Source organism: Stenella coeruleoalba (assembly GCF_951394435.1).
Source record: "Stenella coeruleoalba genome assembly, chromosome: 11".
In the NCBI taxonomy this organism is placed as follows: domain Eukaryota; kingdom Metazoa; phylum Chordata; class Mammalia; order Artiodactyla; family Delphinidae; genus Stenella; species Stenella coeruleoalba.
In genome coordinates, this window is record NC_137157.1 from 33783773 (window position 1) to 34072130 (window position 288358).

General features: G+C 36.2%; 1 pseudogene across 1 annotated transcript; it reads right to left on the reverse strand.

Annotated features, from left to right (window-relative positions):
* Window positions 1-3505: 3505 nt before the first annotated feature.
* Window positions 3506-170550, reverse strand: LOC307193891 (annotated as a pseudogene). Its single transcript has 3 exons — window positions 170433-170550; window positions 161569-161642; window positions 3506-4014 (listed from the first exon to the last, which is right to left on the reverse strand). The product of its transcript is annotated as an uncharacterized misc_RNA (transcript).
* Window positions 170551-288358: the final 117808 nt, after the last annotated feature.

Sequence of the window (288358 nt, forward strand, 5' to 3'; positions counted from 1 at the left end):
GATCAACTTAAAAGTAATTAACTTTTTAAAATACCTGCAATCTTAATTTTATTTCATTTTGAAATACCTGCAAGCTAAGCAACACAGGTGATTCATATTTTTGACTGATTACGTGGTTTATACCTAATCCCTTCTAAATTTGTCAAACTGCAAACTTAATGTATGGGAATGCTATATAATTTTTTAATTTTATATAGTAAAGATCCCAGAGCTGGAACCTAAGCTGTGTCTATACTGAATATTTAGGTGATTCTGGGTAGATATAAGTAGCCCTGGGTAGTTTCATTGGCAGGGATTTTATTTGCCTGTGAACACTGTGAGATAGGTAAAAACTGGGATCATATGTCCCAATTTTGTCCAGTAACACTTAGCCACAGAATATTATGTTTGAATTGCTGGAAGAAGATAATTGTGTCCTCCTTAACGCTCCCCCACCCCCACCACACACATACACACAAAATGTATTTGTCTGGGAAGCTACTGTCTTTTCATTAAATCTTTGACAGAAGCCAACAAGAAAGAGAGCAGAATTAAGACGTTTTCTTACAGTGGGTCCTAGTAATATAATTTGGAACTCTGGTACTAGTATAACCATGGATATTTAACTTTTGTGAGCCAACAAATTCCCTTTTTTATTTATTTTTAAATTTGCTTAAACTTATATGTTGAAATAATTATAAATTCACATAAAATTGTACAGAGAGATTCCTTGTACCCATCACCCAGCTTCTCTCAATGGTGACATCTTACATAATTATAGTGCATTATCAAAACCAGGAAATTGATTGGTATAGTAGAATTAACCAAACTATAGACCTTGCTCAAATTTTACTGTATTTTGCATGCACTCATTATTTTATGCTGTTGTGTGTAAGTCTATGATATTTTTCCATATGTATAGATTTATATAACCATCATTATAATCAACATAAAGAACCATCATTACATCATTACATCCCTACAAAGCGAATCTCTCATGCTGCCTCCTTTCTAATCATGCTCTTAACCCATGGCAACCACTTGTGCATTCTCTTTCTCTATAATTTTATCATTCTGAGAACATTATATAAATGGAATCAGACAGTATGTAACTTTTTGAGATCGGTTCCCCTTTTATTAAAGCCTTTTGAGATCAGATCCCTTTTGCATTAAATATTTATTATTTATTTAGGTCTTGTGTCACTTCCATCTATGTTCCAGTTGCATTAATCCTCAAGGCAGAATTTCTTTTTTAAACCTCTATTGTGTTTGCTCATTCAGTGTAACTGAAATTCCTGCTCTGCTTCTTTAGTTAGCTTCAGTCTCCCCACCGGAAATAAAATCTTACCCCGAAATCCAGCTGTGTGTCTGAGATCTCAACTGGCTTGGCTCTTCCCCGCTCCTGTCTCCCCCTTAGGAACTGCAGCTCTCAAACATCCAACCAGTGTATGGAATCCTAGAAAGTCGTAGGCCAGTTGTCAGGTTAACACTGTCACTTTTCAAAGTTCAATTTTGGCAACTCTTAGTAAAGTATGATTTCTGAATTTTTGAATAGATTCTTTTCACAAGAAGAAATAGGAAAACTTAATTGAATAGCCCTATATCTGTTAATGAAAAATGAATTCAAACATAAAAGAAAATCCCAGGGTCATATCCCATTCCCAGTAAATATTATTAAACATATAAGAAAGAGATAGGAGGAGAGAACATTTTCCAACTTGTCTATAACATCAACACAAACTTGATAATGAATTCTAAAAATGACATGATAAAAAATATTACGGAGTCATATTCCTTGTGAATATAGATGCAAAAATATTTAACAAAATAGCAAATTGAATCCAGCAATATTTATATACATACACAAAAATATATCATGAACAGGTTGGATATGTTCCATCAATATAAAGTTGGTTTAATATTTGAAAATCAATCAAACAAACTCACTACGTTAATATAACAAAAAGTAAAATACATGAGCATCTTGAAAGATACAGAAAAAGTATTGAAAAAACATTCAACTGCCATTCATGATAAATGTACTCAGTATACAAGGAAGAGAAAGATTTTCAATCTCGTAAGGGACATTTATGAAAAACCTATAGTTAACATACTTAATGGTAAAAAATGGAACATTTCCACTTCAAGATTGAGAAATGTGGTGAATATGTTTACTTTTGCTACCTCTATTCAACACTGAGCTGGAAATACTAGTGTGAGGTAAGGAAAAGAAATAAAAGACCATTCAGATTAAAACAAAAGAAGTAAAATTGTCATTATACACAGATGACATTATGTTTATGTAGAAAACCCTAAAGGAATCTTAAAAGAAAACCTACTAGAACAGTGAACTTAGCACAGAATACAAAGTTAATACACAAAAATTAATTGTATTTCTATGTATTAGCAACAGAAAACAAGGAAATCAAATTTAAAACACAGCATTCAAGGACAGGAAATACTTAACAAAACATATGCAAATCCTTCTACTATAAACTACAAAATATTGATGAGAAAAGAGGGAAGACCAGAATAAATGAAGAGATACATAATGTTTGTGCATGTTCGTGCATTATAAGACAAACTGTTAAGAAACCAATTCTTCAAAATGTCTGTATAGGTTCTATGTAATTCTCTTCAAAAGCCAATTAGTATTTTTTATATAAATCAGAGCCTGGCTTTAGAATTTATAGGAAATACAAATATTCTAGAATTGACAAAACAATCTTGAAGAAGAACAAAGTTGTTAGACCTTCACTTCCTGATTTCAAGACTTAAAATTATAGGAGTCAGGACAGTATGGTATTAAAAAAAGGATAGACAAGGTGATCAATGAAACAGAATAGAAAGGCTAGAAATATAAAGATGTATTAACCGTCAGTTTTTGTTTTTTGTTTTTTTCCCCAGGAGAAACAGCTTTATTTGGACTGAGAGTTGGAGAGTGAGAGCAGGACCTGAGATAGCATACTGAGCTAAGGGGTAGATATCAGTTTCCAAAATGGCAGTCAGAGCTCATCAGCCAAATGGACTCCACTTCCCAGCAGCCCTGCAGTGAGTGCAATCAATAAAAGGCCTGCTGGGACATGTTTATTTGCCACTAAATCACCCAAGCATGCCACAATTACAAGAAAGGTACAGGTCGTTTCTTTCTTTCCATAATTAAATTTCCACAGCATCTCCCCAATCATGAGTATTACAAAAGAAAGTAAAAAAAATCACATTTTACAGATCTTAGACTTGTCTTCAGCATTTAGCTCAAATCTCACCATCTTCAAAATATAGCTCTGAAAAATTCACCAGCTAAAAGTTTTATCTAAGCAGTGGGAAGACGGCCTTTGCTAGCCCATGGCAATTCTTCTCCCATTTTCCCTAGCCAGTTAGGGTTGGACAGCAGAGAAAGGCTTAGATTGCAGGGATGGTGGGGGGAGGGACACAAGGGCTAATTTCCCCCAGTACAAGATGGCATCTGAAACTTGATGGGAGAGCAGAACTGGAGAGACTTGAGGGAAGGGTTCAGGCCCTGTATTCAGTCAGAGTCACTGCTGGAAGAGGAAGAGCAGGAGGAGGAAAGCTTGCCATGTTTGTGGTGTTTCTGCTTCTTTTTATGAGCTTTTTAAATTTTCTTTTGCATCTTCTTGTCAATCACCGTTCCTGCTCCTACCTTGCCAGGAGTCAATGGATTCACAGGACACATGTCAGGGGCAGGTGGTGGGTATTGAGGGGGGTAGGGACCTGAGGGTTGGCATCCTGATACCCTTGTTGTGGCACAGGATGACAGGGCCCACCAGGGGGAAAGGCTGGATTCCCCTGGGGTGCTCCTGGGGGAGTGGGAAAGGGGTTTGGAGGAAAGGTAGGGGTGGCAGGTGGTAGATGGGCAGGATTGCAACCTCCAGGGTACCCGACATTAGGGGAGTGTGGATATGGCCCTGGCTGCCCGGCATTGGGGTTCCATATGTTCAGGTATTTCCTCCAGCCCAGGAATGGAAAAAGAAGGAAACTGAGGAATCCAGGTGTCCCGTCACCTTTACACCACTGCTTCAACAGTCAGTTTTGAACAAAGGTAACAATATAATTCAATGGGGGAGAGAAAAGTTCCTGACCAAGTGGATATCCATATGGAAAAAACAAAAACAAACCCCAAAATTTTGATTCCCCTTGCACTTCACTCACATACATATTTTATTCAAGAAGGATCATAGACATAAATATAAAGCTAAAACTATATCTCTTATAGACAAAATACATGAGAAATTTTTCAAGAACTTTGGGTAGGCAAAGATTTCTCAGGTAAGACATAGAAGGCAAAAACCATACAAGAAAATATTTATAAATTATATTTCATCAACTTAAAAATTTTGTTATCAAAAGAAATAGTTAACATAAATGAAAAGGTAAGCCAAAAAATGGGAGAAAATATTATAGTATATATGTATCTAATAAAAGACATATCTAGTATATATAAAGAATATGGAAGGGTATAATATAAGAATATATATAACATATAAATAATATAGAAAGAACTCCTATAACTCAATACCAAACAGACAAACAACCCAATTAAAAAATGAGCAGAGCTTTAAACAACAAGACAAATATGCAAGTAGCCAATAAGCACAAGAAAAAGTGCTCAATTTTATTAGTTCTCAGGGAAATTCTAATTAAAACTGCCATGAGATACCGTTTCCCACCTTTAGAATGGCTAAGATTAAGTGTTTTTAGGGATGTAATGTACAGCATATTGACTATAATTAATAATGCTCTATTGCAGGGCTTCCCTGGTGGTGCAGTGGTTAAGAATCTGCCTGCTAATGCAGGGGACATGGGTTCGAGCCCTGGTCCGGGAAGATCCCACATGCCACGGAGCAACTAAGCCCTGTGCCCACATGCCACGGAGCAACTAAGCCTGCACTCTACAGCCCGTGACCCACAACTACTGAGCCCGCGTGCCACAACTACTGAAATCCGTGCACCTAGGGCCCATGCTCCACAACAAGAGAAGCCACCACCGTAAGAAGCCCGCACACCACAACCAAGAGTAGCCCCTGCTCGCCACAACTAGAGAAACCCCGTGCGCAGCAACAAAGACCCAATTCAGGCAAAAATAAAAATAAATAAAATAAAATAAATTAAAAAAATACTCTATTGTATATTTGAATATTGCTAAGAATAGAACTTAAAAGTTCTCATCACAAGAAAAAAATATGTTAACTATGTTTGGTGATGGATGTTAACTAGACTTACTGTGATGCTCATTTCACAACATATACAGATATCAAATCATTATATTATATACCTGAAACCAATATAATGTTATACGTCAATTATATCTCAATTTTTAAAAAAGTGTTTGTAAGGGTATGGAACAATTAGAACCCTCAGAGATTGATAACTGGGAGTACAAAATGGTGCAACTGCTTTAGAAAAGAGTTGTCTAGTTTCTTGAAAAGCTAAAAAAAAATCCTAGCAATTCTACTTCTAGAAATAAATGAAAATTTGAAAAAGACTTGTATAGAATGCTCATAAGCACCTCTTTTGTAATAAATAAAAACTGAAAGCATCCCAAATATTCATCAGCTGGGAAATGGACAAATTGTGACATAGTCACAGAGTGGAACACAACTGAGCAATAAAGATAACTGAACTGCTGATACATGCAACAAAATGGGTAAATCACATGAACATGATTTTGAATGAAAATAAAACAGACTCAAAAGAGTATATACTCTGTAATTGTATGTAGATACTGTTCAAGGACAAGGAAGACCCTTCTGTGGTGAAAGAAACCATGGTAGGCTCAGTGCTAGGATTAGGAAGACCTGACTGGAAACCAGCAGGAGGGAACTCTTATCTTGATTGAGGCACTCAATACTTGGGTATATATGTATTCATCAAAATTCATTACACATAAGATATGTGGTATTACTGTCATTTAAATTACATATCAATAAAAAATTGAAACCTAAGAAAAAGTTTTCTCAAATACTGACAACTTCCTAAATCAGTACATATTCAATGTATATCTTTAGACACATTGTCATTTGAATTTTTGCCTGTCTATTTTGAATACCATTCTTCTTTATACCAACGTCAGTTCCCCAAGGTTTAGTACCTCCCAATTCCAACCTTTCTCCATTTCTAACTGGTCATCTGTTGAGGTCTCAGACTATTTCAACAATAATTCTGCCCAAGTAATAGAAATAAGGACTCATTAGCTATAACTAAGTGTATAGAAACTTACTTGCAAGTGTGATGAGTTCCCCATTACACTGGATATTCAATAAGGTCAGATAGTCATTTTATTCAGTAGATGTTTTGTAATACCTGTTATATGCCTGTTACTGTCCTAGGCATTTAGTTGTATAGCTTCAATAAATCAGGAGTTAATAACTTGCAGCTGTACTTTTAAAATTTAGTCTTTTTCTTTTTCTTGCATTTCTTAGCTGCAATGATGACTGTACTTACATATACAAGGGGAATAAAACCATAGGGCAGGGTTTTCATCCTAGTCATTTTTATGATCAGCAGTTCCTTCAAAGTGACCAATTTACTGGTAATTTACATCATTTTTGGGAACAAGACAAATGAATCAATCTCATTATATTCTTTGTCACATACTGGCATGATCTATGATTGTGAAAAATTTTTGTATAAAATACTTCACTGAAACCAGAAAAAAAATCACTATCTGCAATGTAAACTCTTCACATTAGGTCATGTGTTATTCATTTGATAAAATGAATCAGTATATTTTCATTCATAAATGCAATATAGCTAAAATAAACATAAAGTTGTCAAAATCTACAATAAAATATGTAGGGTCTCCCCTCTATTTTGTTAATTCAGAACTATTTTATATTTCTTTGGATGTATACATACTATATTTATCTAATCTATTCTTGTCTTGAAATCAAAGATATAAAATATAGGCTTTTATTATTGCTACAACTATTAAATTAATCTACGAATAAGTTCTGTGATAAAATTCATTACGTAACATTCAAATAATCAGAGCTGTCAAAATTATCAACTTAGTAAGCAAAACCTTTGTTTGCCAACTTATTACTTAAATTAGATGAGATTAATATAAAATTTTAGTTATATTTTTCAACAGCTCTCAACACATGCATTTTCTTTCACCGAATTTTGTTTTTATAATGTTAATATGCTCTATATTATATCAAATGCCTTCTTATAAGACTTAAAGCAAATACTAGCTAAAGAATTCTGTGTTTGCCAAATTCTGAATAGGAAATTAGATTAGAGTTATTTAGAAGTATTTAATTTTATAAACTTCAAAGTAATTTATAGTCAATGGAAATAGTGTCAACTTTTTATCTATTGTGAAACTATCTAATTTCATAACAGGTTTGCTAGTACATTGTGATTCAACACAGTTTAAGAGAAAATTTGTAAATATATTTTTATAAATTCCCAGCTAATTATTAAAGATATAATGTCATAAAAACTATTTATAAATGTAAATTCATGTTTTATTCTGTTTGCCTAAATTATTCTCATGGGAAAAAATGTCTTCCATACCTTAAACAAAATATTTAAGCTTCCATTTTAAGATCTGCTTGTCAGTGGTGAAATTAAGCATGATATTTTAGTTCCATTAAAAAGGCATTTTGACAAAAATGCTGAAGGGATCCATGGGATAACAGGCTGAACTCTAACAGCATCTGCTACAGAGCTTATCTAAACCCTCATGATTAAAACTGGGGCAACAGTTCCAAAATCGATAGAGCAAGCAGGATCAGAGAGTGAGACATGAGATGCACTGTGGCTTCATCCGGGCCACTCTGGATGTCTGTGGGAGGCAAGCCAAGCTGTACACTTCCCTGGGGCACTGTGACCTAGAGCTGAGAGAAACCCTTTGCCTTCAGCTGTGGAGTTGTGATAAGCAGTGTGGCTGACAGGGTCTTGGTGCTCCAGCTGGATGTCAGACCTGAGCCTCTGAGGTGGGAGAGCCAAGTTCAGGACATTGGTCCACCAGGGACCTCCTGGCCCCAAATAATATCAATTGGCGAGAGCTCTCCCAGAGATCTCTGTCTCAACGTTAAGATGCAGCTCCACTCAATGACCAGCAAGTGCCAGTATGGACACCCCATGCTAAACAAAGAGAAAGACAGGAACACAACCCCACCCATCAGCAGAGAGGCTGCCTAAAATCATAAAAAGTTCAAAGACACCCCAAAAAAACCCCACCGGACATGGTCCTGCCCACCAGAAAGACAAGATGCATCCTCTTCCACCAGAACACAGGCACCAGTCCCCTCCACCAGGAAGCCTACACAAACCACTGAACCAACCTTACTCACTGGGGGCAGACACCAAAAACAACGGGAACTACGAACCTGCAGCCTGTGAAAAGGAGACCCCAAACACAGTAAGTTAAGCAAAAGGAGAAGACAGAGAAATACACAGCAGATGAAGGAGCAAGGTAAAAACTCGCCAGATGAAACAAATGAAGAGGAAATAGGCAGTCAACCTGAAAAAGAATTCAGAGTAATGACAGTAAAGATGATCCAAAATCTTGAACCAGAATGGAGAAAACACAAGAAACGTTTAACAAGGAACTAGAACTAAACAGCAAACAAACAGTGATGAACAACACAATAAATGAAATTAAAAATTATCTAGAAGGAATCAGTAGCAGAATAACTGAGGCATAAGAACACGTAAGTGACCTGGAAGATAAAATAGTGGAAATAACTGCCACAGAGCAGAATAAAGAAAAAAAATTGAAGACAGTCTCAGAGACCTCAGGGATAACATTAAATGCACCAACATTTGAATTATAGGGGTCCTAGAAGAAGAAGAGAAAGAGAAAGGGACTGAGAAAATATTTGAAGAGCTTATAGTTGAAAATCTCCCTAATGTGGAAAAGGAAATAGTCAAACAAGTCCAGGAAGCACAGAGAGTCCCATACAGGATAAATCCAAGGAGAAACACACCAAGACACATGTTAAAAAAACTATCAAAATTAAATACAAAGAAAAAATATTAAAAGCATCAAGGGAAAAGCAACAAATAACACACAAGGGAATCCCCATAACATTAACAGCTGATCTTGCAGTAGAAACTCAGCAAGCCAGAAGGGAGTGGCAGGACATATTTAAGGTGATGAAAGGGAAAAACCTACAACCAAGATTACTCTACCCAGCAAGGATCTCATTCAGATTTGATGGAGAAATCAAAAGCTTTACAGACAAGCAAAAGCTAAGAGAATTCAGCACCACCAAACAAGCTTTACAACAAATGCTAAAGGAACTTCTCTAGGCAGGGAACACCAGAGAAGGAAAAGACCTACAAAAACAAATCCAAAACAATTAAGAAAATGGTAACAGAAACATACATATCAATAATTACCTTAAATGTAAATGGATTAAATGCTTCAACCTAAAGACATACACTGGCTGAATGGGTACAAAAACAAGACCCATCTATATGCTGTCTACAAGAGACCAACTTTAGACCTAGGGACACAGAAAGACTGAAAGTGAGGGCATGGAAAAAGATATTCCATGCAAATGGAAATCAAAAGAAAGCTAGAGTAGCAATTCTCATACCAGACAAAATAGACTTTAAAATAAAGAATGTTACAAGAGACAAAGAAGGACACTACATAATGATCAAGGGAACAATCCAAGAAGAAGATATAACAATTGTAAATATTTATGCACCCAACATAGGAGCACATCAATACATAAGGCAAATGCTAACAGCCATAAAACAAGAAATCGTCAGTAACACAATAGTAGAGGACTTTAACACCCCACTTTCACCAATTGACAGATCATCCAAAATTAAAATAAATAAGGAAACACAAGCTTTAAATGATACATTAAACAAGATGGACGTAATTGATATTTATAGGACATTCTATACAAAAAAAACAGAATACACTTTCTTCTCAAGTGCTCATGGAATATTCTCCAGGATAGATCATATCTTGGTTCACAAATCAAGCCTTGGTAAATTTTAAAAAATTGAAATAATATCGAGTATCTTTTCCAACCACAGCACTCTGAGACCAGATATCAATTACAGAAAAAAAAAAAACTGTAAAAAATACAAACACATGGAGGCTAAACAATACACTATGAAATAACCAAGAGAACAATGAAGAAATCAAAGAGGAAATCAAAAAATACCTAGAAACAAATGACAATGAAAATATGATGACCAAAAACCTATGGGATGCACCAAAAGCAGTTCTAAGAGGGAAGTTTATAGCAATACAGTCCTACCTCAAGAAACAAGAAAAATCTCAAATAAACAACCTAACCATACACCTAAAGCAATTAGAGAAAAAAGAACAAAAAAAACCCAAGGTTAGTAGAAGAGAGAAATCAAAAAGATCAGATCAGAAATAAATGAAAAAGAAATGAAGGAAACGAGAGCAAAGATCAATAAAACTAAAAGCTGGTTCTTTGAGAAGATAAACAAAATTGATAAACCATTAGCCAGACTCATCAAGAAAAAAGGGAAAAGACTCAAATCAATAGAATTAGAAATGAAAAAGGAGAAGTAACAACTGACACTTCAGAAATACAAAGGATCATGAGAGACTACTACAAGCAACTATATGCCAAAAAAATGGACATCCTGGAAGAAATGGACAAATTCTTAGAAAAGCACAACCTTCCGAGACTGAACCAGGAAGAAACAGAAAATATAAAGAGACCAATCACAAGCACTGAAATTGAAACTGTGATTAAATATCTTCCAACAAACAAAAGCACAGGTCCAGATGGCTTCATAGGCGAATTCTATCAAACATTTAGAGAAAAGCTAACACCTATCACTCTCAAACTCTTCCAAAATATAGCAGAGGGAGGAACACTCCCAAACTCAATCTACGAGGCCACCATCACCCTGATACCAAAACCAGACAAAGATGTCACAAAGAAAGAAAATTACAGGCCAATATCACTGATGAACATAGATGCAAAAATCCTCAACAAAATACTAGCAAACAGAATCCAACAGCCATTAAATGGATCATACACGATGATCAAGTGGGGTTTATCCCAGGAATGCAAGGATTCTTCAATATACAAAAATCAATCAATGTGATTAACCATATTAACAAATTGAAGGAGAAGAACCATATGATCATCTCAATAGATGCAGAAAAAGCTTTCAACAAAATTCAACATCCATTTATGATAAAAACCCTCCAGAAAGTGGACATAGAGGGAACTTACCTCAACATAATAAAGGCCATATATGACAAACTCACAGCCAACATCGCTCTTGAATGGTGAAAAACAGAAACCATTTCCACTAAATTCAGGAACAAGACGAGGCTGCCCACTCTCACCACTCTTATTCAAAATAGCTTTGCAATTTTTAGCCACAGCAATCAGAGAAGAAAAAGAAGAGGAATTCAAATTGGAAAAGAAGAAGTAAAACTGTCACTGTTTGCAGATGACATGATACTATACATACAGAATCCTAAAGATGCTACCAGAACACTACTAGGCTAATCAATGAATTTGGTAAAGTAGCAGGATACAAAATTAATGCACAGAAATCTCTTGCATTCCTATACATTAATGATGAAAAATCTGAAAGAGAAATTAAGGAAACACTCCCATTTACCGCTGTAACAAAAACAATAAAATACCTAGGAATAAACCTACCTAACGAGACAAAAGACCTGTATGCAGAAAACTATAAGACACTGATGAAAAAATTAAAGATGATACAAACAGATGGAGAAATATACCATGTTCTTGGACTGGAAGAATCAACATTGTGATAATGACTCTACTACCCAAAGCACTCTACAGATTCAATGCAATCCCTATCAAACTACCAATGGCATTTTTCACAGAACTAGAACAAAAAATTTCACAATTTGTATGGAAATACAAAAGACCCTGAATAGGCAAAGCAATCTTGAGAAAGAAAAGCAGAGCTGGAGGAGTCAGGCTCCCTGACTTCAGACTATACGACAAAGCTACAGTAATCAAGACACTATGGTACTGGCACAAAAACAGAAATATAGATCAATGGAACAGCATAGAAAGCCCAGAGATAAACCCACACACATATAGTCACCTTATCTTTGATAAAGGAGGCAAGAATATACACTGGAGAAAAGACAGCTCCTTGAATAAGTGGTGCTCAGAAAACTGGACAGCTACATGGAAAAGAATGAAATTAGAACACTCCCTAACACCATACACAAAAACACACTCAAAATGGATTAAAGACCTAAATGTAAGGCCAGACACTATCAAACTCTTAGAGGAAAACACAGGCAGAACACTCTATGACATAAATAACAGCAGGATCCTTTTTGACCCACCTCCTAGAGAAATGGAAATAAAAATAAACAAATGGGACCTAATGAAACTTAAAAGCTTTTGCACAGCAAAGGAAACCATAAACAAGACGAAAAGATAACCCTTAGTATGGGAGAAAATATTTGCAAATGAAGCAACTGACAAAGGATTAATCTCCAAAGTATACAAGCAGCTCATGCAGCTCAATATCAAAAAAACCAACAATCCTATCCAAAAATGGGCAGAAGACCTAAATAGATATTTCTCCAAAGAAGATATTCAGATAGCCAACAAACACATGAAAGGATGCTCAACATCACTGGTCATTAGAGAAATGGAAATGAAAACTACCATGAGATATCACCTCACACCAGTCAGAATGGCCATCATCAAACAATCTATGAAGAATAAAGGCTGGAGAGGGTGTGGAGAAAGGGAACCCTCTTGCACTGTTGGTGGGAATGTAAATTGATACAGTCACTATGGAGAATAGTATGGAGGTTCCTTAAAAAACTAAAAATAGAACTACCATATGACCTAGCAATCCCACTACTGGGCATAACCCTGAGAAAACCATAATTCAAAAAGAGTCATGTACCACAACTTTCATTGCAGCACTATTTACGATAGCCAGGACATGGAAGCAACCTAAGTGTCCATCGACAGATGAATGGATAAAGAAGATGTGGCACATATATACAATGGAATATTACTCAGCCATAAAAAGAATGAAATTGAGTTATTTGTAGTGAGGTGGATGGACCTAGAGAGTGTCATACAGAGTGAAGTAAGTCAGAAAGAGAAAAACAAATACCATACGCTAACACATATATATGGAATCTAAAAAAAAAAAAAGTTTCTGAAGAACCTAGGGACAGGACAGGAATAAAGATGCAGATGTAGAGAATGGCCTTGAGGACATGGGGAGGGGGGAAGGGGAAGCTGGGACGAAGTGAGAGAGTGACATGAACATGTATACAGTACCAAATGTAAAATAGATAGCTAGTGGGAAGTAGCTGCATAGCACAGGGAGATCAGCTCTGTGCATTGTGACCAGCTAGAGGGGTGTGACAGGGAGAGCTGGAGGGAGACACGAGAGGGAGGGTATATGGGGATATATGTATATGTAGAGCTGACTCACTTTGTTATGCAGCAGAAACTAACACAGCATTGTAAAGCAATTACACTCCAATAAAGATGTTAAAAAAAAAACAAAAACTCATGGGGGACTTGCCTGACAGCACAGTGGTTAAGAATCTATCTGCGTATGCAGGGGACACGGGTTCCAGCCTGGTCTGGGAAGATCCCATATGCCGCAGAGCAACTAAGTTTGTGTGCCAGAACTACCGAGCCTGTGCTCTAGAGCCCATGAGCCACAAGTACTGAAGCCCCTGAGCTTAGAGCCCGTGCTCTGCAACAAGAGAAGCCACCGCAATGAGAAGCCCGTGCACCGCAATGAAGAGTAGCCCGCCGCTCGCCACAACTAGAGAAAGTCCGTGCAGCAATGAAGACCCAATGCAGCCATAAATAAATAAATATTTCTTTTTAAAAAAAGGTGTTTTAATTTACTTCCTGCCATTAAATGCTAATTCGTTACATAAGGTCTTGATCCTAAGGGCATAAAATGTAGCCAAGCATTTACCTGTTCAGCTCGTTCAATTTTGTCAAGCAAAAGTACCCTCTGAAGTTTCTATCTAAACTGTGTAATGTGTCAAAGCTACAATTATGATAAATGTGCCAAAAAAGCATACAAAATTACTGGCTGAAATGATTTACAATCTGGGTAAAAGTTAAACTGAAAATAGACTTTATTGATTTTAATTTTAATAAAGAGCATTTTTTTTGTTGTATCCAAGATACTATTACAAAAGTGAATTAAAAATAAAGACATTCCATACAACCATTAAGCCACATCTCATTAAAATTCAGTCTTCTTTTTTATTATAAAAGAATACTAACTCAATATTTTTTGTATGTGGAGAGAAGACATAAATTAGACGTAAACAGTATTTCTTTTCATTACACTTTTCAAAGTTCCAACTATTAATAATGAGACTGCCAAGTGTCAGAATGTTCTCTTAAACTGGAAAGCCTGGCATCAAGCATTCTGTCTCTGGGAAACGAAGTAAGAAAATACTTGACTTATATATGCCAAGTTTTCTTTTTTGTCCTCCTAATTGAGTGAGGTATATTACAATCATGTTGTGGCATGATTCTTTCTATCTGGGCTTTGCCTTACATTATCATTTGGAAACTACAATTAGCAGAGCATTTCTCTTCAGCACAGTTCAGAGATCTGTGAGAACTGAATCGTTTCTCAGAAACGATTTTAATGTGGTTTAATAATCAGGCTATACTCAGATATGTAAATCATGAAATGATTTACTTCTAAAATTATTTGATTCATGATTGTGTTGTTTTTCTAATTTTATGCAGAAACATTAAGGTAATCTTGACATATGACCAATCATGTAGAAAGATATGCCAATGGATATGAACCAGTGATTACAACAAATGGACAAATCAGTTAGTACAAAGTGAACAGAGCATATTTTGAGGTACAGTCCTCTTGAGTGATGAAAAACTTTTTAATTTAAATATTAAAAATAAAATATGTAAATAATCCAAAGTCTAATGTAAAGTGTAAGGCATATATATATTTTTGTTAATAACTGGGTAAGAGTAAGAGTGAATTGATTTGCATACAATTTTTCTGACATGAAAAATATTTACCAGGTGATTCACTTTTGTTGAAATGATTTGGAATCATTACCAATAAACTTAATTAATTTGGCCTACTTCTCTGTATTTTATGATGACTCCCTCAAGAGATATCTTTCTCTTCGCACATTGGAAAGTGGGTTTCTTACTTAGCCTCTTCATTCAAGTATGAATATATCTTTACAAACCAATAAACACAGGCATTGAATAAAAATGTACATACACTTTGCAAGAAAATTATTCTCTTACAGAGATTACAGAGAATACTGGGATTTGGTTTTGTTTTTCAGCTCCAACTCTAAGTCCATGTTCTCTTCCCTGGATTTCAAATTCCTGAACTGTTCCTCACTGCAGGTAATGTGAAGATACTCTGGCTGTAACATCTGTCCTACACTGCTTGCCATTGCCTGTCTGATTGATGGGCAGACGGCCTCTTATTCCCCCATGAATACTCCCTTAGAAGATGACTTTCCCCTTCCCTATAGTGTCTTTTTTACTGAATGTACTCCTTTCCTCCTTCCCTTCCTCTTTTCCTACCTTCTGTATGTTTTTCTTTCCTTCTCTCATTCTTTTATCCTTTCTTTGATTTTGTACTTACTGAATGCCAGCTATGTGCTAAGTGGTAGATAAAGGAATGTGATCATGAAAAAGAGATTGTGGGGAGCCCAACAAGTAAGCACAAAATTCCCATATTGTGATAAAAGCAGGCAGAGTGTGCTCTGAGAGCAGCTCAAAGGAGTGGTACATAAACAAGTCTTTGTGAGTCGGAAAAGACATCACCAAAGTGTTTTATGCCCTGAAACCAGAAGATGCGCAGGAGTTATTCCATCAACTGTTACAACATATTTCTTGTCCAAATGTCTTTCATAAATCAGCCCAGTCAAGACGATTTCTCTAATGCTGTCTTAAATACTGAGCTAGAAATCTCATTTCAATTAGGGACTGGGGAAACTAGAATTCCATTCCAAAAAACCACCTAAGTCTCCAATACCTCTTATGTTTATAAAATTGTGAGTTTTGTCTCTTTCTTCATAATATTTGATGTTCTAATCTTCTCTTAATGTCCTCTCAGTTCACCCTTGAGTTTCTTTATCAGTATCATGATCAACAGTATCATCCCTAACATTATTACTGTACTGGATTTACATCTCCAAATTTTGAAGGCTTTATTTAAATATATATTTCCCTAGGAAACTGTCTGGACATTAATTGATTGATAGATCAAATGCACATTTTTCTTTTCCTACCTGATGGTAATTTCTTATCTGGCAGGTACATTATATTGTTCAAGAGGGGAGGGAGAAGAAAATAAAGTTACAGAAAACATAACAGAGTTTGAAACACTTAGCTTATTTAGATGAAAACAATGATGAGACCTATTCAGCAGAGACTTTTTAATGTCAACTACATTCATCTCTTATTTGTTCAGCTCTCAAAATACTATCAGTATTTTAACTCAGCCATTTAGTGAGGACTACAATCATATTTTAATCCTCTTAAGGCCTGATTTTAAACTGTTTCTACCTTTTTATCTGTGTTATTAAGTTCGAGAGAATTTCAGAAACAAATTAGACAGCTAAACATGTTTAAATTAACATATTTTAGAGTCTTGTATCTTGTGTTTATTGCTGAACTTGCAGAAACAATTTTTCAACGATGAATTAACTATTTGATCACTAAAAATTGGGGGGGGGCAGCTTGTAGTTTATGTAAATAGAACACAAATAGAAATTTCAACTCAGTGTGAATACTTTAAATACAAGCACTATTTTTCAGAGGCCAGGAAACATGAGGAGACAAGGAATGCTGGCTGACTGAAGAATTCATTGTACAATACCTTTTGGATGGCCTTCAATAGCTTTTTTGGAAGAGTAGAAGAAGTCAAACTGAGGTCTTTATTAGTTTTTATCAGTAAGTCTTTGTTAGCAATTGGCATAGCATTTCAAGTGATTCTACTAGAAATGGTATCAGTAGAGACTGAATAAATACCAGCTCCATACTAGCAGAATTCTATTATAATAATGACACACTCTTTTTCTTCCAAAAGTATTTCCTGACTCAAATATATTTAATATAAATAGTTGAAGTGATTGCTTTGGAGAAGTTAGGAAAACATATTTAAAATAAGATCTTAAGTGAAGAAAGCAAAATTTACATAAAACAGATATTAATATTTTATGACAATTAGGTTATTCAATTCATATTGTATATTCAGATACAATAACTAGAGTACAATAAAATTCCCTCTAGTTTTCATTTTAATTCCAATTAAAAGACTGCAGGGGCTTCCCTGGTGGCGCAGTGGTTGAGAGTCCACCTGCCGATGCAGGGGACACGGGTTCGTGTCCCGGTCCGGGAAAATCCCACATGCCGCGGAGAGACTGGGCCTGTGAGCCATGGCCGCTGAGCCTGTGCGTCCGGAGCCTGTGCTCCGCCACAAGAGAGGCCACAACAGTTAGAGGCCCGCGTACCGCAAAAAAAAAAAAAAAAAAAAAAAAAAGACTGCAAAACTTTTCAATAATCTGATTATTTTATTTGAGATAATTACTAGTCGACATAATTGAGCTCTGACCTGGATTATTCAATCAAAATTATTCAGTATTTCTACATAATCTAAAACCTACATATCTTGTCCTTTAATATGACTGCTGTTTAATATAATTATCATCTAGATCAAAGATATATAACACAATTACATAAACTCATATGAAATTTCTCTGAGAATAAAGACATTCACATTTAATGTACTGATATATGTAATGTCTTAAGGAGCACCTAAAATGGGGTGCCACTTTGTGTGAGACAGTCGTCATATCTGGATTTCCTATGAAAATGGATGTCACACTGAGTTATTTGGAATACATGCATATATCCCCTGTATTAATACAATCACTTTGCTTTACTGGATTTAAGTACTACAAACTGTTCAAAAATCAGTATATCATTCCATTTTTCATCTAATTCAAAAATGTTTGGTGGTAAATCATGAACTTAAGCTGCACTGTGTTTTACATTAAGATAAAAGCATAAACTGTCCTGAAAATACAATATCCAGGAGAACATTTATATCAGAAGCAAATACCTAAAACCCTAAAACACTTTGATTACCATCTCTCATGATAAATACATAGGAAATCACTTCCCAATGTTTTTGTGCAATACTCATGTATAAACAAAACATAAATGAATCTTTCCAAAATAAAACTGTTAACACTTATTATGAACGGATTGTTCACTGGGGAAGGAAATGAGATAATTAGAGGGATATTTGGACGGAAGTTATGGGGAAGACAAATAAAAGTTTTATTCATCACTCAGAAGAATTCCTTGGTGTGAGAACTCAGCAAGTAGAAAGGATTTGGCAAGACTAGTAAACTGAAAATGTAATGACTTTAATTTAGACTGGTTTCTGTCATGAATTTCCCACCTTCAAGAGCAAAGGGACTGAAACAACACGATAAATTAACCCCCTTCTGAAACCATGTTGATAAGCTTCTTCCAAAGTACACTTCAGTGAAAGACCTGTCCAGGACACTGAGCAACTGATGTAACTGCCACAAGTTCAGCTGCACATAGCATTAGAGAAATACAAAAGAGAGTTTGCCTTTTTGTGAGGCTACCACAAAAGAAAGTGATATGCCTCAGAAACAAGTTTATCTGAAAGTGAATAGATAATATTCTTCAAATATTTGAATGGTGGTAATCTTAGTGAATTTATTTCAAAAGCATAAATTAACTTTGGATTTCAGTAACTATAGAAAGCATTTTAAACATCCATAACCTTGATTATTAATATCCTCATTTAAAAAAATATTTGCATTGATTATATGTGTGAATGTGTATTTTCAAAAGGATTGGCTCACTGCCAGTTGAGTAAAGATGCAGGGGAAAGAAAATGTGTAAGGCATCAAAACAGACAGTTTCCTATAAGAACATAAACACAGAGGTTAATATAGTTCAATTAAATCTTTCCATAATGAAAAGGAAAATGGAAGTACATTATTATCAATTTGACTTCACTACATATGCCCTCTGTATTTCTTGGGAGGTTATTGAAGCAAACAAATGAAATAACTTAAAAAGACTTTGTGGTACTTTTAAGTTACTAAAAGGTAATCCCTATTGTTCAATAGATGTAGATAAACTTTAAGATTAATATCTTTGATCAATATAGCCAATATTTATAACAATCACCTTTCCTTGTTATCTACATAGCATACAAGAACCCTCATTAAGGAAGATGTTCATTTTTGTACATATAACCAAGGATATAATTGAGATTATTGATTTTATTTGGATGTTTCTTAGATAATATGTTGCACTGGATTTTATATCTAAGTTAATATTTTATTTTAACAGTTAATGAAATCCATATTTTATTTCGCTTTGTTTTATTCTGTTTTGCAAGAAGGTGATTAGTAATTTTGGTGATTATATTATATATATAATATTGGTGATTATATATGATTCAAAGAAATTTTTAATCAAGTTCCCTTTGTAGTTATAATTCCCACTGACCTAATGATTTCTTTTCTTTCTCTGAGGGAAAAGGATATAAGAAATTGTGAAGGAGGGTCAACCAAGATGATGACATAGAGGTTCCTGAACTCCCCTCATCTCACGAACACATCAACTATACAGCTACGCAAGGAGCAATTGTTTCTGAAAGAAATTCTGAAACTAGCTGAGTGACTCCTACACATTGAGCAAATGAGAAAATACATTGGAAGGCATAGGAAACGCTGAGACACATTCTCACCATAAACCCCATAGCTCCACACAGTGCCATACAATCAGGAAGGAACTCCCGACTCTCAGCTTTTCCCTGAGGAGTGAGGGGCTTGCAGCCCACATTTAGTACCCCAACATTTAAGACTCCTACCCATGGTACAGGTCCTCAAAACATCTAGCTCTGAAAGCCATGAGAGCTATAAGACTATAGCAAATAACGCTGCAATTGTTAAAAGGTACAAAAGCACTTGCTACAACTATCCCCTCAGGGCTCAACACAGAGAGAACAGCCAAAAATACACATGTCCCAGTCTTTCCCTGAAAGAGGTCCAGCCACATACTTTAAAATCTGCTGCCTGAGGGTCAGGCTTCTAGTTTAGCACATATTTAGGGGCTGGCTATGATCCTTCATAGAGACTGGGTAAACCAGTGGACATCTTACCCGCTGTCTCCCATTAGCCTGCTCCCAGTTACCAGTATATCCCTAAAAGGAGTTCATACACATGTTTGCATTCCAGTATATGAACTGCTGCCTGAGGGACAGATCCCAAGATCACATGGCTCTGATAGCCAGTGGTGCTTGCTTTCATGAGTCCCACATGACTGTAGCAAACAAAGAAGCAGTTCTTAATGGCTACAGGAGCATTCGTTTCACCCTTCCCCTCCAGCTATATACACAGGCCCAGAACAGAGGGAACATGCAGAAACCCTCATCTCCCAGTTTCTCCTTGGAAGGTGCCAGATGCTGCTTGAGGGTCCAGCTTCCAAGCAGCCTATATCTAGGTGCTGAATGTGATCCTCCGCTTTGGGACACTGATAGGTCTTGGCACAAATTCATATACCATGATCAAGTGGGTTTATTCTAAAGATGCAAGGATGGTTCAATGTCCACAAATAAATAAATAAATGTGATACATCACATTAACAAAATGAAGAAATATGTCAATTGATTCAAAAAAAGAATTTGACAAAACTATGATAAAAATTCTGAACAGTATGGGTATAGAGTGAATGTACCTCAACATAATAAAGCCTGTATTTGAAAAGCCCTCAGCTAACATCATACTCAATGGTGAAAAGCTGACAGTTTTTCCTCTAAGATCAGAAATAAGACAAGGACGCCCACTCTCACCCCTTTTATTTAACATAGTACTGAAAGTCATAGCCAGAGCAATTAATCAAGAAAAAGAAAACACATCCAAATCAGAAAAGAAGAAAAAATACTTTTTCCTATTTGCAGATATCATGATATTTATATGTAGAAAACCCTAAATACTCCACCAAAAATTTGTTGCAACTAAAAAACAAATTTAGTAAAGTTACAAAAGACCCCAAATAGCCAAACAATGTTGAGAAAGAAGACCAGAGCTAGAGGAATCATGCTCCCTGACTTTAGATTTTACTACAAAGCTACAATAATCAAAACAGTATGGTACTAGCACAAAAACAGACATATAGATCAATGGCACAGAACAGAGAGCCCAGAGATAAACCCACACATTTATGGTCAATTAATCTATGAAAAAGGAGGCAAGGGGCTTCCCTGGTGGCACAGTGGTTGAGAGTCCGCCTGCCGATGCAGGGGACACGGGTTCGTGCCCTGGTCCAGGAAGATCCCACATGCTGTGGAGCGGCTGGGCCCATGAGCCATGGCCGCTGAGACTGCATGTCCGGAGCCTGTGCTCCACAACAGGAGAGGCCACAACAGTGAGAGGCCCATGTACTGCAAAAAAAAAAAAAAAAAAGAAAAGAAAAGGAGGCAAGAATATACAGTGGAGAAAAGACAGTCTCTTCAATAAGTGGTGCTGGGAAAACAGGAGAGCTACATGTAAAAGAATGAAATTAGAACATTCCCTAACACCATATATAAAAATAAACTCAAAATGGATTAAAGATCTAAATGTAAGAGTGGAAAACCATAAAACTCCTGGAAGGAAACATAAGCAGAACACTTCTGACATAAATTATAGCAATTTTTTTTCTGTCTTGTAAAAAAAAGGAAATAAAAGTAACAATAAATATGCAGAACCTAAATTAAACTTAAAAGCTTTTGCACAGCAAAGAAAACCATAGACAAAACAAAAAGACAACCTACTGAATGGAAGAAAATATTTGTAAATGGTATGACTGGTAAGGGATTAATATCCAACATATGTAAACAGCTCATATAAGTCAACATCCAAAAAAAAAAACCTGTTTAAAAAGTAGCCAGAAGAACTGAATAGACATTTTTCCAAAGGAGATACACAGATGGTCAACAGGAACATGACAAGATGCTCAGCATCCCTACATCAGTGAAATGCAAGTCAAACATCACAGTGAGATATCACCTCACACCTGTCAGAATGACTATCATCAAAAAGGACACAAATAACAAATGCTGGAGAGGATGTAGAGAAAAAAAGGAACCCTCATACACTATTGGTGGGAATGTAAATTGGTGCAGCCACTGTGGAAAACAGTACGGAGGTTTCTCAAAAAACTAAAAATAGAACTACCAGATGACCCAGCAAATTCATGCCTGGGTATATATCTGAAGAAAAACAAAAATACCGATTTGGAAAGATAAAATCACCCCAATGTTCGTTGCAGCATTATTACAACAGCCAAGATATGGAAGCAAACTAAGTGTCCATCAACAGGTGAATGGATAAAGAATATGTGGTATATATGTAATGGAGTACTACTCAGCCAAAAAAAGAATGAAATTTTACCATGTACAACAATATGGATGGACTTAGAGGGTATCATGTTAAGTGAAATAAATCAGACAGAGAAAGACAAACACTGTATGGTATCACTTATGTGGAATCTAAAAAATACAACAAACTAGTGAATATAACAATAAAGAAACAATCTCACAGATATAGAGAACAAACTAGTGGTTACAAGTGGAGAGAGGGAAGGGGAAAGGGGCAATATAAGGGTATGGAACTAAGAGGTACAAACTATTATGTATAAAATAAACTACAAGAATATATTGTACAACATAGAGAATATAGCTAATAGTTTATAATAATTATAAATGGAGTATAACCTTTAAAAATTGTGAATCACTATATTGTACACCTGTAACTTATGTAATATTGTACATCAACTGTACTTCAATAAAAAAAAATTCTGTAAAGTTGCAGGATACAAAAATCAATATTCAAAAACCAGTTGTATTTCTATACACTAATAGCAAACTATCAGAAAGATAAATTAAGAAAACAATCCCATTTATAATAGTATCAAAAAGAATAAAATATTTAGGAGTAAATTTAACGAAGGAAGTGAAAGATTTATTCACTAGAAACTGTAAGACGTTGATAAAGGAAATTGAAAGAGAGGCAAATAAATGAAAAGATATTCCATGCACATGGATTGGAAGAATTAATATTGTTGAAATGTCCATACTACCCAAAGCAATCTACAGATTCAGCATAATCTCTATCAAAATTTAAATGGAATTTTTCACAAAATAGAACAAAAAAATCCTAAAATTTGTGTGGGACCACAAAAGACCTTGAATAGCCAAAAAAATCTTGGGAAAAAAAAAGAAAGTTGGAGGCATCAAATTTCTTGTTTATAAACTATATTACAAAGCTATAGTAATCAAAATAATATGGAATTGACATAAAGACAGATATATAGATCAATGAAACAAAATAGAGTGTCCATATATAAACCCATATATAAATGGTCAATTAATTTTTGACAAAGATGCCAAGAATACACAATGGGGAAAGGATAGTCTAATAAATGGTGCTGGGAAAACTGGACAGCCACATGCAAATGAATGAAATTAGACCCCTATCTTAAACCACACACAAAAAATCAACTCAAAATGTATTTAAAAATTGAACATAGGATCTGAGACCATAAAACTCCTAGAAGAAAACACAGGGTTCAGCTCCTTGACATTGGTCTTGACAATGATTTTTTGAATATGATACCTTGCAAAGGCAACAAAAGCTAAAATAAGCAAGTGGGACTTCCTAACTAAAAAGCTTCTGTACAACAAAGGAAACTGTCAACAAGATGTAAAGGTAACCTATGGGATGGGAGAAAATATTTGCAAACCACATGTCCAGAAAGGGGTTAATATCTAAAATATAAAAGCACATCAAACAACTCAGTAGCAAAATACCAAATAACCCAATTAAAAAGTGGGCAAAGTACCTGAATAGACATTTTTTTTCCAAAAAAAGACATACAAATGACCAATAGGTACATGAAAAGTGAAGGGAAATGTAAATTAAAACCACAATGAGGTATCACCTCATGTTTGTTAGAATGGCTGTTATCAAAAAGCTAAGAAATAACAAATGTTAGCAAGGATGTGGAGAAAAGGGAACTCTTGCTCACTATTGCTGGTAATGTAGATTGGTATAGCCACTATGGAAATAGTATGAAGTCTCCTCAAGAAATTGAAAATAGAACTACCTTATGATCCAGCAATCCCACTTCTGGTATATAACCAAAGGAAATGAAATCATTATCTCAAAGAGATATCTTAGTCCTGTGTTCCTTGCAGCATTATTCACAACAGCCAAAGTATGGAAACAACATGTGTTCATCAATGGATGAATGGATCAAGGAAATGTGATATATATATAAAATGGAATATTATTTAGACTAAAAAAGGAAATCCTGCCATTTAGGAAAACATGGATGATACTCAGTGGAATAAGCCAGACAGAGAAGACAAATGCTGCACAGTATCACGTACAAGTGAGATCTAAAAAAAAAAAAAAAGTCAAACTCATAGAAACAGAGAGTGGAAAAGTCGTTGCCATGGGCTGTGGGGTGGGAGAAATAGGGAGAGGATGGTAGAAGTATACAGACTTTCAAATATAAGATGCGTGAGGATGAAATGTATACCATGGTAACTGTAGTTGATAAGACTGTTGGGTATCTGAAATTTGCTAAGGCAGTAGAACTTAAGTGTTGTCATCTCCCACCCACCCCATCCCTGGCAACAAAGTTAATATGTGAAGTAATGGATGTGTCAATTAACCAAATGGGGAAAAATGCTTTCACAATATATATGTATATAAAATCACATTACTCACTTTAAATATCTTAAGATTTTATTTGTCAATTATACCTCAATAAAGCTAAAAAAAAAATTTTGAGTCTCAAAAATTGTTCTTAATACATTTCAAGTAAGCGGTTTTTATTTTTATCTCCTGAAGATAAATATCACATTAGTACAAGTGGAATATGTAATAGAAAATTCCTGTGAGACAATTATGTACAAAAGTTGTGCCAACTTACCATTTAAAGTTGCTACTAATGAACAGAGGGTCCTGCTTTTTGAATCCTCATTAAGTGAAGTCATGGAATTATGATTAAACGCCTCTACATCCAGTCATTTCCACACTAAGAGAAGCTACAAAAGCAGCAGTCTCTTTGAAATTCATGTCCAACTACAAACAAAATTGCCTCTGAAAGAATGGGTGTGGGAGGAGTTACAGATGTACTTGGACTTATAAAAATAAGGTACTCTAGTAATCAATATACAATTAGACATTATTGCATTGGAGCTAGAGTCCAAGTGATACTTTCTAATGTTGTATGATATTTTAAATAAAAAATAAAGGGGCCTTCTTGACTGTTTTAGGTTCCTTGGGAACCTGAAATTTCTTCCTTTTGGCTTATCTTAAAAGAATCAAAATTATGCTGTTCCTAGGAAAGGGATCACTCCCAAGTCTGGTAAATGTCAAGAATAATAACGGAAGAAAATAATTATGAACTATTAGTTTTATATGGAACAAACCAAGGGTAATCATTTGGGTGCCTTTCTGACTAATTAAATATAAAGCTTAAAATTATTAGGGCTGTCAGGGCAACAGACACAACTTATGGGTTGCTCGTATAAATTTTAAAAGATGCACCCCTTTGAAAGACGTAATTAGGAAAAGGCACCCTTCTCTGGAAGAGCAATTAGGAAAAGGTGACTCCTCTGAACAGGAAAAAAATTCTGCTTTTCCCTCCCAGTTGCCTGAGCTCTGTGTGAGCACCAGAGTCTCCATAGGAGCGCATGGCATTATGAGCTGAACTTGGGCTGCCTTTAGCCACCGTCCTCCCTTCAGCCAGGCACCTTTGCAAGGGACATAAACTGCACAACTATTCTCATGGCCCTGACGGGCATCTATTCTTTGACTCCTAAATCAAACAAATCTTTCAGCTCACTGGGGAGAAATACGGTACATTTACTTTTAATTTTGATAACAAATGAAAGTTTTATTTATTCCTTAAAAATAACTCCTGAAGAAAGAGCTAAATCCTTGGGATATACATCTCACCTCAGAGAAGCCTTCCTATGCTCCATTTCTCAGTTACTTTCTATTACTTTACACTGTTTCTTATATTCATAATTCTAATTAACGTCTCAAATGATCTGGCTTATTTGCTTTTTTCTGATTTCTCCTTCATCTTCAACATAAGCTCTATGAAGGCAGGGGTGTTCTCTGTCCTTTCATCACTTTATTTCCAATGCCCATTGCAGTGATCAGAAAATTGGGCTACGTAATGGAGAACTGAGCAACCATTAAGTGTCCATCAAATGTTATGGTTCTTGAACTCATATTTTAATTCATATGTTGTAGAAAGGAAGGAGGGAAGGAAGGAAGGAAAGAAGAAAAATGTTAATAAAACAAAGGGTTTATCTTCTCTATAGTCAGCAAGATAGTTAAGGAAACTGATGTTAACCATCCTGGTGGAAGGCCTAAGACAGAAAAACATAGCTGTTGTCTTGGGAGAAGTATGGGTGACACTTAAAGCCCTAAAAGCCCCCATTTTCAAACTGAGGTTGGTTAATTACATAGAGATTTCTGATAGAGATCATGCCTGAGATAAGATTCAAAGGACAAAGAGAAGTTAGTTGGAAAAGGTATTTAATGAATAAATTGCAAAAGGAGTTCTCTGACAGCTGTTACTATTCTAGTATTATTGTTATAATAATAACTATTATTATTAATATTAAATGCCTTTATAAAAACAGGCTTAACAATTATTAAATAAAAATATTCTAGCTAAAAGTCCTGAAAAACTGGTAAATAGACTAAAACACAATACCATTAAGTTGAGTTAAGGTAACAGTGCTGAAAAAAGTAATTATAGTCCAGCTTACTCACCCAGCTATTATGAATGATTTTATACAATATCAGGGTATATACACACAATTTATTGACATTAGTACACAAGAACAAGTCTCTCTAACTTCATCATGAAAGAATGACTTTGTATACAGATGGCAAGGGATAAGTATGAAATCTGTTAGTTCATGAAAATCAAATAAATGCTCTATTCTTCTTCCTATTACAGGGAAAATTCCCTGGGTAGAGAAAATATTCCCACTTAATTTTTATTCCCTTAATTTTTTTCCTGACCTGGTACATTCACAGGGCCAAGGGTTCTAAAAAATCACTTTGGCTCCATATCACCATTCTCTTTCAGGGAAGCAAGTAAGTGGTATATATAGTACTTGTCTAAGCCTACCAAAGGGTACTATGGAAAAAGATTTGGAATCAGCTACCAGAAAACCAGCTTCCCATTTGGGCAGCCACATCAGCGCTGAGGGTAAGTACATTAGACCCTGCCTGAGGATATGTAATTTTTCCATTCCACAAATCTTACTGAAAATTTCAATGTGGTCATCATTAACCTAAATAATATTTCTTACAAAAAAAAGCTAAAGCAAATTATAGTGTCAAAAATCTGGAAACTAAATGACATTCTGAAACTTTCATGATGGACTCATTGGTATGGAAGAGTAAGTAGTAATACAGCTCTAATCATTCAGATAAAAAAGTGAAGATGGGAGGCTGAAGGAGATTCAGTGACTAAGAAGGCAGCGATAAGTAGGAAGATGGTGGCAGCCAAAAAGCAAAGTCATCTATCAAACTTTGGCTTTGTAAGTAAGTAATCCACTTTTCTACACTGGGAAGGTAGTTGGCATTAGAGCAGTGGCAGAAGCTCTTCTTTAAAATGAGAAAAAATGAGAAAAATATTATCTGCACAGTATTGATTTACGAAGTAAATGAAATAACTTCTCTGAAGGGATTAGGAGCTTTTTTTTTCTTCCTTTTTGTTTGTGAGTTTTAAACTTATTTGTTATGGGTCAGTGATTTTAATCTTCTCTTAGGGTCCAGTTATTTAATATCCAATGAAATATTGTCTATTTATAGAAGTTTTAGACATTTTTAAACTTCTTAGAGAATCAATAGATTCTAAGCTATAGTATCTCTTCATTTTTCCCTCTGAACTATTCGTGTTCTTCCCTCTTCCATCTCCCCCAGGACTCCCTGAAGTAAAATTTTACTATCCTTACTCATTATCAGTTTCAAATTCTTTTTTAATTTAGAGGTAACAGGATATGTACAAATGTCAAACGGTATCATTTGCCTTGTGGGGACACATATCTTTTCACTGTAGTTACTATGGTTTAGGCATCCCTCACGATAGGTTTTTGGTGGTTTGCCTATATTCTACCTCATGGGAACCACACATGTAATAAAACAACCATATAATTTATTGTGGCAAATGTTACTTAACTAGATTACAACATGCTATACTGAGATTTTAAAACATAGTTAAATTAAGGTTGAGCATTATGTTACTTGCCTAAGGTCAAGAATTCTTGCCAGAATTCTAAGACACTTGTTTTGAATGAGTTTCTTTTCTTTAGACATGTGATTAGTTCACTGTTTCAACAGAGTAAAAATGGGCCTTTTTCTTCAGGATCATAGACTTCTGCTTATTCTCTGAACCCTTTTTCTAAAAATACCACACAAGTAAAGCCAACAGAGCAGTACTGTACCTATTACAACTTTTATTAAATTTTATTGTTAAATCTTAAAGTACTGAAATCCTAAGATAGAATTATTTTACTTTTTTGAATTCGCTATCATTGTTGGAATAAAATATTGAGAGGAAATAATTTGCTAAACTAAATGCCTTGATTTTTAATTATCAGTGATTATTTTGTTGCTTGTTCCAAATTAAATACTTATTTTTTAAGTATCAGTGATAATTTTGTTGCCTGTCCACAACTTTTAAAGCATTGTACTTTATATTAGAGTTAGGAATATGTAATCTTCATAAAAATATATTTTTACAACTTTAAAATAAACTTTAAAGTACCAACTAAATGGTTTATGATTTTCAAGAATGTAGACCCAAGTATACTGCTACGGTAGCAGTAAATTATCGTAATTTTAGAACAATTTCTATAACATACTTGTTTTGTTAATTATTTGTAATTATTACAACCTATCGAACGAAATCATTACGGTTGTTAGATACTAAACATAAGGTTTCCTATAAGTTGATTAGTTCCTATTTAGAAGAAACCATCTTCTTAACCTCAACATGCATAACTCATTTTAATTATGGTCCTTATTTATTATCTAACATATCAAACATTAAATGAATTATTGATAACAATATTGGGCAGGCAGATAATTTAACTATAAACTCAATTGGTTTTTCTGTGGGCCCTTCTGCTCCCATAGCTTTAGCACATAAACTTCATTTACCATTTCCCCATTGGACTTTTCCCTCTTTCTTCAGGTCATTTCCACATCTCATTCTTCTTACAGGGCATCTTGTCTCAAACTGGCTATTTGATTCTTCCATCTCTTTACTCCCTGAGCTGGAAATTTCATCATCATCTCCTCACAGCCTTTCCTTCAGTCAGACTCTGCTTTTATTTTCTTTTTAGTAAGCTTAGTCATCTTTATAATTTGATGCAGGAAAATATCAATAATGGTGTTTCTTACTGTAGAACTTGCATTAGACAGGAAGTTCATAGGTCTGATTTCTACATCTTCCATTAAACTCTGGCTGGAAGATTATATTCTTGTTCAGGGACTTAGCACTGTCTTTGTCAAATGAAGGATCCAAAATAGGTTATCTTTAAAATCTTTGCAACTTTAAATATGCTCAGTCTACAAATTCTAATAGGTTTCAATATATTCCTGCTTCCTCAAAGTCAATGTAATAGGATGAAAATAATTTATTCTGTGGATCATCTTGACTCTATCTTACATGAGTCCTTTAGGAAAATTCTCTAAATAGGGCTTGAGAACTGCTCCCCAGTGCCCACTGTGTACCTACATTTTCTTTCTACCAGGTGTAGATTTGGGTAATTTTTTTTTTTTTACTGAAGAAAACTAGTGTATTTTTTTCTTTTTTCTTTTCTTTTTTTCCTGTCCTTTTTCAAATTCTTTTCCCATTTAGGTTACTACAGAATATAGAGCAGAGTTCCCTGTGCTATACAGTAGGTCCTTGCTGGCTCTCTGTTTTAATTATAGCAGTGTGTACATGTCAATACCAAACTCCCCCCACCCTTCACCCTGTTAACTATATGTTCATTCTCTAAGTTTGTGAGTCTGCTTCTGTTTTGTAAATAAGTTCGTTTGTATCATTTTATTTTAGATTTTGTTTTAGATTTTTTTAGATACAAGCGATATCATGATATTTGTCTTTAATATTTTTGAATAATATTCTTTCCAAAGTGTGCCAATGTCAGTGAGCCATAGGGGAAGACTACCGAAAATTGGCAAATCCATTGTGTAAAGTCCCTTTGTTTAGAATATGTATGTTCCCAAAGATACCTTAGGAAGAAATTTATCCTTTGTATCTCAGACTAAGCAAAAGGAAATGTACCTACATTTCATCAAGAGTCATAACTTCTACCACAGTGCAGTTAATCACAATCATCAAAATACTCAGTCTCTTTGCAGAAATAGTCAACTGGTATTTCTTACCCTGACTTTTTTTAATAAGTTGTGGTGAACCCTCTGACTTATGCCCCAAAGCTAAATAATGCCAGCTTTGCATTTAAAACTATTTAAATGATTATAGTAAGGAGTTTCTTCTTTTTGGGGGGAAGAGAGCAACTATCAAAACAGGTAAAATCTAGACCTGACTATTTTATTTGATGGGGAGAATAAAGGCTGTTGGAATGCCTTGATTGTTCTCTGACCTTTGGTGTCCATTGTCTCAAGAAGAGAACAAGATTGAAAACTACAATCCATCTTAGGGAAGGAAAACATTCCTGATTACGGAATACCTACAACACTCTATAAAAATATCTAACAAACTGATTTTCCTCTATCTCACTGATGATAATAGAAAACAAAAAATAAAAAAACAACATAAAAAATATGCCTAGTGTTTAGTATTGTACCAAGGTACCAGGAAAGAATTTCCTGATAATATTCGAGGTTATTAAGAAAATTTATGGAATACTATGATGAATAATTAACATATGCCTCAATATTTTAATAAGAATTATGTAAGATAGGATATAAAAAATACCAGGCAGAATGGCTGACACATATAAGATCAATTTTTCTCCCTGAATTAATACTAGAATACACATATTTCTGTGTATTTCCATCTTATGAACAGCTTTTTCATGTGGGTATTTAGATTCATCTTACCAAAACTCTGTCTTTTTCCATGGTTTATTTAAATCTAGATGCTAAATTGTGTTTAAATGTTCTTTAAAAATACTTCTTCTATAAAGATACTGAGTTATTATCAAATAGAGTTACTGTCCTGACTGTCCTGGGAAATGTTAAACAAAACTCTTCAGATAATCATCTGATTTCATGAACTACAACTTCTTTCACAGCCTACCAAATAATATAAAAAATTGTTCCCCACTAAATTGTGAAAAATCACCTTTCCTCGTTTCAGTAATTTCCTGGAATTTCTTCTTTTACATAATGCTGCATTCAATGTAACATTCACTCTTCACTGAACTCAGACCTTTACATTTCTCAATTTCAACGTATAAAACCTGTTCATTTCATATATAAAATATGTAACAGAAAAGTTTTAGTTTTTACTTATTCCTAACTGCCTTCTAAATGGATCAGAATAACTGGATGGATGTTACAAAGACGGACTTTTAAGTACTTTAGCATTAAAAAGTGAGTATAGTATGTGAGTTAGTTAAAGTCACAACCTGATGCAGTTAGCATTCTCATCAAATTTGCTCCCAGGGGTGACGGGTTAGCATTACGCCAGAAAGATCTTAATCCATACTAAATAATCCATATCTTGATGTAAACCAGATGCTTTGATAAGTAGCATAATAAATGATATTAATAGTTTGATCAATGAGCATGATGAATGTTAGAAATGGGTTCCCATGGGTAAAATTAAGGCCATTCAAGATCTGTGGTTTTGCTAAAATTCTTTAGAGATAGTTCTTCCCTTGGCATGAATAGTGTATAAGACTCCAGCCAGGTCTGTAGTCTTTATTTAGGAATGGAGCCCAAGATATGATTTCCCAAATTGTTCTATGTCCTGCCATCATTCGTATGACTTCTGGTTGCCTGATGACAACTAGGTTAAAAGATTTCTCCTTCTGGCATGATTTCAAGTGAGCTTTATGGAATGACGTGAAGTGAACATGCCCTGAAAGCCAGTAATATATCATGAATCTTGCCAAACGATCTGTATGAAAAGGTTTTAGGTCTACACATGAATGAATGATTGTTTAGTTAATGTCTATGTGTGTGGCAGATATGATCTGAGGATTTGTTTACTTTCATTATAAGCTGGTAGTGACCAGTTACATGGTAGAGTAAACTCTGACTACCACAAACTTTTTTTTTTTTGTGGTACACGGGCCTCTCACTGTTGTGGCCTCTCCCGTCGCGGAGCACAGGCTCCAGACGCGCAGGCTCAGCGGCCATGGTTCACAGGCCTAGCCGCTCCGCGGCATGTGGGATCCTCCCAGACCGGGGCACGAACCCACGTCCCCTGCATCGGCAGGCGGACTCTCAACCACTGCGCCACCAGGGAAGCCCTATCACAAACTTTTTAGAGGACTACTAATAAAAGATCTTTGAGTTGTTGATGACTTTTTTGGGTTAGGTCAGTTTGCAACAGAACTTCTGTTGGTGATCACCTTGGAAGTTGTGAATGCAAGTTTGGAAGCAGAAACAAGAAACATCTGAATTATTCTGCCCCCAAAAAGGGCTAGCATTTGAGATTGGGATGTTTAGAAAGAAAGAGATGGCGACAAGATCTGGAGGCTATGTGGAAAAAAGCAGAGAACATGAACCTCCACTCCTACAGGAAAAGGAAGAAGAGGCTGGAGACTAAACATATATGATGAGGAATTTTAAGGCATTTGCTGGTCAAGGTCTGATATAAACCTCCTCCTCTTCTATGGAATAAAGGTACTGAGATCTGCATTATATAAAGCAAGGGGAGGTTTATAGTTAGGATACAAATGTACTTAAACATTAACTCTTAGGTAGCTAATGTCCTGTTTGGGTCTCTGTGTTTATATTTGATTATCCCTTGAGTATACTAAATAATTTCTCTTTCCACATGGATATAGGTTAATAATAAATGTGTGGTGTTGGATGAGACTGAGAGTGAGGAAACCTGAATTCTTCTCTTCATTCTCTTACAAACTATGTCAGAAACTTACTTCTTCTCTGAAGGCTTTTGTCTCAACATCTGCAGAAAATAAGATGTTTGAACTAGCTGATCCCTGAGTTTCTTCGGCTCTATCCACCACACTCCCATTATATGTCTATATCAATAAACAAAATTCAGTGGTTCAGGTAGTAGAAAGTTCTATATAAAAAAAAATCCAAAGTAAAAAAAAAAGTAGAATTTGTGACCCTGCATTGGAGGCGCATATAGTGCATGTAGAAAATAAAGCAGCAAATAACTCATTTTCTCAAGTTAAATAATATGTATACAAAACCACAATAATATGTTAAATATGGCAATTAAAATTTGACAAGATTAAGAAAAGAGAAGCTTTCAAAAAAACCTATACATACGAGTGGATTTTCAACCTTGTTCATACATAAAGATATACAAATAAAACATGAGATTCTATGTTTTTTCCATCAGGTAGACAAATATGAAAAGTTGTATAATATCTAGTGTTGGTGAGAGAGTAAGGAAACTGTCACAAGTTTTCGGGGAGGATGTAAAAGGATGCAAGTGTTCTGAGGGGAATTTGGCCATCAAAATGCATAATGCATAATGCATGTTCTCTCTGCTCCAGTATTTCACATCTATTAATGTGATCTTGGATTGACTCACAAGAATGCATCAACACATATATTCAAAGTTATTCATTGCAATATTATAATTAAAACAAATTAGAAAGAATTAATGACCAATAAATAGGAAAGTGGTTAAATGATTTATAATGTCAATATAATGAAACATTATATAGCTTTTATGCAGATGAAAGATCACTATCTGTATTGTTGATATAGACAGAGATATCATATAAAAATTATAACTGAATCACTGCAAAGGTATCTGCATACATCTTTTAAAATATTAATTAAATTATTCTAGAAGAATACAGAAGAAACTTGATAGTGGTTAATTTTTGAGACAAGTTAGCATGGTGCCAGAGGGACAAAGTACTGTCTTTCCATTAATAAGAACCATTTGAATGATATATGTTACTTTTATTTTAAAATAGTAATGAACCTGGGGCTTTATAAGTGTATCAATAATAGATATTGTGAAGACGTTGGACATGAGAACACATTTGGTGAGTTTGAGAAATAACAGTATTATAGGTAAATGTTTTAGGAAATTTTAGAGCCTACTATGATACAGGCATTAGTTATCTGAGATGTCAGATTACTTATTATTTGAATATTATTCCTAATTTTTACAGTATTAAATATAAAAACTTATGAACTCTGGCCCTAAAGTATAAAAACTATCGTTATATGATGGTTTGGGTGATTGGAAGAGATTCTAAGACTCTGTAAGAATAAAATAAGTTCAAATACGATCATATTTATAAAACTGAAAATCTTCTTTATGGCTTTTATATTACACAAAACTAAAACACTGTTTATGATAAATATCCATGAGAGTTTTTTCTAGGTGCATATTAGGGATAATTCAGATTAAGTAGTATTTAGAAGAGTATCAGCAATTTTCTTTCGTAGGGACTATTGGATTTCTGGGACAGAGAGGCCATTTTTAAATGTATGACTAATGAACACATCTGGATTGGGTTCTGTAATCTGATTTATCAGGAAGGAGAGAGATTCACAGATATATTTTAATCTGATTTGAATTGTAACAGGAATAATTATTATCACATATTTAGAAAATAAAAGACACAATAAATATTTGTGGAAGGAATTAATAAAATTTTTTTGGCATTATTTCCTTCTTTTTTACAGCTGAGTAATATTCCATTGTAGATATATACCACAGCTCCTTTGTTTTTAACATCTTTATTGGAGTATAATTGCTTTACAATGGTGTGTTAGCTTCTGCTTTATAACAAAGTGAATGGACATATATACACTACCAAATGTAAAATAGATAGCTAGTGGGAAGCAGCCACATAGCACAGGGAGATCATCTCAGGGCTTTGAGATGCAAGAGGGAGGAGATATGGGAATTAATAAATTGGTGGATGAATAGATGATTTGTATTTAGTACAAAACAGCAACTTCAATTTTCTTATTATGAATTACAAAAACGATTTTATTCTAAATAAAATATTAGCACTTATCAGTCTCCAGGTAGGCATAACATGCCAAAAAAAGGGGAAGGAAAAACAGGTTCGGAAACTTTCATATCATTATTTAGAATAGAATTAACACATGCAAAGTGAGTTGATGGCCAAGTCTAGGATATACTAAAGGCCTAAAATATTTGATAATTAATTAAGAAGTAAACAAACAATAAAATAGAACTTATTGATCTTGCTATAGTCTGTCTCTATTTTAAAAATTAATTGAAGACTCAGCAATAATCATTGTTACATGGTCAATCTAGATAATAAAATTAAAAAAATAAAACCCATAGAGCCAACATTTTTTTCAATCTGAATTTTCCCATATTGATTTTTCTCATGGATCAGATAAACTAAATTATTGCTATATAACCAACCACCCTGTGTAGAAAAACCTACAAGTCATATATTTAGTGTTCTCAACCATACTTTTTATAAAGGTGGGCATATTTGGACAGAACTCATAATGCCTCATTATATATAAAGAGGACCAATGTGAATAAAATCACATATTTGTATTCAGAATTCTTATTTAATTCTACATATATTTATTTCTAGATTGAATTAGACATATGTAACTCGATGAGTGGGTTTGTTTGGGTTTTTTTTTTGGTTTATTTGTTTTTTGTTTTCATTCCCTAAAGGTGGTGTACCCTTATTAATATTTACTTTGGGAACATCCTGATCTCTGTTTAGAAAGCCATAAACTTCACATTGTAACAGGAGAAGAACCACTGTCCAGCTGAATAAATGTTTTCAAGGATTAATGATATTTTTACAAGCATATGTTCTCTAACACAGGGAAGAAAACAAGTTTGAAGCAAACACCTCCTGCTTCCAAGTGGTAATAACCTGTAGCCCAATTCAGCTTGTTAACTGGCTGCCCTGGAATAAAGATCTCCATAAAACACCTATATAATCTCAGAAGATAATAACACTGTCAGCCTGAATTAAAATGCCATCAGCAGATTCAGCATGTTAAAAATAAGAAGAGAAAGTACATATAAGGATCAGGTCCAGCTGGTGGAATACTGAAATTTCACCGTCTGGGCCATTTCCTCATATTTGCTAGCCTTCTTAGTAGTAGGAAACAACTTTTAAATCTAAGGTGTATATGAGCATACACATTCAGGGTTACATTGTAGGGGAGCAAAATTTGCCACTCCTAATGTCTCTTTGGCATGTGGATTATTCAGAGCTAAAAACAATCAAGGCCCAAAAAACTCAGGAAGAAACTTTGACCTTCCCCCCTAATTGCCTAGAAAAAATTTAGGTGGAGGGCATGTCCTGAAATAGAGCTATCACCAGAGTTAGCTGCAAAGAATAGGAGCTACTTGTGGTAGGGAGCAGAAACAGGGTTCACTAGAGATCAGAGCTCACTCTGTGTCCCATTGTCTCTGCATAGCCCAGCAAATACTTATTTACCAAACATTTGCTTTTCTAATTCCATGTCCATTGCCTTCCTCTTCTTTAAGTCCCAAACCCCTACCCCCAACATCCTCTTTTGTCTTTAGCTGAAGATGATATTTTTTTAATTTTTAATTTTTTTTTTTTTGTGGTATGAGGGCCTCTCACTGTTGTGGCCTCTCCCGTTGCGGAGCACAGGCTCCGGACGCGCAGGCTCAGTGGCCATGGCTCACGGGCCCAGCCGCTCTGCGGCATGTGGGATCTTCCCGGACCGGGGCACGAACCCATGTCCCCTGCATTGGCAGGCGGACTCTCAACCACTGCGCCACCAGGGAAGCCCCTGAAGATGATATTTAAGTGAGGGTTTCAGCCATTTTGGCAAGTTATTCAGTTTTCCTGGGTCTCTCCCAAGTATACATGTTATTAACCTTGTTTGATTTTCTTCTGTTAATCTGCCTCATGTTAATTTAATTCTTAGACCAGCCAGAAGAACCTAAAGGGGTAGAGAAAAAAATTTTTTTCCCTAACAGTGTCATGACCTTTTCTTAATTGAAATACTTTTCTGTTCAAGCTCAGTTCTTAAAAACTATAATTTAGGAATTCAATCATAACAATTTAGATTTCAGGTTACTTGTGTGTTTAGCACATATCTGGATTCAGGAAGAAACGTTTATTTGTGAAAATATTATATGTCCAATAAGATATAGTTGAAAATAGATTAACAAACCATTCTATTTTTACTTATAGTTATATTCCATTAAAAAAGTACTGTCAGCTCGTTCTAAAGTTTCCATAATTTAGTTAGTATATAACTACCTATAGGCATATAAAACAACATAATAAACTGTGAAACACAGTTGTTTATAATAAAATACAATTCAGTTATTTATTCAAATATCCAGGTTACAAATCTAATTTGTATCAGATTGTAATTAGACAATGATTATTGGCATCAAAAAGATTAAGTATGATAAAAGAGTGTAATAATGAAGGCTAAAAAAACAAATATACTATTGCTGGGCAAGAGAAATTGCATTTAAATATTTTAGGAAAAATCAGAATGGTAACATTTGAGTTTCGTGTTAAAGCAGTAAATTCTACTTAACTTTCAAAAACTGTTTTAAGCGTAATTGTCTAGAGAGGCTTGTACCATTTCAGATATGCTTATTATAGTCTTTATTATGAAAAGAAACTTTTAACATGACATGCCTATAAATAGCTAAACCTTTCAAGAGGGCACCATCTAGTTTCTTCTAAACAGCATCACCCCTAAAAAAAAAAATGATTCTCAAGATTCAACAACATATTCATGAAGCAGCATGTGTTTATTTCAAGGTCCGTCATTCCTGAGAGATACAGGCCCAAGCCGGCTTTGTTTGTGACAGCTAATAATACCCCAGAATTGAAAAGAACTATTATTTTTATATTAGTTATGCTCTGTCTCTGGTGACTTAAGGCTCAAGCTTTGAAAGCTTCATGCGCAAGCTCAACTTTTGGTCGGTCATCAAAGGCAATTTAGCTGCAGAGCAACGGAAGTAGCAGTGGCTGTGCGTAAATCTGTTGATGCCTGAGGAAAGGATGAGACAGTTTCTAATCTGAATGGGACATGGGTAGCGGGCACCCATGCTAGTGTAAAAGGATGGGGCTTAGCAGGGCTCTTGTGAAAATTTCATGTACACAACAGGAGCCTTAGAAAGAGATTTATTTGATAGGGTGGAGACTTAACATGAAGGAGGGCCCAAATCATCCTTGTAGTAGTAAGCCCATCTGCTGGTAGTAATTCTTCTTCATGAGAAAGGCATATAAGAGAACTGATTTTCAAGGAAAGTGCAGTTGGGCAAGCTTCCTGGGAACAGCGTTGGCGATGGTTGAAGTATGTAGGCAACCAGGTTGGGGAGCCCTGCCTGAATCAGTGAGATAGTTTCAATTGAATAGAAACACAAAGAAACTGATGATCTAGTCCCAGGTGGCTGCCTAGGCAATACCATTTGTTCAAAAGCTTTTTAAAGTTCATTGGCATTATAAAATACCAAAGGCAAATTCACTTAGTTCATCTTAAACTTGAAAAGGAAGATGGTTGGGGGGATAATTTGAGCACCTTCATGTCAATGGGGAGTTGTAAATCAGTCTGATGCTTAAACATGAAAGGAACTTATTTCACTGCAGCATGTCTCTTAAGTTTGTAGTTCTAAGGATGAAAGGCCTTTCATAGAAACCAAAAAGAATATTGTAATAGGGCCGCTAGCATCAAAACATATAAATTTAATTCTTTCATATGGCTTTTTTAATGTACTAACAAAATTGGGTAGTTTCGACTACCTCGTAAGCAGGAATTGCAGAGTAATTCAAAAGTTTCCAGCCTTCCCTGGTGGCTCAGTGGTTGAGAGTCCGCCTGCCGATGCAGGGGACGCGGGTTCGTGCCCCGGTCCGGGAGGATCCCACATGCCGCAGAGTGGCTGGGCCCGTGAGCCGTGGCCGCTGGGCCTGCGCATCCGGAGCCTGTGCTCCACAACGGGAGAGGCCACAACAGTGAGAGGCCCGCGTACCGCAAAAAAAAAAAAAAAAGTTTTCATTATCCAGTCCTTATGATCCTTAAAGGTAAAAAAGGAGTAGGATATAGTGGGGAAAAAAAAAAATCTTATTAGACCAGGCTTGAAAATTACAGTAAACATGATAGGACTGCATGGACGGCAAAGAATTCCTAGCAAGATGTAACAGGGTAGAATTAGTGTTGGAGCAATTATTTTAGCAGTCTGCTCATTTTCTTTATGTAATTTATGGCCTTAATCTCTTGTAGGCAGATTCAATCAGGAGGCGATGCCCTCAATACTTAGACTTAGTAACACTGGCAGTGCATGGTGGATGAAAATTTTTCACACATGGTTTCTTCCTCCACAAAGGAAGTTTCCTATAGCTTTTTATTTGTTTTTGATTTTTTCAAATCAACAAAAGGATAGAGATCTGGCTTTTGAAAGTACGTGCTTGGAAGGAAGCCACAGACAATTGTCAACAAGCCTAGGCCTGCTTTCTCATCCACAAAGCAATTAATTTATTTTCTTTTCCTTTGTGAACAATATATGTGGAGAAACAGACCTTAGGTTCATGTGAAATAGAGACCAAACTGGATTGCTAATTAGTATTCTGAGTTATGCCCAGGAATGCTCTGACTGTATTATACTGAGCCCAAGTAGACAACTGCAACAAAAAGGTACATAAGATAACTGGTTGATGAATATATGTATGGGTGGCAGTTTCATGTCGGTGGGCCAATACTGGTCTGACGAAATGCTTCCTTGAAGTGTTTGCCTCAAAACAGAATGTTCTATGTAATGAGGAAAGTTTCAGACAAAACTCTATATAACTATTACTAATTTGAGAACACTATGACATTTTTTAGACTTAGGTTCCAGCTGGCACGTGCTTCAGGTCTTACCTATTCTCATTTTATTTACACCTGTTACCATGCAGTATCTATTTAAATATCTATTTCTGTCATTAGACTGTGAGCTCCTTAAGGATGAAAACTAAATTGTATTCACCTTTGGATTTCCAATATCTGCTCAGTGCTTGGTATATAAAATATTCAACAAAAAGTAACCTCAATAGAAATAGGACAGAGTAAGTCCTCTGTTGAATAAATGACTTTAATGAGTTTTGATGGACAGAAAGATATTTATCATCTTAGGCTATTTATAAGTCAGGCACTAGCTTCTATTATTTTCCAAGATCTTCCACAGTCTCTGCAGTCAGAAACAACTCTAGAAACCTTGTATTAAAATCTTTAGTTAAAATACTTGTCCAAAGAAAACTGACCAAAGATTTAGAGTTGTGAGAGGTGTCAAGGAGAATTGGGGGAATAGGGAAACAAGAGCAAGAACTTTCAAAGGATGGATTTAACAAAATAGTTTCATTACACCATAGAAATTCTAGGAAGTGCAAATTTATGGGATTTTTGGACTCAAGTAAAGAGACTGCATAGCACTAATTAAGCTGCCTGCCAAGTTTTTCATGGTACACTTATAGATAATACATAAATCTGGGAAAGATGATAACGGTTTATGGTTAAGTGGTTTTTAAGTGAACAAAGCACTACACATAATGGATGTCGACTTGAAAAGAGATCTTTAATATCATGCCACAGGCTGTATCTTTGACTATGCCTTATTTCACATTTATAATTAACATTGGTGATTCCAAGTTATCAAAACTTTCAAAACACAACATTGGGAAGGAAAATCAGTACACTGAAATCATAATGCCAAATAATAATTACAGTCTGATCAAATCTAAAATACATATATATCATATTGAAAAAGAAAAGTATTGGGCTCTATAGGGAGTTACTTTGGTCTAAGTCAATAGCACAATGTGTCAAGGGAGCTAACACAGCATTCCCCTGCACAGATACTCATATGTTCATTGGGGGGTATCTTAGCCCTCTTCTGTGTTTAGGTCAGAACATAACTATGTATGCTATTTCTGGGTACCACATTACGAACACTGAGAAAGCCAGAGCTTGCTCAAAAGAGGATCTGGGATAAAAGAGAAAATCACACTATATGACGATGGTTAGTGGTAAAAAGGGGAACATCTGAACACTGTTCATAAAGGCCAACACTATGCTCTAGACCCAAACTCCAACAACTCTCACCCCAAAAGCCTTAGCTTCCATGTGAGCCTCCCTTACTGATACACAAGGAAGCCGTGCCCAAGTTGACATTACAGTTCCAAACTTTATGACCGTATCATTGCAAAATGCTTTATAACCTTGGTCCTTACATCTTGACCATCATGCACTACGGAAACCTCTCTTTTATATATTATCTACCCAATCTCCTCTCACATAGAACTGTTCTTCTTACCCTCCTTCCCACACCTTTCAAATATGCCTAATGAATTACTAGTCTAATATTTTAAAAGATTCATAAAACAAAAAGCCAACTCTTTCTCAACAATATTCTTAATACTTGCTTTCTACCTGCCTTACTAGAAGAACACTTTTCTCTTAAATCTTTCCCCAAAAGTAAATATTTGTTTTCCCACATACCATAAGGCCTGTAAGGGTGATTATCACTACTGATTTCCAAACTTTTACTCTCTACTCTCACGCAATATTATCTTTGTATTTGAAGTTCATAACCTCTGAATACATCATTCTCTATTTTTCCTTTTTACAATAATCTAAAAATCTTTTAGTCATTATCTCATATTGATGAAAGGTTTTGGTATCTGAATCAGTATTTTTCCCTATCCCATGTTTTATAATTTATTGTGGTGATTTCAAAGTCCAGAAGAAGGACCTACCAATAGGCCTAATTTCACAGATTCTTATTGCTTTAAACCCAGTCAAATTCAGTTCAATTTCACGTCTTTAATAATAAACCTCAAATTTCCCATCTCCTAACATCCCTGTTATCTCATACCCTCACTCTTCCCCGGTATATTATTCTCATTTTGAACTTTCTTCTCTGATGTACCTAGATGTTTGGTTAATCACTGAGCCTCATTCTAACAAGTATTCTCAACCTCTTAATACACATATCTGCCACTACTGGAGAAAATCATGGAATTGCCTAGATTTAAGCCACTGTAAATGAATGGAATCCCATTTCAGTGGGACTACAGAAACACTCAACCATTCTTCTATTTTTCTTGGTCAGTTACTTTTTCCTTTCTTTTTAGTACCTTTCATACACTTATCTTTCTCTTCAAACTTTTACACAAAGCCTACCCTCAACATATTTAACAAGCTTACCTGCATTTTCTAAATAAGATTGAGGTCATCAGGCACAAACTAACTCAACTACTTGCCCACTCTGTATAAAATGATTTATATTTGCATAAGCTTTAAATTTTCTTCTTCCAGGAGCTTTTACCTACAAGTTTATCTTCTTTTCCTATATATTTAACTTTTCCCAATTTCTATTGGTTCTTTGCCTTCAGGACAGATAGATATATAGATATAGACATAGACATTATATATATAATGTCAATGTATGTATGTATATATGTATATATATGTTCAAGGCTCTCAACTCTAAACACTATTTCCAATGATCCAATTGACACCGACTTACCTCTCCACAGTTTCTCAATAACTCTTGACTCATCTTTCCTAGTTTCCTTTTTGGCTCTATATCAAGTATCATTCCCTTAACGATCAGTCTTTTCTTTCCATGCACACGCCCTCTTTGGCAATACCATCACTCATGGTTTTAACTAAAGCCTATAAGCTCAACAGCCTCAAATGTATATTTCCAGGTTAGACTCTGAACCTACCTTCCAGAACAGTTAATAGTGTTTCAAACTCAACATGATCAAGGTCAAATTTTACATCATCTTTTGTTTCCTATACCTATTATTCAGGTACAAAACCTCAATTAATTAAAGCTCTGTCTAGAGAGATGTTGATGCCTAACACTGGTTATGGGAACAAGATGAAAACAACGCACATGCTGCTCAGTGACTTTCAGAAGTTTCTGGTCCTTGAAGTGCTACTGATGTGCCACAAATCTTACTCTGGTGAGATTGCTCCTTAGTTATGTCTCCTCCAAGGACCACGAAGCCATTATGGAAAGAGCAGCCCAGATGGCCATCAGAGTCTCCAACTCCAATGCCAGGATATACAGCAAAGAAAGTGAATAGACAGCTCGTGTGCACATTGTATTTGTGTTAATAAAGCCATAAACCTCTGGAAGAAAAAACTTTCAGTTGACTTACACCCAACATTTTCCTTCACACTTAATTCACCAAATTCTGGTCATTATGCTTTCGAACTGTCTCTCCTTTCCTATAGCAACTGCCCTAGTTTCAGGCTGTCATTAAATCTTACTTGAACCATTGAAATAGCCATTTAATTGGGCTCCTTGCCTTCATTCTTACCTGTCATTAATTCATCTTTGATAGCACTGCTAAGTAACAGAACATGAAAGTATATTTGATTTATACAAACAAAGTGTGATTTGACTATTTGAAAATAGTTTCAAGGAGCGACTAACCATGTTTCTATACTTGGCAAATGATCTGGCCGTGTCATTCTTCAGGTCACCAAGTATAGAATACGATTAGTCTCTAAAATAATAAGTTTATCACCTGCATAGCTATACTCCCACATGTTGATTCCTTGGAAATCTAGCTCTGTACAAATGCTCCCTCTGATTTGAAGTGGAAAGGTGCTTTCTGAAGTGTTTTTTTAAAGTGTTATCATTCTATTTGGTTAAGATGTGGTTCTAAAGGCATATATCGACCCCTCACCACCACCCCAACAAGCAGACCTACTCCTGTCTTTCATCAGGGAATAAGTGATCCATTGACATACACTGCTAGAGAAAATCTATTTGAACTCCCCTTCCACTCCACTCTTAGCTCCATTTGACAGCAAGGATATTTACCCTGGGCTGAGAACAATAAGACTAAAAGAACTTCTGGATATGGAAGTTAAGAAAGAAATAGAATGAGTTTCTGATCTTGGGAACTGGAAAAAGCTTTTAATTTTAAATTTGGACCTGTAGTTTAAACCAGATCACAAACCCTTAGTAGCTAGAGAAGCAGAAAAAAATAAGGTAAAACATTAATTTAAAAGGACTGAGTTGAGAAAAGTCATAGAATGAGAAATTCCTGAGTCTCCTCCTAAATTGAATGATTCTGGTATCAAGCTAAATCCTGAACCAGTGTGTTGCCCATCAAAAGTTTATATCCCTTTAATCTCCAAAATTTACAAGCAGCTCATGCAGCTCAATATCAAAAAAACAAACAACCCAATCCAAAAATGGGCAGAAGACCTAAATAGACATTTCTCCAAAGAAGATATACAGATTTCCAGCAAACACATCAAAGGATGCTCAATATCACTAATCATTAGAGAAAAGCAAATCAAAACTACAATGAGATATCATCTCACACTGGTCAGAATGGCCATCATCAAAAAATCTACAAACAATAAATGCTGGAGAGGGTGTGGAGAAAAGGGAACCCTCTTGCATTGTTGTGGGAATGTAAATTCATACAGCCACTATGGAGAAGAGTATGGAGGTTCCTTAAAAAACTAAAAATAGAACTACCATATGACCCAGCAATCCCACTACTGGGCATTTACCCTGCGAAAACCATAATTCAAAAAGAGTCATGTACCACAATGTTCATTGCAACTCTATTTACAATAGCCAGGACATGGAAGCAACCTAAGTGTCCATCAATGGATGAATGGATAAAGAAGATGTGGCACATATATACAATGGAATATTACTCAGCCATAAAAAGAAACAAAATTGAGTTATTTGTAGTTAGGTGGATGGACCTAGAGTCTGTCATACAGAGTGAAGTAAGTCAGAAAGAGAAAAACAAATACTGTATGCTAACACATATATATGGAATCTAAAAAACAAACAAAAAAATGGTCATGAAGAACCTAGGGGCAAGACGGGAATAAAGACGCAGACCTACTAGAGAATGGACTTGAGGATACAGGGAGGGGGAAGGGTAAGCTGGGACAAAGTGAGAGAGTGGCATGGACATATATACACTACCAAACGTAAAATAAATAGCTAGTGGGAAGCAGCCGCAAAGCACAGGGAGATCAGCTTGGTGCTTTGTGACCACCTAGAGGGGTGGGATAGGGAGGGTGGGAGGGAGAGAGACGCAAGAGGGAAGAGATATGGGGATATGTGTATATGTATAACTGATTCACTTTGTTATAAAGCAGAGACTAACACACCATTGTAAAGCAATTATACTCCAATAAAGATGTTAAAAAAAAGTTTATATCCTTAAAAAATTAATCATACTGTTGAATAACATTAAAACAAACTGCAATAGGCTCCACTACTGAGAAAAAATCCCAGAAAAGATTAAATATCAAGATCACATTCCAAAATTAGATACCCTTTCATGAAAAACACACCCAAAGTGACAAAGGAGAGTATTAGATACACTTTTAGTATACCCTCTGGGTTTTAACTGATTTTATAAAAGTGTGTAGCTTTAACTGGTTTTCTGTTGATTAGGCCATTTTATATCTCTGTTAGAGCAGAAGATAACTTATAAAAAATGATGGTAGTGCAAAATCAATATGGCCCAGCAAGGAAAGAAACTTGATTTTTGCCCCATGGAAAAGATAACATCAAATATGACCTAATATTGTTGTGTGGAAGATTAAGGAGTTTTAAATCTACTAGCAAATTAATTTCAGCATTTCTGAAGGCCCAATTGCCAAATTCTCCTTTGAATTGATTATAACATCTTGTGGGTTCCCTCATTAATTAATGAATTAAATAAAACTTTGGCCCATGTTTATTTTATATAATTTTACCTTTATGAAAATTATAATTTAGTAGCTTTACAGTCAGAAGGAGGCCCTAGAAGACCAATCAATAAATCTGTGAACCCTCTAATAGAAGGGTACAAACGTTTTGTCATATAGCCAATGAATGGTGATTGACTGACTTATTTCACACATGTATCTAGACATCAAGAAGTTGAAGTGGGAAAATCTTGCCGAACAAAATGATTTTTCACTTTTGCTATCTAGACATGTAGTATTTCTAAATATAGAAAACTTTAGAGTTTGCCTAAAGGCAGCAGGTGCTTGATATGTTTTATCATTTGATTTCTACGTGAATGCCTCATTTCTTAACAGCAATGAGACTTGACATTTTTGATGAGAGAGGTGGAATTTTGGTAGTGGAATTTTTGTGATAAAGATTAATGTTGATTGCAGTACACATTTCTAAATTTAAATTGCTCGAACCTTTTGTTGAATGTTATAGTGTATAGTCACAAAACAACAAAATAAATAAATAAACTTCCCCTCTCCTCAAAACAACTATCCAGTCATTAGATTTAATCAAATGCAATTTGATTCAACATTTTTAATGTACTTACTCTTATTAATAAGGAAAAGTATTTGGTTCTTTCAGTGCTAAATGAAATAGAGAAGGCAGGCATTTTATCTACAGGAGCTCCAAATCAAGTAGGAGAGAATGAAATGCATAACTATAAGTAGAATGCAAGGTAGAGTATAATAATCCTAATATACCTTCCTCTCATTTACGGATGATTCATTGATATGCTTTTTGAAATACTGCTTTTTGAAATACTGTAGTGATGATATTTCTTTCTTTCTTTAAAATGTGCATTCAGATTAATAAGAGAAATTCAGAAAATAAGAGAAATTCAGAAAATAGGAGACTCCCTCCTACCATTTCCTCCACCTAGTGAATTAAACATCAGTACTTTTCAGGAACTCATTCCAGTGCCCCTGTGAATGAAGAGAACAAGATAACTACTCAGAGCCAGAGGACAGGTACTTTCCTAAGTGGAACTGACCTTGTCAGATGACATTGTTTTGTTTGGTAATACAGTCTTTGAATTTAGAGTTATCCCAAGTGATCTTTTTCTTTTAATTTTTATTTTAAGTCAAAACTAAAAAATAATTAAAATACATGCATTTAAAAGGAAGACCTCTGATGATAACTGTTAGAAGGTTATCACCATGAAGGAAAAGTAGGGTTCGTCAGACACAAAGCAAACAAGAATGTATTGTGGCTATCAACTTGCTTCACCATACTGAAAATGCAATGAGAGTAATACATGACAATGCCAGTGCAAACTGAGAAAGAGCTAAATCTGCAAAATCTTTCAGCATGACAGATACTTGGATGCAAGAAATTCTATAATGGAGAAGCAGAATAATAAATTCATGATTACAGACTAGTCATCTGAAGTTTCACTTTTCTCTATAAATATTTATGTGTTATTCAGTTTCATGTGATATGGGAAAAATAATACAAATGTTTTCTCTCATTTTTCTACCATTTTTTGAGAAAATTCAACTTGATTTAATTTTAATCACCTTTCAATTTTCAAGAATGTCTTTCATATACAAATTAAGTGGCGATTATAAGAGATATACAAATTAAATATGATGGGAAGAAAAAGTAGGGTGTGCATAACGCTACATAGAATGACTTCATAGCCTTGCCTAAAATTCAAAGGGCAGGGATGAGGGTGAAGGACATTCTAGAAAGAACTTAGAGGATACACAATATGGGTTGTATCAGAAAATGCCAAGTCAATAGTTTTTGTTTTTATTTTTCCTTTGAAGGATATGCTGAGAGAAGTACACTAAATGGGGCTTGGGGCCTGATTGTAAAGACCGTTGAATGTCAGACTCATATTGTTGAAATTTTACTCTGAGGGCCACAGAGAATACTTTAAATTATTGAGTGGAGATGAGATATGATCAGGACTATGCTTTAGGTTAATTATATTGGCCAAATTTTCAAAGGAGTCATTCTGGTAGGTCAAGATTGAAGCTGGGAAGAATCATTAGGAGGCTATTCAACATATAAACAAAAGACAAGAAGATCTGCTCTATAATAAATACATTTTATGTAAATAATTAGACTTGTTTGTGAACTTATAAATGCTGGTATTTTTGCCTTTCAAAATGCAATATAATTGGTTAGCTTTTACCTATAGACATTATCCAGAGTGACCTAGTATTTTGGGATGTTATTTTTAACTTGAGTCTGGTTCAATTATAACACAACAAAACAGCTTGCATATCTCATTCTCAACAACTTTATTGATTTTTATTATGGCCTTTTGGAATTCCAACTGCCATGTGTTTTTATTAAGGAACTTGTCATATATGCATAATAATGATTCCCTCCTACCATTTCCTATATCTGAAAATTAATGTAAGAGTGAGTACCTGAAAAAAGGCTTTTGGTCTCATTAGAAGTCTAAAAATACTCTTAATTGAAATATTTATCTCGAATACTAACTTTCTCACTCTTCTGCCTATAAATTCTACTCATTTCTCAAGTATCACTCATGTATCAATGTATGGAAAGCCTAGTAAAAATCTCGGGGTCATTTTATAAGTCAGGCCTAAAGTCAAGCACTAAATCTAAAAAGGATTTAAACAATCTGCTTCTTGCTTCCTCTTTAATCTCATCCTCAGGGAATATTTTGCTTCCTTGTGATAGAGGTATTCACTTCAGTCATTCAGTAAATGTTTACTGAGCACTTATAAGCATTAGACCCTTGATTCCAAAAATGACCTGGTCTCAAGGACCTTATGGTCCAAAGAGCTGTCATTTATTAGGCTCAGTCTGTGCCTGCATTACTACAAAGCACTCTTCACATGTATCACTCATTTGATCCTTACAACTACCCTATGAAGGAGAAGTTGTACCCACTGACACATGAGGACACTGAGGTTTAAGATCAGACGTCACACAACTTGAAAGTTATAAAGCTGGATTCACACTAGGTCTATGTGACTGTGAAGCTTGTGCTCTGTGACTCTTGCCTATAGAATGTCATGGTTGGTGGAAAAGACAGTTGAATGGAAAAGTGGAACACTTCTTATGGTTATGGACACAGGATGGATTTCATCAAGAAAGTATACTTGGGCTGAACCTGGTATTTAAAGATGAAGACATGTTCTTCCAAAAGGGGCAGAGATTTCAGTAGTTCCAGGAAGCAGCAGGAGCACACTAGGTGTAGAATAGTGGTACAGCAGTTTCTGGGAACTTTATGGAGCAACTCAGGAGACTTGGATATGAGGAACTGTGTATCAACTGTTGAGCCTAGAAGATGGAGAGCAGTCAGAAGTTTCATATCTTATTCAAAGAAGTTTTAGCTTTATTGCAAAGGCCCTGGAAGCGCTCTGAGCAGGGAGTTATATGATTAAACTGACAACATCCATACCCAGGCAGAGGGTGTTATGTAAGTGGGGAGGCATGCAACAAAGATGGAAAAATAATGAGTGTTAATATATCAACGACATATTAATAAGTATGATTTAGTGCTTCACATTGCGTACATCAGTGCTTGAGAGGATGCATAGAAAGGGTTGATGAAGGTCAGGCATGGTTGGCTTCCTAGAAAAGCTTTGCTTAGAGCCCAGGTTTGATATGAGACATGAATAGATAAAATAAGGACAGAGAGAAGCATCACAAGTGGAAGCAATAAAACCAAGAAGCAAGAAGGACCAAGTTGTATGTGAGAAGAGGAGTGGGGTTGTTAAAATATCAGTTAGAATATGAAAATTAGAGATGAAGTTATTTTCTGATATCTAATTTATTTGGGAATGATGGAGAAAACTTTGTTGTTGCTGTTATTATTTCAATAAAGAAACAGCAACGTTTTCAGAGAGATTTCAATCAATCTTATAATCATTACTATATTACTTAGTCCCTTGAGAAAATTCTCACTTAAGGTATATACGCAAGCATATTAACAAAACTTGTTAAGCAATTTCAGTTCCTTGTGAGATAAAATAATGAAAACAGATCTTGATTTTAAGAAGTGACTTAAGGAGATAAGCTTACCACACACATCGAAGTATATGACAACACAGGCTGATACAACTATATATTCACATTGATGTGTGCAAAATAAATAGAACGTGCAAATGAGCACAGAGAGAGTGGTATTGTTTCCTGGAGAAAAGATGTACAATAAGCACTAGTGATTTTCTCTTGAAGTATACAGAGTTAGTTATACAAACATTCCCCACAGCTAACTGAGAAAGGTGTTATCTTCCAAGAAATTCTTATCTGGGTTAAGGAGCAATCTGACAAAACCTATTAAAAAAAAAAAAAAATCCCAAGCTGCTTCCTTCCCCTGCTGAGTCATGAGAAAATAAGTGATATCTCAGAAAGGAACATGAATTATACCTTTAGTTACTTTGAAGTCTTAGGTTGAACTCTGAAATTTTGGGGGTAGGGGATTTGGATTGTACAGGTGGAGTTGTCAGCCATTTATCTAACTGAACAATGCATTTTGGAGACAAACAAGTATTTGGAATTAAGTCCATGCAGATGATGCAAAAAATCTGATTGTGGGGTTTCTCTGGTGGCGCAGTGGTTGAGAGTCCGCCTGCCAATGCAAGGGACACGGGTTCGTGCCCCAGTCCGGGAAGATCCCACATGCCGTGGAGCGGCTAAGCCCGTGAGCCATGGCCGCTGAGCCTGCGCGTCCGGAGCCTGTGCTCTGCAACAGGAGAGGCCACAACAGTGAGAGGCCCGCGTACCGCAAAAAAAAAAAAAAAAAAAAAAAAAATCTGATTGTGTTTTCTGGGATACAGCTCCTCATTTCAGAATGATGGATGTCAGAGAAGGAAAAGAGAACATCTCAGGAGAAAATGAAAACATTTTAAAGCACAGGCTTTTCCCATATGCTGCTTCCCACAGGAAGGCTCTCCATTCATTCTTGTGATCTTTACAATTTAGATTATTTTGTATTTGGATGAAAACAGAGAAAGCATACTTTTATATCTGAAAATATCACAAACATAAAGACAGGAGAGGTTGATAGACTATGAATTCAATAGTATTGTTATTTGAAAAGAAAAGCTTAATTAATAGGATGAAATGCAAGAAATAGTAATAAATTCCTACACCTGGTTCAGAAATTAGCTGGACAAGTACAGGATGATTTTTTTTAAAAAACTGGCTTAATTGCATTTTAGGTAAAAAAACAAACAAAAAAAACCACTTGGGTGGATAAAGCTCGTTTTATAATTCTGTGATACGGGAGCCAAAAATATCTAATGAATCTTCAAACTGCATTAGCAAAATTATAGTGGTCAGGGAAAGCAAAGTAATAATTCTCTACCCCTTTGCTTTGCCTAGACCACATCTGGAGCTATGTGTTAATTTCTAGACCCCATTGACAGTTAATTATAGTACACCCCAGGAATATAATTGGTTGTTAAGGACTATGGAAACCATGGGATGACGAACAGTTGGAAAAAAAGTCATGGTTAACCTGTGAAAGAAGACATTAAAAGAAGTAGAAGCTGCCTTAAAGTCTTTGAATGACCTTCATATGGCAAAAAGTTTCTATTTACATTCTGCAGCTTTTGAATTGTGATTAATGCCAATTCAGAGGTAAATTTCAGGGAAAAAGATGTTCAGTCTATATAAGGGAGATCTTTTAAAACTTGAAGCCCATCAGGACATAAGCTTCTTCATGAAGTAGTTGCAGGTCACTAAAAATATTCCAAATAGAGTTGGATACCTGCAACATACTTGAGCGAGCTCCTATCACCTTATGAAAGCCAAATGTTAAATATTTAGGAATTTTGTCAGCTGGTTTGGTAACTTAAAATCAGTAAACTGTGGGAATACTTGCACTAGAGAAATTGGCAAACACTATAAATCAGGATTTTTTTTTTCTTTTGAGAGCCAATTTACCAGCATACCACTGGATTTTTATAGATGATGTCAGTGCAATAATAAAAAGTTTTTGTGCTTCCAAATCTAAAACCCTATGGATGTATTAATATGTAGGAGAATATAAACTGAGTTAGAAAAAAAAACCAGAAAGAAGTAATATGGGTAGTAAAATCAGGGAAATTTGTGAAGGAAGTTAGAAGTCAAATGGTAAGAATAAAAGAAGAATAAATACTAGGGGAGTGTATTATATTCTGTGGGAATAGGAAAAAGTAGAATTAGGGAGAATTATCTGAATATTTTGAATTTGTGAGATTTGCCTTTGCTGAGAGAAAAGCATAATATCTTAGGAAAGTCTTTCTCTTCCCTTTTAGAGATGGCTACGTTAAGGAGAAAATGAATAAAATTTATACCCAGAAATTGCCAAGTGGAATAACTACAAATTTTAAGTTTAAGAAATTAGACTATCTTTCAAAAATGCAAATATATTTTCACTGTGTTCTTCACAATTAAAAGTAAATATGCTACATGAGATTGCTGCTTCTGGAACATGAATTTATATTCTTCATTCTATAACTTAGGAATGGGCTAATTATTCCTACATAAACACAAATTACCTTAACTCCAGGGGTATTTAAGATTCTTCTATATGGGTGGCCCTTTTTACTTAATTAGTGCCTAACTTGGATGTTTTTGCCGAAACAGCCATATTGCAATGTTCAACAAAAACAAAGCTCTTGTAGTCTTTCATGTTATAAAAATTTAACCATCCCACATTTCAAAGTGCAACAGTTTTGATATTTAAAAAGAAAGATAAAGATAATGCTTTCAAAATGTCTTTCATTGCTGCAAGAAATTTTAATAAACTTTTATAGATATTTCATTTCAAAGAGGAAGGGAAGCTTTTCCAACTTGAAAAGTTTCCTTGCTGCTCTCCATCACAACAGCACAATAAGGAAATACAAACACAAAACTTCATATTTAGCCCTTCTTTCTTTGAGTGGCTATAACACTATGTATATGCTCCTGGCATGGTAATAATTACATTATGATTCACATGCTATAATTATTATAACATTACATAAACTCTCTACTTATTAGATCTCTAAGAGCAATACCCATGTCTCATTCACTTTTGTGTGTAAAAAACTGTTTACAATAACATACATGCAGTATACATTAAAGAAACATTTTTGAGTGAGAGGTCAGTCATTTTTCTGTTAAATAAGACAAACAACATGCTGATTTTGTAGATATATCCATAAGTGACATAAGCCCATTCCTCTAATGGTTTTTCTCTATAGTCTGAGGTGCTCCAGTCTTCATTCAAAGTGTGGATTTAAACTTTATAGATACAAGTTAAGTCAATTTTTTTTGGAGAGTGGAATTTTGAAAAACAAATATGTTTAGGAAGATCCAAAGTAAATATATTTGCAGTCATTCCACCAGAAAAATAAATTTCTATACAAATAACATACACAGATACATATGTGTGTATACACAAATATGTGTGTGTAAAAAATATATATAGATATGTACATATACACACACGTACATGTAAAAATGTAGACCATTATCCAAATATATCTGTTATGCCAAGCACTCATTCATTCAACAAATATTTAAGGAGTGCCTACTGCATGCCAGGTACTGTTTTAAGTGTCTCTGATTCATCAGTGAACACAAAACAGAGAAAGATGCTTGCCCTAGTGGAGCTCACATTGTAATAGAGGATATAACCATTAAATAATTAAAAGTGGCTAATATTTTTTGTAAGAAAGTAATGTTCACTATAAGAGGAAAAAAGTGAAGGGACGAAGTAGAAACAGGAATACCAGTTTGTGAATATTTAAGATGATAGTTTGGACCAACAAAAAGGGTCAAATTCCATATATATTTTTTGAGGTTAAGTTAGCAGGATTCCTGACAGAATAAGTGTGATGTATGAGAAAAAGAAAAGTGTCATAGATGATGCCAAGGTTTTTGACTATAGAACAATAAGCTGATAGTGTTACTGTCAAACAAACTATGGAAAGCTGTGCATGTAGCAAGTTTGAGAAGAAAATGCATCAAGAGAACAAATTAGGAAATTCCAAAATAGATGTGATTGAGGATAAGCCCATTACACAGGTGAAATGATTCATAGATTTCGGACCACAGGAAGAACGTGCGCAAGAGCTAACAGGTTTTTGTTCTAAGCATTAGAAAAGGATGGTGTTCTTCTCCTTAGTTACCACAAAATAGTAATTAACATATACTTTGTTAATTTACATAAATTATAGGATGTCTGACAACATTTCTCTTTCTTAACAATAATATTGCACATGTAATTAAGAAGTTATCCTTTTTATGGCACAAAATTCCAAGGGAAAGGTACTCTTCAAAAGGGTTAAATACTTTTATGGTGTTGGTGTTAAGGACACAGTGTGTCCAACCATTTAACTGTGCTCTTTCCAATTTCTGCTGGTTCGTCAGGTTTGTATGAGCTGTGAATCTTCCCCACTGGATAATAAGATACCATTATTTTTTATTTTAGTTGAGTAGAATATATGATTTTATTGACTGAAATTGGGATTAAACTGACCTTTACATTTCCAGTAAAAAAATGACTTGTTGAGCAAATTACTTCCATACAAAGAATATTTTTAATCTACTAAAGGAAACACGTTTCCCAAGTACATGATGGTACACAATTACATACAGGTGAAAAACTGTACCTTGTTCTAAGCAGTGCAGAAGTACAAAAAATCAACACACCATAGTTCCAACCCCCAAGTGCTCAGAGTCAGAGAACATTAGGTAGTCAAGAGAAAACCCAGGGAAGACTGTGCTAAGAGCTTTACAGGAAGAATAACCTTCACTGGGTGTCAAAGAGAGTGATTAATTTTAACAATGTGTTTGTAATAGCAGAGGCTGGCCCAGGTAAGGCTAGGCTTCACTGTGACCATTATGTTTCTTTACTAAAAGTATATCTTTACTAGGCATTCATTCTTGATTGACTTCTATTTTCCTTACAGAGCCAATTTATTGAACCAGTTAGACTAGGTTGGGCATAGGAAGAATGCAACTCTTTTTTTCACCTCTACCTTTTGGATTTTATCTGAAGACTTGTTGTTATTGTTGCTATTTCCTTTTCCTAGATGAAGTTCAGTAGATTCCATAGTTTTTAGAAAACTTTAAAATAACAACAATAACAAAATCTAGGCCTTTCACATAAAAATACAGACCATTATGCAATGTAAAACTTCTTTCCAACATGTGCTCAAACCTGCCACAGGTTGTCCTGGGGAAGAATGTCATAGTTGACTTCCCTTTTATTTTCTTGATACACTTCTTACCTCATGTTCTGTCACTTCTTACCTCACATTTCTGTTCTCTACAGTATCAGGCCAACAGACCTGAAACAAATAGACTGCCAGATATTTCTCCAGCAAATATGGGTTGATTCAGGATCAGGTGAGAATTGCAATTTGGGGTCTGCAACCATGGTGAGCCATGTACAAGTCCTCCCACACAGCAAGAGAAGGGGCACGCTTTTATAGAGGGGAAAAGGAAGTTGGGAGGGCTTAGTAAATAAGGAGTCCATGGCTTTTCATTGGTTGACCCTACCAGGAAAGAAGAGTCGTCTTTCTTCTCTGCTGGGCTCTGTTATTGTCACAGGGTGTAAGAGCTCCCTCTTCAGGTCTCTCAGTTTAATTGAGGTTTCTGTTTATTAAACGTTTTCAGAGTGTAAGGGAATAGAGAAGTGGTAAAGGGGTAAAAAAGCTTTACGAGATGGGTTCAGTTGTAACTTAATGTTGGGTCTTTGTATTGGATGCTGGCTTCTTTTCTTCTCGGGGGATGCTTTTGTGGTTTCTTCTGATAGCCTCCCCTGCTGAAACTTCAACTGTTAAAGGTAATGCTTGCTGTAGGAATGCAGCTTGCTCCTAGGGCCCATGAAAGCTGATAGCATCAATTCCCAATTCTGTGTTCAGTAACTTCACGGTGGTAACTTGAAATCCACCATGGTGGGAATATTTACATGATGGAAATTGGCAAGTCCTCCAAACCAGGGCTTAAAAAATATTTTTTTTTCCCCTGCTGGAGGGTCTGGCAATTGTTAAACATGTACTAGCACACCACTTCATATATTGCTTCCTCAGGCTTCTTCAGCTGGCCTTGTTTGAAAATGCTTTGCGGAAGTGATTTTATGTACCCATCATTATTCCCTTACGTTCAGGAACATAATGTAAGCCTTTAGAATTCTTCTCTTAAAGAGTCCCTTACTTTGGGGGAGTGGGAAGGGAAATAGAATACAAACATAATGGCAAATCTTTCCACAAAATTCCTTACAATCAGCATCCACTGTCATTTTCTTAGGCGTTTCTTATAAGAATAGAGTCCTATCTCCTGACATCCCTCTAGTGCCCCCACAGCACCTTGCCTGAAATTGCATAAGACTAGTCTGTAAATGGCTTATTTAAAAGCCAGATATTGGAAAATATAATAGCTGTTATTTGTTTTAGTTGCGATTAATAATACTGTTTCTGGGGGCAAATAATATTACAATAACAATGATTATTATTGTGGTATTATTATTATCACACTTAAATAGCTCCCATTAATGCTAGGACTGCTTTAAGGACTTTCTACACACTACAAATTTTCACTCAGTTAATCCTCACAAAACTCATTATTATAATAATGAGATAGTATTATTATCCTCACTTTACAGATAAGAAAACAGAGGCACAGAGAGACTAAGTTACTTGCTCCAGATCAGTCTAGAATATATATATTCTTAATCAGTCTGTTGAGTCCTCATAGGAAATAAAAATAATTAGTACTCTCTGAATACATCCTGCCTCTGTAGGCTGCGTATTATACATGTAAGATTCATTTAGATGATACAACAAATTCTGCGGTAGGTGTTACTATTCTGTTTCACAAACTGAAAGCGCTATATGTGGAATAACATCAGTAAGATCTCACTTTAGTAAAAGACGAGTCCAGTATTTGAACTAGTTCTGCATGACTTCAAAATGCACATTTTTACAATTCACCACAGTGCTTTGGTAGGAACTGACCATAAGTCTTTTTATCTTCTTCATAGAGTGTCATACATAATAGATTCTCAGTGCATATTCCATGAAAAATTATTACTTAATATTAAAAATTGAGAATGCTTGAGAAATTTATATATAAAACATAAAAATAATGTTAAAATAAAGGATCCTAATATTTGAGAAACAATACCTAACATGTATTGAGTGTTAAGGTATGCTGGGTACTGTCCTAAGCTCATCCTATTTCATATTTATAAAGTACTCTAATACAGAGTTTCAAGTATTATTCTTATACTGTTAGTTTCTGATTTATGCATCTTAGAGTTACCTATTTGCTTATTAACTGTTCAGATTTCTTACTCGTCCCTCCCCATCCCCTGTGTTTAGCTCCTCTCCATCATACACTATACAATGATAGCATCAACAATGGTTAGTTTTATGTGTCAACTTGACTGGGCCTTGGGGTGCCCAGATATCTGGTGAAACATTATTCTGGGTATTTCTACAAGGGTGTTTTGGGGTGAGAGTAACATTTAACTTGGTAGACTCAGTAAAGCAGATTGTTCTCCCTAATGTGGGTGAGCCTCGTCTAATCGGTTGAGGGCCTGTATAGAACAAAAAAGCTGAACTCCTCGAGTAGGATGAAATTCCTTCTCTTTGATGGCTTTCAAACTGGGACATTGGATTTCTCCTGCTTTCAGATTTGAACTGAAAAACTGACTCTCCCTGGGTCTTTAACCAGGCAGCTTTTGCACTAGAACTACACCACTGGCTTTCTTAGATCTCCAGCTTGACAACTCATTCTGCAAATCTTGGGTCTCCATAATTGTGTGAGCTCCTTGGATGAAGTGAAGCCAGTTTGCAACCAACCTGGGACCAGGATGTAGGGAGGAGGCTGCAGCCAGAGCTGAAGGGGGTCTGCCCCGGTTTAAACTCTGCTCCGGCCTAACAAAAAAAACCCAGCTGGTTTCGGGTCTCTGCCTCTGCCTTTAAGTCCTGATGTCCTTTTCCCCCACAAGGTTGCTAATTAAAGAATTAAAAAAAAAAAATCAGTCTCCATAATTGTGTGAGCTTATTTATTATAAAAACATCTCTTTATGGAAATATATAGATATAACCATCTATATTTATCTATCTATATCTACATCTACATCTGTATCTATAACTATATATAGATAGAAATCTAGCCTATCGATTCTGTTTCTCTAGAGAATCCTGACTAATACAGAATCCAATGTAGTTCTAGCACAACTGTGTTTAAATCAACATTCAGAATTTGCATTATTATGAGTATGTAACTATTATTTCCTGCTAAACACCCAGCTGCTATAATAGAACTTGGTGGAAGGAGGGGATATTGTGTACTATGTTTCCCCCACCCCCTTGCCATTTTTAGTTCAATTTCCGGGATTCTTTTCCTGGAATACCACATCATTCTTAAATGAAACATGGGGATAGGAAGCAAGAGAGACTGCAAATACTCCCTTATGCTTTTTCAACCCACCATGAATTTATGCATTCATTCAACAAACAATTATTGAGAGCTTATTCTATATCAGACGCTATGCTGCTAGTGTTGTGAGAGATACAAAGATGCTCTTAAAAAGGTGAGCCTACAACCCTGTCAGGAAATGACATTGCATGAATGCCAGTTCAATCAAAATATGTCCTTTCATAGATGCTGAGGTTTCTCTTTAAACAATACTCCGTATCAAAACATGACTATTTTTAAACTAGCAATTACCTGCAAAGTCCATAGATAATTATCATAGTTTAATGACAACCTGTTCTACTAGTTCTTAAATGTCAATCACTTTAAGAAATGGAGGGTCACAGACATTATTATGCTAATTATCTACTTCTTTTGCAAGGATTTTTTGGTAAGATTGTTAGAGTTTGGGGTGACGAAACAATGCTAAGGAAATGTCAAAAGAACGAACAAAAAATAAATAAATCCTCAAATATAGAGAAATGAATAGTTATTCCAAAGATACTGGTAAGATTTATGTAAAAGAATGAGCCATTAGAATTCTAAGTAAGCAAGAGTAGCTTCTGAAGAGCTAATAAATAGAAGTAAAACAAAGAACACTGATTTTCTTTTTTTTATTTAACAGTTCTTTTTATTTTCAGTGTACTTGAAATGTTAAAAATAACTTTAAAGAAGGGTAAACTGAGGCTCAGAGTTAAATGGTTTATCCAATAACGTATTCTCAGTGTTTAATAGAGTTGAGAACAAGAATCCACATCCTCAAAGTTCTTTTTTTTTTTAACATCTTAATTGGAGTATAATTGCTTTACAGTGGTGTGTTAGTTTCTGCTTTATAACAAAGTGAATCAGTTATACGTGTACATATGTTACCATATCTCTTCCCTCTTGCGTCTCCCTCCCTCCCACCCTCCCTATCCCACCCCTCTAGGTGGTCACAAAGCACCGAGCTGATCTGATTTTTTAAGCAAGTCTTTTATACTATTTGCCCCAGTGTTTACCCTAATTCACTCATTGTCTGGAATAACCGCTTCTGTGGGCTTCATTTCCAAAGGGCCCTTCCCACCTCCACTTAGAGGTGAATCAAGGGAAATCTTTAGATTTCCAGAGTAACTTCCAGAGAGCAGTTCCAGGGCAATGGTGGGAGTAGACAAGGAAGGAGCACATAGAATGTGGTTACTTCGTGAAGTTCAATATGGACTAAAAAGGGAGAAATCTGAATATTCCTATACATAATGATATGAATCTAAGAGTTGTGTTTATTTATTTTAAAGAAAATGGAAAGCTGGTTGTCTGGAAAGCAACTGAAAAAATGAAACGGAAGAGACTGAAAACACTTGAAAGGAAGACAAAACTACCAGTTAATTACTGGGCAAGAGATGGAAGTAATCAAGTCAAAGAACAGGTGAGAAGCTCAGCTGAGTTAGCGCTTTCATAAGTGCTGAGACACAGAGGTAGGATAATGTGAGAATAAAAGTAGACAGCCATGGAGGGAAGTGGTCAAGGATGTGGACCCTGGAGCCAGATAGCATGAGTCTGAAGCTGAGCTCTGCCAGTTTTTAACCATGTTGCCCTAGGAACAATAGGTTTTCACTTCTCTGTGCCTCCATTTCCTTATATATAAAATAGGGATAGTATTAGTATCTTCATCATAGCACCACTGTGACCATTAAATGTGTTAATACATATAAAGCACTCAGAATAGTGCCTAGTACAAGATAAACACTAAATGTTAGCTCTAATTATTTGGAAAATCATCTGCTGTACTGGAGGAAAACTGGAATTCTTACAGACAGAAAAGTCTGCAGTAACAGCTCAGCAGTGTTATCCACACACGCAAATCATATTAACATGATAACACTAAAAATACCACTGAGCAGCCAACAGAGTGCTTGCTCTTCTAGTGCTTTATGTTTACTCATTAAATCCTCACGGCAAACCTGTGAGACAGGTACTATAAGTCTCCCCTTTTGCAGATGAAGAAATACATAGGTTAAATAACAAAACGGGCCTCAGGTATCAAATGAGCTATAGAAGCTTTTCTGCACTGCCCTGAAATCCAAGGAACTCTACAGCCAATGTGTTCCAATGTGTTCCAAGTCTCATTCATATACCAGAATGTTCTGCTAAAGCTGTGAGCAAACAATAGCATTAACCATACACTACAGAGGTGATATATTTATTAGTAAGTTTGTATATTGATATAGATTAATGATGAAATGAGAAAAAAAAACCCACTAGGATCAACAGATAAGAAAGGAAAGCTAGGCTAGGAGTATGAGCTTGACTGTGTGTGCAGAGGGAGTCATGCAGTGTGAAGATATTCTTGGTGATGAACACATGATGAGTCTCTACCTGCCTCATTACAGAACTTTGTGTCTGTGCTGCACTCTTCCGATGGTGTACGAATTATGCAGCAATGAAATTATCAAATGCACCTGGTCTCTCCTCAGGGAAGAGTAACAGGCCCATGCCACCTGCCACATTAACCTTTCCCTTTTTATCTGTTAAAGTTTTTTCCTCCTGTTCACTTTTCCTTTCCTTATTGCTCATAAACATTCAATCTCCGTAGGCTTTGCTGAATTTTGCAACTTTTCCCAGAGCTGCAATCCCAGTTGGTGTATCACTTGCTTTTTTCCCTCCTTTTCTATGATATGCAAGTAACCATCTGCTGTTTGAAATTGCATTGTTGCCAGCATAAACTGTTAGAGGTATGCTAGAACGATTTAAATCTGTTACTACCCTACGGAGGAGAAAACCTGTTTTAAAAATTCCTAAAGGTGGCTTTATATCAAATGCTTGATTTATTTTCATTTGAGGAATTTTAAAAGGACTAGGATTGAAAAACACTGATAATAATACCTATAGGCATCCAGCCTAGAGATTTGTACCTCATTGGAAAATGTGTTGCTATTGTTTGTATAAGGCTCTCCTGTTATACAATAGAAGGAACTCTGTAAGTTTAGTTTTGTTATTTTTTTGTGTTCATAATTCTAATCAAAGCAGTTCTTGATTGTTTGATGTAACATCCTATTGTTAGGTTCATTACTGTTTCCACAGAGCAGCTTCCACTTATGTTCTTTGTTAATCACTAGAGACAACCAGTTGACCTAATAAGTGCTTTGAATCTGTAAAAAAGAGGATGCTCTTCAGACAAAGCTTGAGGTGTCTGGATAGAAGGGCTATTTTTGCCAACTTGACTACTGACTGCAATACAAGAGGATGCCTTTCTAAAGAACCTGGAACATATTAGATGACACTTCTGTCAGTGGAACTGCAGAGCATTTATCGCTTGAGGTTAGAATATGAAAGTAGTCATTATAGTTTATTATTTATAGCATTATTTGAAATTTAGGACTCAAATTACTTGTCAGCAAAGATTAAATAGGTGATTTCCATTTTTTAAAATATATCTGGGAGAAAACTACCTTTTGAGAAGGAGAAAGGAAAAAAGTGGCCCTCTACCTTGCACCTTATAAATTCCTTGGCAAACTCAGTCTTCGGTAAAGTAGGTAAGTATCTTCCTAGAGCAGTATCCCAGTGTTCAAAGCCAATTACCAAATCACTTCTTTTCTCTACACTAGCCACTGAAGGTTTTTTATACGCATTTTCGAGAAAAGGAATAAAATATTAAAAGAGAAGCCAAAATCATCAGGGAATCTTCTGGAGTCTATGTGGTGAAGGCACTTGAAAGTAGAAATGAAAAAGAAAAGTTACATAACATAAAACACTAAGTGTCTAGAAGCCATCTAGCATTTAAGTGTGCTGTCTTAGAGGCCAGGACAGTGATGAAGAGAAAGCCGATTGAAAGGAATCTGTGCATTGACGTTCCTTGCATATTTGAATATGTGTAGAGACTCAGAGTGTGACTGTCGGAGCCACGCCCAGGGCAGTACGGCACAACTGAATGTACTCACTGGTCAAGATGTCCTTGGTCTGTTTTGGGGTGGCTGTGCATCCCATCTCCTCAGACAAACAGGAAATTGAGGTGCACAGGATTTGCTCAACTGCACAATTTTGCTGAAAGTAAACCAAGATCTATCCAGCTATGCTCCCCTTGGAGAGTTTAAAACTTTACTCCGAGGGCAGAAGGAAATAAAAATATCATTCTGAGGTTCTCCACTCATTACCTCTGAAGAGATGTGGCACATAACGTGCTCACAATTTTTGTTGAATGAATGATAAATATGCCAGATGGTGTAAAGAGCTGTTACAAAGGAGTGATGGGGATGAAGACCTGATTACAGTGAGTTAGAGGAAGAATAAAAAGAATGGTAGGGGAGACAGCATGCGAGGCAACACTGCTGAGGAGTTTTGCTGTGAAAGGGGTGAGACAGATGGAATAGAAGCTCAAGAGAAAAGTAAGGTGAATTGGGATTTTATTCAAATATATTACTTATTTTTCAAGTGGATATACTATGGTGTGTTTGTGTGTTGATAGGAATGATTCATTAGAGGGAAGTAAAGTTGATTGTGGAAGAGAAAGAGAGGGAGAAAGTACTAGAGCAACACCCTTCAGTGGGTGAGAAGAGCCTCATGAAGAGAGAGGCTATCTTTAGGTAGGAGCACTAGCTCTTCCATGTCCATTGGTTCAGGGAACTAAAGAATATCTGGGATTTTTTTTTTTTTTCATCAACACGTTCATCAAATTTTACATCTGAGTTGAAACAGGGTATGTTATAAAATCAATCACCTCTAATAATTTAAGATGGTCTGTTGTTTGTTTGGACTTCCCTGTTCCTCCCCCAAAGAGCTAAAATGTTAAATCTATTTAAAAGGATATAAAAGCTTTAGATATAGAAGCACCTGGTTCTCTGAATAAAGGAATGTATAGACATTTGGATGGAAACAAAGCACTAGAATGAGTTTCCTCTTATAGGTATTAAAAGTAGCACTTTTAGGAAACTGATTATTGTAAATGTTTGATTTTGCCTCATATATAGTTGGCATTGGAAGTTTAGCCTTTCCTTGAATGTATACTGTAGATTTTTAACAAAGCAAGTTATATATTTATTATGTTTAGTGTGATTTGAAATACCCTCTTTCATGTGTTTTACATAAAGTGAAATTTATGTAAAAAAAAAAAGAATGTCTGGAAGCAGATGGATGCAGGCTAGCAGATGCTGGAGCGTAAATTAGCTGTCTTCTGATCTCTTCCATGTTTCAAATGGAAAAGGAACGGGTATCATCTGCACGGAATAAGAGGCAAGAAGTATTTCAGGTTTAAGGAAAGAAAAAAGGGTATGAAATTGTCTAGGAGGGTGGGAGATTGAATGGACCACAGAAATATACTAAAATTGCCAGATGACTCTAACAAAATTATTGCAGTTTTCCTTAAAACATATTTTCTTATCTCCTCTACCCCCTGGATTTATTTAGAAATTGAAACCAGATTTACAAAGGAAAAATTTTATTCTCTGAGAAAAAATCGTATTTTCTCCGGTAGTGTTTAAAAGTTATACGTTCTTGCAAAACAATGTCACTATAGCTTTTCTCAATCACATTAATCTTTTATAAATATAACTGAATTGGTATATACAGTTAAACTTAATGTTAGTGTTCCTAACAAAGAGTGGCTTTATACCCTGACTTCAGGTTACATAAATCTGTGAAACAGTATGCACACTGAAATTCAATTCAATTGTATCACCTTTGAAGTAACATGGCACTACAATGTGTTATCAATTTGCAATTTTGGACACTTAGCATATTACAGCTTTTGATTTTAATATATTTTTGTGAATATGAAAGGTATTTATGTTATATTTCAAAAAATCACAGTAAGAAAAAAAGTCTGGAAACAGTGAATATTTGGGTGTCTTGGGCTTCTAGGGGTGAATGAACTACATTTCCTGCAGATGTTTTCTTCAAGGTCTTATTGGCCTGCTATTCTTATCACCTGAGAAGCCTGAATGGGAAGAAAAAAGTGGAGAATATTGCCAAAGAATGTTTATAGAGGTAAATTTTTCTGTCCAGTAAATTATTTTATGTATTGTTACATAAAATATCACCTATACAAATGTTCCTATCTGCTCAAAATTATTTTATGAAAATTTTGGGAACTATAAAAACCAATTTCAGAGATAAAGAGACTGACTGTTAAAAAAGAACGCATTTCAGCCCCAGAGTCCTGGCTTAATTGACGAATCATTCTTTAGACTGAAATTGCCTCCTACAGTTTTTGGCTATAGGAACTGAAATTCTCTTGGAGATTCTGTATGGTAGGAACCTTAATAGAGAATGTAATGATTATTTTCACTAGTGTGTGGAAAGCATACAGGACTTATAATAAACCTTCATATGTTCAAGGTCATTACCATCATTGGTTATATATGATATACTCTTTCAGGAACGTTAATACCTCATTTGAGGAAACTGAGGCATAAAACTTGTTCAGACAGTGAGTGGCTAAGAAAAAAGTGAGCAACAGCTTAGTCTTGCAATCTTGATCCCAGAGAAAAATAATTTATGGGAGTTATTTTTATCTCTCCTAATATTTTATCTTCTATTCGTGCTTTTTTCTACAGCATTGAGTTATTTTAGAAAATAGTCTTGGGACACATGCTGAGATTGTCCTATAAACACCTCTGAGAATTCCAGCCTCAGTACAGCTTGACATATGTCAGTCAGGCAAATGATAGGCTGACATGTGCTGAGCATGAAATGAGTCAGAGTATATCTTAGCTCACAGTTTCAGGGAGAGAGACTGAACGTCTCTCTGTACAATGTGGCATTGTACCCCAGCAGTTACTAAATTTTCTCACTGGCAGAAATGGCAGTGGCCTAGTAAGGAATCGTCCACTTCTTACCCTCTTATATGTAGGAGGGTATTATCTCCCTTGAGGGGAAGAGTGGGAATCAGAGGGCAACAGGGAAACTCTGCAAAGAAAACTCTAAAAGGTAAGTTCAAAGGAATTGCATATTGCAAAAGAGAAGGTCATAAAGCTAAGAGGGTAGATAATGTCTTGCCTGCACACGAAGCAGAATAAGGCAAAAGCACAGGCAGTGGGGAATATGTATACAATGCTTAAGTATTTGAGTGAGGAGGCATATTAGAAGAGGAAATTCTCTGTAGGGATATTTTATTTGATCAGGTTGATAATTTGTTATGCTGGGAAAACATAAAGGTAAGCATTTATAATTTAGTTCCATCAAATGACTTTGACATGTGGAATGGAGTGTGGTTTATAAGATATACCCGTTCAGGCATTTCAACTTGACATATGATTATTGATGACAACTTGATTATCTAATTCTGAAGTAAACATGCCTGGCATCATTAGAAGTTCAAGATATTTATTGCACGCTGTATACGTTAACAGTTGAGCATCATTCTCTCAGAGCTATCACTTTATAAGAGAAGAATAAGGAGCAGAAAACATGGATTATAGGCTAAACTGTCTCCCTCCAAAATTCATACATTGAAGCCATAATCCCTAAAACCTCAGAATATGACTGTGTTTGGAGATAACGCCTTTAAGGAGGTAATTAAATTAAAATGGGGTTCTTAGGGTGGGCCCTAATTCAATATGACTGGAGTCCTTATAAGAAGTAGAAATTAGAACACAGACAGCACAGACAGAAGGACGACTGTGCAAGGACACAGTGAGAAGGTGGCCATCCACACACCAAGGAAAGAGGCCTCAGAAGAAACCAAACACGCTGACACTTTCATCTTGGACTTCTAGCCCCCAGAACCGAGAGAAAATACATTTCTGTTGTTTGAGTTATAGCAGCCCCAGCAAGCTAACATAATCTTCCAGTGTACATTTAAATGGATCCTTATATTGCTAAATAACTAAGCCTTTAGGAAAAAAACAGAGTCTGAGGAGAAGTAAGGGAAATAAATATCACTATCAAGGGAAATTACATTCTCTTGAGAGGAGAAGGAAAGGTAGAAAGGATAAAGGCTTCATGGGAGAAGTGGCATTTGCACTTTGGGGAGATTCTTCTATTTTTGCAAGGCAAAACTGCCAACTGCTGTTATGTAGGCATTACTGTATACTGAGACCCCGTCTATTAAAATCTAAACCTTCTTAGACACAAGTCCTCTTGTTCTGGACAAAAGGAGATTCAGATCACGGGACTCATCTCAAAATCCAGTAGCAAATATTGGTCAGAACCTACTGGGGAATAAACAAATCTCCAAGGATAATCAAGACCCTTGACAGAACTATTGATTTGGGCCAAATGTTTTCAATTAGTAAACGATAAGCTGCCATATGACACACTAATCACTGAAAAAGTTAAGTTTTAGACTAGGTTTATCATATTCAATTTTATTTATCTGTACTAGAACCGACTGACAGGCCAAACTTCTGTTTCAGCTAGGGTTCTCTCTGTTACAAGCAACAAAATACCGGTCCCAAATGGCTAAGGCGAAAGAGAGCAATTTCTTGACTCATATGACTAAGATCCAGGCAGGGGGTGAGAGGGGCACGATGCCTCTCCAAGTGCATCTTGAGTTCAATGTGAAATGAAGTCGCAGGAGTTCACCTCTTTCCTCTGCTCCCTCTGGGCTGCTCTCTTTTCAGGTTTAGAGACAACACTTGTAATGATTACATTTTTTAAGGACTTACTGAGGTTTCCTTCACATACAATAAAATGTACTTATTAAAGGGTACCATTTGATGAGCTTTGACACATGTACATATGTATGTATATTTAAAACCATCATCAAAGTCAGAAGAACAAACATGTTTATCACCCAAAAAAGTACCCTCATGCCCCTTGGTAATTCATTCCTCACTTTACCCTGGTCCCTTTTTGTCACTGTGATAGTCAATCATTGATCCGCTTTTTGTCATTACAGATTACTTTGCAATTTCTAGAATTTTATGTAAATGGATAATAGAGTATGAGCTTTTGTATTGCCTGACTTTTTCACCAAACATCATCCTGACATTCATCCATATTTTGGGTGCACCAATAGTTTGTTTCTTTTTTATTGCTGAGAGGATTCCTTTGTGTGGATATATCTTATCACATGTTGTTTGTCTATTTACCTTTTGATAGAGATTTTGTGTTTTCTTTTCCTAGTTTGAGACTATTATAAATAAACCTGTATTTTTAAAAATTATTTTTTCATATTCACCATATTTTGATTTCTGCAATAGACATTACAGCTTGGTAGTTAAAATCTTGTCTCCATAAATTGATTTTTGTATACTTTGGGCAAGTTTCTTTTAAGTGCTTGTCATGTTCTTGTGTATATGTGTGTGTCTGTGTGTGTTGCTTTTTGTTTTGTTTTTCTCAACACCAGAGGAATAATTAATCAGCAATTAGAAGTGCACTGCTTCGGTGGAATGGATAGTTTTCAAGACATGTTGACTGTGTAGAAGTGTTATATAAGGTCACATGAATGTAGCATGTCTAAAAATCTATACCCATCAGAATGATGTCCCAGGTTCAGAAGACTTCTGATGGTACTAGGTTAAGATACTTACTGGAGGATTTTCTCATTTGGCTTCAAATAGGTTAGCCAATTTCTGCTACTCTGCCTGTAATAATGCTGCTTTTGCCTAATATGAATCCTTCATGATATGTGCTGTCAGAGTACTTAAAATAATAGAGAACTGGAATTTCATCAACCCTACAGAACAGGTGGTATGGCTATTTTTGTACCTTCTTGCTGTTAAGTATGAGGCAAATTCACTTGGAGACTTGAGTTCATTATAATTCATGCCACCTGCAGCAAAGTTGATTCTCCAATACCTAACGTAGCTACCTAAAATGATCCAATGATTGTGAACAATCAAATTGATTTAGTTTAGTTCACAACACTCGTTTACCTCCTATAAGAAGATGGAGTAATAATAGTACTAAACAGATAGAGGCTTTGTGAAAATTAAATGAAATTATATGTATATACTTAGAACAGTGCCTGCCATTTGGTAAGTGTAATATAGAATGACACTGGTATCTATGTTTCTTAGGGCTTTACCAGGCTGAAAATTTTATAACTGCCAGAAAGTTGATCATGATGAGAGCTTTAAGCTAAAAAGATAAAACTATTTAGGAAATCTAATAAGAGCCATGCTAAGACTTTGGGCAATGTTGTTGAACTGTGTTCTCCGAAAAAGATACGTTGAAGTCTTAACTCCCTGTATCTGTAAATGTGACCTTATTTGAAAATACGGTTTTTGCAGATGTTATCAAGCTGAATTCATACTGGATTAGGACAGGCCCTAATTCAATGACTGGTGTCCTTATAAGAGGGAATTGTGGACACAGAGACATATAGAGAAACAGGGAAGAGGGTCATGTACAGACAAAGGAAAAGACTGGGACTATGGTGACACAAGAAATGCCAAGGATTGCAGGCAACCAGAAGGCAACCAGAAGCTAGAAGAGGCAAGGAAATATTTTTCTATAGATCATTCAGAGGGAACAGGCCCTGTTCCCTAGCCTCCTAGCCTCCAGAACTGTAAGAGAACACATTTCTGTTATTTTAAGCCACCCAGCTTGTGGTACTTAATATTCATTTACTTCAAATATTTTTGTAAAAAAAAAAAAAAAGTAAGTAAATAAAATGAATAAAATCTCTAGTCTTAGAAGTCTACAATTCTCAATTGAAATAGTCCAGAAATATACAAGCTGTCTCTTTAACTGACTAAATTATTGTATATGTTTCATTTTCTAGGTCATCTCCTCTCTTTGCTTAATCATATTTAGATAACAAAAATGGAAGATCATGGTTTACTTAAATTTCAAACGTTTCACATAATTTTTTAGGCCTGAGGGCTTACACCATCGAAATAATCAAATTTCTAAAAAGAAGGAAAATTTTATCACAGTATTTCCTAATTTGTGACAAAAAAGAAAGTAAGAAACTAAATTTTGAAAATATCACTTTTAATTTTTTTGTTTGCACTTCTATTTAAGCAGATTTATTCCTACTTTCAAATTCCTTTCTTGGTCTTAAATATCAATATAAAACTCAAAGAAGTGTCTGATTATGATTGATGATTTTAGAAAATGACATTCAAGCAGGCATTTTGTTCTTTTCTCTCGTAAAACACCTAACACGGATTGAGCAGTTCATACAACCTCAGAGCGACAGGATTACAAACCAAAAGCAAGATAAATGCAAATTTAATTACTGTAAGAAGAAAAGCAATGTCATTAATTAAAAAAAACTCCCAGTTGATTGATGTTAAAAGTGTCACAGTGAATCACTATTATTCAGAGACTGAAAGACTGAATATACACATGAATAATAGCCAGACTATACAAAAATAGAATTCTGACCCACAACCTGCAGCAAAAAGCCCGGGAAACCAAAACATTCTCTACAGTAAACCAGCTCAGGAAGCTATCTGTAAGTCAAATTTCTAGGAAGTCAGACCACTATCTCTAGTAACAATCTAGGAAGCTAAACAATAACCCCTGTATCAATTGGTCATTTTAGGCCAGGACTTGATTAATAACTGACAGCTTCCCTAATTTTTATCTCCACTTCCAAGACCAACCAAAGAAAGCCAAATATGCACCCCTAACCAATCACATAATACCCTGTTTCTAGGTAGCCCGTCTGCAGCTTCCCCTGCCAAAGACTATTCCAATCAAAACATACCTGAAGCCTTCTCTTTTCTCTTCTACAAAACTTTCCCACTCTTCTCTCTGCCTTTGAGTCTCTGCCAGAACACCAGTGATGGTGGCTGACTCTCTTGCCCTGAATAAATAAACTTTGCTTGTTCTTAACATAAACCTTTTGAGTAAAAGAGCCAAGTAGAGGATAAATTCCTAAAAATCTAGTGACTATTTCTATGAGTTTACTCCCAATAGCTGGGTCTATGCAACAGTAAGTACTTAATATATGTAATCGTTGAATAATTTATCTACAATTCAAAACTTAAATAGCCTTTATTAATTTGTCTGTAGAGGTAATGTAGACAGCATAGGGCATATTCAATGATGAACAACAATTGAGGTGTGTGAACATGTTCATTTTGGCACAGACTGAAAACATACCAATGATTATTCTCTAAAAACAAAAAACAACTGCAACATTTTATTCTAGTACATTCAGAGTATGGAGGTAATTGATGAGTAATTACAAGTGTGTCACATATGCATTCAATCCACAGAGACAAGTCAAACAGGCAAACTACATCCTTCCCTTACCTTGGTTCAGGAGATGGCAGTGGATTCACGAGTTTATCAGATAAAGCGTTTTAAATTGAGTTCTCTTACATATAATTTTTTTTGTGTGTGTGGTACGTGGGCCTCTCACTGTTGTGGCCTCTCCCGTTGCGCAGCACAGGCTCCAGACGCTCAGGCTCAGCAGCCATGGCTCACGGGCCTAGCCGCTCCGCGGCATGTGGGATCTTCCCAGACCAGGGCACGAACCCGTGTCCCCCGCATCGGCAGGCGGACTCTCAACCACTGCGCCACCAGGGAAGCCCTACGTATAATTTATATGATGCTTGGTTTGTTAGGTTCAAGACTAAAGTTTTAATTCCAAATTGTATTTTTCTCATTGTTACTAAAATAATTTATATTCTTTTTTTTCCATTTAATTTTTAAGTCTTTTACCCAGCAGAATTGATTTTTTGTTTACACTCATGAAACCATCACCATAATCTAAGCCAAAATCATATCCATCACCTCCAAAAGTTTCCTCCTGCCCTCTTTATTTGTTACTCTTATTTTTGTTGATAAAAACACTTAACATCACATCTACCCTCTTAGCATCACTAGAGTTCATACTGTATAAAGTACCATCAAATACTCATATAAAGAGTAGTTCAGTTGTTTAAAAACTGGATTATGTCTAAGGTAAATGGATTAAAATTGTATTAGCAGATTATTCTTTAATATTAATATTATATTAGACTCCTATTTGATACAATAGAAAACACAGGGGGCAGAGTCAAGATGGTGTACTAGGAGGACACAGAATTTGCACCTCTTCACAACTAGGGCACCTACCAGGCACTGGTCGAGGACCATGGACAACTAAGGGGAGGGGAGGAACCCCCAGCGACTGGGTAGGACGTGGGGTGTGGGGGGAGTGAAGAGGGAGGAGAAGTGGAGGCGGGATGGTACTGGCACCCCTGAGGGGTGGCTGGGGGAGGGGAAGGGATCCCACTCCTGAAGAGGGAAATTGAGGAACCATTGGGAGGGCAGAGAATCAAAAGGGAGTGTGGCCAGGTTTCCCCTGCCCACTTGGGCCCCCAGGAACCTGCTGAGATCCCGGGCCTGATCCTCTGCCCACTGAGGCCCCCTCCAGCCGTGCAGGTCCTGAGGGAGTGGGAGGGAGGGAAGGGGGAGCAAAAGTAAAGGCCAGACCTCCAGGACGGCACCCCTGAGGGGCGGCTGGGGTGGGGGGAAGAGTTCCTACACCCAGCGGGACCCACCCACGGTTAGGGGTCCAGCAGCAACGGAGGAGATAGTGGGGGATACAGGGGGGAAGGAACGCAGAGGAACAGAAGGGAACGTAGCTAGCGCTTTCCCTGTCCACTTAGGCACAGGGAGGCCTGTTGGGCTCCGGGCCTAAACCTCTGCCCTTGGAGCCTCCTTCCTGATAAGCAGTGCCCAAGCCCAGCCCCTTCACCCCCACCCAGGGCCCCACCTCTATACTCGGAGACCCCCTCCAACATGCTGGGCCCAAACCCCACCCACACACCCTCACCCAGGGCCCTACCTCCAAACTCCAAAACTCCACACTCCAGAGGCCCTGCTTTCCACATGCTGCATCTCCCCTTCCGTGAAGGTCCTAAGCAGAGGCCCCACCCCACGTTTGAATGTCGCCGAAACTAGGCCCTGCCCCCCAAGACCTTTTCAGGCTGCAGTGGGCTCAGAGCCTAGGTCCTGCCCCATGCTCAAACACCACCCCCACACCTGCCTAGGTCCCACCCCACCCTAAACCCAGCCCCTGCCTAAGTTCCACCCCCACCTAAACTCCGCCCCCATAGCCAGGGATTTTTTTTTTTTTCCTCTTTTACATTGGGGTTCTGTTTTACCTTGTTGATTCATTTATATTTTTATTTTTCCTAATAAATCTTTTATTTTTCTAATTTTATTTTATTCTTTATACTTTGTTACTGTTCTCTCCTTTTGGCTTGTTCCCTCCCCATGTTTTTTTTTTCTTTTTTCTGTTGTGGTTTTATTTTACCTTGTTGCAGTTGTTTCAGTTACAGTTTTATTTTTCCTGATATACTTTTTATCTTTCTAATTTTATACTGCTTTTATTCTTTGATATTGAACTGCTCCTTGTTTTCTTTCTTTCTTCGTTTTTTTTTTTTTTTTTTTTTAACTGCACCACAAAGCTCGTGGGATCTTGGTTCCTAGGCTGGAAGTAGGGCCCAAGCTCCTGTGGTCAGAGCTCTGAGTCCAAACAGCTGGACTAACAGAAAACCTCAGACCTCAGGGAATATCATTTGGAGTGAGGCCTCCTGGAGGCCCTCATCTCAGCACCAAGACCCAGTTCTACCCAACTGCCTGCAAACTCCAGTGCTGGACGTCTCAGGCCAAACAACCAGTAAGACAGAAATACAGAACCATCCATAAAAAAAAAAAAAAGGGCTTCCCTGGTGGCGCAGTGGTTGAGAGTCCACCTGCCGATGCAGGGGACACGGGTCCGTGCCCCGGTCCGGGAAGACCCCACATGCCATGGAACAACTAAGCCCGTGCACCACAACTACTGAGCCCACATGCCACAACTCTTGAGCCCGTGTGCCTAGAGCCCATATTCCGCAAACACAAAAGCTACCGCAGTGAGAAGCCCGCACACCACAACAAAGAGTAGCCCCCACTCGCAGCAACTAGAGAAAATCCCGCACACAGCAACAAAGACCCAATGCAGCCAAAAATAAAATAAATAAATAAATTTATTAAAAAGAAAAAAATCTTCAAACAAACAAAAGCCCAGGTCCAAATGGCCTCACAGGCAAACTCTATCAGACATTTAGTGAAGAGCTAACACCTATCCTTCTCAAACTCTTCCAAAATATAGCAAAGGGAGGAACACTCCCAAACTCATTCCACGAGGCCACCACCACCCTGATACCAAAACTAAAGATGTCACAAAAAAAGAAAACTACAGACCAATATCACGATGAACATAGATACAAAAATCCTCAACAAAATACTAGCAAACAGAATCCATCAGCACATTAAAAGGATCATACACCATGATCAAGTCGGGTTTATCCCAGGAATGCAAGAATTCTTCAACATATGCAAATCAATCAATGTGATACACCATATTAACAAACTGAAATATAAAAACCATATGATCATCTCAATAGATGCAAAAAAGCTTTCGACAAAATTCAACACCCATTTATGATAAAAACTGTCCAGAAAGTAGGCATAGAGGGAACCTACCTCAACATAATAAAGGCCATATATGACAAACCCACAGCCAACATTGTTCTCAAAGGTGAAAAACTGAAACCATTTCCTCTAAGAACACGAACAAGACAAGGTTACCCACTCTCACCACTATTATTCAACATAGTTTTGGAAGTTTTAGCCATGACAATCAGAGAAGAAAAAGAAATAAAAGGAATCTAAATCGGAAAAGAAGTAAAACTGTGACTGTTTGCAGATGACATATATAGAGAATCCTAAAGATGCTACCAGAAGACTAATAGATCTAATCAATGAATTTGGTAGAGTAGTAGGATAAAAAATTAATGCACAGAAATCGCTTTCATTCCTATACACTAATGATGAAAAATCTGAAAGAGAAATTAAGGGAACACTCCCATTTATCACTGCAACAAAAAGAATAAAATACCTAGGAATAAACCTACCTAAGGAGACAAAAGACCTGTATGCAGAAAACTATAATACACTGAGGAAAGAAATTAAAGATGATACAAACGGATGGAGGGATATACTATGTTCTTGGATTGGAAGAATCAACACTGTGAAAATTACTACCCCAAGCAATCTACAGATTCAATGTAATCCCTATCAAAGTACCAATGGCATTCTTCACGGAACTACAACAAAAAATTTCACAATTTGTATGGAAACACAAAAGACCCCGAATAGCCAAATCTTCAGAAAGAAAAATGGAGCTGGAGGAATCAGGCTCCTGGACTTCACATTACACTACAAAGCTACAGTAATCAAGACAGTATGGTACTGGCACAAAAGCAGAAATATAGATCAACGGAACAAGATAGAAAGTCCAGAGATAAACCCATGCACATATGGTCACATTATCTTTGATAAAGGAGGCAAGAGTATACAATGGAGAAAAGACAGCCTTTTCAATAAGTTGTGCTGGGAAAACTGGACAGCTACATGTAAAAGAATGAAATTAAAATACTTCCTAACACCATACACAAAAATAAACTCAAAATGGATTAAAGACCTAAATGGAAGGCCAGACACTATAAAACTCTTAGAGGAAAGCATAGGCAGAACACTCTATGACATAAATCACAGCAAGGTCCTTTTTGACCCACCTCCTAGAGAAATGGAAATAAAAATGAAAATAAATGGCACCTAACAAAACTTAAAAGCTTTTGCAGCAAAGAAAACCATAAAGAAGACGAAAAGACAACCCTCAGAATGGGAGAAAATATTTGCAAATGAAGCAACTGACAAAGGATTAATCTCCAAAATGTACAAGCAGCTCATGCAGCTCAATATCAAAAAAACAAACAGCCCAATCCAAAAATGGGCAGAAGACCTAAATAGACATTTCTCCAAAGAAGTTATACAGATGGCCAACAAACACATGAAAAGATGCTCAACATCACTAATCATAATAGAAATACAAATCAAAACCACAATGAGGTATCACCTCACACTGGTCAGAATGGCCATCATCAAAAAAATCTACAAACAATAAATGCTGGAGAGGGTGTGGAGAAAAGGGAACCCTCTTGCACTATTGGTAGGAATGTAAATTCATACAGCCGCTATGGAGAACAGTATGGAGGTTCCTTAAAAAACTAAAAATAGAACTACCATATGACCCAGCAATCCCACTACTGGACATATACCCTGAGAAAACCATAATTCAAAAAGAGTCATGTACCACAATGTTCATTGCAGCACTATTTACAATAGGCAGGACATGGAAGCAACCTAAGTGCCCATCAACAGATGAATGGACAAAGAAGATGTGGCACATATATGAAATGGAATATCACTCAGCCATTAAAAAGAAACGAAATTGAGTTTTTGTAGTTAGGTAGATGGACCTAGAGTCTGTCATACAGAGTGAAGTAAGTCAGAAAAAGAAAAACAAATACCGTATGCTAACACATATATATGGAATGTAAAAAAAAAAAAAGGTTCTGAAGAAACTAGGGGCAGGACAGGAATAAAGACGCAGGAGTAGAGAATGGTCTTGAGGACACAGGGAGGGGGAAGGGTAAGCTGGGACAAAGTGAGAGAGTGGCACTGACATATATACACTACCATATGTAAAATAGAGAGCTAGTGGGAAGCAGCCACATAGCACAGGGAGATAAGCTCTGTGCTTTGTGACCACCTAGAGGGGTGGGATAGGGAGGGTGGGAGGGAGACCCAAGAGGGAGGGGATATGGGGATATATGCATGCATATAGCTGATTCACTTTGTTAAACAGCAGAAACTAATACAACACTGTAAAGCAATTATACTCCAATAAAGATGTTACCAAAAAAAAAATAGAAAACACAGTATAACCTGGGTCTAGATTCTAGCTCTGCCTTTGTCTTAACTGGCTGAGACTAGGATAAATGTATAATATTTTTTGGACATGTTTCACTACCATAAAATGAATTGGATTAAATGATATCCAAGATTTCTCTGTGCTCTTGCACTAGCATTTTTTAAATGATTTGAAATTTTGCTTCAAACCATACTCTGTACTTACTATGAATATTATAACTGGAAAGGGCAATATTGAGCAAGTGGATCTTAACAGAGTCAGGACTGGATTACTCAGCATCTTATTACCTGGCTTTTAAATTTTATACACCCTGCTCTTCTCTCTATCTGCCTCTGGCATTTCATAATGTTTCTCTTTCTAAGGCTGCCTTTGTTACTTCAAATTTCTCAGTCTAGTGCTACAGTAAGCGGTATGGGAACCAGTAGCCACATGTGGCTATTCACCACTTGAAATGCAGCTAGTGCTACTGAAAACAGAAAGCTTATTTTAATTAATTTAAACTTAAATCCTTCAATTCAGTTATCGGAAAAACTGTTGGAACAACTTAGGTATGTGAATATACTTTTTCAACTGTAAATTGTATGACATCTAAATATCAAACACGTATTTCTGATAAAAATGTAATGTCTGAATTGAGATGGTAAGTGAAAGATAAATGCCAGATGCAAAGACTTAGTATTTTAAAAAAGTTAAATATCTCATTAACAAATTTATATTGATTATATAGAGAAATGATACTATTTGGGACATATTAAGCTAAATATCAAAATTGAGTTCTCTTGGGGGCTTCCCTGGTGGCGCAGTGGTTGAGAGTCCACCTGCCAATGCAGGGGTTGGTGTCCCGGTCCGGGAAGATCCCACGTGCCGCAGAGCGGCTGGGCCCGTGAGCCATGGCCGCTGAGCCTGCGCGTCCGGAGCCCGAACAAAATTGAGTTCTCTTGCTTCTTTTTACTTCTCTTAATGTAACTATTGAAATATTTAATATTTTTTAGTTGGTTTGAATTTTACTTCTATGAGACAGTGCTTGTCTAACATATTAAAGGCTCCTCCTCAACTCTGGATAATTGATTTGCCTTTTCTAGACTCAGCCTGCTGTCACTTTTCAAGTCCTTGAGCATTACCAGGAAACCTTCCAACTCCCAGCATTTCCCTCAGTCTCTCTCCTTCAGCCTTCATTAAAGGAAAGTCAAAATCCATGACTGTACGTATAAAATTCTCTATGCTATTCCTTTAATATTAGTTAAGGCTCTGAATATAAATTCCATAAGCCAACTTAAGCTATGATAAGTAGAAGAGACATGGCTATTACAAAGACACGAAAGTGTTTTGTAGAATAAAACTTCAATTTCTTCTGTCAAATGAATAAACGAATTAATGAAAACATATTAAGAGTAATTATTGGTGGAGCTTTTAATGTTTGAGTAAATCAAAGTAATTACTTGTCTTTTAAATTTCAGTTTTCCATGCTGCTTAGTTCTCATTTTAAAAAATAGCAAGGACAATCAAGGGGACTAAAAGATAAATCAGGTAATCATATGCTATTTATTATCCACTGAATTGTTATCTGATAATACCAGAAGGGCTCTGATAGTAATTATAGTGCCTATTTATCTCTTTTTAGAAATACGTCTGACTACAAAAAATTGACTGAGTTATTTAAACTCAGTTCAAAGCTTAGGTGAACAAGGCCTTTCATACCTGCTTTTTATTATAGTGCTAATGTTTTAGAATTACTAACTCCCTTTTATCAAACAAACCTCTGAAAACAACAACTTTAATGACTGCTTTAAAAATTAGCAGCTCATTCAAAAAAAAATGCTCACAATTGCCAGGAAATAAACCATTTAGGAGTTTTAGGCTAAGATTATTTAATTGTTTAATTAATTCAACAAATATTCACTGAATGCCACCTGTGTGAGGGAAAACTCTAAGAAGAGAAGATACACAAATAAAACACAATCCTTGATCTTGAAGGCTAAGAGTTTAGTGACGAGGATGGGTTACTGTGTACTTGGGGGAATTATAAAGACAAAAAAATATATTTTTTCTCCTGTGCTGTGTTTTGCCTTTCCACAAACTCAAAGAATCACCTTTCCCCATATTTATTAGCATTAAGTCCCTCAAAAGTCCAAATACTCCGAACACTAGCTAACTCCAAATCCTTACCCCGGTAAATAATAATCCTTTGCTATGGGCCCACTGCTGGAGGAGTAAAGCTGGATGCTCCCAGAAGGGCAGAAAAAGATGTTGGGCTTTGAGGCACAAGAGGGAAAGAATGGAGGAAGCAAAATATCATTTCAACGCTATGCTTCCTAACATGGCAGCATCTCTGAATAAGATTAGCTACTTCCACCCCACAACAATCATATAGATTCTAGAGAGAGAAGACTGGGGAAGTGGGTAGGAGAAGTATTGATATAAGTAGGGTAGGTAGAAGAAATGAAGGAATAGTGTAAGCACTTCTCTTCCGCACCACATAGGCAGAGACTGAAGTGAACTTCCTGCCTGGCCCAAGAGCTGGTAGGATTGAGCCTGATATTACTGATTTAGAGAAATGGAGCTATGTGATGGTGCTAACATCTGAGGCTGAGAGGAAAATTCATATTGTCACAGGCTGATAACCAAGGCTGATGGTCAGCTAGTAGGCATTGGTATGGGCTGTTAATAAATAGCTGAATAAACAGCTGCTGTGCAAAGCCCAACGAGTTTTCTACTGCTTCAGTTACCCTGGTTCAGGTTCCACTTCTCTAGAATCCTTGATCTTTTCTCAATCCAGCAACTAAAGAGGCAATACTTGGCACATCAGGAGCCCCAGGACCCCACTCCAACATTAAAGCAGTCATCCTTTGATTGGACTGTGCACGTCCATTCATGGTGTTAATATTGTGACATCTGCCCTGTTAAAACCCATCAAATTTGCCAAAAATTGGGTTACCAAAATTTTTTTAGACAATTTAAAAAAAAAGTAAGTCTACTACTTTATTATTTAAACATGAGAAACAGTATAGATTACTTCCCTCACTTTGAATACTGCCTGCTCAAAATTATTTCCATTTTCCCCTTTGTGTTTAAATTACATTGAAGTTTATGGAAAAGCTATATACTTAAAAGAAATATAATAACTAAATGCTATCATTAGTGAGTTAATAGCATCAACTGATCCACCACATTGTTGCTACATTATGGGTTTTGTTTGTTTGTTTCTGTTTTGCTATTTTGTTTTCTAAGGTACACCATTATGTGTAGTGGGAGAATATTTTTGATATATTAACCAATTTATCCCTCTAATCTCTTTTATTATTACTATTTTTATTATTTTTTATCATGAGGCCCTCCCCCTACTAAAACTAACAGTTGAAAGTAGAAAACGTGGAGTTCCAATATGGTGTGCGCACAGAGAATATTCAAAATCTAGCTTGGGTGTCAAAATAGACTCTTAAAGCTTAAAGCAGAGACAATAATCTTGAAAGTTAATTTCTCATTTGTAAGAGCTGGGTATTTTGGAACTCACAAGGCTAAGTCTTGATGGGAGCAGAGCATGAATATCATGCCAAATACAACATTTTATGAGCAATAACAAAAGAATCACATCTCCCAAATCTGCAAGCTGGGCAAGGAGAGAAAAGAAGAGATTGGACCAAGGAGAGGGATTTGTGGTCAGAGGACCAGACCTGAAAATCCCGATAGTCAACAGTGAGAACTGTCAAGTCTACACATGAGATTTGCCAAGGAGCTCCTGTGGCAGCCTCAGAAGCCCATCCCATCACCCTGCCAATGAGTACAGCACACCATCCCAGGTGAGAACGTAAGAATTCTTGTACTTCTAAGTGCCGTGTATCATCAGCTGATCAGCTGAACAGTAATGATGTCTGACCCTACCCTGTGGGAATCACCAATATCATCAATCTCCCTGTTAATCTCCCAGAAAATTATTGAATCTTCTCACTCCCACTCGTGCACCTCTTGCCAAACAGAGAGCCTGGATACCTAGAAGGCCAGTGATAGTACGAAAGAGGACTAGTGATGTGGAAAGGAAAACCTTCAGCACCCTTACTTTGTAGGGGACAGAAAGGAGTTAGTTCACAATTCTAACCTTCATTTGAATACAGACCAATTACATACAATTTTCTGCTTTAATACTGAATACTTAAAAATAACTGAACTTTCAGTGAAAATATCTTCCAATGCCTAAGTTTACCTTATAAATGAAAGGTTTCCTAATAAATAAAAAATAAAGAAGTCACCAGATACTGGGTTAGAATCTTACCTCTCCTCGCTATACCTTGGTAATGTTCTGGCCTTTAAATAAAATTCTATCTTTGGTTTCTTATTAATCTCTTTCTCATTAAAATATGGAGATAAAATTATTCAAAGATTTTTTTTTTCCAAAGATTTTTTTAGTGTGTTTTAAACATTGGGCAACATCCATCTCATTTTTTAAAATTACAGTCACCCTTTTGTTCAACAAGGTAATATGAAAAAAAAATAACCCTGCCTTTTAGGGTTTTATTTTATGATTTATTTATTTATTGTCAAAAGGCACATCCTCATCATCTCTCAGCAGGCCTGAAAGGGACCAGATGTTTCCTATCATGCGTTTCCTCTCAATTCTTCAGTTCATTTTTGACAGGCTGAAATTGGAGTATTTATCACTGTTGGTGTTGTGCTTAGTAATTGCTATTTGTCAAACTCACAGAAATATCTTTTAAAGAGAGCTAGCATCATCTAGACTAGGGCTATCTAATTTGACTCTCATGACAACTTGTAGTCAAAATCTCAATCAAATAGGTGTATTGAATAAACTTTCACTTTCCACGACATACGCATGTTCAAATTAGCTGTTCAGACTGATTTGAATTTTCAACATTTAAGATGTCTTAGAAAGGATTTAAGGCAGTTTCCAAGTATAATTGAAAACAATAATAAAGTATAAGTAAAGATAAAGGCATTTTTAAAGAGGTAAAATCCTTTAATCTGGAAAGTATGCAATACTATTGCTAATATCATTATAATGAAATGGTCATAGTTGTAACTCATATTTTAATGTATTTTATAATTTAATAAGAACTCATAAATTTAACCCTTATCCCATAATTCTCTCAGGACAATTTGATGAGTTAGACAGAATGGACATTATTAGTCATATTTTCTCAACGAAAAAAGAGAGGCAAAGAAAGATTAAGGGATCTAGCTAGGTTCACACTAAGAAAAGCTTCTTTAATTTTATTCTAATTGACATTTTTATTTATTAAAATGAGTGGTAGTCTCTGATTTGAAACAAATCATGTTATTCACATATATACCACAAGCCCAGAGAGATGGACACAGGAGTGGGACGCCTCATAGTGCTGAGAAATCAGATGATGTCACATTCCTGATATACTCTTATAGCACCTGCTTCCGTAAACACTCTGTAATTGAGGTCCTGGCATATTTTTATACAAGTTGTGTCTAAATTTCTCATTACCAGGATGGCACACCTCTATTTTTAGCAGGAAATATGATGGAGGGCTGATCGTGGACTGAATTTTTTTTTGCTCCAAATAGTAGTTTTTAAATCAAATCAATTATCCCGTTAGTGGTGTTTATTTTTAACCATCAGGTCCTATTCCTTCCAAGTCTGCCTAAAAAGGTAAATCTTAAAATGAACAGGAATCTTCCCTTGGTTTTTGATTGCAAGAATTCCTTGAGGTATAAGGACATGGCAAGATCAGGTAGGTCATGTCTTTGCATGTATTCCTAGATGAAAACACTAGGTTAACCTGGGCAGTTTAGATTCTCTCTGAGTTGATGAAAATCCAATGTTTGACCCATATTAATAAAGCTTTTTTTTTTTTGCGGTACGCGGGCCTCTCACTGTTGTGGCCTCTCCCGTTGCGGAGCACAGGCTCCGGACGCGCAGGCTCAGCGGCCATGGCTCACGGGCCCAGCCGCACCGCGGCACGTGGGATCTTCCCGGACCGGGGCACAAACCCGTGTCCCCTGCATCGGCAGGCGGACTCTCAACCACTGCGCCACCTGGGAAGCCCTGATAAAGCTTTTAATTCTACAAAACATCCCCAATTCTCTTACCCAGGCTTTACCTTCTCATGTTCCATGAAGGCAGGGATCTTGTCAATCTTGTTTATTGTTTTATCCTCAGGACCTATAACAATTCCTGACATGTAGCAGGTGCTAAATGATATGTGTTGAATGAAAAACCCCTGAATTTGAGAAAATATGCCCTCCAACTAAATAATTCATCTGCCAAGGAGACTCAGTCATGTATCCTCATTAAAATGTTAGGCATTTTAACATCCTGGTTATTAGGAGAGCAATTATGACAGCAAAATTACATATTGTCAAAAAGAGCTAGTAAAGGAGTCTAATAGGTATAACCAGAGAAGAAAAAAAAAGAGCCTTGGGTTGGGGTGGAAGGGGAGGAAGCATATGTATGCTTTGAATACAGGGTAAAAAAAATGAAGGAAGGAATTAACAACTGTGATGAGTGCTGATGAGAGGAGAGTGTCCATGGCCTTTGACAATATGGAGATCGAGTCAGAGACCAGATTGGAGGATTGAAGAGTGAATGGGAGATGAGGAAATAAATCTGTCATATGTAAACCCTTGTTTTTTAAAAAGCTTAGAAATTCAGGGTAGCAGAAAAATGGTACAGTAACTGCAAGAAGATGCAGGGTCAAGAGAAGCTTTATTAGTGAAAAATATTAGAGATCAGTTGAATGTTAATAGGAATAGTTGACTAAAGAAGGATAGATTGAGAACTCAGGAGAAAGGGGTATAGTACTGAAAAGAGGTTCTTGAGAAGATGAGAGACAATGGGACAAAGGACACAAATGGGCTCATTAGCTTTTGCTACCAGCACTGACACTTAATAAGAGATGGGAACTTGGAGAAGACTGATTTAGTGCAAGCAAGTTTACAGATTTGCCGATGGGAAAAGAAGGAAATTCCTATTTGATGATGTCTATGCTTACAATGACAGATGACGAGTGTTATCAGCTGAAATGAGAGTGGTATAAAATTTAAGGGGCGCAGGAAAGTATGAAATAGTCGTTGAGGAGACATGCTCTTATTATTATTATTTTTTTATCTCTACATTTAGAGCTAACTGTAGGTGGAGACTTCCACAACAGATTTGGTAGCAGATCATATGACTCCCTTCTTTGAGGAAATATGACATTAGAGAAAATTCCCCTGTGAGATACATTTTTAGAGATAAAGATCTTATTTAAGTATATGTTTCCCAAGTCATTTTTTTTCATAACAGATCTTGAGGAAATATTTCTACTTCTTTAATGAGCAGTTTCCAAATTCTCTTGTGCTTTAACACAGAACCTTACTATCTCAGAATCCATCAATATATATTATTAGACTGAGGAAATCAGGCCTGAGAGCACTAAAATGATCTGAGTAGGGTTCGAACTGTTGTATGCTATATTGTTACCTATTATTTCATAAAGGATTATTTGTAACTCCAACTCAGGTACCTTAGATAATGTTTCCCTATTTTTCATGAACTATGATACTGTAGATAAGTTTAAGCATTTCTAAATCCTTTATATTCCAGCTACATGGGAACTAAGTATTGTCCCTCAATTATTCTTCCCTAAATTTTATCATTTCCCTCTCAGCTTTAATGTTCTTCATGATCTCTGCCTGTTCATGGTTAACCTGTCATAGTTCGATGCAAATATCACCTATAGTATAAAATAATCTTTGAATACACTGGTACACACTGGCTTCTCTAAATCATTGGTTTTATCTCTTTTATTGCCATTACTTCCTTCTGACATTTCATTATAGTTTACTATGGAGACTTCTCAGCAATCCTAGTAGATTATGGGTTTGTTGAAGATAAGAATATCACTTATCCCTCTGTCTGTTGTCTTTGTATCCTTCACAGCACAAGCAAAGTTAGTGACTTTTATACGTTAGTGACGTGTACCAAATATGCAAATATTTTTTGAATGCGTGAATTAGCTTCCTGGTGATACAGATTTTAGGGACTCACTTGACTGAATTTACCTTTTACAACTAGTACTCTTGTGATACTTTAAACACATCAATACAGGAAATATAAAACCCACTTATTCTATTTATTGTTTACTATTTCTGAAAATGAAGTGTACTGATGTCGTCATGGTATTTGTATAGGACTATAAAAATTGATTTCTCTCTCTGAAGAGGTGAATAAGTTGAATGAACAACTGTTTCTAAGGAACATCAATTCCAGGCCTCCTACTGACTATCTGAATAAACAAGGAAAATAGAATCTGTAAACCCAACAGCTTATAATTGGGCAGTATATCTGTATGTAGTAATCATTAATATGCTCTTTCAATATTTTAAGGCTAGAGGACACAATATCGTAAAAATAAATATGGATTAGTTTCCAAATCACTACCCATTTCCTTAAGTACTCATTACTGCATTCAGGCAGGGAGTGGAAGAGGTGATACCATGATGCATTGTATAGAGAGAAGTAAACATATTCTTAGATATGTATTAAGTAAAGTCAAAATTCTGATTTTTAAAAGCCATAATATTTTTCCAGTTTTATTTAGATATAATTGACATAAAACATTGTATAAGTTTAAGGTGTACAACATAATGATTAATATATGCATATACTGTGAAATGATTACCACTATAAGTTTAGTGAACATCCATCACCTAACATAGTTACAGACTTTTTCCCCCCCTTGGGATGAAAACTTTTAAGATCTACTCTCTTAGCAACTTTCGAATATACACTACAGTCTTGTTAACTATTGTACATTATATCTTCAGAATTTATTTATCTTATAATTGAAGGCTGTACCTCTGACCACCTTCACCTAATGCCCCCATGCTGCACTCTCTGCCTCTGGAAACCACAGATCTGATCTCTGTTTCTATGAGTTTTCTATGAGTTTCTATGAGGTTTTTTTAGATTCCACATATAAGTAAAATCATACAGTATTTGTCTTTCTCTAATAAGTCACTTAGCATAAAGCTCTCCAGGTCCATCTGTGCTGTCACAAATGGCAAGATCGTATTTTTTATGGCTGAACAGTGTTCCATTGCATATGTATGGATATGTATGTAGGTGTATAGTTGTCATTGAATTCACAACATTTGGGGCCATTATTTCTTCAAATTTTTTTCTGTCCCCCCCTCTCCTATCCTACATGGACTTAAATTACATGTATATCAGACTACTGTAAGTTGTTCCATGGCTCACGGATGATATTTTCATCTTTTTAAGTATTTTTTTCTGTCTGTGTTTCATTTCACATAGTTTCAAATGCTAGTTTCCAAATTCACCAATCTTGTCTTTTAAAACATTTTAATTACCATTATTCCTATTCAGTGTATTTTTCATCTCAGACATTATAATTTTCATCTCTAGAGGTTTGATTTTAGTCTTTTTTATCTTTCATATTTCTATTTAACATTTCAAACTCTCCTCTAGTTTTCTGAACGTTTAAAATATAGTTACAATTGTTTTAATTTAATGTCTTTATCGGCCCATGATAACATTTGGTAGTTCTGTGTCCACTTTGATTTTTCTCATTATGTGTTGTATTTTCCAGCTTCTTTGCATGTCTGGTCATTTTTCATTGGCTGCCAAACGCAAATTTTACCTTGTTGGAAGCTAAATATTCTCATTACAGTTCTTGACTTTGTTCTGGAATAAAGTTAAATTCGTCGGTAACAGTTTGTTATTTTTAGTTTTGCTTTTCAGAAGATATTAGACAGGAGCAGCATTTTAGACTTAATATCCCCACTACTCAGGCAAAGCCTTCTGAGTACTCTTTGTAAAGTCCCATGAATTACGAGGCTTCCCAGTCTGGTTGATGAGAAAAGGCATTCATTCTCCATCCTGTGTGAGCCTCAGGTGATGCTTCCTGTAATCCTTTCAGGCAAATCATCCCCAGCTGTGCTATCCTCCCATTCAGGAGTGCTGATCAGTGCTCTGCAGTACTCAAGGAAGGCCTCTGCAGATGTTTGGGGTTCTCTCTATGCACAGCTCTCTTCTCTGTGGTGCTCTGCCCTGTGAATTCTGGCCCCCTTGTTCTCAAACTCTCAGCTCCATCTCATCTATTGGTATCACCTGATTTCCCCTTCCCTGCACCAGCCTGGAATCTCTTTGAAGCTGGGTAATTGTAGGGCTCATTTGCTTCCCATTTTTGCAGGGATCATTATCTTTATTGTCTGATGTCCAATATCTTGGAGGCTGTTTTTTCATTTGTTTCATCTGGATTTAGTTCTTTGAGGTTGGAGGGTAAATCTCGGTGAGAAGTTGAAGTCCTAAGAGTCTTCTCTTCTTGAGACACCCTCTTCATTTGTCTTCCTTAGAATTGATATATTCTGCTTTTACCTGTTTCCTCTGGCTGTTTCTTCTCCGTCTTTCAATTTTGGAGCCCCTAAAGCATTAGTGTAGCCTTTTATTGTTCCTTGCAATCTAATACAAGACACTATATACTGAATACTTACTTTTAGCTAGGCACTCTTCTAAGTGCTTTACATTTATAACTACAGTTAATCCTTGCAAAAATCCTAAAACCAGTGTATACTTATTAACCCCAAATTAACCTTGACTAATTTTACATAGCTTGTAAATGGTGGAGTCAAGATTTGAATCTAGATTTTCTGGTTTCAGTGGTCATGTTTTTAACAAGTATACTCCATGGCTTTCTTTTGCATTATTCTTTCTTTCCAGGTGGTTTCACCCATGGGCATTATTTCAGTTACCATTTATATGCTAGTGGCTCTCAAAACCTGGACTTCTCAATCTGATCTGTCCTTCAACCTCTCAAGTTCTGTTTCTGACCAGTTCTGATACAAATGATCCATATTATTCAAAGATGTTCTTGCCTGAATGTAAGTAATTGAAACTTTCCATGATCCCCAGCTGGTTGAATCTGTGGAGGTGAAATTGATGATATGGAGGCCGACACAGAAGGCCGACTATAAATCTACTTGGATTTTTGACAATGTGGAGGGTCAGCACCCCAACCCTGGTGTTGTTCAAGGGTCAGCTATAATTTCCCTTAATAAATAAGATTTTTCTTTTTAAGGAAAATTTTCATCTATTACAGTAGATACTTAATAAATCTTAATTCTCTGTTCCTTACCACTTTGCCTCATCATTTTCATGAGGATATTGTCCAAATACTAAATGAGAGAAGACAGTCAAACATTGTACACAGATATTACTTAAAGGCAATTTGATAGAAAACACTTCCGAAGAACCAGAGATTCTTCAAATAAACTACATTTTTTAATTAAAAAATGTTAACATCTTCAATATATGTATCTTATTTTATATTGCTATATCATAAAATACAAAGCTATATCATTGCTATATTTTCAAGTTTTAATTTTTTATCTCTTTGATTTAGTAGTTAAGTATGTATGTCTGTGCTAAATCTAACATGTGCTAACATGTGCTAACATTAGGGTTATAGTTCAAGTTTGTTATAAAATAAAATGCTATGTGTATTAGACTCCTAGGGTTGCCACAACACTAGACCACAGACTGAATGTCTTAAACAACAGAAATTAATTTTCTCACAGTTCTGGAGCTTAAAAGTACAAGATCAAGGTTCTGGAAAAGCCAGTTTCTGGTGAGACCTTTCTTCCTGGCTTGCAAATGGCTGCATTCTTTCTCTGTCCTCACATGGCTTTTTCTCTGTGCATGTGTACATGGGAAGACAGAGAGAGATCTCTACTGTTTCTTCCTCTTCTTATCAGGACATCAGTTTTATGGGACTAAGGTCCCACCCTTATGACCTCATGTAATTTTAATTACCTCCTTAAAGACCCTATCTCCAAATACAGTCACATTGAGGTGTAAGGCTTCAGTATATAAATTTGGGGGGTACACAATTCAGTCCATAACAGTATATAGTTGACCCCTGAACAATGCAGGAGTTTGGGGCACCAACCCCTGGCAAAGTAAAAAATCCAAGTATAACTCTACAGTTGGCCCTTTGTCATTCCACATTCACAGACTCAACCAACCACAGATCGTGTGATACTATAGTACATATTTATGGAAAAAAATCCATGTATGAGTGGAACCTCACAGTTCAAACACATGTCGAACAAGGGTCAACTGTATATAATTTTCATATAAAGACAAGGGAGTCCTGAATATTAAGCATCTCAGGGCAAAAAAAAACAAAATCAAAAAATAACCCTTGGAATTGTAAATACATTCAAAGTGCAAGAAATTTAATTAGTATATATATAATGTATATGTAAACAATATCTAATGACTACATTTAAGAGAAAGTGATGAGATTAATTTAGCTTACTATATGAAGTATTTGGTTTATAATTCTGTGTCTGAATTAAGATTATACACTTTAAACTTTAAAAGGCTGAGTTTGTTATAGCTTTTTAAAAAGCTGCACATTTGTAATATATTGAGTTATATATTCTGTGAAGATCTTACAAATCTTTAAACCACTTGATCCTTTAATAACTGGAATTTTGTCATTAATTTTGCACTTGAGAGAAGGGTAGAACTGATTTAATCAAGGCATAATTATAGTACTTTGAAATATAATTTTATTCTTTTACTGAAGGGATGGGTTCACATTTTTATTTTTTAAATTTGACATGAAGTCTCTTAATGACATGAAAGTTTCATGTTTTCTTTTTTTCTTATCTTCCTCTAATTTTAGAGTTTTTTCCCTTCTACTTCTCCATTGCCTCTATTCCACACTATTCTCTCCTCTTCTTTATTCATTGAACTTTCTTTTTATACATCCAACAAATTGTATTATATTTGAATATAATTTTGATTTTTAAGGGGTATGCTTTCACTTCTGTAATGGATAGGATTGCTAGCGTGTACCTTAGAGATTGATCTGCCTGGTATTTTTAATTGTCTTATTGAAAATATAATATTCATGATCTCCTGAGACTGTTGTAGTCATTGGCAACAATGTCTGCATGTTATCTACATTCTCTGCCTTATCAACTCTGAAACGGCTGTTTACCTGATTTTGATAGCTACTTTAAAAGACCATTCTCAGGAAATATTTCCTAACCATGGTAACCATAATGCACAAATACACACAGTTACTCTTGTATAAAAATGTGGTGTACAAAGATTGTTGGCAATGTTAAGACCACCCAGTTTGGGGTGGATTTGGAGAAAATGTCATGATTCACCCAGAATATAAAGGATTAATGGAAGCTATGATGAGTAAATTAGAAAGGAAATTTTTTATTTTATCCCAGAATATAACAGGAACCGTTCTGGATGGCTAGCATCTCTTCTAGCTGCAAGTGGCCACTGTTACTTCTTATTCTGTGTGTCTGTCACTTTTCTATTAGCAACTTTGGAATTTTATATTGAGCAATACATTATATCCCCATCATTTCACTTCTGGACCCAAAAGGTAAAAATATCCCAGTTTCTCTAGGCAACCATCATAGCCTAAGCTCTCCCTCTTCCATAAAACACACGGACCTGAGTGTTTTCATTTATTCATTCAACAAATGTTTACTGAGCCAGGCATTGCACAAAAGCTGCAAAAGCCAGTATGATCCCTGCCCTCTTCTAATCTTCTCTACTGGAGGAAACAGATATTAATCGAGTAATCACACAAACTAATGGCTAATTTCAACTTCTACAATGTTGCAAAACAGGTACACAGTGCTAGAAAATCTTTAAAGTGAAGAACTGACCTCAAACGGAAGGTCAGTGAAGTCTTCCCTGTGGAAGGACCGCCTGAGCCGAGATCTAAAGGATGAGTGGCAAATAAGAGGTAAAAGATGGGGAGAAAAGCACTTTTGCTCAAGGTATCAGTTTGGTATCTTGATGCAGCATGGCAAGTATAAAGGAATAAAATCACTCATGTGGCTGCAGTATAGCACGAAGGAGAGCAGGGTGTGAAATCAGATTGAAGAGGGAGCTGGAAGCCAGCTTTCACTTTATGAAGGGAAGATACAGAGTAAGAGTTGCTTTTTGAAAAGGTGACTCTGGGAGACTGTGGCATATTTTATAGTTGTTTTTTCTGGAACTGCATTTCTTTGGATGATTAGTCAAATGAAGAAAGGGAGGCTTCCTTTATTATCTCACGTTAGTACTTCATAATCACCCTAGTTTATCCCAGTGTGTATACTAAGATTCAATGCCTCAAAAAATGCAAAGAAGGAAATGGAAGCATATTGGAAACCTTTGTCCCACCATTAACTTCAACCCTTTGATAATTTCAGTTTGGAATTTTGGATATTTCTAGGCCTCTGTGAAGAGTTGGTCTGCCCAAAATGATTATATAGCAGAGTGTCATAGAATAAACCAAAGAGTTGCAGTCTGGTTTAAAAATGGTCAACAAACATACATCTAATCTGTAATATGAAAGACATGAAAAATCCAAAACTTAAAACCAAGCCAAATAGCCAGAAGGTGGAAAGCTTTTAAAATAAAAACATCTCACTTCATTTCCAATATAACTGATTAAAAACTCTAAAAGTGATATTTTCTAACAAATGGTTATTAAACATGAGGACAAAGTTAATGTATTTTTCTATGATAATGCTGTTATTTCAAATGCTCTGAATATCTGGAACATTAAGATTATTCAAAACTATAGTAAAATAGTTACTCATTACCTATAAGTTTACTGAGTTTTGTGTTTAAACAGACTGTGGATAGTTGTTTCAAGGCAAGGATGTGAAATCTGTCAATGTCTAACTCAGCATAATTTTAATTGTACTTACAGATATAGGTGAGCACATTAATATTTCACAATCATTTTCACCCTCCGAGAAGCCATCATCACTGATTAAAGTCTTTTGAAATACTATTGAATCTTTCAAATTTTCTTGGAATTATAATAACTATAAATTTGTGCTTATAATTCACCAAGCAAATTTCCCTAGAGTTCTTTCCATCATAAATTTCTGATAATGTGAAAATTATTTGAAAATTATTACATTTCTCATAATGTGATCTGAATCTCTATCTGTATTTCCATAAGTAATAGTTTAAAATGTACATTAGCATAGTCTGATATAGCTTTATTTCACCACTAACGTTTTAACAACAGTTATAGTGAGGAAAGAGCTGCACAATACTTTGAAGAAATGTACTTTCAAAAATCGATCTATTTAATATAATTTGCATGTTTGCTTTCTAAATTATAATTTATCTTTGATAACAAAGATTTTTTGTATTTATGAATAACTGTGCAATTAATTTGTGTTTGTTTTATTTCATCTTATTTTGTTTAGATGACAGCTGAGGAAAGACTTGTAGAAATCACCTGAAGTAACGTTACTGTTGTCACGTTGCTAACAAAGAAGACTGGTAAATGACAATGAAGAATTTCCTATCAACGCTTTTTTCCTGTATTAAATAATTGTTGGAAAGGGAATTGTTGGAAATCATAATAAATTTAAAATGTGTTCTCTATAGAAAAGGGAGAAAGAAAGAAAATGAACATTTCTCATTATATCTTCCAACTTTCTGAATCTCAGATCATAATGGTAAATCCAAAAAAAGCCTTTTCCTAAATGAGTGTATATTGAAGTAAGTTATCAGAAGAGGGTGAAAGAGGAAAAAAAGCAAGTAAAAATACAACCCTAAGGAGTTATTTGGTATATTCTGCTTCTCACCAAGTTACATTTTTAACTCTGTGTAGTCAGAGAACATTAAAGTGAATTGCTAAAAAGATATTTACATTCAAGATGCGCTTGACTATTTGGATAGAATAAAAATTGATTATTTGGGTAGAACAGAAATGCTGACCAACCCAGATCTTTGTATACTGGAAGATGAAACTCTTCCTACACATGCCTGTGCAGATTTCAGGGTATAATGCTTACTAGATTGTGCAAAAAATTCCTCCTAAAATGTTCCAGATTAGCACATGTGCCACGATACAGTAACTCCACAATTCACTGTCCAAACCCTGACAATTTTAAAAGTGAAATGGAGAGCCCTTACTAATTAAAGTAATACAAGAATCACAAAGTGGGTCTGTCTCAGTCACAAATGAGTATTTACTCACTATGGCCCCAGCTATTTTGTAGATATATTTACCCAATCATGAAATTACCTCCTAGTTTCTTTAACTCCATGAGTTATTATTTATTTGTTAATACACTCTGTCATATGGACTCCATTTCATCTTTTTTGTGTGTTTCTTTTATGACATATTTTAGTCTGATTTATAATTACTTAAAAGCTATAATGCTCATATTTAAAATACATCTAAGATTATTTATTTAATATATGCCAAGCATTGGTTCAAACTTATTTCACAGCAATATTGTGAAATAGGCATTATTCAAAGCAGAGGCTCTGAAAAAATTATGTTCATTACCTAAGGATACCCTGTCAATAAGAGGATCCATATTCTAATCTGGGTCTTTTTGACAAAAAAGGACTAAACTTTTAGCCACTGGGCCACCTGTCTCATTCCTTCAACTCATCTGGAGTTGTAGATTTAGCTCTACTGAGTGATCTTCTATATCAATAACCTTAACTTCTCTGTGTTTCAGATTTATATTATCTGTTAAATAATCAGGATGGAAAACAAAACCACCTTGGAGATAGCAAAATGCAAACTGTCCTGGAGAGCTGGCTGCGTTATCTGAAGGAAAGAACTACCTAGCCAAAATTATGACCATCTCATTCATTCATCCATTCAATTCATTCAAGCAACATTCCATAGCATAGAGATATATCAATTAACTCAAACTATTAAATACTAGGTAACAAGTTTACAAAGAAGAACAAAGCATACTCCCTGCCCTCAAGGAGTTCACCGTCTCTGTGGGGCTACAACTCACGATTATAAACTACGTGTTAAATGAAATAATAAAATATTACGGGAGGATAGAGAAGAGGTACAGTCTAAGGGCAGGAGTGAGTGTGAGCGGTGTGGCCAGTGGGAAAGAGAGGTCAGGTAATGATTTCTAAAGGAATCTCAGATGCAGTTGCTTTGGCTTTCATATGTGTGGAACTGGCAACTTTTCAATCTGATATATTAGTTAAGGGAATCCCCTGAGTTCACCTGAAAGCACAACCTTGTTTTCATCTCCCAAATATTCAGTTACATAGTCAACCACAAATAAAAAATAAAGCTACTATATGATCTGCATCTTTATTCCTGCCCTACTACTAGGTTCATCAGTACCGCTTTTTAAAATTCCATATATATGCATTAGCATACGGTATTTGTTTTTCTCTTTCTGACTTACTTCACTCTGTATGACAGACCCCAGGTCCATCCACCTCATTACAAGTAACTTAATTTCGTTCCTTCTTAGGATTGAGTACTAGTCCATTGTATATATGTGTCACATCTTCTTATCCATTCATCTGCCAATGGACATTTAGGTTGCTTTCATGTCCTGACTATTGTAAATAGTGCTGCAATGAACACTGTGGTACATGACTCTTTTTGAATTATGGTTTTCTCAGGGTAAATGCCCAGTAGTGGGATTGCTGGGTCATATGGTAGTTCGATTTTAGTTTTTTAAGGAAACTCCATACTATTCTCCATAGTGGCTGTATCAATTTACATTCCCACCAACAGTGCAGGAGGGTTCCCTTTTCTCCACACCCTCTCCGGCATTTATTGTTTGTAGATTTTTTTGATGATGGCCATTCTGACCAGTGTGAGGTGATACCTCATTGTGGTTTTGATTTGTATTTCTATTATGATTAGTGATGTTGAGCATCTTTTCATGTGTTTGTTGGCCATCTGTATAACTTCTTTGGAGAAATGTCTATTTAGGTCTTCTGTCCATTTTTGGATTGGGTTGTTTGTTTTTTTGATATTGAGCTGCATGAGCTGCTTGTACATTTTGGAGATTAATCCTTTGTCAGTTGCTTCATTTGCAAATATTTTCTCCCATTCTGAGGGTTGTCTTTTCGTCTTCTTTATGGTTTTCTTTGCTGCAAAAGCTTTTAAGTTTTGTTAGGTGCCATTTATTTTCATTTTTATTTCCATTTCTCTAGGAGGTGGGTCAAAAAGGATCTTGCTGTGATTTATGTCATAGAGTGTTCTGCCTATGCTTTCCTCTAAGAGTTTTATAGTGTCTGGCCTTCCATTTAGGTCTTTAATCCATTTTGAGTTTATTTTTGTGTATGGTGTTAGGAAGTGTTCTAATTTCATTCTTTTACATGTAGCTGTCCAGTTTTCCCAGCATCACTTATTGAAGAGACTGTCTTTTCCTCCATTGTATATTCTTGCCTCCTCTGTCATAGATTAGGTGACCATAGGTGTGTGGGTTTATCTCTGGGCTTTCTATCCTGTTCCATTGATCTATATTTCTGTTTTTGTGCTAGTACCATACTGATTACTGTAGCTTTGTAGTATAGGCTGAAGTCAGGGAGCATGATTCCTCCAGCTCCTTTTTTCTTTCTTGAGATTGCTTTGGCTATTCGGGGTCTTTTGTGTCTCCATACAAATTGTAAAATTTTTGTTCTAGTTCTGTGAAAAATGCCATTGGTAATTTGATAGGGATTGCATTGAATCTGTAGATTGCTTTGGGTACTATAGTCATTTTCACAATGTTGATTCTTCCAATCCAAGAACATGGTATATCTCTCCATCTGTTTGTATCATCTTTGATTCCTTTCATCAGTGTCTTACAGTTTTCTGCATACAGGTCTTTTGCCTCCTTAGGAAGGTTTATTCCTAGGTATTTAATTCTTTTTGTTGCAATGGTAAATGGGAGTGTTTCCTTAATTTTTCTTTCAGATTTTTCATTGTTAGTGTATAGGAATGCCAGAGATTTCTGTGCATTTTGTATCTTGCTACTTTACCAAATTCATTGATTAGCTCTAGTAGTTTTCTGGTGGCATCTTTAAGATTTTCATGTCATCTGCAATTAGCGATGTTGATCATCTTTTCATGTGCCTCTTCGCCATCTGTATGTCTTCTTTGGAGAAACGTCTATGTAGGTCTGCTGCCCATTTTTTTATTGGGTTGTTTGTTTTATTGATATTGAGTTGCATGAGCTGTTTGTATATTTTAGATATTAACCCCCTTGTCAGTCACATCATTTGCAAATATTTTCTCTCATTCCATAAGTTGTCTTTTAATTTGGTGATGGTTTTCTTTGTTCTGAAAAAGCTTTTAAGCTTGATTAAGTCCCATTTGTTTATTTTTTCTTTTATTCCTTTTGCCTTGGGAGACTAATCTAAGAAAATATTGCTACAATTTATGTCCCAGAATGTTTTGCCTGTGTTCTCTTCTAGGAGTTTTATGGTGTCTTTTCTTATATTTAGGTCTTTAAACCATTTGGAGTTTATTTTTGTATATGGTATGAGGGAGTGTTCTAATTTCATTGATTAACATGTAGCTGTCCGGCTTTCCCAAAACCACTTGCTGAAGAGACTGTCTTTTCGCCATTGTATATCCTTGCCTCCTTTGTTGTAGATTTTTTTTTTTTAACACAGAACACTTCACAGATTTGCATGTCATCCTTATGCAGGGGCCATGCTAATCTTCCCTGTATAGTTCCTATTTTAGTATGTGTGCCACTGAAGCGAGCACTGTTGTAGATTAATTGACTGTACATGTGTGGGTTTATTTCTGGGCTCTCTATTCTGTTCCATCGATCTACATGTCTGTTTTTGTGCCAATACCATGCTGTTTGATTACTGTAGCTTTGTAGTATTGTCTGAAGTCTGGAAGGGTTATGCCTCCAGCTTTGTCCTTCTTCCTCAGATTTGCTGTGGCAATTCTGGGTCTTTTGTGGTTCCATATAAATTTATTTTAAAGTGATAAATAAAGCATGTTCTTTGACCTCAGAAAAATTCTAATCAAAATAAGTACAAAAATGAGTCAGAGGGTAAGGATGTGATTTTGCCACTCTTGTCAAGCAAGCTATTCAAATCATTACAAGTATGTGAACTGAATAGGCCGCAAAAAAAAAAAAAAAAAAAAAAGATGGTTCAATGATCTTTGAAGTTTAATCTGGCACTATCGTTGGGGATTTATATCAATATTTCAGGCCAATACAAAAATTAGAAATGTTTTACACATATCTGACTTCTAGATTTGTTCACAGGTTATGGGGATGGTATATGTATTCTGGACTGATGTATTTGAAATAAACTACTGTGTCACAAAGGAATGGGAAAGAGAATAAAGAGCTCTATGAATTGTAAACTGTATCTTACATATTTTGTCTGCATAATGATAAAAAAGAGCCATATTCAGAAAAAATCCTATGTTTGCTTTCAAACAATTTTAAAAGATCAATTTAATGTGTAGGTAAAAGGTGTGGGGAGCGATAAGCATTACAGCTAATCACTTTGAGAAAAAGTCCAATGTACAGAGGAAATCAATACATTTCCATAGCAATGGACACTTTCCATTTAATTATACCCATGGTCCTAAATCACCTGACGGCAGGAAGTTTCTTCCTTTTTTATTGCTGTCATTACTACTTAAAAGGTTTTCCTGATACAAAGTCAGCACTCAATCAAGACTTGTTGAATGAACTAAATAAGAATAAGGTTACAGAGTCCCAGACTGGTTTTTTGTGTTTTTTAAGAAAAAGACTTGCAAATGAAAGATACCACTGACAAAGTATTTCTAAGCTTCAGAATTTTGAATCCAGCCTAATGCAGTTTGTACCAATATCTCCCTAAATTGAGTATCAAAAGCCTTACAAGTGCATAGAGATTAGAATTTTAGTAAATGTTACTGTAAGAATATAAATCTTCTATATAAAACATTGTTATATTACCTTATTTTGCAAAAGAAAAAACTATATGTGAAACAATCAATCTGTTCAAATGTTTGTTTTAGGTTTGTTCAAATTTGTTCTAGGTTTTCTTTTTACTTAAGTTTTTTAATAAGTTAAAAATATTTTTTATTATAAACTGTAGAATTAAGTTAGTCCCTTTTGTAGGCATGTAAACAGAAATGTAATTACTAAAAGTACACAGGTGGAAGATATAATGTATACTAAGATGTGTTTATGTCTAAAAACATTTTTGTAAAAACAAGCACTGCTATCCAGGTACATATTAAATATTCTGTCTTAAAAGGCATGATATTTAAAGATATAATTTGCCTTCTTTTTAAAAAATTAATACTATCTAATTTGGGAAAGCAGAGTGGGGGCTGTTTTCTTATCCCAAGGTAGACAGAATTTTGACAGGGGCAGGAAATGTGCTTGCACTCCCTATTGTGTAGAAATAATCCTCTTTTTAAGGGATAGTCTTGGCAGCAGTGTTCAGGTGGCTGTGTAGACTGATCTGTGCTTCCTTACCAAATCAGAACAAAAGAGAAGAAAACACATTTTAGCCATCATGCTGCAGATAACTGAAATGAAAAATTACAAGGCAAATTGTTTTTGGCAAAACAGTTTCCTCCCCAGAACTGAGTATCAAAATGTGGTTTCCATTTTTCCACTAACATGTCACAAGTTCCACTCTGGGTGACGTCTGAGATCCTGATTCAGGATGTGGACTAGGAGGGTCCAGGTCATGGTGACACTAACCAAGGTTGTTAGATTTATTAACGTATTAGTCATCTTGCTAAAAAAAGTTTATATAAAATGGGTATATAGCATTGTCTCAACTTCTGTTTCATTATTCTGATTTTAGTTCAATTACATAATCTAATTTGACTGAATCCAAGAAAATAAATTATAATTAAAGAGTAGTTATAATTTGCATTTAGGTAGATAAGGAAAAGAAAAAAATTAAAATAGATACCTGGAAGGTCAGCAGGAACTATGTTCTTGTAAAAATTCAACTTTCAATCTTGAATTTAAACAATCTTGAATTTAAATGGAACTTTAAACGTAGTTGTATGGACAAAAGAAATAACTATATGGTAATAAAGGCTGTCCTCTAGTTTCTAGCACTTCTGCTCCATGCAGCTCTTTGCATCAAAATTTATTCACATCCAAGCTTATTTATCTTTTAACTATCATTATATTTAAACAGATTAGTAAAAGAGACAGCTGGAGTCCAATGAGAGATTGTCTTAATCAGGAAACATTACACAAAAGCAACAACAAAAAAATTAAGGCTAACAGTCCCACATATCCAAGTTTATTTATCCTTAGACTATCAGTAGATTAAAATAGGTTAATAAAATAGACATCTGATGCCCAATGAGAGGTAACTTTAATCAGAAAACATTACATGAAAGGAAAATGGTAAAAGGAATAAGATGAACTGGTGCAAAAATAAATTTATTATATCAAGATATTTTTTAAAGCATTGCTTGTTTACAACAGCAGTCAATGCCCATTAACAACATAATAATCTTCATTTTTGATGACTGAACCCTAATTCTGCTACTGAAATTATGAGTTTAAAAAATGATTAATATAAGTTTCCAGTAAATAGTTTTCATCGCAGTTTTTGTAGTGCCAAAGAACATTTCTTGGCTCAGTGTAAACATGTATATTATAGGAAAATGAATAAAGTTGACATCCTTTGGCACATTACACAGTAAAAATTTGGGTGAGATAAACATTTTATGGTACAGATATAAAACTTGCTCTAAGGCCTTGGCATGGATTTAGAAAGGTATAGAATATTGTAAGTCATTTTAAGGACTTCCTCTTTTACTGAGTAGAGCTATTATAAAGTTTTGAGCAGAGGAGATTCTGGTTAGATGTATGCTTTAACAGAATCATGCTAATTGCTGTGTTGAGACAAGCAGAGACACAAGCAATTCAGTAAGAACAGGGTGGCAAGCTTGTAGCTGTGAATGTCATGAGAAATGATCAGATTCTGTATTTATCTGTACTTTTAAAAATAAGAGTGAAGATTTCTTTACCAATCCTATATAGGGTGAGACAAAAAGAAAAAAGTCAAAGACCACAGCACTGTCTTGGGCTGAGCACTGGAACCGTGGGGTTGCCAACGACAAAGATAAGTAAGGCCATGGTGGAATGGATCTGGGGGGAAAGATGAAGAGTTCAGTTTTATACTCATGAAGGTGAGATGATTATTCAGCACTCAATGTATGCATTGCTTCCTAAAATCATGTAGCAGGTGTTCATTGTAGTTGCTGTTTACTGTTGTTGGTTTATTTCTTTGGTTCTTTTGCTTTTCTGCCACATTATCTGTTTCATTTGCCTGTTTTTTTTTGGGTTTTTTTAATTGGAGTATAGTTGATTTACAATGTTGTGTTAGTTTCTGCTGTACAGCAAAGTGAATCAGTTATACATATATCCACTCTTTTTTACCTAGTTGTTCTTTATCGTCTGCTGGGTTCAATACACAAATACGTAAAGAGGATCTAAGGTCTAGGAAGATTTTTTTCCACTGGAGCAGATTTGCATTTGCTTATGCAGGTGGCTGGGGTCATCAGCAAACTAGAATGACCTTAATACTATCAGAGACTGAAATCAGAAATTGCACTTCTTCAATCCTTCAATCCTTGCAAGTACGTTTCACCCTTATTTGGGGGGGTTAGACCATAAGGATCTTAATCAGAAGCCTGCGTGATTTACCAATGCCCCTGGCAAGCCTTGAAAGCAATCTGAATTTTTCTTTCTGTAAACCTTTCAAAAACTTTTCTCATCTGTTTCTTGGCCTCTCAGTCACCTCTTCCAGAATTGGCAAATCCCTGTAAAGGAAAAATGGTGCTAAATACCAAGTTCACACGTCTAGGTTTTATTTCTTTTACTTTGGAATTTGGCCCTATAATTTCCTTGATTGCATCCCATTATGATATTATACACACACATGCACACACACATACACACATACCACACTTTCTTAATCCATCTCAGTACAAGGGTTGACCCAAGGTACCGTTGCCCCTACTGGAAGCAAGACTCCTTGGCCATTATATATTTAAAGTAAGTTTAAATCCAGATTTTATACCTATTAAAGATGGTGGAAAGATAAAAGTTTAACAAGTGCATAAGCTGAGATGTTTCTTTTATTTAAAACTTTGTTTTCAATCCTATTCTCGGTGGTAGGATATAGCAAGGAACAGATAGCCAAGATGCCCACTCTCCTGGAACTTACATTCTAATACTAGAGGAGGACAGAAAAGACCAACATAACTCAGATATCACCAGTGCTATGACGGCTTTTAAGGAGGGTCCTGTAATACAGAGCAGGTAGCAGCTACTTTACATTGAATGGTCAGGGAAGAATTCTCTACGGAGAGGACACTTAAGGTAAGAATTTAAAGACAAGAACAAGTCATGTGGCAATATTCCTTGAAGCGCTGAGCAGAGTTGTATGTGCTTGAGAAATAAGAAGGGGCAAGTGCATCTGTACTGTGTTAATTAAAAGAATTGTAGAAGAAGTTGAGAGGTCAAGTAAGGGCAAAATCATATAGAGCCTTGCAGGTCAAGATAAGGAATGTAATAAATAACACATATGCCTGTCTAGGTTTATTTAAGACACCAAACTACCAACGAAATGATGAAGAGATACAAAAAAGGTAAACTCTTGCCTGCTGGAAACTCCTCAAAAACAATGAGAAAGGGTTTTTAATATATCTTTCAACTCAAATATTTCTTTTTCCTCTCATAATGACTTCTAAACTGATCTGATATTGGGTTAAACCAGTGGCCTGATGTTGCATAGTCATTTTTTTTTCTCTTGGAACCAAAATAAAATGAGAGGAAATTAAAAGGCATAAACCTAGAAGGAACAAACCACCATTCTCCAATCTCCAGTGTAATAACTGATCCAGGCAAGATCATCAATGCATGCTAAAAGTAAAAAGTTGCTGCAAAGAGAAAAATGCACTTCCTCATTGGCCATATCTGGCAGCCATCCTCCCATGGCAATCTATGATAAAGCAAGAAATGAATTTTCCAGATCCAGCAAACACTACCATGCTTATGTTGTCAATGATAGCTTTCTGTTCCATTAGGATCCCTAAGGATCATGAGAAATTACACTCAACATGCCTTATGCTCTCTTTTCTTGTGTGCCACTGTCCTTCAAAAAGTTTTTACTCGTTACAAATTAAACCAGGACATTTATCTCATCTTAAAGTGACATGTGTACACATGTGTGTGAGTGTGTGTGAGTGCTGTGTGTTCACTTCTTCCCAAGCAGTCATACATACAGAACATCTCTCAAGTAATACCACTTTTGGAATATGTGGTTTTGGAAACAGACAGAAAAGAAGAAAAAAAAAAAAGATATTTCAATGTCATAATGGCAGGTGGTGATTAAGGAAAAAAAATTAATATTAAATACAGGGTTGTAATATGACAAGGTAATGAAACGACTAGGGCCAGGCCGCATGTCTAGCAAGATGGGTGGTGCAGGAGTCCAGCTATGAAACCTTGACCTGTCCAGGGTCCGGTTGAGATTTGATGCCATCTACTGGCAGTTTTCTGTTATAGCCTAAATATCAATGAAGATGATTCCGGGTCCTTGAGTGGAGGGCCCTGCTATCTCCCGCTTAGTGTGAAGCCTAGAGTCCTGGAGGGCTCTCCTCCTCGCCCGCCCAGCTCTGAGCAGACCCCACGTTTATGACGTAGGAAGGGTCTCTGTGCTCCTGATGCTACCCCAGCAGGTGCCTGCTGGTGTTTATTATTTGGTGCAAACCTCATGGCGGGGGCAGGCAGGTTTCTCAGTTCTCTCGCTCTAGTCCCAGTCTTAGGTAAGCCCTGTGCAGTTCATCTTGAGGGTGGGGTTTTCTCAGCTTTCCTTCCATCTCCCCTGGTGCGTAAGGATGGTGAGTCTTCGGCAAGAGTGAGTTTCCTGCCCCCCTCCCCCCCAGCAGCGTGGCTTTGCGTCACTACAAAAGTACAAAATCTTGACCATTGAGCATTCTTCCTCTGCCACTGTGGAAGGAAGACTTTGCTTCCTATGAGAGAAGAGTATGGATTTCATGCCTCTCCTCCAGCAGCTGCTTCTTCAGGTCTCCTTTTCCTGATCCTACTCTTTCTCATATGCACCCAGCACGGACCTGTATTAAAAAGCTGGTGAGGAAGCTTAGGTGACCTTTGTGTCTTGCGTTTCCAGGGATTCTAAATTCTCTTGATGACCCACACAGAGTCTTTGAAAATTTATTAATTTCAGTTGTTTCCTTTTTATACATATTTACGTCTACCACGTGTGCTCGCTCTTACACTGTACTGAAGGCCAAATAGTTCGCATGTCCAAGGTCTTTTTGGAGGGGCTTGTCACCCTTTGGAATTCAGTTTACCTAGTTACCTTACGACCTTGGCTCTGTGATGAGCCCAGGAAAGTTATGATTTCTTAGATTATCCTCCTTTTTCTTTTAATGTTAGAGTAGGAGCAACATTCTCCTGAGATCTTCTACAGATTAGTAGATTTGGAAATTACACTAATCATACTGAACTATAATTACATATCTGTCAGTTTCACCTCTATAAATTTCTTATAAACAGTGCATTTTAAAATTCTCAATGCCTAGTGGTTTTTATTTATTGTATTGTTGTAATAAGCTGTTCACATGCCTGTCTCTCTGACTAGACACCTTTGAGTAGGTGACTGAGTCTTATATGTCCTTATAACTAGTCCTTATAATAACATAAGGACTAATATCTATTGAGTGTTTGCTACGTAACAGACCCTGCTATAAATTCTTCATATACATTTTCTCATTTAATATCATTACCAACCCTATAAAGTAGGTATTATAACTCTAGTCTTTTAGTTTAATAAACAAACACAGACAGAACAGGCATAGGCTCTTGCTCTCAGAAGAGCCCTGCACTTGGTTTAAAGCTCTGCTGTCTCCACCTTGAAATTCTTAATTTTATCTTGGAATGTGAAGTCCGTGAGACAAGGAAGCATGTCGGAGAGCAGTGAAGATAGGCCTGGGGATACAAGGTGCAAATTAGTTGGGGATCATGGGCCCGACAGGCACACAGGCATTGAGCAACTGGCCTTGTGGCCCAGCACACAGCACCCAGACTTAGAGCAGTCTGTGGTACATGGGATCTAATGAGGTGAGGCCCTTAAAACAGGTATTCCATGAAAGAAGAAACTCAAAACAGCAGAAATGCTGACGTGCTGGCCTTGAAGAAGCAACAAATACTTTCTGAGCCACGGATGGAGAGAATAGCATCTAGAAGCTGAGGGCCTCAGTCCTAAAAATACAAGGAATTGAATTTTGCCAGTAACTTGAATGATCTTAGAAGAGGACCCCAAGCTTCAGATGAGAAGGCATGCTGGCCAAAATCTTCATTGCAGCCTTGCAATCATCTGAGAAGTACAGACCCCTGACACATGTAAACCACAGGATAATAAATATGTGTTATTGTAAGCACTATTTGAGGTAATTTGTTATGTAGCAATAAAAAACTAATACTACAGTCATGAAACATGCTAAAACATAATAACAGTGAGGTCATTATAAAAACGTTAGCACCCACAGCTTTTATATAGAACTTAAAATCTTAATGTTTAAATATTTATTTTCAGTTACTTATGATGCTTACACGAATATAAACACACACCTATATACATATATTCGTATACTTGAAAAGCCCTAAAGTGAAAAATTCATTGCATTCAAATAACAGCTGTTAAGTCACAAAATCCAACATAGCTTGGCTCCAGGTCAGGCCTATCCCAGAATTTCTAAGCATCACAACTCATAGGCACTTGCCCATTTTAAAACCATGGGTGTATCAGCATACCCCCTGTTCTATCTTAGGTCACGTGCATGAATTCAAGATGAGATGTAACACCACAATTCTGTGTAAATAGCAGGTGAGCTGTTGATAGAAGATTTTTGAAGTTTGAATAGATGAAAACTATAAAAACCAGGAATAATTTTATGTAGTTTGCATCAATAGAGAATAATTTATCAGGGAAGAAAGGCCATAATTAATTGCAGGAATTAAAAAAAAATCATAAACAGGAGGGATCAGAGATTTAAATCTGTCATTTTGGGTTCCTCATCTGCTCTGAACTGAGACAGAGGGGTCTGGCAGTCACTGACTCAACAGAGAAGCCAGTGCACCGGGGAGCCACAGTTTTCTCCAGATAGAATGGGTCCAGCCAGGAGTCCTATGAAAATCTGATACTCCTACCTTTATGACGTTGCAGGTATACTAATGGTGCTGCTACCACATGGGGACTTCATGAAGCATAAATACCACAGAAATACCTGCATATAATCACAAGGTATAACTGGAGAAAGGGTAATTTGGTTATATGGATGTCAAGCACAGAAGAAATAAAATTTATTTTAAAAGATTCAATAACAGTAATGCTAACAATAGCTAACATTTATTAACCATGTAGTCTGTACTAGGCACTGAACTTAGTTCATCTCAATTAGTTCTTACTGTAGCCCTATAAAATAGAGACTTATGGTATCTCCATTTTGCAGATGAGGATCTAAGAAAAGAGAGGTTAAATAAGTTGCCAAAATAAATCACAGAGCTAGGATTTGACCCCCCAAAGACACTCTCTGGTCTTTTGAGATCTTACTTACTTTTCAAGAATGTATCTGAATATGATCAGTGATATCCAGGGCAAGTAGGACAGCACCTAGCATAACCAATCGCATTTGCCTGACTTTCAAACACATGTAGTTAATTGACTTTTTTAAAAGATAAACTTTGAATTCTGTAATAATTTTAGATTTATAGAAAAGTTGCAAATATAGTACATGGAATTCACCTATGCTCTTTACCCATTTTCCCTAATATTAACATCTTGCTTTCTCTTGGTACATTTGTCAAAACTAGGAAATTATCATTGGAACATCATTATTAACTAAATTACAGGCTGTGTCAGATTTTTAAAAACACTTTATTTTTTAGAGAAGTTTTAGATTCACAGCTTGAGCAGAAGGTATAGAGGCTTCCCATATACCCCTGCACCTCAACAGGCAGCAGCCTCCCGACTATCAAGTGGTATATTTGTTACAATCGATGAACCTACATTGACACATCAGTATCATTCAAAGTCCATAGTTTACACTGGGGTCCACTCAAGGTATACATTCTATGGGTTTTGCAAATGGATGATGGCGTGTATCCACCATACAGAGTATCATACAGAGTTTCGCTGTCCTAAAAATCCTTTGTGCTCTACCTCCCCCCTCATCTCTCCCTCCCCCCTCCCCCTCGCAACCACAGATCCTTCCACTCTTTCCATAGTTTTGCCTTTTCCAGAATGTTATATAGTTGGAATCATACAGTGTAGAGTCTTTATAAATTGGCTTCTTTAGCTTAGTAATAGGTATTTAAGGTTTCTCTGTGTTTTTTCATGACTTCATAGCTCATTTCTTTTTACCACTAAGTAATATTCCAGTATCTGGATGTACCACAGTTAATTTTATTCATTCACCTACTGAAGGACATTTTGGTTGCTTCCAAGTTTTGGCAATTATGAATAAAGCTGCTATAAACATCCATGTGCAGGTTTTTGTGTGGACACATCTTTTCATATGCTTATTTGCCATCTGTATATCTTCTTTGGTGAAGTGTCTGTTCAGGTCTCTTGCCCTTTTTTTACCTGGATTATTTGTTCTCTTATTGTTGCGTTTTAAGAGTTCTTTGTATAGTTTGGATAACAGTCCTTTATCGGATATGTCTTTTGTAAATATTTTCTTCCTGTCTGTGGCTTGTCTTCTCATTCTGTTGACAGTGTCTTTCATAGAGCAAAAATGTTTCATTTTAATTCAGTCTGGCTTATTAATTCTTTCTTTTATATGTCATGCCTTTGGTGTTGTATCTAAAAAATCATTACCAAATCCAAGGTCATCTAGATTTTTTCCTGTTATCTTCTAAAAGTTTTACAGTTTTTCAGTTCACATTTAGGTCTATGATCCACTTTGACTTAATTCTTCTGAAGGCTGTAAGGTTTGTGTCTAAGTTCATTACTTTTGCATGTGGATGTCCAGTTGTTCCATCATCATTTGGTGAAAAGACAATCTTTTCTCCAGTGTATTGCCTTTGCTCCTTTATTAATTGACTATATTTACATGGGTCTATTTCTGGGCTCTCTATTAAAGAGGAAGGTGTATATATAAATATATGTGTGTGTGTGTGTGTGTGTGTGTGTGTGTGTGTGTGTGTGTGTATAATCCCTAATATATATACCATTGGGGATTCTTCTGTAAGGAAGATTTGTCCCTATCCCCATTCATTCATTTAATCAATATTTCATTTATATAAATGTATATTCATATCTCTTTTTTTGTACTTTGAATTATAATCTAATACTGCTTGGCTTATTTTGTTGCTAAAACTAACCCAGTTTTGGCCATTGAGAGCATTTTTAAATTGGCTCCTGTTGTTACTTTTATATACCCCATCTTTTTTTTTTTTTTTTTAAGCTTATCTTCACTCTCTGGCAATACACGCATGATATGCCTTAGTGCTAGAATCAGCCATTTCATCAAGAAGCCCTGGTTTCGTTCACTGTAAAATGGTACCTATTGTCCTTTGAACACTGATACTTTATTTTTCAGAGGCCATTCAAACTCAACAACTCCAAAACCAATTTTACTCCCAAACCCTGCCCCTGTAACACTGTTATTAAATTCTGTTCCTTTCTATTCTATCACAGTAAATGATATACAGATCTTTCTGTTACCCAAATAAAAAAATTTTTTTTTCAGAGGAAAAAATACAGTAGTGATCTTACGGCCAGCCAGCAGAAAACAAGTTCCTGAGGACATGGGCTTGGGGCATAAGATTTCTGTATATGTGAGAATGTGTGAATGTGAGAGTGTGTGTATGTGTGTGTATAAAAGCTATCACAAAAATGAGAGGTTATTAGGAGTAGATTAAAGGGTTGGCCAACCCACCAGGCTTAAGATAGTTTATGTCAATAAATAACTGATGAATCTAGCATTTTATCATCAAGGGATCCACACAGAGCAACTAAAGGCCAGTATAAAATTGAGCATCTAAATATATATACATTATACATCAAGTCACTCTTTGGGAAATAGAACTATGAACATATGTATCCTTTTCACAAATTACAATACAGTTTAGAAGGTAAGAAAAACATACTTAAACTGACAGCAAATAACACAGTATGCAATGAAATTAGGTGCAAACCTGATGACTCTAAAAGCTCTAAGAAGTGAGTGGAAAGATATTTCTAAGCTATTGCTCAAAAATTTTTATAGTGATCTTGCAACTTACGTGTGTCTGGAAGATGTATATGGTCGGGGGGAAAGAGAAGATGTTTTATATGAAAACAAAAACATGCTGCAAGGTGGAAAGAGAAAGGTTTAAACACGGCAGGTTTAGAAAATCATGAAATTTATCTGAAACAGGCTTATTAAAGCTTGCTGAGACCAAAGTAACACCAACATTTGTACACGTATAAATTTCAAGGTCCTTTAAAGACACTGCGCACTTGCTTTGGATTCTAGCCTCAAACTCTCCTAATTAGTAACTCTAAATGATCAGTTAATCATTTAATATAGCTAAGCATGACATTTTACATCTGCAAAACTGCAGTAAATTTTTTCCTGCTAGTCTTGCAAGGTAACCTGTGAGAGTTATATAAGACTACATATAAAACTGTACTGTATGCCGTAATTATAACTTGAGTATATACTACTAAGGTAAGCTATTACTTATTAATTCTAACTTGTTTTTTATATATACATATTCAATCTTTTGAATAGGGAAATCAATATAAGGTACAAAGGTACAATTAAAAAGTAATAGAACATTTTATGAAAGTGCAAGTGCGGTAGTACTCAGAGTTCCTGGGTTCATATTCCTTGCTCACAGGAGGTTGTGAATCTCTAATTCTAAACTGCATTCACTGCAGCCTACAAAAGTGCTTTTGCAAGTGGATTTTAGTAATAAAGATTAAATCATGTTCAGATAAAAACTTTTTAGTTGCTCCAAAACCACCATGGAAAAATTGGGGCACAGGTGAAAACATGTTTGAAATTAATATTCCTTTAATAAGTACTTCAACACAATTATGTCCTATATCCACTGCTGTGGATTTAAGGAACTGTATTTTAGTTCCTTGAAATGCAGAGATTTTCATTTGAGAATTGATATCAGAGATATCAGCTTTAATTTAATTTCGGTCTGCTAAAAATTATGACTATATCATTCCAACTGCTCTTTCTCTTTTGTCTCAAAAAACAATTTATCCAGAATTTGAATGTGTCTTACTGGTAAATAGTTTTTGCAGAGAGTTTTTATATTAATGAATTAAACTGTCTCTCATGTTAGCTAATTTCTCTTATCTTAGTGAAATTTTACTGCCGTTTACTCCAAGTATTCTAAACTGCTCAGCAAGACTGCATAATTTTCCTGTTTGATCCAGAGCAGAATAATCAATCTGTGCGATACAAAAATAGTCTATTCCATCATATGTGACTTAAATTTCCTCTGAAATGAACTCTGAGACAACTGTTTCTTGGAAGAAGTGCTTTTGAGAATTACTTTCTCCAACTTCCAATCATTTTTCTTTTTCCTTTGCACAGTAATTCTTTCAAACATTCATCTCTCTTATTTTTTGTTGTCCCCTAGTTTCTTGTACATATATCATCTAACCTTACCTACCTGAAGGTTAATTTTTACACAGAAAGAAAAAATTCTCAAAAGTAATTGTATTAAGTCAAATGCACATGTCAAATTTTATATGGCATAATTCCCAGTATCTTAACTGAGCCTGATAGAATTGGTATATCTTATATTCACTAATTCCATTCTATTTACCTACAAAATATGATATGTAAATATTCCATAGGTCCTTGACATCTAATTGGGTAATGATGCTAATAAATAAATGAGGCAAAACAATGTAAGTAAAAAAACAAAAGTAAATACATTATAGGTATTATCATGATTTAGGACATTTTATATTAAGTAATGGTTCTCAGCCAGGAACAATTTCATCACCCCAGGGACATTTGTCAATGTCTGGAGACATTTTTGATCGTCACAACTTAAGTGGTACTACCGGCATCTAGTCCAGAGAAGCTGCAACATTCTGCACTGCACTGGAGAATCCTCCATCACAAAGAATTACCTGGTCTAAAATATTAACAGTAATGTCAAAATTGAGAAACCCTGACGGAGAGGGAACTTATGATTCCCCAAATTTGTCAAATTGCTATTTTTCTCTTGATGGAGAGGGACTCCCACATTTGATTTTTAGTTCCAACAGCTCCTTTATACATTAGTGCAAATTGAGGTGTGCAGTTTTCCACTTAGTCACATCATCCAATCTGTGAAGCATATGTAACGAGAAAGCTGCCTAATACCTAATGGCATGGATCACTCTAAAAGTGTCTGCACAGAACAGAGGATGGGGAACATTTATGTGCATCACATCTCTAATAAATGATGGCTGTTACTGCTTTATAAATCACATTAGTGGACAGAAAGGGGAGATGAGAATATTCTGTACAATTTACACATTAATGTATTACTTAGCATGCAACACTTTCTGTTTCCACTGCAGTGACTAAAAGAAAAAGAGAGAGAGAGAGAGGGACGATTATTTTCCTCTTACTATATGTAAATAAACTTTCTTGCTCTGTGGGAAAATCTTGGTGTAAGCTGATCTGCCATAGAGAGCATGTTAAAGATACTACATCATTATGTCATATACTTACTACACTTTGTTAACTACTGACTTTGAATTAGACGTGCTCACAAATGGTAAAAATAACTATTTTCCATAATGATTTGGGTTGATAGTCTATTAGGTATATTAGCGAATTTGGGAAAATTCATGGACAATGTATGAAAGCACCCACAGCACATTAAGATTTCATCGAATCTAAATTGATAACCTTTTGGTAGATTTACAGGGATTACACTTATAATTATTCTACACTTTGTTCCACTTACTAGAATTGTTTAAAAGACTTGATAAATTGCATCACTATGGGCAAAACTATTAGAAAAAACTGTTTTCCCGAAGTAAGAAGATCTTGCCTGACTTTTCTCCCCTGAATTATTTCCTTTAATGTGGAAGGAAACCATTTCTCATATTATGCTTGTTTGAATCAACATAGTGATTAAGAGTGTTACTTTTGGAAACTAACAAATCTGATGCTTAAATCACCATTTATTTTTAACTTCAATAATTTTGGCAAGTTACATTATATAATCTTTAGTTTCTCACTAATAATATAGCAACAACAACAACAGTAATAGTAATAATAATAACACCCTGTTGGGTTTGTGAAGATTAAAGAGCATGTCTATTATGCTTGATACATATCATGTGTTTGATAAATTTAATTATAATGAATTTCCAAAAGTCTGTGTCATGCAGCAAATTTTGTCCAGATTTCTTTTCTGGTATAGCCAATGAACTTTCTTATTATCTTTACCTGTAAGTCTAAAAGCAAACTAGACTCAGTATGTCAAATCAAACTCTTTCCCCTCCAAAACCTGCTTTTCTTCCTCCTGTGTTCCCTACGTAGTGAAGATGTCAACAGAATTTGTTCCAATCAGAAACCCTGGAGTCATCCTAGCCTCTACTTTCACAGTTACTTTCCATATCCAGTGAACCACCAGGGACTTTCTAATCTACTTATTTAATAGCACTAGAGGTGGGTCCATTTCTCTCTATTTCAACTGTAACTCCTTTATTTTAGGTCATCATCATCTCTCTAAAGGAAAGCGATAGCAACAATCCCTTAAATCATATCCTTGACCCTCTTTGTCTCTTAATTTTCCCACTAATCTGTTTTTCCACATGGAAACCAGAGTGGTTTTCCAAAATTAAGATCACATCATGTGTTTTCCCTGCTTAAGGGCTTTCAATGGCTCCCCATTCTTCTTAAATAGAAATCCAAAACACTTAACCTAAGTTAGAAGTTGGTCTAAATTAAAATTTTAGAGGCACTAAAAATTTCTTACATTCTTTCCCATAAGAATTTAAAATAGACAGCATACAAAATGAAAACATAAAATGTTAGAAAATATAACAATACTCATTTTATCTTCATAATGACTAATTTTTAATAGCATTCTTTCAAAAGTAGTCTTTTCCTATCCCTTTGCTCTGCAGCCTCTCCTTGCTGGTGCAGTAAGCACATATTGAATATGCCTACGAGGTAACTAAGCACAGGCCATTCTTAAGACTCTAGGCTTTACTTTTCAGCTCCTCTTCCAACTACTTCCCTCACACTTTCCAGGACATTGGTCCAGCCATTAAGGCTGCAATTCTCTGCCTTACCTGTGGGCATTTATAATTGCTATTCCCTCTGATTTGATATCTTCCCTTTTGTTAGCTTATTCCTGCTCTACTCTTAAGGTACAGCTTAATGCAATTTCTCCAGAAAGGCTTCCCCAATCCTTTCTTCCTTGAAATACTGAGTTTGGGTCCTACCTCTACAACACCTGTAATTACTTCTAAGACAGCCCTCCTTACCCAACTTTTACTACCTAATTATGTTGCTTACAAGTGAACATCTTCTTTTCTGTCTATCTCAAGGATCAGCAAAATCTGGTCTACTGCCTATAAAGCTAAAATGCTTTTTTAACTTTTTTTAATAGTTGGAAAAAATCAAAAGAAAATTACTACCTCAAGACCTATAAAAATGTTATGAAATACACATTTCAGTGTTCTTAAATAAGGTTTTTGTAACACATGCACTTCTATTTACTTACGTATTTCCTATTACTGGTTTGTACTACACCTGCAGAGTAGTTGCAACAGAGATAATACACCCCCAAAAGCCTAAAATATTTACTATCTGATGCTTTACAAAATGGTTTACCAGCTGCTGTTCTATCTTACCAGATGTCAAATTCCTTAAGGGATGAAGCATGTTTTCCCAATTGCATTTCAGAATCTGCTGCTCAACGTATATTTTATGAATGAGTGAATTAATGAAAGAATAGTGAATGGGTATTATAAATGAATGCAATGGAGATGAAAGTTATATTTCTCTAGCTGAAAGCAAAGTAAATTAACTCTGGCTAAACTGAGCAAAAAGGAAATTTATTGGAAGGAAATAGGTTATGTCACAAAATAAAGTTGAAGAACTAGGCCTTGGAGAGGATAGGAATTAGAATGGCTCTTGAGATCCTGGTAGCAGGAACTACTGGATAATCTCACTGAAATAAAATGATTGATCCTGAATTTACATTTGGCCCAAAGACCATATTTCCGGGAGAGATAATATGACCACACCTTGGCTAGAGAAAGTGATCTCTATTTGGTAGTGCCATTCAGATACATAAGTCTTGGAAAACATGTTCCATCAATACTGCATGTAAAGGAAAATCCGTGTTCTGTTACTAGAATCAGGAACAGTGCTAATACTAGGTAAAAACCAAAATGACAGGATATACCTTACAATAGAAAAAGAAAATGGGAGTCAGAAGATCATTTTAAATGGAAATACCTGAAAATTAGACTACAGCTGCCTACAGAACATCTTCTTTCTATCATATTGAAAAACAATTTAGTCATGAGTGTCTTACTCAACTCTCATGAATTAACTAGCTTGGTTTCAACATTATTATTGAACATAAAAGTATAAATGGCATCATTCCTAGAGTATACTGAGTATAATATGCCCATCTGTCAGTTTAATAAGAAGAGATAAAACCATTATTCTATTTATCAGAGCTTTCACAAAAACTAAAAAAGACAAGGGCTGGATTGTCACTTTGTGTGTAATGATAAACATACTAGCTAGATCTGAAATGTGAAATTATCCAAATCCCAAACATTTCTGTGATAAAGAGGCTAACATGGCACATTAACAACATGATGATGGATGAGCTGTCTCTAATGGTGAGAAAAATACAAAGGAAAAACACAAAGAAATGGGCATTAATAATCCCAGTATTACTCATCTTCTAGTATTTCTCTCTTCATTCACTCATTGAGTACTACTTGTTCTCCAAGCTAACTATGACACATCTCACATTAAGTGACTGTCCTATAAGCTGTTAAGCTTGAACTTTCTGAAAAATCCATATTCCTCTCTGAATGAGGGTATGCTGACAGCATTCTGAGATCTTTTAGGCCGTCGCCACGATAACCCTCTTGCTAATTGGGTATTACATATTTTCATCTTTGTGTTTTCAGTTCATGTGTGCTAAGTTCCTGAAGCATACACTTTGAAAAATTCCTAAAGAACTCACATGTAGCTTCAACTGGGGTTTTCATTATTACTGACCTTTCCCGTATAAATTACCTTAAACTTTTTACTTTCTTCTCACAATGACTTCACAAGAATGTCTCTTGTGCAAAAGTTTCTCTCCTTAGAGAAAAAGATATCCATTTAAAATATTTATGTAAGAATCAAGAATTTTATAGTCTTTCCAGTCACTGGAAGCATATCTACTAAAAAAGAAAAAACACCTAACTTAGTACTGAATGATGTTTGGTTTCTGAGAATGAAAAAAAATTCTGCTTAACTTTATATATCCATTTAGCTTTGGTTGTAAAGAAAATTAACTTATCTTTACAAGGCATAACACTTTAGCACATGTAGACTGTAGACAAAGTATATTTAGCCAATAAAAGATAAGGCACTGGTCATTTCACTTTTACTGTGACTACTTTCTACACAATAGATTCATTGTCTACTTCCACAGCTTATACTTAAGCTTCCTTACTTCCAATTAATTTATAGTTTAAATTAGGTAAGTCACTGAACAATTACTGAACATTTAAAGCAAACTGGCATCCTCACTAGCCAAAAATATTATAATAATTTTCTACATAGATTATGATATACTTCAAACCACACAACATAAAATCACACTGTGTCTCCTAATTTCTTTGCTGTCTATGTTGACTTTTCTAGTCATATATTTTTACTAGCATCCACCAATAAAAGTTATAATGCAACCCATTCCATTTTTAGATTTTTACCAAGAAAAACAATATTTTCATCCCAATTATACGTATCATATAGTTCTAAAAGTATTCTTGGAGGCTGTTTTATTTTCCCCTTGACTTTAGTATAATTATAGTTTTATTCAATAATTTCGGTTAATTTAAGTGTTATGGTGCAGCAATATCTCATTTTGATGAGTGATCTTTCCTAAGTATTACATTTGGGTAATCCTTTTATAACCCTTTGATTTTTATGTACCAGGTGGAATTTTCACATTTACTTCTGATTTGTTATGAATCTTTCCTTGATATTTTTATATGACTCCAATATTAGTTATGTATCCTACAAAGCCAAAAGTGAAAGACTTTTGACCTTTCTTTAGATACTTTCCAGAATGCCTAAGTACAGACATAGGAGATATATTATTATGGAACTTTGTTTATTTGGAGTCTTTCCTCAAAAGAAGTTTTACATTCCATAAAAACAGAACATATAAAAATTTTTTTCTTATAAAATTATTTTAATTAGTGACATAACTGTTTTATTTTCACAAGCAAAAAGGGATTTTTAAAAATTAAAGAAAAACCACAATGTTTTAAAATACCAATTAAATAATGTGTTTATTTGTACTCACTAACAGGAATCATTTTCTTTCCGGTTATATATGTCATATGAGAAAGTATTTATAATAGATACTGTTTCGTGGTATATAAGAACAGGGTTTACTACAACACAGCAGTACCTGCTTTGAGATATTCTAAGTTTAACTTCTCTGAACTCTTCCCAAGACTGTCAGGAAAACTTGATTAATCCAAATTGTTTTCATCTTATTCCAAAGCATGCTTTAAATTTTTAACTCTCAGAGAAGATTATACAATTATATATTTCATCATGGAAAATGTATTCATGATTTCTTCTCTAGTATTGGAGTAGAAAAGTCAACCAGGTATAAATGTAAAGAGACATCTATCAGTCAAGTCTTTGATTTGCAATGGAAAGAATCTAATCTATTTAGAACTCAGTTTCCTTATTTCAACATATCAGGGAATTAAACTAGGTAACTCTGGTCACTTTCAGTTTTTAAACTATATAGTTTTTAAACCATACCCCGTAAAAATAAGGAAAAGGGAACAGGCAATGTGTCTTAAAACTTTTTGGTATGGAATACATCTGGTATATTTTTAAATGATAGCATACTCTCTCATATAATAGAGTTCTTTGTAAGAACAAAGATAAGTTATTATAAGGAATCTTAATTATTTTGCCAAGTTATGCCTTGCCATGGGTCAAGATTGAAGAATCAGTAAAGGCTACAAGTTAAAGAAAAGACATATTAAAAGAACAGCCAGTTGCCAACAGAAGTTTATAAGTGATATTCATTTTATCATTCACATAATGAAGTGTTTAAAAAAAACTTGTAATAAAGATGTTTCTAAAAAATTTAAAAAGAAATTAAAAAATAAGTGAACTACATTGTCTCAAATATTTCATGTTATAGATACTTGACTGCTTAACTCATTTAAACACTTTTATGACTTTCAATATTTATTGATAATGCAATAAAGTATATATCCTCAAGTCTTTAAAGTAATAAAGTTAGGCTGCTAAAAGATGGTATAATATTGTAGGGATCAATAATATGAAATATAGAAGATACTGAAAGAAAAATCATGTATGTTTACCTACCTTTTGCAAGCCTGATTTACTATTTTGTATTAAAAAATAAAATACATTGACTATGAAGTTGAACGTCTGTGTCATTATGATGTTAGGAATGGTGATAACTGTATACATCTACTGTCAACCAAGTACTCCCACGCCAGTTCCCAAAGATGGGCTTTGGTGCAACCACTTCAAAAGCTGAGTATTGCTGGTTGCATCTTTTTTGTTGTTGTTGTGGATACTAGTTGTATTTGGCTTGGTAAACACTGTGTTTCAACACCATTGTCCTTTATTTCATAAAAGTGAATAGAGAAAAAACATGCAGAGAAATTCACAAGACTTAATTTACTGTCCCTGCGCTCGCTCTCACACACTCTCTCTCTCTCCCCCCTCCCGTTTCTTTCTCCCCTCCTACCTTCTCCCTTTCTTTTCCTTCCCTTCCTTCCTTCCTTCTTTCCCCCCTTCCTTCCCTCCTTCCTTCCTTCCTTCCTCCCTTCCAATGCATATAATGTGGGAGAGATAGTAAACTCTAATGGTTAAAAGCATAGCTCTGAAGTTGAACTGCCCAGATTTAAATACCAGCTGTACTGTTTTCTCTATGATTGTGAACAAGTTACTTAACTTGTTCTTTGTAACAATTTTCTCATCTGTAAAATTGGAATAATAGCAATAATAATAATAATAGATATTTGTAAAGGTTTCAGTGAAGATGATTTAATATATGGGAAATACTTTAAACAGCAATTGGCACATTAACTATGACTGAATAATTAGTTTTTATAACATGTACCCATGGGGAAGCTGAAGAAGCCATGGGAGAAACTATCAGATGCCCCATTCCTGCAAATCCTGACTTAAGACCTAAGCGCTAAGGAAAAAGCATCCATGATGCCAAATTAAGAGTCAGTCTGTGAGCGTAAACTCAGCAACACAGGCCATTCTACCTGATAGATTACACAATTCCCCTTGATACCCCAAGTATAAGAGGACATATCTATTTGATAAACTCTTATATGTAGAACAGGAAATTTTGTTAAAGACAATACAATTTTAATGATTCTTTCATTTAAAAAATTAAGTAGGTAATAGTTTAGTGTTCCCACTTGATAAGAAATGTTATATGCCAGCTGTTGATTACGTATTTTATGATGGAGAAAGGAAAATAATATTATTAATTATGCTTCCTAGAAACCTATGTTGGAATAAAGGCAAGAAGTATTTAGCTATATAGTAATTACTTATCCTTTAAATCCCTCTATTGCTAATCTATAAAGTTTACATCCAAACTTGGAGAAGCAGGAAACTGAAGGAAGGCATGAAAGCCAATGGAAAATGAATATGTAGAGTTCAATAGCCTGCTTAACACCAGGACCCATAATCTCAACATTAGTTTTATCCATACTAGTTGTTTGTATTAAATGTGAATTTACTTATTTAACAAATGTATATTTGGTAATTACTACATGACAGACACTATTTTAAGTACTTTACAGATATTAAGCCATTTAATTCTCAAATCAACTCTATATGGGAGATGTTATCGTTATCCTTCTTTTACATATGAAGAAACTGAGGCATGAGAAGGCTGTGTAGCATGCCGAGAGTCATATAGCCTAAGTGGCAGAACCAAGGATAAAACCCTGGGAGTTTGGTCCCCATGTCCATGCTCTTTACCTCCACATTATTCTGCTTTATATGAGGATTTGCTTCTCATTATCTATCCACAATTATTTAAATTGTTTTTTTAATATAGAAAATTAAGCAATTGGTCAAGTGAAAGTCTGTAATTAAATGTGTCTTTAATTTGATCCAGATATCCAATTACAATTCAATTTCAGCATTCAAACCATCATCATCACCCTTATCATCATTTTTCATAACATCTTAACTGTATTTCACTTGGTCACATAAAAGTAAGTTTCCAAGTGTTGACTAGCTCTTAGGCACCATGGAAATTACTTTGACATATATCATCACCAGTTTGGACTTTTTCTAAAATCACAGAGGAAAATTAAATAGGGAAACAGCTCTGCAATCTATCCAAAAGAGCTGATCGTTCCAAAGTAATTTATATTAGATGCTGAACTGCATCAGGTATATGCACTAAATATAAAACTACATTTGCTTTTTCTGGTGCTCTATTTTGATAGGCTTAAAATATAAATTACACCACCAACAACGTCAACAGTAGCTAATAAGAAGAGACAGTTGTTTTCCATAATGTGGAAATTGGCTTAACATAGAAAAGTTGATATAGATAAGAAGCCTCGGTGACAATAATGCAGAGTATAAACCAATTACTCAAGAATTATCCCTTTGTTTGATTTCATTATTTATTAATTTTTGGTGATGTTTAAATCACTGAATTCTGATAACTGATTATGTAATATTTATCAAACTTAATATAATTAGTAATATGTAAAAACCATTCATAAATATAAATAATGAGACTAATTAGGAAGGCTAATAGCAGAAACACCTGAAAATTACAATTTTTAATATATTCATTGAATGAAATATGTTTCATTTTTTCCAAGAGATGCTTACATGTCTTGCTTATTTCATCAGTTTTCAGAATATTAATAATATAACCCACAAATTAAGAATGAATTAATTTCACAAGTGAGGATATTTTTTGACAATGTTGGCCCGACATGCCAATACATTGAGCAAAATTATTGAATGTTTAATGGTAATATTTTATTTATTATCTGCAAATAATTTTACAGAATCAAGTGAGATTGAGTTTCTCCCTGAACCCCACCACTTTGCCTCCGTCTCCCTTAAGATATTAAGCACTGCCAGTTTTATCAGGTAAACAAATACAATTTCTTTTTTTTTTTTGCGGTACGCGGGCCTCTCACCGCTGTGGCCTCTCCCGCTGCAGAGCACAGGCTCCGGACGCGTAGGCCCAGCGGCCATGGCCCACGGGCCCAGCTGCTCCGCGGCACGTGGGATCCCCCCGGACCAGAGCACAAACCCGCGTCCCCTGCATCGGCAGGCGGACTCTCAACCACTGCGCCACCAGGGAAGCCCCACAAATACATTTCAATTGAATGGGGCTAATTATTAATAATAAGGTCAATGAATTTTAAGTTTATATATGTTGTTGAAAAAATACTCTACTGACGATTAACTTCAAGTGAAGTTCTGAGCAAAGCATTGTTTAGAAAGGTTAGAAATAGCAGGAAATCCAGCGGCAATAAAGGAAATCTGAGTAACCTCTCAACAGGTATCTTTATTGCCTTTTTTCCTATCACTCCCACTCAATCCATTTTATATAACAAGTTCAACTTACTATTTTCAAAGCACCACTTTTATTATGGCATTGTCAGTTTTGGAATTATAAACTAACTCTTACAAATATAGATGATAGTATTTTATTTATTTATTTTTTACAAATTTATCTATTTATTTTTGGTTGTGTTGGGTCTTCGTTGCTGCCTGCAGGCTTTCTCTAGTTGCAATGAGCAGGGGCTACTCTTTGTTGCGGTGAGTGGGTTTCTCATTCCGGTGGTTTCTCTTGTTGCGGAGCACGGGCTCTAGGAGCATGGACTTCAGAAGCTGTGGCTCATGGGCTTTAGAGTGCAGGCTCAGTAGTTGTGGCGCACAGGCTTTGTTGCTCCACGGCACGTGGGATCTTCCCGGACCAGGGCTCGAACCCGTGTCCCCTGCGTTGGCAGGCGGATTCTTAACCACTGCACCATCAGGGAAGCCCTAGATGATAGTATTTTTAAAAACATATCTACTACCTAGCTGAAGAAAAAATAGTTGCTGACAAAATTTAAGCCCCTATATATACTTGTCTCCAATTTCATTCCCCTTCAACCGCAGAGATAATCACTCTTCTGAATTTGGCGCATGCCATTCCTTGTTGGTTTATATACTGACTATACGTGTATACATTCATGATTAATATACAGAATTTATATATTTACATGATATAAGAAGTCATTATATTGTATGTGTCCTTTAATATTTTGTTTTTGAGGTTTATTCATGCTAATGTAAATATCATATACACACACACACACACACACGCATATATTTGAACCCAGTTCTAGGGAAAACGAAAGGGGACTAAAACATTGGTCCTGTATTTGAATTGCTTATAGAATTTATCCTTTAGAGAAAGTCCTTGAAATTTCTATTTTACAATGATCATTTTTTATTGTATAAGTATTTTGGAATACTTATGGTAAATCTAATGAATTTTGTGTACTACCTTAATACATAACACAGTATTTTAGTTGTTTCATGTAAGTCAAGCCTACTTCTCTCAAATAGCTTGTAAACTATCTAAAGGCAAAATCTGTGCTTCCACTTAATCTAACCTCTCCCACAAGGCTTTGCACAGGACTGGGTCCAACAGTTGCTTCATAAGTTTGCCTTGATTTTTCTGAGCTACACCCTCATTGTGAAGGAAGACAGATGGAATTACATTAAAATTCCCTTTGATACAACTGAAGATACATTTCTTTCCATTTATTTGATAAATCTAGGCTGCTTTATACAGGATTGAAAATAAAGCAACAATGTAATTTTGTAACCATTATCTGCCATTATAAACAATAATTTGACTCACACAAACTGTTTTTTGTATCTTCTTAAGATTGAAACAAGAAAAAATAATGTTGTTCGTTGGGTTTTTTTACATCAGATTTTTTTTGCAGAATCTCTACTACAAGAGAGATACAATTTTCTGCAAATTTCATACTTTTATAGTTCCTACATCAGTACATGCTTATTGTCTATGATTACAAATGGTAAGATTATCTATACTGCTTTTTGACTACTTAGCTCGCTCTGAACTCCCACCTTAGGTTGTAATAGCGACATCTGAAAAAAGTCAAATGTCTTATGATTAAGTGCTTTTCACTTTGGATCAGTATTTTGTTTTATCTATTGTTATACCCATTAATCTGATCCACAGAGTGAACTGGTCCTTGATAAATGTTTGCTAAGTGGCTCATTGGATAGATAGATGAAATAATTTCATTTATTCCTCATACTAACCCAATTTGTGTCTTATTTTACAGAGAAGAGCACTGAAGCTTTGAAAAGTTAGGAAGCTTAGACAGAAAGCAGCTGACCAAGCTATTTCTGTTCTTGGTCTTCTGATTCTAAATATCCTGATTGTACTACCGATGCCTTATTATCTGCTGTGTAGCTTGAGGTAAAAGATGAGATAGTAGTGAGTTAAAAGAAACAATATCTGTAGTATTCTTTTGAAAGCTGAGATTTGATTTCTGGTCTGTGTTTAAATGTGATACAGTTTCATTCAATGCATGGGAATGATACTTGGTTCACCTGTGAATGGTCAGGAATATCAGGAGATACACAATGAGAAGAAAACAAAGCAGAAATGCTGGATTGCAGTACAGCCTTCTAAATGGGATTCTGAAAATGATTTGTAGCAAGAAAATGGAACAGAGGAAGATAAACTCTTAACTCTGCAGCATCTAGGAGGAGCAGTTATGTTCATTTAGACATGTGGCAGGGTTGTTACACCTGCCGGCCTCACAACAGATTGTGGGAAATGTGACACCCCATGTTGCCAAGCTGGGACTGCAAATTTGAATTTTCTCCATTAAAGAAATGAACCCCTGCTGCTTTTCAAACATTAAAAGCTTCACTGTTTCTTTGCAACAGCATGTTCGAAGCCTGGAAAACATTCAATGAGCTGCTTACAAGTCAGGAAGTGAACTTTAAAAGTCTTGATCTGTAGTCGCAAAGGCTTGTTTGAAACAGTGGGAGGGAAATGCCGAGTAAGTGCAATATAGCATATTTCAGCAGAAGTGGAGTCAGCATGGTACCTGTTTTCCAGATGATATAATGTGCTTTCAAGGTAATAAAACAACCCTTGAACCAAAGTAGTCAAAAGGAAAGGAAACAATGAAAGATCTGAGTTGAGATGGAAGCAATGGGAGAGCAAAACAGTTCCGGGTATGAGTGCTCTTTTAAAAGGGCTGCTGTTAAAGTTTCTATAGTGTGTGAAATGTGATGCCAGACTAGAGTAGAACCAGACCCTCCTATTAAATCAAGTACAGGGAAGGGAAAGATTTATGAGAGAAGTCTTACGTGCTTACTCTTTCATGTGCCAAGAACTCCCCATAGAATTTTATCCTGTAAAATCATCACCATCATTCCACAGGACCCCATAGAAAAACACTGTAATCATTACAAGATTTTTACTACCAGATCTGTTTTTCTTTTTTTTAATGTAGTTTAAATCATGATTAAATGACAAGGATAATAGTTGTCAGGATAACTACATGCAATATACACCCTAGTTAATTGTGAGATGATTTATTTTATTCATATAACTGGTGCTCAGAGTCATCTGTTGCTACAGGTAATAGAGAAGCTTTAAGAAGGATACAAAAAATTTATTTGACACACGCTTTGTTCTCTGTGTTGTCTTGAGTTTAGTTCTCTGTCATAGGTTTGGAAGGGACCTCTAGACATTTGATCATCACTTCTAATTGAGGCAGGACAGACTTTCACTGTGCCAGACGGGAAGGTATCCATCAGCAATTTCCTGGAGAGGAGATTTACAAGTCCCTTGGAAACCTGTTACAGTGCCAGTGCCTCTAATCCCACATCAGTATGTTTTCCAACATCTTTTATCCACCAATCCATACTCCAGGAATGTTCCACCAATATTAGCAATGATCATGAGCACCCTAAATCCCATCAGCTAAAATTTAAGCTCATTTCATCATTGCCAGATGGCTGGCAATTTACCAGCATCCTTGGTACAATAACCCCTCATATACTTAAGACTTTTAATTGTCCTTGGCAAAGATCGTCATAGAATGTAATGCACAACTCTGCATACAAAGATGACGCAGATTGTCTAACAGCAATATGAATATATTAGAGTTGGTTTTCCTCTAATGATTGTGGATATGCTCTCATCCATTCATAATCGCTCACTCCATCTGTGTTGTGACCAACAGCATAGAGTTTAGAGATAGCTAGTTGGGGTTAAAGTACAGTTTTTCTCTTTGGAAGTAACTTTATCTTAATTAGCGTGGTGATCATTCAAGCTACGTAAGGTAAATAGACATACAGATTTAGGAGCAAAGGGTCTCAACATTTTATTTTAGCAGATGTTGTTAATTGGGATGGGAATTTAGACAGAAAGATGTGCAAGAAAAAGAACTAAACCAATGGTTTGAAGCTCTGTGGCTTCTGCTCCTGACTAGCTATATGACAATGTTAGCACATTTGTGGTATATCAGAGAGAGTTAAGCTGCGTAGGAATGGTACTGTGTAAGATGGGATACTTACCTAAGTCAAGCACCAGAACTTCATCTCTAATAATCAAGATGTGTTCACCCGGTCCGTCCATGTGTCTATATATTTTGATATCTAGAGACTTTTTTTTAACTTGGGTACTTATGAATGTGACTAAAGTGTTTTTTGAGAGTGACTGGACTGAATTTTTAAAATTCAAGTATAAATATATATATATATGTGTGTGTGTGTGTGTGTATGAATGACAGACTATAAAGGATAAATGATACACAGAAGGATTATAATGTTAATCTTGCTTCCATCAGATGAATAAAATGTTGATATTTTTGTGTGTGTGAACTTCGCTTTTTTTCTTATTATTGAACATAAAAAGATTCTTTTCAGAGGGTCCCACATTACCTTGCTCCAAACTACCATGGTTAGGAGAGCTATTTATTATTTCAGGATTCTTCTGGTTAACTGCAGAGTTTTTATGCATTATCTCAAGCAGAGCCTTTGTTTCTGAATTTGTATCAGCTGATCTCTACTGAAGGTTTTGCCTTCCTCTAACTTGCTGTTCAAAATATCAGTCTTGCTGGTTAATAGAAATGGTTAAGTTTTGTGACAGCCTCATTGTCTCTCTTTTTAAAGTGAGCTTGAGCTTTCTGTAAAGTATCTGTATTTTACTTTCCATTGGATTGTACTGCACTGTGGCAACGATTAGGGATCTTTGTTGAAAGGGTCATGTTCCCTTGGAGTACAAGCTGAAAATAGCTCCCTCAATTGTATAAATATTAACATGTAATCTGTACCCATTAAGAGTCTTTCATCACAGCAGGGGTAAATTTTATGTCCTAGTAAGTGTTAAATAAATGCTAATTTATTTCCTTTGGTAAATGTAGCTAATCTCTCAAAAGCTAGATTTTTTATCTGCTTCTGATACCAATCTTATTAGATTTATTATAATTTGAGAGAGTAAGGTACTCAAAATTGATGTCAAATGAGTCCAAGAACTCTTACTAGAATAATTCACGTTTCCTGAAATTGGTAACCAAAATCTTGCACATTGTGGTGGAATGATACTAACCAGTAAGTTAAATTATACCTCTTCTTGCCATATGACTATCCTCACTTATACAACATTATGCCCACAGAAGGTAGAGTCTGGGAATATCCATTGACAAGAAAATTACCAAATAAAGTACAATATATAAACCCAACTGAACATTATACAACAATAAAAAGGAATAAAGTAGAGCAACAAAGAACACTATCGATGAATTTTAGACACAAATTTTTTTTCAAGTATCCAAAGACTAGGTCCAGTATGATATAATTTTCACCCATCGGAAAGACAGGAGCATAGAATAGGGGAGAACACATAGATAGACTCAATATTGAAAACGTTCTAGTACATGCACTGGGAAGGGGGTTCTAGAAATCCATTATGCTGTTATTTATATACCTTACATGTATATTAAATATTCTTTTTAGGACTTCCCTGGTGGAGCAGTGGTTAAGAATCCACCTGCCAATGCAGGGAACACAGGTTCGAGCCTTGGTCCAGGAAGATCCCACATGCCACGGAGCAACTAAGCCCGTGTGCCGCAACTGCTGAGCCTGTGCTCTAGAGCCTGCGAGCCACAACTACTGAAGCCCATGCGCCTAGAGCCCATGCTCCGCAACAAGAGGAGCCACTGCAATGAGAAGCCCGCACACCGCAACAAAGAGTAGCCCCTGCTCGCTGCAACTAGAGAAAGCCCGCAAGCAGTAACGAAGACCCAACGCAACCAAAAATAAATAAATATTCTTTTTAAATGTTATATAAAGAAAAGAAAATAAAGTATACAAGTAGAAAAAAGACTAAAAAGGGTTTCTCCAATAATTCATGCAAGACAAGTCTCTATCAGGGCACTGATTTTATAATATTCAGTATCCCATCTTCTGAATTAAAGTTAGTATTTAAGAGTGGACACCAGGATAGTACTAGATAATGACCACAGAATCAGTTGGGCTCTCTCAGTTTCAGACAGTTCTATCTTTTGATTTATCTGAAGTACTATTTTAATAACTCAGAATTTTTAAAGGGTAATAATGGAATGAGCACCGTGCATGCTACATTGGTCAGCTGCGCAGAATTGCTGTGTAACAAACCACTGCAAAATTCAGCGGCTTAAAAAAGCAACAATTTATTCTCACATTTACAGATCAACTGGAAAAGCTCTGTTTCAGGCTACAAGTCTGTGGATTGGTTGTAGGACTCTGCTCCATAGGTCATTTTTTGAGAGGGTGGCAGAGGACCCAAGCTAAAGGGTTACTGGAGTATAGTTTCCTGGCAACAGCAAAAGTACAAGAGGGCAAGCCATACTGTGCAAGAAGGTTTAAGCCTGTTTGTACCACAGCTGCTAACATTAGCCAAAGTAAATTACATGGCCAAGCTCAAAGTGAAGAAGTGGAAAGGTGAGCTTGAAAGTGGACTTATAAGACTAATATGGGACCAGTGATTCAGTCTATCACACAAATTTACTAAGGAGTCAAATAAGGTCCATATTTTACTAGGTGTTTCCTCTACTCAGATCCATTATTCAGCTTCTCTGATATGTTCCATGCCCCAAGATGCTGAGTTCTAAGGATGACCTATTTACACTAGGCTTATCCACTGACCAGCCTGAGGAAGGAACTGACCTAGAGGAGATACTGACAGGAAACTAGAGCACAGAAAATATATAACTTGGTATATTTCTTCCCTCTTTGACATTACATCTCTGGCAGTAGCTTTGTCCCTCCTTGACTGTGGTTCCCTTCAAGTGACGGCGCCTGCATTGTTTTAGTTGCCTCTGGTTATGGTAGCAGCTGCCCATTGTTAGTCTCTGGGTATCTCATCATTCTTTGTTTATTTTCTTAGGCCACAATTCACACCGATTTACATAGTCCTCTTTTGAAGTATTCTCATTTTAACCACCTGAAGTTAATTCTGTTTCCTTCTAGGATTCTGACTGATACACACATATAATTAATTTCAGCATGTATAGCAAAGATGCGTCCTTAATAATCACAAATCCCTTTTCAAGATGATTTGGTAATTTTTGCTAAAGATAAAGAATCAGGCATGCTTAAATTTTTTTTTATTATTATTATTATGCTACATGCTGACCCTTTTATAATTGTTTGGATACAGCATAGGTTTTAGCTATTTGGCTAGAACTTTCAGATTCAATACCACTTACTCAATATAATACGTGACATACTTTTTTAAGTGTAGGAAGTTCTTTACTTTGGTTACATTGCATTCTATGCCTTTACTCTCGGTTCACTTTCCTAAACTCACTTTTTTGGGAGGCCATCCCCTTTCTGTTTTCTTGAGGCTGAATTTGGCTACCTGCCCTTGTCTTTGCAAATTCGAATCTTTCACTTAAGGAAGGGAATTACCACATATCTCAATATTTTTAGCACAACTGGTGGCAACTCCAATTTGCCCTAAGACCAATGACAACCCAGGGTTACTTCTCAGTGTCTTCTCTGGCTTGGTACAGACGTTACTCACCCACTGACACATACAGCCTAGTGCCCAGTACCCACCCCACAGTGACAGCTTTATCTTTCATACGTCCTATCATAATTTTTATTTTATTTTATTATTATTATTTTTTGCGGTATGCAGCCCTCTCACTGTTGTGGCCTCTCCCATTGGGGAGCACAGGCTCCGGACACGCAGGCCCAGCGGCCATGGCTCAAGGGCCTACCCGCTCCGCGGCATGTGGGATCTTCCCGGACCGGGGCACGAACCTGTGTCCCCTGCATCGGCAGGCGGACTCTCAACCACTACATCACCAGGGATGCCCCATATCATAATTTTTTTTAACTAAAAACATTAAATCCTGCTATGAGGAATGCCTTACACGTAATTTTTATTGCCATGTTTCTGTTAGAAAGAGGTTTTCTGAAAGCATACTTAAAACAACCTTCCTCTAGGAAAAAAAGAAAACAAAAACTGATTTCCCCTTTCAAACATTCATCTTTGCCACTATCATAATTAGAAGGTGTAGGCTGAAGAGGTGAGTCTACCAAGGTTAGTGATAATTTTGGGTAGGTTGAGGAAAGCATAATGAAAATGAGAAATCAAATTTTAAAGAGATAATTAAGCTAAGGCATAAATCATATGGGAAAGAAGGAGATAAAGAAGGTACCAAAGCAAGAATATAAAATCATTCAGTTATTAAACAGAGCACTATAAGCCCAGGACAAAAAAAAAAATGTACCCTATGCAAAACATGTCTGTGATCAGAAGTCAGGGGCATATGGCTAAACTGGATTTGCATGGTTTCAAGATGATATACAGCAAGCGAAAGCCAGAAATGGGTTCCAAGGCTTGGAGACAAAACAACCCTATTTCTGTAGTAACCAAGAGAATTAAGAAAAATATATCAGCCTTAAACATGTTTGGAAAAGTAAGGAGAACTACAAAGAAGGCTGACTTAAACTATATTACAAGATGATCTTCATTTTTACTGAAAGGTTAAAAATGACGTGGAAAAGAACAGTACTTATGCTAATAGGGGCCATTTGAGTGCTATTATTCACACGTAATCTAATCTGTATATAATTTAGATTCCAATTTGCATTCAGAATATTGTTTTCTCTAAAATAGCTGCAAGTATTGTGATGCAGTAGTTATCACTGGTATCACAAAATTATCAGACAAGTCCCCATTATCGATCTCTTACTAACAACGATTACTAAAGAAAGTGCCCCAGGAGTTCTGAGTTCATGGTCACTGAAAAAGAAATATTTCTTGATCTTTTAGTTAATAGTAGCAAAAATTTACCTTCAGATATGTGTTTTCAACATCGGTATTGAGAGAAAAGTTGTTTTCAGTCTGGCCTGACAGGACCCATTGAAGCACAGCTTATTACAATTTCCATTGAACAATAAACAGTCTCTAGATATTATTTGGAATTTAGAACACTTACAATTGCTTCCATCTGGTTGCTATAACTGTTTATTCAAGCACAACTTCTGATTCTTTCACATTCAATCCAATCCCCAGGGTTATAGTCAAAATTCTATTTTGTCAATTTATTGAATCCCAGTCTATCTCCTGATTCTATTCTTCTTTAAAATCTTGTCTATTTTCAAACTACTTGGTTTCACAATTCTTTTTTATTCTTTTTTGCTTTCACACATTAATGATTTTTGCCATGCTGAGGTTCTTTCTTCTTCACAGAGTTTGGGAGGTGAAAAATCCTGTAAAAATAACTTTTCTCTTTCCTGTTGTTTTCACTGGCTTTTCTTTAAACCATTATTATTTACATCTCAGGCTTATTTCTAAGTTTATAAGGTTATGTATCTATTTGTTTTAAATGGAATTTTTCTAGCTTGGAAATTTGAACAATTTTCTACTGATCTCAGAGTTTCCCAATAGCAGGGATAGTACTTCTGTTTATGGAACAGAAACTTTTCCAGGAATTTTTCCCACCATACATTGATAGGAGTTCTTGAACTTTGCTTTACCTCTTTTTTTAGCATGACTTAGAAGACTAAATACTGAGTTAAGTAATTTGTCCTTAAAATGCATACATGAGGTTTATGGAACCCAAAGTCTAGAAGCAGCCCATCAAGGCAGATCACTATACTGCAGCAATTAGATTTTCCAAGACTTATCTAGTTATGCTTTAAGAAACAAATCAATGGATTTGGAATTTATGTGATTAAAGGAATCTTTTTTTCTTTGAGAGGTGGAGGGGGAACAGTTTTTTTTTTTTTTCTCACTTTCACAGAAAATTTCTGATATTTAATTCTACCTCTTATCTTCAGATCAAGGTAGAAAAACGGTGGGGGAGACCCATATCCAAAGAGGGAGTTAAGCGTCATGGTGTCTAAGTACTCCAGGCATAATAGAGAACATACTACCAGTGGAGAAGGAGAGGTGAGTGGGTTGTTTAAAAAAGGCTGTGGGTTGAAAAACATTCTCTATTGCCAGCATTTTTATTGCCTGCTGGAGTGATCACCATGAGGGCCTATATATTTGTGAGGTTAGTTCTCAGAGTGACCATGAATTCAGGTGTCGGGTTGCTCTGGCACAAAATAACCCATCCATCACACTTCTACATTTCAAATACAGCACTAATGCCTAGAACTAAACCCTACTACATTATCCAGCTTTAAGTTTAAAGTCTATAGGTTTCAACTAATTTAGAGTATTTTGTCTGGCAGTCAAAGAAAATCCTGTTAGAGAGTGGTATTTGCTAGGCTGATGATGAAGGTAGTCCCAAACCCTAGCAGTTCCCAGAATGCTCTTAAGTCATCTCACTTAAGACCTTGAAGCAACAGGAATATGTAAAGCAGCGTGTTTGAGGGTTATATTCTCCGTTTATCCTTGTAAAAAGGTAATCTTGTTTCCACCCTCTGCAGTGATTCCCAAAAGAACTGGAGGAAGAAGAGTAGGTAGAAACAAGCTTCCTTAAGAAGAAATATGAGAATGACTTGAATTAATTTTAAACTACACATGACTCACTTCCCAGATATTTATACACTACTCTATAAAGTTATACCACCATTTATGGTAATTGTATTACTTTCCTATTCCTTCTGTAGCAAATCACCACAAACTTAGTAGCTTAAAACAACACAAAGTTATTATTTTACAGTTCTGAAGGTCTAAAGTCCAAAATCAGCCTCATTTGACTAAAGTCAATGTGTTGGCAGGTTTGTTTATTTCTGGAGTCCTCAGGAGGGGATCCATTCCTTGCCTTTTCCAGCTTGCCTTTTCTATTCCTCGTATAAGCCATCCATATTCCTTAGTTCATGGCTCCCTCCAGCAATGGTATCATGGTGACACCTATTTCCATATGATGCCTTTCAAATGTCTACCAGGAAGGATAGAATTAGTATCCCCTTTATACTCCAACAAAATTCTCTTTAAGCACTCATTACACTAGCTAAGCACTCATTACATTGTCAATATGTATGATAGGTCTTTCTTCTGAAATAAATTATTCAACATCAGAGACCATGTTTTATTTCTTTCTGAACCACTGGTGCCTAGAAAAAGATCTAAGATACAGTAGGTTCTTACTTAATAAATGTTTACTGATGATCTCGAAAAACTGAAATTGGGACAACTTGGAAAGGGAAAACTTCTCCTGGGGTCAGTGGCCAGTGAACTTTGGCTTCCCAAGCAGAATTCTATGCATTATTCATGTTGACATTCTAAAGCAACCCAAGTTTTGATGGTTGGAATTGGAAGGGGTATAAGAAAGCAGCTACTGTGATGGAATTTAGAGCTGGAACATCTGCAACCCAGCAGATGGCAAGGAAGACCACACTGCAAATGGAGAGTGGCAAAGATGGCAGAGTAGGACGACCCTGAGCTCACCTTCTCCCACCAGCACACCAAACTTACAGCTATTCACAGAGCACATATTGATGAGAACAACACAAAGACTAGCAGAAAAGATCTTCTACAACTAAAGATATAAAGGAGGACGGGCTTCCCTGGTGGCGCAGTGGTTGAGAGTCCACCTGCCGATGCAGGGGACACGGGTTCATGCCCCGGTCCGGGAAGATCCCACGTGCCATGGAGCGGCTGGCCCCATGAGCCATGGCCGCTGAGCCTGTGCGTCTGGAGCCTGTGCTCTGCAACGGGAGAGGCACAACAGTGAGAGGCCCGTGTATCGCAAAAAAAAAAAAAGATAAAGGAGGAACCACAAGATAGGTGAGAGGGATAGGTAAGAGGTGGGATAGTCAAGACCCACACCCCTGGGTAGGTGACCCACAACCAAGAGGATAATCACAATTGCAGTACCTGAGCCCTACACCAGGCACCCCAGTTTGGGGGTCCTGCATCAGGAAGATGAGCCCCAGATCATTTGACTTTGAAGGCCAGTGGAGCCTGCTTTCAGGAAAGCTGAAGGACTGCTGGAAATAGAGATTTCACTCTTAAAGGGCTCAAACAAAATCCCATAAATTCCAAGACCCAAGGCATAAGCAGTAATTTGAAAAGAGCCTAGGTCAGACCAACGTGCTAATCACAGACAGACTCACAGAGAGCAGGAGGCCAAGAGGACTCACCATGGGGATACAGACACGGGCAGCAGCCATTCTGGGGAGCTCGCTCTGCCACGGGGACAGCGGTGCTGGCAAGTGGCATTTTGGAGTCCTCCTTCTAGTTTATTAGTGCCGAAACCCAGCCCCACCCAACAGGAGGTTGGCAACAGTTCTAGGACCCCCCCAGGTCAAAAAGCTAGTCATGTTGGGAGGAAGCCCCTCCCACCAGAAGGCCAATAGTAGCTGTAGGCTCTTCTGAGCTCCCAGTCACCCTGGGACCCAGCTCTACCCAACAAAGGTCCCAGGACCTGAATCCACCCACCAGTGGGCCAGCACCAGCCCCAGGACCCTTCAGGCCACAGCCCGGCCCACCAGCAGGCCAACACCTACTCTGAGACCCCTGGGCCCAGCAGCCAGCACCCCTGGGACCCAGCTCTGACCACCAGTGGGCTGGTACTAGCCTCAGGACCCCCAGGAGCCCCACAGCCAGCCAAATGGGGACCTGGCACCACCCACCAGCTGTCGGTAGCCTCTGAACTTGGCAGTGCCTGGCAACCAGTTGAACTAGGAGTCAGCCATGCCTACCTGTGCACTCACAGTAGTTGATCCTGTCACAACAGAAGGGCCCACACAGCCTACACAGAGGGTACCCCTAGAGCATACAGCTCTGGCGAACAGCGGTGAGTGTGCTGCTGGGCCCCATGAGCAATCTTCTACATAAGGCCACTTCTTCAAGACTGGGAAATATAACCAACCTACCTAATACATAGAAAGAACAGCAGAATCAGGCACAGTGAGGTGACAGCAGAATATTTCCAAAACAAAGGAACAAGATAAAACCCAAGAAAAGCTAAATGAAGGGAGACAAGCAATCTACCCAACAAAGAGTTCAAGGTAATGATCATAGAGATGCTCAACTAATTCAAGAGAAGAATGGATGAACAAAGTGAGAATGTCAACAAGGAGTTAGAAAATATAAAGAAGAACCAAAAGAAGCTGAAGAATATAATAACAAAAAGAAGTATATTAGAAGGAATCAAAGTAGATTAGATGAAACAGAAGAACGAAACAGTTAACTGGAAGACAGAGTAGTAGAAATTGCTCAATCTGAACAGAAAAAAGACAAAAGAATTTTTAAAAATGAGAACAGTTTAAGAAACCTCTGGAATGGTATCAAGCTTACCAACATTTGCATTATAAGGGTCCCAGAAGGAGAAGAGAGAGAGACAGGGGCAGAGAACATACTGAAAAATACAACAGCTGAAAACTTTCTTAACCTGGGAGAGGAAACAGACAACCAGATCCATGAAGTACACAGAGTGTCAAACAAGATCAACCCAAAGAGGTCCACACCAAGACACCTTGTAAATAAAATGGCAAAATTTAAAGATAAAGAAAGAATATAAAAAGCAGCAAGGGAGGGACTTCCCTAGTGGTCCAGTGTTTAAGACTCTGTGCTCCCAATGCAGGGGGCCCAGGTTCGATCCTTGGTCAGGTAGCTAGATCCCACCTGCCGCAACTAAGAGCCTGCATGCCGCAATTAAAAGAGCCCATGTGCTGCAACTAAAGATCCTGCATGCTGCAACTAAGACCTGGTGTGGCTAAATAAATAAATGAATAATTTTTAAAAAACAGCAAGGGAAAAGAAACTGTGTACAAGGGAACTCCTATAAGGCTGTGAGCTGACTTCTCAGCAGGAACTTTGCAGGCCAGAAGGGCATGCCACAATATATTTAAAGTGATTTAAAAACAACAACAACAACAACAACAACAACCAAAAACCCTACAACCAAGAATACCCTACCCATAAGGCTATCATTCAGATTTAAAGGGGGCATAAAGTGTTTTACAAAAAGACAAAAGCTAAGTTCAGCACTCCTAACCTGACTTTATAAGAAATTTTAAGGAGACTTCTCTAAGCAGAAAAGACTACAACTACAAATAGGAATAATATGACAGGAAAAGTTCCATCAGTAAAGGCAAATATACAGCAAAGGTAGTAGCTAAACTAGTTATAAAGCAAGAGAAAGGTTAAAAGGCAAAAGTAGTATAATCATCTATATCCACAACGAGTAGTTAAAGCCAACACTAAACAAAAGATATAAATTGTGATTTCTAAAACATTAACCTGGGAAAGGAGCAACAGTGCATTTGAACTTAAGAGATCATAAACTTAAAATAATCATATATATATGTTGTTATATATAAACCTCATGGTAACCACAAACCATAACATATATTAACAAAGAAAAAGAGAAAGAAATCCAAATATAACACTAAAGATACTCATCAAATCACAAAGCAAGAAAGCAAAAGAAGAAAAGGAACAAAAACAACTACAAAACAACCTGAAAACAATTAACAAAATGGCAATAAGTACACACAATCAATAATTACTTTAAATGTAAGTGGCTTAAAAGCATCAAACGAAAGACATAGACTGGCTAAATAGATTTTTTTTTTTTTAAAAAAAAAGGACCTTTGGGACTACCCTGGCAGTCCAGTGGTTAAGATTCTGTGCTCCACTGTAGGGGGTGCAGGTCTGATCCCTCATCAGGGAACTAAGATCCTGCATGCCGTGCATTGCGGCCAAAAAAAAAAAAAGGACCCATCTCTATGCTGCCTGCTGCCTACGAGAGACTCACTTCAGATCTAAAGACACAAAGACTGAAAGTGAGGGGATGAAAAAAGGTATTGCGTGTAAGAAGAAACAACAGAAAAGCTAGGGTAGCAATAATTATATCAAACAAAATAGACTTTAAAACAAAAAGACTGTAACAAGAGACAAAGAAGCACATTACATAAGGATAAAGGGATCTACCCAACAAGAAAATATAACAATTGTAAATATATATGTGCCCAACATATGAACATCTATACATAAAGCAAATATTAACAAACAAAAAGAGAAATTGACAGTAACACAATAATAGTACGGTACATAATACCCCACTTACATCAATGGACAGGTCATCCAGTCAGAAAATCAATTAAAAAATACTGGTCTTAAACAGCATATTAGATCAGATAGACTTAATAAATATATGTAGATTATCACTCCAAAAGCAGCAGAATACACATTCTTTACAACTGCACATGGAATTTTCTACAAGATAGATCATATGCTAGGCCACAAATCAATTCTCCGTAAATTATTTTTTCCACATCTTTATTGGAGTATAAATGCTTTACAATGTTCTGTTAGTTTCTGCTGTACAACAAAGTGAATCAGCTATATGTATACATATATCCACATATCCCCTCCTTCTTAAGCCTCCCTCCAACCCTCCCTATCCCATCCCTCTAGATCGTCACAAAGCACCAAGCTGATCTCCCTGTGCTATTCAGCAGCTTCCCACTAGCCATCCATTTTACATTTGGTAGTGTATATATGTCAATGCTACTCTCTCATTTCATCCCAGCTTCCCCTTTCCCCCATGCCCTCAAGTCTGTTCTCTACATCTGCATCTTTATTCCTGCCCTGCCACTAGGTTCATCAGTACCCCTTTTTAAAATTCCATATATATGCGTTGGCATACAGTATTTGTTTTTCTCTTTCTGACTTACTTCACTCTGTGTGACAGATTCTAGGTCCATCCACCTCACTACAAATAACTCAGTTTCGTTCCTTTCTATGGCTGAGTAATATTCCATTGTATATATATGCCACATCTTCTTTATCCATTCACATGTCAATGGACATTTAGGTTGCTTCCATGTCCTGGCTATTGTAAATAGAGCTGCAATGAACATTGGGGTACATGACTCTTTTTGAATTATGGTTTTCTCAGGGTATATGCCCAGTAGTAGGATAGATGGGTCATATGGAAGTTCTATTTTTAGTTTTTTAAGGAAACTCCATTCTGTTCTCCATAGTGGCTGTATCAATTTACATTCACACCAACAGTGCAAGAGGGTGCCCTTTTCTCCACACCCTCTCCAGCATTTATTCTTTGTAGATTTTTTGATCAGGGCCATTCTGACTGGTGTGAGGTGATACCTCATTGTAGTTTTGATTTGCATTTCTCTGATGATTAGTGATGTTGAGCATCCTTTCATGTGTTTGTTGGCAATCTGTATATTTTCTTTGGAGAAATGTCTATTTAGGTCTTCTGCCCATTTTTGGATTGGGTTGTTTGTTTTTTTGATATTGAGCTGCATGAGCTGCTTGTATATTTTGGAGATTAATCCTTTGTCAGTTGCTTCGCTTGCAAATATTTTCTCCCATTCTGAGGGTTGTCTTTTTGTCTTGTTTATGGTTTCCTTTGCTGTGCAAAAGGTTTTACGTTTCATTAGGTCCCATTTGTTTATTTTTATTTCCATTTCTCTAGAAGGTGGGTCAAAAAGGATCGTGCTGTGATTTATGTCATAGAGTGTTCTGCTTATTTTTTCCTCTAAGAGTTTTATAATGTCTGGACTTACATTTAGGTCTTTAATCCATTTTGAGTTTATTTTTGTGTATGGTGTTAGGGAGTGTTCTAATTTCGTTCTTTTACATGTAGCTGTTCAGTTTTCCCAGCACCACCTATTGAAGTGGTTGTCTTTTCTCCATTGTATATTCATGTCTCCTTTATCAAAGATAAGGTGGGGGCGTGACATTTGAGAGTGGGGCGGGGCCTACGCTCAGGACTGGAAAAGGCCTTGGTGGTGGGGCCCAGGTGGGGTGACGTTCAAGCGTGGGGCGGGGCCTCTCCTTAGGACCTGCATGGAAGGGGAGAGGCAGCATGTCCAAGGAGGGTTTCTGGAGTTTGGAGTTTGGAGGTAGGGCCCTGGGTGAGTGTGTGTGTGTGGGGTTTAGGCCCAGCATGTTGGAGGGGGTCTCTGAGTGTGAGGTAGGGCCCTGGGTGGGGGGGTAGGGTCAGGGATTGGGCTCTGCACAGCAGGAGGGAGGCTCTGAGGGCAGAGGATTAGGCCCATAAGCCCAACAGCCTCCCCGGTGCCTAAGTGGGCAGAGGAAGGGTTGGCCATGTTACTGTCCGTTCCTCCACACTCCCCTCCCAGGGTCTCCCCCATCCCTGCTGGACCCCTAACCATGGGTGAGTCCCGCTGGGTGCAGGAACTCCTCCCCTCCCTCAGCCACACCTCAGGGGTGCCGGTCCCCAAGGTCTGGCCTTTACTTTTGCTCCCCCTTCCCTCCCTCCCACTCCCTCAGGACCTGCACAGCTGGAGGGGGCATTGGTGGGCATAGGATCAGGCCCAGGATCTCAGCAGGTTCCCGGGGGCCCAAGTGGGCAGGGGAAACTTGGCCGTGCTCCCTTTTGATCCTCTGCCCTCCCAATGGTTCCCCAGTTTCCCCCTTCCGGCATGAGATCCCTTCCCCTCCCCCAGCCACCTCTCAGGGGCGCCAGTCCCATCCCACCTCCACTCCTCCTCCTCCTTCACTCCCCCCACGCCCCATGTCCTACCCAGTCGCTGGAGGTTCCTCCATCCCCTTAGGTGTCCATAGTCCCCCACCAGTGCCTGGTAGGTGCCCTAGTTGTGCAGAGACGCAAACCCACATCCTCCTAGTCTGCCATCTTGACTCCGCCCCTCAGTAAATTTAAGAAAACTGAAATCATATCAAGCATCTTTTCCAACCACAATGCTATGAGACTACAAGTCAACCACAAGAAGAAAAAAACTGCAAAAAACACAAACATATGGAGGCTAAACACTACGCCACTAAACAACAATGTGTCATTGAAGAAATTAAAAAGGGAAATGAAAAATACCTCGAGACAAATGAAAATGAAAACACAACAATCCAAAATCTATGGGATACAGAAAAAGTAGTTCTAAGAGTAAAGCTCATAGTGATACAAGACTCTCTCAGGAAACAAGAAAATGTCAAAAACTAACCTTGCACCTAAAGGAACTAGAAAAATAAGAATGAACAAAACCCAAAGTAAGTAGAAGAAATAATAAAGATCAGAGCAGAAATAAATGAAATAGAGACTAAAAAATATATGAAATAGAAAAAAGTCAATGAAACTAAGAGCTGGTTCTTTGAAAAGATATAGTTGATAAACCTTTAGCCAGGCTCATTAGGAAGAAAAAAGAGAGAGGGCAAAAATCAGTAAAATGGAAATGAAAAAGGAAAACTTACAACCAAAACCACAGAAATATGAAGGATCATAAGAGATTACTACAAACAATTATACGCCAATAAAATGGAAAACCTAGAAATGGACAAATTTCTAGAAATGTACAATCTGCCAAGACTGAATCAGGAAGAAATACAAAATATAAACAGACTAATACCAGTAATGAAATTAAATCAGTTATTTAAAAAAATTCCCAATGAGGAAAATTCTGGGGCCAGATAACTTTACAGGTGAATTCTAACAAACACTTGGAGAAGAGTTAACAACTATCCTTCACAAACTATTCCAAAAAAATTAAAGAGAAAGGAACACTTCCAAATTCATTTTATAAGGCCAGCATCACCCTGATACCAAAACTGACAAAGACATCACAAGAAAAGAAACTTATAGGCCAATACCACTGGTGAACATAGATGCAAAAATTCTCAATAAAATATTAGCAAACCAAATTCAACAACACATTAAAGGGGTCAAAAACAATGATCAAGTGAGATTTGTCCCAGGGATGCAAGGATTTTTCAATATCCATGAATCATTCAATGTGATATACTGAACTGAAGAATAAAAATCATATAATCATCTCAATAGATGCAAAAAACGTTTTGACAAAATTCAACATCCATTTAGGATAAAAACTCTCCACAAAGTGGGTACAGAGGAAACATACCTCAACATAATAAAGGCAACATATGGTAAGCACACAGCTAACATCATACTCAATGGTGAAAAAGCTGAAAGCATTTTCTCTAAGATCAGGAACAAGACAAGGATGCCTACCCTCATCATTTTTATTCAACATAGTATTAGAAGTCCTAGCCACAGCAATCAGACTAGAAAAAGAGATAAAAGAAATCAAATTTGGAAAGGGAGAAGTAAAACTGTCACTGTTTGCAGATGACATGATACTATATATAGAAAATCCTAAAGACTCCACCTAGACACGAATAGAATTCTGCAATGAATTTGCTAAAGGCGCAGGATAAAAAATTAATATACAAAAATTTGTTGCAGTTCTGTACACTAACAATGAATTCTCAGAAAGAGAAATTAAGAAAATAATCCCATTTACAATTGCATCCAAAAGAATAAAATACTTAGGAATTATCCTAACTAAGGAGGCAAGACCTGTACTTGTAAAACTACAAGACACTGATGAAAGGAATTGAAGACAACCCCAAAAAATATGCTCATGGATTGGAAGAATTAATATTGTTAAAATGACCATACTACCTAAGGCAATCTACAGATTCAATGCAATCCCTATCAAAATACCAATGGCCCTTTTCACAGATCCAGAACAAATAATTCTAAAATTTGTATGGAAACACAAAAGACCCCAAATAGCCAAAACAATCTTGAGAAAGAAGAATAAGAGGAGGTATCATGCTCCCTGATTTCAAGTTATACTATAAAGCTACAGTAATCAAAACAGTACGGTACCAGCACAAAAACAGAGAAACAGATCAATGGTACAGAATAGACAACCCAGAAATAAGCCCACACTTATACGGTCAATCAATCTACAACAAAGAAGGCAAAAATATAGAATGGGGAAAAGACAGCCTCTTCAATAAATGGTGTTGGGAAAACTGAACAGCTACATGCAAAAGAATCAAACTAAACTACTTTCACACCATATACAAAAATAAACACAAAATGGATTAAAGACTTAAATGTAAGACTGACATAACTTCTAGAGGAAAACAGTCAGTATGTTCCTTGACATCAGTTTTAGCAATACTTTTTGGAGATTTCTCCTTGGGCAAGGGGGAAAAAAGCAAAATTAAACAAATGGGACTAAATCAAACTAAAAAGATTTTGCATAGCAAAGGAAACTATCAACAAAATGAAAAGGCCATGGGCTTCCCTGGTGGCGCAGTGGTTGAGAGTCTGCCTGCCGATACAGGGGACGCGGGTTCGTGCCCCGATCCGGGAAGATCCCACATGCTGTGGAGCGGCTGGGCCCGTGAGCCATGGCCGCTGAGCCTGCGCATCCGGAGCCTGTGCTCCGCAACGGGAGAGGCCACAACGGTGAGAGGCCCGCGTACCGAAAAAAAAAAAAAAAAAAAAAAAAAAATGAAAAGGCCACCTGCTGAATAGAAGAAGATATTTACAAATGATATATTCAAAATATACAAAGAATCATACAACTCAACAACAACAACAAAAATTTAAAAATGAGCAAAGGACCTGAATAGACATTTTTCCAAAGAAGACATACAGATGGACAACAGGCACATGAAAAGATGTTCAACAGCACTGTCACAGAAATGCAAATCAAAACCACAATGAGATATCACCTCATACCTGTTAGAATGGCTATCATCAAATAGATAACAAATAACACATATTAGTGAAGATGTGGAGAAAAGGGAACCCTCATGCACTGTTGATGGGAATATAAACTGGTGCAGCCTCTATGGAAAACAGTATGGAGGTTCTCAAAAAAATTAAAAATAGAATTACCATAATATCCAGCAATTTCACTCCTGGGTATTTATCAAAGAAAACAAAAACACTAATTCAAAAAGATACATGCACCCTTATGTTCACTGCAGCATTACAATAGCCAAGATATGGAACCAACCTAATTGCCCATCAATAGATGAATTGATAAAAGATGTGGTGTGTGTTTGTGTGTGTATATATAATGTAATATTACTCAGCCACAAAAAAGAATGAAATCTTGCCATTTGCAACAACATGGATGGGCCTATAGGGTATTATGCTAAGTGAAATAAGTCAGACAGAGAAAAACAAATACTGTATGATTTCATTTATCTGTGGAATCTAAAAAATAAAACAAAGAACAAACATAACAAAGCAGAAACAGTGTCATAGATACAGAGAATAAACAGGTGGTCACCAGAGGGGAGGAACAAGTGGAGATGAGAGAAATAGGTGAGGGATATTAAAAGATACAAAATTTCAGCTACAAAATTAATGTCACAGGTGTGTATAGCATGGGGAATAGAGTAAATAATAATGTGATAACTAGAACAAACAAACAAATTCACACTAAAATTGTGTGCATCTGCCAGTAGATAGCTTATAGCTCTCTGTGAAGGAAAGGTAAATGCCATGAAGGATCAGTTCAAATTTTCTAGGGAGGAAGGTGTCATCTATTTTAAGTTACATGGATTTTCATGCTTCAAGATAAATGAAATTATTCTTCCATAATCCAACCTATCGAAGAATAAATGAAATACAACAGGCATCTAACTAGCCATCTACCTTTGTCTCACTTATAATTCAGTCCATTAACCAAAAATAATTGCAATAAAAGTATTTCTCTATTTAATTCTTAACAAGTAGACCAAATACAGGACATTTTATTTGATTAGATGTAAAGTCAGTACATGACAGTGAAATATGATTTTTATATATAGCTAGAGAGTTGTATATTAATCTTTAGGTTGTTTTATCCTAGCATCCTTCTAAAAGAAAGAAGCAACAAAGAAGTATCACATACATGAACACCATTGAGCATCTGTCATAAAAATGTAACTTTCAATGATAGTTCAAGGAATGATATCTGTCTGCATAATAAGTCCTGGAATCTCCAGAGAATTAAAGCAACACAGATAATAGGTTCTAGCAGTCATTTTGGAACTATCTCTATGATGTAATTGCCTCTTAATTTATAACTGGATTATAGCATTTTTCTTTAGTTTGGAAAATGCTTCATTGGATCGTTCATGCAAGAAAAAATTAAGTGACAAGCTGCATTTTGACATTTATTGAGAATTCTCAGCTCAGATTTATGGGATGTGGGAGTTAGTAAAAGAAAAGAGCTTGTCAAACTCTACTGCACTTCGATGAAGTCAGGAGAAAGTGGAAATTTATCTGTCTCTTTGATCTTTTTTCCCTATCCAAGTCAAAATACCACATCTGTTAAACTAAGGAAACCTTGTCATTTCTTTAGTAATTCATTCAATTTGAAACTTAACAGAAAATCTTGACATAACATACTTTAGTTTTATTTCTACAATTCTCTCCTGGGAACAATTTTATTTAATCAAAATTAATCCATAAGTTGGCCTCAGAATTAGAAAGATTGATTGCCAATTGGTAACACATAGAAAATGTTAAGTCTGCTTTTTTTATGAGTTAACCTTGATGTGGGGCAGCAATATAGAGTAGTCAGGAAGAATATAATTTTAAAAAAAAGACAAGTATACCGTTATCTTGGACAATGAAAAATCTGTTTACACTGTGCTTGTTTTTCCCACCTGAAAATAGAGAAGGTGATTGTATAAGCTCATAAGTTCTTCCCCCACCTCTTATTTAGGATGCTAAGGGTTTCCTGCACCATAATAGTTCCAAAACAAAGCCAAGCCCACAAGCATCACTAATGTTGACTTCTATTTGTTTTTCCTCTTCAAGCAAGATGCAATTTTATTCCATTAAGCAAAATGTCATTAATCACTTATTCTGTCTTTAAACTTGTGCTTTATTTATTTCAGAATTTACAAAACAGTAGATTCTTAGTTCATAGAACATAATTCTGCTTTGGGCAATGACATCAATTACCGTTTGCAGGTGAATGTGAAAGTTTCTCTCTATGGAAACATAATAGCCTACATATAATTGCCTGGAAAATAAAAATATTAAAATTAGTTTAATTGGCTAAATATATTTACAGGAGATAGGTGTCTATTTATTCTGTAAGGAATATATAACACAGAGAAAATGACCAAAAATAAAAATATTGAAGAAGAAAGAAAAATTATGGTCAGCACTAAATAAGGAAGAAATTACTTCTCCTTCTTAAATCCATAAGGGCCTAGCAAATCCCAAGTAGCAGAAGTCTTTCCAGGGTACAGTTCATTTACAGTTAGAGTAATCTGTTGTCTCAGCATTGTATGAAACTGTCCAAGAGCAATTAAGAATAGAAACAAGGGTCCAACAAGAAATAAAGTAGCGAAAAACTTGGAGGAATATTGCTAGAAAGACTGAGGAAGTTTCCATTATTGCTGGAGTAAGTGACCAGTGGGCCACATATTAATTCACAACAAATACTTTTGATTTTCTACAATTTTCCCAGTCACTATATTAATTGCTGTACTTGTAACAGTGAACAGAAATTTATGTAGTTCTGTGAATAGATGGACTATGTGAGTTTTAAAAAGTTAAAGACTTTGGATTAACAGATACACACTACTATATATATAAAACAGATAAACAACAGGACCTACGGTGTAGCACAGGGAACTATATTCAATATCTTATAATAACCGATAATGGAAAAGAATCTGAAAAAGAATATATATTGATATATATGTATAACGGAATCACTTTGCTGTACACCTGAAACTAACACAACTTTGTAAATCAACTATACTTCAATTCTTTAAAAAAACTCAAAAAAAAGAAATAAGAGCAAAAATAAGAAATAAAAAAATACTAAAAAGTTAAAGTGGACAAGAGCACCAAGAGTGAAGTACATGGTGGTATAAGACGGTGCTATGGTTTCACTATACACAGCCTCCTAGATCATATAAGGAGGAGTTGTTCTGTTCCCTAAGAGCAACTGGAAGTAATCAGTGTGTTTTAACCAAGAGTATGAAACACAATCACATTTGCAGTTTGAAAATATCACTCAAGCTCTGATGAGAGAGCTCAGAGTAGATGTGGGGAACACCGTTAAGAAGCTACTGCACTATTGCAGAAAAGACCAGAGCTTAAAGGCAACCATGGAGAAAAAGACAAGCCTATATATTCAAGGGATACTTAAGAGATCAAAATTGATAGTGCTTAGTGAGAAATGGGACAAAGAGGATGAGGGAGAAGAAAGTGTCTAGGGTGATTAGATAAATGGATCCATACCATTAACTGATATAAGAGACAGTGGAAGAAGATGGAGACTGTGAATTCATGATTGGATATCTTTCACTTGAGATACATTCGAGACATCCAGATGGAGATGTCAAGTAGAGAGTTAGATCAAAACAACACCTGCACACGTTATCAAATCAAGTAATACAGAAGAACTCATGGTGGAAAGTAATCGTTTTCAATTTTATTCTTTCACGCTCCTCAAATAATCTCTTCTAACGATTTCAGGTTGCTGTTGTTGTTAATTAATTTTGGTATTTAATCCATAACTCCAGAAAATTAGCTCATATTTCTTTTCCTTGATGTATTAATTTCAGTTACTATCTACTTGCAACTGAGGTAAGAGAAAACACTTTTCTCATCTCAAAGATGATATTTATATTTTTATTTTCCCAAACTCTTACTAGAGACATATTGGTGATTAAAGATGACAATTTTGTGATTTAACTATTTGTATTTATACCTTTGCCCAAATTGTTGCTGAGTTTAATCTATTATAATTAATTCTGTGTTATGAGTTTAGTTTTCCTAAGTTACTCTTCTTACTACCTTCTACAATTTCTATATGAAAAGAACTATTTCAGGGCTTCCCTGGTGGCGCGGTGGTTGAGAGTCCGCCTGCCGATGCAGGGGACGCGGGTTCGTGCCCCGGTGGGAAGATCCCACATGCCGTGGAGTGGCTGGGCCCGTGAGCCATGGCCGCTGAGCCTGCGCGTCCGGAGCCTGTGCTCCGCAACGGGAGAGGCCGCGGCAGCGAGAGGCCCGCGTACCGCAAAAAAAAAAAAAAAAAAAAAAAAGAATTTGGGGATGTGATCATATAGCTAGATAAAAATCTGAGGAATATGTACAATCAAGGAAGAGATATTTTTAATATCTACAGAAGGTACAGCCCTGCTACAGAGAAAAAAAATTAAATACAGAATTCTGCTAACAAAAACACACATATAAAGTTGAAAGTGATGATAAAACAATAACATTTTGGTATGAATTGTCAAATTCATTCATTCATTCAACAAATTTATATAAACCAGAGGTTATTCCAGATGCTAGAGTTATGATTTTAATGAATTGTTGAGAGAGTAAACAAATGTATGTATTGCCTTTTCGATAATTCTGCTTTCTATATTCTCTTAAGTATCACTATCTTTACATATAATACTCTCTCAAAACATTGAAGCTTTCCCCCTATAAACTATAATTTTATAATAATTATATTAACCATTATTGGGAAAGATTCAGCACGAATGATGAAAGAAAATAAATCATTCTCCCTTATTACATTTAGTATCAGGGAATATACTCAATTCTCAGTACTTAGGTTTTATGTGTTCTAACTAGTTACAGTGTTTACATTTTACTTGATCTATGTTGATCATATATGAAACTTTTATATTAATATTACTAATAATACCTGTACTGAAAACTATGGTCTACATTTTGTATTATGTATTATCTCATACTTTGACTAGATTATACTGCATTAATTAGTAATCCCCAAATCTTAGTGGTTTAAACCAACAAAAAATTATTTCTTGCTCTTTGTATTGATACATGTATGCTATTGTTTAGTTAGGGGCTCTGTTGACATTATCCTGACACTTAAAACCAGACTGATGGAGGAGACACTACCTGGAACATTGAGTGTGGCAGTTTACACACAGGCTCTTAAAGCTTTCACATGGAAGTGTCAAACATCACTTCTACTTATTGACCAAAGCAAGACATAACTCTCAGCTAAATTCCAGGGGACTGGGAAGTACAATCCCATCACGTGTCATGGAAGAGAATTGGAATTATTTGGTTGTCAGCATTACTAAGAATTCCAAATTGGATCTTTACTATTCCCATTTTGCAGATTAAAAAGTATGTTTGAGAAAGTTTGTACATTTTTCAGGGTCACATAATATTCATAAAATAGTGAACTATGTTATAGCAAGAGTATTTCAGCTAAAAAGCTGCTACCTTGTAGTAAAATAGTATGGATAAAACTCAGCTTTTAAGGGAAATTATTATGAAATCATTGTTATTTTCACATGTAAATATTCTGTTGTCTGCATTTTTTTTGTTTTTGTTTTTTGCATTTCTGTCTGGTTTTTTTTGTTTTTTTTGTAATTACTACAAGATATTTTAACCTTGGAGCAATATTTTAACCTTGGAGCAACCCTGTCATTCTACCATCATGTCCACAAGATAATAGCCATTAAATTAATTTTGGCTCCTTTGAGTAATGTATAAGAATTTCCATTGGAATAGGAATAAATTTTAATGTATTTTGATTAGTTATAAAGAATTATAAAATACTGTGCTTTATATATATATATTTATATACATACATATAAATATGTTTACATATAATATCTGTTAGTGTGTAACTATTTGGAGTGTCTTAGATAAAATCCATTTGAATGCAAAGGAAAATGTAAAACTGTTGAGGTCCATTTTTAGCATTATGATTCTATGAAAACATTTACCTTTCAACTATTTTTAGCATTTAAAACAGAAATAAACCAAATAAGTGTAATTTGATGAAACTGAACAACATGCAATATATACTATCTAACTTTTAAATGTAAATAACAGAAATCGTCACCAATAATCATGCAATTGTCTATCTGTTCTGGTGATTTATCTGCCCATTGCTCCATCAGAGAGCATTCATCATTCTGTCAGAAGACAAATCATTACTATAAAGAAAGAAATATATAAGTCTAATAGGTAATCAGAGTAAGTAATAATGTAAATAATAATATGGACATGTTACAATAAGAAATTTTTCTTTAAATGCTTCACCATTTGATTATAAGTGCAGAGAAAGAGAGAGATTATGGGTGCACAAAAACATGTATAAGAAAAATAAGAAATGGATTTTGTCTTCAAGAAGCTAAAATTCCGTAAGTAGCAAAATGCAATTCATTCACAAGAATGAACTAGATAACACTGAATTGATAAAATGTGTGGTAGTGCTTTCAAAAGTCAGAAAGAGCGGTTCAGAGAATGAGGGAAGATCCATATCATTATAATAGCTGCTTCTCTGTCTTGGAGCTTAGTGACTATTAGCTTTTGGGATAAGTGGCTGACTCAGCACTTAGACTCTAAGAACAGATTTTCATGTCTTCATTTCAATAGAAAATAGAAAATCTTCACATTTCTTATTGAAGTGTTTGTTATTTTAAAAATCATTTCAATTATGAAAAATCTGGAAATAAATGTTTAAAAAGGTAAAATTCTACATTTTAGTAGTGAAAACTGTAAATGGAATGTATGACCAGCAACGTGACTTCATTCACCTTTCTTAAGAGAATATGAACTGAACTTGAAAGTATCACCTAATCCCCAGACACCTGACATCCCTACAACTCAGGTAACTCACAAAGAAAAGCTGAACTTTCGCAATGATATGGCTGATTACTCTGATCCAAGACAGCAATGATTGAAATGGTAATTTCTGGTCATTACCCACTGACACAAGTTTTGAATACATAATGTATTAGATAGAGATACTTGAGGATAATTATCTATCTACTAAGCCATAAAATCCCATCAAGCTTAATTTAGAGCGTGTGATTTTGAATCAGTGATAAGCTATTATATTTAATCATTCTATTAATCAATTTTAGCAATTTTTGCAACAATTTATATGATTAGTCAAAATGGCATTATTTATATTCTAATTACATGGAATTTGTTACCTTTAAAATACAAAAAAACAAACAAAAAAAACCCAAAGAACTTTTTAAAAACACAGTTGATTAGAATGCTCTACTGTGTATTCCTTCCAAGATAAGCATATCTTCTCTTTCTTTCATTATTATATGGAATTCCAATAAAAATAAAATTAAATGCACTAGGGAGATATCAAAAAAGTATTCACTGTAAAAAGCCATCAGTCCTTTGTTTCTAGTGATGTTCTCCACAACCTGTATGTCATGAATTGATTCAATCTCGAATTGAGTCACAGAATCTTAAATATTTCAGCATTAAGTTTAGCAGAGAATGGCATTCTTCAACTCCACAACTAGGATGCCCTCAAGGAAAACAGAACAGTAGACTTTTGTAAAGGTTGTGTATGTATATTTTGCACATGGCAGTAATGTTAAGACTACAGATGTGAAAGAAGAAATATAAACTGTATACTTTCTTATTTGTTATAAACCAAAGTGAGGAACTTCCCTAACTCGATTTATGAATTTGGCTCAATTTTGATTAATCATGAATTTTTATGATGTATTGTTTTAACTCAAAGCTCAAACAAGGACATGCTTTAATTTGGTAACATTTAAACTTTGTATCAAACCTCTTTAGTCAACCACATTTCACAAATATTTAATCATTTAGTATAAGATATAAATCAAGCTTATAGTTTTGAGACTATTATGTGGAAAAAAGTTCAGTGTTTGAGTTAGATCTAAGTCAGTAGTAGAAATATGATTTGGTAGAGGAAATTTTAACTTAATGAAATCCTTTTGGTTGATTTGTGTTCCTTATTCCCTATCACCTATTCTTAATTTCCTATTCTCTCACATTCAGACCCTCAAGTTTATGTTAAGTGGGGCTTATGGATAAAAGTGGGGAAAATAATAAGAAATGCTTAGTGTGGGAATTAGAGATTAATTCATTCAGTATATACTTACCATCTATTATGTGTTAGGTGTTATCCTAAGGGCTCAAAAGTAAACAGAAACATATAACATTCTCTTGGACCTTATGTTCTAGTAAAAGTAACACATTTGAGTAAAGACCTGAAGTAAGTGAGGGGATGACGCATACTTCTTGGCATGATTCTACAGTGTCATGGAAAATAGAAAATGTACCTAAGAAAATGGGTCTTAAAGTAATGGATCTGGCTAAAGGGATTATTGGCAGATTGTCAACAGTGACAAATGGTTTCTTTGAATTATAAACTGTAGACTGAATTGTGTCTTCCCAAAATTTATAGGTTGAAGCCTTAACCGCCAATGTGATTATGTTTGAAGATAGGGCCTTTAGGAGGTAATTTATTAGATGAGTCTGTAAGAGTGGGACTATAATGCTACAGGGTTGGTGGCCTTACAAGAAAATCTCTCACTCTCTCAACCTCTCTCTCTCCTTCCCTCCCTCCCTCTCCCCTTCCCCCTCTCCCTCTCCACTTCCTCCTCTGCATGCACTCAGAGGAAAGGAGATATGAGAACAAAGCTGCTATCTACAAACCAGGAAAAGGGTACCCACCAGAAAGTAAACCTTGCCAGACCTTGATCTGGGACTTCCAGCCTCCAAAACTGTGAGAAAATAAATTTCTGTTGTTTAAGCTAAGCAGTCTATGGTATTTTGTTATGGCAGCCCAAGCAGACTCAGACACTGTATTATAAGGTATGGATATAGAGAGGTAGACTAAACGATGAATTATTCAATTTTTTTTCAAACAGAATTTAAAGAAAATGTAAAAGAACCAGGAGTTTTGGGGTTCAAAATAAAGATATTTCTCATACACTAATCTCTGGGTGAAGATACAACCAAGGATATGACTCTGAAGCCTTTGTTAAGACTTTAGGATGGTTTCACGCAGAACTTCATAAATTCACTCAGGCAGACAGAAGGCCTTTTAAGAATACTGAGGATGTGGGCTTCCCTGGTGGCGCAGTGGTTGAGAGTCCGCCTGCCGATGCAGGGGACACGGGTTCGTGCCCCGGTCTGGGAGGATCCCACGTGCCGCGGAGCGGCTGGGCCCGTGAGCCATGGCCGCTGAGCCTGCGCGTCCGGAGCCTGTGCTCCGCAACGGGAGAGGCCACAACAGTGAGAGGCCCGCATACCGCAAAAAAAAAAAAAAAAAAAAAAAAAAAAAGAATACTGAGGATGTGCCTCACAGAGTCTCTATGTTAAGCAATGAAACTTCTAAGAATTATACTGGGTATAGTGTAGCACAGCTGCACAAGAAACCCAAGGTAGAGAAGGACTCATCTCAAGGAGATTTGTGGGAATGGCTTTTGTCTGATGTGGTGGATTACAAAGTGATGAATACTAAAGCTCACAATGTCTATAAAGGAATTACATACCAGCTTGGATTGAAAAGTTTAGGAACAGTGCAAAATGAAAAGAGGCATTTGGACTCCTCAACTTCTATATGTAGGAGCTGATTAAGAAAACTACACAGCTAAAATCAAAGGGCAAGGAGAAATGACTTAGAAGAAAGAAGATTCCAGGAGATTCAGTCAAGACCTGCAGGGAATTAGTCCTAGAGAACATCATTGGGCTATAATTAAGGAAATGACACAGGTACCTCACTGCATTTCAGAAATGCTGTGGATCCATGTTTGCTGAGTGCTGCTCTTTTCCCTTCCCTTCCCTTCCCTTCCCTTCCCTTCCCTTGAATGGAAGTCTCTATTACAACTATAATGTGCCTATTCAACCACATTTATTGGGTGTTTTGGGGGTAGCTAATAGGTCTTCAGACTGACCAAAAAAAAAATAATAATGTGCCAAGGAATTGACCCTGAGGTGTTTTGTCTACTCCTCGATCTAGTTTAATTGATAAGATTCTGGATCTCAAGGCTGAGCCTGATGCTAAAATAAAATGAAGTTTTGGGTGGGTCTTTGGAGACAATGAATGTATTTTGCACTTAAGAAGAATATACATACTTTGCAGGCAGGGTTCACTTTGTGGAACTTTAAAAAAAAAAAAGGGGGCTTCCCTGGTGGCGCAGTGGTTGAGAGTCCGCCTGCCGATGCAGGGGACGCGGGTTCGTGCCCCGGTCCGGGAAGATCCCACATGCCGTGGAGTGGCTGGGCCCGTGAGCCATGGCCGCTGAGCCTGCGCGTCCGGAGCCTGTGCTCCGCAACGGGAGAGGCCACAACAGTGAGAGGCCCGCGTACCGCCAAAAAAAAAAAAAAAAAAAAAAAAAAAAAAAAAAAAAAAGGGTGCAAATTAGTTGATATTCCTACCTTTAAGAGGTTCTGTCTCTATCCCTTCCCCTTGAATACAGGCAGGTTTGTACTGCCCAATAAACTACTTCCAAGGCTAAGTCACAAAAGACCATGCAGCTTCTTCCTGGATCATTTGGTGTACTCACTCTCCAGATACTTCTTTTTGAGACACCCCCTCTTGGAAACCAGCCACCACACTGCCGGGAGCCCAAGCCATATGGAGAGCCCACATGGAGGGGCTCTGGTTGACAATCCAAGCTGAACCCTGCTTTTAAGTCACCCTATCCTAGGCACTAGAAATGTGGTTTCAAATGCTTCTAAATGAGTCCAGAAATCTTCAGTGGCCCCAGCTATTCAATCCTCCTGGCTAAGATTCAAGACACTGAAAAACAGAAACAAGTCACCTCAATTTTGCCTGACAGAATTTCTGACCCAGAGAACATGTAGTTTTTATTGTTTTACATCTCCAAACTGTGGATTACTGAATATATCAAATATGTTGAACAACACTATATGATCTTGCTTAATATTTTTAGACATATAAATTTATTTATTGAAAATCACCTGGGTGCTATCAGTGGTATATTATATATCTTGCCAATGCTATAAACAGTACGTATTTTAAAAATATAAATCTATATTCCATAGCTTAGTATTGGGCCAAACTGGAACGCAAAAGGATTGAGTATAGCTGTTAAAGAATAATAAGAACTTAATTTTGAACATTAGATCAGGTCACCGAATTATATAGCACCCAACCCATTAATCTATATCCTACTTCTTTGAAAAAAAGGTGTCTATGCAGATATATCCATAGTAATCCCTTATGGAAATCAGAGGATTTGGTGAAGATGTGCCCACCAGAGGTGGCAGCAGGGCTGACCAGGAGGGAGGAGGGCTGGGGGAGTCAAGGGAGGCAGCATCACCAGGCAGCTGTCCAGCTAGCTATGAGACAGGTGGATAGACCCAAGCGGTCCTGACTTTGGTCTCTTACCATATGCTGTACGGTTTTTGGAGACTCCTAAGTTTTGTACTACCAGTGGTACTGCAGGTAACTTTGGCAGAAATAGGCTGTGGAGCTGTGTAGGCCCCCATAGGTATAAAAGGATAGGCCTTGGATCACAACATGGAACACACGTGGGTTGCTGTGAGTAAGGTTGGTATGGGGCTGTGCAAATGGGTAGAGTAGAGGGGTTTTGTGCGTTCACCGAGGACAGCAAACCATTCCTCTCCTCTCCATGGACAGTAAAATAAAAGGATCATGTTTTTAGCAAGTGAATAAAATATTAGAAATGATTATTGAGCAAGGAACTCAATATATCTTAGACAAAAAACTTAAGGCATTAGATTGTCAGTTGATCTTTCTTCAAAGGTAATAACATGAGAAATAAGGAGATAATATGAGGGCAAGCTAGCTGTAATGAAATATCAAACTCTGAAATACTAGACAGTGAACGATTTGGTACACTTTTACTACTTTTAATGAAGTCTTAGAGGAGAGAAGTAATTCAACAAAGTGTTTTTTCACTTAAAGGAAACTTCCAACTCCAGCAATCAATTCCCCATATGAAAGGCTAAGTAAAATACAATTTGTTTTTCTTAGTCCTGGAAACTGAACGATGCTTCCGTTTAATCTCAATTTTCAGAGTTTAACAGTATTGGATTGTTTTTCCTTCTCTATTGTGCACTAAACCAGGATTGAATATTACAGTGGTCACACATGGGTGGACAATGAACACAACCATACAGTAGACAGAAGCCCAATGCTTCTTACATATTTGACAATTATGTATCAATTTCCTTTCTCAACTATATTTGCTTCTTCAGAAACAATCTTCAAAGAAGACCTTTCATTATTCAGCCTTCATTACACCCAAAATCTTCCATGCTTATTCGTAATACTATTATCAAATATTTATAGAGCCTTTACTACATTCCAGAAGAAGACTAACTGAATTACAAGCAATATTTTATTTGTGTCTGCCTAATAATTCTCTTAAATGAGTAATATTATTGTTTTTATTTTTTAATTTATTTTGCAGTACGCGGGCCTCTCACTGTTGTGGCCTCTCCCGTTGCGGAGCACAGGCTCCAGACGCGCAGGCTCAGCGGCCATGGCTCACGGGCCCAGCCGCTCCGCGGCATGTGGGATCTTCCCGGACCGGGGCACGAACCCGTGTCCCCTGCATCGGCAGGCGGACTCTCAACCACTGCGCCACCAGGGAAGCCCTATTGTCTTTATTTTAATAGATGAGGAGAGTGAGCACAGAGAGGTTAAACAATTTTCCCAAGTATTTAAAGCAGAAAATTCATCTCCAGTGCATACCCTCTTAACTACTACCCTACAGAGTTCACAGTTACCTCTGCTTGTGTATGCATCTTTCTATAGATTCATACAACATCGATCATATGTGCATGAAGTGTGACAACTTACATGCCACTGAAAGTTTTTATTTATTCAAATCATTCAGCCAGAATAAAGACCTAAGTCCAGTGTTACATACCTAATCCAAATTATTAGAACCATGAATGAATCGTTTCAATGATGGTAGAGAAATTTTAGGAAAAAGGACAAGAGTATATTTCTATTATGTCTATTTCATATTAGAATTTGTTCTCTTCTGTGTTAGCTGCAAACTCTGCTCTCATAAAAGAACATTTCCTGGAGAAGGAGAGTGGATTCCACGTATGTGTCTGAAATAAATTTTGAAGGGATTACAAAATAAATAGAAAACGGCAGAAGAACATGTACAATGGTTTCCATACTATGCCACTCAGAGCACCTGGGCTCCTTGAATGTGAGGCCAGGGCCGCAACAAGGGAGCTAGCAGGGCTCTGGGTAGGCTGAGAAGGACTCTGAGTTGCCCCTACACTTTCAACCACCATACTTCTCTTTCACCTACTTTATAGTTTCAGGGGATGTGGCCAGGGAAGAAAGAGTTATGAGTATGAAGGTATAAGTCCACTACCTACTCTGAAAGCAGAATAGCTAGCAGGTCCAGGATTGCAATTTATAAAAGTATAGAGCATCCCTTAATCTGCAAAGATACTCTCAACACACAGACTCATTTAGGAGATTCTGAGAAGGGATAGATAGATAATAACCAGGATACAATTTGACAAGAGATCAGGGACTCTGGGAACGTGTGCCTACTCTTAATTGGGGGCTCTCTAGGGAAAAGCTCCCAGTGCCCTCTAGGGAAAAGCTCCCAGTACCAACCAGACCCCTCATTCTGGAAAGGAATAAAAGTGATTAAATGGTCCCTGGTCTCACCCTTCACTGAAAAACTTAGTTTTTAGCATCTGACAATTTCTCAGGGTCCAAGTCTGCAACTGAATTATCTTTCAGAAAGCTAAGCAACGAAAGGCTTGTACCTTTTTCAGATTATTTTTAAAAATGTAATTGTAGAAGCAGTGTCTCCCTGAACAGCAAAGTTAGAGAAGTAAAAAAAAGAATAAATTAAAAAAAATTGTAGTCCTGGTGACAGAAAAAAAAAGAAAAATACTTCCTCTTTCTTATCAGTAGTGAGGTCAAATTGTCAACAAAATGATTTTATTATACCCACTGCCAGTCTTACACTGTTTTCTCAGTTCACTCAGATGAAAATGCACAATTAAGGTCTTTTCCAAAGTCATTTAAAGGAAAACCTGAAGGGTAATGTTAAACTAATTTGTCATATTTGAAGATGAGCAGTTTAATAATGCTCCTAAATGCTTTCGATTCTTTTTTGAGAGGTAAGTGGGTGTTAAATTATACATAGAAATTGCTTCTCATAAAAGGAATATTTTATAAAAATCTTTTAAAAAGTTGGATACATTCTCATAATCAAATTTCATAAAAGAAAAATCTGACAAAGGATGATTTAAAATTTCTAGTTGTTGGAAAGAATAATATTTTATCAATTAATTTTTACCAGGCACAAAATCCAAAGAAAATACTTGAGATAACCTGGGGGAAAGTAATTTCATTCATTTGAGAGAAAAGCAATTTTTATATTTTATAAAATGATTACATAGAAATGCCAGTTATAAAGAAACTTGGGTATTTTTTACACAAATTTTCAGGTAGCTAAAGGGAAAAATGAAATTTTAAGGCTAATCATCCTTGGGATTGACAGGATTTGGGAAGAAAACTGGACATATTTTCAAGCCAAATATTGTTCACAAGGATTATGGTGAAAATCCTAAATGTCTCAGAATTTGAAACTCAGTTTTCTCCTTTAATCACATTTATTTCTAAACTTCTAAGCTGAAAAAAATCTAAATTAATAAGCACTAAATTTACAAGGGCTATTTTCTGAAATAATTTTAATAAAGTGAGGTCGCTTCTCCAGGTTTTGCTTGGAGGTTGGGATTTTAATGGGGCAGTAAATTACTGGAATTAATGAAACAATAAATATGTGCTTTATGAAGTGCAAGAGTAGGGATCAGCTCTTTATCCTATTTTACCTGTTTGGTACAAATTCATTTCTACTTAATAGATAATTATTTTGTGCCACAACTTGAGGTTTAAGAGACAAATAAGGTAGAATGCCTTTTAATAAGTGGTTTGCATTATCAATGGGGTAAATTGATTAAAGAAAAAAAGGCTCGTCCCTCTGTTATTATTAAAATAGGGATTTGAGAAGAATATTCTGTAATGTATTCAAAGGAGGGTGCTAGGTGTTTTATTTCTGTTATTGCTAACTGCACAAAAATTCTGACTAGATTATATGAGTAGATGAGATTAGATTAGATTTTGTAATTGAGAAAAGTGATTATTTTAGAGAGATTAAGTAACTTGCTTAAAATCACACAGTTTTGATGGAAAAAACTCTGACTTGAATCAAGGTAGATCCCATCCCACTCATGCTGCCATGCTGTGATCAAATCCCTGTGAACCTGGCTTCAGAAGCAGATAAGCCTGAACCCCTCAGGGGATTTAGGGGCAGGGCCTTCCAACTGTCAGACTTGAGGGTTGGCTGCAATTTGTAATACTATACCTGGCTTAAGTTTAAATTAAAAAAAAAAAAAAAGAAAAAAAGAAATGTGGGAATAAGATAACCACAGAGCTTTATTGTCTCAATAGTCTGATGAATGCTGAAGAAATATGAGTTTGATTTTTTGTACATGTGTGGCAAAAACAAAAATTTCATAAGAACATATGTAGGGATGCTTTTTAATGCAGACTGCTTTAAGGAGGAATGAGCTTTGGTTCTCTGAGTTGATCTGAACATCACACCTTCATATTGGCATGACTGACTTAATAAAAGAATGACATAAAGCTTATTTTTAACATTGTCTTTATAAATTAAAAATCAGTACAAATTTAGGTTGTCATAATGTATCATAACTAAGAGCTTAGGCTTTGGAGTCAGACAAACCAGAGTTCAAATCTCAGTTCTTAAGTGATTAGTAATCATTAGCAATTAACTTCCTTGTACCTGTTTTCTCATTTGTATAATTGGGGAATTATTAGCCATTCTATAGTGGGGCTTTTTGTGCAGATTTAATGATATATAAAGATCTTAGTCCATGCCTGAAAGATGTATTAATAAATTATTGCTATTTTGTTACTATTACCGCTGGGTTTTTTTTTAGTTACTATTATTGTTGTTGTCATAAATATTCTAATACATGTAGTATTGTTGTATAGATCAGTCTTAATTATGAACCTGGGTAAAATAAAAAGACAGTTTATTCTGAAAACCTATAAAAGAGCATAGGAGTTAAATGGGGTTGAAAATCCACTTAAACACAAGGCTAAAAAGTCAGAAAAATAAATAAATAAAAGGACTGAGGTACTAGGGTTGGGAATGAGAAACTAAAGGCCATACTACGTGAAACCATAGTATATGAGTGAAGAGGTAAGATGACCGGATTGAAGATTCTAGTCAGACTTTTGAGTTTAAGATCCTGGAAGAAGCTCCAATTTATGTGTAAAGCAGAGCCTGTAAACAAAGTCACAGGGATAATGGAAATGGAGATCTGTGGATTCAGGTACATGGAACAACTTTGGAATCATAGTTGATCAATACTAATCTGGACATTCTGTTGTTAATGACAGAAAATGAGGATGAAAGAAAGATAATGGGTAAGTTCCCAAGACATTGACAAAGATGGAAGTGTCTTGGATATTGGTATATGGTTACAATGAGAAGGAAGAGTGTCAAAAGTGCCAGACAGAGTTATCAAAAAAGCCATTTAGTTAACAAAACAAAATATGATAATCTATAAGTAATAGTTTGAATCAAAGAGATATATGGCCACCTCATTTGCCTCATTAATGGAAGGAATGAGAAAGGTAAATTTCCTTCATGGGAGCTGCTGGACAACTGGGAAGTTCAGTCGGTTGTACGGTGTGCAAAAATTCATGTCTGTCAAGAACCTCAGAATGTGACTTTATTTGGAAACAAGATCTTTAAAGACATAATTAGTTAAATTAAAATGAAGTCATCCTGGATTAGAGTAGGCCCCAAATCCGAGGATTGGTGTCCTCATAAGAAATAGAAGGGACACACAGAAACACAGAGAAGAGAGCACCATGTGAAAACAGAGGCAGAGATAGGAGTGATGCTTCTACAAGCCTAGGAACAACAAAGATTGTTGGCAACCACCAGAAAGTGGCATGGAACAAATTCTCCTGCAGAGCCGCAGAAGAACCCTGTTAACATCTTGATTTCGGACCTCTGGGCCTGTGAGAGAATAAAGTTCTGTCCATTTAAGCCATTCAGTTCATAATAATTTGTTGTGGCAACCCTCAGAGACTAGTACAGAGAGAAACTAGATTTCCAGCTATTTCAAGAAAAGATGAATGTCAAGTTAAAAGATGAATAGTTAAGGATAGGCATCATAGCTAACACAGACACGGACAGTGACAGACTTGGCCTTAAAAGGGAGGAACTGATTTCTCCAAGTGTCACGACAAGAGGAGGTAATGTTGGACTTCCCTGGTGGCTCAGTGGTTAAGAATCCATCTGCCAATGCAGGGAACATGGGTTCGAGCCCTGGTCCAGGAAGATCCCACATGCCGTGCAGCAACTAAGCCCATACGCCACAACTACTGAAGCCCGCGCACCTAGAGACTGTGCTCCGCAACAAGAGAAGCCACCGCAATGAGAAGCCCGGGCACTGCAACGAAGAGTAGCCCCCGCTTGCCGCAACTAGAGAAAGCCCGTGCGCAGCAACGAAGACCCAACACAGCCATAAATAAATAAAATAAATAAATTAAAAAAAAAAAAAAGAGGAGGTAATGTTAAGGAAGATTCCTTGACCCAGATCAGCAATTGTCCATAATAGGGAATTCAGTTTTAAGAGTCATAAGGAGCATGCAAAATAGACAGCAATGGAAAAGCTAACATAACCAATTAACCCCCACTGGAATATTTTAAATACTTTGTTTAACCTCCTTCTGAGGATCTGCAGGATCTAGCAGAACTCAGTGTTAGATGTGGATTACGATCTTTGTTTTTCTGCAAATGAGTTGTGTGTATTTGCAAGTTCTTTACCATGCCTGAACCTCATTTTCCTTATTTATAAAATGAGAATAATTAACCCTTTTATAGAGTCATGAAGATTTATATAATGTGGCATGTGTTGAGCCCCTCATATATTGCACTCCACATAATGAAGGTAGAGAAATTACCCTATAGGTTTGCTGTGATGTTGAATATATATAAAATACATAGTAAGCACTCCATATATGACAGCTGTTATTTAATATTAGCTTTTCTTCTCCCCCTCTCAGCAGGTCAGATGATTAATTACAAGCTCGAGGGGAGAAGGGTGGGCAGCTGTTCAGCCATAGCAGATGTGCCTATCCAGGAAGTCCATTTGAGTTTTGTGAACCCCCGTTTGTAAAACACTGGTTTAATATGTTGTCACAGAAAACACTGAATGCAGAGTGTTAGAACACATTATAACATCCACCCTTTTTGAGGTGTGGACAGTTCAGTGAAATTGTGCTGATATAGAGTATATTATTAATAACATTCTTTTTTATATAAATGTATTTATTTATTTTGGGCTGTGTTGGGTCTTTGTTGCTGTGTGCGGGCTTTCTCTAGTTGCAGTGAGTGGGGGCTACTCTTCATTGCGGTGCACAGGCTTCTCATTGTCATGGCTTCTCTTGTTGTGGAGCACGGGCTCTAGGCACGCGGGCTTCAGTAGTTGTGGCACACGGGCTTAGCTGCTCCGCGGCATGTGGGATCCTCCTGGACCAGGGATCGAACCCGTGTCCCCTGCATTGGCAGGTGGATTCTTAACCACTGCGCCACCAGGGAAGCCCAATAACATATTCTTGGAACATTACTGTAGTTTGAATCACATTTTGGCATTGCAAAAGTGTGTATATACAAGTAATAACAGATCACTCATCATGGGAAACACTCAAAGCATTAACACTCATGCACTGTCTCTGATTTATATTGCTCTCAGATGTTCCTACGTGGTAAGTTAAAGAATGACTTTGACTAAAATAAATAATCTTGGATAAATGACTGATATCAGATTTGTCATTGCTTAACTATATTCTCTATTGATAAACATTATCTCTAGATTAGATAGAACAGTTAGTATCTACACTCTATTTTCTAATTTTTCTCTATATTTGGACCAAAGAATGATGTTACGGCACTTTTACTGGAGCAAATATTCACAAATATGTTGGACACTGAACAGTATCAAATTTATTTTTCCCATTTCTAGGATTTCTAATGCCTTTCATTTGCTTGTTCAAGAAACAATTGTGGGCAAGTACCATATTCCCCACAATGGTCTAGATGCAGGGGCTACAACTGCAAACCAGCAAATGACACCCCCATTCTCATGGAGATGACACTGGGTGGGGTGAGGGTAGGGAGTGCTGGCTGCGGAGACAGACCAAAACCAAAGAAACAAATAAATGTACACATGATGGGAATACAATAGATGATTACTAAAAGGTGCTGCTTAGGGGATGCCTCACTAAGGAGGTAATACGGGAGGTAAGATTTGAATTGTTCTAAAAAATCTTATAGGAGGAGGAGAGCTGGAGGAAAGGTTTTTAGGCTGAAGATCTGAAAGCACGGAGACCTAGGGAAAAAGTTTGGTTTGTGGGAAGAGCGAAAAGAAGGCCGATGAGGCAAGAGTGAGCAGCACAGCAGAGAGGTGGGCCAGTCAGGCTGCAGCAATATCATGTAGGTTCTCTAAGGCAAAAGTCTGGAGTGTAGATTTTATCCTAAAAGTTTGGCAGGGAAAAAATAGAGGATCTTATGTAGGGGAATGCATGATTGATTTATGGCTTAAAAGATTAATCTGGCTCTGTAGAGAAGAAATTGTAAGGGAACAAGCAGGACCAGCTACACAATTTGCAATGTACAATGCGAAATGAAAATCAGGATCCCTCGCTCAAAAACAAGTAAGAATTTCAAGCAAGTGACAGAAGAGCATTAAACCAAGGGTGAGGCCCTTCTGTGTTGGGGGTCCTGTGTGATGAAACAAATTCCAATTTCATGAAGCCAGCTCTAGGTTCTCTCTCTCTCATTTTTTTTTTTTTTCTTTTTCTTTCTCTATGTCTCCCATACCTTCTCTGATGGCTGGTCTACCCTACTTACTCATAGTTTCTACTTCCCATAATTAGGTTTGCCATGAGTGCAAATTCAAGTCTGATTTTATATTAAGTTTCAACTTGAGAAGTCACAAGCATCAACTTACAGTATAACCTCATTTTTCTTCTGAAATTCCCAAAGGGACAATACAGTACACTCCTCATCCTCTAACAGATAGTTCTATCATGCACTGATCCTCCCCTGTCAAGGGTAAGTAGGAGTATCATGCAAGACAAAAATGACCACCTAGACCTGCCTTTTGGCAAGAAGTTCCTTCTCTGGGGGAAGTTTTTGCCGCTCACTGTTGTGGCCTCTCCTGTTGCAGAGCACAGGCTCCGGACACACAGGTTCAGCGGCCATGGCTCACGGGCCCAGCCGCTCCACGGCATGTAGGATTCTCCCGGACCGGGGCACGAACCCGTGTCCCCTGCATCGGCAGGCGGACTCTCAACCACTGTGCCACCAGGGAAGCCCAAACACAATTTTGCCTTTTTAAATTTTTTTTTTGCGGTACGCGGGTCTCTCACTCTTGTGGCCTCTCCCATTGGGGAGCACAGGCTCCGGACATGCACGCCCAGCGGCCATGGCTCACAGGCCTACCCGCTCCGCGGCATGTGGGATCTTCCCGGACCGGGGCACGAAGCCGTGTCCCCTGCATCGGCAGGCGGACTCTCAACCACTGCGCCACCAGGGAAGCCCTGGGGGAGGTTTTTATTTAAGATGTAGCTGCAATAGGAGTTCCAAAATATATCTTGACCCACTTCTGTTTTCCAGAGAAAAGTACACATTTTAATGCAGTAAACCTAAGGGTTTGACTTCCTCTTTGAACAGTTCATTGTCATTTCTAATCTGAAGTAAATAATTATTCTGGAAATATTTTTATTTCCATGATATATGGTCCAAAAAGAAGATTAAATATTTGCAAGAAAGAATAAGAGATAATTTTTGTTTCTGTGATATTTATCATTGTTGAGTGATATTGATGCATTTACTTTAAAATTGCTTGTATGCAATTGATGACACAAAGCAATCAATAATTGCTAGCCGCCATATACTGAGAAAATTGACATCTAAAGCGAATTGCTATCCAACAGTAAACTGTCTCTGTATATCACACAGTAGGACTATTACATCTTATTTTTGAACTGGAATGTGAATCGTGAACTGTAAATGTGCAAATGAGATGTCTGCGGACACCCTTCCTTCTTCACCCTGTGCACCCTGACATCACTTGCTCACCCCTGCTCACCCCTTAATTGAGGGACAGTTAAGAGACTTGTGTCACTTTGCATACCTCAAATATGAACCAAGGGCAAGGAATTTCATTTCAGCATATTCTGATTCCCCGAAGGCCAAGTTGATAATGAGGATCCTATATAAATTTGAGAAAGGAGTTCACCACGTTAGCCACATGTATAAAACGGCATGGCAGCTATTCCAAATGGAAGAGTGCAGTCATAAGTTTTTGATTGGATAGAGCTCTAGCAGATTTTAAAATGCAGTTTTCGCATGGGAAACAAGTTAGATATTTTTGAACATGACAAAATGATACATTTTTAAAAGCTATTTTTATTGTCCAATTTTGTGTTTGATTTTATATGCTAATTTATAATTTCTATACTTATTCTAAATATTTAGTTAAAATATCCCAATCCATGAAAATTAGAATTTCTATGCCAATGCATTGAGATTTCATATAAATCATTAAAAGTTCTGTTCACATCACAGGACATTTTTTTTTTTTTTTGGTCTGTGACCTTAAGTCACATTCTGAGCCCATTATAGGTCACACAAATTAAGTCTCTAAAACTTAAAAAAATGAAGTCTGTGTCCTAGTGCAAGCCACATTGTTACCTAATTCTTTTAGTTTTTACTCAGAGAAGTCTGAACTCCTGCTAAGGTTTTTGCTATTTCCTTTGCCCGCTTCATTTGCATTTCTTCCATTCTCTTAAAACATTTGTGCCTTTCCTTATGTCTGTCAAGATTTACTAGTGTCATTTGGTAGTTTTTTTCATGCCATTCTTTTGAAATTTCTTGATTCCATCGCCTCATTTGAGGGCACACAATTCTACAATTTGTTGTTGGTTTTTGCTTTTGGTTGAGTTTTGTTGTTGTTGTTTTGTTTTTCTATTTCTACCACATTCTACCTACATAGTAGGGCCACAACTCATATAGCTATTAAAATGAAATCAGGCTGAAATATTTTTACTTCACATGGTTTTGTCTGTTCCCGTTGTCATAATATTCATCATGCTATTCATTGTCTTTCTCTGGCTGACCTTCTCTGTCCTGATGCCTCCAGCCAAAACTGGATTCTTCACAGACTTCGCTATCTCAGTAAATGCCAGCTTCTTCCTTCCATGTGCCTAAGTCCAAAAGCTTAGAGGTTTGGCTTAACTCTTTCTCTCATGTTTCCTCTCACATAGCCAATCTATTAGTAAGTTTCTTTAGATTATGCTTTCAACATACCTCCAGAATCTATTTCTTATCACCTCCACTACTAACCATCTCGTCGAAGCTACTGAATTTTCTTTCTGGGAGGCTCTGCTGCTGCTTTACGCCTCCATCATCACCACCACCTGATAATCCGGAATAGAAATGTTCTAAAAGTACCAAACATGGAACAGATCACATCACTTCTTTGACAAAACCTTCCACTGGTTTCCCATCTCACTCAGACTTAAAGTGCTTACAATGGCTTCCAAAGTTCATGCCGATCTGGCTATCAGCTGCCTCTCTGATTCTCTCTTTCTATTTGCCCTTTGGTTCATTCCACTCCAGCCATAAGTCCTTCTTGCTATTTCTCCAGCTTGTCAAGCTCATGTCTGCATTAATCCTTTGCCATTTCTGTTCCCTCTGTCTGAGCAGGTCTCTCTCTAGATACCTTCATAGCTCAACTTCCCACTTATTTCAGACACAGTTGAAGTCTCTTATTAGAGAGGATTTCCATAATCACCTGAGTAATATAACTCTGCTCTGCCTTCCCCTTTATTAATCTCTTCACTTGGTTACCCAGCTTTATTTTTCTCTATAAAATGTATTTACTTTCTGAGCAATTCTATATGTACTTTAAAAAAAAAAGTTTAAGGTTTGTTTCCTCCACATGAAGATGTTAGGTCCATGAGGGTAGGGGCATTTTATTTACTGCTGCTTCCCCTACACCTCAAAAACTGTCTGGTACATAGTTGACAGTCATATTCATTGAATGACTGAATGACTTCTTAAAGATGATGTTCCAACCAACTAAATGATTCAAAAATTTCTGTGCAGTTTCATATAGCTGATGCCAATTAAATAGTTATACTGACTTATCCCCTAGAACACTGAGCTCCCTAGCACTGCAACTTGTCCACCTCCCCAGCTACTTGAGCAGTTCCTCAGGAATGTTGTTATGTTTAGTAAGTGCAGTATATTTTAGGAGTAGAGCACTGTTACTCTTCCAGAGTCAGATTCATCTTTAAAATGAGCACAGCTGTATCTGTCTCCCTAGGTTGTTGTGTGTTTCAAATGAGATGACACAGGCAAACCTCAAATTCCATAAAAATCAAAGTCATAATTTTTTTGTACAGTAATTTTTTATAAAGCAATACAAAACAATAACAAATTGAATGCAATGATAGGCATTTTATTATACACAATGACATTCAGTATCTAACAGAGGAATTTTCTTAACTATTCACCTATCTTCTTTATTTCTCATAAACTGAAAATAATACCCAAAGACTTGATTGGACTCAAATTAAATATTTTTTGACAATAATACCCTACCTTATGTTGTGTACCATATTTTGTACCACAAGAGGAAGTGTGTAACGCCTGCCTGTGTTACCACTGGCAATGCTAAGATTTATTACAGAAAATCTGTTGACAGCCAGATCTTCCCATTGTTCTCTGGTAAAAGAACAATGGTTAGAAAAAGGTGAAAAGAGTTTTCTTCCTTGCATTTTTTTTGACTTTTAACTGATTGAACAATTATCACAATTTGCTTTTGATCCACTGCTGAGCCACAACAAGGGGAAAAAAAGAAAAGAACATTTATGATTCTCTCAAGTATAATCATTATGCAAATAGCTACTTATATTAACTTAAAAGCCTTTGCAAATATTAAAAGATTTACATTTATTTATTTATTAGATTTATTGAATTTTTGATAAAACATTTTCTTAATAAAATAGATGCAGGAAATTATGTAAGACAGTCATATATTTCAAAATGTTAAAAATTGTATTTCTAAAGGCAATGGTTTTTCAACAAAAGTTAAGATTGTGTGTATAATTTAATGCACATTGTTTTGTCTCCTTCAATCACATAATAAATTCAAATTATGTACACAAAGTCATACATACATTTTTACTTATTTTTAATATATAACTGATAATTCAAAGTAGATATCCTTAGTTTTGCTTCACTCATCAACATATAAATATAATAACCTCTGAAAATGTAAGTCAAATTTTTACAAAGATCTGGTGGATTAATAATTTGACTGAGGAAAAGAAAATTTTAACATTAAGTACTATCTGCCTAATAATAAACATAAGCAGAATATCTCAAGAAAATATAATTGCATCACCTAATATACACCTACACTTCAATGATTTTATTTCCAATTTCCTTCTTAATAAAGCATTAATTAAAAAATCAGGATTCAGACAATGAGCACAGAGAAATAATCTTTTGGCTTAGTAATGATTCAATGAGTATTCTGTTTGAATATATTTATCATTGACTGCCAATTACTTTACAGAAGGGGTCAAATATTTTTATTCCTGCAAATACAAAATAATCTTAGCTACATCTGCTATTATCTCCCGTTAAGGATTTGATTGAATAGTCAACATTCAATTTGGAATTAGTCTTATCATGAAGTTGTATCAAAGAAATGATATATCTGTTACTAATTTGAACAGAGTCTGAGTGCCTTTTCCTCCCACACTCCACATCCCATCTCCATACTCTTAAGTATACAAATATTAAACAAACGTTAGAAAAAAGTATCTATCCTTCTAAGAAATAAAAACATTACAAATTACTCAAAATTTGAGGTACCATTTAAACCTACTAAATTAACAATTTAAAAGAATTCTTGTGAAGTTGCACTAAGACAAAAACTCCTATGCTGCTACTAGTATTATAAATTATGTACAGGTATTTGGCCAAAGATTTTGAAGAATACATAGTTCTTCTTATGTTTGATCTAGTTATTTCAATCAAAAGAATTTTTATTAAAGAAATACAAAAATGTATATGTTAAAGTTATTGATTGCAGTGACATTTATACAGCACACAAGTGGAAATTAAATTTCCAGTACTAGGCATATGGTCAGAAAATATTTTGTTATTCCAGACCAACTATGAAATGAATGATTTTGAAAACTTTCTATATACATAAAAACTATTTTATATTATATACTGAAAAAAGAACAAAAATGACAACATACCTTGATTAAATTCTTGTAAATTGTATATATGCATTTGATATGGACAAAAGATAATACATGAATTGAAAGAGATATAGAGTAAATTTTTGGATTTTGTTCCCATAATAAATAGTTTTTTTAAATGAAGGAAAAACTATTTGCCAAAGCAAAGTTCTTTTACTTCTTTGATGGTCAAAATTACTTCTCCACTATATTTGTTTTGTGAACACACACATCACCATCTTGTAAAATATTCCTGTATCTCCCAGAGTTGCAATAGCTGGATCAGAAAGCCAAAATTGAGTACACTTATGAAAATGAATCCATAGGAAAGCTGTAAGACATAAAACTTACCAAAATCTATATTTTCACAGCACTTTAATACTCTCTAATAGGCTTATAAAAATACAAAATAAAATAAATTATAAAAATTTATTCACTGGGTAATAAGTAGGCTTTGACACTATACAATGCTATCCCCTATTCAGAGAAAGGGAGACACTGGCATGACCATGAAACTGTGGTCTCCTTCCTTTTCTAAGTATGGTTCCGTGAGGATCTAATGTATCATGTCTAAAAATTCCACAAAGATTGTTTTAAGAACATCATTTTAAAAACATGTTTACTTTCTATCTTTGTGAAAAATGTCTATTTTATGGTAATATTTTTTAGGTATTTTCAATTAAAATATCATAGAATTATATAACATGCTGACAATTTCATTTCCAAAATGGAGCCTTTATTTTTTAGTACACTTACTACCCCAATTGCTCTCTCTTTCACACATCTGGAATATCAGCGCTCTCTTCATACCGCTTACCTAACTTTGTGTTAACAACCATAAGTATAAGCTAATAGAAAAAGGCTTGAGCTAAAACTTTATATTCTATTTTTTATTCTGTCACTGAATCAGTAAGTGTTCCAATTCTGGTAAAGAAATGTTTGCAAATTAATGTTGCTGTTCAAACAATGGGCTTTACTTGGCTGACAGCCATTATCAACACAGTTTTCTCCACTTGTCATTTAGCCAGATTTCCAACAAAGAATATTTTAGTCATTGGTGATATGGGGCTAGCCAGATGGAATTAGACCTAAAAAACTTAGTGTGTGGCAATACAGTCTAATGATTTTATGGCTACACCCTTCATGTAAGTAGATCCAGTTCTATTTACTACTTTTTTTTGTTCTTCTGTTCTCCTCCCTGCCCCTTTCACAGCCCCAGTCTGGTCTTTCAACTGTGAACATGTTGATTTTAGGTGACAAGAAATGTTTAACCTGTGCCTTATAACTGACATATAAAGTATGGTCCAAACCAAGATGCTTTTGAAAGTGAAAGGCAGAGTTATTAATAATTACCTGAGGACAACTGGTCTGAACTGGACTGGACTGGCCCAGACAAATTGAGATACATATGGTTGCCCTGCCTTTGTGGTTCCTCTGCCACATGGGCTTCAAATTCTCCAGTGCAGCCCCTGATAATGTTTCAACACCAAAAAACAAAACAAAGCCAAATAACAACAAAACACCTGCAACACTTTGAAGTACTCTGAGTCTCCAAAGTTAGATATCAATCCCACAAAAGAATGCCCAGGCTAGAATTATTGCTTATGTTGACTTTAACAGAAAAAAAGACACAAGTTGTGTTTCTTAGCTTTTCTAGTTAATTAGGTGATATAAATATTTATAATTCAATAGGTGCTGTGCTTCACCCCAGATGGTACCAAAATGCCATTAGAAACTCAATGTTGTTTTTCATCTAGTTATTCATTAAAAGAAGATAGTCATTTTATTTAAATGACTCTTTTTAAGAGAACAACATCTGAGGTATTTGCTAGCACAGGCTTCTTGCTAAGCTTTACTTTATTCCATACAAGACGATGAAAGGGCTTGCTAGTATTCTATAATTTAATAACATCATTTGGATCTTTTTTTTTCCTCATTCGATTTCAGAACTTAGGGAAACCAGTGGAGGAATGTGGCTAATTATAAAAGACCAACAGTATGTGGCCTTGTGTCGAAATTGGTAAGACTGTGCCTTAGGGGAGATAGAGTCTTCTCTTGTCTAAGAGATAAGTGTTTAACTCTCAATAACCTGGGAAGAGTATAAGTTGACATGACCTAGAAAGTCACTGGCATTTCAATGACTTTATGGAGTACCTTGGCAGGAAAGTCTCCCAATTGCTCTGCTATAATAGTTCTATAGAAGAATCAGAAAGCAACTTTAATTTTACAAAAAAAGTGATGGAATAAAAGACTTAAAAAGACTGGGAAAATGGAGATCCCAAAAGAAAGAAAGGTGCATTCCTAGCTCCTAAGCAAAATCTTCCAGTATTTTCTCTATGTCTGGAAGTTTTAGAGTGAGTCAAGTATTATGAGTTAAAACTTACGATGGTCAAAGAAAACTAAGCAGTATGCAAAGTCTGGAAGGGGAGGACATAGAACAGAACCTTATGACCCCAGATGCTTCATTGTGAGAAGGAGGAGGCATCCTGTCCCAGGAAGTAGTATTCTGGGAAAACATTCGCCTTAAGCTTAGCCACTATAAATAATATGATTTACAAAAACAAAACTTGACAAATTGGAAACTGGAGGTTTTAAGAGAAAGAGGGTTGTCTGCCCGTTTCATATCACACCACTTAATGCTACCAAATACGTCTTTGATAATCATTAAATTTCCTAAGAGGTCATGAATAAGTGTACTTGCAAAATACAGTGGAATATGGGAAAAGATCGTTCACTGTTGATATTCCCAGGTTTAACACATATATGAAACAAAATGAGAATACTGATAAAAATTTTAATTTGGGGTTGTTTACAAAAGCAACAGTCGGCACAAAAATGAGTCTCTGTATGCCACTACCTTTGTTTAGGGGCCTAACAAAAAATGGGACAGATAGAATGGGTGTACGGGCTTCCTCTTTAGCACAATTGGTGAATTGACCAAAATCAGCACTGGGATCATAGTTCAGAGCTAGTTTAAGATCTTATCCACATCTAAGCCCTGGAGACTCCTAACTTTGCATCCTGAAATATGCCTTTCTTTCAAGTCCCAGAGCCATTATTCAATTTCAGCAATGCCTGATACCTCTCCTGACCAATTTCAGACACTTACTACCTACTCTCCTGCCTCACATTACATTTTCATTCTGTCAAATCAGCTAGTCCTGCTTATACTAATCATACTAAAGCAGAGTTCTTACAATTTCACTCCCATAATTAGAAACATGGAATGTTTCTGTTTCCTAATAAATTAAATATAATTTCTCAACCTGGAATGGAACACTTGGTACAGCAACACCCAAACCTTTCTTCTAACCTTACTTGCCACACAATTCCAACCAAACTCAATTCTCCAACGCATGCAATAGCTTCCAGTATCTCTTGCCTTCTTTCATGTTCCACTTCCTCATTTTTACTTATAGATTACTGACACATCCTAAGATAGTTTCAAAATCATTTAGTTACTTCTTTAAAGGTAACTTCCCCTTCTTAAAAACAAGACAACAGGCCCCAAATGGAGCTACTTATGCTAAGCCCCACATCACCAAACCAAGACTTAATTATAGTTTCACCTCTCCCAGAGGAATCTTACACCAGTCAATTAGGAATCTCCTGATTAGAAGCAGTGAGGAAATCTGCCCGATAGACCCTGCCAACCGCTGAAGGAAAGTTACCTTGCGATAACCAACCAACATTTGCCTCGTAGAACTTTCTTGCTCCTGTTACCTATCGCCTATAAAAGTCTTTGATTTTGTGCAGCTTGTCAGAGCTCCTTTCTATCCACCAGATTGGATGCTGCTTGATTCAAATTAATTTCTGCTCAAATAAACTTGAAAAATTTTTAATATGCACCAGTTTATCTTTTAACGTCCTAAAAGCAGTTCATAGCTTCCTGGTTTGAATATGTATTCTGCTGATTCCTAACTCCTTACAGTCTTCTTTGATTTATAAAAAAGCTGTGCTTTTATTTTAGGAATATATTCTTGAAGCAAAAGGTCTGTGTCTTATCCTAAGCCCATGCTGAGCATAATTTTAGAAATTGTTTTGTTTTTTAATTAAATTACCAAATTTTCATTTAACTAAAAAATTATTAGAATATGGACACATGATACTCACAGGTAGATTGAAAATTTGACTTAGTATGTTCATAGTTTAGTCAGTATATTTATTGTTTATTATTAATAGAATGTTCCTACACTTTTTTGAAGAAAGCTATTAGATGTTGTGATTAAGGACAGCTTTAAAATCTAGCATTCTATGGCAGAAGATGTCAAATGACTATTTATTAAAAGTCTATGATTTGACAAGTGCTATTCTATGCAATGATGATATAGCATGCAACAAGACAGAAGTTTCCTTTGCTTACAGATGCTGCGTTCCAGTGAGGAAGACAGACAAAAAGTCAATAAGCAAACAAGATAGTTTCAGAGTGTAACAAGAGCTGTAAAGGAAATAAAGCAGAAATTAGAAAAACAGATACTATGAAATGAATTGAAAAGGAAAAAATATATACCTGCCTTGAGGTAGTCTGTTTTAATTAACAGTGTTTACTTTTTTCAGAATAATTATGATATGCTAGTTGAGAGACACAGCTAAAAAGATAGTTGTGCTTACATGTTGATGAAAATTAACTAGCTAAACTGGAATAGCACATAGTGAAATTTAGTATGTTATTAAGTGGAGATTGCAAAATTTTAAAAAATATCTTCATGCAATTATGGGATATGAGTTTGGAGTACCCAGTGAAACATCACACTAAAGGTCATTCGTATAATAATCTGGAAACCCGTACAACTCATTACATTTCATGTATCATTATTGAAAAATTAGCAATATGTTGTAAGCTTTCTAAGATAGAGGAATAAAAATTATGGAGGAGTAGATGATTCAAAAGATCATTAGTGAACACCTCCAAGCTGAGTCAACTCCAGTTCTCTGGGGAACAAATATTATTACAAGACAACAACTGTTTGGAAGTAATATAGTGAAGTGTTCTTGATTCAGTAGCTAATAAAACCGCAATTTCTATTTTGAAACCAACTCTGAAACTTGCCCGTGCTTTGTTTAAAAACCCTAAGAGATAAACACCCTCCAAAAAACAATATATATTAAAAGGGTGTAGAGATTATAAACAGTGGTTTTTCCTTCTAGTATATTCAAAGATATTATTGTATAAAGCAACAATAATAGCAACTTCTCCCAAAATATTTTAGTGGATTTACATTTACAGATTAGGGATGAATGTCACTCAATAAAACCAGTGAAGGTGCCTGGAGCTGATTTCCAATCCAGTAACTATTTCACTGCAAGAATATTGCGTTCTCAAGGGAAATGCTGGTTTTAAATTATTTATAAAATGTACAAAATAATTTTCATTTGAATCATTTGTCAAAGGAAAATGCAAAAAAAAAAAAAAGTAACTTAAATTCAGGGCCCCTGTATTCATTTACTATTTTCACAAGTCATGTAACTTTCTTCCATGAACAAACACTGAAAATACTTAGCACACTGAGAGAGACACAGACCCGGCTTTAGACAGTTATGTATACAGATCTAACTATTGTTTGGTATTTTTCTAAATATATTATAAACATAGACATTTATATATATATAATATATAATCTTTAAACTCTTCTCCCCTCTCGCCTACCACTGCCTTCCAAAAATAGTTGACAGAAATAACTTTCATCGGCTGGTGCTAATCAATATGAAAGCTATGTGTTCTTACTTTATTTTAGATGCAGTGATATACTAGTAAAATTTTACACCTTACTGTCCTTATTTCTATTCTGTAGTTTCCTGCCCTCCTCGTTTATTAAATTGGCTCTTTATACAATATAAGATGAGCAGACACTGAACCAAGCAGTAATTTTCAAGAGACATTTTCATTGGTGAGCAGGACCTTTAAAAGTCAAGTGCAGTTAAGAAATCCTCCACCCTACACCTTACATGTAGCAAACACCTTTGAGGCACCCAAGGCTGTGTTCACTGTTTCAAGATATTCAAGATTTCCTTGGCTTTTTGGCCCTGGTTCACTGTTGCCACTTAAGTCCTGGATGTGACTCATCATAACAAATGACAGGAGGATAACAGAGCTTTATGATGATTGACTGACACAGCACACAGCAAGGATTGGAGAAGGGAGCAATTCCTCAGTGGGAGTTAGGGGAGAATTATGAAGAGAACTTTTCCTATTGTACACAGAGTTTGGTGACGACAACCGACATTCTAAACAAAATGTGGAGGGGGGATAGCAAATCTGAGAGACATTTAAAATGGGCTAGTAATAGGCTCTGGAGACTGATCAGATATACACGGTAAATAATTACCCAATTTGTTCTACGTCCTATCAATCATACTGTGACTCACAATATGAATCTGTCGTTCCAGGAGGGTTTACAGCCTCACTACCTCTCCCCGCTCACCTTACCAATTATCACCCCCGTAATGATGCATATTTACTTCTAATGTGCCTTCCTTTCTCTACTCCACTTATTTTAGTTTTGGTTTTTCTGCACTATACAAATCATTCTTCCGCCACAACCATGCCCAACAGCTACACTGACCTCTCCCTTTTCTTTCTTTTCTTTCCTTTTTTTTTTTTTTTTTTTTTTGCGGTACGTGGGCCTCTCACTGTTGTGGCCTCTCCCGTTGTGGAGCACAGGCTCCGGAGGCGCAGGCTCAGCGGCCACAGCTCACGGGCACAGCCGCTCTGCGGCATGTGGGATCTTCCCGGACCAGGGCCGAACCCGTGTCCCCTGCAACGGCAGGCAGACTCTCAACCACTGCGCCACCAGGGAAGCCCGACCTCTCCCTTTTCTTAAATCAAAGATCAAATAGAGTTTGAATCAGAACATGTACTGCCTTGTCAGCGATACTGCCATTCTCCTTGATATAACACTCTCTCCTTGCCCTTATTCCCTCTCTCTCACAAACTTCTGCCATTTCCTCCCCAAAACTGCATCTCCATTTATTCTTTTCACTTCTATCACTGCTCTCTCCCTGTCTGGGGTCTAGTTACTTCTAGGTGACTATAAAAGCTGCCTAGTAGAGTTCCCTGGCACCAAAATAAAGAGCTACCACTTGCTGAAAGTCACTATGCGTCAGACTGTAAGGAGCACCCCTTTAAATCCTCATAACAAGCCCACTATCCCATCTTAGGGATGAATAAAACGGCTGAACTCTTCCCATTACAGTATGAAAGAAGCACTGTTTAAATCAAAAGTCCAAACCATAAGTCTATGCTCTTTATACTAAAGAACCATCACGCTTTCAAAGTATGTTGCACATCACTTCACAGTAAATTTGCAAGAATTCTTTTATTATATTATAAGGGGGAATAAAAAACAGAACAAAACAAAAGCAAACCCAGTATAGTGATACATGCCCTCTAGGAGAGTGATGTAATTCAACTTTTGAGTTGATGGATCTATTGTTTGAATAAAATAAAAGAGATACTGTATATCACAGATAGACAAGGGTGAAACAAAAGGGGCATGCCTTTGCTCTGAATAATAGAAAGGTCAAACATGTTGGTTTCAGTAAACCAAGGAGCAGAATTTGTGAGAAAGTAATGGGCCTAATTCAGGGCCTATAAAAGGAAATTACCTATATGAAACTTCATGTGATGAGTAATAGCTCATGAATTCCCATAAAATGGCAGGTCTGGCATTAATTCTGAAATTACTTCTTGTTGCTTTATAATTCTATTGTTTTCCCCAAATTTTTCCATAAGAAAAACAATTATATATGGCAATGTTGAGTTGGTGGTGATTTGCAGAAATCATCATAGATCTCAAATGCTGTTAAGTGAGAAGAGCCTCGAATTCAGAGTGGTGGCAGGAGACAACAGAGCCTGGCACCTGGTGAACTGACTGCTTCTTTTCCTCTAAATACCATTAGAAGAAAGTGGCCCTTGGAGAAGTGTGTGTATGGTTAGGCCTTCTTATTACAGAGGAATGTGAATATTAAAGAGAAAGAGCATCCCAAGAGTTGCAGGAACTGGGTTTATCCAATTAAATTATTATTATACAAAAATATTTTTCACGCTCAAAATCCACAAAAACTCCCTTCCTCTCATATTGGATCCAATTTATTGGGTTCATTTTTTAACCTCTATATAATCTATTTAACATTCTATTTGTTCATACGTTCATTTATTCATTCTCATTTCAATCAATAATCAATTGTTTTTTATACAGATATTCACTTATTGCCTATATATGTACCTGCCCATATAGAACGAACTAGACATCTTCATATGTTTCCACACTCCAAGTGTTCATTCTACCCCAGAAGTTCAGTTCTACAAACTGTCTTCTCATGATGCACCTGACCTTTCCTGTGCTTGCTTATGCATTTTTCAAGTTTCTTCCAAATGATTTTTTGGCACTAGGTTTAAATGGACTAAATGTACCAATTAAAAGGAAGAACGTCAGATTCAATTAAAAAAGCATTCACCCTACAGCCATGAATAAAGATGAAATCTTGCCATTTGTGACAATAGGGATGGACATGGAGAGGATTATGCTTAGTGAATAAGTCAGACAGAAAAAGATAAATACTTTATGGTATCACTTATATGTGGAATCTAAAAAATAAAACACACTAGTAAGTATAACAAAAAAGAAACAGACTCACAGATATACAGAACAAACTAGTGGTTACCAGTAGAGAGAGGGAAGAAGGAGGGGAAAGATAGGGCTAGGGGATTAAGAGGCAAAACTACAATGTATAAAATAAATAACCTACAGGATATAATGTATAGCACAGATAATATAGCTAATATTTTAGATTAACTATAAATGGAATATAATCTAACAAATTTTGAATCACTATGTTGTACACCTGAAACTAATATAATATTATAAATCAACTATACTTCAATAAAAAAAAAATTCAAATACAAAACCCAAAAGTTTTCTCAGGCTAATTGCAGAAGTGGAAGTGAGAGATTTGAAACAGGTGAAGGATTTGATACACCATTGTTAGCTTGAAGATGGACGTGGTCATGTGGAAAGGACCTGTGAATGACCTCTAGAAACTCCTTAGAAGCAAAAAGTTCATGACCTCAGTATTGAAACCGCAAGGAGCTAGATTCGATTCCGCCAACTCTATGGATGTGCTTCTAAGCAGATTCTTCCTCAGCTCCTCCTAATGAGAAGTCAGCCCTGAAGACATCTTGATTTCAGCCTTGTGACTGAGTGGAAAACCTAGCCACATCTTGTTGGACTTTTGATGTAGAAAATTAGGAGCTAATAAGTGAGTGTTGTTTTAAACTTCGAAATTTGTGGAAATTTATTATCTAGCATTAGAAAATACATACAAGGACTATTTAAGAAGCTACAATAGTACATTCATGCTTCTATAGGTTAAAATTTAATTCCAAGATTACAAAAATGAGTAATGTTCTTATATGTTCAACATCTTTTAACCTTTGGTCTTAATGGTTTTTAAATATTCATTAAAATATCTTATTATTCTACAGTAGGATACCTTTGAAAGCAATTAAATTTCCATATCATGTGTTATTAGTGTAGGAAAAGTGATTAATGTGCAATTACAACTCACGAAGGAACCACTCTCTAAATTACTCATAACCACTAGGAAACAACTTTGCCAACAATAAATCAGTGATCATTGCTGTTCAATAGGGGTCCATGTGCATAGAAAAGATGTAATCACAAAATAGATATACAATATATGGGAGAGGAGTGTTAATGAACATTCAGTGTTAATGGATGTGTAACTGTAAATAGAAAAAACCACTTTTCAACCAACTGGGCTGAACACCAAAGTTCCTTTGAAATAGTTCCTTTAAAATGGGGACACTCGTGCAATAATTAGGAAACAACCATACTGGAAAAAGAAATTTTGAACAATGTGGAAAATCTGTACGGAAGATTTCTTTCCCCCTCTTTAGAACTGCAAATATCTACAAAACCCACTAGACTAATTATTGCAGAAGCCATATTTACATTTGAAAAAAGACCACATTTCCTGCAATTCCTAACGTAAACAAATTTGTTCAATAGTAATTAGGAACAGAAATTGAAAAGACAATTGTAATGCAGGTGCTAAAATCTAGGTAGTTGTAACCAAGATCTTATTCTTTAAGGAGCAGTTTCAGGGAAAAAGCATACACAATAATGCAAGAAGAGCAATTTTCAGAGAGCATATTAACTTTGCATCAGTAAAGGAAAGTCAAACACACAATTCAGGTTGGAGATGCTGAACCAGCATAAAGGGAAATGACCAGGATGGGATAATGGTTTCACCAGAAAAGAAAGATGAACAATGATCACCAAACTACCTAAAACTACTTACAATCTTCCTAATTTGCCATTTTAGTAGATTACATATGGCTGATTTCATAGTCTAGGTTTTTAATCTCAGTTCACCTTTAAGAGCAGCATCCAACTCAGCCATACAAAAGAATGAATGCCATTTGCAGCAACATGGAGGGACCTAGGGATTATCATACTAAGTGAAGTAAGTCAGAAGAGAAAGACATATATCATATGATATCACTTATATGTGGAATCTAAAATATGACACAAATGAACTTATCTACGTGACAGAAACAGACTCACAGACATAGAGAACAGACTTGTGGTTGCCAAGGGGGAGGGGAGGTGGGAGGGATGGACTGGGAGTTTGAGTTTAGCAGATATAAACTACTGTATACAGGATGGATATATAGGATATACAGGTCCTACTGTATAACACAGGGAAATATATTCAATATCCTGTGATAAACCATAATGGAAAAGAATGTGAAAAAGAATGTATATATGTGTATAACGGAATCACTTTGCTGTACAGCAGAAATTAACACAACATTGTAAATCAACTATATGTCAATAAAATAAATTTTAAAAATAAATTTTTAAAAAGAGCAGCATTTAAGATAGATAACTAGGTTTTCTGGGCAGAGCTAGGGGAGGGTGTCTTTCAGCCAAAGTTGCAGACAATCAAAATCCGGGTCAAGAGCCAAATGGGAGACATAAAGGAAACCAAATCCAAAGCAGAGAGGAGAGACAAAATAGATCCTCAAGAGCACATTTAAAAGAGATCAGGAAGTCAAAACAGAGCCAAGGGAAGATGGCGGAAGAGTAAGACGCGGAGATCACCTTCCTCCCCACAGATACATCAGAAATACATCTACATGTGGGACAACTCCTACAGAACACGTACTGGACGCTGGCAGAAGACCTCAGACCTCCCAAAAGGCAAGAAACTCCCCACGTACCTGGGTAGGGCAAAAGAAAAAAGAAACAACAGAGACAAAAGAATAGGGACGGGACCTGCACCAGTGGGAGAGAGCTGTGAAGGAGGAAAGCTTTCCACACACTAGGAAGCCCCTTCCCGGGCGGAGACTACGGGTGGCGGAGGGGGAAAGCTTCGGAGCCACGGGGGAGAGCACAGCCACAGGGGTGCGGAGGGCAAAGCGGAGAGATTCCCGCACAGAGCATCAGTGGCCGACCGGCACTCATCAACCCGAGAGGCTTGTCTGCTCACCCGCCGGGGCTGGCAGGGCCTGGAATTGAGGCTCGGGCTTCGGTCGCAGCGCAGGGAGAGGACTGGGGTTGGCGGCGTGAACACAGCCTGCAGGGGGTTAGTGCGCCACGGCTAGCCGGGAGGGAGCCAGGGGGAAAAGTCTGGACCTGCCGAAGAGGCAAGAGACTTTTTCTTACCTCTTTGTTTCCTGGTGCGCGAGGAGAACGGATTAAGAGCGCTGCTTAAAGGAGCTCTAGAGACGGGCGCGAGCCGTGGCTACAAGCGCAGACCCCAGAGACGGGCATGAGATGCTAAGGCTGCTGCTGCCGCCACCAAGAAGCCTGTCTGCGAGCACAGGTTACCATCCACACCCCGCTTCCGGGGAGCCTGTCCAGCCTGCCACTGCCAGGGTCCCAGGATCCAGGGACAACTTCCCCAGGAGAACGCACTGCGCGCCTCAGGCTGGTGCAACGTCACACCGGCCTCTGCCGCTGCAGGCTCGCCCCGCACTCCGTACCCCTCCCTTCCGCCCCCCCCCCGGCCTGAGTGATATTTAACCCCGTCCTGTCTGAGCGAAGAACAGACGCCCTGCGGCGACCTACCCGCAGAGGCGGGGCCAAATCCAAAGCTGAGCCCCTGGGAGCTGTGAGAACATAGAAGAGAAAGGGAAATCTCTCCCAGCAGCCTCAGAAGCAGTGGATTAAAGCTCCACAATCAACTTGATGTCTGTGGAATACATGAATAGACAACGAATTATCCCAAATTGAGGAGGTGGACTTTGAGAGCAAGATTTATGCTGGATAGCTTTGCTTCCACCATTTGTCCTAGGGTTCTATATATCCGGTTTTTTTGTTTGTTTTTTAAATCTTTTTTCTTAATAATTATTTTTTTATTTTAATAACTTTATTATATTTTATTTTATCTTCTTTCTTCTTTTCCTTCCTTCCTTCCTCCCTCCCTCCCTCCTTTCTTTCTTTCTTTCTACTTCTACTAATTCTTTCTTTCTAATTTTTCTCCCTTTTATTCTGAGCCGTGTGGATGAAAGGCTCTTGGTGCTGCACCCAGGAGTCAGTGCTGTGCCTCTGAGGTGGGAGAGCCAACTTCAGGACACTGGCCCACAAGAGACCTCTCAGCTCCACATAATATCAAACGGTGAAAATTTCCCAGAGATCTCCATCTCAAGACCAGCACCCAGCTTCACTCAACAACCAGCAAGCTACAGTTCTGGACATACTATGCCAAACAACTAGCAAGACAGGAACACAACCCCACCCATTAGCAGAGAGGCTGCCTAAAATCATAATAAGTCTGCAGACACCCCAAAACACACCAACAGACATGGACCTGCCCACCAGAAAGACAAGATCCAGCCTCATCCACCAGAACACAGGCACTAGTCCCCTCCACCAAGAAGCCTACACAACCCACTGAACCAACCTTAGCCACTGGGGACAGACACCAAAAACAACGGGAACTACGAACCTGCAGCCTGCAAAAAGGAGACCCCAAACACAGTTAGATAAGCAAAATGAGAAGACAGAAAAACACACAGCAGATGAAGGAGCAAGATAAAAACCCACCAGACCTAACAAATGAAGAGGAAATAGGCAGTCTACCTGAAAAATAATTCAGAATAATGATAGTAAATATGATCCAAAATCTTGGAAATAGAATGGACAAAATGCAAGAAACATTTAACAAGGACCTAGAAGAACTAAAGATGAAACAAACAACGATGAACAACACAGTAAATGAAATTTAAAATACTCTAGATGGGATCAATAGCAGAATAACTGAGGCAGAAGAACAGATAAGTGACCTGGAAGATAAAATAGTGGAAATAACTACTGCAGAGCAGAATAAAGAAAAAAGAATGAAAAGAACTGAGGACAGTCTCAGAGACCTCTGAGACAACGTTAAACGCACCAACATTCAAATTATAGGGGTTCCAGAAAAAGAAGAGAAAAAGAAAGGGACTGAGAAGATATTTAAAGAGATTATAGTTGAAAACTTCCCTAATATGGGAAAGGAAATAGTTAATCAAGTCCAGGAAGCACAGAGAGTCCCATACAGGATAAATCCAAGAAGAAATATGCCAAGACACATATTAATCAAACTGTCAAATATTAAATACAAAGACAACATATTAAAACCAGCAAGGGAAAAGCAACAAATAACACACAAGGGAATCCCCATAAGGTTAACAGCTGATCTTTCAGCAGAAACTCTGCAAGCCAGAAGGGACTGGCAGGACATATTTAAAGCAATGAAGGAGAAAAACCTGCAACCAAGATTACTCTACCCAGCAAGGATCTCATTCAGACTTGATGGAGAAATTAAAACCTTTACAGACAAGCAAAAGCTGAGAGAGTTCAGCACCACCAAACCAGCTTTACAACAACTGCTAAAGGAACTTCTCTAGGCAAGAAGCACAAGAGAAGGAAAAGACCTACAATAACGAACCCGAAACAATTAAGAAAATGGGAATAGGAATATACATATCGATAATTACCTTAAATGTAAATGGACTAAATGCTCCCACCAAAAGACACAGATTGGCTGAATGGATACGAAAACAAGACCCATATATATGCTGTCTACAAGAGACCCACTTCAGACCTAGAGACACATACAGACTGAAAGTAAGGGGATGGAACAAGATAGATAACTAGCCATATAGCCTTGGCCAAATTGCTTTACCTATCTTTGCCTCTGTTTCCTCACCTGTAAAACATTACCTAGTTTGCAGTGAGAGAAGCTAGCTCACAGAATGTAGTGAAGGTTTAATGAACTAATATTTGTGAAACATGTAGAAGAGCATCTGGCACAGCATAAGCACTGCATAAATGTATGCTACAATATTTCATACACTGGGAAAAAAGTTGATTAAAGTACGAATGCACTAACAAATGCATTAACAAATATTTTGATTGCCTGTTAGCTGGTAGACACCGTATCAGATGCTGTGAATGAAACAGTGCCAGGTAGAGTCTATGTCTTCAAAACGCTTACAGTCTAGAATGGATTAGATTGATGAATAACAAAGAAATGGTAATATCATGTGAGAAATGCTCACAGGAAATTGTAAAACAGGAAACATAATAACTATTTCTAGGGTTGCCATGAAGTTTCTATGTGATAATTCCTGAAAATATTTTAGTACAATACTTACCATACAGTAATGACTTAATAAAAGTTAGCTCTTATCCTTGTGTTACAGTCTTTTTTTTTTGTTTCATTCCATGCTCGTTTTACCACTGGAGCATGAGTTCTTCCGGGGAGTGGGGGAACCTCATCCTCAATCAACATTCAATATTTTTAAGACAAAATATGCCTGAAACTCTACTAAGTATTAAAGATATAAATATTAATAACACAGGGTTCTTGCTCTAGAGAGAAAGACAGACTTGTATATGTTTTAATTACAACATAGTGTGGCAAATACAAATGCAGTGACATAATCAATAAACTGTGGATGGGGCAATATTCCCTGAGGAAGAGAGAGGTTTCAAAGGATGTATTACCACATCTGGATCTTAAAATAAAGGTAGGACTTTTCCAGCTGCCAAGTGGAATGAAATGAACCATATAATGAAAAGATCTGATCAGGACCACCTAGAGGGGTGGGATAGGGAGGGTGGGAGGGAGACGCAAGAGAGAAGGGATATGGGGATATATGTATACATATAGCTGATTCACTTTTTTATATAGCAGAAGCTAACACACCATTGTGAAGCAATTATACTCCAATAAAGATGTAAAAAAAAAAAAAAGATCTGAACAGTTTAGGGGTTTTAGGGAAGACTCTTGGGTAATTGAGGCACCAGGTTCTGGAGTAACTTGTCCTTGAAGGTAAAAAATTTAGATTGTGTGGAGAGTGGTATGGAGCAATGGCTCCATGTCCCTGACTTTGCAAGTTGGAATTCCCTTTGTGCTTAAATGTCCATGGATTGTGACCTTCATAAAGTAAGCTTTGCTTTAAGGAAGAGAACTTTCTTTTTTTCTTTATTTTTTATTTTTTTAATGGAACTTTATTTATTTATTTATGGCTGCGTTGGGTCTTCATTACTACACGGGCTTTCTTTAGTTGCAGCGAGTGGGGGCTACCCTTCATTGCAGTGCATGGGTTTCTCATTGTGGTGGATTCTCTTGTTGCGGAGCATGGGCTCTAGGCACGCAGGCTTCAGTAGTTGTGGCACACGGGCTCAGTAGTGTGCTTTGCGGGCTCTAGAGCGCAGGCTCAGTAGTTGTGGCACACAGGTTTAGTTGTTCCAGGGCATGTGGGATCTTCCTGGATGAGGACTCGAACCCGTGTCCCCTGCATTGGCAGGCAGATTCTTAACCACTGCACCACCAGGGAAGCCCAAGGAAAAGAACTTTCACTGAAAGATCATAGGTTGGTGGGTCTCTAGGTTTGTGACTGGACCTGATTTTAATCTCCAGTACTGTGCTTAAGAAACACTATGGGCTCTAAAAACATTTGTGGAATTAAATTGAAAGTATGAGCTTACCTCAAAACTGTTTCTTACTGAAATCACAATAAAAAATTATATTTGCTAAAACAGTACATACTCAAATATATTTAAACCTGTATTCTAACACAAGAGTCCTCTTATCCCACAACTTGGTTGTTCTAACTAGGAAGGTGACTCTTAAACCATTTACTGTCTTGAGAAGAATTGAGATGGGATCTTGAAAATATGGGAGCAGATTTTCCCCCATGGCAGATAAGCACTTCCCACCATAAACTGTCCTTATTTAAAGTATTGAGGGGTAAAATATTTTGCTCCATTTCTATTTATTTTTATGTCATAGCAGAGGGCAATTAGACATGTAATTGTTAAACCTGTGGGAGTCAGGATGTGTTGCCATGAGTTTCTATTTGTATTCTGAAAGCCAATTTTGCAGTTGGTTTTGAAATGATTGACCATCGAACTAGAAAAATGAGTCTGGAAAATAAAGAATCTAAATCTGAATAAATGGATTTCTTCTCTTCATCAGAACTAGCTTAAGAATCTTTCCTAAAATATTTTCTCAAGTAGCTCATAAATGAATTTATTATCCAGTCTTATATGACAATACTGTATTTGTAATCTATTATTTGGCCAATATGGTCTGAATTCTGTAATGGGTATGTCTCAGTATATAGCAGTTAAATTATGATTAACTCAATTTAGATGAATATCTCCTAGTGTTTAGGTTTAACTTGAAGGCAATTATAGTTGCAGTACTTGTCAGGCACACCAAATTGCCTAATGAGGTATCTTTATTAATAAATGAACACAAAAAACTATAATTTAGTAAAATTCAATTCTAGCAAAATATGTAAGTCAAGTCATGATATCTCCAAATGAAGACCATTACTTTGCCCCATATATATATATATATATATATAAATATATATATATATATATATATATATATATATATAAAAGGGATTTTTTTCCCAAAAAGTTATGTGCTTCAGGTACCATGGTGTATTTCTTCTACTTTCTATGACCTTAATTACCATAGACTAAATTCTAATTCCCTGTGCCCTGAGCTTGTTTGTGCCCATGGGTGACGTGGGGCAGGGGAGAAGCAAGGGTCTATTTCTTAACACCTTCCATTGAATTAGTTGATTTTAAGTAGAGGGTATCTCGGGGTCTATTTTCTAGTTTTTTATATTGTATCCATTGTCCATAGAGTCCAGAGGAGCTTTTGTTGTTCATATTCATACTCAACTGGGGATTTTTATAACTGTCCTTTACTCAGGACAGTTATAAACCACTCAGCCATCACAACCTAAACATATTCTTAAATGATAGTTATTATATATCTATGTATTTACAATTTATCATTTTTTAAATACATTAGCATTTAGAAATGGAAATCCCCTAATAATAAAATGTGCTTTTCATCAGTTTTATCCTCTGACTTGTCAATGTAATATGTGTCTGACCATGTCCATTTACAGTTGGGGACTTCATTACATATAATTCTCACCAACCTGGAGTAAAATGGCATAAAGGCAGCTATAGTCTCTTTTTTTTTCCCCTTCTGTTGGCCAACAAAAAATCTGTTTCATACTGTGATTTATAGTTCATGTCTTCTAATGGCCAGTTCTATAAACTAAACAATATAAAGGATATACTAAGGCTTATAAGAGAATAAACTGTGAAGGGAGCTGGGAAAAAGAATCATTTTTTGAACTCTAAAAAAATAAAATAAAATTTGATCTTATGTCATATTCTCCAAATGAAAGTAGACTCATGTCCAATAATTTGTCTCCTTGGGGTTGCTTTGAAGACTTTTGTAGGAAAAATAAATACATGTTTCTCTGGGTTTAAAGCATTTTATAAAATTTATGTTCAGATAGTACCTTTATAGCCATACCAAACTGCACTGTGTGAATAGAGCTCTTCAGCAGGTCTTCAGTCATTTGTATTTTGGTTCATACAAGTGAGAAATGGAAGCGTTTTTGTTTAAAATAATTCTTTACATGGTAGCAGCCTGACTTGTAGTCCAGGCTTTCCAAAATGATAAGACCAATAATTCATGTAAACTTCAAAAGAAGAAAATTAATTTCCTTACACTGATGATCACATAAAGAGTGTTTGGGGTTTTTATTCTAAACAAAACAATGCTGTAAATAAGATGAACACTTCCTTAGGAATTGAAGTTTTTCCAACAGAACCTCTTATTTCATTAATTTGGACAAGTGCATAGTGTTGTTTGCATAGTATACTTTGAGATGCTGCATTTATTAGCCTTGATTTTAAATATCTCAACCATGAAACACTGACAGGGAAGCAACAAGAAAAAAAATAAAAGATGCTCTATACTGTATTTACAGATTCTACTTTTCTTCTTTGAGCTCAAAACCAAGGATGACAATGGAGGAGACACAAGGTGCATAGAAATACACTCTCGTTTTTATCATCCTCGAAAGTTGTCTCACAGAAGTAGGACAGATTGCAAAATATGATCAATGGCTCAGAAATTACTGGCAAAACAACTTTGCCCTGAGTTTCAACAAGGATCCGGCCCTAAGAGAAATTATTATAGGTTACATTACCAAGGAAACATATGCCCCAGGTATTCTAATTCCCCTCAGGTCCCATATAAGGAGAAAGGAGAGGGATTCCAAGGCCAAACAGGGATACAGAAGCAGAGCTGATGGACAAAAAATAGCCCACTTTTCCCTCATGACAGGAAAATTACTCTTTCCACTCTGGTTTCTTAGTCTCTTGGCGTCTATAACATGTTTTTACTGTTCCTTATGCTACAGTGACCTTTATCTTTTAAAATCTCCACTTTTTAAAATATGTTGTACAGTTTTAAGAAATAATGCATAGTTACATTTATACAGTATGCCAACATTACCTATTAATGTTTTCTCACATGCCTCATTCATTTCCTTCAATGCTGGGAAAAATCCCCAAAAGAAAATGTCAGCCTCCTATAATGTTTCCTCTTTAGTAATTTTTCCAATACTGAGAATATCAATAACCTGATAAAGAATTTTCTTCAAAGTACAGCTCAATATTAGGAAGACTCAGTCAAAATTAACTGTTTTCTAGAGGGTTCTATTCCTATTTTGCAATTGCCTTTCAAAAGTAATCACTGGGGGCTTCCCTGGTGGCGCAGTGGTTGAGAATCTGCCTGCCAATGCAGGGGACACGGGTTTGAGCCCTGGTCTGGGAAGATCCCACATGCCGCGGAGCAACTGGGCCCGTGAGCCACAATTACTGAGCCTGCGCGTCTGGAGCCTGTGCTCCGCAACAACAGAGGCCGCGATAGTGAGAGGCCTGCGCACCACAATAAAGAGTGACCCCCGCTTGCCACAACTAGAGAAAGCCCTTGCACAGAAACGAAGAGCCAACACGGCCATAAATAAATACATTTAAAAAAAAAAAAGTAATCACTGGATTTACAGTTAGGTTTTGTGACAATGACTGCAGTTTCCCAACCCAAAATTTGCCAGAAATATTCCCCTCAAAGGAGAAAGAAGAGGAGGTGGTAAGGGAGGAGAAGTTATTTTAGACTTTTATACAGATTAGGAAAAGCTGAGATGTTTTTAATCTACTAGTCTCACCCTTCATAGATTTTACACACAACATGCACAGAATTGAAGGAAAAGAATTAAAAGTTTCAGAGAGTAAAAGAGGGATACAAGTTAACTGTCCCTAAGAATTCTATTAAGATCACAATAAGAGAAGCATTTATATTTCTTTGAGCTTTCAGAATTCTTCTGGACCAACAACCGTGTAACTTTTTGGAGAGAAATGGAAAGATAGGAGGTATCCTCATTCTTCCTAAAATGCTGGCTTTTCAGGAAGGAAGGTGAAGGAATGAGTTGGTTACACACACCCTATTCCCCTGTCATTTCAATTTTCTCAGGGAGGAAATGGCTTGAGTGGCATCAAGTATCTCAGACAACTAGAGGATGTTCAACTCTTTAGTTATCTCTGTTTCTGGCATATAGTCAAGAAAGTATCCCTACAGGGTGGAGGGACGGGATATATATGCTGATTGGAACCCTCAGATGTTTTTGAGATTCTCTCTTGGGTCTAATGAAGGCATTCAGTTGAAGTAGCAAGACATTGACTCTTCTGGGCTTTCTTATCACTGTGGATTTTTTCCCTGACTTTGGACTTTGATGTGATTCTTATCCATACTTGAAACTTTCTTGTTGCACCTCTCCTCAAAGCAACTCTTATGTCATTTGAAAACAGTTCTTCATATCAGAGACCAAAAATCACCCCATTGAGATGGTGGCAGTGGGTGCCAGAGGAAAAATGTACCTACTGTCTGCATCAGTGGCATTGAAATCAACATTTCCCTAGCTTGTCTCATCTCTCGTAACACTTGTTTTCTTCCCTTCTCCTGAGGGTATCTTCAAGCTGTTGACTTCCGGGATTTTCAGATTTCACAACGTGGTACTACTTTTTTGTCTGTGGGTTATTTCTTCAGAGAAAGAGACAATAACTTCCTAAAATCCATACAAATGTGAAGAAGAGCAATATGTTACTGGTTGTTGCTATTGTTTTATATAATGCAAAATAAAGAGAGTAGAGAAAAAAAATAGAGAAACATCTCCTCTGAGGCCTCAGTAGGAATGAATGGATTATTCTAGGAAAGCTTGTGTAAACTAATGCTCTTTTAAGAGTCTTTGTGTGGGATTTTAGATCCGTGGGCCTCTACAGTTCCTCTTAATTTACACTTACCTTTTGAGTAGTACCTACATGTATCTTCTGGGAGATTGGGATTGACATATACACACTAATATGTATAAAATGGATAACTAATAAGAACCTGCCGTATAAATAAGTAAATAAAATTCTAAAATTCAAAAAAAAGATACTCTTTGAAGGCTGGGAGGTGCCAGGGTAACGTTCAGAGTATACATAGTAAAGAGTTATCTGCTTGGGTTGCACTCTCTCAGGCACTTTTAATGTAAAGTTTTTTAATGTAAAAAAACTCTGAAGCTTTGGGGGTTAAGCAATAAGACTTCTCTCTTCTATGCCAGAGTTTAGAACCAACAAAGAGATACAAGAGTTAGAGATAAAATTGGAGGTTTATTACAGATAAAACCTAGGCTGGAGTACGTTGTTTAAGTGTGGGGCCACATGGACTTGCTAACACCCTCCCTACACAAACAGTCCAGACCTTGCAACAGCACCCACCTCCAATCTAGAGAGAAAACATATGCTTCCCTGTGGAGAGGAATGACTAAGAGGCAGAGCAAGGAGGAGGAGTATATTCTAATGGCGATTGCTTCCCAGGGAACAAGAGGATGGAAATATTAGTAAGTGTTCCTCAAGAACAAAGAGGTATCTTTGAGTTCTCCTTATTGCCCAACTCGTACCAATAGGGAAGGAAAGTTGCATGAACTCTGGCATAGACATACTACAAAGGAAGAGAGAGTGTGCACTCTACTTATATTTTAACTTTGTTGTGTTTCTTAGAAACTGGTACAAAAAATTAGAGAAGCAATTGATATAAATTAGAGAAGCAATTGATATAAATTTGGACTTGTTTTCCATTAAATTCTGAATGCATTCATGCTTTCTAGTGAGCCCTAATACCATCACATATTCCATGAAAGAAAAAGACATTATGATATTCTACAGTAGAGTTTAATGTTGTTTAATTTATCATTTCCCAAACGTCTCTGAGCATGGGATATTTTGTTATCTATGCAGTTGTTGATGTTTCTCAGATATACTCATTCAAGTGTATATGCATAGCTGCTTGTTTCATAGAACACTCCATAGAAAATGCTGCGTTTGTGAACTACCCAAATACACTTGGCCCTTGTATCACCCTTGTGAGAGAGACACACTGTAATTCACATTTTTTTTTCACATTTAAAAGGAACATTTCCCCTGAAATTGCAACATGCTTTAAAAATCTGAGCTTGTCGTAGCTCAACTGGCAGCACTTTCTCTTTCCTAGTTGTGCGTACAATGATTACCATGGCCTACACCAATGGTTGTTTTATTCAATGAAATAACAATAGAAAAATGGGACATGGAAAAGTCTATGTGTTCTTCTTCCTGTATATCCAGCACAGTATTCCAAGTCAAAGGTTTTCCTATCATCTAGCTTAGTGCCTGATACACAATAAATACTCAAGTTTTTGGTAAAATTAAAGTAAGGAATGAAGACAGGCATGTGACCTCTCTTACACTTTACAAAGAATTAGATCTCAAAGGGTTCCTGACTGGAATGGAAACACATCCTTTGGTATTGGGTAAGGTTCCCATGGCAAATTATTTCTCTCTGGCCTTTGTAAAGAAAGTATTTGGCATCTCTTTTGTTGACATTAAACAATGTCAGTTCCCAATTTCTATGCAGCAGAAGTTCACCTTTGCCAGTTTAGAATAGCTTTGCCTAATAAATGCTTTTCTGGTTCTTGTTCACTTCCCCTGTATATTTTATTCTCTACTGAACACATTTGTGTAATGTGTTTTAATTCTGAGGTTCCATCGAATTTTGATGGCTTCAAATTATATTGAAAAAGCAAGAGGGCTTCCCTGGTGGCACAGTGGTTGAGAGCCCGCCTGCCGATGCAGGGGACACAGGTTCGTGCCCAGGTCCGGGAAGATCCCACATGCCGCAGAGCAGCTGGGCCTGTGAGCCATGGCCGCTGAGCCTGCATGTCCGGAGCCTGTGCTCCACAGCAGGAGAGGCCACAACAGTGAGAGGCCCACAAACCGCAAAAAAAAAAGAAAAAAAAAAAAGCAAGAAAATAACATTGCAATTTTCATTTTTCTTTTTAGCTGGATGGCTGATTGGTTCAGTATTAATTTAATATTTAGCCATATAGAGTCAGTATCAATAAACACTTTCTGTTGTCAAACAGCTGTTATAGTGATGAGTTCCCAAATAATGGCAGATTTTCTACTATCAAATACAAACCAGTTTTACTCTGTACCATAAAAAGTTCTTGTCCGTAATCAAATTATCTTAGATCCCTGGCTGGAGATTCTGATATTTCAGATAAGTAGACGATCTCAATTAGAAGGGATGCCAAAGAGTAATTTCATTAGTTTAGAAAAGATAATGAATTATATAAGCAATATGAAAGGTATTTGCTAACTTTCTGTCTATGGAGACAAGCATTTGTAAGATCCCCAAAACAGTGAGTCAATATTCTTAGATTTAACCCATAAATCCCAGTGGTTAGCCCACCTCACCTTTCTTTTCCTTATTATTATTTACTTTCCACACTGGAGATTCTCAACTCTTCAGATTCTTGATAGAATGAAAATTCAGTTATCTTATTACAGGCTGACCAGCTTACCTCATAGTATAGGAAATAAATCTCTTATGTCATTTCCCATATTTATATTATATTGTCATAGAGGAGAGATTAGGAAGAGGAAGGAAAGAGTGATTCGTCTGAACAACCATCACTGCAAAATTGTATTTCTTTTTCTCCTCTGTTAAAAAAAATGATGGTTATAAGTGGTTGAAAATATGTTTTCATATGCTTTTCTAAAATATTCATTACAAGATCATCTCCTTTGTTGTACAATATTGCAGTTCAAAGTGTGGTTACACAGATGATTTATCAAGATGCCAGAAATGAGTGACTTCCACTTAAGAATACTTATGTTTGATGGATTAACACAAGGCAAAGGGATAATTGGAGAGTTTCTGTTTTTTCCTCCTGGGACAGCACATAGATGGCTAATTTTCAGAAATACTCCAAGCCAAGGGAATCATGTCCAGACTAGATTTCTTAAGAAGTCTACTACAGTGCCTCAATGAACGCTGAATAATGGATGAATGAAGATTGGGCCCTAGAACCTATTTAGGACGATGTGACTAATATTTGGAGGGCATCCATGGGATAAAGGAAGAGAGTCTGAGTTTTGTTCTGTATCATTTATGTTGCAGTCTGAAGTGCTAACATAACCAGTTCCTCTGTCAACATGAAATATGTCTTTATTCTCTCCTTTCCTTCCTATAGTTGCAATTATTTCTCTCTCTCACTTAGTGTAATAATGAAAAGAGCATTGGTTTTAGAGCCAGAAGGACCAAATATTTTATTAGACTTTAGTACTGGACTCTAAGCAAAGCATGAAGATAGACAAAATCAAGCTCTGTTTTACTATCAGTTCCCTTCTTATTGCTTTCTACATCCCTCTCCCAAATCTCCATCCTACCTAGACTTTCCCTCATCATCCAGGAATTGAGAAGCCCAATCTCTGCCAAAAGCCACCTCTAAATGCACTAAAGAGCACAATATTTTCCTAGGACGCTTGAGGAGCTCCGGGTTCAGCTCATAGCTGCCAACAGACTTCTAACACCAGTATTTTTCCCACCATTAATAGACAAAAAACAAAGACATTTCGAATAGAATGACTTTTTTACTGAATCATCACAATGATCTATACTACAAGATATTAACTGAACTGTCCTTGTCCCTATTACTCTCTGTTCTGGCTTCCCAGAGCCAAAAACAAAAAATGCCTGCTTTCCTGGTGACTACCTTCCCATACTCTTCAATTCTTCCCATATAGAGACAAGCTATGATGGGCATACCTGGTCATGAAGTGGTGGTCCCAAAGAATTTTCCAAATATTTATTTCTTAATGATTTATCTTCCAGTCTTATCATTGAACATATCATGAGAGTCTGTAAGAATAAAAGACTCAGGGCTTCCCTGGTGGCACAGTGGTTAAGAGTCTGCCTGCTGATGCAGGGGACACAGGTTCATGCCCCGGTCCGGGAAGATCCCACATGCCGCAGAGTGGCTGGGCCCGTGAGCCATGGCCACTGAGCCTGCGCGTCCGAAGCCTGTGCTCCGCAACAGGAGAGGCCACGACAGTGAGAGGCCTGCGTACTGCAAAAAAAAAAAAAAAAAAAAAAAAAGAATAAAAGACTCAGACATCTGTAGTTTTCTGAGAAAAGCATCTCAGATTTAGGGGCTAGAGCCTCAAACACTCATGAAGAACATATTCTAGGTTAAAGAGAGATAAGCAGGAGTGCTCCCATCCTAGAACTCTCACCATCAAGTCTTCCACATAGGTACATCCAGGCTAGGATTTCAATAGAGATGACATGATAACTAAGTCACACATTTTATTTTCATAACTCACTTTATTAAATCTCACTTATCTTTATACCTGTATGCAATTCAATGCAATCCAATTATTTTTCTTCTTTTTTTCAGTATCTTTATCGCTAATCTCTCTAAATATGCTTCCAGAGCCTGTTCAAGTATCCTCTTCTTGACAAAGCATTTTACTACCAATCTGGGCACCTTTTGTCAATCCCTTTTCTACTTCATCAGGATCTATTCATACCTCTAGTGTAGAATTTATAAGGAATAGTGCTTGTCATTTTCATGAAATAGCATAGTGCCTTCCAAACTATAGGCCCTCAGTGATACCACTGCTGGGATGGATGAATAGATAAATAAATGGTTAGCCTGACAAGACTTTTTTCTGCTGGGCTGTATACTTGTTATGGGCTTGGAATCACTCCTTGACTGAGCAGGTGAAGGTAACTCTGTGATCATGGGCATTTTCTGAATTAGGGCATCTTGACCACAAAGTCCACTTTCACTCATCACCTCTTTCTATTAAGTTATATTTTTTATGATATCTCTTGGTCATATGATAATTGCAGTAAGTATGCAAAGTCCTAGGAACAAAGATCAATGTGCTTCTCTCCACCAGACTGCTCAGTTCTTGAGAACATGGTACCCTATTGTTCATAATTGTGCTGATTACTTGCTTATGCTTTTAACAGGAGTCTCCATAAACCATCCTCATCCATCTCCTTACAGTCTGTCATTGCAATTTGTAATTTTTTAGAGTATTATTTTTATAAGAATGGAACGTATACACTCTGGATACCCATGACAGTAGTATCTATGAATTGGTAAGAGACACATGTTCTGTGGGACCAAAAATTTTCAGACTATTTTTCTGAGGGTTGATCCACATTTTTCACTAAAGGGCAATTGGAAATTTTCTGAAATTTGTTAGTGTTCAAATATTCATGTGTAATCTCACTCCCAGGTAGGTTAGTCAGCTTTAAGAAAATTTTATTAAACATTTAGTTTACATTTTAAAGTTTAATTTTTTCATATTTCTAAAGAAATATATAATGAAAAACAATACATATTTATTTTTTCCTCAAGTAGTTCCTTTGGTGAGAGATAGGTGAGTTTCTAGCAAGGAGCTCCATCTAGTGGTACAACTAGAAATGTATCAAAGGCATGCATTTTCTATAAGAAAAAAATATATTACTACAAATTACTCTCCCTTTTCTGTCTTTTATATTTGAAATATCTTTGTTTGTGTGTGTTTGTGTCTGTGTGTGTCCATTAAAGCATATAGTTAGGAAGTAAAATTCAACTTCCCATATGATAATAATATTTTTGCAAAAAGGGTTGCACCAAATATTTCAACATTAGTTACTAAACTTGAGACTTCTTATTTACTTACTTAGTTGATTTTTAACTTATTTCTTATGAATACCTGTATGTAGTGTACATATCGATACCAAAGATAAGGGAGCAAAATTAATGATTAGTTTTTTCAATCCCAAGAGACATCACATTTTCTTTTTAAGTTGAATCAGTTGAAAAAATTCTTAACAATGAGTTTTGACCTTCTAGATAAGGTCCAGATAAGTGTTCTAAATCCTGTGGCCCTCCTTTCCTTCTTGCCTTTCTGTTCTTACAAAAGAGAATTCAAGTCCGTAACACAGAACATCAAAAGAAAGGTAAATTGGACCATGGAATATAAGAAAAATAAACATCTGCCACTTCTCAAAGTTTGTCACAGCAAAGCTAAAAGATATATTTTTGGCTTAAAATGTCTTATGAGTCAAATCGCACATTGGCATATAAACCTTGCCTTTTCAGAGCAAAGAAAGACTGTGTCTTTGTAGCTCATGTATGATCCACATAGAGAGGGAAGTCTGTGTTTAATGTTGGTTTCAAGGGACAGATCTGTCCCCCTCATGAAATCCAGATAGACTGTGACCAAATTGAAAATAAGGGCCATATCACAAATATTTTGGGGACTCCAGCACCTAACACTCTGCCTTATATAGTGAAACTTCAATAACACTTTGTCAAGTTGAGTAACTATATCCAATAGAAACCTGATAATATATTTTAAGGACATGTAATAAGAGGTCACTTTATAGAGACTCTTTGGAAGGAAACAGGGATTTATGAACAATAACTTTTCTAGAAACAAGTATATACGGTGACTATTTTCATTTGAATTTAAGCAACACTTTTTATATCAATCCCAATTTTATCTCTTGGATACTTCCTGAAACGCTGGTTTTTGCTGAAATTAAAGAATGAAACAAATATCTAATAAGTCCATTGAGAACAAAGCTATGATTTCTAGTATATTTCCAATTAAGTTCCCCATGTGTTATTCAATGTGAAATTCTTTCAGAATTCAAGTGAACAGTAAAACTAAATTTGTCATTTAAAAACTAGTCAGCTGAAAATTTCCAACCTCTCAGGAACCTTGTCACATCTAAATCACTGCTCTGGCTTGGGAGTGAGGGTGCGAGAGACTGTGACTGTGAGTTTTGAGGTGAGAAATACCATCATACTTCGTTTTTATTTGAAGGCCTTAAATTTCTAGCAATACCCACTGGAGTGAGTCATTAGTTCCAAGCATCAGAATAAAATTCAACTAAAATACTCCAGGGTTTATTCATTATAAGTCATCACAGTGCGATGTTCTAACACTTAAAAGCAGGGATTGCCATGAAGGATGTTTGACAGTCTAAAATTTCCTGATAACCTTAATAGGAATTATTTTGTACTGTGATCCATATGAAATTTGTAGACTGCTGTGCCAAAGTCACCTTGAAGATTACTGCACATGACAAATTACCTGACAATTTTACTTTCTAGTTCTGAAAAAAAAACAAAAAAGCTTTACATAAACCACCTCAACTTATTTTCATTTCTGTGAGTTGCTTATTTCTCCTTTTTAATGTATTTTTGTAACTAAAGGAATTTTATGCGTGGTCTTCACATGAATGGTACATAACACAAAAAGCAAAACTGAAAAAGCAGTAGAAGGTATGCCTATGTGGGTAAACTAGATGTAAAAATCCATACATTTTTGTTTCTAAAGAGTGTACTTAGCATTGGATGTTATCTCCTTGTAGGCAGGTATTATAACCTTATTCATCACTGGATTCCCAGCACTTAGCACAAAACCTAACCTAAAGTAGAAATTTAAAAAAAAATTTTAATAAATGAATCAATGAGGGTTCCCTTCCTAGTAAGCCCAAACTCTATTTGGGAGCAAGATTAATTATTATTCTTAGGGCAGAATTAATTCTTGACTTACACAATTTTTTTCTCACTACAAGTCTAAATTTCAATGTTTGTTTATTTATTTATTTATTTTTGGCTGTGTTGGGTCTTCGTTGCTGTGCGCGGGCTTTCTCTAGTTGCAGCGAGCAGGGGTTACTCTACATTGCAGTGCATGGGCTTCTCATTGCAGTGGCTTCTCTTGTTGCAGAGCATGGGCTCTAGGCGCGGGCTCAGTAGTTGTGGCTCGCAGGCTCTAGAGCTCAGGCTCAGTAGCTGTGGCGCATGGGCTTAGTTGCTCTGCGGCATCTTCCTGGACCAGGGCTCAAACCCATGTCCCCTGCATTGGCAGGCGGATTCTTAACCACTGTGCTACCAGGGAAGTCCCCCAATGTTTATTTTTATAATATCATGAGATTTTATTCTTCTCTTTCTAGAAAATAATTTTTTTTACTGTCAATGTCAATTTTAAATTGTGAAATTTAAGCAGATTAGCCACATATTGTAAGATGTTCCAAAAACCACAGTGATGTTAGTCTAACAAAAAGTATTCCCAGGTATCATTATTCCTTTTAAGCCCATTATTTAAGAAGGTGGGTGGGGATACACATCAAATCTAAATAGTAAGTGATGAGAACAATGATCTCCCTCTTATCTCCTTCATATAATCAAGAGCTCTAGTTACTTCTTGCCTGGACAAATAAAAGAACAAAATCTTAATTTTGAGAGTGGAATTAGGTCTTAAATTTATCATGTCTTTTTCAGTTTGATACTCTTCTTTCTTCTCTCCCAGGAAAATTTACTTTTCCTTCTGACTTCTGTTTCCTATCCTCACATCTTCTTTGAGTTTTCTATTTCTATTCCTGGGGTATTTCATAAGAGAACAGAATGAATGAAGCAGGTTAGAGTCCACTAGTTAAGCTTTGTTTAATCCTATGGCAGCCTCATGAAGCACATATAGAAAACTTCAGAGTGATTTAGTAATGTATTGAACATTCAGTCATCTGCAAAGTTAAGATCTGAAAACAGATTTGTCTGACTCTAAGCTACTATACCAATCCACCTCTCTATTGCTGGTTAGATATGTTTGGGGCTAGCAACAACCTCCATTCCATTCTCTAAGGAATTGTTAATTGAGGTAGGCTACTGATATTGGAAAAGTGATGTACTGCTACTTACATATTGTATATACAGGTCTGAGGAAGTACAAATAATGTTCACGAATGACTGACTTGACCTAAGTACCAGAATTGCTTTGGACCAGGAGCTGCTGAAGGGGTCAACCTGTGTTACCATGTGGGAGAAAGTTGGGACTTGAGAGCCATGAAAAGAAAACCTGGAGCTGGGCTCCTCTTTAGCTGTCTTCACTTTCATGTCTATTGTACTCCCTTCTCCCCAGTACTACAAAGTGTCTGATTGGAGTTAAGAGAAAAATCTCCAACTCAGAAAGCTGAGTTTTCCCTCTGTGAGAAACCTTGTGTCTTCTGCTGAGATCACCATCAATAGGGATGTCACCTACATGAATCCAACTCTACTTTGCAAATTAAAACTAATATTTTAATCTGTTTTAATACACATTGCTTTCTCCAGAAGGCAAGTACTGTATAATAAAGAAAAATTGTACTTTTTATATTTTCTAAAGCTTTATTAAGACTTGTTCACCATCTTAGAAAATGATGACATTGATCAACATCATTCACGGTATTATGGTATTTTTGTTGCCAAAACAAAACCTCTGGATTAGTTTACATTGTCTAGCTGCTGAGTATGATGATTTTGTGTTTAAGTGCAGACATCTATCTACTTCATTAAGTTTTCTATTGCACTTGTACCTGGAGTATACTTACACATGGAAATGTAGATCATTCTGTCATCTATTTATTTTTTTATTGTATTTTATATTATAAATGAGCATTATATAGATTTATAAATTATGTTTGTAGATGAGATATATTGCCTATGAATTATTTTTAGGATACTTGTTATGAAAAGGGATCAGATCTGAAAGGGTTGAGAATTTCTCTTATCTCATGGTCTCCTTAATGTGAAAGCTTTCTTCTGAAAATCTGAGCTGAAGAGACAAATACTTAGAAGATGGCCAACGGTTTAACTTGGCTACTACTCAAGAACTCAGGAATATCTACAGTGCTCCTAGACAGTTGTTTCTTCCACAATGATACTAGGGGTATAGAGAAGATGATCCTTTCAATCAATCTCTTTGTCTAAGAGCATTCCCTATATAACCCATGGTATATTTTATCTTCCCTGAATTTATTTACAGATGGATTTGAAGTAGCCATTGCTCGGAGAACATGTTCCTTAGGTATGATGAGGCTTCTTCATGGACTATTCCATGTAGACTATAAAAAAGATCTCATTAGGAGATTTATACAAATCAACAGCATCTACGTGTTTATGGTTTAATCGTTTATGATTCATCTATGAAACACTCTTGTGAATCATTTCACATAAAGAGTCCTCATGGTGAAGTGCTTGCTACTGTGTAAGATAAGTAAGCTGATTGTTAAATGACATGTCCAACCCTAATCAAGGCTCTCTTTCTACACTCATACACCAAGAGATGAGAGAGAAGGAAGAGGTGAAAACAGCAGAGGTCAATGTGTTCCTTCTTTTCCCTCCCTCTCTTTCTCCCTCTTTCCTTTCATTCTTATCTTCTTTTTTATTTTTTCATGCTTTTCATCTCCTTCCTTCCTCTACTTCTAAGCAGATGGCTATGAAAAATAAAATAAGGACAACAAACGTTGCCTTGAAGTCCAAAGTGATAGATCTAGACATAAAGTCCTAAAAGTTTTAGATTAAAAATAAAGATTCAATCAGCCTTATTAAATTTAGCATTTAATTCAGGCTTGAAATGAAAAATAGAGGCACATTAGCAGACATTGGTAAAGTGAATATGGAGAAAGATATCAAATGCATTTTATTGTTTGTATTTCTTTAAAATTTTTATTTACACTGTGGCTTACATTTAAATGTGGTGCTCATTAATATTTATACCTAGATTGATTTTTATGTTACCTCTAAAATTGAAAAAAATTAGAGAATTCTCTACACTATTAATCATTCCTGTAGGTAGTCCAGCCTTTAAGAGCCAGGCTATATGGAATGTGCAGTTACTGGTAGTTATCAGCAAAGTTTCCAGGAGAAAAGAAACATTGATACTAATTTTGCACTCAGCAAAAATTACGGCCTTCTCTTGGATTAATGAAATGCTAAGGTTCTTTCTGTCTTTATTAAGTATGCTCTTTCATTTGCTTTAAACCTGAAATTTTAAAGGTTTAAGCCATACCAGTCATACATTTCTAATATTCTTTCATAGTTCTGCAAAACCTCATTCAAAGAAAAGTTTAGGGTTTTTTTTTTTCTTCTTGCACTTTCTCCAATTCTGCTGACTTCCGGCCTCTAGAAAATTTAAACAGATTAGAACTCTGAATATGTCTAGTTTCAGTGCTCTCATCTTGACTCCAGTAAATAATTTTTAAAGTTTACTTAGCAAATTAATGAACTAGATAAAAAGAATTTTGCTTCCATAAATTGTCATTAATGCCACTGTCAACTTGCAGAACATATTCATGGAAGTGAGTCCTCAACCCTATATCTTAGAGAGTTATCTTTTCCTGATCTGAATTACTGAGTACAAACTACTGAAGGTACAAGTATCAAGTTGCCTGGTTTTACGGGTGGTGGGAATTCAGAATGCCATCGTAAGACATAAAAATGTTCAGAAATAAAGAAAGGGAAACAAGTTCACATTATTGCAACATCTGTGCTATTCATGTGTCCACTCTTCATAGCATTACTTCAGTTTATTTGGGATACTCTACCAACAGCCTCTTTTGAAGTGATACATAAATCTACCTACCAACCAACTAAAGCTTCACTAGGACAAAGAAAAAAAAAATTTCAGCAAACCATTTTTCCAAGTATACTTGGTCATTCCTGGCACTTTAAAACTAAAAGAAAAACAGTCTGTTAGAGGGAATATTAAGAAAATATTTGATTCATATTTTTTCTTTGACAACATGACTCCTTATATGACAGAAACCTATGAAGCTGCTTCCAAATATGCATGTACCTTCAAAAGCCTGGAATAAAGTAGAGAAACTTATCCAAATTTTAAAAGAAGACTAGAAGAAGAGACTGTCTAGTTTAGTACCTTTGAGATTGATGGTTAATGTTCAAGGACTTCCTCAGTGTGAAACAGACTTAAGACATTCAGTCACTTAACTTGAAAATCTAGAATGGCCTCTATAATTTATACATTTTAATTTTTATTTTCAAAATTTAAATGAAGAATTTTCATAAATTTAATACATGACAAAGGAGAAAGTGAGTTGAAGACTAAGCCCATACTTTTATTATATTAAATCAGTTTTTCAATTGTTTTTCCACAAGCTGAAGACCCACTAATACCCACTAATTTGTATTTGTGGTTTCTGAACCACCTCTTTTTCTTATTAATCCTTATCATTATCATTTTGAGGTATTAAAACCTCATCCAGTTATTCCTCCACCCCAGCTCTGCCATCCTTTTTTCTCTCTACAAATGTGAAAATTAGAGAGCTCTTTCCCAGATAAACTATATGCAGAAAATTAGAGGTTCCTTGCTAACTGTATTAAGGCATAAAAGCAAGGTGATCCAGCATGTATTTGTTTATTAAAAACTATTTAAAGCCCAGGACCAGATGGCTTCACAGGCAAATTCTATCAAACATTTAGAGAAGAGCTAACACCTATCCTTCTCAAACTCTTCCAAAATATAGCAGAGGGAGGAACACTCCCAAACTCATTCTACGAGGCCACCATCACCCTGATATCAAAACCAGACAAGGATGTCACAAAGAAAGAAAACTACAGGCCAATATCACTGATGAACATAGATGCAAAAATCCTCAACAAAATACTAGCAAACAGAATCCAACAGCACATTAAAAGGATCATACACCATGATCAAGTGGGGTTTATTCCAGGAATGCAAGGATTCTTCAATATACGCAAATCAATCAACGTGATACACCATGTTAACAAATTGAAGGAGAAAAACCATATGATCATCTCAATAGATGCAGAGAAAGCTTTCGACAAAATTCAACACCCATTTATGATAAAAACCCTGTAGAAAGTAGGCATAGAGGGAACTTTCCTCAACATAATAAAAGCCATATATGACAAACCCACAGCCAACATCATCCTCAATGGTGAAAAACTGAAAGCATTTCCACTAAGATCAGGAGCAAGACAAGGTTGCCCACTCTCACCACTCTTATTCAACATAGTTTTGGAAGTTTTAGCCACAGCCATCAGAGAATAAAAGGAAATAAAAGGAATCCAAATCGGAAAAGAAGAAGTAAAACTGTCACTGTTTGCAGAGGACATGATACTATACATAGAGAATCCTAAAGATGCTACCAGAAAACTACTAGAGCTAATCAATGAATTTGGTAAAGTAGCAGGATACAAAATTAATGCACTGAAATCTCTGGGATTCCTATACACTAATGGTGAAAAATCTGAAAGTGAAATCAAGAAAACACTCCCATTTACCATTGCAACAAAAAGAATAAAATATCTAGGAATAAACCTACCTAAGGAGACAAAAAACCTGTATGCAGAAAATTATAAGACACTGATGAGAGAAATTAAAGATGATACAAATAGATGGAGAGATATACCATGTTCTTGGATTGGAAAAATTAATATTGTGAAAATGATTATATTACCCAAAGCAATCTACAGATTCAATGCAATCCCTATGAAACTACCACTGGCATTTTTCACAGAACTAGAACAAAAAATTTCACAATTTGTATGGAAACACAAAAGACCCCGAATAGCCAAAGCAATCTTGAGAACGAAAAATCAGGCTTCCTGACTTCAGACTATACTACAAAGCTACAGTAATCAAGACAGTATGGTACTGGCACAAAAACAGAAATATAGCTCAATGGAACAGGATAGAAAGCCCAGAGATAAACCCATGCACATATGGTCACCTTATCTTTGATAAAGGAGGCAGGAGTCTACAGTGGCGAAAGGACAGCCTCTTCAATAAGTCATGCTGGGAAAACTGGACAGGTACGTGTAAAAGTATGAGATTAGAACACTCCCTAACACCATCCACAAAAATAAGCTCATAATGGATTAAAGACCTAAATGTAAGGCCAGAAACTATCAAACTCTTAGAGGAAAACATAGGCAGAACACTCTATGACATAAATCACAGCAAGATCCTTTTTGACCCACCTCCTAGAGAAATGGAAATAAAAACAAAAATAAACAAACGGGACCTAATGAAACTTCAAAGCTTTTGCACAGCAAAGGAAACCATAAAGAAGACCAAAAGACAACCCTCAGAATGGGAGAAAATATTTGCAAATGAAGCAACTGACAAAGGATTAATCTCCAAAATTTACAAGCAGCTCATGCAGCTAAATAACAAAAAACAAACAACCCAATCCAAAAATGGGCAGAAGACCTAAACAGACATTTCTCCAAAGAAGATATACAGATTGCCAAGAAACACATGAAAGAATGCTCAACATCATTAATCATTAGAGAAATGCAAATCAAAACTACAATGAGATATCATCTCACACCGGTCAGATTGGCCATCAGCAAATAGTCTAGAAACAATAAATGCTGGAGAGGGTGTGGAGAAAAGGGAACACTCTTGCACTGCTGGTGGGAATGTGAATTGGTACAGCCACTATGGAGAATAGTATGGAGGTTCCTTAAAAAACTACAAATAGACCTACCATATGACCCAGCAATCCCACTACTGGGCATATACCCTGAGAAAACCATAATTCAAAAAGAGTCATGTACCAAAATGTTCATTTCAGCTCTATTTACAACAGCCAGGAGATGGAAACGACCTAAGTGTCCAACATCGGATGAATGGATAAAGAAGATGTGGCACATATATACAATGGAATATTGCTCAGCCATAAAAAAAAATGAAATTGAGTTATTTGTAGTGAGGTGGATGGACCTAGAGTCTGTCATACAGAGTGAAGTAAGTCAGAAAGAGAAAGACAAATACCGTATGCTAACACATATATATGGAATCTAAGGGAAAAAAATGTCATGAAGAACCTAGGGGTAAGACGGGAATAAAGACATAGACCTACTAGAGAATGGACTTTAGGATATGGGGAGGGGGAAGGGTAAGCTGTGACAAAGTGAGAGGGTGGCATGGACATATATACACTACCAAACATAAAATAGATAGCTAGTGGGAAGCAGCCGCATGGCACAGGGAGATCAGCTCAGTGCTTTGTGACCACGTAGAGGGGTGGGATAGGGAGGGTGGGAGGGAGGGAGACACAAGAGGGAAGATATATGGGAATATATGTATATGTATAACTGATTCACTTTGTTATAAAGCAGAAACTAACACACCATTGTAAAGTAATTATACTCCAATAAAGATGTAAAAACTATTTAAAGAGGACTAATTGTAAAAATATTAATGCTTCCCAGTAATTGAGATCCTACTATACTAATAAAGACATTATATTCTGATAATCTATTACATGCTTTACAAACATTGTATAATTGAAACCTCACCAATGCCTTGCAAGAAGACTGAATGTTGTGATCACAATTTTACAGATGAGAAAAATGAGGCTTACAGAGGTTAAGCAATTTGCTTAAGAGAAACAAGTAGACAGTTCCAGGGAACATTTATGGTACTATTCAAAAGAAGGGACAAATGAAATGTGAAAAGGGGCTCCTTCCTTCCAGCATTTACCATAATATAAACAACACTGCTTGGACCCTAGATAAAGTGACACTATCACTAAAGTGTCACTTTAGTTAGGTTCAATAACCTTACTGACTTTTCCTTTTCTTCTGGATAGCCCTTGTACCATTATTATTATTCTCTCACTACAGTCTAATCAGAACTAAGTAAAATTGGGGATTTGCCTCAACATCCTTCAAAGTTACAATTCTATTTACACATTTTCATATATTCTCACCACTTTCTTAATAGGGGCATCCAGCTTAAGACCATTTATCTTTTTATACCTTGAATTCTACTTATGTATGGTTATTACTCACGCTGTTTTAGGGTACCATTTCTCCTCCCTGTATGTTCTGGTACTTGCTAAATGTTATTTTACTAATTTGGGCAGAGTATTTGAAATTAAAAATTATCTTCCTCCAAAATCCTGGCCATATCTTCTTCGGAAAGTATGTTTTCTCTTTAAGCAGTCATGAACTGGAGTAATAAATATGAAGTATAACCAGAGCTTTTGTATAAGTAGAAAGGGTCAAGAAAGAAGACTAGATCTAGTGAAAAGGTGCAGGACAGTGGTTGTGCTGTTTAATTAGGAGTCAGAAGAGAAGAGAGACTATGGGTGGAGATGGAGTTGTCCCAGTGAGAGATACAGTAGGGTCCAAGCTCCATCTCGGTGAAAAGAGGCACTCTTCGCTTTCTGACTCTTTGGTCTGCAGCAACAAAGAGCTGGGGAGCCCAATGGAGGCATTTGCCTGCTTATGACTGTTTGCCTACATTATGAGGTGCCCCCCAATATATCACTGTCTAATTATCTCAGATTCAGCAGTACAACGCACAGCTCAATTTCCAAGACAACGTAAACTATCTTAGTGCTTGTAATCAGCCAAGTAAATCATGAAACGTAAATCATGGCTCTCTGTTCTTGCTTCAGGGTAAAAATCAATCCACCCCCTTGTAGGAAACTGAATACAAAACTAACCTAGGAATGCCATCTAGTGGAGAAATCTAGAAATGACCACAACAGGTTACTATCTTTCCACAGGCTTTACTTAAAACAAAGAAAATAATTTGGGGAGAGCCTACTGTCCAGCAGAGGAAATTCTTAGCTGATATCTGGCAACTGAGGAGAGAAACTGAAACCTAGAGACCAAGGTAATGGTTAGCATTGCCCCCTCTCTCCCCTCGTCGAAAACCTACCCCCCAGCTTAGAGGCAGTGAAAGAGCAGGAGGAAGAGGTCTGCTGTGTGTCTCAAAAGAGTTGTATAATACATACTTGTGCTCAGATTCTGCCGGGAGGGGGGGGTCTCACTGGGGTCACTACTGCGAGACAGAAGAAATGACAAAGAAAATAACCAGGAGTTGAAGAAAAATGCAACTCTCTCAAGAGAATTTGACAGTGGTGAAGATATGACTGCAGTAAAGTGAATTTTAATTCTGGCTGTTAGAGACTGTGCAAGAGAAAGCCTAGCTTGATAGGAGCTTGGAAGTCTGATGATTGCCCTGAGGATGGGAGGTGAGGGAACACTGAGACAAAGATCATTGGAATCCCAGTTACACCCCTAAGATTCCTGCAAGCGGAAGGAGTTTGGCAAACCCCTTGTGTGTAACTATAACTAGGGTCTTTATTTGCATAAGTACCTGTATTTCCTAAATAAAGTTGAGTGCATTGAAAAAGAAGTGTGAGGCTTTTGCCAAACGTTGTATTTACCTAAACTTGATCCAGACAGGTAGAAAAAGGGGCTGTCTCTTGCCATTCTATAGACGGACTCCATAATGAAATAGAGCCCAAATCTTAGTACATCTTAATCTTATGGATACTTATTAGAAATGGGAAATTCCAGGCCTCATCTGCTGAGATTTGGGGGTTTATCTGGAGTAGGACCGTGGGATGTACATTTTAAAAACCACCCCCATTCTCATGCAGGTAGTGTGGGACCACAGTTTAAGAGCTACTTCCCACTGAGCCAAGGCCACATGAGTTGAGACTTCCTGCCTCAGAGGAAGCAAAAGTAATGGCGAGGGACAGTGAAGTATAGTTTGTGCTGCTGCTGTTACCTGGCTGCTCTAGAGGACCATCGGATTATAAGAGGACCAACTCCTCCCGGTTTTGCCAGGGATTTCCCAGTTTTAGCCCGGAAATTCCCACACCCCAGGAGAACCCTCAGTCCCAAGCAACTCGGGACAGCTAGTCACCCCACCGAAGAAACCATCTTAAAAGAGTTGTACACAGGTGTAGCTACCAGAAGCAAGCTTAGCAAAGAACAAGAGGGCCTCTTGAGGTCATCCGCACTAAGAACCTTAGCTGCTGGGGAATCACTGTGAGGAATTATATGAATAGGAGGAGTGAAAATCCCAACTAGAGCAACTACCTTTGCTAACAACAGGCGAGAGGTCCTATTCAGAAGTGCTCATTGATTGGAGTCATCACAGGAGCAGTAGATGATCTGTCCTGCTAAAAGCAACTTTTTTTTTTAAGCTTTAGTATTCCCTTTTTTTTTGCAAATCAGTAAAATCAACTGGCAATAAAAGGTAGAAGAGGAAATGAATGTGGCATAAGTTGTTATCAGGAAAGCCATTTTGATTCGAATAATGTAAGACTGAACTTAGTGTGAAGTCTTCTGAAGCCTCCAATTCCATTAACATGTCATTCCTTTGCATTCGTTTGTAACTCTTCATCCCATTTTTCCAGTATAACTCTTTTCAAATGAAAGAGAATAAAAATCTCATTAGGAAATCTGGCAAGTTTTGAGACCCAAAAGCTCAAGTCAGTTCTACAGACCTTGAACTTTTTACCTACACCTAAAATTGTCAATAAAGAATATGATAGAAGACAGGCTTACACAAGGATAGAGGGGCTTGACTTTTTCCAAACACAAAAAGTACAGTTACGAATTTTGTAAAATCTCTCTTGCAAACTATATGTATTTGAAGATACATGTGTTTGATATCAATAGCCCCAATTTCATTGAGAGAATTCAGCTCTACCTTCTTGAATTAAAAACCAGGAAATGGCCTAACTGGATCTCCCTTTGGAAGACCAAAACTTTCTTAGGATCTGAGGGTAAGATATTCCTTTCTTATGCCAGTGGAAATTGAATGAGCCTTAATGGGTGCGGCGGAAACAGCCAGGTGCTCACCCAAATCCACGAGCATCTCTTCTTCCTGGACACAGAGTGAGACCATGTTTCCCTGCCTCTCTTGTACTTAAGTTTGGCCATGTGACTGAGTTTTAGCCAACAGAAGGGAAACAGAAATGATATGCACTACTACCAAGGTTGGTCTATGAAAATTTACCACACAATCTCATCAATGTACATTTCCCTTCAAGCTGACAGGGATGGCGGTCCATCGGGTATCCTCGGAAACATTTATTGAAGATGAATGACCCTTATTCACCTAGGAGCCTGAATGACTGCTCAGAAAGACATCCTACCCAATTGCTCACCTGGCAGGTAATCTATGTGAGAAAAAAAAAGCAAAAAAAAAAAAAAAACTATTGTGCGAGAACCATTATATGCTTCGGGGAGTATTATTAGCAAAATTAGCCTACTTTCACTAATGTAAACAATTCCCTGGGACAGGCTGCATCACAGAGCTACTGTTTTTAGGGTTTGCTGTAAAAGGAGATATCCAAGGGATGAGCATGCACGAGGACAGGTGGCATCTTCTGCTATGGGCTCAGGTCATCTCAGTGAAAAAGTACTTCTAAGGCAGTACATTGCCCAGCAAAGAGTGTTCTTAAGAGTGAAGGCATATTGCAGCAGGCAGGCAAGATTTCTCTTTAATTTACTTTTGCTAAAGTTAATAAACATTATGGTCTCATAATAAAGAAAGAATTAAATTACAGATGAAAAGGAATGTCATGCTGCTACTTAACATTTATTTCCCCAAGTTTTAATTCATAAGTCATTTGTGAGGCTTCTGGATGTCGTCTCCATATTTAAAGAAGTACATATGTCTCCCAAGGCCCTATAAATTGGAGAGTGGGTCAAATGTGCCAACAGCTTAAGAAAAGGAAACCCCTTAAGTGAGGGAAGTGTTGCTAATAAGTGGAAAGGTTACATTTTATTGAGTATACACATTTATGGTCAGTCACAGTTTTAAGTTTCGTTCAAGCAGCATTGCCAAGATTCAAGTTTATAATTAAATCCCTATTTTACAAAGATGTCAGTTAGTTCATTCAGCGGTTTTATGATTTAATTAATGACTAAGACAACTTATTTTAAGCCTGTGTAGTTTTAATAGTAAAATATAGTTTAGATTACTAACTTGATGTTCCAGAGGGACTGCTCCCTTGTGAAAGAGCAATTCACTGTAAGACTTCCTTATGTTCAAACCTCTTCTCTCTTCATGTAGTGCATTTTATGACTCAGTCACGTGGTTTCCACACAACTATCTTAATAGCAGCTACTTCCCAATCTACCCCCGCCCCCCCCCCCGCCACACACACACGTGTTCTGTCTTATAGACTTAGTTCTGAATTTGTGGTGAGACTGTTAGAAGACAGACAAAACTACACCTGGATCTATAAAGATATACCTTGTCTAATGCACACAGTGAGTACCGCTTGTCACAATTTCACACACACACACACACACACACACACACACACACACACACACAAACCCTAAACTAATAAGAAGTATGTAATGGACCAGGAGAAAAAGGAGGTAGATCCTAAAAACATGCAAAAAGTTTTGTTACACTGAACTCTGGCCTTTGTGGCCTCTCAAAGAAATTTATTTTGGTGGAGGAGAAGTGAGAACTTGTCCCATAAAGATGACTGCCTTTCCTACCACCAAGGAAAGCAAAAGGAAGAAAGCATGGGTCTGATTAATAACAATTCAGGTGGCAGAGGAGAGTCAGAGAATCATTCAATATGTCATTATGATCTAATTTTTAGTCAAAACTAAACAATTATAAAGGATCAAAAAATTCCTTAGTAGAACTTATATTTGGTATACAAAGCTCTTAAAAAGAGACATCTCATCAAGAGTGAACCCTAGTGTTTTAATGTAAACTATGGACTTTGGGAAATTATAACATGGCAATGTAAGTGCACCAGTTGTAACACGTGTACTGCTGTGGTGGGAGTCTTGCTAATGCGGGAGGCCATGCACGTGGGGGGGTAGGAGGTAAATGGGAAAGCTCTACCTCCTTTTTTAAATTGAAGTATAGTTGATTTACAATGTTATGTTTGTTTCTGGTGTACAGCAAAATGATTTAGTTATACATATATTCTTTTTCATATTCTTTTCCATTATGGTTTATTACAGGATATTGAATATAGTTCCCTGTGCTGTAGAGTAGGACCTTGCTGTTTATCTATTTTATGTGCAGTCGTTTGTATCTGCCAATCCCAAACTCCTAATTTATCCTTCCCCCACCCCCTTTCCCCTTTGGTAACCATAAGTTTGTTTTCTATGTCTGTGCGTCTGTTTCTGTTTCATAAATAAGTTCATTTGTGTCATATTTTAGATTCCACACATAAGTGATATCATATGGTATTTGTCTTTCTCTTTCTGACTTACTTCACTCAGTATCTACCTCCTTCTTAAATTTGGCTGTGAATCTAAAACTACTCTTAAAAATGAAATCTTTAATAAAAAAGTAAACAACAGACACCTACTAAGTCTATAATTGGAACTAGGGTACCATACACACAGAGATCAAGAGAGCGAACAGAGAAAGAAAAGTGGGGGGGGGGGGAGTCAAGATGATGCAGAGTGAGAACGCAGAAACAATAGCTCCATGGCTCAGATCACGTTACGCATTTGGAGGATATACAAGTATGAGCCTAATTTTCAAGAAGCTTCTACCAAACTGGAAAGCAAGATTCATGCAATGAGATAATAAAATAATACCAAAAAGTAGTATGTGATTAAATGTCAAAACAAAACGGCATGCTACTGAGAAAGAGGAATATCGTGTGTCATAAAATCTGGAGACGTAAATTCTAATCACAGCTCTGCAGGAGTTAGCTGACACTGACAAGCTCACTTAAACTCTTCAGACCTCACCAAAAAGTTGAATTACATGATCTCTTAAAGTTCTTTCACCTCTAAACGCTAAGACTTTAATTTTAAAGATAATCAGACTAGGATGAGAACAAATGTGTTTTTAGAGGATATTTAGAGAAAACAGAACTTGAAATGGGCCTTAAAGCAAAAGTAGTTTTCAGAAAGTGTCCAAAAAGGACAAGGAAGGTATCCAAACATGGAAAAAAATAAATAAATAACACAAAATTAAAATGGAATACAGTGAATGGTGTGGCATGTCCATTTAACCAAGAGATTTAAGCTGAGTGGATAGAGATCCATGTCAGAGACAGAAACCAGATCATGAGGAGTTTTGAAAATCAGGGTGAGAATTTTGACAAGCAACTTACAAGATGGTAGGAGAGACACAATTAGAGGGTAACAGAAAGAACCAAGTGTTAAGGAAGTTAGTTGTGGAAAGGCAATGAACAGAAGTATATAGGGAATCAAAATGATACCTTAATGAACCAGGGCTATGGCCGAAAGGACTAGTTGGTCAAAGGGTATGTTTTGAAAAAATATATAGTTGCGTAAACTGAAGTTGAGAGGTACTGGTTCTAAGCTGCTCCCAAGGCAAAAGAAATTGAAATTTAAGACTGTTCTGTGTTTGCTTATTTCATAAATAAAGAGTAGACTCTGCACTTCTGGTCCCCATATACTGTGTTCATACACAAAAGCAGGCACTGGTATTGCCAATATTATGGGAAAGAATAAAATAGAATAATTATTTGCATTTTCTTAATGTTTACAATTAATACACATTTTTGCAACAAAAAATAAAAGTAACTTTAAAAAGTGAGCGTTTAGGACTTTCCTGGTGGCACAGTTGTTAAGAATCCGCGTGCCAATGTGGGGACATGGGTTGGAGCCCTGGTCCAGGAAGATACCACATGCCGTGGAGCAACTAAGCCCGCGTGCCACAACTACTGAGCCTGCGCGTCTAGAGCCCATGCTCCACAACAAGAGAAACCAGCGCAATGAGAAGCCCACACACCGCAGCAAAGAGTACCCCGCTCGCTGCAACTAGAGAAAGCCCGCATGCAGCAACGAAGACCCAATGCAGCCAAAAATAAGTTAATTAATTAATGACTTGTTTAAAAAAAGTGAGTGTTTAACATAAGCACCAATTAAAACGTTGAAGTATATGAGGCCATTGGTAGCCATACCATTGTAGGTAAAATGTTTTATCCCGTAAACTATAGTTTAATTTTTAATATCTTCAAATTGCCTATAGCTTCAAGTATAAAAGGATCACTTTGTGTATATTTGAAAAAGGAAGAGGGAGAGGTTCTCCCCACTATGCCACAGAAACTAATAAAGTTTGGCCCACTCAGAGACAGTTCAGTGAAAAATGTCATGTTCATGTACAGTTTATGGAAACGAAAAGAAACAAGCCTACAGAAACAAAATTAATCTTACACAGAGGCGCTAAGAGAAAATTTAAGAATTTAGCACTTACTCTTTGTGAAAAATTACTGAGCCAAAATTGGTTAGTAGCAGTTGGGTTATGTAGACAGGAAGCAGCAATGCACCTAAACTGCAGCATGCTATTAAGTTAAATGTAAGGAAGGGTTCATTTACTCTATGGGTTGTTTCCAAATACAGGAAAGAAATACAAAACATGGCAAAGTTAAGCAATGAGTTTTCATAGTTGTATTTGGAGATGGCAAAGTAAGTCATCTCTGAGATGTGTACCTATCAAAATGTAAAACAAGCGATAATAGTGCTCAGAGATTTGATGAGAAATATTATATCAGTAGCCTGTCTAAGAAAGAGTGACAAATTGTGAAGAATTAAATGAATATTGAATACACTGTTATAATTAAAATGCTGCCCTCTAAGAAATTATGATAAACAGTTTGCTTTGATTCTTATATCCTCATTATAAAAAATCTAAACAATGCAGAAAAGAACAGTTTAAATTTAATAAAACTTTAAACCATAAACAAATCACATAGACTACCACTATCCAGAAATAACCATTTTCATCAATAAGTGATCATTATAAATATATTATAAATATGTTTTTACTTATTTAATAGACAATTTTTTAAGCTTTATTGAAGTACAATCAACACACAATAAACTGATCTTATTTAAAATATACAATGTGAAGAGTCTGCTATATGAAGACACCCAAGAAACTGTCACCACAATCAAGATAATGATATACAAAGAAAATTTTGACGATAATGTATATGTTAATTATTTTGATTGTGCACTTAATAGAAAATTTTTTAATAAACATTAACTCATTTAGTCATCCTTAAAATCCTAAAAGGTTGGTATTATTTTTAACCGTCATTTAAAAATAAGAAAATTAAGATGTAAATGGGTTAAGTAAATTCCCAAGGTCATACAACTAGTAAGTGTCGATCTGAATTTCAATCTAGGCATTCTGGAACATAAATTATACATTTAAGTATAGTATCTGTATGTATATACTGATAGAAGTGGTAGACAGATAAAATTTCTTTTGCAAAAATTTAAACCACATTAAGATCATATTTTAAAAGTAGTCAATTTTATTTTACTTGGATTTAAAAATATATAAACAGAAGTAGACATGAAGGAATCATTGAACTTTAAATAAATTTTCCTTCACCACTAAAGATATTATTTCTGCAAGATCCCTTGAGTTTATAAAAATAAATTATTATAAACACTAGCAGAAATAAAGTGAAATTGTGTCTCTAATTTGGTTTATTTAGCATCCCTTAAGAGCTTAAGATGAAGATATTACTTAACTTTAATGGAAAGACCATATTGGTTGGATATATGGCTGTCACCTTCTGGGAAGCTCTCCTTCTTTGGAAGTGAGTTTAGCTGTGAGACAGTAATGAGAGACAAAAGAAGAAACAGAGAGAGAATGTGACATAGAACACACAGGAAGAAATTCTTAAGTGTAAGTCAACGGTTGAAACAACAGATAATTTTGTGCCCCAGGGAACATTTAACAATGTATGCAGAATTTTTTGTTGTCACAACTTGAGTATTTCTGGCATCCAGTGGGCAGAGGGCAGAGATGCTGCTGAACATCCTACAATGCACAAGACCAGCCTCCTTCTAACAACAAAGAATTATTTGGTCCCCAAAGCCAATGCTACCGCAGCTGAGCGTGTCCTGAGGGAGGAGAAGTCATAAGTGAGTCAAAGCCATGGACAGAACAAAAGACAGCAGGGGCTCTTGGGTGGCAGAAGCAGTAACTGTAAAAGCCGAAACAGAGGGAAGCTAAGCAATTGCCCACAGAGGCAGAGATCCTATAGGGAACAACAGAAACCTACTTCTGAGAAGACGACAGGGGTTGACGGGGAAGAACCAAGTCTCCAGAATTATCCTGGACCTTGACTCACATTTGACTTTCTCCTAAGACCTGCTGAGACATGTTTCCTGCTCTACTTATAGATGAACCTGAGAAATAAACTTCTCTCTCCTGCTATGCATTAAGCATTCCTTTTTATTTTTTGAAAACTGCAAGAGCCCTAAAAGAATCTCTAAGTTTGATGAATTATATATTACAGTCCTATGATCTGTAGTACTCAGATACATATAATTTCTAATCAGAGATTTCCCCCACATCATTTATTCATTTCACCAAACTGTGTTCAAGTTGTTTTTCACAGGTAATGTTGTTTTCCTGTACATGGTAAAATCAAACTTAGGATACTGAAAAGGTCTGATCTTTAAACAGGATCTTAAATAACTATTGAGTTAAGATAATTGATTATTTAACATTAAAACAAAGAAAGATTACCATCTCCTACTATTATTTTAATATTATTAAAGAATGAAGGAGTCATATAATAAAACTCTTGACAATTCCAAACCAAAAATTATTACTATTGTCTTGATATAAAATACGTTATAATTTCTAATATAAATTTATAACAAAAATCCATACTTTTGGGCTTCCCTGGTGGTGCAATGGTTGAGAGTCCGCCTGCCGATGCAGGGGACACGGGTTCGTGCCCCGGTCCGGGAAGATCCCACATGCCGCGGAGCGGCTGGGCCCGTGAGCCATGGCCGCTGAGCCTGCGCGTCCGGAGCCTGTGCTCCGCAACAGGAGAGGCCACAACAGTGAGAGGCCCGTGTACCGCAAAAAAAAAAAAACCAAAAAAAAAAACCATACTTTTAATATGGCATCACTTTTCTGATATTTTTTAAAGCCTGCAATGAAATTTCACAACTTTGGTAAATTAAATGCTTGAACAATCTCAGTTCTCCTTTTGAGATAGGTCTGCTTAATTCTTCATATTTGTTTATGATCATCTACTATGATATAATTATTTCAAATACATCTGAAATTACAATTTAGCATTATTGTAAATGTTATTTTATGAATAAATAAAACAAATTCCACGGAATGGGACAGAATCTCAGTTACAACCTACCACTTATTAAATGAATGAACAAGAGAAAATTATATAATCTCTATAAATGTCAAGATTTTCTATAAAATGGGAATCATAGGGCCTACGTCATAGTTGTTAAAATAACTGAAATAATGCACATAAAGTATGTATCACAGTTACTGATAAATGTTAAGTGCTCATAAATGTCAATTATTATTGTTGTTGGTACTTGTATTATCATGACACCAGAAAAATAATTTTTATTAACTCTAAAGTTCATTCAATGCAATGAAAATAGCCACAAAACTGATTACTTGGGACTACAACTAATTTACTGCAGTTTTCTAAATCTACAGCTTATTTTAAATTTGACTCATCCATTGGGTAGGGAAAAAAAACTTCCAAAATTGAAAATAAGTGACCTAGTTTTAAATATCATTCCATTTACCTACTGGGAGCTTGGGAAGTGAAGGACCAAACAAGAATCAATTCTGACAACCCTACTTTTTAGTCTAACAGCAGAGAAGAACTTGAGCCACAAGAGTGCAGTTCTTTTTTTTTTTTTTTTTGCGTTACACGGGCCTCTCACTGTTGTGGGGGACAGGCTCCGGACGCGCAGGCTCAGCGGCCATGGCTCACGGACCCAGCCGCTCCACGGCATGTGGGATCTTCCCGGACCGGGGAACGAACCCGTGTCCCCTGCCTCAGCAGGTGGACTCTCAACCACTGAGCCACCAGGGAAGCCCCAAGAGTGCAGTTCTTAATGATGGTGGAAGTCAAATTCCATTTCCATATGACAGATAAAGGTGAAAAAGTGGTTGTCTCTAAAATTTAAATTTTCATGATAAGGTGTTTGTGAAGGTAAATTTGCTCCAAAATTTGCTCCAAACACTGTGACAAATTAAGGCACTGCCACTGATTACTATATGGGGACAGAGAATAAGCAACAATTACTACCAAGAGAAGACTTGAAAAACATTCAAGTTAATTGCCAAAGCAATGCCAACCCACAGGCTGAGCTGGACTTCCAATTTTAGAAAACAAGTATAAATTTGAGTAATACTAGGATGTCAGTGGGGACCATAGATATAGCTCTAAAAATTTCCAACAGAAATACTGGGGATCAGGGGTTGTGAATTTAAGCCTAATTTAAGAGTTAAAAAATAAAGTTATGAGAGAAGTCTTTTCATTTCTTTATGATTCCATTCCTTTAGGACCCATTTTTGTGATCTACAGAACCATAAAGAGAATTAAGATTTTTCAGTTATTTTAGCCAGAGGAAAATTGTGGCTTATTCAGATTATTTGGCAAGTCAGAGAAAAAGAAAGGAATTCTGGCCATTATGTTTCCGGACTCTTATTCCAGTATGTTACAGGTCAGTGACGTTTCTTTTTTCAAGTACTTGGTTTCTTCTCAGTGGAAGAAAATTGTTCAGTGTGTTCAAAGTAATTGTCAGGCAATTATGTTATTTAAAATCTTTCAGAAGGTGCTTTCCTGAACAACTTAAAAATTTAGGAGAAAAGCTTAATTTCAAACTCCAGATTAAATTGTTACAGTTCTAAAAAATCTCAGTCAGATCCAGAAAGATAGTAGAGTTCTTCTTTATTGGCAATAGAGATCTTTTAAGGAAGGTAGATTTTGTACACTGATCTCCCTATGTCCTGAAGAATGAATTAACTTGACAGGTCAAGTCAGGGACAAGCCCAGCTGTCCAGGGCCCCTTTGTATTTCTGTGTTTAAAGATATAATATGATAAGTATATGTGCTATAAATGTGATTTTTGACTATCCAGAGAGAAAGAAAGTAGTTTTAATATTTCAAAGAAGGAAAAAAAATTTTAGAAGGAAAATTATTTTAATTTTTCTTTATGTGTAGTACTTGTTTTTAATTTATAGTCCATTCAATAATCAATTTAATCATTCAAGTACTTTTGAGCCCCTAGTACATGACCCATCACCTCTAATATTTTACATTCTTATCGTCCATGGAAAAAACACATAATATAACAAACATCTTTAAACAATATGTTGAAATACTTATTTACAAAGTGCAATAGTATCTCGAAGATGGAGCCATTAGGTATTTCTTGTAAAAGAAATGGTGTTTTAAGGAAAATGAATTTGAATTTGGCCTGATTAGAAAAATGAGTCATTTGGACATATAAGAGGGGAGAACACTCTCAGCTTATTGAAATGAACTTAATTCATTGCCTTCATTCCAAATATGTTTAAGCACTCACCACAAGACAAGCCCTGTTCTTGGTGCAGGGATAAAATACAAAATAAAGTCCCTGTCCTTTAGGAGCTTAAATTCTAGTAGTGGAAAAGAAACAAACTAATAAACAAAACATAACATGTTAGTTGGTGAGGAGGCCCTGAAGTACCAGAAATAAAAGAAAATAGTAAGGGAATAAAGAGTATCCTAGGGAGGATTGCTATTTTAGACAGTGTGGCCAAGAAAGGTCTCACTAATAAGACAACATTTGAGAAGATGCCTGAAGTGAAAGCATCTATGTGCAGACAGTGTGGGTGGGAGAAATGCACTCAAAAAGAGAGAAGGGTAAGTGCAAAGACCCAGAGGTGGGAACACGTTTAGGCATGTTTGAAGAACAGATTGCACAAAATAATGAAAAGGATTGTGTAAGTTTAGTCTGGCTGAAGAGTGGTCAAGATAGACTGGAGGGAAGGCTGGTAAAATAAATTTCAGGCAGATACAGTAGCATCTCTTTGAAGTCCAGTTAGGAAAGGAATATGATCTTTGTCTTCGGAAGAAAACTGGTGGTAATGTAGACAACCAATCCACTTGAAGTGGAGAGACCAAATACAAGCCTAGTAAAATGGTCTGGGTAAGAAAAGATGAGAGTCTGAAGTCAGACAGTGGTCATGGGATGAAGAGAGATTTAGGAGGCAGAATTAGAAGGATGGTCATGACCTGGACTTGCAGAATGAGGGAGAAGGAAGATCCAAAGAGGTTCTAAAACTTTTAGTTTCCACAACTAGGTGAATGATACTATTTACAAAAGTGGGAATTATTAAAGGAGGGGCATGTGTGAACAGAAAACAACAAATTGTGTTGCACATAGCGTCCTAAAGGACATCCAGAGAGAGCTATTCAGTAGGCAACAGGATGCCTATAATTAAAAAGAATAAAACAGTAAATGCTTATTTTTTAAAAATCAGGACAAAAAATATAAACACATATAAAGGAATACAAATGACCAATAAACAAACAAAACTTTCCTACTATTCATGCACTTTCAGCCCAAGTTGTCCCTGGTCTGGGTGGCATTGTGGGGTTGAAGGGCTGGGATGTGGCTGCTAGGTTCTCTCACTACACATTCTCAATTCACATGAATCTAGACCTTTCCTCTCTCTCCCACTGGAATTTCCATCTCTCCAGGAGCCACATGTTGATAAAGAGCTATCCAGCATTTCTCCAGTATCTTATTATTATTGCCAGTCCACCCATCACTCAGTACAACAAAGGAAGAGATACCAGGATCCACACTCAGAGAGCAGAGGAGATTGGGATTATAAACCCTTATGCGTTAATAATTTTGCCCCTTCCAGAAAGCCATATCCGAAGATGGTATAAAGACAGTATCTTTGAAGGAAGCAGAGAAGACAAATGAGCTACATTTTAAGTACTGCTTTTAGATTCATCTTGTATCTTTCAGGAGTTCTTATTTTTCTCTAGACTCTTTGCCATTAAGTATGCAACTAAACTGCTTGAACCTCTCTTTTTAATTACATTCTTGGAAACTGAATAAATGCAAATAGTAACTTATAATCACAGCGCTTTTATTTTGGATCTTTGTTGAGTTTTACTCTGAAACCCCTTGAGGACACTTATCTGACAGTTTTTAATTTAATCCCTTCGATTGGAAAGTCAGAAGAGGTCAGAGAAACAGAAGAGAGTCACTTTGTCTAGCAATTAAGCACTTTAAAATAGCATGAAAGGCCTTTGTGTAAATGAAAAAAAGAGGGCAACAATCATGTGTTCTTTCCAGAAATGACTTATGATCAAATCTATTTGCCTAATTTTGCTTAATATACTTGCTGTATCACAGTGTTAAATAGGGCATAATTGTGCCACCAGGATTATTAAAAATCTACTTGAATCATTTTTCTGAAAGGTCCTCCTATGTCAAGGTTTCTGCCATTTTCTGTGCATTATTTATCTTGCTATTTATCTGCTATTTCTTTAAAAAATTATTTTGACTGCTTTAGGAAAGGAAACAGTAAGTAGGCTAAAGTGGCAGTGGCTTTATTATCAGCAATACTGTTTAACTTCACATTTTCTGTATTTGAACTAAGATAAAAGGTCACATCTGAGAATTCTGAGAGCAAAACTGCCGTCAAGAAAAGTCTGAAATTCATTTCTAAGTATATGATTAAAATACCCATAATTATGGATTCCCATGAAACACCTGAAAATAACAGAACTCTGTTGAAAAAGGGTGCATAATAACCAGAATATCTCAATTCCTTTTTTGCTCCAACATGAGGGAAACGGCTCACTTTCAGAGACAGTATTTTTCAAGTAGCTTCAAGAGGGAGAACTCTGGTAGCCAATAGAGGGATGAAGAGACTCAAAATCTGCAGAGTAGGGGAGGGTGAGACCCCAATATGTGCAGCTCGATAAAATCTCTCTTTCCCACTTGGTTGTATTAATAGGGTCATTTCATTTATTTTATATCAATTTGTCCAGGGCAGTGCTTGGTACATAGCTAATGCTGTATAAATGTCAAGTGAACATATTAAATTATATTAAATATATTTAGCATCCTGATATAATAGAGGATATTCTGTTAAGTATATTGACAGGAAGTATAATATATAGATATATCTCTAACATAGATATGAATCCTATCTAATAAATAGACATATATAATTTTAGTTACTTGCTAGTACCAGCCAACAACTTTCTTATTTTCTGAATGTTGTCTTCATCAAACTTTTTTGACCTAGATTTTTACATACTGAAAAAATTTTGCATTGGAATTTGTCCAACATAGACCCGTAAATCATATTGTCTTTACAGAGTCCATAAAATTTCCCTCACCCAAATTAGATTGATCTCAATTTATTATATCAAAACATTTGTGCCCATATGTTATTGCATTTGCTGAGTGTTTTTCGTTGTTTATACCTTTCCCCTCCTTCTACCATTCCTCAATGCTTTCTTCTGTTAAAGCAAGGTGGAATGTAAGGCAGGTTTGCTAAATTTAATTAATGCAAAGGAAATCGTTATCCTAGCAAGAAAAACAAAGTAAACACTTTCAGAATTTTCTCTACTGGTGAATGAAACTTTCATTGCCAAGTGTAGATAGAGATTAGGAGTCACATAGGAGGAAAGAAAGCCATTCACAGATAAATTGCTTGAAAATAATTTTTAAATTACTGAATTATTTAAACAAAAATTTTTAAATCTACTTGTAATTCCAACGATGGTATTCATCCATTTTCAATATTCCAATTTTAAAAAGTATAGCCAAAGTAAAAATTTCTGGAGTAATCAGGGATTTGTATACAGTGAATAAGTGAGTATATATGAATGGGCATATTCAAATAATCAGAATATAACATCATATATGCTATTAAATCTTAGTGAACTTAAGTTTACATGTTGTTAATTCAGAAATCATTTTATGGTCTTTCAGGTGGAAAAATCATATATACAAATTATATCATATCTTATTTTTCTGTACTTGAGATGAAGACTATTTAAAATCCATGAAAACCTAAAATCTTAGAAGTAGTTGGAGGCTAAACTTTCATTTCATTCAAATATCTTTTTTTATAGACTAAATAGTGCCCTGAGAATTGATAAAGTCAAAAAGTCAGTTAAAGTCAGAACTTAAAGTCAGAAGAGAGTTGCGATTAGGAGATTAAGGAAATGGAGTTAGTATTCCCTAAACTGGTTGGAAGATTGGGATGAAGAACCGCTGTGAAAGCAACATCATAATGTGGCAAGGGCAAAGCACCGACAGTCAAGTCTGGATTCGCATCTCATCTCCATCAGATTTTAACTTTGGGAGCTCAAGTAAATCACATCACACTTTTTGAATATTGGCTGCAATTCTCAGGGTATTTTTATAGACTATTTTAAAAAGATGAGATAAGTGAGAGCATTTTTACCCTAATTTCTTTAGTTTGAAAAACATCCAGTCTATTAAAAGGTTGAGAGAACTCTCACATGCCTTTGCTCTAAATTCACCAATTAGATAAAAATTTGCTTCATGCATAGATATAAATGTAGATAAAAGTATAGATATAGGCATAGACATACATACCGATTTGTCTTTTTATCCAGAAAAATCAGAGAGTAAACTGCAGATACAATGAGACTCTATCCCTAATTATTTAAGCATCATTTTATCCATTACCTCCTAAAAACAAAGACAGTGTCCTATATAACCACGATAACATTATCATACCCAAGAAATTGAACCCTAATGCAATAACAACCATCTTACATTAGAAATATCCCCACGTAGTTCAACAATGTAGTTTATAGTGGTTTTTCCCCCTCTGATCAAAGATCAACTATGTCTATTTCTTTAGTATTTGTTTAAATGTGGAAAATATTTGCATAGTTCAAAATCAAAACTTTATAAAAAGGTATAATCGTAGAAGTCTCATCCCCTTTCTCTTTCCCTTCCACTCTTCTCTTAGCAAATAACTTCATTCATTTATGGTTTATCCCGCCTGGATTTCTTTTTTCCAGTAATAAGAGCCAGGAATAGCTGTATGATGCTTGGTAAGTTAATGCTGTTTGTTTGATTGTTTTATTTTTTTTAAATATCCATCTTATCAGGAAAATTACATTAGGTATATGTAGTGAACTAAATATTCTCTAAACAAAGCAAGTATGAGTATAACAATAAAAGTAAAGTGAAAAGATGAGAACAAATTGTTGTAAAATTTGTATCCTAGTACAGTATTTTAAACAATATGTCTTATCTGTTCGTTTACACAACAAAAGCAAAATTTTCTACACACTTTCCCATCTTTTGATAAAATGTTGAGGAATGACTAAAGCAACTCCAGTTAATTAACTCAATTTGAAAACCACTAGTTTAAACAAATATGTTGACTCATAAATAGCTACTGTGTACTTATTATTCTATTACTATGATTTACAAATTTTAATGTCCCTTAAATTTTAATAGGTAGTAAGTTCATTTAGGTAATAAGTTTCTTCAGGACAAAGATATTGATTTATATAATTTCTTTGGTTTCTCACTGAGCCTGGTATAATAACGCATATACAGAAAATGTTTTTAAAAGCTGTTTGAAGAATGAATAAATGAATGAATTATAGAGAGAAGCCTGTCGACTGCAGAATTCACATTTTTTCATAAATTAAACATATATGCATGTATAATTACTTCATCTCCTACTTTAAAAGTTACTATTTACATTATAATTTACATAATTATTCAGATTCCTTAGAAGATTGGAATAATTTATTCAATTGATATTTATTTGAATTATTCAGTTGCCTGACTGACTTACTGGTTTTGTCAGTTATTCTGGAACTCATAGACATAGCCTTATCCAAATACACCCATAACATTTGTGTGCTTTCAAAGTATTAGTGAATTATTTCAGAATTAAATTCCTTTAGAATGCAGAAAAATGTACGTGTTCACATAGATTTTCTCAAGCTATGTGTATATTATTACCCACAAGATGGTGCTATTTTCCCACCCGTGAGCCTATAAACAGTCATGTGGGATATATATACAGCTATAAAATATAGTTTGTAGGACAGAAGGGAAAATAGTTTCTTATTTTAACTGAAATCACATAAATGCCTCTAAAACAGTTCTTAATGTCCTGCCTCCTCCAAATAGTCTTTTATTAAAATAAGTCTTTAGCTTCCTATATCCAACTAACTACCCAGTGTTCCACACAAATGCGTAAGTCATCTCAAAGTCAACAAGTCCAAAACTAAACCCTCAATCCTCATCATCACCCCCACCCAAAGCTCTTTTACCAAACAGCTGCATCTTTCCTGTTGCATGGGCCAAAACCCTTGGAATCATACTCAGTCCTCTGTTTTTTGGTTTCTCTCTCTATCCCCTCTCTCTTCCCTCCTCTCTATCCTCTACCCTCTCTCTCCTCCCTCCTCTCTTCTTCCCATCCCCTGTTGTCTCCATTCAATCTGTTAACAAATCCTATTGACTCTATTTTCAAAGTATGTTCAGAATCTAACTACTTCTCATCACCCAGACAGCTCTCATCCTGTTCTTAGTCACCATCACCACACAACTGATCTCCCTCCTTCAGTCATGCTTCCCTACTGTTTATTCTTGACCTTGCAGCTAGTGAATGTTTTAATCACCACTCAGATCATGTCAATGTCCTACTCAGAGCCTGTAAACTCTCCCCATTTCACTCAGAGTGAAAGTCAGTCTTGGTTCCCTGTTCTCCCCCTTGGACCTCAGCTCTTACCATTCCCTCCTTCTCTTCCTGGGCTCAAGCCATACAGGCCTCCTTGCTTTCCTGCAAATGCAGGAGACACACACCAGTCATGGACCTCTGCTCTCTTCCTCCCTTTACTTGGAATGATGTTCTGCAAATTATTATGTAGCTACTGCCACAACATTTTCAAGCTGCTGCTCAGATGGCACCTTCCCAAAGAGATCTAACCTGTTCCATCCACATTTCAGTACTTTCATGCCACTTATTTTCTAGCACACTACATAGACTCCTTAATTATAATTGTTAACATCTGTTCCCTCCCCTTTTATGAGGGCAGAAATCTTGTTTAATTGATTTAAACCAAAGTTCTAGAGTAGTGGCATTAGTAGGTGTTCAATAACACTTGAATGAATGAATAATACTCTAGACACTAATAACTAGTATTCAATAAAAACAAATTTGCTTTGCCATTCACAAAGTTTTCAACATAGAAATAAGAAGAAAACTAAATAAGTAAGTTGTCAAATTGGTATTAAATTGGTATTAATCTTAATTCAAAAGATATTTATTTACAGCCTATAATATAGGACGTGTTTTCAATAAACTAAACATAAAGCAAAATAGGCATTGCTAAAGCTCCCTTGACATTGCATGCTGTAATTTGATGTAAAGCTTCCTTCTAGAGAAAAGAAATTAGGATGATGCAGTGAGCCAAACTAGGTTTCCCAGAATGTGTATTTCTATAACATAAATGTATTTGTCACAAAAATGCATAAACACTTTTATATTGATTTCAGTTGCTGGTTATTATGTGAGAACATTTTAATATGGCTTTTATGCCTAGTTTGTACATCTGTAATTGTGGTGGAATCAGATGTGGCTTAAAAAGTCAGTTTGTCTGATTCAGTAAGACATCCCTCTGAGAAGCTGATCCAGAATATGTAGATTTCTAACATTTATACCAAAATGGGGTCAGGGATTCCAAACCAAAACAGCTTTTGGTCACACTCATTTCTGTCACTGTCACAGATACGATTTGAAGCTAAAACTCTATATTCCACCAGTTTGACTATTTTTCTTAGTTTTACTAACTACTTTGGCTAAGCACACTTGTTATTAATATTTGACTAAATTGAAAAATAAGTAGTTTGTAAGCTCAAAAATTAGTTAGAATGTCAAAACTGATTATGTAGACTCAGTGCAAGTCTCTTTATAAAAATGTATGTTCCCATTTCCATGTGTAACTTTGCTTTGTAACACTTTCCCCCGTTTTCATAATCCTAGTCACAGCCTTTGCTATGATAATTACCATGCTCTTTCAAGTATTTTCAAAAGGAGGGTGACTGAATGATTTTATCAAGTATTGTCATTTCATAATTTTTGTATACATTTGCCACTTATGTTTTTAACCTGTGAAAGTTACTTAAAGAAGTATAAAATCCTCAAAAAAAAAAAACTAGAATTGGTTTTATTCTTTTTTTTAAATGACCTATGCTGCTATGAATAAATTTCAAGGTTCAAATTTATTGTTTAAAAGAGAGAAAAAGAGAAGAAGGAAGGGAGGAAGGAAGGAAGGAAGGAAGGAAGGGAGGGAAGGAGGGAGGGAGGGAAGGTCTTAAATAATTTGGCAATGTTTCTGGAAGGTGATGGTTGGGACTCAGCTGACAAAGTTAATTAAGGCACTTTGCCTTTTAGATGATATTTTCCAATCCAGTCCTGTTGCTTTATAGGAATGAGCTACCTAGTTACCTATTTATTATCACATAATAAATTCTAATTCTTCATTCTAACACCTGAAATAAATACTACCTAGTATAAAAATTTTACTTAACAATAAAATTTTTTAGTTCTCCCCACATCTACTTTGCCTCTCTTTCAGTTACATAAAAGACAACTTTCAAGTCCCCTGTAGGGCCATGGGGCAAGCATTGGCCAAATGGCTGTGAGTAGAAGTGGCTCTTGTCATTTCCAGCCCAGACCTTTTAACAGTGGCTGTGAGTTCCCCATGCGCTCTCTCTTTCCCTGTTGCAGTGACTCTGGAAACCACGCTTTGAGATGGTATGTCCCAACACAGTGGGATCAGTCAGCTGGGGTCCCTGAGTAACTTTCTAGAGCAATTATCCCAGTGACCTCACTAGATATGGTTTAACATTTGGGAGACAGATTTTTAGTGCAGCATAATCTAGCCAATACTGAATAATTAAACCAGTAAAGTATAATTGTAAAGTTATGTTTTATTTCTAATAAATTCAAGGTAAAATTTGCTACTTCATCACTATTCATCCCATGGCTCTTAATATCTTTTACATTTTATCTTATTCTGAAAATTTTTAGTACAATAGTCCCACCTGAAGCAGGTGCCTGAGTGTTAATTATTCAATGAACAAATGCAGAGTAACTCCTATTTGCCAAGTAGTGTTATAGGATTGGGAGAACAAACAAGCACCGTCTCTGCTCCAAATGAGTTTAGAATCTGTGGGGGAGACAGCTGATAAACAAAAAAATGTATCAGGTTCCTGGTGGCGCAGTGGTTGAGAGTCCCCCTGCCAATGCAGGGGATACGGGTTCGTGCCTCGGTCCCGGAAGATCCCACATGCCGCTGCGGAGCGGCTGGGCCAGTGGGCCATGACCGCTGAGCCTGCGCGTCCAGAGCCTGTGCTCCGCAGCAGAAGAGGCCACAACAGTGAGAGGCCCGCGTACCGCAAAAAAAAAAAAAAAAAAAAAAATCAACCTAATCATGACAAATGTCCAGGAGGAAGAGCAGAGGGCAGTAAAAGGGTGTGACCTAATCTGGGAATTTAGGGAGGCTGGGAAAGGGAGATCTGAGTAAGAGCTGATACTTGATGTTTGAAGCTGGGATCAAGAGCAATTATGGAGGACTCGACCTTTGCGAAGATGGCCATCTTCCTAAGGAAGTATATCTAAAATTGCATCACTGTCTGGATCATAAAAACATAGATAAATTTGTAAGCAAAATTTTAATTGCCAACAACTTGATCCAGGGAATGAGTACTTCAAATTAACATTTTAGGGGGGAAAAAAGCTTATTTTCTTGCCTGTAAATAGAAGTCTAAAGTTGGAAACAAGCAGGAGCACAGAAAATTCTCTCTCTCACCAACTGAAAAAAGTCAAGAAACTGCACATTTGGCAGGAAAATCCTAAACAGGCTACAAGTGCCAATATCAGAAGAACAATCTTTACACTATGTAGAAAATTGCTAGTTAACCTATCTCCAAAAATTTAATTTTATAAAATGAAAGCAAGTTCTATGTCTTAGCTATAGTAAACGAGTATATAGTTCTCTCAGCTTGCTGGAAAATGTGAGAGAGATTTCAAACAAATTATTTCAAACAGATTTAAAGAACAATCTTCCTAACATACTACTTAACCTCTTCCATTTATAGAGTGATTTAGGCTTTCCAAAGTACTTTTATATACCTTATCTCATTTGATTCTAATAGATGAAATATATATAATTGTATATAAAAATGTAAAACTATGACAACTCTACACCTTCAAAATTAAACATGAATTGAAAATAGACCCAATCTGTCTGGGGCCAGAGTAAGTAAAATGAAATCAAATTTCAGATATTAAACGACAAAAGACAATGTACAAAGAAAATAAGAATTGGAAAGAGCCTTTACAGATCAAATTCAAACTCCTCAATTATAATAATGATCATGATAACTTCATATAGTTTATAAGGCATTTTTTAAAATATGCATGAGACTTTTAGATTACAGGTCATAAGTGGTACACTGACATTCCTTTTTCTGGGCTTGCATCCTACAAGCAAATGACACTTTATAACAAGGTTTTCTCCCTTTTGTCCATAAAATGTCATCTAAATGCATTGAAACCCACAAGCCCTTAATTAAAAACAGGATGATACAATGGTATTTTAGATTTAGGACCAGATGTTACCCCACCATCAAGTCTTGCTGAGGTTTCATTGCAATATTTCTCCTAAAACTGATCACTGTGTTTTTAGCCTTGATCCCTTCATTCTATTTTCAACACAGCAGTTAGTGATCCTGCTGAAACATTATTTAAGGTCATTCAAGGTCATACAAGGTGTGTTGCCTCACTATATCCCTGACATCTACCACTCCGCCTCTTGCTTACTCCTCCCTGATGATGGGCACCTCATTACTATTCCTCTACAGTGCCTTACGGACAGGACTGGCAAAATAAGAATGCAGGACTCCTTGCTCAAGTTTTATTAAGAATTTCAAGATGGTGTGGGTCTTGTGCAAAGGGTCTTGTGCAACCGCAAAGATCACCATCCAATGAAGCCAGCCCTGGTGAAAGGATTTGAGTTTACTGTGCCTTCTGTCAGGACACTCTTCCCCTGATACCTGTATGCTTAATTACTTTCTATGCCCCTTTTTTCTCTCACCCCCATTCCCTAAGCCTTCAGTCTTTCCTTTAAATGTCACACTCTCTACCCACCTTATGTAAACTTGTAATCCTCATCAGATGCACTTAACCCCATCCTCTACATTATTTTGTCCATAGCTCACTTTGCTATCTAGCACGTGCTATATTTTACTTATTCACACAGTTTAATTTCTGCCTTCGCTCATTAGAATACAAGGTTCAGCAGACAAGCTTGTTATTTTTAATTTTCATTGCTGTATCCCCTGCATTTAGAACAGTGACAGGTTCTCAATAAATTCACTGAATGAATAAATGAGTGAATGAATGAATAAGACTATGATTGCCTTTCAGCAGTAAAATGCTAAAGAACTGTACATGGATAACCCATGGACTGAACCTCAGTCCCTTTCACACAGAAAGAGTCCCAGGAATTGCTTCGGAGCCACCTGAGTTAGCAGGACATGTACTCCAGTATGTTATTGACTGAAATCTTTTGGTAGAATTGTGGCCCTAAAGAGCTGAATCAGAAATTCTCACAGAAACACGGTTGCTAGGACACCAGCACTCTGTCCTCCAACCCTCTACTAGCAGAATGACCTCCTCCCCTGGCCCACACCCATCTCCACCGGCCTGGCATGGTAAGATCTGAAACCCTTAACATTTCCCTGCCTAAGAATCTCATCTTTCATTCCTTCAGGTAAGTTTGGCTTGTAAGCAGCATTAAGTAAATTAACTGCTTCTCTTTTATTCATTTTCGGAGAGTCTGTTTTCTCTCTCTAAACGTCCACTTATTTAAAAGATAAAGAAACTGCTCTCTATACGACCTGTAGAATTAGAAATGTGGGTGTAACCAGACTATTGCAAGTGTCATATGTAGTTTCAAACCCGAGTAAAACGACACAAGTCTGGTTCTTTTTCATACACAAGAGTGCAGAAACATAGTGCCTAGCTTCTCCCTCCCAGTACTTCACTAAAAACTCACAATCATCTGGGCACAACTTTTTCACGTGGTAAGCAAAATTTAGTTTCTGTGTAACTTTTATTAACCCCAGACCAACCCTCTGGACCATCCATTAGATGGAGCTACAAAATCTCGGGAGACAGTTGTCTTCCTAGAGTCTGATTAATCTTGTTTTATTTTGCAATTAAATATGAGTTAAGATCACCACCTGAGAGTTAGAAGTTTGTGCAGAGAGGAAATTATGCCACAATGCTCTGAGAGAATGAGTATGAGTAGGAAACAAAATATACTAAGAGTACAATAGAATGGTTTGTCAGAGTTAAGTGCACACACGATGTGCTTTTGAAGGCCTCCCATCTCTTCTCAGCCATCTTCTCTTTCAGAGCCTCAGGCCATTTGTTTCAAACTTATTGTATCTGAACTTTCTAGAAATCCTATTGTCTAAAATCGGGTATTCATTTCTTGCTGAGACTTCTTTGGCTAGAGTCAACTCATAGGATACGGTAATTTTCCCTTTTAAGATTCTGCTAAATTGTACTTCACCAACTGGTTTCTATTGTTCAAAATGAAGTTCAGAGGCAGACTGGCATAGGAAAAGTTTATGAGCTTGGATGCTCGGCAAATTTGTATTTCTATCCCAGGTTTGCCTTTAGACAACAGAATGATTTTCTTTTTTATCTAGTCTACTAGAGTGGGAAGATATTCATTCAAGAACTATTTGTTGAGTGTCGTACTATACGTCTGTCACTATTCTTGATACTAGGGAGAGAGCGTAAAGAAAATAGGCAAAACCATATAGGGCCACACAATTTGCTTATAATTAATTTCTTAATTTGTATTTTGCCTTAACCTAATCTACTGAGGACATTTGCATTTCTTCCTATAACAGGAAAAAGTGGGTCAAATGCAGATAAGAGAAATAAAAAACACATCATCAGTGAATCGTTATCAGGAAACCAGCTGGAAGGCAGCTTACATTTTAATTGGTGTAGACAAAAAAATAAACAAATAAACCATTTCAGATAGTTGTAAGTGCTGAGAAGAAAATAAAACTGAGCTGGTGGTGAAGAATGGGATTAGTGAGGGAGATTGGCTAGCTTTTGGAGATGCTGTGAAGATTAGGTATTCTATGTGGTAAGAGAGATGGGTTTGAGCAGAATGCCTGGCAAACTTAGAAGAAATGTTAATGACCAGCAACTTCCTATATAAAGTATCTCTCTTTGGTCTCTATTTCTAATAAATGTTGCTCATAGAGAAACTACATAATCACTCTGGCAATTTTCTTCCTGATGAATCATATATTTAGGGTGAAGAAAAATCAGTGAGCTCAAAGGAGGATTGAGGACAAACTACTAAAAGTTCATATTTGCACTAATAGCACATCTTTCCCCCCCAAATCTCTGGAGAACTATCACACATGTATCTTCCATTTTTATATTTTACCCACTTTTAGAATGAGAGTTCGTGGAGAGTAGAGAATATAGAAACTATTTGGATGTCATCAAAATGAACTCAGAACTTCAGAGTCAGAGCTCAAACTAATACTCTTTTATAGATTAACTTCAGAAAAAGAAACTGCCACAATTTAATCATTGAGTAGATACGTGAAAAACTTCAAATAAAATACAACGCAAAGAACCCTATGCACTTACACACACTCTAAACTTCAGAAAGCATGAAGTTGATTGGTCTAAACACTTTCCCCTTCTCAAGTACACCACTGTCCCTTACCAAAACAGACTGTCAACGCTGGGTTGAAAGCCCATCAGGATTAGGCAGGCTTGAGCAGGACACGTGTTCCAGTAACAGGTCAGGAATTTTTTTTTTTTTTTTTTTTTTGCGGTACGCGGGCCTCTCACTCTTGTGGCCTCTCCCGTTGCGGAGCACAGGCTCGGGACGCGCAGGCTCAGCGGCCATGGCTCACGGGCCCAGCCGCTCTGCAGCATGTGGGATCTTCCCGGACCGGGGCACGAAACCGCGTCCCCTGCATCGGCAGGAGGACCACTGCGCCACCAGGGAAGCCCCAGGTCAGGAATTTTTAATCTATAAAGCCGGCATTTTCAAACAAGTAGGAGTTGGATGTTGAAGGTTATAACCGAGACCCATAAACATACACTCTCACAATAAATATATGGGTTAATTTCCCAAAACAAACAATTTACTTGCTGACATGAAGTCATATGAAATCTGCTTTGCTGATACTCAACTCCAACAATGAAAAACTGAAGTTTAATCACAAGAAAATATTTTGGACTACTTGTCACATCCCTATAATTCTTTCTAAGGAAAAAAATAGACTTGTTTGTGTTATTTTCTTTTTTTTATATCCTACCTATTGAGCACATAGATAGACATTCATATTACCATTGTTATCATTTAGCACTTATTAAATTTCCACCAAGATCAATGTTAGTTCATAACGTTATAGAAAAGGAAAAATCTTCCTCTTTCAGAAAAAAAGTAGGAGAACGTCTTCATAATTTTGTAGTTGAAAAAGTTTTGCTAAATGGACACAGAAAATGTTAGCCATAAAGGGGGAAAATGGATAAGTTGAAGTACATTAAAATTAAAAATTCCTATTCTCCAAAACATATTAAGAAAATGATAAGGGATAAGGCAAGGCACAAAATGGAATAATATGTTTATTTGAGGACAGACATTCTAGGACAGCACTGTACAACAGAACTTTCTGCAATGCCTGTAAATGAGCTGTCCAATATGATAGCTCTGTGTGAATTAACTCTATTTGAATATTAAAAACCTGACATGTGACTAGTGTGACTGAACTAAAAAAAAACTTAATTTAATTTTAATTATTTAAAATTTGAATGTGAGTACCCACATGTGGCTATTTGCTAGTGTATTTGACAGTACATTTCTAGAGGGTTTTGGAAACTTATTAATCGTTGCTTTGATAGTTAGAACCCAGGCCTCCCGACTCCAAATTTACTTTTCTACACTGTAGTAAGGATGTATGACAAGCCAGTTTTGATGGTCACAATGAAAGACTTACACACATTAGAAATAAGTTTGTATTTTACTTATTTTATTCTTTATTTTAGCTCTACTCACGCTGATTAATTTTACTTATTTTGCTCATTCAGCTGGCATATATGATAGTTATTGAGGTAGCTCAAACCAATTTTCATGAAATTTTTTAAATTTATAAATTTTACTTCCTTAAAGAGACATTGTGAAGTAATGAGGAGAAAAAAAATTAAATTGAAGATCAAACCTAGCAGAGTTTTAATTTAAGGTTTGGTTAAAATTTGTCATTTTTTTATTTGCTTCTTGTAAAATTTGCCCAAGGTAGTGGGAGCCACCTTGTAAATAAGCTTGGTAAACAAATTTCCTTGATATGATTTGAGAGATACCAGAATGAACTTCTGTCATAAAATCTCTCTCCACCAGGTTGAGAACACTATCATTGATTTTCACCATAAATCTTTATTTGCACCATCGTTGCCATTAATAAATAGCAATTAAATTCATCAATTTCAGCATTAGAGACCTTTTTTTTTTAAATAAAACATTGCTAGCAATAGAAAACCTGGGTAATCTGTCTTAATCCATGAGAGACAGGAGAAGAAAAACACTATAGGAGTTAATATCATAGAGAAATAAAGAGTTTCCCAGGAATGTGAAATTAGAGAAAAGGTGACTCTCAGAAAAATAAATCTGGAGGAATCTGTATAGCCATGAAGAGGATATAAGTTTTGGAAGGAAACTTGATAAAAGAGGTTCGGATCAATATTTCTTTTTAATGCAAAGGTAAGGGTGACCTCAGATGATATCTGAGCTTTCACTATGCTGTACTTTTTGTTCATGATACTTACCACTGTAATTTAAAAACATTATTTGAATAATGTGTTTTTGTTTAGAGTTTGTCTCTTCCACCAAACTAAGTTCTGTGAGGGCAAGGGTCACTTCTCTTTTGTTCATTGTTATAATATCACCATCAGAACAATTCCTTTCATGTAGTAGGTATTTAATAAATATCTGTTGATGAATGAATGAACAAATGAATGATTATCCCAACTAGACTGCATAGATCAGAGGGCAGTGTATTTTACGATCTTTTCACCTTAGTCTATCACAATGCCATACAAATAGAGTTAGGTTTTTAAAATGCTTATCCTATAACAATAGCTACCATCTATTGAGAAGATGGCATAAGTGCTTTGTATGTTTGATCTAATTTAATATTCAAAACCACCCTTAGTTATAAAGACTACCATTCCCATTTTCAAATGAATGGAAGTACGAAGAGAGTAAGTAAATTATCCAAAAATCACAGAAACTATAAATAGTAGCAACAACATTCTAACCCAAGTCTATTTTATACCCATGTACTTGTTTTCTCAACTATACAACATGTGATGTGAAGATAAGTTCAGGTAAAGAGAAGAGAATTAGCAGTCAAAAACAGTACCACCTACTTCACAATTTTGCATATATCCGGCTCTGGCTAGTCATGAAAGGTGTATGGTGAAATAGGGAGCATATAAATAGGTCCTAGAAGCAGCAAGAGTTTGCCCTAATGGGTGCCCTACCTATACTAGTAATGCTGCTTGTTTCAGTAGCCAAGAAAGCCTTAAAATAGGATTTTCACAGCAGATACTTAGAAAGACAGAAATTAATGCTAAAAGGAAGAAGAAAACACCAACTCGGTGGCTAGAAATTGAAGCACATATATAAAAGGAGCTTTAGCTATACCCCATTAGAATCTCAATCTCTATATAAGATTTCCTATTTACAGTCAACGGCTCATATAGCACACAGTAGCTGAATATACTTAAATTGAAATGAATGGGCCATACAGTCCCCCAAATTCCAGCTCCAGAAATAATCAGGACAGTTTGTAAAAGCTGTTAATAATGGGCCATAGCGAAAGGGTACTGTTAGGTTAATGATGTTTTCCTGAAATTTTGAAAGTTATTTGGAACAAGGAATATCTTCCTTCAAAACTGAAAGATGATGGCGGGGGGAGGGAAACCAACTTGATTGTAAGAAATTCTTGTGATCATTTGACCATTCTATTCATATATTGATTAGAAAATATTTTATTCTCCAAATTTCAGTTTACCAGCACAGGTAAATAAACTCTGTATCTCAAAAGTTTCTACGCGCTCTCTGTAATGCGGGATTATTAACGACCATGCAGCAGGCAATACAAGTACAATCTGAGCGACATTTGACACTATAACCTCAAAATCTGATTAGAAGAGTAGTTCTGAGTTAATCCACTCTTAAAATATTTTAAAAATTAGATTCTCAGTTTCCAGGCTGAGTTGTCTTCAGTATTACGGCCTTCGGGCGCCACCCAGTGGAGAAATGCATATAGTCGGCCAAGCTTTAAAATGGTAATTTTCCTTAAAGTCCAAGACTCATTATTTAAATATATAACCTCATGAGCATCTGGATGAAATCTCATAATGGGAGAACTCAGCTTTTTCATTTTCTTCTGCAGCCCAGGAAGCCAGTAGGACACCGTGCGAGCACCCCAGGGGAAACCCCTCAATGCACTTCTGCACGCAGCCATGTGGTTAAAATCAGTGGGCTCACCCAGTGCCCCTGTACAACAAGGGGTGTGTATATGAATAACATGCAAGCAATCACACTAGCTCTGGGCTTCACAGTCTCCCTTTGTATAGGGTGCTTTTTACACCTCATGGAAAAGATAAGTTGGACAAGGGCTAATATTTTTCTCCCCAGTTAAGACAGCGGGACTGCAGCTAAAGTAATGTCAGTTTCCAATTCACATCCTTATTTGCAGTGCTTTAGACCTCTGCCATAAACATTAACTTTATAGGAAAAAAATACATGTTTAGTTATATTGCATCTCAGGCCAGGAGACCATTCTTCTTATTGGATAAATGATCTTGAAAAAAAATTAGATTGAGCATCATAAAATTCTGCTTTTAGAGGAAGTGGAACAGACAGAAGGGATAAAGGAATTATTTTCTAAACTATGATGTATTTTCTTTCAAATGTCTTGTTAGAAAATGCAGGAGTCAGAAGTTAAGAGTTGGTCCAACCCCTCTATCAGACTTGATTCCCTGCCTGTAAGAGCATATCTAGTTATTCAGATTATTATAATGCTACACAAGGATTTTACTCTGAAAATCAGCTCAAAGCAGCGTTCTCCAGTTCTATCCTCCTAATTGACACACACAAGTAATTCAGAAAATGTGTTTGAACAAACAAGCAAACGCCCCCCTCAGTCTGCCTGGTGTCACTCCCGCTCTCAAAGTCACGACTGAGGCAGATTGAGGTTTCCGTGGTAAGGCCTCTGCCCAAGCAATACCTGTTACCATGATTTAAAAAAAAAAAAAGTACTTCAGTGTTCCTTGTGGTCAGAAAAGTTCCAGTTCTGCGTACTCAATTCATTTGGGGAAAAGACTTTTTTTTGTAAAGATGGAGAAAACTCAGCTGTCTGATCAAGGCCATGGTTCTCTTTTGCACAATTTGTAATTTGCTGTTTAAAATGGGGTGGGGGACCCCAGATTCCTAACTCTGGAGGTAAAAAAAGAAAAAGAAAAAAAAGCAAAAAAGGAAACCCGTGATTTTAGTATTAGGCAAAAAAAATTGTGTGTTTCTGGCACGGAAACTGCTCTTTAACGAGTGAAAACTTTTTTTGCTAGATGGGAAAAGAAATAGAGCAGTTAGGTTTTTTTGATGGAAGGATTTAGAGAGAAAGCTTACTTTATATTCTGGGTGGATTTATTTCAACTTTTATTTGAAAAGAGAGAGAATATTTGTCATGTATTTAACTTGTTTTATAGTATTAGGGCCAGGCCACAAGCAGACAAAAATGATTACATTCTAAGAATCATGTCTAACTTGCTACCCAACCCCACGTCAACCTCAAGAATACCAAAGTACCCAACATAAACTTAAATTTCCTGATTTGTGAAGAAGGATGCTAGCCCTGGTGTCATCTTTATTTTTTCCTCATGTCCCTCTGTATTTCCTCGCACCCACCAATGAGGCTTATAGAAGCTTTAAATTCTTAAAAATGTGTTTTGTATTTTCATATCATTTACTTTTCTCATCTTTCTAAGAACTGAAGAATCTAAATAATTTTACTCGGGATCATGATAATGAAGGCGATCCAGGAAGAGTGATTTGAGACTTCAGATGTAGGGCAGGGAGTTAGGACACAATACTTATTATCATCTCCCTGAACCTCTGACGTTATCAGTCTGCGAGGGAAACTTAATCCTGAACATAAATTGCATTTCCTAAAAAAACATAATCTTGCCTTAAGACACCAACCTCCCTGATTACAGGGAATGTCTGTGTTTACACATTTCTACAGAGCATGCTGACTGTATTAGTGTCCTAGGAAACAAACTGTGCCGCTTGCTCCCAGACCTGCTGCAAGCTCTGAGGAGAGAAAGAAAAAGAAATTTTGAAATCAGACCCCCGATCTCGAACTCCTTTCAAATTCCTGAAGCACATTAGCTTTACTACTGCATGATGTGCACGGTAGTATTTCTTCTAATGAAATCTGACTAGAAGTTTAAATGAGTTTAATGCATGAAATGTATAAATAAAATGTGGCCTTGATTAAATTTAGACTTGATACATAACTTAAATGGGTAGCACAAGAACAGCTTTGGTATCATGTGTCCAGACTATTTTGGGCTTTGCAAAAGTAGTTTGGATTTTATCAGTTAGCGGAGAGTGCTTTCTATCAGGAGCACAATATCTGTGCGAGCTGGAATATGCAAAAGTACTGTGGAGAAAACACAGTGTAATTGGAAAGAGGGAAGAGTGAGAAAATAAAGTAAGATGTTAATAAAAGGAGATCACAGAATGGAATTCTGAAGCATTGATTTGCAAAGAGCAATTTACATAGGTAAAAGATTTGATTTGAAGTTTTTTCTGGATGTCTCTTTGTTTCATGACTTTGGGAAAATATCTTAATTTCATGGAGCCTCAGTCTTTGTCATTGGTACAAGCGGATCAGGATGTGTTATCTGCTTACCTCCTGGTTTGTTGGAAGGATCAGAATGAGATAAACACAAAAGGTCTCTGTATCTAGTGCTTTACAAATCTAAGGCACTATCATTAAAACAGGCTTTCTTAACTATAGAAATTTCCTATTCACATCTAAGAGTTACAAAACAACTATTCTTTCCTGCTAGCATATACTATATAAAGCCATTATATACAATGGTTAGGGTTAAAGTTATTAGTAAAGGATAAATGGCTTTTTTAAAAAACTCTCAGGAAAACCTCAGCAACTATACAGGAAACTTTGTAAAGCAGTAGTAAAGTATTATGGGCTTTAAAGACAGACACCCTGGGCTTCAATCCTTCCTCTGCTGCTTCCTAGCTATAAATAACATAGTATACAATTGGGCAAGTTACCATAACTTCATAAACCATTCCTTCATAACTCATAAAATGGAGAGAATAATTCCTGCTCAATGGTTTTGCTGTGACAAATAATATGATATATGTAAAAGTTTTAACTCTTATGCCTGGTATTTAATAATAAGTATTCCAAAAAATGTCACCTTATCTTCATGTTATATATACCATATAAATACCATAACACACATCTCAAGGAGATCTCACCCGTAAATAAGTGGAAATTATTCATCTTCAAAAGAAGATCAAAGAATTACTCTTCATTAATATGTTAAACGAAAGACCAATACTGAAGTCTCCCAAACTGAAAATAAGGAAAAACAAAAAGATGAAAAGTTATTGAAACATAAAGACAGAGGAGGATAGAATGACAGAAAGTTCTCTTAAACCTCCTTAGCAGGAATATTTGATGATTCTAAGCTAAACCACAGCCAAAGTCTGTTTTTTTCCTTTTTTAAAATATTGCACAATGCCACTCAGTTTCAGGCATTTAATAGAATGAAACCAGGTGAGTTTGAGCCAATTTTGCCTTTCATTTTTCAAGTTTGTTTATTACTTTACTTAAACCACAACATTCTGAGATCTCACAAGAAAATCTGTTTCTGTGAAATTTTCAGCCTGATTTCCAAACCAGAAGAGAGGTTCAAATAAACTTGGGCCCATTTCAAAAAAGCATCTGAGATTCTGGATGTTTACTTGAAGCAATCTGGACTCCTGACCTTTTGAGGTTCCCCCACCACCAATAAAGTGAGCCTACAATGAATTTACTGTGCTAAGATCTAGTGCTTCAGCGTCTGAATGGATAAAAATCCCATTGGTCTCAAGGAAAGCTGTTTCCGAACACACGCAGTGGAATAAAGCCTTAAGCAGATATATTGATACCCTCCTTTTAGGAAAATGTACCAACCAATCAGTGTCCTAGCTCAGAAAATCTGTAGATAGGTTATTTATTCAATATGCTTTAGGAGTTTAAAAAATATTCCTAGGTTGACACTATTAAGAGGGGCTCTTGTTAGAGTAGGCAAAGGGTTAGTATTTCCTGGAGCACTATAGAAAACTTCAGACCAAACTGCTCTCTACCATACAGAGCTGCCTTTAACATCAATGTGGGACTTTAGAAAGTATGCCAGTCCTTCCCAAGTTCCTGAACCTTTTCAAAAACCGAATTCTACCACTTTTGAAACGATGAACACTGAAAAATTGGATTTGAAACCACAGCATTAAATGCTTAAAATCTGATCCTTCTGTCAGGACCTGGGATAAATTAAACTGATGTACATTATTTTTAAAGAAAGGAAAAAAATATGGGAAGCGGATTTTGAAGCCTGAAGGCATAGAACAAAACAAGTTATGCAGGTGATACAAACCATCTTAGTTCATTCCTATAATGGCTTTCTACTTCCATATGGTGGCCCATACTGGAAATAATTCTTAGGAAAACACGTTTGTATGTGATAAATAAAACATTATTTTAGAGGTTTCTGTTTTTATTTTCAGAGTATGCTACTTTTTTTATTCAGTGTTCAGACTGCTGTTTAATTTTTCTTTTTTTTTTTTTACTTTGGCATTTGAGTTTATTTTTACAAGGAATAGTAAGTAGAGAGCGCTGAGAATGTGTATAGATGATAAGGGTATAAGGTGAACAATTATCAAGTGTTTCCATCAAATGAATTCAGGGCAGCTAGATGATATGTATTAGGATTTAATCAAAGCTTCAGGAATTTAAACACAAAATGGGTTCAGTTTCACTTTAGCATATTTTAAACATGTTAGTTATCTTACTAATGTTGGTAGATTTTATTAATTTCGGACTCCCAAATAATAGCATTAGTCTAAAGATAAATACATTGTTAAGAGCAAAAGCCTCTACCTTATTAATTTTGGTGGTTGTGAATGGAAGGATTTGATTTTGTAATAGGAGCAAAACTGATTAAAAGCTTCCCAACTTAGAGAAATCTTTTAAAAAAGCATTTCCTGATAATGATTCAGGCAGTAATGATAAGGCCAGTTCAAACATCAGAAGAGATTGGGCTATAGATAACCATCACTGAAACATTTAAAAAATCTAACAATTTAAGCCTACTGCATGTATTTCTGCCAAAGAGCATGTCTTTTTTCTCTGTCATAGATCATTCTGATAGAGAGTATAAGCTTGTTTTCAGATTCTGGACATTTGCAAGCAGGAATTAGAAGAAAAAAGATGTCTATCAATTTTCATTTTAGAAAAGATGCATGTATACATATACAACAACATTATTACTAAAAGCAGCATAATTTGTCCATAAAGTTAACATCATATAAATGAACTTCCAGATTTAGTGTGGGTTTTCTTTAATCTTTTCATGAATTTCACTAAAAGCCTTGTTATGTTGTTTAGTAAAATAATTAAAACATGAACTACCTAGGTATTATAGACTTAAAAAATAATAAGACATTGTAGAATATGGACCTAAACATCCCCTGAAGGCTACAGAATATTTTGGACAGGATATACACAAACTGAAGCGGAGATATTAGATAGTAACTTGGAAAAACTGGATGAAATAGAATTCATGAAATATATAGATAATCTGAGACAATGAAATCTTCAAAACTTAACTGAGTACTTTATTAACTTTTTCACACAGACCTTTTTATATTTTCTCAAAAATACTCCTGCAACAAGACCCAAATATCAGAGGTGAAACAAATGAATGCTTACTGTCATACTAAAAACCAGTTTAGGCTGTGAGGCTGCCACACCTATGTAACCTCTCCTTTCAGTTTGCATTCCAAACTGTTGCATTTGATTTTATGGCATCAAAAGTGAGCAGAAAACATACTCTTGTATCAATTAACACAACATGCAACCCTTTTATACTTCTGATCTTAAACAGTGTCTGTGAACTGAAGCGAAAAGTAAGACAGATTTCTGTGATTTTGACCTCTGTATGCAGTCACCAATTAGTTCTAATCATTCAAGATACATCCTCAGTTTTATGATTTGGAGCATAAAGCATTAAAGTGTTTTTTTTCACGTCACTTCATTTAGTTGGGTCTGAAATTCAGGAAAAAGCTAATGAATGCTGCAAATCTGAAGGTTGTAAACACTAGTGTTAAGACCAGATAGTTCCTAGTAGAGGATATTTTGCAGGATTTTTTTTTTTTTTTTTTTTTGAGTTAACTGGACTCTCCACTCTCATATAAATTGAACCTCGGTTCAAAGGGCATGCTCCTTTAAGAAGCAACTTATCTGTATACTCTTCCTCCCTCCCACAAGTGACGGACAGGGGCTTTTAATTAACCTTTGTTAATTTATTTACTTTTTGCTAATTTATTGTTGTTATTTAATTTTGCTATATATTGGGTACATTGAAATTCTTTAAAAATAAGCACGATAAAATACAAACAAACAGATTCTCAAAATTTTTGTCACATACGATATCCAAGTGCACTTTACATACCATGGGACTCCCTTGATAAGACGTGATTAATATTCACCTGTTATTGTCCATTGCCTGTCAGAGGTTACTGGTTATTTGCTATATGAGAGGATATGTTTCAGTGTATTATATCTAAAATCATGTGGTAAGTTTCCATTTTTAAATAGCTTACACTGAAGAATGGCATACCAACGACTTTCTTAATACATTTTTTCCCACAAAAATAATTCTCAAAAATTTATTTCTGTGGAAGCATTTAAACTATTTAGTATTCATCTGAAAGTTTTTCCTCCATTGAATTTATTGTGAAAAAAGAGGCAGGTAAGTCATCACAACTGAATACTTTGGTCTAACACACAGAAATCTATGCTGTGAATTCCCAACGGGCTGCTTCATACTACAGTAATACCTCACACAGTGGGTGTTGTTAACTAACTGTTAGCTGAGGGAAGAACTATTTTTGTACTGTTATAATTTTTATCCAAAAGGGACTTAAAGTACTTTTGAAATTAAGCACTACATTAAGTTGAAATAGAGCCACCCTGGAGTGACTGCATGGGCTGTCACTCACTGCATGGCCACTACACAGTTGATGGGAAAACAGCATACTTTTGGCAACTATGGAAAAACGCTTTTCATACCAAAAATACAGTGGTGTCTTTGATCTCTTAGAGCAAAGGCAAGACTGGTTGGCTTTTTCCTCAAGGATTCATCCAAAAATCTACAAGACCAAATATATTACTCATAAAAAACTCTTGCTGGAGTTGACCACATGACATAGAAAAGAGACTTTTTCAGAAACATTCAATAGAGAATTTTCCTTTGGTGTTAAAATTTGAAAAATTCCAGAGAAATTTTTTTTAATGGAATATAATCCTCACCAAAATTTATGTTCATCTGGTTTCCCAAATGCTACCTTCCAACTGAAACCTTTTTATTTTGCTAATCGTTCTCATTTAATTCTTTTATATATTTTTTTGTTTTGTGTGTGTGTCTGTTGTATTTCTAAGAAGTTAGGAATTCCTGAGAAGAATGTACTTTTAGAAGCCAGGTGTTAATTTGTCGATTCTTCACTGAGAGTTAAATAAAAGGATTAAGGTCTTTCTAAGTAACTGTCATCTTTTTAAATATGACTTTAATTCTTCTTTTAATTCCCAGTCTCTAATGAGAAACACAGTGATTCACTCATTTGTAATTCTCTCAATTACTATAATAAAGGTTGTACACAAAATGGACACTGGAAAATTATTATCGGCAGCTAAAATATTTCACGAGCTTGGCCTTTGTTCAGCTTGACTTTGGATCCCAAACGGGATAAAAGTGAAATAAAATTTCAAAAGCACATAGTATGTTCCTGGATCTCTGCCAGAAACTTCACTTGTCCCTCTCATTTAGTCACCACAACAATCCTGTGGGTGTAATGGTAGACTGCAGGATTGTTCCCAGTCATTCACTGCCCTTCCCTGTGAGACAATGATACTTTCCTGCTCCACTCACAGGAGGCTTGGGTGTGCGACTTCCTCTGGGACATTTAAAGGTCACTGAGAGTGATGCACAAACCATTCAAGCAGACACTTCTAGAGCCATCCCGTGGTTCCTGCATCTCTTTTTTCTCTGCCATGAGACAAACACATGCCAGAAGGGGCGATTTCTTCTGCCAGTAGAAAGAAAACAAGGAGCAGAGCTGTATCTGACCTGAAAAGTATCTTCAATGCAAGCAAGAAATGGACCTTTGCTGTTGTGAGCCATTCAGAGTTTGACAATGTCTGTTACCACAGTGTAACTGAACAGAATGCAGGTAAGTGATGTGAATATTCATTTTGCTGAGGGATGTGTTAAGGATCAGTAGAATTAAGTACACTACCCAAAGTCACACAGATAGTAAACTAAACCGTGAGGAAATGAATTCAGAGTTGGCTGGCTCTATATCCCATGTTCTACCTTACAGTATTTTAGTAGGTCAAAATGCATGCCAATTCATTATACAGGCAATTCCTAATTCAACTAGATATCTGAACAGAATTGTCTGTTATCCAACTGATTTGTACAACTCTCCCTGGGTAGGCCCTTACCAATGCTAGACTACCAGTTTGAAAAACTCCTTCATTCTCTTTCATTTGCTTTTCTATTTTCTGTCATTTATCATCTGCTTATATTTCTTCCAAGATTAATATACATTAATTTTCAATACTTTCAGCATTCAAATCTCAATTCTGTAACTGGGTTCAATCCCTAGTCAGCCACATATTAGCTATTTTGCTGTGAATAAGTTAATCTGTGAGCCGCAATTCTTTGTATATACGATGGGATAACATTACCTTTTCACAGGCTTTCTGTGAGAATAATCTGTGAAAAATGTAGTCATAGCAGGCACATAACAAACACTAAAATCTTGTTTTCTAGTATCCTTTCTCTCCTTCTGGTGAGGGAACATATGTCTAGAAGAGATGGCAAGGAGTCATCCACAGCTGGACCCTAAAATGTTCAAACAGCATTTTTGAAACCAACCTAGCAAATAAAATATTTGCTTGACCTTAATTTTTCTCAGTTTATACCTTTTAATCTTTAGTGAGCTCCAAAGAGACAAACTTTTAAAATTTTGTTTTGTTTTTCTAATGGGCTTTTTCTAGACTGTTTTATAACAGCAGTAAGTTTAGAAATATTTTTTGTTTGTTTCTATCAAATCAAAAAATATCGGATCTTCTATATTAGAAGATATCATCGGGCATTATTATGTCTTTAGTCCAGTACATCCTATAGCATAAAGGGCAAAATACTACAAAGTTTTTACCTACAGCCTTTTTTAAATCTAATTATCAGTTAGAATTTGGAAGGTAATTTGTGTGAGCATTTTCAGCACTCTTGAAGAATAACTTCAGGGTAACAGATCCATCCTTTATTTAATGTTAAACTGTTTATCTTGACATTAAATTTTGGCATCAGTCACTACATCTTGGGTCACTTCAACAAACTTCTAATTTTATGAGAACCATTAAAAGAAAGGGTAGTAGACTTCAGGTTCAAAATCTGGATTGAAATTAGGATTCCACCCATTCTTAGAACAACCTTGAGTCTCGATTTTCCTTTCTGTTAAATGGATAAAATAATCTATCTTTAATGATATGTACTTTCGAGTTTCAAAGGAGAAAGCATTAGAAAACCGTAAGTTGTAAGAGTAATATTAAAATATTGGAAATTTTTCCTGTTGCACCTAAGTTAATTAAAAACAGCCTTTTTCCCCAATGCCCTGTTTCATCTCAGCAGTTCAGCAAACCTCAGTATTCTAAAATATATGTGCAAACACTAATGAAAAATATATTTATATATATATTTATATATGCATATAGGATGTGTTAATTCACAAGAAAGTGAATTGTTTTCTGCATTTACTTAAATCATGTTATTAATAGATTGATACAGGAATTATTTAATGATTTCTTACATGGGAATAGCTTACATGGAAAGATAAGAAAAGCTTTGTATAAGTTAAGGGTATTTTAAGATATAATTGAGTAAGGCAATTGCATATTACAACTTTCAGTTGTAAATCTCACAAAAAAACCCCAGCTTTCCTGACCCTTTACCTTGTAGTACAATTTTACGTTTTTATTCTAAGATGTACATATTATGTTCAATTTCCTTTTCCATCCTCTATCAAATTTAGTGTCCAGGTTATTTTCATTTCTGTAACTCATCACTATTCATCAGATATTATTAGTGCTAGTATTTTCTGCTCAAACAAATGTGAAACAAATTTAAAACCAAAGGAGCTGATCTTGAAGTAATCCTAGAAGAAAACATGGTTTTCAAATTCTCCACAGCCTGCACAATAAATTAGACTGAGGACAGAGAGACTTTTTACAGAGAAACTCAACAACATATGTAGAAAACTTACATTTTCGCCTGGGTGCTCATGTTTCTAGGTTGTTTTTCCTCTAAAGCTAATAAATTGATACTTATTTGATCTGAGCACTTTGAAAAAATGGTAAATAACTAGATACTAAATGTCTACTTGTCACCTCTTTATATATTACCAGCTACTGTTAGCTCATTTCTGCATCATCTTTCTCACGTACCTGTATTAATGCTTAATCAACATCCTCTTTGGTGGTCATTTTTCTTAATGATTTAACTTAAGTGGTTTCAAGTATAAACTCACCAGCAAGAAAAGAAATTGTACTTTTTTTTAGTGTTTGTTAGAGTCTACCAGGTTGGAATTCACCCTTTAATTATCATAGAACCTTGCCTTGTGGTTGTTCAAAATGAAAGCAGCAGAGTTCACAATCTTGGCTCACCATGCTATCTGTCCATAGTCTTTGAAAGATGGCATATTTTCAAATATCCCAGACTGGCTCAAAATGCTGTCATATGTCACATCGGATTACCTTAGCCAGCTTGTGTTATGTTACATCAAGGATGTGACTAACATCAACCACATGTAATGCAGCAGAGCAGTGCTATCCGCCAGATAAATTTCAAAATGGCACGGTTTTTAGAAACCAGGATTTAGAAATTTCTGGTCATTAAGGGGGGAAAAAAGAGATCTTTAAATTATTTTAAAAGAGATTTCCATTTTTTTTTCATTCTCACTTTCAAAGGAGTTGGCATTGTAGGCAAATTACAACTTGCCCAACTGCGTATTCCATATCAAAGTTAAACAGCAAAGAAAATCAAAAGTTTCTATCAAGAGCATTCTATAGTACAAATAATCAAGTGCAAGTTAAATGCAAGTACTTTAGGAAACACTATTCAACTGAATATTTGTAAATGAAGAAAATGACTTTAATGAAAAAAAGAAAAACAAATGTTGTACAATTTAACTGTACTTCAGGCTCTACTAGTTTCGTTTTGTAAAATGATTATATATTGGCATATTTTTCAAGGAATGAAAGGGATACTTACCAACAAAATGATTGGAACAAATATTTCTAACATGCATAATCTAAATGTATGCAGATAATAAAAACTATATATTGAAAATACTGTTAATAGTACCACGTAACTAATAATGTTACTCTATAGGACTCAACAAAGTCCTGAGATTCTACCAGCCCTCAAGGATACCAAGACTCTCTGTGGAGCTGTTAGAATTCATTGTCATTAAACTCAAATGAGAAAGATTCTGCTCTGATCAATGTCCACGTTAACTCCGGAGACACAATCTAAACCTGCTTTTTCTGAAAATGGCATCAGCAAGGACATTGTCACTCAGTTAAGCTAGTCATAGATATGCAGGATTAACTATATGAAGAGGCTATACCACTTTCAATTTAGAATTTACAGATATTTCGTACGTTTTTAATTCTTTATTTCTGGTAAATCCCATCTTCAGCCACTTGGAAATTTCTAGTCCTTCTGGCTTCATTTCTCCATCTACCTTGGATGCTACTTTGACTAGTCTTACAACTGCACATACAAATACATTGTGTTCCCGTTCTTATCTCCTCTTATATCCATGACAATTATTCCAACTAACGAAAATTGCCTGAGCCACGTAGTTTGGAACCAAGTTACCGGTTTCAATAGGGCTATATGGTTTTCTTATTACTCTGTATTCTCCTTATTAGTTACTATCATTTAAGCCAGTGTTTCTCAGTGGGCTGATTCCCCCACCCATGGAACATTTGCAAAATCTGAAGACACTGTTGGTTATTATGACTGGGGTGGGGGGGCGCTACTGGCATCTGCTGGGTAAAGGCTAGGGATGATCTGAACATCTTGCAATGTACAGGACACCCTGCACAACAATTACTGGCCTAAAATGTCAATTGTGCCAAGGTCAAGAAACTGATTTAAGCTTCATTTATACCACCTATATGACTATGCATTAATATTTTAACTACAAATGCTCCTTTGAATCATTAATCTATATATCCGAATGTCTATATAACCTCACCACTTGCATGTCCCAATGTCACTTAAACTCAATCTGTCACAAACTAATCTCAAGTTCTCTCCTACGCGTCCTCAACCTTGGTCCTAAGTGGCATTACCACCCACTACCTAGGATCACAAGCCAGACACCCAGAGTCACCTTCACAACTCTTTTACTCATCCACATGCCCAAACCATTACTAAATTTTTACCATTTCTACAGTCAATATTCTCAAATGTACCGATTGCTCTCTATTCTAATGCCAAAAATCTTGTGTGAGCTCTCAGCACTTCTTAACCTTCTTTAACAGCCTACTAATTGGACTCATCACATCCACTCTTAGATTTTTCCAGTCCATTCACCAAAATTAATCCAGAGTGATTTGTTGAAAGCTCAGATATCATCATGTATCCCTACTTTCTAACACATGCACACTTCCAATATACAGATAAATGTTCTTTCTGTTTTTCTCCCTGCTTGTCACCTCAGCCTCATTCCAAGCCACTCCTCTCCCCTCATTCGCAGCAAAGCAGCCTTCATAGCATCTTCCTTCACATTTTCCTTTATTTTAATAATCTCATGCTTCGATCTCATTTTGTTAATTTCACAACACACATTATCCTTCAATAACTATTCTTCATATTTAGATTATTTTGGACTAATATTTGTAATGATGTTTAAACTTAACTTGGAATATTAGAACTTATCACCATCCCTTTTATCCAAAGTCGTCTTCATGCTTCAGTTCAGCTTTTCAGAGTGTATCTTCATTTGTTTTTCTAAATGAAGAATGGATACTATATTTTCCACGTAACTACACATATAAACATGCCTTATACATTAGTCCAGTGATCAAATTCTTGACCACAACATTTTTTACTCTCTTTTTCTTTTTTTTTTTTTTCCTGGTATTTACGTATTGAGCCCAGACTTAATTTTTTTTATTTTCGGTAGGTAACTTTTTTCCTGTTTCTCAGGCTTCTTTGAAGAATTATTAAATGTAATTATATGTAATTTAAAATATTTTTATAATATATATCTAGTTGCATGTCTTTTCTAATACTAAAAATGATGACAGTAATGAGTATTATTATTAAGCCCTTAGTATGAATCAGACACTGAGCTAAGTGCTTTACATAGTATATAACCTTCACAATTACCATGTGAGCTGATCGCTACTGTTATCCCCATTTTACAAATAGGAAAATTGAAACTTAGAAAGTTATGTAATATTCCCAAGGCTGTACAAATTGAGCTTAGGCAAGGCCATATGACTAGTTCTTCCTAATGGAATGGTGATAACAGTGATTTGTCACTTTGGGGACAAGACCAAAATGGATATGTTTTCTCCATACTCTCTTTCACCAACTCATGAATTGGATGTTGATTTCTGAATGACTGTGGAAGCCATTGTTAAATATAGCAGAGCTTCCATCAACCTGAGTCCTTGACTGTGCTGAATGGAACAGAGGCCCTCCTCAATCCCAACCAAAAATACCTACATTGAATTGTAAGGTGAAGCTAAGCTACTAAAATTTTAAATTTGTTTTTGTGTTTCTTTCTAAACATTTACTAATGCTGTCAAAAATTAAAAGCTACACATTTAAACCCTTCTAAATAAATACTGTATTTAGTAAATGATATTTTAGTGTGTGTTAAAAGAAAATTTCCATGTAGAAAATTAATTCTGTTGGATTGACATTAGTAAGATATCTGTTCTGAATGGTTTGCTTACTGATAGTATAGAAATAACAACACAATGTCTCCAACTATAAAAATTACAAATGCAAAATATTTTCAGTATTAACAACTACATTCATAGCTAATTACCTAAGTTTTTACCAAAATTTACTGAGGGGTTGATTGGTTAAAACACTTCTGTATACAGTACACCCTTTGCAATACTTAAAAGTATACTATGTTTTATAAAAACCTTTAAATGCTTAAACCTTCTGACCTCAATTTCAGTCCTGGTTATCTATCCAAAACAAATTATGCTAATCACATTAAAAAGCTATGCACAAAAATATTTCAGTTGTAAGATCGGTTCATGTAAAAATCGGGCACAACTGAACAGCTCCAAGGCAAGAATTTTTCATCTGAGGCTATGAATCAAGTAACTGATGGTCTCCACTTTCGCAACGAAGAAGCTGGGAACCGAAATTTGGGCTTGCTTCTGGCATGTGTGCAGGATTTTGTGGCACGTGTTTTATGTTCTAACTTACACCTGGCACATTCTCATTTCTAATCCTTATTTTACTTTCTCCCATTTTTGTTGCCTATTTTCAATTAATTTTACATAAGCCTATGGTTGTATCTTAGTAGGACCTAAAGCCCATTGTACTTATCATATTTCACGACTGTACTCAGCAATTAAGATATGAATCACTGAATATTCCTAATTACCCTAAGAAATATATATGATTGTGGTAGTATCTACATTGTACAAATAAGAAAACCAAGATAGGAAAGAGTAAAGTCATATGACCAAGCTCACACAGCTAATAAGAAAGCAAGACTGCAAATCTAGGCAGCAAAGTTTTGGATTTAAAGCTCTCAAACTCTATGCTTGCATCTTAGTACGTCGCCTTAAACCCTTTTTGATGCAAACTAAAATACAAATACATGGTCAATTAAATAAAAAGATTTTGGAATGGAGAAAATTATTTTTACAAAACAGAAAATAGCCACATTTTAAAATAAAAATCCACACCAAAGGAAACAAAAGGAAAAGGCAGCCTACTGAATGGGAGAAAATATTTCAAATCATATATCTGAAAAGCGGTTAATATCTAAAATACATAAAGTATGCATATAATTCAACAGCAAAAAAAAAAAAAAAAAACACAAACAATCTGATTAAAAATGATCTGAATAGACATTTTTTCCAAAAAGACACACAGACATCATACGGGTACATGAAAAGGTGCTCAACATCACTAATCAGGGAAATGCAAATCAAAATCACAGTGAGATATCAACATACACCTGTTATAATGACTATTATCCAAAAGACAAGAAATATAAAGTGTTGGGGAGAATGTGGAAAGAAGGGAACCCTTGTACACCATTGGTGAGAATTTAAATTGGTGCAGCTGTTATGGAAAACAGTATGAAAGTTCCTCAAAAAATTAAAATAGAACTACTATATGATCCAGCAATTCCAATTTTAGGTATTTATCCAAAGAAAACAAAAACACTAATGAAAAGACATTTGCACCCCTGTGTTCATTGCAGCATTATTGACAATAGCCAAGATATGGAAACAACTTAACTGTCCATCAACAAATGAATGGATAAAGAAGATGTGGCATATATATATACACACACACACACACACACACACACTCACAGAGGAATATTATTCAACCATAAAAAAGAATGAAGTCTTGCCATTTGTGACATGTATGAACCTTGAGGATATTATGCTAAGTGAAATGAGTAAGACAGAGAAAGACAAATACTGTAATGATCTCACTTATATGTGGAATCTAAAACAAACACACAAAAAACCAAGCTCATAGATACAGAAAACAAATCGGTGGTCGGGGAATGGGGAGAGTGTTGGGGAATGGGGAGAGTGTTGGGGAATGGGGAGAGTGTTGGGGAATGGGTGAAAGGGGTCAAAAGGTACAAATTTCCAGTTATAAAGTAAATAAGACATGGGCACGTAATTTCCAGAATGGTAACTATGGTAAATAATACTGTACTGCATATTTGAACATTTCTGAGAGTAAAACTTAAAAGTACATCACAAGAAAAAAGATTTATAACTATGTATGGTGATGGATGTTTACTAGGCTTAACTGTGGTGATCATTTTGTAACATATACAAATATCAAATCATTATGGTGTATACCTGAAACTAATATAATGTTATGTCAATTATATCTCAATTTAAAAAAAAAATGAACTTGACTGACATATACCTGAAAAGTTCACGGGATGAATCCAAAGCTGTGACTGGATCCAGGTGTCTGACCAGAGTCACCAAGCATCTCTGTCTCTTGGGTCCGCTTTTTTCTCTCTTGTTTCGTTCTCAGGCATGGTTCGCCAGCCTCAGAATGGCCAAAGATTGTGGCTGGAAACTCCAGGCTCCCTTGGCCCTTAGTCATCGCCATCTCAGCAAATAGGGACAGCTTTTCCCCTAGAGTGCGGAGGCGGGTGGGTGGAGACAGCCCTGGGAAGAGCTCTCATTGGTCAATGTGGAATCATGTGTCATCCCTGGGCCAATCATTATATACCCTTATTGGCAGAGCCAGGGTCTGAAACCCACCCTTAAACCTGGAGTAAGGCGTGGGGTTAGCCCCACTGAACAACAAGGACTGTTAATTGGGAAGGAGTGGGTTTTAATTAAGAAAAAGGATGTATGGAGAGGTTAAAACCACAGTTGTACATAGTTAACACCTCAAGCCTAACTAGCCTACTCCTGCTTCACATTTCTGGAAAAAAAAAAGTAATAAAATAAAAATGAAATGAGAATCTCATTGGTTAATCAAACTGCCTATGGTGTCATATTTATTTTCTGCTAATATTTATTTACTTTTTCTTTTGTACAGATGTAAGAAACACACATTCGTAAGAACTTACTTTATGGGACTTGAAACGTCAGCTTTTCTTCGTCTTTAAATAGAGTTATATAAACCACCTGTTTTTAAACAGTATTTACATAAAAATCACTTGGGTTATCCTGTTAAAGAGCAGATTATGATTCAATAAGTCTGGGATTTGCTGCCTGAGATTCTGCATCTCTAACAAGTTCCCAGGTGATGCTGTTGTAGGTGGTTGACAGCCACACGAGAGTAGCAAGGTTTTAAACAAGTAAACTAAGCTTTGACTAAAATTGTGGCACTATTTACATTGATTACACTAATATAATACCTGAAAGAGTTAATGACACTTTCAAAAGTTTTGAGTTTGTGGGCTAAGAATATGTCAGGGAACAGGAGAATCTAGCCGTAAAGCACTTGATAGACACATTGAGAAACAGGGGTGTTCGTTCATTGTGTACTTAGATTTCATTTATTTCTCCCAATCAATTATTTTAATCAAAGCTATGCCTTGACTTGCAAACTATGGTTCTTAGAATCCATGAACCCCTTTCCTGGGTGATGCATAAGACCTAGGAAGCTTGCATGAAGCATCTTTTCAGCAGACATGTTCAATTTATCTGTATAAAATGGAATTGTGGTTAATTTTTATTTATTTATAGCTTTACTTTTAGTGGCAAAGGCAAGCCACAGACCCTGAACACAGATAGCCTGGATTCACATCTCACCTCCACTGCTTAGTAGCTGTGATGCTTAGACAAGCTACTACACAGCCTCAATTTCCTCATCTGTAAAGTGGGAATAATATTAGTATCTACCTCAGATGTACTTTGTGAAGATTAAATGAGTTAATAAAAATAAAAGTGCTTCCAGTCTAGCACTTTATCACCACTATATGTTTTATTATTTGTCCCTTGCAATTAAAAAATCATTTCAAGATGCTTGATACCAGCTGGTAATTAGGAAATCGTTGATTGGTATAGGCTCAGTTTAAGAACTCAAAGTAACATTGGCTGAATCTAGAGAATTAGCTCTTATCTTTTGCCAATTATAAATTATAGCTGAGGTTAGGCTTAAACACTAGAAACTAACTAGTATTCACAGCAGGGGAGAATAGTTAGCAAAATCTGCAATTAGGGTTTTGTTTATACTTCTACCAGGAGGGATGATTTGTTAGTTTAAAAGAGACCTTTGTGTTGATTACAGGTATCAGCACATCCAAGTTTTGGCTGTGCTTGAATACCTGCTGTGAGATGCAAGACAAGAAAATCAAGCCTAATTGTTTTAATTCAAACATATCTTCATTCACAGTGGTGTTGATTGCTTTAACCCAGGCTGAGAGATTTATGTGAAACAAAACTTTAAGATCTGTTTTTAACAACATGAATACTTTGACCTAAATCAATGAATGTTCTTGTTGCTTTCTTTACTTCTAAAAAGACTCTTATCTTTAATAATTAAACACCAACAGATGTACTACATTCCTCTCATGTAAGTAAGGTATGAGCTTATTTTATCTTTGGAAGGGACTAGAATATATATGTGCTTATGGGTATGATCAGAATATTTTCAAAGAACTCAGAAATAAATAAATCAGACTCCGGTAGAAGTACGTTTAAAAGTATTGCCAAAGATGGACTAAGAAATTGATGCCATCTTAGATTCCATCACATGTAGTCTTTAATCTTGGATATGAGTATGGGATGGATTTGAGGGGGAGATGGATACCTACCTTCATGAAAAAGGAAGCTAGACTGTGATACTTTCAGATGTCCTGATTTCTATGAAATCACCAAAAATTCATCATAGGGCAATGAATATCCTTAAAGTGACCTTACAAATATATACACCATTATGTTTCCTTTATAATTTCATAAATTATGTTTCCTTTATAATTTCATAAATATGAAGTATATTCATAAATATGCTTAAGATGTTTAATATATTTGGAGTTTTTTGTCACTGGCTCCTCAGGATTTAACTTCAAATAACAAAATCACCCAAACGTTCTGGACTTTATGACACTGATACAAGCTATTAGTTACTGCTACTATTTATTGAATGACTAGAAACGAAAAATATTAGATAAGTGGAAAAAATGGAATAAAAGTAAAAAGTGCACCAAACTAATATTTTTTAACTTTCAAAAAATGTCTGTTTTATCAGTTTTAAAACTTTGGGACTCTTAGCTCATGCTATAATAAAATAAACAACCTAGGATTGTCTTCCCTGTCGAAGTTAATTTGAATCAGAACAGAGTATTTACCTTTTCTTCAGAGTTTGTGTGATTCAAGGTTAGTCTATTTTGGAAAGACTGAGTGAGGCAAAGCTAATCCTTTTCTGAAGCTCATTAATTGGAAGCAGGACCACACCACAATAGCCTCTCCTAAACTGAAGGGATAAATTAAGAATTTAAATGAGGTGAAAACTCTAAAACAAGATTCTCTCAGTGGCTTCTGTTTATACAGTTACACTCTAAATATAAAACGGACACCATTCGCGTTAAATTTCACTAGTTAGCTGATAAGCTAGAGAAGAGAGGACATTAGCACTCTGGGTAGTCTTGTCAGTCACTCCCGAGAGAGCTCATAAATAATGTAGGAGGATTTCCACTTTTTTGGCAAAACGCTTTCTTTTTAAATCCATGGATAAATGGATAGTGGAGAGTAAAATAGATAAATACAAATACATGGGTTCACTATTTCCTTTAATTACTTTTCAGTATTACTATCAGATCTTGAAGATTTTAAGTACTATTTAAGCTTCTCCAAGTGAATGAATATATACTGACATTTTGTACTGTTTCTACAAAGATCTGGAATGTATAACATTCCTCGTAATTGTGCAATTGACCACAATGTCACAATCTTGCACTCTTTCAGCTGTCTCCACAATGAAAACCAAATTGCAGATTAAAGCGAGTTGGATAATGAAATTCTTGCACCAGTATTTTAAGCCTTATCTAGATTTTTAAAGTTCCCACTTAACCATCAAATATTCTTTCATCAGTTGTAACTAACCAGTAATTTGCTCAAAGTCATGAGTTAGTTACAAAACGACTTCTTGGCATGTTTCAGCAATAGAAAAGAATAATTCCAGTGCAAAGCTCTGTCCAACATCTATACTCAATATACACTTTGATACCGAAAAACACCAATATCCTGTATGCTGAAGCACCTTGAGAATAGCTCAGAAATACAGGAGGACAAACCAATGCTTTTGAGGAGGCCACACGGTACAGTAGAAGGAGCTTTGGCCTTAGTCATGACACCTGGAATCTAATCCCTGCTCTGCTACTGGCCAGTTGGAGGTACACAAGCAAGAAACTGGGGCCATGTGGGCCCCGCTGCTTCATGTGCAAAATGATGGTAGTCGATGATCTCCTGTGTCCCTTCTGTCTTGACTCTATGAGACAATCATGTTTGAATAACTTAGGCATAAACAGAGAAGTCAGAGACATAGCCTACGGATCTGGAAGGCCCACCTGCCCTCCCTTTACATTTACTCTCAAAATTCCCAAAAGACTAGTCTGCACAAACTCTTTCCAAATCTACCCTCTCCCACCATCTTTCTGTCTCTTTCAGCTAGAGCAGAAGGTAGAGTCTATAAATTACATGTAGTATTATGCAAGACTGTGGTACATGCTTACGTGTGTTTTAGAGAATGAGGGTCAAAGAGTATCATTAGATTTTCAAAGGAATTCATGACCTGAAAAAGAGTAAGAATCCCTACTCTAGTGTCTCTCCCTAGCCCATCTATATAATCTAGCCACTACATAATTCCATCTCCTCTGACAGTTTCAAATATTTCTCTCTGAAGAAGACTTTCATGTATTCAAATATTCATAGTATTTTAAATGCTCATAAAGTTTTGAAGTCAAAAAGAATTTGATTCAAATTTCAGCCCTACAACACACCAGATATAAAACTTTGGGATATATGGAATCTTAAAAAAAAAAAAATGGTACAGATGAACCTAGTTGCAGGGCAGGAATAAAGATGCAGACATAGAGAATGGACTTGAGGACACGGGGTGGGAGGGGGAAGCTGGGGCGAAGTGAGAGTAGCATCGACATATATACACTACTGAATGTAAAATAGTTGGCTGATGGGAAGAAGCAGCATAGCGCAGAGAGATCAGCTCGGTGCTTTGCGATGACCTAGAGGGGTGGGATAGGGAGGATGGGAGGGAGGCTCAAGAGGGAGGGGATATGGGGACATGTGTGTGCATATGGCTGATTCGCTTTGCTGTGCAACAGAAACTAACACAGTATTGTGAAGCAATTATACTCCAATAAAGATCTATTAAAAAAAAACTTTGGGACATTTATTTAAGTTACAAGGTATTTATTTTCAATATACAGATGATTCTTCATGATTCTTTGAAATATTGAATATTCATTAAAATATATTTGAGCACCTACTATGGGAGTGATGGAAATGAGAAGGTTAGTTTTGTTTGTTTTGTTTATATACAGGATGGTTAAGCAAAGATTCTTTGAACAAGTGACATTTAAGCAAAGACCTAGAGGTAGGCAAGGAGTGAACCTTAGAAATATAAGAGAGAAGAGCGTTCAGGGCAGAAGAAACAGCAAGTGTAAAGGTGCTGAGAGTAAAGCCTGCTCAGTGAGTTCCAGGCATAGCTAGAAATGCAGCCCTGGTTAGAACAAGGGGTAGAGAAGTTAGAGGGGGTTAGAAAGGTCACTAGGCATTTTGGTAAGGATTCTGGCTTTTTTATTCTGAGGATTATTAGCAGAGGAGTGGCATGATATGACATATTTTAAAGGAACAACTCTGACAGGTATATGGATCACAGGCTAGAAGGGGGCAAAAGTGGGAAAAGACCATTTAGGGAATAATTGTATTAATCCAGTGAGGCATGATGTTGCTTTATACCAGGATAGTAGCAGTGACGGTGATGACAAATAGATGAATTCTGGATATATTTTGAAGGTAGAGCTTACTGGATTTATCATGGATTGGATGTGAAGTATAAGAGAGGAAAATAAGTACAGAATGGCTCCTTTTTTGTTTTGTTTTATTTTTTGGCCTCAGTAAGTTTGGAGTAGCCATTTTCTGAGATATGAAAGAGCAGAAGTAAATGTAGGTGAGAAAAGTGAAATCAAGACTTTGCTTTCGGTTAAGTTCAGTGTATCTATTAGGCATACAAAGTTCTGGGAAAGTCTAGCCCAGGACATTTATATACATGTCTTCAACATAAAGACTGTGCTCCAAGGTAAGACTGGAGGCAAGACCACTTAGGGAATGAGAAGAGAAAAGGGGGTCCAAAACTGAGCCTTGGAGTATTCTTCCTCATGTTTAGAGGTCAGAGATGTGAGTTGAAACGAGGCAGACCGAAAAGTGTCCCGGTGGGATATTGTGAGAATTTACATAAGCTAACAGGCTTTTTTTTTTAAAAAAACAATGCCTTGTATACCATAAGCCATCAATAACTAAAACGTCTTTCATTCATTGTAACCTCTCTGGGTTTAGGCTTATTCTAAACCTAAACTGATTCTTTTTAGTATCAGTTGCCCAATGGCCATTTGTACCTGACAGTTGCACTAGCACCTCCAATTCGACATATGGAAAACTGAGTTTAATCCCTTTCCCTGTAAACCAGATAATCCAATTGTGCTTGAGCTTGAGTATCAGTGCTCTCCAGACTAGGTAGAGCAAAATTAACTTCCAAACAAGATTTTTCATATTTACTCTGTAGCTATGCTTAAGTGCAGAGTTTCATAAACTTGCTTTCTGAAATGCGATTCTATAACATAAATCCAAACTTCTTAACAATGGCATGCAAGGCCCTCTGGGATTTGCACCAAACCTTTTCCAAACCCTCTCATATTCCCACTTGTTTTTAAGAATAGTCTGCTCCAGTCAACATCAGCAAGTTCCTTTTATCAAACCTACTCTGTGCACTGCGGCCAAGTCACCTCTGTTTAGATGATCTTTTTTCCCACCTGTTTGGCCCAATAATATTTAGACTGTGTGCTGTCACAAGAGCACGATTCCACCTTATTGGAAGCTTACCCATCCCTCAAGGGCAGAATCCAATGAGATGTTCTTCACAAGCTTTCCATTCTCCAGTCAGAAGGGACCTCACCGTCCTCTCAGAGTATTTGGCTCCTATGTTGCACATAACAATAGTATGTACCTAGCATGTCTTTAAAATAATTTATGCATCTTTAAAATGATTTATGCATGACCTCATTTCCCTTCTAGATTTTAAACTTCTTGAGAGACCCTGAATCTCATCTACTGTTAAAGTAATTAAACAAAGAGGCCATTAGACTGAGGTGGCTGTAAAGCTTTGGTACCCTCATGAGCAAACCAAGACCTAAGCCAGAGCTAATTCCTGTAAATGCACTGCCAACTAGGCCTTCCCAAATAAGGCAACCACTTAAGCTATAGCCAATCAAATAATTTCCTTGCTTCGCTCCTGTGTTTGCTTGTAGCAGGTCATCTAGAGGGTGCGTGACCCAGGGTTGACCTGGGAGCTGGATCCAGGCATGCGCGAGGGCTCCCCACCGCTCCCCTGTCCTTGGAACGCATGTTCTGCCCACCTTTGCCACAGTGGGAGCCACTTTCAAAGACTCAGCCTTGAGAGAGCAATGTGTTGTTGAGACGATCTGGACGCTACAGACTGAGCCATGTTAAGGTCTCTGTATAAATTTGTAAGACTCTGGCAGGCGCCAGTGGAGCGGAGATCTACTCAGCTTGCAGCGCCCAAGACAAGCCTCCGATGTTAAGTTCCCTTGACTATTAAACCAGCCACTTACCAATCTGGAGTGGCTGCCTCTTTCTTCTACCTCCTTGCCCTCCTTGTACAGCGGTGCAGTTTCAGATTTCACCTGGGAAGCACCGAGGTTTCCCGCCAACACTGCTCCCTAAAAGCCTCTGCCGACTCCGTGGGAGGAGTTTGCGCCTAAAACTCCGCCTAATCATTTGTGGTTTGCCGCCGCAGGCCGGATTCTAATCAGTGTTTGTTCAAGTAAACTTGAACATTTTAATGTACCTCAGTTTATCTTTTAACACTCCCACCACTTTCCTAAGTGTCTTTGTAAAAAAATAGCCTTTCCCAAGTGTTTTGTAAAAAACTGCCTCAATATTTGTTGAACTGTGTTCATTCTACACCAACAGCCTTATTTTACAAAATGAAGTGCTGATGCCCAACAAGGTTAGAGTACCTACCCAGCAGCCACACAGTGACCTTGGTGGAATTATTAGACTTACGCTCAGTTCAATTTTTCTTGCTGGGACACCACAGTAAATATAGATGTTAAGTAATCATGTTTTATTAACAGAGAAGAATATACAAATTTTTAATAGAGTAGAATAGTGTCTGACTTTACATATCCCAAATCAATAATTCTGTGAGTTCTTGAAAAAGGATAATATGTATTATCAAATTATGTCAATAAATATATATACTTACCCACTTATACCCTAAGAAAACCAGCAGCATCTACCTTATAAATTCCCCCAAAATATCTTTTCATCAGGATTTCACCTTCTAATTCTTTTCCTTTTAAAAAAGCTTTGAGTTATAATTGACTCCAAACATACAGCGCATATTCAAAATACACTGTTTGCCAAATTTTTACATATGTTTACAGACATGAAACCATCACCAAAATCAAGATAGTGAATATACCCATCACCCTCAGAGGTTTCCTCAACCCTTCCTTCCTGTCCCTTTTCTCAACTCTCCAGTACTCACCCCATCCCTACCCCAGCAGCCATGAGGCTACTTTCTGTCACTGTAGAAGAGTTTGCATTTTGAGAGTCTGCATTTTAATAGCAAATTAAAATTGATCTATACAGCATGTACTTGTTTTTTGTCTGGCTGCTTTCACTTAGCATGATTACTTTGAGATTTATTCACATTACTGCATTTCTCCATAGTTCAGTCTTATATTGCTGTAAGTAGTATTCCATTGTGTGGATACACCAGTTTGTTTATCCATTCACCTGTTGACAGAAACTTGGGTTGTTTCCAACTTGGGGGTATTAAAGCTGCAGTGAACATTCATGTACATGTTTTTGTATGGACATATGCTTGAGTAAACATCTAGGAATGGAATGGCCAGGTTGTTTGTAAATAGATGTTTAATTATTTAAGAAATTGCCAAACTACTCTCCAAAGTTTTTGTACTATTTTCTATTCCTACCAGCAGTGTATGGAAGTTCCAGTTCTTTCACATCCTTGCCTTGACTGACTTGGTTTGATTAGTTTTTTAATTTTATCCATTCTAATAGGTGGTTCACCTTTGAGTTATAAAACACTTATGTGCCAGGCATTGGCAGCAAGGATACAAAGATTAATGACATATACCCCTTCTTTCACAGATGCAGCAGCCGATGAGAATATACATAAACATAATTTTAGTATGTGGTAAATCCTTTCACATAGGTGTGTAGAAGTTCTTTTAGGAACCTAGGGAAGAGAAGTCAAAGACAGGTTAGGAAAGACTTTTAGAGATACACTATTTGAAAGATACCTTGACATTTCCCAGCTAGAAAAGAAGAAAAGAAAAAACAAAGACATAAAAGATCATGGCATCTATAGAGACAGGAAAAGATGCATGTGGAAATTGCACGGGTGGTGGGAACAGAGTTGGCAAGAAGGGTAAGGAGCAGATTTTAAAAGAATTTTTCTCACATGCTGAGGTGGTCAAGTATCTTGAGTTTGGGGATAGGCACCTCCAGATCTGTGCTTTTGAAAACATAAAACAAAGCTCCAAAGAATTGCCTGGATGGAAAAGAGGCTGAGCAGAAAGACACTTAGGAGGCTAATCAAAAGAAAATGATGAGGGTCTACATTTATGTTTTACTTTCCAAATAAAGAAAAATTCAACATGGTATATTTTTGAGAAATATAAATATAATAAAAAGTTTTCCTCCCTCTCTCTCATAAAGACTCTGATTTCCCAAAGGACCATACTCTTTATTATACGCTTACGATGGAATCCTCTGAGAAGGAACGTTTTTGAATCTTTAACATCCATTTATTCTCTTAGAGATTTCAACTGCTATTTAGTCTTTTAATAAGAGAAAACCCACAAAACTCAAAACTCCTAGCACAAGGCTTTAGAGAGTTTACAGAGGGTTTTCATTAGATTACATACGTTTTACCATCCAGCACCACATTCTCTTTGGTAACTCCATTAAGTAGGAATAATTATTCTTACAGTATATTTGAGAGTTCCAAAGGGCAAAGCCACAGCATATGGTTTTGACTCTGATCACTCCTCTTAATAAAAAAAAAAAAGTTTAAGTTAAAGTGGTGTATGGTATAAATTTATAAGTAATATTACTGCCTGGGGTATATAAAAATTCTATCACTTACGACTAAAAATTGCAAAAAGGCCCTTTCCACAAATTTTATTTTTCCATAAGAATGAGCAGTAATTTCACAGTATAATAAAATGGCTACACGTATATATTTCCAAATCCATCTTAATACGTCCCTTATACTAGAATGAGCTAAAACATATTTCAACTCTTCATTTACATGCATTCTGAAGTATGCCATAAATATAATCCTAAAAATGTTTCCCATACATTAAATAGGATATGTTTCCCTACAGCGATGATTACTAACCAGTTTTGGTATAGAAAAGAATAACTACTTGTGTCTTTTTACACGCAAAAAAACGGAACAAGGCTTCAGGAACAATTGTTTATATTTTACCTGTTTATTAATGTATTTATTCAACAAATGTTTACTAAGTTTCTACAATGTACAAGACTATTGTTAGCCAGGTAGACCCAGGCCCTAACTTCTTAATGCTTACATTCTTAATTTCATCTTTAAAGCACTCTCTAGTATTAAGGTTCTTTAATACCTCTCTGCTCCAGGGTTTCTCAAACTTGCACCATGGACAACCATCAAAATGTCTCCAGACACTACCAAGCATCCCCCTGGGGACAAAATAAACCCCCGTTGAGAACCATTGCTCTGTTCAAACAAGAAGAGTAAGCTATGCTTTTTGCTTTAAATAATGCTTTTTGAAAAATATATTTAACTGAATTTGAATCTAATACTATTTCTAAATGATAACCAAAATGTGAGTAAAAAGTAAAATAAAATTCTATTGTTTTGATACTTCGTAAAATGTCAATGTTGTTTAATATCTTGGTATTTGTTGTTATGTAGTCCAAACAATTAGATGACTGAATATTCCATTTTTCATGTGGAAATATAGTAAGTTTTCTTTTGAAATACAATCTTTCACATAACTGTTTTAAAAAGATACATTTATTTAATTTCTCTTCTAAAATCCCATAGTAGCTCAACAATTGTAAATCAAAGTATGTATTAAATATGGACTGCTCTATAATGCAAAGTGGATACACTACAACATTAAAATAGTTTTATTAAATTTATTTGAATCAGGACAGACTGTAATTATATATAATAAAGATTTGTCAATTCTGATAGAATAATCAATCCATCTTTCCAAATTTGAATCCAGCTTTATACTGGTGGGAAAATATAGCTTTTGGGTTTTACATAACATGTTTCAAAATGCTCATAAAGTTTTTTAAACATCAGATAAGTGTTTCTGAAACCTGAATATAAGTTATTTAACTGAGTCTAAGTTACATAACTTTCCAGTAGCAAAAGTGGGAAATTAATAGAAAGGGAATTTCTTTTTAAATTTATTTATTTATTTTTGGCTGCGTGTGGGCTTTCTCTAGTTGCGGCGAGCCTGGGCTACTCTTTGTTGTGGTGCACGGGCTTCTCATTGCGGTGGCTTCTCTTGTTGCGGAGCACGGGCTCTCGGCGTGCGGGCTTCAGTAGTTGTGGCTCGCGGGCTCTAGAGCGCAGGCTCATTAGTTGTGGTGCACGGGCTTAGTTGCTTCCAGGCATGTGGGATCTTCCTGGACCGGGGCTTGAACCCGTGTCCCCTGCATTGGCAGGCAGATTCTTAACCACTGTGCCACCAGGGAAGCCCAAAAGGGAATTTTAAGAAAATAGAAATTACATTCTGCAATTCAAAATAGGGCATAACTTTTCATCCCCTTTATTTCATCCTTTTAAAAGTTAATTACAATATAGATCTGTTTTTTATATAAGTGAAGTATGACATTTTTAATTTTATTTTAAGCTACCTAATGTGGTTATACTCTTCAACCTTTCTCTGTTTAAAGTGAAATCTATTTTGAAATAAGGCATTGTTTAATTCTTCCATTATGTGCTAATACAAAACAAAGTTAACCTCTTGGGCAGCTCAGTTTTATAGACGGATTGACTAACATTCCTTGTAGCTACCCTGTGAGAATCAACCTCAAATTATTGATTCAGAAGCAATTTCTATTTACCTCAGTGGGCTAAGATTGTAATTAGAATCCAACCAGCCAAAAGGATAATTAGGTACCATAATTTACTCCCTTTGACTTAAAAGTGGTTCCTGGCATAGTGCAACAGAGGAAATCCACAATGGATTTTCAAGAACTCTAACTTCAGGATGTGTGTCGAAATCGGTCTTCATAGATCATTTATGTGCACCATTCTTTTCTTATGATCCTATTACCTAATGTAGCCAAGGAGGGATGGGTGATAAAGGGGGAAATTGGTAAACAGGATCAGTTTGTTATCTGATTCATTCTGCTTTGGCAATTGTATAATTCTGTGGCTATCACTTACTCTAAAATAGGGAGATAATCATGACCATGGCAGTGTTACGGTACCACACTGTATTCACAAACTGGATGTGAAGCTGTTATCTATAGACTTTTACTGTTTGAAAAGGCACTAACACAATTACGTTATTAAGCATGCAGTATCCCTTGTACATGTGAACAGGAACACAACTACATGTTATTAACCATCACTCTGTGTTCCTTCCTTTCCTAGTCTCTTGAAATAAGGTTCTGCTATTTCGTATTCATATTTCATTGCATATTTTGTAAGCATGAGGATGTTAGTACTGGTCAGAATAGTAACTTTTACCTATTGATATTTCTGTCTGTACTTGCAAGCATACATGGGAGCATTCTTCTCTTTGATATTGACTCCTGCCAAGATCCCCAGTAACTGGCAAAAAAGAATAAGTTTTCCGCTAAAAGGACAACTTAGAATAGTAAAAACAAACAGAAGCTTTTTTGTTAGAAAACCTGTGATTCCCTGCTCAGCAGCTGGTCAATTTATTGACTCCTTTGAGTCTTTTTTATTTGTATAAGAGAACAATATCTTTTGCTTCATCTTTTTGTTAAGATAAATTGAATCTGCCCCAATTATTATAATATTATTACGGCTATTAGCAGTTCTTTTTATAGCTACTATTATTACCTATTATTCTAAGTTATGATTTGTTATTGAAGATGTATTTATTTCCATATATATTTACTCTATTATGATAGAGGAAGATTTCATAAAGGAGATATACCTTGTAGATACAGAAGATTGGGGAATGGGGGAAAAACAGCATCTCAGGGAGCAGAGGCAAGGTAATGCTCACAGCACACATGAAAGACAGATTTTAAAAAAACAAAACAGGAGAAGTTTATGAGAATTCCATTAGATACACAAACCCCTTTCCTATTCAAGGTTGTCTCGCATAGTCTCCTCTACAGCAATAAGAGTGATTAGAAGTCAGCCTCAAGTGTTGCTCTCTTACAATCTGTTCTTTTCAAGAGCAGAGAGAGGGATCTTTTTAAAAACATAAATCAAATCATATTACTCCCCTCCTTAAAATCTTCTAATTGCTTTCCATCACAGCTAAAGAAACTCCAACCTCCTTGACCTGCCAGTGAGGCTGTATGTGATCTAGCCCCACCGTTCTTTCCCATCTCTTCTCAACCTCTTCTGCTCCCTCACACTAGGCTCTAGCCATGGGTACCTTTACTTCAGTTCCTCAAACATCAAGCTTATTACCTCAGGGCCTCTGCATTCTCTGCTTGTACAGATTTTCTGTAGAGATAGTCACATAACTGGTGCATGCAGTCATTTAGATCTCAGCTGAAAAGTCACCTCCACAGGGAGACATCATTTCCTAATGTTTTTCATTATTTTTAATGTACTTGTTTATAGTCCATTTCATGTCGCTAGATGTGTAAGCTTCATGAGAATGGTTTCATGCCTGCCTTCTTTATTACTACATCTTCAGGACCTAGCATAATGCTTCATCATGATAGGTGCTCAATAAATACTTACTGTAGAAAGGAGTGAATGAATGAAAGTCAGGAGTGCATAGAGAGTTTTTGAAAACTGCATTCCTTTGTACGGGGAGGGTACAAGGTATGTTGTTGATTTACTTCATGGGTCTGGGACAATTTTTAAAACACAGCAAAGTATTTTACATTTCTATTATTTGTTTCTAATTTGTTTGACCTACAAAATGCAAAGAAGAAATACTAACAACAATCTTTTTGAGCCAATTATTTGTATTTTCCAGTTCTTGGAGCTTAACCAACATTTTTAGATATCCACATCCAGAACATTTTGGTCTAGTTACAATGTACAGTATTTTGAAAATTATTGGTCAAATACTGAAGGCATAGATGCAAGGATAGGTAATGTCATTAGAATAAACAACCAAAAAAAAACAAATCTACAAATTGAGGACTGCTTTTTCTGTGGTAGAAAGCAACATCACAACTTATTACGTAAAGAGAAAGGTGTCTTATTACAAAATTATAACTCACTTCCTTGTGACATTAACTGCAAAGAGCTTTACTTCAGCACGTTACAACACCCTCTAATTCACACATTCTGTTCAGTTTAATAGAAAAGAAGGTTTGAAACTCCATAGTTATGAATGAGCGCTCTTTCTCAGATATCTCTTGTTTGATTATCTTAAATTGGGGTTACTGTAACGACTGAAAACATGACATGATAGGATCTTTGTTCTTGCGGCCCGGGACTGTTTAACTGTATAGCTTTAACATATCATTTTACTGCTTTGAAACAAAAAGGACAAATGAAGCCATTTTAAAAGAAAAACAAAAAAATCCCTAGAAGTTAACTTGTAGTAATAAAGTGAGGAAGAAACTTTTTGGATTATTCTGTCCTTTAGGCCTGTCTATCCTCACGTCATCACATTTTCAGGAAGAAGGATTGGCTGAAAGCTGGCTCCAGCTAAATCCTTTTTATGCTGTTTCACTGAAGGACTGGAAAGTGACAATTCCTATCAAGCAGCTGGTTTTTTCTTCCCCTGCCAGACTCCAGGGCAACCATATTAAACTGAAAAAAAAAACACAACTCAATCGTTGGTCTTCCACTTAATTTTTCATACAAATTTAAGGTCAGACTGTGGCCTAGCAACCAGTGAGGTGCTTGTAACACAGAAAAAGTTACATACCAGGCAGCTACTCTGAATATGGTTGCCACATTACCTGACAATTAAAGAGGATGCTTCTAAGATGGTAGTAGAGAAAGAATTCAGTGCAATGGTGTATTTTGAAGGCTGTACTAATTCTTCTAAGAAGTTAGTCTTTATTTCCTATGGATTGTAAAGTTTTGCCAGTAAGCAGAGTTGAAAAGTTTGAATTCATTTTTGTCAAAGCATACATTCCTTTTTAAAACACTAATAACTGCAATCAAATAACCTATCCTAGATAATTATAGGTAAATTATAGATATTTAGTAAATAAGAAGATAGCAGAGGGAGAACTATGTATGTTCTTAAATCTGGAATTTCCATTTAAAAGCAAACTATTGTGTTGTTCCTATTACTTTTATTTGCTGGAACACATGATTATTATTTTTAAGTAATTGAATAAAAATGGTCCTTATGTTGTACAACATTTTTCTTCAGGAAACGTTCAGTACTTGCTTACATTTTTGATAGAACCTTGAATACTTTGATTTTTTTGGAACTTGATAACTCTTGTTCCAATTACTCATCTGGAGGGAAATGCAAATATTAAACTACATTTGTTATGAGTCAGCCTTAAGTTGCTCTTAAGTCTTTTGGTTAACATCTTCTATGAATTGACCATGTGATGCCTGATAGAGTCCTGAACTCTATGTTTTTCTGATGACTAGATTGGCCCTTCAGTAACATTTGCTCATCATCAATATTCTATGAATGAGGTGGCGTTTCATTGGAAGAAACAGATTGAAAACTTGTGTCTCCTATTTTGTCACATCTGGGTGAAGCTCCCAATGCCATTGTTTTTACTTTCTTTTAATCTCACAAAGAAAAGTTAAAATTGAAGGACTGACCCTGTGTTCAAAGTTATTGTCAGAAACAGTGAAGTCATAGGCTTCTGTTTTTAATAATCCCTCACAAAACACAGAGCATCATTAATCATAAATGACTGCAGATTTCCTAGATCCTGGCATTGCTATGGGGCCTGAGCATTTTTAAGCGTCTTATAAATTTGAGCAGACAACAGCCTCATGACATTGCATAAAAATTTGACTGTGATGGAAAGATGAAACAATAGTTGAAAGCATTAAAATACTTAGAAACCGAAGATAGTTTTATTGCATTTCAATAAAATATAAGTCTAATTTTCAAGTACTTTCAGCTTTTATGTTTCCTAACATATCAATCAATCAACAACTATTTATTGAGTGAATACAATGTGTTCAGCACCATTAAGCACTGTAGGGAATACAGAGACTTATGAGAAATTTATTCATTCATGAAACATTCTCAGCATCTGAGTGCAAGGCTCTATCCTGAGTGCTTTGGAAGTACTCTGTGCTGTGTGAACATAAGGAAGACATAATTCCTTTCTTCAAGAAACCTAACTTCAGTTAGGGAGGTAAAATTTTTACACATAAAATTTAGGAAGATTACAGGATAAGTGAAACATACTGAAGTTCAGACAAAGAAACTCTTTTTGCTCTTATTTTCAGGGAATATTTCCTGCTTGAGATGGAAATCATCTTGGGTCTTCAACTTGGGAGTCAGATAAGAAGAGAGAAATTGATGAATGCTGTGGTCTGAAGGTTCATGTCCCCCCAAAAATCATGTGTTGAGATTTTAATCCCCAACGTGATAGTATTAGGAGGTGGGGCCACTCCTATTTTCTTCCCTGTTACCTTTAGCTGCCTTTCTGCTGCGATGGCCAACCCCTGATTTTCTTAAAGGTCCAGAGAGTAAATATTTTAGGCTTGGGAGCCAACCATCTCTGTCAAAACTAGTCTCCATTTCAGTGCAACAGCAGTCATAGACAATACATAAAGGAACAAGCATGGCTGAGTTCTAATACAAAACCAGACAGCTGGTCCACAGCCTATATTTTGCTGTCCCCACAATGGTGATTTCAATCTACCAAGTTCACATTCTTGCACGCACAGTTAATAGGAGATGCAAGGTAGTATTTCATTATAGAGTATTTCCACCATGCAGATACAATACATGCAAATAACCTCAAGAGCATAATGGTAAAATATAGTAAAATGATTAAGATGTGATGAGTTTTGAGTATTTATTACCTTTGTTTTTAATAAGACTTTTAATTATGTTTATATAATTTAATTTTTTTTCTTTTTTTTTTTCGGTACGCAGGCCTCTCACTGTTGTGGCCTCTCCCGTTGTGGAGCACAGGATCCTGACGCGCAGGCTCAGCGGCCATGGCTCGCGGGCCCAGCCGCTCCGCGGCATGTGGGATCCTCCCGGACCAGGGCACGAACCCACGTTTCTGCATCGGCAGGCGGACTCTCAACCACTGCGCCACCAGGGAAACCCCTATATAATTTAATTTTTTAATGGCTGTGTTTGACAATTGGCTAACAAAATTGCTAAAAAGTTAACATTCACTCTTGGGAGCTGGCATAAGCTTTCTCTATTGGCTGTAAAACAGGTAGACTGCATTGTGGAAGGTCTTAAATGTCAAAGTCAAGAGATAAGGATGTAATTCACGAGGCAAGACAGAGTTTTTAGAAGAGTTTTGAAATTGTGAATCACATGATTATGGCTGTGCTTCATGAAGATTTATCTGGAAGCAGTGTTAAGGATGAATTAAACTGGGAACAAATGAGTAGGACATTAGTTAGGAAGTTTTTAGAGTGGTTTAAAGAATATTATGATAAAGTAACTATAGTGGAGACGATGGGAACAAAAAGGAAGACACTAAGGTTACAAGACTACAGGGAAGTAGAACCAATACATCTTGACTATTGATTGGATGTGGAGGAAGAGGCAATGGGTGGAGTTAAAGATGACTTCAATTCCAAGAGTTTCATCATGTGTGATTGTAAATATGTTAATTGTGTTTATGAAATTAGGATAATCAAATGTTTATGAGCAATTTACTTTAAGATCACTAAGGTTATATGCAGAAAAAATAAATTTATATAAAGGAAAAAAATAGATTATTTTCTAGCACAATTGATGATCAAAAAGTTTTCATTACTGGTGCCCCATAATGAAGGATCTAACTGAAAGAAATTTGAGCAAGTTACTTAACCTTTCTGGGCTACAATTTTCTCAAATTGTAAAATAAAAATTATAGTAGTATTGGACTCCCCTGGTGGCGCAGTGGTTAGGAATCCGCCTGCCAATGCAGGGGACACGGGTTCGAGCCCTGGTCCGGGAAGATCCCACATACTGCGGAGCAGCTAGGCCCATGCACTACAACTATCGAGCCTGTGCTCTAGAGCCTGCAAGCCACAACTACTGAGCCCACGTGACACAACTACTGAAGCCTGTTCACCTAAAGCCTATGCTCCATAACGAGAGGACATAGCAGTGAGAAGCCCATGCACTGCAAGGAAGAGTGGCCCCTGATTGCCACAACTAGAGAAGGCCCACGCCCAGCAACGAAGACCCAAAGCAGCCAAAAAATAAATAAGTTATATAAAAAAAAATTATAGTAGTATCCCACTAATAACATCCCCAATAGGTTGTGAATTTTAAATGAGACCATTCAAATAAAGCCCTTAGAACAGTGCTTGGCACAAAATAAGTGGTAAATAAAATGTTATAAATAAATATTTTTTATTAGTAGAAGTAAATACAAATGGAGTGTTTAAGACATATACTGTCTTTGAAATTTTTGCAATTCATAATGTATCTCTATCTGTTCACTTGGCTGGCTCTTATACTTCATCTCTCACCTTAAATTTCCTCCTCAGAGAAGAATCCTCTGACTACCCAATCAAAAGTAAGTCTTCTGTTACTTTCTATCTCAGGACCTAATTTATTCCTTAATAGCATTTATCACAATTTTTAACTTTTATGTATTTGACTACTTTTTTAGTCTATCATTTCTAAGTGGCTGGACCTCCCTGAAGGAAGAACCACTATCCTTCTCACTGATCATATCTCTGGGGTATCTAGGTCTGGACTAAGCGCAAACTGGAGAAGGCATGTAATGCAAGAACACAGGAGATCTTTGCAATAATATGCTGTGTAGTTTCAGTGATATGCAATAAGGATTTTAGAATAGAATGTTTTAAAATGCTCTCTATCAGACTTGGAAGCTGAAATCTTCTGTCTTATAGGTCATCACTTTCTATGGAATTTACAGATAACTATTCACCTATATTTCGTGATTAGCACTATACTTAGAATTGAGATGTATAAAAAAATAATTATACATGGTTAAGAACTTATTGCTGGATCAGGAGACAGACTTACAGAAAACAAATTGAAAATAATAAAGACAGATAAAAATCACATGGGCAAATGAATGGCATTCATTCAACAGTTGTTGAGGTGAACTTAAGTGCCAAAACAGTGAGAGCTGTGGGTCATCATCTCCACTCAGTGAATAAGTTGAAAGGTGAGGAATGGCAAGTTCCCAGATGGCTTTAGTTTGGTTTGGCTCTGAAACACAAATACTGTACTCTTAAAGGGAAAATGATATTTCAGCATTTCTGTTCCCACAGAAAAAAAAAAAAATGAAGAATTGTAAATCTTTGAAAAGGAAGTTCATTTTCACCAAGCTTTTAGCTTAGGTTTCAAATGGCAAAAATAAATCCACTTATGCTGATAAATACTTATGAATATTTCAATTTCCAACAAATGACAATAAATTTAGATTTTTTTAAGTTTTTCTCCCTAAAAAATTATTTAAATAGCTATTTCATAAGCAAGCTACTGAAATACAGTAGCCAGAGAACATAAATTTTGGCTTTCTCTCTCTCTTTTGAGCTGCCAAGTTCAATTTCATAAATTATCCAAGTTTCCTAAAGTGTATACTGAAAGATATTTCCTAAAAGTACGTATAGATTATTACAGTATATTAATAAATGTCTTGTTTCTTAATATGTCAACATGACACAATTCTCCATAAAGAATTATGCAGGTACATAAAATAATTTCACATGGTTATATATGTGAACTAGAATGAACTTAGATACATTTTTAAAATTTATATATCTATTTTCAATAAAGAATAAATAATAACTTTTTCCACTACAGTGTACATGCTGATTTTATTTTTGCATGTATTTACAAGATTTACATAGTTTTAATTTATATCTTTATTTTTGTTGGTTTAACTAAACCATTCAAACATCAAATATAAAAAACATTTTTATTTATTAAATGTATACAAATAGGTTTTAACTGAAGGGATACATTTGAATGATTATTGATTTCATACATTAGTCAAAAATGTGTAATCTTTAATTTCATGATAACTGTACTAATATTGTCCGCTGAACTGTCATAAAAAAAAGGCAGCACATGATCAATAACTGTGCCCTGAAAGCGCACTCAATGTCAAAAGAATCTTTCATCACTTAAAGCCAAGGGTCTTGTTGGTACTATCTCTGATGAGGATTGATATTTTTAAGATGATACTCCTCCATCTCTCTTCCAGCATCTGTAAATTTCCATTTATTAAGATGATTAACAAATATCAAAGAATTTCCTTATGGAGCAGGCCAAAATTGCTATCTGCTTTCTGTTCAAGACAGTGAGGTTGATGCCAAGAAAAGTACACAGAATTATTGAGGCAAGATTTTAGCTATTCAAACTGCAACATTTCTTTGCTTTCTGTGTTTAAATGTATGCAAAAATAGAAGCCAACCATTTTCTAACTTTTATAGAACAGTCAAATCAGGTCAGAGAAAAGCTAAAAAGAGAATTTCCATACTCTGTATGTTCATTATATACGCAGAACTGTGCTTGACTTTTTCTTCAAAACAACCAGTGAAATAAGAAAAAATTATACAGGGGCCATACATTTTAAATGTTACAGAATCCTGCAATACCTAGAGGAACAAGGATCCAGGATTGTAAATTTGGAAGCTATCCTGGCCCTTTTCTTGCCTTCCCAGCCCAGCAGCACCACTGCACCCCCCTGCCACCAACACACACACACACACACACACACACACACACACACACACACGCAGAGAGAGAGAGAGAGAGAGAAATCATCTGCTCATAGTTATCCAGGTAAATCCATCTCTTTTAAATATAAATGTTTTATGGAAATTTTAAAAAATATAATGTTACAAGAAAAAGTTAAAGTTACAAAACTACAATAAATATGAGAAAAACTCACTAGAATAAAATTCACTAGGAAAAAAAGTTGTCACAAAGCATTTAGAAATTATAACCCAACATTACAGCATGAACACCAACAACAAAAACACCTTAATGTAGCAATTTCTGATTCAGTGGAAGATGAGAAATACGAGAACTCAGTATAGTTTTACAGGCTGCAGTAGGTGACAAACATATAACAGGAGAAAGAGGAAACCAGTAGAAGGAAGAAAACAGAAGTAAAATAGCAAAACAATTTCGGATACAAAGGCTTAAATTACAGAAACAAAAAGGAGAGTAGATACTAAAAAAACCGTATATGCATGTATATGGCATCAACCTCATTGTCTTGAACAGAAAGCAGATAGCAACTTTGGCCTGCTCCACAAGAAAATTCTTTGATATATGTTAATCATCTTAATGAATGGAAATTTACAGATGATGAAAGAGAGGTAGATGAATATCATCTTTAAAATATCAATCCTCATCAGAGATAGCCCAAACAAGACCCATGGCTTTCAGAAATGTAAGATTCTTTTGACATTGAGTGCACTTTCAGGGCACAGTTATTGATCATGTGTAGCCTTTTTTAACGACAGTCCAGTGGACATGAGATTAAAGATTACGTTACTATAACTAGAGGGACTAGCCCCACCTGAGAGTAAAATAGCAAACATAATATAAAGCTTTGATAATTAAAATAGTGTGGTATTATAGCATGAATAGTACAGAACAGAATTGAAAGTTGAAAAGTGATCCTACTTCACACACTGTATTTATTGTATAATGAAAACTGCATCTAGTGGAGATTGGTTCAAGATGGCGGAGTAGAAGGATGTGTGCTCACTCCCCCTTGTGAGAGCATCAAAATCACAACTAACTGCTGAATAATCATCAACAGGAAGACACTGGAACTCACCAAAAAAGATACCCCACATCCAAAGAAAAGGAGAAGCCACAATGAAATGGTAGGAGGGGTGCAATCACAATGAAATCAAATCCCATAACTGCTGGGTGGGTGACTCACAAATTGGAGAACACTTATACCACAGAAGTCCACCCACTGGAGTGAAGGTTCTGAGCCCCACATCAGGCTTCCCAACCTGGGGGTCTGGCAACGGGAGGAGGAATTCCTAGAGAATCAGACTTTGAAGGCTAGTGGGATTTTACTTCAGGACTTCGACAGGACTGGGGGAAACAGAGACTCCATTCTTGGAGGGCACACACAAAGTTGTGTGTGCATTGGGACCCAGGGGGAGGAGCAGTGACCCCATAGGAGACTGAACCAGACCTACCTGCTAGTGTTGGAGGGTCTCCTGCAGAGGTGGGGGGTGGCTGTGGCTCACCATGGGGACAAGGACACTGGCACCAGAAGTTATGGGAATTACTCCTTGGCATGAGCCCTCCCAGAGTTCGCCATTAGCCCCACCAAAGAGCCAGGTAGTTTCCAGTGTTGGGTTGCCTCAGGCCAAACAACCAACAGGGAGGGAACCCAGCCCCACCCATCAGCAGACAAGCAGATTAAAGTTTTACTGAGCTCTGCCCACCAGAGCAACACCCAGCTCTACCCGTCACTAGTCCCCCACAACAGGAAACTTGTACAAGCCTCTTAGATAGCCTCATCCACCAGAGGGCAGACAGCAGAAGCAAGAAGAACTACAATCCTACAGCCTGTGGAACAAAAACCACATTCACAGAAAGATAGACAAGATGAAAAGGCAGAGGGCTATGTACCAGATGAAGGAACAAGATAAAACTCCAGAAAAACAACTAAATGAAGTGGAGATAGGCAACCTTCCAGAAAAAGAATTCACTGATAGTGAAGATGATCCAGGACCTTGGAAAAAGAATGGAGGCAAAGATCAAGAAGACACAAGAAATGTTTAACAAAGACCTAGAAGAATTAAAGAAGAAACACCCAGAAGAATTAAAGAACAAACAAACAGAGATGAACAATACAATAAATGAAATGAAAAATACACTAGAATGAACCAGTAGAAGAATAACTGAGGCAGAAGAATGGATAAGTGACCGGAAGACAGAATGGTGGAATTCACTGCCATGGAAAAAAAAAGAATGAAAAGAAATGAAGACAGCCTAAGAGACATCTGGGACAACATTAAACACAACACCATTCATATTATAGGGGTCCCAGAAGGAGAAGAGAGAGAGAAAGGACAGGCTGCAGTAGGTGACAAACATACAACAGGAGAAAGAGGAAGAGATTACAGTTGAAAACTTCCCTAACATGGGAAAGGAAGTAGCCACCCAAGTCCAGGAAATGCAGAGAGTCCCACACAGGATAAACCAAGGAGAAACATGCCAAAACACATACTAATCAAATTGACAAAGATTAAAGGCAAAGAAAAATTATTGAAAGCAACAAGGGAAAAATGACAAATAACATACAAGGGGACTCCCATAAGGTTAACAGCTGATTTCTCAGCAGAAAATCTACAAGCCAGAAGAGAGTGGCATGATATATTTAAAGTGATGAAAGGGAAGAACCTACAACTAAGATTACTCTACATAGCAAGGATCTCATTCAGATTTGACGGAGAAATCGAAAGCTTTACAGAGAAGCAAAAGCTAAGAGAATTCAGCACCACCAAACCCGCTCTACAACAAATGCTAAAGGACTTCTCTAGGCAGGAAACACAAGAGAAGAAAAGGACCTACAAAACCAAACCCATAACAATTAAGAAAATGGTCATAGGAACATACATATCGATAATTACCTTAAACGTGAATGGATTAAATGCTCCAACCAAAAGACACAGGCTCACTGAATGGATACAAAGACAAAACCCATATATATGCTGTCTACAAGAGACCCACTTTAAACCTAGAGACACATACAGACTGAAAGTGAGGGGATGGAAAAAGATATTCCATGCAAATGGAAATCAAAAGAAAGCTGGAGTAGCAATACTCATGTCAGATAAAATAGACTTTAAAATAAAGACTATTATAAGAGAGAAGGAAGGACACTACATAATGATCAAGGGATCAATCCAAGAAGAAGCTATAACAATTATAAATATATATGCACCCAACATAGGAGCACCTCAATACATAAGGCAACTGCTAACAGCTATAAAAGAGGAAATTGACAGTAACTCAATAATAGTGGGGGACTTTGACACCTCACTTACACCAATGGACAGATCATCCAAACAGAAAATTAATAGTACTACAAAAAAAGAAAATTACAGACCAATATCACTGATGAATATAGATGCAAAAATCCTCAACAAAATACTAGCAAACAGAATCCAACAACACATTAAAAGGATCATACACCATGATCACGTGGGATTTATCCCAGGGATGCAAGGATTCTTCAATATATGCAAATCAATCAATGTGATACACCATATTTACAAATTGAAGAAGAAAAACCATACGATCATTTCAATAGATGCAGAAAAACTTTTGAAAAAATTCAACACCTATTTATGATAAAAACTCTCCAGAAAGTGGGCACAGAGGGAACTTACATCAACATAATAAAGGCCATATGCAAGAAACCCACAGCAAACATCATTCTCAATGGTGAAAAACTGAAAGCATTTCCTCTAAGATCAGGAACAAGACAAGGATGTCCACTCTCACCACTATTATTCAACATAGTTTTCAAAGTCCTGGCCATGGCAATCAGAGAAGAAAAAGAAATAAAAGGAATACAAATTGGAAAAGAAGTAAAACTGTCACTGTTAGCAGGTGACATGATACTTTACATAGAGAATCCTAAAGATGTTACCAGAAAACTACTAGAGTTAAACAATGAATTTGGTAAAGTTGCAAGATACAAAATTAGTGCACAGAAATCTCTTGCCTTCCTACACACTAATGATGAAAAATCTGAAAGAGAAATTAAGAAAACACTCCCATTTACCATTGCAACAAAATGAATAAAATACCTAGGAATAAACCTACCTAGGGAGACAAAAGACCTGTATGCAGAAAACTATAAGACACTGATGAAAGATATTAAAGATGGAGAGATATACCATGTTCTTGGATTGGAAAAATTAATATTGTGAAAATGATTATATTACCCAAAGCAATCTACAGATTCAATGCAATCCCTATCAAATTACCAATGGCATTTTTTATAGAACTAGAACAAAAAAATTTCACAATTTGTATGGAAACACAAAAGACCCCAAATAGCCAAAGCTGTCTTGAGGGAAAAAAACAGATCTGGAGGAATCAGACTCCCTGACTTCAGACTATACTACAAACCTACAGTAATCAAGACAATATGGTACTGGCACAAAAACAGAATTATTGATCAATGGAACAGGATAGAAAGCCCAGAGATAAACCCATGCACCTATGGTCAACTAGTATATGACAAAGGAGGCAATGATATACAGTGGAGAAAAGACAGTCTCTTCAATAAGTGGTGCTGGGCAAACTGGACAGCTATATGTAAAAGAATGAAATTAGAACACTCCGTAACACCATACACAAAAATAAACTCAAAATGGATTAGGGACCTAAATGTAAGACTGGACACTTTAAAACTCTTAGAGGGGGCTTCCCTGGTGGCACAGTGGTTGAGAATCTGCCTGCTAATGCAGGGAACACGGGTTTGAGCCCTGGTCTGGGAATATCCCACATGGTGCGGAGCAACTAGGCCCGTGAGCCACAACTACTGAGCCTGAGCGTCTGGAGCCTGTGCTCCGCAACAAGAGAGGCCGCGATAGTGAGAAGCCCGCGCACCGCGATGAAGAGTGGCCCCCGCTTGCCGCAGCTAAAAAAAGCCCTCACACAGAAATGAAGACTCAACACAGCCAAAAATTTTTTAAAAATTTAAAAAAAGTTACAAGTGTTCAAGTACAATTGGTGTCTTTTAAAAAAAATAAGTCTCTTAAAGGAAAACATAGGAAGAACACTCTTTGACATAAATCACAGCAAGATCTTTTTTGATCCACCTCCTAGAGTAATGGAAATAAAAACAAAAATAAATGGGACCTAATGAAACTTAAAAGCTTTTGCAAAACAAAGGAAACTACAAACAAGACGAAAAGACAACCCTCAGAATGGGAGAAAATATTTGTAAATGAATCAATGAACAAAGGATTAATCTCCAAAATATATAAACAGCTCATGGAGCTCAATATTAAAAAAACAAACAACCCAGTCAAAAAATGGGCAGAGGACCTAAATAGACATTTCTCCAAAGAAGACATACAGATGACCAAGAAGCATATGAAAAGCTGCTCAACATCACTAATCATTAGAGAAATGCAAATCAAAACTTCAATGAGGTATCACCTCTTACCAGTCAGAATGGCCATCATCAAAAAATCTACAAAGAGGGGCTTCCCTGGTGGCGCAGTGGTTGAGAGTCTGCCTGCCGACGCAGGGGACACGGGTTCATGCCCTGGTCCGGGAAGATCCCACATGCCGCGGAGCGGCTGGGCCTGTGAGCCATGGCCGCTGAGCCTGCGCGTCTGGAGCCTGTGCTCCACAACGGGAGAGGCCACACCTGTGAGAGGCCCGCGTACTGCAAAAAAAAAAAAAAATCTACAAAGAATAAATGCTGGAAAGGGTGTGGAGAAAAGGGAACCGTCTTGCACTGCTGGTAAGAATGTAAATTGATACAGCCACTATGGAAAACAGTATGGAGGTTCCTTAAAAAACTAAAAATAGAACTACCATATGATGCAGCAATCCCACTACTGGGCATATATCCTGAGAAAACCATAATTCAAAAAGACACATGCACCCCAATGTTCATTGCAGCTCTGTTTACAATAGCCAGGTCATGGAAGCAACCTAAATGCCCATTGACAGACCAATGGATAAAGAAGATGTGGTACATATATACAGTGGAATTTTATTCAGCCAGAAAAAGGAACGAAATTGGGTCATTTGTAGAGATGTGGATGGATCTAGAGACTGTCATACAAAGTGAAGTAAATCAGAAGGAGAAAAACAAATAGCGTATATTAACACATGTATGTGGAACCTAGAAAAATGGTACAGATGAACCGGTTTGCGGGGCAGAAATTGAGACACAGATGTAGAGGAAAAAACGTATGGACACCAAGGGAGGAAAGTGGTGGTGGGGGGATGTGATGAATTTGGAGTTTGGGATTGACATATATACAGTAATATGTATAAAATGGATAACTAATAAGAACCTGCTGTATAAAAAAATAAATAAAATAAAATTCAAAAAAAAAACCCTGCATCTTAAATCATGGGCAAACATAAATTTTTAACTCATAGCATTCGGAGAACTGAGTAATCACCTGGAAGAAGTTAAATGTTGATCAATACTACACACTGTATGTCAGAAAACGTTCCAAAGGAGATGCAATCCTCAGATGGGTGTAAGGTAAGGGTGAGAAATTCTGATGGGGTAGAGCAGAGGAGGTCTTATGATGCCTAGAGCCAAGGCTCAAAGACCTGGAGGCTGGATGCTGGGATCATCCAAAGGCTTCTTTACTCTCTTGCGTGAGGTTGTTGGTAACTGTTGTCTGGGGGTCTCAGTTCCTCAACATCGGCTTCTACGTGTGGTAATTTGGGCTTCCTCACAGCATAATGGCTGTCTTCTCTAGAGCCAGCGTTCCAAAAAGAGTGATTCAAGTGGGATCTATGTCTTTTTTAACACCTAGCCTTGGAAGTCACCTAGTATCACTTCTGCCATACTCTACTGATTGAGGCAGTCAAAAGACCCATCGAGATTTAAAGGGAGGAAACAGATTCCACTTCTTGGGTGTAAGAACGTCACAGTTACCGTCATGAGCTAAACTGTGTTCCCCCACAAATTCACTAATCCCCACTACCTCAGAATATGACTGTATTTGGAGATATGTCCTTTAAAGAGGCAATTAGGGTTAAATGAGGTCATTGGTGTGTGCCCTAAACCAGTATAAATGGTTTCCTTATAAGAAGAGATTAGATCAAAGACTATATGAAGACAAAGAAGACAGCCATCTACAAGTCAAGAAGAAAGGCCTTAGAAGAGGTCAGTCCTACCAACACCTTTATCTAGTACTTCTCGCCTCCAGAATTGTGAGACAATAAATTTCTGTTGTTTAAAAAAGCCTGTGGTACTTTGTTATAGCTGCCCTAGCAAACTAATTCAGTTACATTGTAAGAAGAGTGTGTGGGATGGAAGATTTTGTGATCATTTAGGAAAACACAATCCTCCAGAACCAAAATTCAGAAACAACCACAAAAAGAAAGAAAAAAGATTAAACATTTTTAATGGCATAAATATCAAGACTATCAGAAGCAAAATTAGGAGATAAATGGCAAGCAGAATTGGAACTCATATCACACAAAGGGCTCATCTCATTAATACTCTCATTAATAATAAATCTCAAAAAGAAAATAAACTAAGGATGTGAATTCATATTTCCTGGAAAAATTAATACAAATGATCCTTAAACATATTAAATAATGTTCCATACCTCAATTATAGTAATAGAAAATATAAATTAAATTATCATTTTCCAAGTATAACTTTAGCAAAATTCAAAGTTTGAAAACACATTCTGTTGTCAAGGCTACAGTGAAACAGACTGTGGGAGAGGAGAATGAGATTTCTATGAGGAGTGAGTTGGTAATTTCTAATAATTACAAATGTATTCACTCTTTGACCTACTAATCTTTGGAATTTATCCTATAGATATACTGCCACACACACACATACAAGTTTATTCATTGTGGCATTTTTTGTAACAGCATAAGTTTTAAAACAATATATTTATCCAAATTTAGGGAACTGATGAAATAAGCCACTACATGTCCACTCAATGGAATATTATACAACTGTAAAGAAGAATAAAGAAGCCCTTTATATACTAATGTGGAAAGAAGTCCATGATATATATATTTTTTTCTTTTTTTGTGGTACTCAGGCCTCTCACTGTTGTGGACTCTCCCATTGCAGACCACAGGCTTCCAGACACACAGGCTCAGCAGCCATGGCTCACGGGCCCAACCGCTCTGCGGCACATGGGACCTTCCCAGACCGGGGCACGAACCCGTGTCCCCTGCATCGGCAGGCAGACTCTCAACCACTGCGCCACCAGGGAAGCCCCCATGATATATTTTTAAGTGAAAAAAATTAAGTATAGAACAGTGTAATATACTGTATTATTTTTTAAGAAAAAAGGATAAATAAAATATATTGCTGTGTTTTAATTGCCTTGTGTTTGATGAAAGAAGCACTGGAAGCATAGACAAGAATCTAAAAAATGGCTAATCATGAGAGTAATGGACAAGCACAGGATGTAAAAGAAAAATCTAAATGTAATGTTTCTGCATTATTCTGATATTTGAAACATATGGATTATTCAAAAAATTAAACTAAATTTTAAGAAAAATGACAGAAAGCACCGTAAGAATTTTCTACTCTAAATGCAGTGAAATTTAAGGATTTTGGAAGAAAAGAGTGTTCTGTGGGCAAAAAGTATAGAAAAGACTGGCTTAAACAAATTTAGGAATTCTTTACTTCCAGGTTTTTCAGAGAACTTTGTAAGCTAGTTATCACTGTTAGTAACCAATAGGTAGTTAATATTTGACAGCATTTGCCAAATGTATCCAAATTTACTTTCTTCTTTTTCTTTCTTTCTAAAAGCACCTATTAATATCTTAAAAGAGCAAAGTTTGAGAAGTCCTATTCTATATATTAAAATGTCATGTTAATAAAATGTTCAACCAAGCAGCAACCTTGGAATATTAAATTTTTGTAGTTTTTTACTTAAATTGAAGGTTAAATACTGTGATATTTTTCTACAGAAGATCTGTTCTTTTAAAGAATAGGTAAGGAGGTGTCACAGAGGTACAGAGAAGGTACGATCCACTTTTGGTTAAGGTGATTAGAAAAAAATTATTGGTAGGAGTTGTGAATTGGCCCTTGAACTAGTGTAATGAATGAGCTAGTGTAATGAATGAAAGTTTCAAAAATGTCATTCTAAGCAAAACTATGGGAACTCTAAGAAGCAGAGTTCAAACTTAGCTAAGATGACACATTACACAGTAACAAAGTGGATATCTTTCTGGGATCTTTATTAAGAAATCTGTTGGTCATTTTTTTCCTTTCTCTCCTTGAACCAGTACCATACCATCTGACTTACTGTAGATTCATACTAAGTTCTGACATTGGCTATGCCAAGCCCTTGTTTTCTGGTCTTCCTTAGAAGTTTCCTAGCTGATCTTGGGCATTTTATCAAATTCCATGGAATTTTTTTCAATTATTCCGCTGAGTAACTTTTAACCAAAGATTTATCTGGGACTTATATACTACTTTTTAAGGGCCTGTCTTTAGTAATAATCAATATGCCATGCAGTATGGCATGGTGGAAAGAGTCATGGGCCTTTACACCTTCTATACATTCTTTTTTTTTTTAATTAATTAATTTATTTAGTTTTGGCTGCATTGGGTGTTTGTTGTTGCGCAATGGCTTTCTTTAGTTACGGTGGGCGGTGGCTACTCTTCATTGTAGTGCATGTGCTTCTCATTGTGGTGGCTTCTCTTGTTGCAGAGCACGGGCTCTAGGCGCGTGGGCTTCAGTAGTTGTGGCATGCGGGATCAGTAGTTGTGGCTTGGGGGCTCTAGAGTGTAGGCTCAGTAGTTCTGGCACATGGCCTTAGTTGCTCCGCGGCATGTGGGATCTTCCCGGACCAGGGCTCGAACCTGTGTCCCCCGCAACAGCAGGCAGATTCTTAACCACTGCGCCACCAGGGAAGCCCCCTCTATACTTTCTACACAAGTGAAACTGGGTGAAAGTTTCTTTAAAATCTCTCAATCTCTGATTTTTCGTTTATAAAATATACACAGTAGTACTTATCCCATAAAGTTTCTTTGTGGATTAAAAGGTATATAAACAGTAAATTTATATACCTAAATGGAAGCTTTGGTTATTTTTTTATATATCCAATATGTTAAAAGCATGGTGGAAAGATAAGACAAAGACATATCCAAGGCAATTTCTCAATTTGGAAGCATATAATTTAGTAAAGAATCGAAGCATAGATAAGGAAAAACTTAAATTCGAATATAGACACTGAATGATAATAAAAATTTAAATGATTTCAGAAAATATAGTAATTATTTCCTATTTGAGTAATATACAAAATAAGTATTATATTCTCAAATTAGTATTTATAATTAAGGTAGTTATGCATAAATCCTTATTCATTTAGAAATAAATGTCTTTGCCATTTAAAACCATGGAAAATTGACTCTTCAATCTCAGGCAGTAATTCACCACCAAAGAAAAATATACAATTCTGCTTTCAGAAAACCCTAATTAATTGTCAAGCCCAATCAAACCCATCATTAAGTCAATTTTCAGAATTGTTGCTCTGAGTATAATTTTATGGTCATGTCTAAATTTGAAGTAAAATAGATTATTATTGAATAAACTGATTTTTTCCCAGAATGATTTGGATTTGATGCTTGTACTGATTGAATTAATGAGTCCTTTGGCACAGCCAGAATGAATCCAAAGAATAAGCTCAGAAGAAATTATTATTCTTTAATCCTTGTTTTTTCAAAATAGCTAGTCATAACTGCAAAGTTTCCACCACTTCCGTTTTTTTTAAAAGAGTAACAGTCAATTGGATGCTGACTAACCAGAATAAAATGTGGACTGTAGGCTTTAACTTACCTCATCTAATGGGAGAACCCATTGTGTTGTCCTGGGCACCCTGGCAAAGAGGGAGGTGTCATATATTTGTCTGTCACCTAGTGACAGGCTCAACAGTCCTGAAGTTCTTGAATTTCCTAGCAGGGTTAGTTATAGAGGGCCTATCATAGATTTTTAATTCTCTAAGAAAACATTTAAAAGTGGTTTCTAATTGGCCTCATTCAAGGGTAAAAGATTAGCCAGAGGAAGTCTATTTAGACAGAAAGGTGTTAAATTAAACCTAGAAACTTCCTGCAACAATCTGTGTAAAATTCTTCTAAATGGGGTATGGAGTTTAAACCCAACAGACATTATTTTAGATATTCAAGCTCACTCCTGCTCATGAAACTTTTATTTATTATATGTTTTAAATACACAAAGAGTAATAGCAACATTTACTTTTTTTTTCTCTCTCGTCTGTTCAGGACTCTATTTAGTAAATATAATAATACAATGACCGAAATTTTAGGCCTTGTATTACATCATAGTTCTAAATAAATGAACATTCATTCATTATTTGGTTTAACAAAGATTTACATTTTAGTTCTATGCCAAGCACTGAAAATAGAAAGATCTATAAGATATTCTTGTTCCTCTTACTAATATTGGTCAAGTAGAGAAACACACAAACAATATGAACAGAATATAGAGTAGATTAAAAATAAGCCTGTAGGTATAGCAGAGGGAATTCTTCTCAATACTCTGTAATGACCTATATGGGAGAAGAATCTAAAAAAGAGTGGGTATAGGTATATGCATAACTGATTCATTTTTCTGTACAACAGAAACTCAACTATACTCCAATAAAAATTTAAAAAAGAAAAAATAAACCTGTAGGTTCACTCAAGTGGCAGAGCAAAGCATAAATTAAGACAGGGATTGACTGAAGGCAAGAAAACATTGAGGAGTCTTTAGCTCAATAGTCCATGGTAGAGATTACAAAGTCCCAGAAGGCAATAGCAGTGAATCAGGAGTTACCACCTGAAAGTAACGATAATGGTGATAATCATGACAATAAAAGCCAACACTGAGCGCACACTCTTTGCCAGGTAACATTCTAAGAACTTTATACATAGCACATTTAGCACTCAGAACAACCCCAAGGTGTTCATTCAATTTTTATCTCCATTTTACGAATGCAGAAACTAAGGCACTGAGCAGTCAAGTATCTTCCCCAAGGTCACACCAATAGTAAGTAGAGGCCCTGTCGAGCTGGAATTCAAATTCAAACAAGGACTCTAGAGTCTACTTTTATAACTAGGAAACCATGGGAAATAAAGAATAACATGGGTCCTAGATTTTTCTCTTAGATGGCCACATGGACAGCATGCCAGTATTAAAAGTATAACGAGGAGAAAAAGCATGATGGGAATGGAGGGGAGAGATAATTAAATTTATTTCTGTTCTTGTTAAATTTGGGGGTCTTGTAGGAGATCGAAACAGAGTAAGCTGCTCTTAGAAATAGGAATCTGGGGGTTGAAAATGAGATCGATATTTGGAGGGCATTGAATTGAAGTCATGAACTCACCGAAGAGTGAGTGGAGTCAGAAGAGATCCCAGAATGGAGCTAGGGATAAAATCAATATTATGTAGACAAAGGAAGGTGAGTGTTGGGCTGCACCCCAGTGGCCCCCAAGCCTTGTAGTTGCCCAGCCTGAGAGCAAAGAAAGAGCCTAGAAACAGTGACAGAGGCATCCATGGTTTATTGGACAGGGGATCTTACATGTCTGAAGCAAAAGGTCCTGGAGCAACACCTCACTGTGTAAGGCAGGCAGCAGGCAGGACATAGCATTGCCACTGGGAGGAGAAGCAGGCTACCACTTATGGGGAATTGACCTCAGGTTGCCTCATCAATTACCAGGGAAACCAACAGCTGGGGCTGGGGGCAAACACAAAGGCAGTTACTGATTAAGCCCTATAATTAAGAAGATTGGATAGTCATGTGAGTGATTGGTAGAGCAGGGGATGTACAAAGAGCAAGAGAACAGCCATCTTGAGTGGGCTGACCATACAGTAAGCAGGCAAAGAATTCTAAATCAAAACGGTCAGAGAAGAGATTTCAAACTAGGGGGGAGCGGAGATGGGGAGGGGATTCAAGCAAGTGTAAATATCATGCATAGATCAAGTAAAACAAGGAATGAAAAGTGATGCTTCAATATGGTATTTAAAAAGCCTTAATAAGAGCAATTTCATGGAAAAGATGAGGAGAAAGTTCAGATTTTAGTTAGCTAAATCGTAATCCTAAATGTCTGAATAAGTAACTAAATGGTTAAAATGGCACAGGTGACAGGCTAGTTACTTTACGTGGTGATAAAGAGGTTAAAAAAATGGATACAGTAAATTAAATTATCTTTTCAGTGCTCTCCTTCACGTACACAATCCTGCTCATGGATTTCTATTATCATCTTTGCTATTTCTATCAGTATTTTGCACCTGTCCTAAATAAAAATATGTTATGTCATCAAGCACCTATGTCAAATTATAGATAGCAGTTAAACAGTCAGAAGCAATGATGCTATGAAAAACAAAACAAAACAACAATGTGAAATTCATGAAAGGAACTACAAGGATAAAGTTAAGTAAGCCAGTTAGGTAATCATTTAAAAACACTGAATTTATTGAAACCAGGTAATTGATCTCTATATAGGCTCTCAGCCATAAGGAATCACTGAATGTTAGAAATGGGTGAACTTTGAAGAGATAGGGAAATCAAGGCCTTTGGAGCTAAAATAATCTGCCAAAATCACACAGCTTTTACTGGTAGAATACAAATCAGAACATGTCTCTTGATTGTAATGTCAGTGTTTTTTGGCTATACTATACCAAGTTCTCACAAACTTTGTAGTCTAAATCATTTGAACTTGTACCTGAAAACTCATATACCTCAATAAGTCAACTACGTTAAGTATTTATACATAGATTGATAAATAAATTGACACATTTGATTGTGTGTATGACTAAATATTTACTGAATATGCTATAACTCTTTCGTTATTATTCTTGCATCTAGTAGGTAAAACAATCTGTTAATTAATGAAAAGATTAGCTTTCAAAGAGGATGTCTATTTCCAAGGAGTGTACAAAAAGATAAATCCTCATTGCTGATTACCATTAGTTTCTCGACATTTTGGCATGGTGATTATCCTCTATAAAGAGCTGAGGAAAACCTGCAAAAGAAGAATGTTCACAACGACTGCAAGTTTTCCTCCTTAGCAATGCAAATATGTCTACGTATAGGCCTTACATTCCTTCATAATGTATCACCCAAGAGTGCTTCTAAATTCTCTAAACAAAAAAAGTGTACCTCAAATTTAAGGAAACTGGGTTATTTTGTTCTAACATTTGCTTCCAAAGAACGGAAATGAGGGGAAAGAATCCAAAACTTAAAACCTTTAAGTTTTTTAAAAAGTGATATCACTTTACATATATAATGTAGTCCATGATTGTACATGACTATGCTAGTTAGTCCAAAGAAATAAGCATATGTTTTTGTTCTGTGCACTTGTCTGTATGTATTTCAATTAAAAGCTTCCTTTTTAAAATAGGAATAAGCAGAAACTATTGTAATTGCTATTGTAGGGGAGCAAAATTTGCCACGCCAAAATGTGTCCCTTTTGGCATGAGAATTAATTTAGGCTGATTATTTTTAAGAAACGGAAGACTCAGAAAGTCTTTCTTTTTACCTTCCCCTTAACTGCCTCAATGAATTTAGATATAAAGGGCCTGTTCCTGGAATAGAGCTATCACCACCAGAGATATCTGCAAATAATACGGGCTAGGTGTGGTGGGTCAGAGCCCACTCTATATCCCACTGTCTCTGCAGGGCCCAGCAAACATTTGTTTACCCAATATTTGCTTTTCCATCTCCATGTGAACTGCCTTCCTCTCCTCTGAAGTCTCAAACCACTACCCCCAAAATCCTCTTTGGTCTTTAGCTGAAGATAGTATTTAAGGTGAGGGTTTCAGCCATTTTGGTAAGTTACTCAGTTTTCCTGGGTCTCTCCCATGTATACATGTTATTAAACTGTGTTCGATTTTTCTCCTGTTAATCTTCCTCACGTCCGTTTAATTCTTAAACTAGCCAGAAGGACCTACAAGGGTAGAGGAAAATTTCTTCCTCTCTAACATTATGACCAAAGTTTGTATCTGAAGCCTTCTTAATATGTCATGAAGTAAAATTGCAATGTTTTTCATTCATTAAATGCAACATAAATTTTTGAAATTAAAAAAAATTATGGATAAGCATATTAGCAGTTTTATCACTGAAACAAAGGTATTTTATTTAGGTAAAGAAAATGAACTTCTTTTGCTGAGAATATATTCACTGTTGCTCATTAAAATCTCTTAGATTGACAACAAGCTCAGAACAAGTAGACACAAATCACTTTACAGGATTAGGGTAAACAGTTAGTAAAATTAATCGTCAGAAATGACTTGGGAGGGATCTGCAAAATAAGAAAACCTGCATTAAGATCAATTATAAAAATGGCCAAGTAAGTAAAACTTACAAAGGTCAGGGCTCGGGCTCATCACAAATAAGAATCTATATCAGAATTTGGGAGTTAGAATTTCTCAGTGAACCCATAATTTCAAAATGTCAAATTGGAAATTTTTGCTACAAAATAAGCTCCTCTGGAGAAGGGACTATGAATTATAATGTCTTTTTGTTAATTATTATTATTATTTTTTACTATTACTTTCACTATTTCCATACAGCAAGCACTCAATAAGTGTTCGTTGAATAAGTAGTGAAGTCTCTCCTTGGCATCAACTGTTGCCCTAGAAATGTTTTGGTTTTCCTTTTAGAAATTCTGTTTTTTTCCTGAGGCATTTGTATTCCTGATGTGCTCATTTAAACAAGGCTGAAGATTACAAGTTACTAGAGAAATGTGCATCTACTTCACGTTGTTATCTTACCTAATGCAGTTTAGGAGAGATATTCCAGGAAGTCTCTTTTCATCCACATGTTTTCATTATCTTTCAAGATAAAAGGAATGAGATTAACCAACAGAAATGAAAAATATCAGTGTATACAATGTATATATGTATGACATATGTAAACAACCAAAAGCCCAATCAGAATGCCACCCAAGCAGGAATGTTCCCTAGAATAAGGTCCTAGACTTTTCCAGATACTTTTCTGGAGTCCTCAGAGTCCTTCTCTCAGTCTTTCTTTCTCTTCTTAAATCCCCACTTCCCGATTTCCAGTGATCTAAGATTTCATACTTCCTATCCACTCACCCCCCCCCCCCCAACCCCCAAGTATAACCAGTATTTTCCACTGGGAACTTCTACTATTTAGTAAGTGTTGCCGTTTTAATAGAAAAGAGGTTTACTTACCAAATATATTGTGAATATATCTCCCTGTGAAACAAACCATATAAAGTGAATTATCAGCTAAAAATTCTTCTCTGAGGTAATTTGAAACCAAAGTCAGATTTGGCCGAATTGCAGAAGATCCAGTTTTCTTTAACCTAAAAATATGTAGCAGTTGAATTCCACAGAAGGATTTGGCAATGCAGTAATATGTTTCTAACCAGGGCCTAATTTCTTGCTATTACCAGTGGTTTCTGGTCAAAGTATTACAGTCAGCACATTGTAAAGACATTTGGAAGAGTTGCTTACTTAGTGCCAAACTGGAATTGAAATTTCATTCCTGGTAGCCCTTCTGCACATATCTCTAAGGGCATCCTAGTTCTGATACTGTGATAAACACAAAGGAGGAATCAGAGTAGGAAAGCAATCTGTATTCGTGGTTTGTTTTCAATCTGGCTTTCTCTACTTGAGCGGACAAACCAACATACAATCAGAATGAACGCTGCCCAGAGAGGGGAGTGAAATTTAAGATATCATACAGTGCAGCAAACTCAAAAATGTAACATTTGCAAACCATTTTTAAAGCCTATAATTTGTGCTAGGATGATTCAGGGATGGGCCTTTCACACGGCTGAGCCTGGATGTTAGACCAGGATTCAGCCCTTCCCTTCAGTTTCTCAAGGCCTCCAAAGGCTAGTCGGCTGCACAAGGGCTCCATGTATTTCTTTTTTAAAGCACTTAAGGCTTAGGAGCCTATTAGGAGCCCAGCATTGTGCTACACTCTAGGAATGCCAAGATGAGTAAGCCATGGTTCCTGGCCCCTAGACTGCTTGGATTCAAATCTGGGTACGAATACTTGCCCATGATTTGACCTTGAGCAAGTTATTCAATCACTTGAAGCCTCAGTTTCCAGATCTTTAAAACACAAAGAGAAAGAATACCTACTTTTTAGGAGCGGTTGCATGATGGAATGAGAGATGCAGATCAAGTGTTTGGCCCAGCACCTGCCCCATAGTGAGTACCCAGTGTGTGTCATGCATTATTATAGGGGCCAATTCTACACTTGATACACAGATACACAGTCTTTAATCCCAGAAAATACTATTACACAAAATGGGCAGCACTGCAGATTTTTTAAATTATTATTTTTAATCATGTCTCTTTAAATATAGAAAACAAAATGTATACAGACTATCTGTGATGACTAAACTCATTTTTCTTTTAACAGCCCATTCTGTTAAAGTTATCCTAATGATCATACTCTGCTCATCGCTGAATTGGTTGTACAGTGAATCTAAATCTGTGGGTTATAATTTTGAAAATCACAGCTCAAATAAAACTGCTTTTTATTGATCTTTTTTAAAAGAAAGCAGCATCATATAATTTTAATTTTCTGCAATAGCCTTAGTAACCTAGAGTTTAACAATGTCACATGACATCTTTTAAAACTTAAAGATCTATTGATTTGTTCACTTGCTCTTTTACTATAAGAAAACAAAGACTAACTGCTAGTAAATTTCAGCTGAAGACGCTGAAAGAAAGACTGGCTAAAACATGCAGATATTATCAATTCTTTCTACATTTTCTAAATATGTGATGTTAAGTTGTCATACCCTCATCATTTGGCCATATTTAAAAATAACTTATCTTTATTACAGAACATTACATATTTTTGGAGGGATAAAACCTAGAGGTGTAAGTGTTAAAGGAAATTTGAAAAAGTTATGAAATGATGTGGAATCTTGGTATCTAAATGGAACAGTAGCATCTTTGATTCTAGTATCTTTACTTCATTACACCCAACAACACTCTTTTTTTTTTAACTTCTACAAGAAAGAAACAACTGTAGCCCAGCATGAGATTACGCAATGGGGCCCAAAATGTATGACTTGGTTTGGAAACCTTTGTTTACTCCCTTTAGCTGAGTACCACCATGTGCATCTAAACAGGTTTTAAATGAAAATGACCTGTTTTAACATACTGATCAATCATTTTAGCATCCAAAACAATTCATGGTTGGTACCATGAATACACATTTGTGATGATAATACTTTTTCTTAAATGTTTTATTAAACTTTTTATTTAACAATATTTATAAAATACTTTAGTAAAGTGTGTTTAATTTTTTATTAAATGTTCTTCGCTTGTGAGCTTAAATGGCCAAACTTATTAAAGAATTAAATGAGATTTCTATGTAGATCTATAGTTCTTAATCTAGATGATTCAACTTATAACTTAATATCTAAAACAGAATATAAAAAGTATGCATGAGCTATGTATATAAAACACATACACAAATTATACAACACAAAAGCAAAGAGCATAGTAATCACCCAACACTGAATACAGCATTAGATAACACTTTATAAATCTGTAGCATCAAAGTCTGCATATAGTTAGAGATTTGAGGAATTCTATAATTCAGAGAATGGTGAGTTGGCATTGATTCTATAGGACCAAAGAAACATAAATCTGCCCCTGATAATGATTTGCCTAAAAAATTGGGGCCTAGGAAACCATCCCATTTCCTTATCTCTTTTGCACAAGATCATGGGTTTTTGTAGAAATGGATCTCATTAAGTGTCTAGAAAATTCACGAAATTTTAAAAAACTTTCTTTTACAATTTCATCAGAGAATAAACACTTTTAAGAAGGAGGTTTGCAGATTTCATTTTAAGCATTCTGCTAGAAGAAAGAAAGACTAAAGTCAACTCCACCCTGAATATTTGTACTAACATTCTTTAGGGACTGGCCAAAATCAACATCATGTTCCTGGATTGGTGGACTTGTTTTGTGACCCATCAATTGCCCTTGCATCTGGGTTGGCTGCTAATCTAGCTAGTTATTCTCAGAAAAGAATGAACTTATGATTTCTGACATAACTTTTATTTTGATTCAGAAACTATGAAAAAAAAGTGTGATGTAATTAGATCTCTTTGCAACAGTTACTTTTGTTACACAAAACATATTTTTAGCACATTAGATAAATGTTATTGGGTCGACAGCAATAATCACAACATATACAAAGAATATCCATTTCCTGTATGTAACAAGCAATCATCAGAAGAAGCCATGTTGTGTTTATCATGAGGCTCAAACAATTTTCATCCTCATGGCATCATTTATATTTTCCCAGGTTAATTTTGTACTGATGCAATTTTGTTTACTGTTTATGTTCACTTCCCAAGAGTATCCTTTAAACCTTTGCATTGTTCCAGATAGGCAATGCCTGTAACATATCTAAATGAAAGATCTAAATCAGAAAATGGAATTTTTCTGAGTTTTTAGATGCATCTTTAATTTTTCACTATCTTGATTCTTTTGTCTCCGCTCTATTTCAGACCATGTTGACATATCTCCAAAACAACATTTCAAAAAAATTTTGTGTAATTAAAAAAAAAAATGGTGGTTTACGTGCCTACTTAAAAATTTAGTTGAGTAAACTTTCTTCTTAACTGGTTTAATTTCCAAACGAACATATCTAATAGTGAATATCTCTTTGAGAATTCATAGGATGTTTCCAACATTCAACATTTTTGAAAAATTGTGATGAAAATAATTATATTGCCATCAAATACAAACACAATACTAAAGTTTCAACTAGTTTTCAAAACTAAAGTTTCACAATAATAAATTTCACAATACTGAAATTCAATACAATACTAAGTTCTAAAATAAGGTTTCAATTTTAATATAACTCACAGTGATATCAAATAAGACAGCCTCTATGGGTTTCAATACTTCAGAGAAAGGCAGACTCGTTGTGAAGACAGAATAACATGATTCTTTTTTTCTGATTAAAACAACATGAAGAAATTACACAATCTGTATTTGTTAGTATGACTAATACATATAGCAATAGAGAGAAATCAGCTTCTTGCTCTTTATGCAGATTTGGTTTGTATAATGTATCAGTTAAGGTGCTTCCGGCTCTAAGTAATACAAAATTAACAGAGGCCTAAAGCTTCGCTACTAAAAGTGAAACCCTGGACCAGCAGGATCAGTCTCGCCTGGGAGCATGCAGACTTACTGAACTATAATCTTAAATTTAACAAGATTCCCAAGTGAATCAGATGCACATTATAATTTGAGAATCACTGGCTTAATCAACACAATATTTCATTATTTCACAGAACTGGAAGGTAGGTTCCAGCTTCCCTGGCAGCATCTCTCTAATTTTCTTAGCTTCTCACTCATGTTCCCAAGAAGGCTGCCACAGCTCTGGACATCATGCCTTCACATGACCTTGTTGAAACACAGGAAGGGTGGTGTCTCTTTTTGACAGGGAGGAATATCTTTCACAAAAGCCCCCAAGACAAACCTCTTGGGTGTTTTTGGCCCCTGCCTGGTGATTCCATTAACAGGAGGGATGGAACTGTCAAGATTGGCTAAGACTTATCAACATTCACTCTGGGGCTAAAGCAGGGTTAGCTTTCCTGGGCTCATGACCACACTGGGGCTCTTCCACTGAGAAAGGAGTGGGTGGGGAAAGCAGGGTGACAAATGGGCATCCACAGTGAGCACCAAAACTATTTTGCTTCTTCTGGTTCTTTATCCAAGAGAGACACACCATGAGATTTACAAATGATACCACAGGAATCCATTTCTATGATAATGATAGTAATTTGAATGTCAAATAAAAATCTTTTCTTAAGACTTATAATAATGCATTGTCTCTTTGATCTTTCCATAAAAACAATGTGATACACAGGTGTGAATGTACAGAAGTGGGTTTTTTTGCACTGTTATGCCTGTTACACATTGGTACTTATAGACTGAACAAATAAGACTAAATATTCTCTCAAATTTAATTTGAAGACAGGACACAATGAGAAACACAGCAGGACATTTATGTTGAGTAAGTTCCATTTTCAAAGCATTTTAAAGGTCCTAAAACAAACAGTTTGACATAGCTCATTTTTAAAAAATTTTTAAAATTTTTTATTTTTGAATATCTTTACAGGAGTGTAATTGCTTTACATTGTTGTGTTAGTTTCTGCTGTATAAAAGTGAATCAGCTATACATATACA